The 288,358-nt window shown below is 39.0% G+C and overlaps 1 protein-coding gene across 3 annotated transcripts; it reads right to left on the minus strand.

Annotated features, from left to right (window-relative positions):
* Positions 1 to 777: 777 nt before the first annotated feature.
* On the minus strand, positions 778 to 192,747 carry PDE7B (phosphodiesterase 7B). 3 transcript variants are annotated; one of them, XM_080390173.1, is made up of 14 exons: positions 181,473 to 192,747; positions 181,194 to 181,308; positions 121,439 to 121,499; positions 40,357 to 40,440; positions 26,228 to 26,379; positions 24,888 to 24,951; positions 23,189 to 23,284; positions 21,422 to 21,522; positions 19,793 to 19,924; positions 13,643 to 13,734; positions 12,439 to 12,583; positions 10,357 to 10,453; positions 6,270 to 6,350; positions 778 to 5,719 (listed from the first exon to the last, which is right to left on the minus strand). In XM_080390173.1, exons 2-14 carry the CDS (start codon positions 181,212 to 181,214, stop codon positions 5,502 to 5,504), a joined length of 1,344 nt encoding a protein of 447 aa, XP_080246299.1. In that variant the 5' UTR covers positions 181,215 to 181,308; positions 181,473 to 192,747; the 3' UTR covers positions 778 to 5,501. The 3 variants fall into 3 exon arrangements, with proteins under 3 accessions (XP_080246299.1, XP_080246300.1, XP_080246298.1); XM_080390174.1 differs by lacking the exon at positions 181,473 to 192,747 and having other exon boundaries at positions 181,194 to 181,387; XM_080390172.1 differs by lacking the exons at positions 121,439 to 121,499; positions 181,194 to 181,308; positions 181,473 to 192,747 and adding an exon at positions 87,440 to 87,843.
* Positions 192,748 to 288,358: the final 95,611 nt, after the last annotated feature.

Genomic DNA, 288,358 nt, shown 5'->3' on the forward strand with positions numbered 1-288,358 from the left:
AAACACTTCTTATTGTGATTCTGAAGGGTGGGGGTTTTTATCATAAGAAAGTAAATTTAAAATTTTGGCTAAATAATGCTGAAAGCAAATATATTTCCAGCTCCTATATTCAGTTCAATTGTAGCATTTGCACTGCACAAACTGTGTGAATGTTGTTACTGAAGACTCTGAGGTACAAATAAATCCAGGCCTTAGAGATCATTCAAAGTCAAGAAGAGTCCCTGCATTGACAAACACCCATCAGCAATGACAAGTATTTCTCACTCTGAAGTACTTATCATTGTAGAAATGTCGATAGTTTTCCATATCTTCAATTAAAATTCAGAACTTCTGTCATGTTGCACATACATATAACATGGTCTGCAACTGAGGAATGAGAAAACGGAGATTAAAACTGACCAATGATATTAAGGAGAACTAGTTATGCGAATTCAAACAGTAGTAAAAGACAACTCCCTCTTCTGTACTGAAGTGGAAAATATGTTCCCTGGGGTTTGAAAATCCTTCTACTATATGCTTAGAAGAAATATATGGAAAGACTTCCCTTGCTGGTATCTCCATTTAAATTCCTACAGCAAGGCAAAGGGTGAAGTTAGAGAAAAGTTCTCAAAAACAGTGCACTAGGAAAGTGATTAGGAAAGTGGTAGGGAGGAGAGGCAGTAGGAGGATGGATGCAGCGGGACTTTTGCTGCCTTATCAAACCAGGATGCTTTCTGCAAATGAAGGAGATGCTTTCAATCAACTGGCTCTACCAAAGAACTCTGGACAATTAATTCCTTTTTTTTAAATTATTTTTAATTTTTTTATTAGTTGTCATTCTTTGACATGATGAATACTTACAGCAGTATGTTAAAAAAAGATACAGTTAAGTCTCTTGGCATCACTGCATAGCAGTCACAGCATTTTCACACAATCTAGTGCTTCCTTTCAGAATGATGCATATGGCATATATACGCACATATGGGGGCTAATTCTTGGTCCCAGTGAAGTTGGTGGGACCAGTGTTTGGCCCATAGAGTTGTAGAAGGTATGTGAATATGTATATATAAAATGCTTTACAATAAACATGACATATACAATCTTGAATTCAAAGATAAGCAGAATATATTTTACATCCAAGTCAAACTTATGCTCTGCACTTAAAAGTTTATGTACCTAAAATATTAGATGCATGATAGAAACAAATAATAGCATAATAGTTTGCACCAATCAAAGTAATTTGGATACATATTCATGGCATGAAGCTTGCCTTGGGTTTTTGTTTTGTTTGTGTTTTAGGGTGGCTTTTTTGGCATTTGCAGGACTTTAATTCAAATTTAAGTATTGATTTTTGTGGGTCATAAGCAGGGGATGGTGGTATCAGGAGTGGAAGGGGCGTACTTTATGGACAACTCAGCTAAGTGACTTAAAATATAAGGCTATAAATTGCGGCTGGTACCCTGACTGATACCTGAAAATGAAATTATAACTACTTGAGTGTTTCTGCTTTCTCAGGAGAGTCCATTTGGAAGGACTAGTATGCATTCTGTCTCTGTTTTGTTGGAAACTTCTAACAGAAATTTCAACCACAGATTGGAAAAGCTTGTGAGATAGCTATGCAGTGTGAAAATGGGCTTATCTCATTTACTGTGGTAGCAGCCTTCTTACTGATCACTGGGGAGACTGATGTTCTTCATGAAAACCAATAGTTTATACAAAACTAATTGACCCATGTTGTAGATTAGGTTAGATACAACTGCAGATCATGTGGGTTTTTTTCCTCCATAGACTCTACTTAGTTTCAGCTACTCCTCTCTCTGTTTCTGTATTCCAATGGTACACGTTTTCAAGAGTCCTTTTTTACCCCCTTCTGGCTGGCTGCTGGAATGTTGAACCTTAAAAACCCAAATGTAGGTAAAATATTTACTTAATGAAAATGCGTATGTATGCATTATTTTAGCCAGCCTAAAAGTTTGATTTATCACCCCTTTATTAATTTATACAGAATTTGCCTCTTTGATGGCATGAAATGTGCATTCAAAGAAACTAGGTTTTAATCAAATGAGTTGTATTTGTGGGGCATAAAAACATTTTAAGCTCCTGCTTTTAGCAGTTTTCTGCTTCTTTCCTTATATGAAAAACCTAACTCAGTTTTAAAACTTCAGAATCTTTTAGCTGCACTGGCCCAATAAGAAAGAAAAATAATTTACAAGGGCTTTCTGTAAAGTGGCTAATAGGGCCACTGTATTATCTGCATAGATGTTTTTCTATTCTGTGCATCTAGCATTCTTGCTGGCATCCTGGAGAGAAATCCCAGTACAGAAATGTCCTCCAGACTAGAGAATACCCAATATATATCACAACCACACATACTGAGCACTGGTGCTGTTGGATTGCTTGTATCCGGTATGGTTTGGCTTCTACGAAAAATCAAATTGTAGCATTTTTCTTTACAGACCCCAGTGAATCTGGCTGCCAGGCATCTCCTGCCAGAGCCTAACTTTTCAGCACACTTCCGTCTAGAGCACCTGAGGCAAACTGGCCCAGAACCAAACTCGTGTGATGGGTTTGGCTCCCACGTACAGAAGCATTTCTGAAGCCACCCTCAACCTACTTCAAGCATTGGTTCATTAGACAAGGTGATTGAAATCTAGCAAGTACGTTCAGTGCACCTAAACACCCCACAACCTGTTCATTTCAAGAGCAGCTTTTCAAAGGTGGGAAGTTTTAACTTGGTAAGAGACTTGTAACAGACCCTGCAGGGTCTCATTACAGAATAAGTCTTGGTTTTGTTGTAGCTGTAACAGAACTTGATTTGTACCTAAGCTTTCCTGTTGGACCTGTTTTCTGGAAGCTGCTCAGAAACAGCTCAACAGTGTATCTGTTAAGAGCTTTTTATGCTGCTAGAGCACCAGGTTTGTTTAACTAAATTTCAGAACATTTTAAAAAAAATCTTTGAATTAGATGGAAAATAGTTTCCATTTCTTAGCAAAAAGACAAAATGGGAAATTATATCCTTTTGTATGTACTCAAGTGCTTCTAAGCAGCACGTTACACTGCTTGCATAATGTCCTAATAATCGTCCTAAATCTGTCAGAAGGAAAGATACACCTAAAAACCTGCAAAGTGGTGATGCTCCCACCCCCACCATCAGGTGGTTAAAAAGGCATTTATGTCCTGTAGTTAGAAACAATTTTATCCTACTACAACTCTCTCTCTTTGCTTGTTATGGTACTTCTAATACGTCAGTCCCATTTGGGAAAGGAAAGGAGAATGTTTTCTACTGCTTACAGCTTACAAAACAGTAGAACAACATTGTTTTCAGGATACTTTGTGTTCTCACAGTGATTTCCACCTTCCTACTTCACTGGGTCTCAGTCTCCTGCTCTGAAGATACATGTCCAATGAATTAGTAGAGTAAAACATCCTTTACTAAAACTTTTTCCTTTCCTTTAACATATTAGTCACCTTATGAGCATGAACACTTTTTCTAGCCAAGTCAAAATTCCCTATATTTGAGAAAAAAATATCTATTATATCTTTCCTTGCACTTTTATAAGTAAATATTATCTTTCTCAAACACCAACTTAAATCGCTTTTTCTTTGTTGGCCTCTCCAAGGTATTCACATCCAAACATGATTATATGGCCGTATCTGCTAGTTCTTTTGGGAAACAGCTATACAGATTTGATGTACTGGGGGTTTACAACACCACTATACTTTACCTGAATGCAATTAATTGGGGTGGGGGTGGGGGGGTGGGTTGGGGAGCAGAAGTGAAGGGGACAATTGCTTTGGTGCAATGCAGTAGTGTCTGAGAATACAATCTCATTGAAATGATGGAAACTTAAGAAAAGTTTTATAAAGATGATCTGAACTGAGGTTGTTTATGGTATAGATAAGGCCATGTATCTTTCGCAAACATGAGACCATAGAAAATTCCTCAGCTACTATGATAGTTAAGAGGATTTTTCTTAATAATCTGACTACAACACATTTTCCTTCATTGAGACTTATCTCAAAGTCAGTTGAAGAATTTTTTTGATTAAAAGAAAAAATACAAATGCATTTTTTAGCTGGCTATCTAAGGAGGGAATGTGGGGGAAAAAAATCAGCTGCACTGCAACTTCTCTTGAGAAAACAATTGGACTCCAGAACTATTAGAATGTCATGCTTTGTAAATCACTAAGCTATTTAATAGAAGTTCACACTCTTCAATAAAAGGTACTCAGCTTGAACTGTCAAATTATGTGGTGTTGCTGTGGGGTTTTGGTTTTTTTTTGAACTTAAAACTTCAGGCTTGGTGAAGCATTTGCCTAGACTGAATGTGCAAGGTGCCATGGATTAACAACACGGACCCATATGGAATGTGTTTGAAGTTTTCAAGAAGTTATCCTGCCAGCCTTCATTCCTTAATGACCTTTGATACACCTTGGATAGTGGAAAGGCAGTTCAGAATCATATCTTGTGATCATATGATTTGGCAGCTATCAGAAGATGAAGGATGCTAGAAGTTAAGGCTTTTATCCACAAACAATGGTGTATATTAATAAACTCTATACCATATTTACAAATGCTTTCTCTTGTATTAAAACTAACAGTATTCTGTTCACAGTGCCAATGTTTTTACAGGTAGCAATCCCACAGTACTCCAGTATTTTGGCATGGGAATCAGTAGCGCTTTGTATTTACAGAAAATGTACATATATGATTATAAACATGTTACTTGAAACAGTACTCAAAAGATAGATCTGTTCATGTTTCAAAGGTTTAGACTGTACAACACCTTCCCTTTTGGCTGCGAGGGAATACTGCTCCTTGCAATGAGAAGATGCCCGTCTTTTCCAAAGTGGCATAAAAATGATTACCAAAATGAGCCTTGTTACACTGGAGTTGTGTATATGGAGAGTAACTTCAGTCCAAGGTTTATAGATCTGTTGTTTAGTGCACAGAATACAAAAGTTAAAAAGGTTTTTGTTTTAATTACTAAAATAACCAGACTCTCTCTGCCCTCTGTGAGCACTGCGTCACTCAGCCAGTGTCCTTTGGATGCTGAAGATGCTGGTGGTTTAATGTGCAGCCCAGCTGCCAGCCTGGAAAGCGTACGGTGCTCTGGGCCTATATACATATGTCACAGTATGACTCATGGTAAATGAATATATAACCAAGAGTGCCTCTTTCTCCCCTGTTCTTTCAGTTATCCTCCCTGCTTCACAGCAGCCATCACCAGCCTGGCTTCAGTACTGCTAACTGGGACTCTGCATTCAGGCGGTTCATGGTCAAAAGTGATGAATGGCATCGCGCATGTACAGAATGAAGAGAAGGGAGAGCAACGTGAAGGAGATCCAGAAAGGAACTCAGCAGAACCACGGGCTTGTTCATGAGGACCCTTACAGTGTCTGCTTTGCCATTTCTTCCCTTTCCATGGTCTTGACAACAGGCTCCTAGCTCCCCACGATTTTGTTTGCTGCTGTGATCAAGACAGAGATAGCAGTGCTATAAGGAAAAGTGCAAAGCTGCCACTAAGGAGTCTCTTCTTCATTTAAAGTCTGTTCTTGGCTGCCAGTCACTTGACCTGAATGGTCATTGCTCCTACTACTGCTGTGTTGCTTGTGGAGTAAACTTCTCCACTTGGCCTTGTTCCTCCTGAGATGGTTTAACATATTTTCAGATAGAGGGGTATCGCCTGTAAACTGGGCCCACCTTTCGAAGAGTGGTTCTACGATGTACGTCATGAACCCTGGTGAAACACACAAAGGACAGCAATTGAGGAACAAATTCATTCCATGACTGCACTGCCCCACAGAATGCCTTGAGAAGAAACAGCCAGGTAAGTGGCAAAAATCCTGACAAGAAATAACAATAAACCCTCAAGCAGCCCTCAATTCTTTTTGAAATGCACAGCTTTTGACTAGTGCATGTGCCTCTATCTGTATATGTAACTAAAATCTGTGAGAAGCAGCATCCTTCTCTGAGGAGATCTCAGACTAGAAAGTAACCAGTGTTTAATCACGTTGGCTGCAATTTTTCCTCCACAGATATTAGAACGTAGAATGGCCCCTTTTTTTCCCTATATAATGACTTCTTTGTCTTTCTGTTGTATATTTGGCTTGAATAGGTTCCTTTTTGAACATTTTTATTCAGAATGTGAATCGTGAATCTTATGGTACCTGCATTTCTTATTGTTAAAACAAATAGATGGGGGGAGGAGGGGAGGAAAAAAAGGTTCTCTTTGAGCTTGTGCCATACTGAAATAAACATGGAGAGAAGAGAATGAAACTAATACTTACCGATCTGTATGCTTGGTATTGTATCCTTCTGCTGATTACAAAGAGGGCTTATTTCCAGTTCAAACTTTTGTTCCAGGTCACCTGCAAAAAAAAAAAAAAGCAGAAGAGAAAATAATTTTCTGCCACTTTTATGTCTTTTCCATACCTATGCCAGACTCTTACCGTGACTGCAGTTGTGTGGACTTGAGTAGTTGGAATTATTCCACCAATGATGACCATGTTAAATGCCTAAATACCATTTTTGGACTTCTTTTTAAGTATCAGATAAATTGAGTATCCATACAAAGAAAAATCTCTCCAAGGAAACATGACTACTGAATGAACATTAAATCTGAGCATTACAGTGTTCCAAGGACCCTGTTTTTTAAAACAGATTCTCTCACATGAAAGATTTTAAGACATTCTAGATCATTTACTCACTGCTAAATTTCTTCCTACTAGAAAACTGCAGAACAGAAATTTTAGAAGAAACATGTCTCCATCAGTACTGTAGTGTGAAGTTGCTACTGTGTGCTTGCAGAAATCACCATTAAAGGGCAGTGTGGTGGAGCCTGGCAGTCGGCAGCTGTGTTTGCACTAACAAACTAGTAAGGGCCAGAGCACAGGCTCAGGCAACATGTGTTCATGTGTCAAGAGCTATGGAGTTCAAGCCATAAATGTGGAAAAAGAATGAAATTAAAAGTTTGTCTTATTAGTGTGGTGTACCTGGGTATCAGGGTATCAACCTGTGCTGCTGCACTGTACTTACATCACTAATTCCCTGGATGGTGCAGGAAGTCCCCAGAGAGTCATCTGCACAAGACTGATTCCAGACAGCAGACAGACTTAAAACAAAGTGGTTGACTGAACTCCTAGCCACCTTCATAGCAGAATATTTGACCAACTGGAGCAGGAGATGTCTAGGTGCATATCTGGAACCACCCTGAAGATTCCTGCAGGTGGCTCCTGCTGTGACAGGCCCTGGGATCTGTTTCAAATTGTTGAAGAACAGCCTGGCTGGGGGATCTGCTCACCCCAGATGCCACCTCGGACTACTGCTGCTGCAGAACTGGCCAAATTTGGCACCGAGAAGATGCTTACAGTCTGTGGAAACTATTCCTGCAGATGCAGCAATGGTCATGGCAAGACAGTCTTCTGTATATAGCTAAGGCAGGAGATGTTTTTCGTGTAGTTGAAGGTAATCAATAGCAATGATCGTGCATATGCTGGAGTGGTTACAGAGGACCATGAGCCAGCTGGATTCAGGGAGTCTCATTTGTCTTCTGCCATCCAGACAACAAACACTTGTCCTACTGGAGAGCTTCTATTTACCCATGCAAGCAATTAAAGACTGCTGTAAACGAGGTAGGTTTTGGGTGTGATGGTTTTGGTTTTTTTTTTCCAAATAAACACTCTGAGAGTCCAATACATTGATCCTTTGTGATGTTAGTCTTCTCTAAGATACTGCCAGGGTGCAGTCTTCGTTACTGTACGAGGTACAGGACCTCTTCTGTCTACAGTATGGGAGGGAAGGACGACTAACTGTGTAGAAACTAAGGTGTGCCACTTGCCTTCAGACAGTAGTATTTCATCCATTTGATGTACTAATAAGGATGTAGTGAGGGCTGGTTTTGCAAAACTTTCCCTTAAGACAGATCTGACAGATCAGACAAAACACTGAATTCAACCCATAAAGTAACACTTTGCTTTAAATCCACTGTTTTTGTTTAAAAGCTCTTTCCTCCCCACTAGCAGAAAGTTTTGAATTAAATGCTATTGTGCTACTCAGGTTCTATAGCCCCATATAAAATACCACGTGCATTTTAAAGCCTTGCCTTTCTTTTCTCTGCAGCATACAATTTCTTCTTAAATGTGAGGGCAATATTTTCAGTTTTAATTAGATACTTAGAAAATATCAAGGAAACATTTTTAGCTTCACAAACAATCAAAAGGAACAATTCAGCAAAACCGAGACAAAATAACAGTTTGTCATGTTTCTAAATGTGCTGTTTGACTGTCTTCTCTTCTACCTCTTCCAAAAATTTTTGACGGAGAAAAAGAGTGTCTAACTCCAGTGCCTTCCCCTCTATAGGTTCCCCTCTGGGTTCAAAATGGTTTGCTTGTCTAGCTCGAAGTGTACCAACATCTTCTTGTCTTTGACAAGTCATTTAGTTGACAAAAATAAGATTTTCCTTTGCAGGGTAAGAACATAAATGATGGTCAATTTTCTTATGTTTCAAGTTGCTATAAAAGTAACTGCAAGAATTAGTTGTTGAGAACTTTCACGCTGGAGAAAACCTTCCCGGCAATTTTAAAACCTCACTAGAGAAAATGATCATTAATGTTGCTTAAATATTAGCCATTTTCTTGAAAACTTGTTTCTTGCCAGTTCCAGTTTCATATGAACAAGTAAGTTGCATTACTTACCCTCTGTCCTCATTGACTTTCAAAACATCAGAGAACAAGTTGAAGTATTTTTGCAGGAAAGGTTTGTGTTAGGGGCTGCTGTAGACATCAGGTGCTCCCTGAAATGTACTTGAGTTGTATATTTTATTTGCTAATATATGTAGTGTAGTGCACTAGACAACTGGAAGACCAGGATCTGAGTTTCTATTAAAATTACATCAGAAATGTCTGATATAAAAAATTTTGAAACTTTGTATGCATTGCAGAAGAAAGATTAAACAAGGCACTAATTGTGGTATTATCTGCCTCACCTACAGTTAAAAATAAAACCATGAGGTCTGTGGTTTTCAAGTGTTAAACTTAGTGACAAGAAAAACTTTCAGGCCCCAGCATTGTGTGTAAGGGGGCAGAGAGGTCTACAATAATATTTTAAAGTGATAACGGTACCTAAATATATGCTATTTTGTGTCACTTAGCAGGATTATACAACCACCAGTGACAGTCAGACGACGGTTTCTGCATATTCTCCCACATGAAATGCTTTTTCTCCCTGTTACACCTCTAACTGGTCTCTCATGCTCCACTATCCCCTTTCACAGGTATATTTTAGATGTTACACTAGTAGATCTTGAGTCTCGGGGAAAAAGCTTACATTTATAAGAGTTGAGAGTGCTGTCTCTTTCTCAGCATGGTTCCTCAATACACTCAAGGTGTGGTAATGAACAAATGGGTCTCTGTCCGCATGAACTGGATATTGATTGTGCGTTGACACATCTGACTAATAAATCTGTACCTGGCAAGTTTCTTATGTGCTTCAGAAGCATCAAAGTTAAGAGACATTTCAGCAGTTCAAACTGATGTTGGCTGAAAATTAACTTTCTGGCCTATTTGTCCTTGTTATGGACTAACTGTACCAGGTGCCAGCTCAGATGTGGCTTAATTTTGTAGTGCAGAATTTTAAGTGAATCGGGAACTTTATTGTGTGCTCTTCTAGTGTTTGTACCACTTGCCTTCAGCTCTCAGGATGCTCCAAACAAAGAATTTAGCAGTGATTAAACTCTGCGGCACCCTGTGTTGTAGCACAGCATGACCTTGCCCATGCAGATAGAGCCAAATGGTATAATTACTGTGTTTCAAAAAAAACCCTGCCTGCCTGCGCTCTCTGCAGGGGTTTGAAAACATCTGCAGTATGTCCTAGCTGAGCTTTGGCTTTCCTGCTTTGGCCCTTTCAACAGCATGCTGGGAAGTGCATTTCAACCCTTTTCTCTGCATTTGTAGGCAGAAGAATGTGCCATATTTGGGAAACAGCGAGAGTAAGGCTCCCATTGGAGTTGTAGTGGGAGCATGAAAAGCAAGATAAAACAGAGTGGACAGTGTAGTGACTTTGGTGCAGTGTAGCCCTGGCACCGTTACAGCTCAGAAATGCTAACGGGGACTGGGGAGTTCTCAGAGAAGAATCCAGCCACCGGCTCTCCAGCTGGGCTCAAGTGCTGAGGCACAGCAGAACCCTCCCTCCTGCCTGACGCTGCCACAGGAGCAGTGAGGGCAAAGAAATATCTGCTGGTCTTGTACCCCTTCCCACTTTTGAAATGAAGCAAAGTGTCTCTTCAACAGCTTGTTCTTAAGGGATGTTTCAAAGCAAACTGAGTAGGCTGAATGCTACTTCTCACCACACAAAAAGCCTGAAAAGAGGACTGCTGACCTTGCCGGTAAAACTCTTCACAGACACGTTCACTCCACTGTTTGCTCAGATCCCAGAGTCGGCAAGGGTTGCAAATGTCAGCGCACTTGAGTGCAATCTGAAAGCAAAGAAGAAAAGGAGCAGTGAGAAAGGAAGTTACTGTATAGCGGTGCTTCAGCAGTAAATCTGCAGTCACGAAACTCCCACACCTCACCAGCGGTGCTGGGAACGGTTAATATCACCTTTTAGAGACTCAGCTTCACCTAAATAGGCCTTTTGAGGAAAAAAACATTTATTTAAGCTGCAAACAAAACTTTCATTCAGCCCCCTGCTTTACCGTAGTAAGAACAAGAGGAGGGCCAAATTCCAAGGCTGCAAAGTGTTTTGGATATTCCTTGCATGGAATAAGCCAACAAAAGCCTCAGGCTGGCTCCTGCTGACTGCCTGGCTCAGCACCCATGGCTGATGACAAGGAAGGGAAGAGCCAAGCTGGTGTATTTGGGCATCATTTCCCTGTGGTCTCAGTGAGTGACCTTGCATCTCACTTCAATTACACTTAATCTTAATGTCGGCATATTTTTGTTTACAAAGGTAAGCACAGGGCGCTCTGCACTGCCCCTGGCTTGGTTTCACTTAGTTAACTAGTACTTTTAAGTGCTATACAGGGGAATGAGTACAGCAAGCCAAGAGGTTTTTAAAATCAAGTAACTGCTTCAGAAAAGTAAAACGTATAATTGTCTGTCTTACTGCCCTGGAACAAGATGTCATGTGCCTCATTTCTTCACAGACTGAACATAGCCTGACAGAGGTCAGAAATCATTCTGGCACCCAGGAGGAAAACAGAAGAAGTATTTCCTGTGTAAATTCAGACCTGTGAACTGGAAGAGGGAAGTCTCCCAGTCACTTTTCTCTCTGGATTAAACTGATTAGCCTTTAATGTTACTGTCCATTACAAGGACCTTTCAAACATTCTTTAACTTACCCTGATCAATCAACATTTCTTAATTATTTCTTTTTTCTTTTCCTCTTCCACAACTAATCCACCAGGTAAGTAAATCTCAACATGTCTGTGCCCTAGTCCCTATCTTCAAGAAAGTGCATAAGAAACTATTTGCAGTAGTTGAGATCTGTAATCCCTCTGCCTTTGCACAGTTTTCTTGCCTAATCTGTCCAGAAATATGATAAGCCCACCATCCTGCCCTACATGGTCCACGCAGGAATCTGACAGAAGGCTGTTTGATGGAGGACAGGTGAGCAGCTTACTGTATTTCCCATGCTGCTGGAGGGGGAAGAATTAACAGATCAGCACTTCTTTCCTTGCAGCCGTCACCTTTCCTGCAACCTCCACAAAGTGGTAACGTGTAGATGTTAGTTTTATAAATTATAATGAATACTTAAACTCCTTTATGTATTTAAGAGTGAAATTAATGTCATTTCTCCAGAAAAGCATGTACATGCAGCTACTTTAATCATAATAATGCTTTAATAGGTAGAGGTTTATTCTGAAAAGGCTTGTTAATGACTGCAGCTTAGCTGGAGGAACTAGTCTCAATCTATTTGATTTTTGAATAAAGCATGGTTTCTTCATTAGCTGGGCAGATCCACCAGAGAGGCACCTGTTGCCATGGCAACAGCTGTCTCTGCAGAGGCAGCTTCTGAACATCCATCACAGGACCAGGACTTGGGCACCTGATGTCAGGCTGTCTTGGAAAGAACACCGACCGGGGGGGGCTCCTGCATGATGCCAGAAAATAACACCAGTGAAGTGACATTTGCCCGAAGAGAGACTATAAACTAGCAAGAGAAGCAGTGGTCTGGAAATAAAATAATTAACAGCTTATCTTCATTTCTCAGCATTTGACACTCTCCTGTTATCTGCTGCATTCACAGCTTTTTGACTCAAGGACGTTACACAAGCAAATACTAGAGGCATCTCATGCTCGCTTGACGTGCCAGGTAGCAGAAGGCAAGTGTTTATGGTGATAGGTAAGGAGATGCTGATGTCTGGACATGCTATCGTACGCTACTCTGACATACGCTAGGAAATACTGTGACTTGCAAAATTAATAAAAAAAATAGTGGAAAAATATTTTTTCAAGTTACCTGAAGCATAAAATGTCTGTCTTGTGCATCCTCCAGCCTCAAATCCTGATTGTCAAGGTGAGATTTCAGACGGACCAGAAACTCATTCTGCCTGTTGATGTCTGTTGCCAAGATCAGGGAGCCCAACTGCTGCTCGATGTCCTGTCTGGAGTTAAGACAAAAATAAGCCACTTCAGTCATGGTATTGTTGAACATTAACAGCTCAGAACAACGTGCTATGGATCATAGCTAGCATAAAGCTTCCTTTTTCTTTATGGATCCAGTCTAGTCTGTTTGGTCAGTCTCTGCCGGGGTTTTCAGGGTGCAGCTGTTCTGACTACCTAAATGGGTTTAGGAGGAATAGATAATGTAGAAGAAAAATGCTTGTTGGCATAGGTGGTTCTGAAAGCTTCTGGAAAGAGCTAGCAAAGTAAAAAAATCCCAAAACAACAGCATGATGCACCTAGAAAAATGCTCACATCTTACTTCAGCTGCTCAGAGCTGGGTGGTGAATACTGCAACTTTGAAGTTGCAGTTGAAAGTTGTGAAGGACTGAAGTCTTTATACAGTACAACTGAAGTTGTTGGTCTGATGCAAAGGTTTCGGGAGGGGTATGGAGCTTACTGCCTCCAGGTAACTCGTTTATATTCTTGGTAAGGTCACCTGTGATTACATTTAGTATTGCAGGCTGTTCATTGGCTCCATCTCTATTGAGGGGAGTAACACTGCACAAAACCAGCAGGTAAAAAGTCAGCATCATTGGCCAAGCTGCTGATGTTGTGCTTTTCTTTATGGCTTCACCCCAAAAGACGGTGAAGACTGAACCACACCTCCTCAGTCAGGTGTGGAAGTCCTGAGCAGTCTCAATGCTACTCAACCAACTCCATTTTTCTCTCTATTTCATGCTTTTTAATCACTAAACCTTTCCATATTCAGTTGGTGCTATGTAAAATGAAAAATGCTAACAATGCATCTGGAAAGGTCCATTCCTGCTGGGACCCTCAGTGTTCCTGGCACTGACAGTGGCCGTTCCTGTGCTGCAGGAGTGGCAAGGTCTTAGTACTTCTGCTGTGTAACTTTGTCTCATGATTTCATACTGGCACCCAGAGAGGGCAGGAATTTAGCCTGCCCTGAATCCTGGGTCTCTTTGCCAGTGTCCTTTTAAGAAGAGTGAAGAAAGCCATGGGCTGGTTTCAGTGATGCATTTCCTGCAGCGGACACTTACGTCACCTCCTTGGGCAGATGGGCGAGGAGCCGCGACTCTCGAAGCATGCCTATCGTAGATCTCCAGTGATGATTTTCTAGCACTGAAACATTCTGAGGATGAATAAAAGGAATAAATTAAAGGATTAGGCAGTTATCCATGGTACAGATACAGATCCATATCACATGATACCTGGAGCTGGTTGGAAGTGCTGTAACATCAGGCTAGAATGTGTGCTTTTTAGCCACCTTTTGGATTTGAGGAATTGGTCTGGATTTCTATAGGTAAGGAAATTCTAGGTTTCCTAGCTAAGATCAGCCCTAGAGTCCTGTCCTACAGTTTGAGTCCTGCTGTGAACAGAGGAGCTAATCTCAGATGAGTGGGAGGTAGCTTGCGTTCTAATAGATTCATTAACGAATTAATTAAAGCATGAGTGCATAATCATATTTTCATCTCCTACTGATCTCAGGTTGACTTCTCAGCTTCTACAGTTTGAATGCAGAGTGGATAAGAAAAAGCAAACTAAACCGCCAAATTCCCCTTGGAGTCGGGGAACTGGAAGCTGCCTGCAGCTGGTCCATGGAAGCAAGAGGAGTATCGGTATCACTGAGCGTCTGCAGACTTCAGTAACTTAATTAGTCTGCAACAGATTTTGAGTCCTTTTTGTTTCTTCACTTCCAATTAAGTGGAACCAAAGTTACGTCGGAAATATTGCTAGGGAACAGAAACCCAGCTTTCTAGGTTGTCTGTAAATGACAACAAATTGGGTATCTTGTGCCTGATAACTTTGTATTACTATCCTAACGCACAATGCATTTGCCAATCATCACTTGTTTAGTTCACAGAGTACTTTCCATCACTGAACGCCTCACTTGTTCAGAAACCTCTAGCACAATTCTTATGCACAAAAGCATCTGCTCGCTGCAGAGAAGCTGCCCAGCGGAGCACCCCCTCCAGTGAACGGCACAGTCCTCAGTCACCCACAACAACGAGCACAGTGTGAACGAGATGACTTGTCACCTAGCAATAGGCACCCTCTCAGGGGAGTTATGGCATCTGATCCCTGTTTTGGGCAGTTCATGTTTTTTGCAGCAGATGAGCGCTGGATCAAAAAAACCCAAACACAGCCAAACCTTTTGGGCAGGCAGCAGAGCGAGGACTCAACCCCATCACTGCCAGCCGGGAAACTAGACTCGGAATCCCTCTGTCTGGCCGCTGTCAGTCTCTGGCTCCCTTCTGCACAGTCCCACAGCTCTGAGGTGTAGCTGCGGTAAGAGCTGTCTTTCCTGCTGGATGTGTTGCACAGCTTCCACTTCTCCAAGAGGGACTGAACAGTATTTTCTCCTTAAGGCTTCCCCATCCTTTCTTATCTAATAACTGCTGAAACATTAAACGTTGCCGGTAACCAAGACCCAATTTGCATTTTGGTCATCTTGTCAGAATTGTCTTGAAATTTTGTGCTCAATATTAGTGCAAAGGTGAGAGTGCAAACTGCATTGTTTGCCTATTACAATATTTTCTGCAGTACATTCTGTTGCTTTTGAATTCACACAATCACTGACATGTTGCTTTGGTATTTCTTTGGGTTTTTTTCAGGGTTTTTTTAGTTTATTTCCCTAATAGGAATCACTGGTATGGGGGTGGGGGGGGTGGGTGGAATAAAACCAACTCCAAAACTTTCCAACCATGCAAATACTAAATACTCCTCCTTGGAAGAGCTGACAGACTCAGAACTTGGGATCAGCTATGCAACATCTAAATGACTTTTGACAGCAATTCTGTTCATTAGCCAACTTAAATATCACTCTTCTCCTTTTGCCTAAATACATCAGGGTGGACTTTTGCAACCCTACAGACTGACCAAGGAAAACAAGGGAATGTAATAGGACATAACAAGCAATTTTTTTGCTTCTTTCACCTCCCCAGTCCTGCAGCTGAATCATTATCCCAACAGTCACCCCAGGTCTACAGGCCACCATTTTCCTACCCTAAGGTAAATTAAACAAACTCTGCCTGACCATCACCTTTGGGTTTTGGGAAGACTTCCAGTTGTTGAAGACAGCGCCTGTGTGCACAGCTCCTGCAGCCCCAGTCTGACTGCTCTTAAAAGATCCCAGCTGGGGAGGTCCGCCTTGAGGCACCCTGTGCCCCCACATCCTTTCCAGCATGGCAGCGTTACTTGCTGGGAGGAGCTGCTTTGGTGGCACCTACCTCTACCAGGGAATTACAATCCATGGAGGCAGTTGCTTTCACAGCCAGAACAGGACTGAGCGTGTAGGGACCCAAGAACCTTCTTGAACCCAACTAGTAGTTACTCAAAGGAAAAAGCAAACTCAGGTACCTATTCCAGACTATTTCCACTTCTGTAAGTTTCTGCTCTTTGCCTGCTGCTATAGGGAGAACTTCAACTGAAGCTGCTGCACTGTCTAGTTTCCCACACTTAGTGTACACGGTGGAGGGAAAAGTCAAGCTAACAAGCAACAACTGAGCATGAAGTCATATGACTCCCCTCTTAAATGCAAGCAGCCAGATTCCCTGAAGCTGCTGTCAACAATTAGAAGAGTCGGTTATTCCATCTAGGAACACTCTACTGCCTTATTAAGACTAATTGCCATGAGCTATCTGATTGCCAAGGCTGGTGGGGAGATAGCCCACACAGGGAAGTCTATGTGCTGGCTTACAGACTGGGCTTCTCAGCTCTGCTTTGCCTAATGTTTAATTTCTTTAAAAACTGAGTAGAACAGGTTTGTTTTAAAGCCTGCATGATAGGAAGTCTCTGTCACATCTACTGCCTAAAACTAGTGGATTGCTATAACACAGACTTCAGGACTGTGAGGAAAAAAATTGACTTTTTACTTAGACTATCACCAAATCTCCAACCTGTGACATTCCCTGAGCCATTCAAACCACTGCACTTGACATATGCATTTGGAAAGGGATAATAACTGGAAGAGAGAAAGACTCACTATTAACTAGGTGCAGAGAAAACATCAGTTTTAATTCGGAGTGGAAGAGGATCTAACTTTCTTTCAATCTAGTAATCTATTCTTAGCCACTGAGCAGCTGGTTTAACTACACAATGTTAAAAACCTGAAAATGATACTTTAATTAGAAATGGTGCTTTTAAAGAAAACTGCAATGTAGAACTGTCATAACTGATGCCAAAATGTATTTTCCTAATTCTAGTTTATATACATCTATATTAGTTGTAAAGCAGTCTTTCATAGATTTCTGAAACCTGTTTTGTAATACAGATGTTGTATGGGATCATTCCAGACTTTTATGCTACTACCCGAACAAAGATAGATCTCAAGTCTCTATTACTGAAGTTAAAACACAACATTTATATCAATATCGATGCCATTTGTTTTCTTAGGAAATTCATACATATTTTTCAGTAAAATAGAGTTTGTTTGTTTTAAAAAGGAGTATGACTTTTTCTGGTGCTAGGTCTGATGTGGAGCTTTGGATGACTACACCGCAGGATTGCTTCTAGCAGAGCAGTCTTGAATTGTATGCTGCTTTCAGTTAAAAGCAGCAGAAATAATGTTGGATAAGCCAAATGTATTAACCAGAATTTCAATTGTGACTTTTAAGTCTACAGAGACCTAAGACAGTGATTATCAAGCACGAATAAAACTTTTTTTTTTCATTTTAATGGCAAATGGAAGTTAGAAACAAAGTCTGCATCACGTAACAAGGAATGGTGTTGTGCTCCTCAAAGGAGAAATAAATGACCTCCAGATCCCTACTGTCACATTCTATACTCTCAACTGTCTTTGTAAGACTGGAGACTTGAATGAGGCACTTCTGTTTTTGTGGAAAATAACAGTGCCTCACATGCAATACACTCTTGTGGAAATTACCCTATTGTTTACAAAAAAAAAGTCTTGGATCATAAAATATGGATTTAGTTTGAAAATAAATATTGAAAGCTCTGAACTAATTGGTGATGACACCTATCTTCCTGAAACATGATTCTCCTCATAGATGCACTTCAGAAGCTGTCAAATGCTTTGTATCTTTGTCAAACACTGACTAACCTCATTCTAATTTAAATGTACAATCAAGAGCAAAGAGATGCCATAAACAGATAACTCAGTCTCGGTTACAGATGACTGCCAGCTATGTTAAAATTACTTACTTTTGTTTGATCATTTTTCAGTCCCAGCAGTTCTGTGGCTCTGCTACATAAAAACCAAAAACTCTACAACTTTTTTGTTTCGGTTTCAAGCACATGTTAAAGTACTGATTTTGAGAAAAATATAATTTGTTGTTTTAAAGCCTATTCACTGAATTTAAATTTTTGACTAAAAATGTTTTCGGCAAAACTTTTTTCCAGCATTGTTATTTTTATTGGCATCCATGCACTGTGTACTACTAAAATCTTTGGAAACAGTCTGGGATCAATTTCAGATAAAATAACGTAAGACAAACTTGCCAGTGAATGTCCCTAAATAGGATATTAAAAATCAAATTTGCTGTTGAAAGATTGCATTTTCTGTATTGTTACTGCCTTTTCTAACCAACATTTGAAAGTATTTCAAGCCCAGTTAGCTGAGCAGAAACCACCTCTCCAAAATACTAATATTTTATTTTAGCTACATTTCTTACAGATTAGCCTGAATTTTCAACCTAATTATATATTACTGCTTCCCACTATTAATTTGAGAAGAAGTTGTTTATAACTTTTAATAGGACCAGGGGTTTTGTGGAATGGCTCTACCCACTCCTCTTCAAAGGCTCCTTAACATAACCTTCTCAAAGTCTCCTGGCTTAGTGCCCTGGCTTTTTTCCCTCCCCACCCTGCTGGCCTGACATTTAGGAAAGACTGGAGCAAAATACACCAGACACATATGGGTACGACTTAACAACCTGCATCAGCTTGTGACAAGGCCAGTCACAAAGTTTTAAGTGTCTGAGCATCACCATGCCCTGGCTGAGACTCCCATGGTCCAGCCCGTTCCCATACCTCAGGGCTGGACAGCTGCACAGTTACACGATCCACTTATGGGAAAACCCAAACGTTGCTTGAGTAGGGGAAAACAAGAGAATCTCTTTTCAAGTAGTAAGCACAGCGAACCCTTGATTTGCTAAGTATGTATAGAAAGGTGCATAGCTAATAGGGAGTCTTCTTCAGTTAGCTTAATTTTTAACTTGGGCTGTTCTATTTCTGACACCTTATTACAACGGCTGAAGTTGACTCTTCCAAAAGCTAGAAATCGATGGTAGCTATGAATAACAGTTAGTGCAACCAAAATGATTTATGGCATTGCTTCAGCATGTATATGTAAGTATAAGGTAAAGAATACAGGTGAGCATATACAATAACGTGTACATGCACGCAAAGATTATAAACATAGGACAGCTGTAGGTAAAATCCAGAGCTACAGTGATTGCCATATATATTCAAAAAGGACCACAAAAATTGGGGCAGGATGGGTTCACTGGTAGTTACTGAACAAGAGTGTCTGTGGTGGTGTTTCAGGAAGTCTACTACTGCTTGCCAGAGCTTGGAGGATGTATACCAGGTGGAACAACTCTGTACTTATCCCAGGCTTAAGTTTCTCTGTGAGAACTTTTACTGGCTGTTCTTAGAAACAGGATACTGGGGTAGACAGCCTGTGGTGTGACCTAGTGGCTGTTTTAAAAGTACTTTATATCTCTAGGCACATTAGTGTAAATATCTACAACTTTTCCTTTGGTTTCCTCTATCTTCTATTTTTTTTTTAATTGCAGGATTTAATTTTGATTTTTTTAATGTGTTTAATTTTACTAGAGCCCCATGAAGCAAAAGGGTTTTTTAATACAATGCCAATTTAGAACATGCCTGCTACTTACTTGCTCATTGAAGGAAGATGAAGTACAAATTGTCTCCTACCCACCGCTCCTTACCCCAGATGATCTACAGCAGAAATAACCCAGGCAACTGATTTGGCTTAAATGTCCTCAACAAAATCTGACATTTCCACCTTCTTTCTCATATGTATCAGCTTTGCTGTAAGACGACACCCAGTGAAAAGCTTAACTGAAATTGTCCAGACTCTAAAGTGCAGGCTGATTTGATCAACATCCCCCCGCCACCAGATTTTGGCATTAAAGTTCACTGCAAATTGCTTAGACACTCCTTGACACCATTTTACAGATTATAAACTTGATGAGCAGTTTTACCTGGTACAGGCTGGCAAGGTGGTGTTTAGTTTTAATCAGAAAGGGTTGGTTGACCCCTGGATGATCAACATCATGAGCTGCAGCAGCTAGTAGTCCGAGCATGATGTCCGACGGGGTGAGGAAGTTGGCAAGCTGAATTATACATGTTAATTACAACAAGAACATGAACAGTAACCTTTTTTTTTTTTCTTTTGGCAAATAAAGAAACAAGCTGACTTTTGGCACTTTGCAGTTTTGTAGCCATTTTTACACAAATGCCAAATATAAAATAAATTTTGTGAACATTTTTAAGATGACTGTTGAACAAACATCTATAAAGATACCAGACTATATACTCGTATTTTATTACAGTTTGTATTTCTTATCTCTTTATCATTCAAGGCAATATAAGGATTGTTGCTATAGAAGTGCTTGAGCATAGTCTAAGAGATTCAGCTTTAAAAAAGTATGTAAGTATACTAGCAGGTCGGCATGTGTTAGCATACATGATAAGAGCTCTGCCTCACAGAGTACTTAGTAATACCAACAATATGTCAGGCTTCATTTCTCCAACACAGCACTGTGTTGTAAAACACAGAGTTTATGCACTCTTGAAATTTCAAACTTTGCTGTTAAGGTACCTCAGCTTAAACACAGGTTTTTTATTAGAGAACATAATTTACATTTCTAACTAGAGACATCCAAGTTCGAAAACCTGCCCAGATTTTCTTCTAATATACAGCTTATAATTCAGAAACAAGTTTTGTTATTATTGGGAAAAAAATAGGAAGCCTTAGCATTTTCTCTGTTTGAGAGTGAGGTAGTTATTACCAGCCCAGTGATTCTGTACAGGGTACAGGCCTAGAAGCTGAAAAAAGCATCCTGAGATGAGAAACGAGGAGCAGTATGGTACAGATTCTGGATGCTGGCTGTCTTCTGCACTTCTTGACAGAAGGGACTTGCAGATCTTGCAGGAGATGGAAATACAAGAAAGCTGGGGCCTGCTCCTGTCCTCACCATTACTATATTCTGGTCTAACAGTTTGCTGATTCTAGCAGAACTTCTTTTCATTTAAGTCAAGCCAGGAAAGATAAGTTATATTCTTATACTGTGGCTCAGCATTACGCTGTCACAGTGCCTTCCAGTAACACATAAAGCAATGTCAAAATTGCTGCAGCAGTCAAAAGCTGCTGTTCACTCCTGCAGAGGATACCCTTGTCACAGACCCAGTTGAAGGGACTGTTTTCCCCTCTTCTGGTGTTGCACTGCCCAATTTAGTATTTACAAATACTGATGTGAGGGGCTTGTCCCCTGAGGTGACTGAGGAACAGGCACATGTTGCCTTCTGATGGCTCTGATGGGAGGACTGCAGACACTGGTGGGTGGCTGGTACACATGACCATGGTAGCTGCAGTTCGTACGACAGCACTTTGATATGTCACCTGCATGATGAGAAGTGACCCCGGTAGCTTGTTTGAAATGTCTGTAATCTGTAGCTGATCCTGCTACTGACTTGTTGCTGACTGCAAGCACAGAATCATTTTCCGCTACCTAAAAATAGCTTTTGGTTGGGTTTGTTTTTTTTTCAATCCTGGGAAAAACATGTGAGAATTATCTGAAAGCAACATCAGTGTGAAAGGTTGTCATTACCTTGGGCTCCCTCAGATAGCAGTGCATAGCTTGTGTGACATCAGCAGCATGGACAGCATTGTGGTATGGGTTTTGGCTATGGTAATCTTCTTGAACCATAACTGGGAACCAAAACAGAAAACAAAGATCCTTTTGTCTCTGAATGCCATGGCCACAAGTGGGAACTGGATTTAAAACACAATTTGAGGTTTTACAGTCAGCTGCCTAAGGAGTTTCTTCAAATAGCTGTAGCTTACTTAGACTGGTGCTCTTACTGGGATACCTTTAGAGAAAAAATGCATGAAAGGATTTGTGAGGCCCAAGGGGATATACTGGGTCTAGTTCATAAATCAACTCTTTCTTGCCTTCGTGAAGGCTCTCATTCAGGAGTAAAATAAATAAGGAAGAGAGGCAAATTTATCCACATTGGAGTGTAATTATTTAGGCTGCTGTCACAGGGAAGTAATATGTCATTAAGGCAGTACCACCTCTTTTACAGCAGCAGGGAGTGAGGCCCTGATACCCTGGCATCATTTGTTATTTAAGTGACTGACTACAGTCAGAGGCATTCCTACATCTTCCATGCAAAGAATCATAAGATACAGCGTCGGAGTATCCGAAGCAAAATCTTCCGTGATAATTTTAGTCACATCTATGTGTTCATTTTAAAATACCAGTCCCTCTTGTTTTAGTTTGCAGTGCTGGAACTGGTCCAGCTGGACCAGGAGCACCAACCTTTTAACTCTCAGCTTTCACTCACACAGAAGATCATTGAGGTGTGTGCTCTGCACTCATCTGTTCCTTGCAGCAGTGCCTGCACCACTATGTGGTCTCAAGGCAACACCATGTGAACACTGGAAGCTGCACATGATCTTGCCCAAAGCACTTTCCTAGACACTATCAAATTAATCAAACAGAAAAGTAACGGGCAAATTTCCCATGGCACTCATCTCCAGCATGGGGAACGCCGGAGAAAGTCCTAGCCTTCGGTTTGTTTCCAGCTCCACAGGCATCTGAAGTTACAGTGGGTAATCCTTTAAACCCTGAGTACTGCTAGCTCTAATTATCTGAGCATCCACTTCATGGCTGCCCACAGGAGTTAGAATCAGCAGGGAGATTTTGTCTGTCTCCACGCCCGAGGAATGCTTTCCAGAAGTGACGATTAGGCAGTCTTAAAGAAGAGACCCTGCACTGGAAACTCCGCCTGACAGCCTAACAAACCAGCATTCAATTGCATTCAAAACATGATGCAAAAAGTAATTGATTTTGGCCAATTTCTTCTTTTGGTTCACTGACAGCATGGGGCTAATATTTCTGTTGGCAGTAACAGCAGCAGGGGCTTTCATCAACACTATTCAGTGCAGACAGCTTGATATAATTTGTTAAATTTTGCACACAAGCTTCTAACTGCCCTGTGTCTCAGTGGTCTATTAGTCACTAAAATAATTACACTGCACCACAATTGTACTGTGCACGGGTAGGTTCTGCAATGTCTGGCCACATCTCTGCACAGCACACTTTTTTAAAATCAACAGTGAAACAGTGGTACTGGGATGCTTCAGCCCAATGCAGAGTCCTTTAAGTCCCTTCATTGACTTAACAGGTACTGAACCAAGTACCTGAGTGCCTGCAAATTGTATGCTAATATAGATCACAGAAATGTTTTCCTGAAATACCTGCAACAATGTCATGGTTTTACATAGATACGCAGACCAAGCCAGTGCCTTCTCTGATGCCCTACTTAAGCTGTAAACTACATTTAAAGATGGCTTTGAGGTGAGCACTTACCTAAAAACCTGTGTAATGTAACCATATCTAACTGGAAATGGTGAATAAGTCCATGCACGTTGAAGAGGTGACAAAGCAATGTTACCAGACTGTTTCCTAAAAGCAGAAAGGAATAACCCTTAGATTCCCTTAACATGTAGTTACAAAGTAAGACTAAAAATCTCGATAATGTCCTAACCATTAGTCAGCTCCTGTCACCTTAGCTCATATCATATGAACTTTGCCAACCCTCATATACTGAAAAGAGGCTTATATAAATTACTCCTATATATAATCAAGATTCGATGGTACGGCTGTACCAGTGGAGTCCCATTCTGGTGTCTAGATGTCACAAAGTCATATTTGCTGTTTCAACATGACACAAAAGGCAAAATTACATAGTTTTAACTGAAAATCTTTTGACAGGCTTGTTTGAGAACCGTATCATTTTCATAACCCAGGTCTACCTCCAGAATTGAAAGAAAAGAGAATGGCTTTTCTGCCACTTCAGTTTGTTATGCTGTACTAATTAATTAATTACTGAGAAATCAGCAGGTTTTAGGGTTTCTTTTATTTTACACATGGCTATACAAACACGTAATTAACCCATGTACCTAGCTCAGCTACAATCGTATCTCATAGTGATGATGCAGACAGGAAAAAGGAGTAGCAGCATTTACAGTCTCAAGTCCCACTGTAATGTTACATTGGCCTTACTGTGAATCCAATATTGGGAACACTGTCAAAATTGCGCCTAACTAGTATTATATGAACAACTATATGTACACACAGTATTCAAAAAAGTCTGCACTGCATAATTCAGCAGCAATGTTTCCAGGAAAGTTAGAAAAAAACCCCAAACCAAGCAACCCATAGAACATATAAATGATGTCTGAAGAGAGTCTTTTCTTATTTAATGTAACTCAGGAAAGAAAATAAATCTGTGTATGAAGAGGACATGGAAATTTATTTGGCCTTGACTACTGAGCAGGGGAGTGGAAAGGTAATTTAGAAGAATTACACCATTGCTTCCCTTGCCATTTGCAGTCCTTTCCAGTCTCCGCTGCCAGTCACTCAGCTGAATTGCCCTCTAAACCACCGTTCTGCTACACCTTCTGACCCAGCCAAATCTAATTAGATTGGGTTGAGGAATGAGGGATCTCATTCCTATGAGCAATACATAAAGAAGAAAGGTGTGATCCTGACTCTCTTCCGCAGTTACCTGATCAAGAGGTGTTGCCCAGACATTGATGTGTGTGTGGTGTTACAGGCATATATTCAGACAAAAAAAATCACAGATTTTTTCCTGTATTAATGAATTTCCTGATTTTTGCTGCTGAACAGAAGCAAGGGTATCTTCAGTCAATAGTAACTCATGTTGATAAAAATCAACTCATTATGGAGGTCTGGACTTACAGACCAATGTATCTAATAGGTATATTTAAAGTACCTTTGGAATTTCCCAGGTAAAGGAAACAGAAACACCTTGAAAAGGTGACTACAACAGATGCAGGAGATTAGATTAATACAAACCCACACTTTAAAAATTATCCTACAGTTCATGAAAAGCCTGAAAATGTTCAAGGATATGATTTTGAGATAAGTTAACTGTGTCCAATTTCCCTTCAGTAATCTACACTGGAAATACTTAGCAATGAATTAGGGATTTTTAGAACAGCTATGTATGAAAGATATTAAAACAAAACCTAAAATTACTTACCATTTGTCAAGCGGTCAAACAAGAAAATGTCAAAATCCCACATTCCCACTTTGGATAGCATATGCTACAAAAAAAAGAAATATGAAAAGGCAAATGACTGGTATGTCAAACTGTAAAGCAGATTTAAATTATTACTCCACAGTAATCGATCACAGGATTGCTTGCAGCAGCTATAAAGTTTAGTTCAGGAAAGCTAGAGAGATGTATTTGAAATATCAGACATCAGAAACCAAATTTAGCTATACTGCATAAAATATCACTTGCACTTTTTACTGAGGAGGTTTTGAACTTGACATTAAAAGTACCTTCTATATGGAGCTCAAAACATTGAATACTATAAAACAAAAGATTACAAAAATAGACACTTCCACTGCACAACTTTTTTATTCTTCTTTCATGTTCCCAAATCAATTTAGTATGAATTCTCTTAGGTTTTTATTACAGTAAACCACAATCTTAGCTCTCATGGTGACTACAAATTAAACTTTGTTAAACAAACCAATATACAGGAATAGCTTTTATAAACTTAGATACGGTGCTTCTATGAAGCCCACTCTGCCACGCAGAAGAATCCATCATTATCACCATATACAGTGTTATTACAGCTACATCAGTTCAGTCAAGAAACTGACTCTGGACTAACTGTATGACCTGCAATGGCATATGTGTGAATGAAATGTGTGTTCACTCCCATCGCTTAGTCTGTATTCAAACCCAGTTATGGATTCTTTATTACTTTCTAACACCTAGCATGTAATCTTCTCTTGCAGAGAATAAAAATTTCCTAGGCACAAAATCCCAATGTCATGAGTTGCACGAGTTTTTTTAGAAAATACCATTCAAAGAAAGTATAAGAGCTGCAAAATAAGATAATTATATTTTTATTATTGTGAAGTTCTTTGCAGTGAATGTTCCCTGTTTCCTAACCTTTGCCATCACAGAGAGATGTTGTGGGTTCCCTAATAAGATGCTCCATACCAGCTGAGAGACAGCTGTCTTTTTTCAAGTGGATGAACTAAATCCTGTGTTGAGGCTGCACTTACTTAAATCAGTAACTCAGCCAGGGATCCTTCATCCTTTAATAAATCCAGATTATAATTTAAGTTGACAGAATCTGAAAATGCTGAATAGATTTAGACATGTCCTTGTTGCTTTGAGACTAAGCCTTTAAAGCTGTAAGCATAAAAGAGGAACGGACAGTCTGTTTGCTGTGAGGCAGGCAAGTAATGTGGGCCATTTAAGAAAGATCAGCCATACATTTGTTTGTCTGAAGACTGAAACACAACCGACGCTTACTGGAATATTGTTAAAAGAAATGGAGATCTGGAGACCTGTCTTACCCTTGCTTGCCCAAGGTAGTCCTCATCCAGTAGGTACAGAGACGCTTGCGGTACAATTCCACGCAGTAACCGGGATGCATGGAAATACCTCTGGAAACTTAACAGTCTTTTCACTTTTTTCTTGGTGCCAATTTCCCCTGAGAGTGTAGTATCTGTGAAAAGCAATCAGTACAGCAACCATGAAACCCAAGATGGATGACATTCTCAATTACTTAAAAAGAGAAACAGCCAAAACTTTAAAATAGTGATACAAAAATCATCAAGTTCATGCTTCTTGCCAATCCACATGAAGGAGCAGTATTCAAATCCCCATACTTCAGCATAATATATGTGTTTGCTTCAAAAAGGAAATACATTCCTGTAAAAGAAGTACTAATGTAGAACTTGGAAGACCTGAGTTCAGTACACTCACTGCCTGCCACAGGCTTTAATGTGATCCAGGTTAAGTCATTGTGGGGGTGAAGTATCACCTAACTGGACAGGTCTGGAGGGAGCCTAAGTGACTAGGCACGGGAAAGATGCTCTTATTCTTCCGTGCCTCCTTTCCCTAGCTATACAATTGAAAATGGCACTACCTTGCTACCCCCCAGGAGTGTCACTGGAATACATTAAAACTGCATAGCACTAGTATGCAAGGTGATTTTGGATATAAAACCAGAAAAGTGACAACAAAAGAGAATTCAAAATACAGTCTGAAAGCACAAATGTATGACCCACTTTTGGAAAATGAGAGAAAAGAAAGGAATAAGTAAAAATAGGTTAATAATCCTATTGTATTGTCTGCTGTCATTCCTGCACATTAAGGCAGTTTATAAATGAAGAAAATATCTTAGTTCTACAATTAGGAAAGCAAATATATTCAGGCAATACATGCAATTCTAGTTATACAAGAGTATGTTTTTTTCACTCAGTACCAGGATAATTCTAATTCCCTAATGCTGTATTAAGAGATTTTCATATAGGGCTAAATTTGACACAAGAAGCAAGGCCGTTTTTATACAGTAATTAAATCAGTAATTAGAGTAATTAAATTACCTTGTTAGCAAGAAAAATACCCAGGCTTCCTAAAACTGACAATGACTTAGGTGATTCCATCTGAATTTTTAACAGAACGTCATGTACAGTTATGATATTTTCATTTTGCGGTCTGGTATAAGTTTTTCAAAAAGGGAGGACTGAAACTGGACAGTTGTTTGAAGGTAGTAGATTCAACACAATTTTATTTGTAAGAAGAATCTTGAAAGAAAATGAAGATTAAACATTCCTTTGAGAGAACAGTAATGACTGAGAAACAAGCTGCATAGCACTTCACTGGACTTCAGATTTAAATAAGAACTCAGGAAAAATATCCATGCACTGAAGATGACTCTCCCTATTCTGCTTTTTATTTTCATGAAAAAATGCTGAGCACTGTTCTGCTGTGAAATTAAAATTTTACTTTGTATGCTGTTTTTATCTTAGAATTATAGAATCATAGAATGGTTTGGATTGGAAAGAACCTTAAAGATCATCTAGCTCCAACCCCCCACCATGGGCAGGGACACCTTCCACTAGAGCAGGTTGCTCAAAGCCCCATCCAGCCTGGCCTTGGGCACTTCCAGGGATGGGGCATCCACAGCTTCTCTGGGCAACCCCTTCCAGTGCCTCACCAGCCTCACAGTAAAGAATTTCTTCCTTATATCTAATGTAAATCTACCCTATTTCAGATTAAAGCCATTCCCCCTTGTCCTATCACTACATGCCCATGTAAAAAGTCCCTCCCCAGCTTTCCTGTAGCCCCCCTTTAGGCACGGGCAGGCTGCTATAAGGTCCCCCCAGAGCCTTCTCTTCTCCAGGCTGAGCAACCCAACTCTCTCAGCCTGTTTTCACAGGAGAGGGGCTACAGCCCCTGGATCATCTTCATGACCCTCCTCTGGACTCACTCCAACAATGTCCTCTGTATGTTGGTGTCCCCAGAGCTGGACACAGCACTTCAGGTGGGGTCTCACAGAGAGGAGTAGAGGTGCAGAATCAGCTACCTTGATCTGCTGGCCATGCTTTTGGTCCAGCCCACAATTCGGATGGTTTTCCAGACTGCAAGCGTACACTGCCAGGCCATGTTGAGCTTCTCACCAACCAACACCCTTAAGGCTTTCTCCTCGGGGCTGCTTTCTTTATAAGTATTATTATTCTGAGAGGTTTTTCAGAAAAGCCATTAAGGTTTTTTGAGATCATAGATGGTTCAGTATTTGATTTCTCCACAGCAGATGTGCAAGTACCTTCTGTAGCAAGTTTCTCCTGTAAGTAATCCAACAGCTATTGAGCAACACTAAATCAGTAGCAACAACAACAAACCCCCCCATACTTACACACTATCAATAATGAATGTATTTTCTTACACCTGTAAGTATCACAGTTCTTGTGGGCAGCCGAAAGACGCCACCGAGTTTTAAAAATATAAAAGCACAAAATAATCTTATTGCAACTTGACAAGCCATGTGTTTTCAAGAATGCAAACAGTAACAATGTCACTACTGTACCAGCCTGAAGGTTAGATTTTCATTTATGATGTGACAGCACCTGCCTTAATTCTCTCACACATTTTAAAAGCTGGAACAATTTCATGGCCCATTGAAGGAGTGACTAACATAGGTGCTAACAGTTACCCAGTGACAGCGACACGTGCAGCAACCAGTAACGTTTTCACATTTCTTTATTTATATAGTGCTGCTAAGAAAAGGCTGGCATTCAGTTTAATTCCTGGACAACAAAACACTCTTAAAATTAATTCACTCTTTAAATTTAGCTGATTCTTGCCCTTACAGCTTTTCCTAACTCCATCTTTGCCCCCAAGCTGTCACTGCTTTCAGGTAACAAGTTAAAATTTTAATGTACAGAAAACTTCCCTTTTGTACATTAAAAATGAGTATGTCCTCCAACTAATTTTTATCTAAATTAATACCTGTTTTTTCAGTTAAATACAGATTACTGAAATCACTCTCTGCGCTCCCCTAAACTGTTCTTAAAACGAGTCCCAACAAGCAGCCATACCGCTGACTTAGGAAGAAGTGGGTATTTTATCCTTTGGATTAAGAGATTATTTCAGTAGCACAAATAATACTTAGCAAATCACAAACACATCAGGCTGTAATAAAGAAATTCTTATTGTGAAAAATATTTTCTGAATTGAACCATCAAACTTGTTGCCTCTGCTTTCTCACATTGCTCTGTACGGCTGTCAGGGGTCTGAATTGAAATTTAATCATCAGCAGATAGCGCCTCTGAAACATGACATGCTGCTTCAGATGAGTACCGTATTACAGCAGATTATGCAAAAAAGATTACCCACAATAATCTGTTGCCCTGTATTTTCATTCATAAGGGAAGGAGTTCATAATACTGATAAAGAAGAGTAGGAAATGTATTTTTAAAATGGGGCTCTGACAGAACAGCCCAAATCCCACGCTGCAGGCTATCAACATGCAAACTTTGGATGTTGGCTTAAAGGATATCCTGTTACAATCACATCCTTTGGGTCATTTCAGTAATAATTGCTTTGTCTATGAACCACAGAACTTGTCAGACGATGGCTACGACCCATAACAGATTACTATGACATCTGCAATAATGTACCTCATTGTGATGGTGTCTTGCATAAAATTGGACTAAGACTCTGTCCCTCTCTGAGCACAACACCCCCCAAACTATTATAATCTCATCAGCAGTTTCTCTTTCCCTTCCCAAGACCAGTGCAAAACGAAAAAGAAAAGCGCAGCCATATGAAGTTGAGAGAAAAAAGACGACTAAAGAGGTGAAGCAGCTGAGAGTGAAAGCTTGAATTCTGTCAGTTCAGCAGTCGCACCTGACTCTCCCAACAATGAAGTGCCATTCCTCACACATGGGATCCACCAGCTGACACAAAATCAAGATGCGGTTTTAAGATGAGATTAAGGGTTTATGTGAATGACTTACAGCAATGCGCTGAACATGCCACTTCCTTACTAACAACTGTAAATTTCAATTTAGATTGGAAATACAAAATTTCAATGATGACACTTGATGGAAGTCATACAGTGACTTTGAAACATAAAGTTATTGATAGCTATTTCTAATTAGGTTAAATTGAATTACCGGTAAATGAATCAAAAATATCACTGCAGATAAAACTGAACTTCAACTGTGATACTATGAGTACTAAACCATACACTGTATTATCTAGTTAAAGAACACAAGCTGCAAGGCTCACATGGGAAGGTTTTAGTAACTGTGCAATTTTGAAATGAGCATTGAAGACAAGCAAGAACATATTTTATTTATCCCCATAAAACTTCCCTTGAGATCTGTGTTTATCTTTAATCATTGTGGCAACTTCTGAATGCTTTGTTTACCTTAAAAAAGTATCATCTATATCTCTTAAAAGACGCCCATTCTCATATCCTGTGGAATTCCTGCCTAGCACAGCAGTTGGGGAAATCCTTCTTTGTATTCTGAACAAAGTTATCATATGGATTACGCAGACATGCTGTATTAATTACATACACATTTACAGAAGCATCCATATAAGCATTCCTCACAAAGCTTAACTTTTACATTCAAAAACACAGGCGACCTGAGCTCACAGCATATCTGTCTCTTGATGTGTTTTAGCAGGCAGCAAAAATCATTGTATTTTTCTTTAGGTAATTTGATAGCCACTTCACATATACACACTATCAGATCATGGATGATGTCTGGATACTGCACATGGCCCTCAAGAGGTTAATAAGCCACAGGAATCAATGGTTGCCTTCTCTCTCCTAACAAAGTCACTCCAGTTACACAGATCTGCTCACCTTAATGTGCGCTACGGCTCACTACACCCCAACCTCTGTTATTTCAGGGAAAGAGGTTTCCTGCACTAGGAACTGCTTCCAGTTTTCTTTTAGATTTCCTTCACATTGCTGCACTAGCGTGCGCCCACAGGCAGTGTGAATATAAAAATGATGGAGGTTATGTTAACAATGGTTGAGTTAACATCCAGAAACGATCACATAAATCAAATTTGGACAAAGATGTACTTAACTCTGCACCAGACATTCACTGCATTGTTGTTGTTCTTTCAAAGTAAGCAAACTTGGTTATGCATTCAAATAAGGCCTCTGAGTTTTTCTTCACAGTATTGCATTTTTTTATTTTATTGCACCTTAGCATACAATAAAAACAGGTCACCCAGCAGCATGACCGGATAACAAAAGGTTTAATTTTCAAAAGCCAACTGATTCAGAAGCAGAAAATATTCTTCCTTTTCTTTCCAAAAGGATGCAGAATAAATCAGGTCCTCAAGCACCTGCCTTTGACTCATAGAATTTATAATACCCATTTCCCTCTTCTGAGGATGCAAAGACATTCTGTATCAGCCACCACTCTCCAACTGTATGCCTGAAGAGTCAGGCAGGATTGGTACAAAAGTGCTGGAATATCTGGAAGATAAGGTGAGAGGATCAGACCTGCGATTCATTGTCCAGACAGTTTGCAAACAGCAAGGACTCTTGGAAATAATTTGGCTCTGGTCCTGTATGCTATGGAGGCAATTTCCTGCTCTGGTTCGTAGCTTAACAGCTGATTAGAATGCTTTTATTGGAGAGCCAAAGAGATATGTAACTGATTTATGAGGAATAATTGGTGTTTGTACATCTTTTTGTGTGTCAAATTATGCCAGGCCTTTAGATAACCTTTACTGAAGTCTTGTTTACCATACTCATTGCATGACTTGGTTGCTAAGTTTTTCTTATAAAGAAGAGTGCATAGCACCAATGATAGAAAAAAAATACTGTGCCTTCTTAATCTCTTCTTACATTATGGATTTATCATGTTATCCAAAAGACAACAGCAGCATGAGTAGGGATAGCTGAACTAGACCAGGTAATCTAAAAATTAATTCCAAACAATATTTCAAATTTTAATTTTGGAGAAGGCACTGGTAAACTAGAAAAAACAGATAACCTCTTCTCTCTGCACTGTCTAGCAGCATCACAAAAAGCATGGCCAGCAGGTTGAGGGAGGTGATTCTGCACCCTTACCTTGCAGTCCAAAAACCCTTCAAAAAGGAAACACTGCAGTTTTGAAGAAAGGCCTGAGAAAACATACCAAGCACCAGAAACCTATGTAAAAAGATTGTCAATTGAAAGCTTTCAGTCTAGAAGGACCAAGAAGCTCAGATGAATATCCCAGTTTTAATTCTCAATCGTCTGTGGCTGGTGTGAGAAACTGACAAACAGGTTTGATTCAAAAATCCTGAGATTGTGTCAATTTTATCATCTGAATGTACACTGGTCACTGCAATTAAGAAGAGAGAGATGAACACCTTGCACTGTATCATATCTACAGATAAACAAGTATTGAACTGAAATCTTGTAAATGTAGAAATCCTCATGAGACTTCCTCAAACTATATGGGAATCCAAAAAGTTTGTTATAAACGTTTTGTTTCTACTTGCTTCTCTAATGTCTAAAAAATTCTTTGTTCCTTGACTTTTGATAAAATTCAGTTTTAGAGGTCAAGCGCTTTCTGTTAGGTGCCATAGTTCATATGGGTTTCAACTGTATTATTTTTCTTTAAATGGGTAAACATTTTTTTCAATTAGGAAGAGGCTGTGAGAAAGAGAGGGAGACTTTGAACACATCAGAGAAAAACAGAAAATTAGAAGCAAAACAAAAGATCCTTTAAAATTTTCCACTTTCAGCCAAGATTCTATTCTTCAACCACCTGCACAAGTGCAAAAAATCCATGCAGAGTCTTGTTTACAGAAGAGGTACTTGTGTGCTTCTTTGGCTAATGTAGTTAATGAAATGCGAGAGCTTCTGGGACACCAACTTTCTAGGTCACCTTGCTGTGGGGTTTCCTCTTTGAACATCACTTGAGGTGATGGTGTCCTCTTACAGCTGAGTTTCCAAACCTTAAACTCCTCCGCAACTGTTGGCATCTTGGAGAACCCTAGTCATCCACTTACCCCCATCCCAAAATATATTCCTTTTGACACTGCTTGAAAGAGACTACAGAACTTAAGAAGTATGCAGATTATCCCACTTATATACCAAATTATCCCATTACACCAAGTGTGAAGAAACTAGGGTTTCAAAGACCAGTTAGGTAACAGAATATTAGCTGTAACAACAGGAAGAGGAAAAGATTAAATCCAAATTTAAGATTAATTTAGATGTGTTTCTCTTCACAATTTACAGCCTTTATTGGGGTCATCAATCATCTTTATGCAAACAAACATCTTGTCACCTTTTATTAAACCTCCTACAAGTTCTTAGGAAATGGCATGTTGTGTTCTGTTTCATCACAAAGTTGTTATCATTTCAATATGAACCTTCACTTTGCCACTTCAACCTTTGTACAGTAGCACAGTCAGGACCTTTTTTTTCCTAAAACTGCAAATGTTCTATAGCTGATTATAGTTTCTCCAACAGGAAATGGTACATCCCCTCCTCCTTCACTCCCCCTGAGAAAAAGCAACATAACCTGTAATAACAGCAAAGCCAACTTTCATTTATCATCTTAATGATCCCTTCTCCTTGTTCTTTCTTTTCCTCTGGTCATTTGGAAAGTATCCTCTGTTATCTTCAGTACACCCTTTCCCTTTTCTAATCAGAGAAAAGAAGGTGGGGTGGCAAAATGGGTCACGCAACATTTGGAAACTTTTAAAGGGACATTCTCAGTTGAAGTGAATCCCAACTCTGTATTAAAAAAGTAAGTTGCAAACCTGCCTGTATAATCAGGTCAGTGTTTACTAAGACTTCGTATGTGAAGCACATCTATTTTCTTGTTTGCTCCATTTGCTCTCATGAGTTCTCCTGAAGCATCCATAACCCAAACTACTGCATTTTGTTAGCGTGAGTGCATGTGCATCAATCAGTTTTACATTCTGGCTCACATTTTCTACAAACGTAGTGTAAAAGCTAAACAAGCAGCATGAATGGCAGCAAGCAGAATATACTTTTCAATCTATCTTGTTATTCAATTCTGCAGATAACTCTTAAAAACACTTAAAAATGCAAACACCACCCCTAAACAAAAAAACCTTGCTGCTAGTTGATGAAAAGGGGGAACCAGACTGAATTCTAATGACAGGAAGAATTCTTGAATATAGTGAAGTATTACTAGAAAACAGAACAATCTTTGTGCTGAAACATTATTAGGAGAATCCCAATTCATTTTCCTCAAATAGGTAACTGAAAGCAAAGCCACAGGCTGACTTCAGTTCTGGAAATGTTCTTCCCATTGAAACCAGACACAAGCTAACCATATTAAGAAGCCCATGTGCCTTCGGGATGTTGATTAATATCTTTTGGACATGCTTATCCATAAGGAACTAAGGCAAGTATTATCTAGAAGTGATGCAGACCTCATAAGATCTCTCCCTTTCTAATTTTATAACCATCTGGAACTTTGGACTCATCTCCATGGGCTGGGTTGGGATCCGAATAATCCAATCAGCCCTTGAAACTTCCTCACAAGGCTTTTGGTGTCCTAATTTAACCTGGGTCAGAAATATCTAAAAAGGCATCTCTCACTCCCACTTCTTTTTCTAGCCACAGGCAACAAAACAAGACAGTTAACCAAACTCTTTTTAACCTCACTCATTTGGGTTCGGGTTACTTTATGGTTTAGTTTTGGGTTGGTGGCTGTGGTTGAGTTTTATTTTCCCTGGAGATGGGCCCTACCTGAAAACCCTGGAGTGTTCAAAATCCAAAACCAAAAATGAATGTAAATTTTGCAGACAGACCCTTCTGTAGACAGGCAGAAACCACAGATTCAAACATCCACAGACTCTGGTTCCTTAAGATGGAGACTTTCTTGAATTTGTATCTTCCCTTACTAACCCTGACAACACTTGTCATTTCTGTAGTACCTAATTCATCACATGCCTGCAAAGAATCATTTTATTTGTAATCAAACTGAAAGCCAGAGTATTTTGCTTGACTCAAATCAGACAGCAAATCAAGGACAAGAAATTGAATGGTACCTAATATCACTGTTTATCACCATCTGGTCTAAAAGTATATCAGCTATACTAACTTAATTTGCTCAGCTAAGCTTAAAGCAGGTGGGGAGACTCAACTTCTGCCCGCATGACAATGCCAAGATCCTAGGTAATATACAGATATACCTTCAGAGTATCTACAGACATGTTATGACCTTTTAGATATTCTCAGGCCCCACTCCATGTTCCTGTTGCGCAAAGTGTAAGGAAACAGAAATCTATGTGGGCAACATCGGTTTAGTACAGAGACTCCGCTTTGCAGGTCACTTACTACATCCTTTCCCTTCCTTTGTCATCCTTCCTAGATCAATATATAAAGAATTGAATTCTATCAGACACTGGGATACTGTGGATGGCTTACTGAAAAGAAGTGGGTGCAAGATAACCAAATCAATGGTATGACTGAAACTGTGACTAAAAAAAAGTGCCCCTAATGAAGAAATTTTCAGGAAAAGTTAAAAATGCAAGCAGAAACAATTTTAATTCTATAACTCCATGACAGACATATTTAAATATAGTCAATTAGAAGTTAATAATTTTTCCATTTGCAAGCATAAATTAAATCCAGAGAAAAGCTTAGCATAAACAAATGAGAACTGGAGAACGACTGTTTGAGTCTTAAGAATCTCCTTGTCTTCTAACTTAAAGTTTGACAGGCAAATTTGTAAATAAAAACTTACTCACCTCAGATGTAAACTATATTATTTTGTTACTCTACTGAATTTCACCTGGCAATAAAACAAAGTATCTAACATAACTGGAGCAGGGTGAGGTCTTCTGTGGTCACTGCTGCACGCTTACCTACAATTCTAGATTTATCACAAGGAATTCCCTCAGACTTCTGGTTAATGCAATGAAGAAATATGTAGCACCACACTCACCAGCACAACTTATCATGAGATAATGATATCGGTTTTAATGAATGCATATCAGTCACTGGCAGGATCTGGTTCAACGACTCACTGAGCAACTTTGTCAGTCAGAGAACTAAATTGTTGCTGCCTTACCCTGCGGTCCTTTATTTCTCAAACCCAAACTATGCTTTGCTCAAAGGAAAATTGAATTGAGTTAATTTTCACTGCAGAAGTGTTTCAAGTTCTAAATTATTACCCTGCAAGCATCCAGTTTAACTCCTTTTCTGTCCTGTGAACACAAAAAAGGTTCATTTAATTCACAGAAATTAAGAAGTGCCAATAAACTGCCATCATTACTTTCAACCTGTGTTAGGTTCAGTTACAAGCTGGAGCTACCGAATTCAGAGTCAAACTGTCCTAGAATTTGTGAAGTTTTGTTTGGAATCATCTTACATCATTTATACATTGTATTGAGCTGCTTGACAGCACCTAACATTTGCCTATTCCATCCCATTAGTCTTTCTGGAAAATAAGTTTCTAATGCCAAGTCTTTTTTCCTTCTGCTGCTCCCATGTTAACGAATGCCTTATTTGCATGAAGAGAAAACCCTCTCCCCATTTTCCTATAAACCTACAGGGCTGTGCAAAACTTGTACCTTTTAGTTTGTAAAGTCTGAATACTTGTTCATAAGCACCATAGCGCATGTGGAGCCTCAGGTCTGCCATGTGAAGCTGTTTTTTTCTGTGATATATCTGTAGTCATCAGGAGCAGGTGGTCCACTTGTCTTATTACAGCAGGATGCAAAAAGGGATCACCTGCTTGCCTCCTAGGGGTCTCCACACCGGGCTGGCTAATAAGCATTGGCTGCTGCAGCTTCCCCTCAAGCTTATGGCTTTGTACCATCAACACAAATGAGTATCTCGTTGGTCATGCACGTCTCCACAAGTTGCAGGGACTGACTCAAGAGGCTGAGGCAAACATAGGAACTTTGCAATGCAGAACCAAGGAGTTCTTGGTGACCCAGGGATATTTTACATTCAGTTTTGCATTGCAGAGTCATCTCAACAGTCCCAAAACCCACCTGTACAACAATGTCTCAAGGAAAGTTTGCAACTAGGCAGAGAAAAGACAGGGTAAAGCCTTGCACCTCCTCCAGACAGAATCCTGTAAAATCCTCACGGTTCTGACAGCCTGGCACTGACAAGGTGAAATAACACTCACTAACTTTCTGTATATTGCAGAGAGGGACTGGAGGAATGTGTAGATGGCATCGCAGACGTTAGCTCAAACAGCAAGAAGCCAACATTAATCCAATTGGATTTGATTAGGTCTACAGAAGATCCCATTTTCAGACCACAGGAAGTTTTCCTATCCGAAAAGACTTAACGGTGTCTTAAGTTACACAGCAGCTTTACTGCAGCACTCCAGAGAAAAAAAACCCAAAAGATACAGTCTACTTGGTGTTAACCCTTAATAACCATAGTAAGAAAAAATACACCAATTTGACTGAATCTGTAAATATGTTTAAAAAAATACGTTTAAGTAACCTTTAGTCTGACATTAAATAGCAATGCCCTGATTATTTTTTTAAATGTCAATTTTCAAAATGAATGTCAACTCTGTTCAAGAATGAGCTTCAGTGTTTACCCTTACTTTAAAATAAGGGTGGTACTGTTCTTTGGAATAATATTTCAGATGGTCGAGGGAACTATCACTACTTAAGCTCAGTTTGTCTGAATTACTAGGAAGCTGGAGTAATGTTTATGCTGCGCTTCTTTAGAACTTCTGAGGATATTTAACCATAAAATTTTCTCTGCCTCATCCCTCCCTTACTGTAACAGCTTTCAGTATACAGCTGTTGCCTGTCAGTCATTGCCACCAAACAAATGTAACATGGTGCCAAAATTTTACTGCAAGTATTACTTAGGTACTTCTCAAAAGGTGTGCAGTGATGACATTTTTATATATATATATATATATGTTTGTTTTTGACAGGATGTGCAGCACCATGTTTTTCCTGCTTATATGGTATGCACAGCAGAAATGGATTTAACACCTAGATGTCTATGAACAAATAATATAGAAATCTGTTTACTTCCTGGCAAAACATGTCTGCATGCTTTCAGACTGAGCATCTTCATTTATCTGTAAATCATTGAGTGAGCCAGGCCTAGTGCACTTGCCATCTACAAAATTAGTAGTCAAACGCCCAGAAATCTCACTTCATTTTGCACTGAAAAATTAAGCCAACACCACTCCCTAGATAGAAAACAATAAATAAATACATAAAACCTGAAAATAATGGGAAATCCAAAATCAGCATCCCTGCTTCTCCTCACACAGAGATCACGATCAGCTGTAACGACTTCTTTCAGATTACAGAAGAGTAGTAAAAAGAAAGAAAAGTCAGAGGTCCCTGGGACAGAAAGCCCAGGAACATACGACGCGAGGTGCCCCACCTCCATGGTACCAGAGGTGCATGCAGGGAGGCATCATCACATTTAAGTTCAGCAGTTACAGAAGAGGGGTTATGTGGAGTGCCCTGTTCCTTGTATGATCAAAGACCGAGTATTCACCGGTACATCACTTGCCGTGGATCTCTCCCTAGACAGCCCATGGACAGCACCAGCACTTCCCAGAAGCTGGCAGAATCTGAAGAATGGCAGGATTCATCCATGGGGCATAAAAGTGAAAGCCCTATCACCAGAAAAAAGAGCTGAAAAGGTTTTGGTTTCTTTAACCAGGGAGAAGGAAGAACATGTGATGAGAATTTTAAATAACGTGTATGTATTCAAAATAAAAAGGAAGTAATTAATTTAGTTGAACTTGAATGTGAATATAAATTTACTTCTACTTCATGAATGAAGTGTTTTATTTTCTCTCAGTCTTTATAAAGGCATCATCACAGTACTATTTCCAGCTAGCCTAAAACAGGTTTTCCTTCACATTTTTCATTGGCAAGCCAGGCCTAAACTATCCTTAGAACTCTGCTCAACCAGTACATTATTCCCTTTGTCCTGGGAAAAATGTTGGACCCATTTTACCTCTTATGTCTTTTTACCTCAGCCATAGCGAACACTCTGACGGACTTATGACCGAGAAAATACCTTTTATTAGCAAGACTGAAAGCAAGCACTTTGCCAGGCAGCAGTAACTTTGCCAGCTGGTGCGAATGCAACTGCTCAGAGCCCAAGTCCCCCCCCTCTTCCTATCAGCCCATCTTTTCTCCTGACTCCCAGCCAGACCTCACCCTTTGCAGCTGAGCTTCTTCCCCCTATCCCTGCCAGATACCTCCCTTCCCAATGCACTCAGGCAAGCAGTTACAAAAAGGAGATGTAAAAATTTGGTTTGGTAATTGCTTTTTAATGACAAGCATAATTGCTAGAAGCTTAAAAGCATCATCACTAAACAAACTGTTAGAGTTTCAGTCTGTTTTGATGTAAGTCCTTGAGTAACTTTTGTTTCAAAAGTTACATGGAGTGGTCTGCACAGTACACAAGGACACACTGAGATCTGCCTGTGTTGGAACACTGAAGTTAACACGGCATCCAGACTGAATGCTCCAGGGCCCAAAACTAAGTGTTTTCTGTTTTTTTTATTTTATTTTTTACACACTGGCTAAATGGGTCTGCATCAGTATAGAGAATCCATCAACTGAAAAAAACCCAACAGGATCTAGATTTTTTTTTCTTTTAGATTTGCCCTCCTTTATTCATAACAGTGGCAAAATAACTTCAATGAAAATGAGGTTAAGATTATTTTTAACAGATGTTCACTGCTGGCCTGACCCAAAATCCATTGACGTCAATGAGAAGACTCCATGGGGCTTTGGATTGGGTTCTAATTGTTGGAAATATTAATGTTATTGTAAACCACTGGTCAGTGCTGTCACATGCTCCCCTCCTGTGCCAATTCTATATGACCGGATAACAGACTCACATAAATCTGTTCCAACTGTTGGCTAAGAGGCTAAGGGACACAGAGGTTTATCTTTTTAATTCTGAAGCACCCCCTGTTCCCACCAGCACACACCATGGCACTACTGTATTTACTTGACAGTCTCAGCATTATGAACAGTATTCATTACAATCAAAATGTTTCACAGTCAAACACTGGGTAGGAATAATAGAATTATTAATGCCGACTGTGTGAAGACAGCTGAACTACAGATATGCATGAAACAAGATACTTTGGTTTGTGTACTTTCAATACAGATTTTTACTTATGTATTTTTTTAAATACAGACCTGAAGGAAGGGTTGCACTTACTGTTAAGAAGACGGAAGTCTATAAATGGGTAGGAGCCGCGGCGCTCGGAGAGAATCCCTGTCTGACCTCTCACCCGTGCATCTCCTGCAAAACACAAAATCCCCAGAGATGTTAGAAGGGGCAGCTGCCTTTCTCTGCTGTTTAGATCTAGATCTATTTTCTATTCCAAGTGATGACGTTACGCTCCTCTGGTGGGAAAATGAAGGTCTAAATAATCGTCTCCCATGACATCCCTGGGTATCTGGGTGAAGCAGTACAACCGATCCCCTTAATGGAACAAAGGCACAAATCCCTCTCATGTTTATCCTATTGAACAGCTTCTTGCCCAGTCAGTCAACTCTCACTGCTTCAAGAGTAGTGCAGAGGTTAATTTTTTGGCCCAGGTAAGACCAGTTGGATTCTGACTGTCATGGCATCACACACAAGGGCCTCAACCCTCGATTAGGCATACAGTCCAACTGACCTCCAAAGCTGTGGGACTGGTCTCAAAACCATGAGTTGATGAAAAAAATCCCCAAATAAAATATGAAGATTTTTTAAGGTGCTTTTTTGTTTTTTTGTTTGATTTTATGTTGTTTTACCTTCTGCTCTTTGAAAATGTCAGCCTTCTCCTCAAACACTGAAGCTCCTTTATCTAAGTGACACCTGATGTTCTCAGATAAGCATTACTCCAGAGCTTTAGGATGTATATTTAAATATCATAAAGTGACAACACAATACTAAGAATTAGTATTACTGTGTAATTCCCGTCAATTAGCTCCTGACTTACCACATAATATGAAATAGGCAAAACTGGTTTATGGAGAAAAATGCTACTCGGGATCAGTAAGAGTTACGAAACCTCTCTCCATGTAGATAGGAAGTAGCTGGAAGCAGATGTCATTTTTACATTTCTGTAACTTTAAGTATCTTGTACTGTAATGGAATCATTTCTTTATAGGCAAATAACAAGACCAAAATACTAAAAATTCTTGAGACGAAATTCGGAGATTTTAGAGGTTCAGGTTAGAGTACTCTAGTTCTTCACAATACCAATTCCTCCTCCACAGAAACACAGGCCATGGTGTTGAAAGCACAGCCACTGCACTCCCTCAGACAGTTCACATTGCAGGCTTCTCAAAGTTTGCAATAAAAATATGAATTATTAGTGCGTTTGAATTAAGCTTCTTCTGGGATATGAATATACCATCTGACTAATCTAAACAAAAATAATTTAAGATTTTGGCTGCTACTGCTAGCTTCTACTGCTTGTGTTTAAAAACAAGAAAACATCTTGCAGCATAAAAAAAGGACCTAGTTAGATACTGTTATTTTTTTCTATCTACTATTGAATTAAAATATGCTTGCAATTATGTTTAAGGGAAGAAGGCCAAGTAGAACTATTAAGTTTAATATTGGAAGTGGAGAAAAAATTCTGTGCCCTCTAGGGGTCCTTAGATGTACAAAAGGCACAGGAGCACGCACTCAAATGAAGAAGATTTTGAACACAATCACTTTCGATTACAAATTTAGATCTATTTTCTCTCTTCCTTACTTTTGCTTTGCTTTTTTTTGTTTCCAGAGACAGAACATGTGTTGCCTGAGCTTAGCTCCCGCTCTTAGGAACCAGCCCAAAACAACTCAAGCTGTTGTTGACCCTACTTACCCCTCCTGAGAGCAGGGCCAGGAGGTGCAAACCTCTGCCTGCTCCTCAGCAGTTGCACTTCAAAGGTATGATAATAGCACGGGTCATGAGCAGTTTATTTATTAGCACTTCATTGGCAGTTTAAAATCACGTGCAAGTTGTGGCAATGGTGGTATATAAACCTAGTTTCCCCTGCAGTCCTTCTCTTAAAGGGCAGAAGGGTTGAGCAAAGAGCTGGAGCATTTGTAAAACACCAAAGCAAGATTCCTCAGCACCCATGCGTCAGAGCTCGTAAGGCAGCACCTGGACTTCCAAGCTTTCCTCTCTGCCACAGGTAGACCCATCAGATTGGCTGATTTGTACAGAAAGAGTGAGAAAGGCAAGTATGTGGTATACATTATATAAACCCCCAAAAATCAGACAGGCTTGAGCCTGTCACTAATACAAGCCTCGGCAAATTAAGAATGGGTGTAAATTCAGAGCATGCCTTGATTGAGGCTTTTGTACTTCTGTAGGCACCAGTGAATTAACAGGAAACTTCAAATCACCCCTTGCATTAACACACTGATAAAACATATCACTTGTGACTAAAACAACAGATATTTTGGAGAAAAAAAAATTTAAACTCCAAAAATCTGAAAAAAAACCACCTCCAAGACACATGATACTGTAAACCCAGAAAGACTGATTTTCTTTCTGGACATGAAATAACATATCTATCAGATCAAGAGGGGTACCAAAGTACTAGAGAATAACAAAATCATACATAGTTACACCTTGAAAAAAATACCTAACTCTGATCTTAATAGTATGTCCCCAGATTTTGAGGTGGAGAACATTAAAGGTAGGTAGACAACTGGAACACAGAAGAAAACACAGTGTGGGCTTACCAAAAATAATAAAACTTGATACTTAGTTATCTCGAATTAAATAGCTAAGTCAGACAAAAGGCAAAAAAGCAATACTGTAGTGCATTTCAACTGTATGGACTTTGTTAAATATGTAAGAGGAGGCAAAAGATGAGTACAAAAACTGCAGCTGGAAAAGAAAATAAGATAACAAGGTGCACTAAAAGGCAACTTTTGCTCGGGAACAATTACTGCATGATCTTTAGAAGATTCATATTGAGAATGGTCTTAAATTTTTTTATTTATGATCCTGACACAGAATTAGGAGAACACTAATGAGGCTTGATAACACAAAGCTGCGAGATACCAGATATATACAGCTATTTTAAATAAACGTCACTGCTACTGCCACTTCCCCTCCCTCAACTGCTCTATGGCCCAGCTACCCGCAGCTTCTCCTTTCATTTTACTGGTGGTCCAGCTTCCTCTCATGGTGCTGCTGACGTCTCCTACAGAGCTAAAGAGTAGCCAACTCAGACATGTATGCACACTATTCAGGGCAAGGTAATTCCAGTAAAGAGAGGAAAAGCAATGGAGGTATTGATGCTCTTAGTCAAAGCACTTGGTGTATAAGTTCCTCTGAAATACTGTCTCCGAGAAAGCTAAATTCCTCCTGAAAAAAGTTGAAAGAAGGACCTCTAGGAAGATGATCAGGGCACTGAAGAGCCATTTCATAAAAGGAAAATCACCCTGGAGTAATGCCCACTGTTGATAAGCAGCAGAGTGGGAACAGAACCATTTAGGTCATCAGAACAACATCATTCTGAGGGAGGAGATAACAACAACTGAAGCAGCATGGACTTTATACACATTGAAAGATGACCTGAAACAATGAAGGACTATGTATGATGATCGATGAACATGCTGCCAGCTCTATGTTCTTCAAACTAAGAAAATGTGAATGAGTTTTACTTAACCAGCAAAGCTGAGGACTGAAAGTCATAGAAAGCTACTAATGTTCCCAACTGGCTATTTGTGTCAGTTTACATTTTTTGCAGAAAATAGAAAGTCTGGGCTGTCTCTAGCACTATAGGAATCTATATGCAGAATAAAACTGCATCCCTGCTGCTGTGGTAAAAGCCGCTAAAATCCTTATAGTTGAGGATTATTAACTTTACCCTCAGGGAAGGCAAGTTTCTGATGAGTCAAAGATGTTATCAAGTAGCTCTACCTCATGAATCTGTTATTTCAAAATACTTCACCAGGTGCCACCTAGTCTCTTTCTCCATCATTAAAGAAAGATTAGTTAGGAAGTGGTGGAGGGCTAAATCAACCACACCTGCCTTCCTCCATTTTTTCTTGGCTCACTTATTTGGAAAACATTTATATTTTTTGCTATTACTTTTAATTATCTCTAAGTATACTCAACAGAGATACTAAAAATAGGGATCCCACCACATGTACACCATACCATGATTTTTAATTTTTGAGAGGCAAGAGGCATTCATGGCAACACACCAGACGCTCGTTTTTGCTTTGACAGAGAACTTTGAGACTGACTTTCATCAGTTCACCAGACCTTTACATCTCTTTGTTCTCCACCTTAAAATCAAGCTAAACAATTGTTCTAACAATTTATGCAATTAGCAGTTTTAGATAAATAATCTGTTTTGGAGCAAAAGGAAGGATTCTGTGGAAATAAGGCAGGAAATTTTGACAGCTCATTGTGTTCCCAAGTGAAACAAGAACGGTGAAGGGAAACGGCAAGGGTACAGATTCTCTTTAGCTGCTTTGGGCTGAAGATGCAAGGCTGGAACGTTCGTGACTGCAAACACGAAGGGCTGCACTCTTGCTGGAGCCAAGCTGCCACGACAGCTTCCAGCGGGGACATCTCCCAGAGCTGCCACGCTCTTGAATTTTATTTTGTCCTCATTAAAACAGAGAAGAAAACAAAGCAAACAAACCAAAGCACCCTACATTAGGTAACAGTGTGAAGCACATGCTGTTCCTGACACACAAAACAGCTTATAGTCACAGGAAAATTGGATATGGGGCAAGAACCACAGTACTACTGTGGCCACAGCATCAGTGTGATTTCAAGATAGGCAGAAGGGTTAAGAAAAAAAAGAGGCAGCTCTTAGCTGCCTGTCACATCTGGAGGAAAGAGCCATCTGCACTAAGGAAAACAGCTTCTCTAAGACTTGCCTGAAATCATGTGGGATTCAGTTTCACTGAGGAAGCCCAACAAATAAGGAGAGAAAACAAAGCCATCGCTGTGACAAAACAACAGAGCAGCTTCATGCAGTAGAAGTTGGGACCAGCCACCAAAGTATTGATTTTATTTAGTACACAGCTCCATGTGGTCAGTCAGGAATACCACAGCAAATTCACAAGAGGTTACAAGTATTTATTCTAGTCAACCTCCTCTACAGTTTTCATCCAACTATTTCTGCAGCTGACTGCTTTAGGATGCATGCTGCAGTGGCTGAGTACTTTCCATGGAAAACTGAGTGGCAGTAGTAAGGCCTCTCACGGACTCCATGGAGCGCCTGACTCCTTCAGTATTTCAGTTATGAAAAGGTTTGGGATTTCTGAGATGAAGGAAAACGAGCTGTTGATGTTTTAATCATAATTCTGGTTTTGGTGGAAAGCTTTCTAAAAGAGGGAAGTGTTGCTGTGTAAAAGCAGCAGTCTTGAAAAACAAGTAGCAGAATTACTGAGATTATTTTTTATTTGAAGACATTCAATGCTTGTTCATGGTGATTTGTGCTTATTTGGATTATTTTCATTCTGTTGTATTAGTGTTATAAAGGTTATCACAAATTCTTGTCTGCAGAAAGCATTTTATTTCCTCATGTGCATAAGATCTTCAGTGAACAAGAACATTTCCTCTGAACAGACATGGTGAGACTGATGTTAAGAGGTTACAGAGACAGGACAACTCCTTTCCAGCAGGAGAAACTGGGGCAGCCACCTCACCTCATCCATCTGTAAGCACTGAATTTTTAAGCATGTACATGTTCCAAAACATGAGGTTTTCTGTGCCACACAATGCATGGTTCTACAATTTCTGGTAACAGTCCTAATGAACTCATAAGCTGTGATTTCACCCAGTGCATTCGACAGTTTCATTTCAGAACGCTATGCAAAGGAAGATAACTGTTGGTACTCCCTTTTTACAAAAAGGAGATAAAATAATAGTGTAGAAACCATAATTTGGTTTTGTATGTTTTTTACACTGAAAATCACTTAATTTCCCCTGCAATCGTCCTGACCCATGAATGAATTAATTTTAATTTATTTTTTTAACTGCTCCATTACTTGAATTTCACTTATTCAAAATTCCATCTCCAGACCAGCAACAGTTGCAGATAAACATTTCACTCATCCGCTGTTTTCTTAGAAAACTGTATTTTAAGAGTGAATGGTGGTTCTTACGCTCAACATAAACTAGTGGCACAGTCTGACTGTACCCACCAACTGAATTTCTGCCCTCCCTTACTGACCAAACTCCATACAACTCCTGTATCTTAATCTCTTAATTACTATAACCACTGCTTGTGCCAATCAGTAAAATGCAAGAAACATAAACTGACAATCTGTTCATAAACCCCTCCTCAATTCTAACAGTCTCCTGGTAAGTTCACTTTTGCACTGATGCGTAGCCTATCTGGATATACAGCCAGAGGAAGACCCTAGTACCCACAGACATGCCTTTAACAGCTGGTTCATCCTGAGAAATGAACGCCTAGAATAAAGTTAAATGAGTACTTTACAGACATTCTTGAAATCTTCCCTTAAACCATATCAGATCACATCAGTAACTCTGGTGTATAGATTTTGAACTGAAATATCTTGAGGCAAAGCTGTTACAACATGCAGACTTTGGAAAATGTACTTGCAGACAACTGAAATCCAAGAGGATGAGAAAACTGCCACAGAGAAGCAGGTAACAGCAGTCATCAGAAACTCAGATACTGAAGCAGTACCTACATTGCCCTCTTCACACATGTGTTTGTTCTTGCATGAGCAAATCCAGAGCCTGCAAAACTAAGTAGCTACCCCCGACCGAAAAAATGGTCAGAGTTGATGAGGACAGGCAATCCTACATGTGCTAAAGAAAGTAGTTTTCCAAAATGTCAATATATTATATTGCACTGGAAATGCTTTCAGTTGTTTCTGAGTTTGATAATGGGTTACTAATTATTGCCTTAAGGTCAGATCTATTTCATGTACTTGTAGGTGTAAATCAGCTGAGAGAAATAGGTGCCTCCACCCAGTGACTAACACTTAAAGAGACTGAATTGCCTTTCAGAGCATGCTTTTGACTTTGCAGATGGAGTCTAAACCACTTCTGTTCCTAAAGTAGGCGCCATGATTATGAGCACAGCATACTGGGGGAAGAATCTGAGACCTTGCCTGTGAAAATCTTATTCAGACAGCTAAGACCACATCAGACCTCTTATCAGTAAGTATGTTTTTTCACTGTGATTACCCCTGTGACTCTTGTTTATTTTGTAATAAATATAACAGATGTATACACCTTTAGCTCATAGCCATGTGGGCACACCCTCAAAACATGTACTGTGTATGCTCATCCAGTGTAGTATTATCCCACAGCTCAGCTGAACAAAAATCAGCACTTGTTATGCAACAGTGATTGGAGTACCCTTCTTTATAAAAAGAAGTAATTAGCTCTTTGATACCACTGTGTGGTACTTTCTTAACTATCAGTATTTTCTAGACAGAAAATCAAAAGTTTACATGAAGTGCTAAACCACAGGACAAAGATAGAAAGGGAGCTATAAGAACACGCACAAATTACACGGTCTGCTTATTCACATACAAACTTAGCATTTTGGAGACATGAGAAATTCAGATATAGGAACTTGCTGGCACAAATATTGCAAAATTCAGCCAATGGCTTTCATATGCAGAAGGAAAGACAGACAAATGTTGGTATCTAGCAGCAAGGAATAGAGTTAATGAACTAAAAGCAGGAGACAGATCATGGAAAAAACAATCCAATGAGAAAGCAGGTGACTTGTATAAATACAGCATAAGTGCAGAAGACTGAAGTCATCTCTCACCACCTCCATACCTGAAAGGAACAGTTTAGACAACCATCTTGACTTTGGTAAATATTCAGTTTGAACAGTATTGTAATGAGCTAGCCATCTACTACCTAGAGGGCTGAACTCCCTAGTAAAGATGAAAAGAAAAGCCTGGGAGATTTTTTTTTTTTTTTTTTTTTTTAGTGATTCAATTATAATTCCCATTCTTGCCTGCAGTTTACAGTACTCACAAGCAGTGGCATATGACTGATGGCATCTTGAGTCTCACTGCTGCTGTGACCCTGAATGGCAGCACTTTGGCTGACTTCAGGCTCATACTGCTCAGCTGCTCAGCAGGGTTCAGGGTAGTAGAAGAGGTCCCTGGGCACTTTGCTGGATCAGGAAACTGCACTTGCAGTAGACAGGATCCTAAGTAAAATGGATATTACCATTTCTAGTGCTAGTGCTAAGAACCACCCATCTGTATTTTGAAGTTTTTATATCACATGATTGTTGGGGCTTTAGTCTTTTCCATCTCCAAATATTGGTCACTGAATCTCCAGGGGAAGTGGGTATTAATATGGAGAGGGCACTGAACCACCTTAATAATTCTTTTCTTCCTAAATGGTTAGATAGCTTGTAAACAGCTCTGCTTTAGAGGATGGCAGCTATGTTAGCAGAATCAGGTTCTTGCATTGCTATCATTGCTATTTTTCTAGAGCCCTGCTGGGAAGTGGCAAAACTTACTGGTTTTGTTATGTATGAAACTGAACCAAAAATAACAACTTAACAACTAAAGGATACATCCCGAAATGTTAAGAGCTGTAATAAAAGCAATAACAGCTACAGTATGATCTTAGCAACAGGTAGTAGGTTGCATTACCATGGCAACTTTGAAGCTAATATCTTACTGTCATGCTACTCCCATCCCTCGCCCCAAAAAATTACAGCATAAATAAAAAACCATTATTAGTTATTTGAATTGTACTTTTTGGATTCTAGTCTTCTGCTAGACTCCCAACTATTAAAATAAACAGGTATTTAATAACAAACTTCTAGAATTGTATGCTTCCAATTCCATATACACAAATTTCCAAAGCAGGTTAGGCAGTTCAGTATAATGACTTTCATTTCATATAAAACAAAAAACACAAAGAATTTGTGTTTTGTCCAAGAATGGTGCAAAAAAAAAAAAGATACAGAGTTCAGATCTTTACAGTTAGTGCATTCGGTCAAGCTACTTGTATTGCCAGTGCCCAAAAGATACGGATTTTCTTCACACATAGTTACACCCAGATCCTAAGTTACTGAAATTATAAATTATACTTTCTTAACTGTAATAACATTCTCGATATAGCTGCTCTTTCAGAGACCCCTTTGCATTTGCCTACATATTGCAACTTTAAACTGAATTCTCTCAAGCATCTACATCTTATTCTATCACACTGATTTCTACATTTAGCATTATCAATGCTTTAACTGCTTCCACTGTGAGAACACAACCAGACTCCTTGCATTTGCCAGCGAGGGTTTTGCTGTTGAAGAATAGATTTTCTACAGAAAGTTCAGGTAATTGTTGAGTATTTATTCAACCAAGTTTGCTTTACTGTTCTGCATCCTCATTTCTCACCTACCTATATTTAAGTGATCTTTTAAATTAGCTTTTTTTTTTATTATTCTACAATTTCCTCAAGAGCCATTGTTTCCAAGTATATGTATTTTATGGGTTGCATTGATGAGTTATCTGAGCCACAAGGTATCATTCTCATTTTCTGCTATGGCACTATTATGTAGACAAGCAGAAACTGGTTGATACTACAGTCCACGTGTATCTAACATTGCCATTGATTCAAATTTGATCTATTATATATACTTAATTTGTATAAAGTAAAAAATGATATAATGACATAAATATTAATAGAAAACTGCTGATAATTTCAAAGCAGAATAGAACAAATGGAGTTTGGTTTTAGGAAACGTTCAATAATTAGAGGTTAACATTTTTTATTTCTGAGGGAGAAAGAGCGGTCACTCCTGGAATTAAAATGCAGGATGGCAGTCATAGGCCCTGAGCTCATTTCCTCATTTCTTTTGGAACAAATGGTTTCCTTTCCATGCCTCAGTTTTCCATGTCTGTGTTTCTTTTGTTCTGTGTGGACAGCGAGTTTTCTAATGCAGGACCTCAGTGGTTCAATAGTATTTTCTACCTACAGTCCTGGTCATCATTTCTACATCGCCACAATGCAAACACCAATTATCTCTGCTTTTCATATTAGCAACATTTAAGTTAGACTACATTCAAAGAAAAGAAATGCAAAGGGTTTTACTCATGCCATTAAACCAAAATTTGCTTTCTGCTCTTAACAGGACAGTTAAGAAAATGTCCCTGTATTTCCACAGCTTTGCCCACGAGATTTCTACACCCTCCCTTTCCAATGAAACTACAAAAGATGTGTTCGGAACTGTAAGGAGTAATATAGCAATTGCCTTTATAGCAACACATTACCTACTTCTGAAATGCTTACCATCAGCCAAAACTCATTGTCAGTAGTTTTTACAGAATGGCAATTTTACCTGTAGAGGAACCAAGTAGGAAAAGTGCAAGACTTTTGGGATCTCTCCCTTCTCATTTTGTGCTAGAATTGCATGGGTGGCATTCACCTCACGCAAAAGGAGACAGTCTCTGCAGATTTTGCCTGTCTCCCCATATCTAACACCTCTGTCTAAAGCTTGTGTGGTGCTACACAAGCCTTTAAGGTGCATCAGTACAGGGTCAACTGCAGAGGTGAGACACAATAAAGTACATGAGTCCCAATCTTGTGCATTAGCCATGGGAAAGATCCTTCCTCATCGATCTCTGCACATTCTTCACCTCTTTTCCAACTCCCCTCTGCACTACACATGTATATACTACTACCTTGCATGTGACCCTTCTTCCTGCCCTTCTCTTTGACCTGCTGATAATTCAGCCCCCTTCTACTCAGTGCCTTCTCCTGAGGTTAGAGCACTGCACAGCTTTGCAGCGGCAAGCCCAGCAGTGTTTGCCACTTCCTCCTCCTGATGGGGCTGCCCCAGGAGTTTTCATAGCTGGGAGAGAGAGAGCAATGAAAGGGGGAAGGAAGCACTGAGTGTTGGCTCAGCAGCACAAGAAGGTGCCTGTAGTATCTTGCAGGGGAATAATTTACTCACCACTTGAAGCTTTGCTCTGATTAAAAGCTTTATCTACGAATGAGACTGCAGGAACAAATGTCCGAGATTAATGATTTGACTTCTGTTTGTACATTGTATTGCAATAAATTCTTTTTTGTATTCAAAAGCAGTATCTATGGCAAATAGCTGGAAACCTTCTTTCTTATTCATTTTAAATTCCGTTTAGTTTCTCTGTGGAGCATACAAATACCTCCATAACTCAGTGAATTATTGAACAATAAGGCAAGAGAATTTTGTCCACAATAAGCACAGGTAACCTTAGCATTATTTGCTTATTCCAGATGTGTATTTCCTGAGCTAGCCCACATTTCATCATGCAATTTCTTCATCAGAAGACATTATTTTTATCAAAATTTTTCTTACAAGAATGTTTTCCTGTTTAGAAAAGAATAACAACGGCATATGTAGATAATACAACTGTTTTGAGTGGAACCCTTTTCATTTTTGATGCTAGACACAGGAATAAAGCTGCATAAAGTGGAAAGTCAGCTTGACTGCTCTGCTGCTTGGAAAATGCTTTTCTCCTCCTGTTTTTTACACTGTGTTTTTCAAACAATTCAGTGGATCTTAAAAAAAAAAAAATAAAGAAAAGACAAACCATCAAATCCAGAACCTTAACCTGGCCAGATTTTAGCAAATATGCTACCTCTTGCACTTAAAACAGATCACTGATCTGGGCCATCTTTGCTATGTACTATGCACTGAAAATTAAAAACTTTAGAAAAGAGTGGCATAAGAGAAAGTTCTGGATCAATCTCACGTTACTCAAACACTACCCTACTCTCTGTGCCCCATCCAATGCAATGAACTGTTACGGTTCAGTTGCATTAAATATTTACTGTCTAAAGTACAATCAAATAGCAGTTTACCTTATTTATTCATGGCACATTCTTAAGAGAGGTAAACATGAGCTGGCTCAAAGAAAAATAATTAGCTGCATATTTCTGTAATTACAAAACAGTTGATAAACACATCTAATTAGGTGCTTGCCATTGGCAAAGACTGGTATATCCCCAGAACCTGGGTTTGTGTTTCCCCTCGGCTGAGATGGCTGAGCCCCAGCCAGGATGCCAAGCAGTGGAGGAGCAGCTGGCGCTCAGGCTTCTTCTCCAACAGATGTGCTGGCAACCGTGGCTTCGCTGAGCCCATTAAATGGGCAAGCTGCTGCCAGGTAGCCTCTGTCCGGCTTGTTCTGGTGAATATGAAGTTCTATCCTGGTTTCTTATTCCAGAAACTGCAAAACCTTAATATCTGAAAGGAAAAGCAACTAGCAAGATATGCAGCGAGGGTTAAACACGGCTTACTGTAACCAGAGCCCCTTTCAATGATCCTTTACATCACCATCATCTTCCCTCATCCCCATAATTATGTACACCTAGTCTTGATATCAGTTTGACACTGAAGTTACGAATAGCAATGTCACATAAGGGACCTGCACCAAACACTGCCCTTTGAGAGGAAAAGCCAGGCACACCTGAAGGGAGGGAAATCTGGCTTGCCCCGAAAACAGAAATGGATCGTGCCTGGCTCCTTGTTGAGGAGGAAGGACAGAGCAGGGGAGGGAAAGTATTTTTCTCCTTCCTCCTACTCTAAACATTTTTCCACAAGAAGCGTGGAAAAAAAACGGTTTTCAGACAGTGAGCTTACTCGCTGCTCAACTTTGCATCAATACATGTGGGTTTAATAATCTTCCAAATCCACCATAAATGGTCAAGAGCATGAATCAAGATCATAAAAATCATACTACTAATTAATCTGCTAACTGGCCTAACCCAGAAGTCTCCATCCATGAACCACTATGCTGGAGCTATACCTAAAAGCCAGGCCTGCAATTCACGGCCACCACTGGCATAAATATATTGAATTGTTCTATCTATATTACCTTATATTTGAAGTCAACTAAAAGGCCTGTGCGTTTTATCCCTAATTGTTGTTAATACAGAAAAACATCAAAACTAAACCAGCAACAAAAGTGTCATGAATATTTCAGACTATTTGACATGAAAAGTGCCCAGTCTTCTCACTTGACAGTGTACACTGCAACACTGCCTTTCTCCAGAACTCGGGCTGAAAACAGAAGCTGAGGCTTTTGTCTCCTGTGTTTTAACATGTTCCTAGGGAATTTAAATAATTGCTGAAAGAGCACTTCAGAAAGAGGAGGAAATTGCAATCTAAAACTTCTAATACAACAAAGAAAAAGACTTCTTTGGGTGGAGGCAAAAAACACTGGACATGTTTTTATAAATCCCAAAGGAACAATAAACTGTACAAACAATAATTTAATTTTGTTTCAAAATTTACCTTTAAATTACAGCTTAGCAACCCAGAGTTCTGTCTTAGATACTCACTGAACAGATCCTTTTCTGAGCAATCCAGCTCCTCAGGCTCCTCCTCAAACAGTATTTTAAAGGAGAAAGAGCAAGACAGAGCTTCAGTATTTGCTCTTCACAAACCCCTGTAAATTCCAATAGAGAATAACTCTGGCAGAGACTTCTTGGCATGTGCATGTGAAGGCATATAAAAAGTATTTCTCGACTCATACTCTTGTGCAACTCGTACTAAGCAGAGGGGTTTTTTTCTGGGTTTTTTTTTTGTTTGTTTGTTTGTTTGTTCTGGGAATTGCAGGACAACACAGAAAAAGCAGCAGGATTATCATCTTTTTCTTCAGAACAGATCAGCTTGAATAAACACTTGAAAGTAACATCCTAAAGTAACATCCAGAAAAAAAAGGTGTGTTTTTCCTAGACTCTTGTATTCAGGAGTTCATGGTTACCAAAGAAAAATCAAGAAATGTATGAAAAACAATCTTAACTAGTTAGACTCTACTTACAAATGATGTCCAATACAAAGGTTCTGCAAATCAGCTCTTCAATTTATTACAGAAAAGCAATTCAGAAACTCTGCTAGAGAACTCACAAGAACCTTCTCTCCCCAAGTAATTCTCAAAGTCTCACTAAACCAGTGAAACACTTACCTAAGCACCTGAAAAATTTGAAGAAGTTAAATTGGGTCTGAAGAGAAGTTAAATAAACTGAAGAGAAAGTCCATGAAGATTTCTAAGAATCAACTCATCATTTACTGAAGAATGACATAAAATTCTGTCTTTAGTTGTAAAACTGACTAATGTTTTGGACCAGGCTCTAATACCAGATGTGTATCATCAGGAAAAATGCTGTACTCATTAGTTAACACGCAAGTGTAGCAAGGTAATGTACCCTGTATTCACAGCTATTCACACACAGATCCTGTATCAACTACATGGAGAAAAACACTGATTAGAATTCCACAAGCAGACAGAATCATGCCTAAAATCACAATGATGGTTGTATATTCCAGTCCATCTTAAAGTAAGTTTCCTATTCAGTTCCTCCCCAAAATCTAATGGCTAAGTGATCCTCTCTCCAGAATGCAACAGGATCCATTGCAGCACAAAGGGATTGTTACACAGAAAAATAAATCAACTTTTCCAGCACCATCTTAATTTTTGTGGCAAGTATGCTGCAGCTGTGAGCTCATACTTCAGGTTTGTTGTTACAGGATGAGATGTTCCTATTCCCTCCATTTGTATGAAATAAAGATCAGCAAAAGTTGTTTTGCTAGGTCTAGGAAGAACAGTTTTTCCTAGATCCCAGGTATCAGGTACTGGTGCATTCAGTCTTTTGCTGGTTCCTGCAGCTGCTCTGAGATATGCCGGCCCATCTCCAGGTATCTCAGCAGCCTTGGATACAGATGGGTGCTGGGCAGAGAGTTCTCATGTGAACAAGGGCCAGTGCAAGTGGCTACAAGTAGTTACTCCCCACAAGGGGGTTGAACTTTCACCTGAAAAGGTCCTGCTCTTTCACCTGAAAAGACAAATCTCACTTTCCTGAAGTGACTTCCCATTTGTATATAAAAGGGGAAAATAATTTCAACTCTATGGAAATGGGCTTCTGGAGGTGACCCAGTCGCCTCCCCTGTGCTTGAACTTCTCAATGAACTCATTTTTCAGTCTCAGAAACTGACATCATCATTGAGGCTCCTGGAAAGTAAATGTGTTGGTCTGGGGAGGTGCTGGGAGTAACAAGAAGAAAGGAACAAGTTGACCTGAGACTTTCATGGAAGGAGCAGCCCTTACAGTGCTCCCTCAGGCCCCTGGGGCAGAGGCAGCAGTTACTGTTCCCAAATTTTCCTTTTCCGAAAACTGAGTGATTGCATCTGCATTCAGATGCTGCAGAATGTGCAGATACTGCAGAAACCACTTGGGTCAGTGAAAGAACAAAAGTTGCTGGGCGGTCGTGGTGGATGGAAACAACCTCAGGCAAGCAGGGTCCTATCATAACTACAAAGATATGCTATTCTGTTTACCTATTACTGAGGAGTCTTGACATTTCAGATCAGAAACCGAGTTGGAAATTACAACTTGAAAAAAATCACATGTATTCAAGACCTTGATCCAGCAGCCACAGAACTCCATCTCCTGAAAACAAGCAGTGACACCCTGCACTCCTAGGGCAGTCATGTCAGGCTGCAAGGAGAACACAGCCAAGACCAATACACTTTCAAAAACCAGATCTAAAACTAACTTACTAAAATTTTATTTCCTAGTCAGGTAAAAACCTGGGGTGGAACAGACAGAAATTGCAAGAAAATGAGGTTATTATCTGCTTAATATTAACAAAATGGAATATGTGTATCTGTTGGTAAGAAGTATGCCTTGTATCCATCCTCAACATACTAACACATACAAAAGAAAAATTAAGTATTATACACTAATATCTATCAGAATTCTTAATATTCTGGTTACAGAATGTATGTTCTTCACATATGGAGACACTCCCACCCCCACTCCCCCTCCCTGCTGACCCCCTTTTTTGTGTTATTGGTCTAATCTGATAAGATACATGATGGAGAGGCTGAACTATGTTTTAGCAAATCACAGGTTCTTGTAGGGTAGGAAATTATTGCTTTGAGCAATACCTTGTCTGGCAGTTACAGAAGGCAGGATATCAGATTTTCTTTTGCTATGAAATGATATTCTCAGCAAAAAGCATAGGTCGCTAAACCAGAGTAGTACAGGGGCTGTTATTTGAGCTTCTTCCACAACTACAAGGTATTGGAAAAAGAAGCAGCCTTTGCTAACAACCTCTGTAGCATACTTACCATCATCAAAAAATGTCCATGATTATATAAAGAAATAGTAGCCATAGAGTACAAAGTTTTATTTATATTGTGTTCAGGAGAGGGCTGAGGGAGTGTGGGGGGGAGATCAAAGGCAACTATTCTACATCTTTCCCACCACTTAAATCAAACTTATTTCCTCGATTTCTTTTTCTTGAGATTTTACATGCCAAGTCTTCGCATATTTTTTGTTGAAATCAAATAGATGTTGGCTCTCATGAAATCTTTTGTCATCTGATCAATAGTAGAGCATGTAAGAGCATGTAAGCATAAGAACTTTTCTATAAATATTAACATTACATACACAAAAATAAACATACTGAAAAAAACCTTCTACACCATAGGGTACCTTCAAGTATCTTCAGATGATTTCACACCCTATTCCTTACAGGATAATATATTCCCTGACCTAAAAAGGCTCACACATTTGATAGATTCTGAAAAGAAATTCTTTATCAATCTTAACTTTCTAATATTAACAACAGCAATAAGTAGGACAGGTGTGAAATAAATTCATTTTACTGAAAGCTATTCTGCCCATCTGAGGAAGCTTCATCTCTACTCATTCTTCAAAGACTTCTATACAGTACAATAAACTTCCAATAAGATCTTGTGTTTTTCTGTCACAGTAGTATGAATTCTTACCCTCCTTAATGAATTTGAGGGGTTTCCCCCTGCAATGTTGGTGTTTTTTTTTTATAATAGCAGGCACTTAACATTTCAGATTTATCATAATTAATTTTATACCCAAAGATACCAACAATATGTGTTTGCTATTCTATTGCTTTTAAGAGGAAAAGTGGGTTTGTATAAACAGTCCTACATCCCCTGCCAGGCAAGCTATCCGCTCCATCTGTGAGAAGCCCTTTAGTTTGGAAGTTCCTGCCTAATTGCCACAGACAGATGTTCTGCTGTAGCTGTAGACACCATGGAGGCTCCTGCCATGTTAATTAACCAGCTTAATGATGCTCCTCTCCCTAACTCAAAAGCCTAAAACCCCTTATCCACGGCAAAAGTGCAAAGTCTCATCTTACCTCCAAAGGCGTATTTTCCTAAATGCAATGTTTCTAAATACCCCCTCTAGCTGCTCAGTGACATTTTCTTCATCAGGAGACCCCCAGACAACTTCCCTGTTATTATTCTGCATTGTATAGCTCATAGTAGAGCTTTTCTACTATTGCGTGAAATTTGTCCCCGTACCATGAATCCGTACTGCTCTGGGTATACACACCTAATGTGTTACTGTCCTGTCAGTACGAGTGAGAACCTGTCAGTTCTCTTGAATGAAATGTGTATTGACCACAAGCAGTCTCTTAACAGTATTACAAATATCTTTCCCTTCTTCCAGGAGGAAGGAGTTTCTCCCCCTTAAGAGCATTGATTAAATAAGCCTTGTGATGAGTTTGCTAACTTCTCTGTATGCTGCCCTGTGTAGCTATCAGTCATCTTGATTGATCAAGGGCTAGACTTGGAACCTGCCTATTGCCTCTTCCCCCACCACAGACTGCTCAGGAAATATTTCCCCCAAAATCTGGGGGAGCGATGACTGCAGCACTCCTCACGTTCTCAGGTATCTCCTTCAGGCCACCCTATAAATGCGTGTCTTACAATGGCACAATAATAAATCTGCCTTTGCTTCATATAAAGAAGAGCTATTCATCCCTTTAACAGTTACTGAAATAATTTTACTTGGCTGAGCTTTTCCACCATAATTTACTAAGTCACTAGCCTTTCACTCTCTTTGTCTTCAGGATATAAATCCACTCCTCTCATAAACGTAAACATAAACAACATAAACATAGACATAAACCTGGCCGATGCTTTTAAACACCTGTTGAGTATCACCAACTGTTGTAGGAAATTCAGTGATAAAAACTGCCTTTATTTCTCTGCCATGAGGGAATCATTACCCAGGTTAATTTTCCAGTCTCTTTAATAAGGCCTCATTTTTTTCCCCCTCTCGTTTTATGTTTTCACCAGGGAAGGCCCAGTCAGCTCCTACCTTTTTTAACCACTCAGATGTACGTCCTGTCCACCTGATCCTTCCCTCTTTTTTCCCCCCTCTTTCCCCAACATGTGGAAATTCTGCATAGTTTGATTGATAGATATGCCTAACCTCTTCTCACCAAGCAGTGGTCCCTATTTCAGATGGTTTTGGGCAACTGCTGTGAAAGACCAGCATCGTACTACACTCGCCAGAGACTGCTTTTCACTGTAGTAGCTTGGGACAATGCCTGAAATGCTCCTGTCCTCCCACACATGTCAGAAGACTCTAGCTCTCTCTTGAATGTTCTTGAATTCAAGATGAGGTTGCCCACTGAGACTGTGCAGCTTCCATCCTCAGAGGTTCCTAACACCTGGCTGGGTGATGTCCTCCTGAGCAGCTGGGTCTGGGCTCACAGCGGAGCCTGCCTGAAGCAGCAGGCTGGGCTGGAGCCCTGTAAAAGGCCCTTCCACCTGTGTGGTGCTGGGGATTTTAACTAGATATTGTGACCCTGGGCTTGGTTGAGAGTAGAGGATGGCAGAGCTGCAGGCAGCTCTGTGTGATTCTTTACTGCTGCAGCTGTTCCTGCTTCTGGAAAGGAAGAAATGTCTTGCTTTAAACATTTAACAGGATGTTCCTTCTCTGCTTTGGGAGATTTTTAAGTTATTACTTTCTTTCATGAATCTGTACAACCACCATATACCCTGAGAATTCTGCCTCCAATGTTTATCCACATTCTCCAGGTCACTGGCCCCACTAATCGTTCTTTCTACATCACATTTAATCCCACCAAATCTCATTTCTGCTGCAGATTTCAAGAGAGATCATTTCTGAGATCAACCTATCAAGACTATCTCTGGTAGCAATGTCAATTTATTTTTCATCTTTGCTTCGGCAGGAAGCAGAACAACATCTTCAGCCCTACAAAATTCGCCTGCTTTAAGATCATGTTCTCCTCCCTGAATTTCTTTTGGGGAAGCTGTTTTTCAAACCGTCCTCTCCTCCACCGGTCGCCATTCCAAGCACACGGCAGCAGAGGCAGGCTGCAGCCTGCGGACTGCCCTGGCAGGCACAGCGCCCTGCACCACCTCATACAGTGGAGGTCTGGGTCCAGGCCACCACTTGTGACCTGTTGTAGCTTTTCCCTGTGTCAAAAAAATTCAACACCCCTCTTCTGTTGGGAGTGAGTCCAGAAGAAGGCCACACAGATGATCAGAGGGCTGGAGCACCTCTCCTATGAAGACAGGCTGAGAGAGTTGGGTTGCTCAGCCTGGTGAAAGCTCTGGGGGGACCTTATAGCAGCCTGCCAGTGCCTAAAGGGGGGCTACAGGAAAGCTGGGGAGGGACCTTTTACACAGGCATGCAGTGATAGGACAAGGGGGAACGGCTTTAAGCTGAAAGAGGGTAGATTTAGATTAACTATAAGGAAGAAATTCTTTACTGTGAGGCTGGTGAGGCACTGGAAGGGGTTGTCCAGAGAAGCTGTGGATGCTCCATCCCTGGAAGTGTTCAAGGTCAGGTTGGATGGGGCTTTGAGTGACACGATGTAGTGAAAGACATCCCTGCCCTTGGCAGGGGGGTTGGAATAGATGATCTTTTAAGTTCCTTCCAACCCAAACTATTCTATGATTCTCTCATTCTCCCCCACCATTCATTTGTTTGTTGATGCATCCTTATACGTTCTGGCTTCCGACAGTACTGGAAAATGACACTTGAATATTAATCCAGCTGCATCAGGAATGGAATAGGCCAGAGAACCTGCAAGAAATCTTGTTTAAGTGCTAACCCCTCTTTAGAGCTGTTGAAAAGTTAGGCTGGGAAATTTCTGGTGAAAATACGGTTGTTATTAAAACCCTATCTTCTCATCTGTAAGACCTTACTTGAAATCCTGAAATTGCTAGTTTTGGGGACACACTGCACACCACAATTTACCCTCACATTCTCTGAGCCAATAAACATTCTTTTTTTGCTCTTTGAGGTGTCAGGCCTTCCACAAAGTGCAGGTGGGTGGATGGTAGTCTTCCAAGTCTCAGCTTTCCCCTCTCTTAACTGTTCAGATTTTATTTATGTTTTGATTTTGCAGTAGCTTTCCCACAGCCTTTTGCATGCACTTATTAAACTGCTGAGGCACATGCAAAATCTTGCTATATAGGATGCATGTATCTTGTTTCCCAGATTATTTCTCACCTAGAGGTGTCTGAAGAGCAAAGTCACCAGTAGAACAAAGTTTTCAGCAACAGTTTCCATAACCAACAAAACTACCAAAATGTACTACATATGTTTGCAAAAATAATTCAAATCTGCGAAAGGTTCCTTCATCTACTCCCTTATCTCAGTCGCATGACACTGAATCAATACTTTGTAACTGAAGCCATTCAGCTAGACAGTAATTTGTAAGACTTTGTAAAACATACTCAGGTTTTCTCAGGTTCTACTTGGGCATTTGGGATCTTTCAGACAACATGTCATCATAAGGCATCACGCCATGCTTTCATCTGTGACATTTCCATGCATTAAATGATTTTTAGAATGCAACTGCTTCAGAACACATGATCTTTTTTTGTCAAAAGTACATGCTTTAAAACCCTGAAATAGTATGTGTGATGTATCCAATAGCAAGAGCAATAAAGATGAGTACACTAATCTCATCATAGGCTGGAAGTCTAAGCAATTCAAGGTAGCAGCTGGAGAGAGCGGTACTGAACTAACATGTATTTTACTCAGCTTGGCCACGTCATCTCTACTCTTCTCTATATTATCTGAAAGTTCCTGTCCCTGAACTGCCTCCAGCATTTTACTGCTGCAAATATTTATGTAGCAGCCATGATGAAAACTGACTCATCTGAAAAGGAACAAAAGCAGCCCAGTACAAATCTGGTTCTCTCAGTCACATCAGTTTCCCAATTAACACTTGACATCAGCACAGCAATGAGAACCGGTGAAGTGAACATCACCACCAGAAACATTTACGTGGCAATTCTGCCCAGAAGTAAAACTCAAGTACTTTGTCCTTGGTTGTTTGGTGTTTGTTTTTTTAAAAACACAGGATAGATCACACTCACCAATTATTCTAATGACAAACTGTTAATGCATGGCAATGATCCAGGACTGCTCTAAAGGCTATATTGGTAAAGCAACAAGTGGCAAAGTTGTCCATAAATTAAATCAGACTGGTATGGCATTTGAGCAGTCTCGTGCTTGAACGATCCTCCAATGGGGAGAAAAGCAAAGCACAAAGAAAAATGAAATATAGATACATAATTACACACATTTAGAATACATATTTATGTATATAAATATATCTGTAAACACATTATAACGATTTTTGAGACATGATGTCTCCCACAGCAGTAAATTGATGAGATAGTCAAAATGGCTTCAGTGTAAATTTTTTTGTCAAGGGAAACAAAGTTTTAAACACTGCAAATATTTTAGGAACATGCCCCTTTCCCGAAATTTTATTTTACAGTGTGATTCTAAGAAGAAAGAGTTTGACAAAAAGATTGAAATTAGAAAAATAAACTGTCCTCTCACTCTCTTGTTTACACTTCTACTCACTGGGAAAACAGATGTTTTGGGATAAACTGAAGAAAAAACATATATACCCTAACCCTGTTCTGTCTTCAAGAAACACTGAAGATTTTTTTATGTGACTAGTGATTATGATCACAATACATGCAGGTTTTTCAACTAGTATCGTTAATGGTTGCTTTTCTTTGCAAAGCCTTCTACAAATGGTCATATGGCTCCTGGTCAGTCCAAAATACAGGAAGAACACCAGCCTTTTCCAGTTAATGCAAGCAAACATGAATGTAACCTAGGCTTACTTCATTCTCACGTAGCTTTTAAATATAAAATCCAATTCACAGATGGGGAACCAATGCTGGAAACTGAAACTGACTTCTGAGAATCGCAGACTTTTAAACCATTAAGTCCAAACTCCTCCAGGTCAAACATTGCTTATCCTTTACCTGACTATTAATTAAAAGATTTAGTTAAGCTAAGATGTTTCAGTCTCCAAGAGACTTCTGCATTCCAGGACAAAGGTGGAGAACAGGGGTGGCACCTCAGGTGTTCAGTACCCATCATCCCTACAACAGGCAGGTAAGTGATGTGCCAGACAATTGCAACAGATGAACAAATGAAAACCATCATGATCCCCAAATGTGTTTAAAGTAAATTAATGTTGAAGTTGAAAAAGGTCCTGTGTTTATACTCAGGTCACTAAATGATACTACAACATGACTCTGAGCCCCCATGACACAAAACACCACTACAACATACCAAGCAAGGTGAAGGGCTGGTCCCAAGGTTTGGGATTCTCCTCCTGTAGTCCAGTGGAGGGACTGCTCCTGGTTTTGGGTTCTGCTCTAAAAACAGGCAGACTAGCTGCCATGTCCTAGTGCCACCTCCTTTATCCACTTGGATGCGGTAAAAGGTGAGTCTAATTGCAGGTGCAATTGAAGCCTTCCATCTATCAGGTCAATGCACACTGCCCTAGAGTAATTTTTCACAATATGTAAGGTAGAGGCAGGAGACAAGTGGCATTAACAAAAACTCACTCATAAGTAAGGGAAGTGCTGATACAGAGAACTGAAAAATCAGATGAAGATTAACAGAATACCCAGAAGCAAACGGCATTATGTCCTTGAAGCAAGGAATCATTCAAATAGCATCTATTCCATCTTCATAAGCTATGGATAATTATCTCTCACTAGAGTTTTGAACCTCAAATTCCTGAATTTCATTAAACCTTCTCAGACCTCAGTATAAATACCACTGTAGAAACAGGATGTCTTTCCTCTATGGGAGGTATTAATTCTGAGGAGGTCACATTGTTAAGTAGAAAAGAAGTCACCTTGAAAAAGAGCTTGCACGTTGGCTGAGGCAAGAGAACAGATGGCCATCAGTACATACAGCACAGATCCTAAACGGCTGCAATGTACCCAGTAACAGGTTACCAAACAGCTGTGCAAAACGAAAATGGTAACATACACACACACACAAAATATGTAGCTGGCACACAAATGCTGCAGTGCAGATGGCTGCTCCAGAAGATGTAAATGCAAACAAAACACCCTGCTGCCTAGAACATGATGTTCTTGAGCATGTCACAGCTACTGTGACATCTTTAAAAATATCTCGTTTGTTAGGTACGAAAGATGATACGTAATTACTACTTCACAGCCCTACAGTAGGTCCAGCATCCTTCCTCTTTTGTGTGAAAAATCTATTACAGCCAACTCTGAGCCTCCATAATTGTTCTCCATTAGTAATGATTTAAGTGATATTACAGCTGTCACTGAATATCAAGGTAATTTCACTGTTTTCCTTCTTTGAATCCTTTTAGAAATTCTAGTTTAAAGGAGTACCTACTGTAAATATGTTCTAACAGAGGAGACCGCTAAAGAGAAAAAAACAGCCTAAATGACATGAGATAATAATTTTGAAATATCTTGTTATTACAGAATTGACATTAATCAGTTCTAGCTATGAAGACTCGTATTTCTTTTTGCACCCAAGGAAACATCATGAGGAGTGAAGAATTCAATGTTCTTATCTGAAATGGCACCAGGACAGGGTGGAACAATCTGTCACTCTACTTGCAAAATTGGTAACATGATGTTTTTAATTCATGAAGCTTCAGTGCTTCTCAAAAACCCAACGTTTATTTTCATAAAAGGCAGTTCTGATGATTACATGCCAAAAGTGGCTATAAGTTCTGCAGGCCTGACAACTGCCAGCAGAATAGGCCATGAGTTGCCTCCAATTTCCAGCTGCAAGCCTGAAGAAGCAGGCTCTGGAAATGTAGGCTGCCTCCCAGCCCAGTCCCACTGTTGGGAGGAGCGAGGCGTGCTGGTCCATGACACGGTAGGCTGGCAGAGCAGCATGGAGCTTTAATGTCCTGGCTGTACACAGGCCTGTGAGACACCGGACCCTAAAAAGGTGTAACATAAGCATCCTCTCATCAAAGGAGCTGTTCTAGATTACACAGGCCAGAACTGAACTTGGTGGATACAAGGCGGAGACTGCAGGTACAGCTTCTTGGTGGGTGCAACTGATGCAGTTGATTATGGTGGTGTTTGCAACAGATTTGTTGAGCGTCTTCTCAAACCCTAGAGATGCAAGTTACGTCCTGCATTTCTTATTGGCATATGTAGTCAAAGACAGCACTGACTACTAATTAGGAAGATTAAGATACTGAAAGAAATACATATGACAGAGCTTAATATTAGCCATTTAGATACAGAAACTGAACAGTGTGAAAAAATCATAAAAGGCAAGAAGAATGTACTGGATAACACAATTGGACCACTGCTTTTAAAATTATTCCTAAAGCAAATCTAGACCTTGGCTGATTCTTTCAGTATGGGCGGCTCTTTAATTTACACTTACTAAGATTATTCTACTTATGAAAGCATAAGTGAACTTAAAAGGGAGTAAGATCCATTGGAAATCTGCCCTGGACAGATTGGGTTTCCTTTGGAATAATCCATCTTTCCTCCAAACACAAGACCCATTCATTATCACTGTGGATGAAACGTGCTTTCCTTTAAAAAGTGATTAAAAATAAGTTGGTTTGGGTTCACTTCTCTGCAGCCAAGTCTCCACGTCATAACACAACTGCTACCATTTACACTATTGGGTGAACTTCTCAGGGAGATTAGTAGGGAGTTTTGAGGGCTCTGCTAGCCCAGAGTATGATGCTTTCTGCTATTCCCAAGGATCACACGGCAGATCAGGACAGAGCCACACAGAGGGAACTAAAAGGGAACAGCCGCAGCCACCACTGACCATACTGTGGCCAAACAGACCAAATTCACCTCTAATGGCTCCATACTGTCCATAACAATCTACCAAGAGCAGCACATCCAACTTGGAAAAAATAATTATCTGTCACGTAGTAATTTTTCAAATAAAATTAAAGAAGCAGTTCCTGGAGTCATCAGACTACTTCAAACATTGTTTGTCCCTAACAACCAAAGTAAGTGGGGAAAATACTGTGATACTATTGTGTGCTGAGGATGGAGACCAACAGAAAAGCAAAAGGCTAGAATTGTTTTAAGCTGTAATTCATTACAGATTTAAAAAAACCCAACAAAACACTACCCCAACTCATGAAAAATAAAAACTATAAACCTCCATCACGGCAGAGATGTTTTCTTAATGCTTTAGCATATGGAAGGAGAACACCATTTATCCAGAGTCAGGAACCTGTCCAAAATCATGGTCAACAGTTACACACATTAAGCATTTGGGACAGACATCAAAATCACGCTTGAATTGCTAACAATTACTTCATGAGGAGTTAAGTGATAGACAGACATAACTCAGGTGAGAGGACATTTCCTTTTGTTCTTTCTTTTACTTTTTCCTACTCTTACTTTTTAACATCACACCAACAGAAGGACAGTTGCACAGGTCCAGAGATAAGAGCACTGGCCCAACAGCAAACTTTCAGATCCTGTGAACTTTACCAAAAATTATTTTGGCCAAAATCCTTAAAAAAAAATGTCATAAGCTTTTAGGCAGAAGTGGGGCAAGCCACTTAAGGCCCATCCAGGCAAAGCAGCTGGGCAGTGTGCCGTGTCCCACTGAGTGCTGGGTCCTGCTGCACCGACCTCCTCCAGGACTCAGGTAGGAGAAGGATGAAGGAGGGAGAAGGACTGCTCCCTTTGCCTGTGACTGCAATGGAAGGGACTGGGGTAAGCAGCAGGAGCCGTATTTGCTTGTCCTCTGCCTGGCTTGTTTATGCTTCTGGAGCTTTTGGGCGCTGGCCCGCAGGCCTGCCGTGCATGTTGTGTCTCGGGGTATGAGATCGCTCCTGGCTGCTTACTCTGCCAGCGTAAGAAAACGAGGCAGCTTTGGGCAGGGCATCGGCTTAGAAGCTAAGATGTACGTTTCTCTTATGCATCTGATCCATGCCTCGTGCTGCCATCGAGGTGAGAGCCCCCATGGACCTATCCCAGCCTTCCAATGGAATCTCTGGGGAGGTCAATGTGGGGAGCAGAGAAACTCCCCACACACAGCCCCTGCATCCCTCTGAGCTCCCCGAGCCCATTTCTCCACAGGCCCATCTCCTTCTCCCACAGCTTCCAACCCTCTGCATGGCCTGGCAAGTCCCGCTAGCCTTTCCCAGCCTTCCTTCTGTATTTCTTTTACTGGCACCAAAATACTGAGCTCTGCTGCCATCAAAGGTTGGGACAGAGTATGTGTTGCTATGCCTTTGTTCCTCGAGGGACCAAATCCAGTTTTGCCCTCTCCACTGAGAAAACTTGAGCTGGCTCCAGATCAGACCATCACAAACTAACCTCACAAGAGCATAGCAGAACCTGAAGGCTGAGAGAAACTTACTTCCTATTTCAAATACTTAAATGTAAGCATTTGCATGTGAGCTACATGTCGCAGCTCCCATTACAGTCGAAGTCCTAAGCCAGTGGAGCCTAGAGAAGTTTTCCGTTGACTCGATTTCCACTGGCTACAGAAGGAACTTACCTACCTGTCTTCAGTACCTTGAAGCATCTTAACTTGGAGCTGAAACACTGACCGACCCCTAGTGACCAAGAACAAAATCCTCCAGCAGGACTACAAACTCCAGGACGGGCTGTATAGAAAGGAAGTAGCTATGCTAAATGCCGGGGGTAATTCAGAATAATGTGTAAAATTCTATTAGATTCCCCTTATTTTTTGTGGAAGGGATGCAATGAAATATTTTCAAATGGTATCTGACACAAAACTAATTGGATTTAAAGGCTATTAGTTCAACAGTATCAAGGGGAAAAAAGACATCTAAATAGGTTTTCAGCAGAAACCTATTTTCTGGATATTACCCAAGAACACTTCAGCTTTCACTATGCTTTCTCATTGTAAATTCATACTTTCCCAGCCTTAACTCGGGAAAACTGTAACGTATTAAAGCATTTGCTTTTCATAGCAAGCTATGTTTAAACTCAACTAATTAAACTAAACTAGCAACTGACTACTAACAGTACACAACTATGCTTTGTGAAGTCAAAACTCAGAAACCAGTCATGACCACAGTAATTATATAGTAATTGTGGTCAAATTCATTGAGCTACATAGTATGTTGCCCATATCTTAATATTTTCTAACCTATAGCTTACCACAGTTCATTAACTACAGTCTCGTACATTCTTGAGTAGCAGTACATGAGGTGCTTTCAGGCTCTACAAACCCTTTGCAAGACAGGAAAACATCCTTTGTCAGCTTGACTAAATCTATAAATCTTTTCTATCTGAAACTAGTGTATACTAATTTAAAGGCTCCTGTTATCTCTCCAGATTCAGTCCCACAATGTAAATGCAAAACATCATCACTCCTGTGAAGCAGCCAATACTCCTACTTCATTGCACCTGTGCAGCAGCTATATGCAACAAGAGAAAGTGAGGATTTTCAACAATAAGGGAGTAAAAAAAGGATCTTTGAAATGTATGTGTGGGGAAAGTGCAGTGTGAGTCAATATGACAGTTTACTCAGCTAACTGAGGAATGCTATGACTGCCTAGATGATGTTCAGTGCATTTCATTTATAGATGAAGCTCTGCTTGCTCAATAGAATTAGTACTGGAATGAACAGCTTTCATTCCTGAAGATACAGTTTTGCTTTAATTTCTTGCCTTTAGGTGGAGTAGGCTAATGGAAAAGCAACATTTTTGGTCTCAGCAAAGAGTCACAAAGAAAGTTAAATAACATTTTGGCTGGATTGGAAATACTGAGGGTATAGTCCTTCTCACAGTACTCTGTTCAGTTGCCACTAGATTTTAGGTAAAGAACTTTAAAGGGCTATGATAAAATTAAAGAAACCTACCATCTTCAGGTCAGGAGTAAAATTACTTTAAGACATTTGTCTACAAGCACACAAATTAGCATCTATAGCTTTGACTATTCCACATACGTAAGGTCGACTGCCAAGGCAGACCACTTATTTTGATCCAAATTTAGTCAGGGATCACGTAAACAGGCCTTGTATGATTCACAGCCTTCACGTCTTCAAAATAATACTGAGATAAGACTTCTTTGCAGGCTTTTGTGTAAAGCGTACTTTTCAACTAGTGTGGGCCAAACCCAGAAACTGTAGGGGGAAACAAGTAAAGCACTAGAAAAGCCAACGAACAAAGAAAACTTTCTTCCAGGTCTCAGAAGACACTGTTCTCAGTGTGTAGTTTATCAATCTTTTGGGGTGTCCCCCCTGCAATTTCTAAGAAGTGGGACTAAAATAAGAAACACAAGAACAGAATATATTTGAACCATGGGTGCGCCTGCAACCGGAAACTGCATTTCAATACAAATTCTGCAAAGGCACCTCTTGTGACAGGAAACAATTACATTCCTCTACTTTTCTAGATTTTTCTGAAGCTCTGTGACAGAAATGTCAGCTTTTACAAAGTGCTGATGTATTGATATGATATCTCCAGTTAAATGCAAGCAATAGCAACTCTTGGTAATTCTAAATAGATAAATTTCTACAGAACTAGTAAGTGAATGAATGAAAACACTTCAACTTGTGAGTATTTTTATTACATATTTCATTATTTATAGTGTTGCATCAGGATGAAAGAAAATAAGACAGAACTGTAAGGAAGGAAAGCTTGAGTTGCTATGTGACTATTTTCTGTGAATCTCATCTTTACACGCACAGAACTCTATGGAGAGGATGATGATATACACATCACTGCTGCAGAGAGAGATGGGTGCATCCTGTGCTCTTCTGGAGAGATGTTCTTACTCTTCCTGCTCTTGTTTGCAATCTAAAGCAAACTCCATGCTTAGTAGATACCTATGACCACTCATTATTTTCTGAAGTTTGTGGCTTAGTGACAAACCCTCTCATTAGAAGAAGGAAGTTTTTCTCTCATCAGGATGTTTTCCCCCCTCTGCCCTCCTGCATTTCCTTCATTCACCTGCTTGTCTTTTCAAGGGATATATATGAAGTTAAAAGTACACAGCACTGGACACTCCTTCTTTCTGCAGTCTTATTTGGTACTAACAGCCACTTCTGTGCACAAACTCTGCACCCCAGCATTAGCAGCACAGTGGAGCCCAGGGGGTATTGCATGAGAGAGCATGAGGCTTCTCCCACCCAACAGGTGGTGTAAACATGTGTTTACTGTGCAGGTAACAAAGTTTTTGACAGCTCAGGGATGATTAAAAGCTCCAAGACCCTGTAATGTACCTCTGTTTAAGCAGAAGGGAAATGGTGGGTAAATAAATCAAATTCATGTTTACCATTTAGCAAAAGCTTTTCTCTCTTCATCATTTCAGTTTTTGTAATCCTCCTGTCAAAAGTTGTTTATTTCATACACAGGCATTGCTGCACAAAGCCCTGCTAATCTGTCCTTGCCGCTTCCTCCTGTGCTTCAAATATAATAAAAGGTAATTTTCTTTCCTTACTTTCATGTAATTGATTAATGTGAAGGACATGTACTTTTCATTTAAAGCCTTCTTTATACAAGTCTGAAATACTGTATCTTAGATATAAGCATTAGGTATTTATTAGATATAAACAAAAGTACTGTCAAACCTGACATTCAAACCAAAAAAATTCTCCTTTCACTGACACTCCTCTGTTCTCCAAGCTACTGCATTATTTGCTGTACTGAGCTTCTGACCATAAGAGACTGTTCTCGTTGGTAAATGCAGTGTAAGTTTCCAATCCTATTAGCATCCAGCACATCTGCTTGCCTGAAAGCTTTCCTGTTGCTGTATGTCATTAAACGCAGAATCATGCAGTGAGGTGAAACATATTTGGAAATATAATGTTAATGCTCTCAGGCTGAATGACACCCCGAGTATGATGAGACATTACAACTGCACTTTCAGAATTTCAGGACAGAACTAAGGGTTAATTGGATAGGCCTGGCTCTCTCACGCACCCCACCACTCTTTTATGATATTCTGAAACTGGCTTTCTCCAGCTTTTCCATTTTAAGAGCTGCTACCTACGTCGAGTCCTGGTGAGTTGTTGGACACTTAGGAAACAATCAAAATCATCTTGCCTGACTGACATTTTGAATATTCAAAGCTATGAAAAGGATTCAGAGCTCAGACTGATCCAATGGTTAGAAAGGACAGAAGTAAAGAATGCAGCCTAATGCTGTTCTGTGCCAGCCCTGGTTCGATCCTGTCCTACCCTAAAAACGCCTTCATCCCCAAAGCCACTAAAGCCCCAGATCTGCAGGATGGACAGGCCTGAAATACGAACTCACCAGCCAAATTGCAGAGTAAGTATGAATTTTGACTAAGCAAATGTATTTCTCTAATAAAAAAAATAAAAAATAAAAGAGTGTTTTCTGATCGTACCTCAGTCCATCTAGGGTAAGTCAGATTTACAATGTAGCTATAACTAAAAATTTTGGACCCTGAGCTATTAAATTTTGTAACTTTTTCATTTGAACATCTGTGCATAAGTATCACTCATTGCTGCTCCCAAGAACTTACTGTTGTGTTCAGTGACAAAATACATAACCTTGAAAAGCCTTACCAACCCTGCATTTCAAAGGCATTTCATAATTGTTTACCTCTTGGCCTGAACAGTAGTACTGTATGTACAAGGTCCCCTTGAACTTCTGTAACTCAAAACTGCTTAGAAACTTTTCCTCAAATGATACTAATTTCTTCAGGGAAAAAAAGCAAACAATAATTATAACATATTCAAACAAAGGATTTTTGTTAGGGCTTTTTGTTAAAAATAAAAATTTCCTTTTTCTTTTACCCCAGAAAAGCAGTTTTCATTCCTACTTATTTCAAAGGAATGCCTGCAATTTTGCGGTATTATGCAAACCCCAATTAGCAGTCCACAAGGTGTTTTGAAAAACAGTGCCTAATGTGTTACAGACACATTTAGTGGCCAACTTCCAACAGCCTGAAAAAACGCCTTTTTTGAAAGAAAGTTTGGGAATTAAGTCACTTCAATTTTACTGGGAAATGCTGATAGAAATAATTCTTCCAACAGTTAATAAAACTTTTTTTTTTTTTTATTAGTTGTTGGTTTATGTTCTCTTACAGGAACAAAGCAGGATATTTGCGGCAGTTGAGCAATTTGGTTTCCTTCAGTCTTTCCTTAAAATCCAGTTCTACAACTACTTACTGCTGAGCAAAGTGGTTAGTCTTACAAATCATAGTTGGTATTTGAGAACAGTTCCAAACACATAATTGATTACATTTGTTTATTTAGATTTTCTTTTCAGTTTTCTGGAATCTAATAATTGTGGGGGTTTTTTTCACCCGTACAGTGCCTAGTGTAATAGCACATGGGTATCTCCAAGATTGGGTTTTACAACAGTATGCACGGTAAAGGATGGGGAGCACTTTACTTTGGGAGTTATCCTGAGCTATCAAGACTATCACCGAGCAGAATGCCCTGCCTGACGCAGCTTACCTGTGCTTCAGAAACAATACCCGCAGATTTCAAATACCCAAAGCAGCACTGACATACACAAGTGACAGTGAAGTTACCGCTCCTCCACCATACTGCAGTTCTATTCCTCCCTTCCTCACCAGACCCATGGAAATGTTTTATGCACATCGAAGTCAGAAAGAAGCTAAAGGACACTATACATATATGCATTTCAAACGCTTTTGACTATATTATCCCATGTGTTTATATCCTGTAATTTCTCTTCCCTGTAGAGGAAAAAACCCTCACCCTGTTGTTAGTAATCCTTTATAAGTGATCACACTCTAGCCAAGTCCAATAAGCACATTTTATTGCTCAATTAGTTCTTTACTTCTGTCATGCCTAGGAACAGAAGCTAGATCTTCAAAAGTTGTAATTTTTTTTTCTGGCTCGTGTTCTACACACACTGTTTCTAAAACTCTCATCCTTTCTCAGTGACACATAAAAGCTCCTGGTCTCCTTTTTCCATTTCTAATCATGCCTCAGCTCCTCATGAAACTCCAAGGGGCCCTGGCAGGCTCATCTCATCTCTCCCATTTATTTTCTAGCATGAAGCAGGGAGAATGGGCTTTACTGGACTGAGGGACAGAAGGGAAAAAGTCACATGACAGATTTTAATTATCAGCAGGATAAACACAAAGGGAACAAGTATCTTAAACTTTGATAATTTTTTTCTGAATGCATAGAAGAATGTGCATCTCTAGAAACATCATAAATTACAGATCAGCAGTCTATACACAGTGTAAATGAATAGTGATTGGTTGAATTAGACATACTTACAAGCTTGCGGGGATTAGTACCATCTAATTCCTTCAATACCATGTCAAAACTGTTTCTTGTGTGGTTTACCTGAGAAGTCAGCTTTGCTGGCCAACAGCCATTTTACTCTTCCTTGTTTTAAAATTTGCAAAAGGAAAATAGGTATTTTAAATATTAAATTATATTTTAAAGAAATGTATTTTAAAAAATGAAAGCTATACATCAGTAAATTAAATATTTCTGAGGAAGGATCACAATGCTGGCTTTACTTTATGGTTTTCTGGACCTCAAGCAGCAAAATGGGGTTAGACAGTGAAAATTTTCCCTTCTGGTTCACTCTGGTTCAGCCTGGGAAACTGTGAAGGGCTGAGTTGATTACAAAATATGGAGCCCAATCTCTTCTGTTACAGCAACCACACTGGTAGCTGGTCCTGCTAACAGGCCACTGCTTTCAAGAAGTCCTCCAGGCAGTCACCAGCCTTCAAGTATAAAGAAGATTAAGTGATGGTACTCCAAAGTGTACATTGGTTTATGAAGTAACTGCCATGCTGCTGTAGGTACCGTCACTCTAGCTGTTATGTTGGAGGAGCATGCAAACACCCCAAACCTCCCTCAATGCAAAATAAACTTTTTAACCTGACTAATGAACCTGTGGGGCAGTAACTGGAACATGCTGCCATGGTGTCCAAAGTTATCATCCATCTGTACCCATTTGCTGTGGGCTGGTTTTAGAGGTGAACTGTATAGGACACTATGAGACACACTCTCTTTTCACCTCACTAGTAGGCATAATCATCTCTGTACCAGAGACCAGCAGTGATGGCAAAGTAAATTCAGAATGAGAAGAGGGTTTGGCCCTCATCTTACCTGTTAACTAACAGAAAGGCCAAGTCCATACAGTTTCAAAGCAAAAAACTCTAAAATAAGATTATAAGATTTTGTTGTTGTTGTTGAATTACAGCAGTAAGAAAAGCTGCCACTCTGAGCCTAAATAAAGTACTTGTTAGGGCTTGGGCTCCATTTCAAGTTCTCCTGGAAAGGTGCCACAGCAGCTCAAAATCTTGCCTGCCTGAAGTTACTTAACTCTGCTGTACAAAGAGGTCTGCATCTGCACAGAAAGAAGACAATTCCTTTTGATTTGCCATTTGTGGCCCTGCTTAGCTCTGTACAACTATATTCTTGATGTGCCGAGCAGCCCAAGCCAGAGATGCAGGTCTGCTTTCAATCTCCACGTCCTTCTGCAGCCCAGGAAACACAACCCCGTCCCACAGTCCCACACAGCAAGAAGGCACCACCAGACCACCGCTGATCCGATGCACAGATCACCTGTGACATGCCAACACCATTAGCCCTGAGCAACTTCTGAGTTCCTCATGCATAATTCATGCTTCCTTAAAGTGGTTTCTGTGTGGCTGACACTCCAAGCTCATTTCTGATCCGTTGCACACTGGAATCTAAGAGCTCTAAATGCTAGCTGACTTCCCCCAGAAGGCATTAAGTTACACACAGAGTCTTTGTTCTCCACCCCCCCACCCCCCCAAAAAAAAACCCTAGCACAAAAGCCTAGCACCTTTCCTGTAAACCAGTTTATGCCTTCAGTAGCTAAAAAGGAAGTAGAAGAACATCAGTTCTCTCCCCCACCCCGCATCTCTTAACAGACTTGTACAGAAAACCCATCGCAGTGGTCACCCATCCTCCTACTGCCTCTCCTAGGTATCTCCTCAAGCAGTGGAGACGGCTCTTTAAAAGCCATCTCCTGTGGTAACAGTTTGCAGGTTCCATGTTCAGAGCCTGTCACTGGTGATTTAGGATAATCACAATCTGCGGCTCCACTAACTTAACTTCTTGCCTCTCTCAGCAGGTCATGCTTTCAGGTGTGGCTTTCCACTCAAAGCAAGCAGGAAGATACACCACTTGAGGTGCAAGAACAGAAGCTGGCAGGCAGCTCCTTTTATAATTTTTTTTCATAATTTCCCCCATGTTTCTTAATTTGTGGAAACATCCTGTAAACAGGGACAGCAAAATTAAATATTTGCCCAGCTCTTCCCTGGATCCATTGTAATGCGTGTGTTTGCAGATTTTACATTTGATAACAGAGGCAGAGAAGTAACAGAGAAAACAGTTTTAATTCTTCCACCTCCCCCTCCCCTCCAAAGAACAAGTACTCCGGTCCCCGAAGAGAACAGAATGCCACTTCTTTTGTGCATTGCTGCCTCCTGTTCACTGGCCACATTCAACCAGCCTCTGTTCCCATAAGAAGTTTGTCCAAAGACGTCTGTTTGCCCATATCAAGCCTAACAAATATAATTTTCTTATTTCATCCTCAAGGATGAAGCCTGCAGCAGAGCTGACATACACCCTTGCTTTCAAAGAAGTTTTTGATTTATACAGCACTCAAGTAAGATGGGCTACTTATATCTGTAATGTCCTGTAGCACTGCATAAGTAATGTCTAAGAAGCCATTCTTTCCTCATTTCAGTGTGGCTTTTTTTTGCTCTCTCCTTATTCAGTGCAGTTAAATTCATGTTTTCCTCATTCAAAAGATTTTAAAACAGTCTTCCAACTGTTCTGATTTCCCATGGATTAGTTGCGTGTCTGTGTGTGTCTCTGTGTGTGTGTCCCGCCATCTGTCTGGCATTCATACTTTTACGTGCTTTTCTTTTTACTATCATGCTGCTTCGTATTATTTCATCTTTGCCCCTCCTGAGCCTCTGTGTGTGGCTCAGACGGTCCTGTGTTATTTTATCAGTCTCCAACTGTAAGAGCAACTATAGGACAAAGTTTTGCTGTTGCATTTCCTACTTGTGCTCACTCAGAAGAGGCTGAGGCCCTTCTCTCGATACAAAAGATGTTTCTGGGAACAGGAACAGAACTTTTGAGCAACAATATTAAAGCCAAATGAGCTTCTGCTGGCAGCACCTTACCAGTTCACCTGGGAAGACTGCTGACTTCTCTAAGACATACAGTTTTGGTGGCTGCAATGTTCAAGATCCAGTATATAATGAGTTTTTCATAGAAAATTAAGTTTCGGTGCCCACTCTCTCTTTCTGGCCAAAGGTGAAAGAGAAGCTCCCCCAGGGCAAAGAATATATACCTCCTGGCTGAGACGCATAATTTAAATAGTTGCTGGTTGGTAGTGTGCATGCCTTTTGCATGGTGACAGTCGTCCCAGTAGCTTCATCTACCCTAACTAAAAGAAGGTGTGGGGGTGATACTGGGGAAAAATAGGAGTTCTGTTGACTTGAGCTAGGGACTAGGTATTTATGAGGCATTTCACAAGCCATTCATACAGTGACCGTGAAAGCTGTATTTGTAGGTGACATTAAAGGTCTGCAGGTTCTAACAGGGCACAGCCTACTATGTGCTGTGCTTCGGTAAAGGAAAGGAGCAGTACATAAAACTCTGCCTCTGCCAAGGAGGAAGGTGGAGGGAGGATGTCAATCTTCTGTTGAAAGAAGTGAAAAATCTGCTGTGCAGAGGTGGAGGCTGCAAGAGGAGCCATCAAAGGCTATCTGAAATAGAGAAGAGGCAAATAAGACTGCGGGTGTGGGAGTCAGTTGAAGGCAGAGGTGTGCATTGCAACAGAGGAGAATTAACTTGTAGTGAGGCAGTCTGCCTGGTCATAATATGGAAAGGTGCTCAAAGGCATGGTGGCTGAGGAGTATGCCAGGACAGACTATGCAGTATAAGAGGAGAACAAATGACCGTTAGGAGAAAAGGAGGACTTAACAGTGATGGTGAAAAAGAAATCCTATAGCAAACAGGTGCTCTGCCTTTCTAACAGAGAACTGGACTGGGAGACTGGATCTTCTAGTCATCTTACATTTTCTCACCCTCATCTCTCCATCTGATCTAGAGTCAGCATGAAAATTGAAGTCACTGAGACTGAATGGGAGAACAGGGGGAAAAAAAAGTTAAGCAGATGACCAGAAAACACAGATTCTCAGTTATGATCTAAGCTTCAGTAGCTCTGCCTCTGCTTTGTAGTGTTGCTCTTAATGCTGCTAACAAGGTCACATGCAAAACATTTTTCTGTCTGTATGACAAGACAGCTAAGTATAGAGTGCTTTCCTCTTCTAGTCATTTGATCCTATTCAAAACATATAATCTCCTAGGTCGCCAGTCTGTGCAAAGCCAGACATCAGCACATTTTTGGCTACAGGGCACCTACAAAAAGATTAGTGACAGTCTTATGAGGCTTGTGTTGCAGATTCTGTCAAGGGGCCAACATTTAAATAAGGTACCTTGCATTTTCATTATGAGAATTCCAGCCCAGTATTAGCAAAGTTAGTTTAACTTTTAGACTGTTTTGCCAGCTACTAAGTACATATTTAATGATGTGCATTACTGGCAGTGGGGGAAGGGAAGATCTATTCTATTGCTATTCCATTGGGAAATTAAATGTGCTTGTAGAATCTGCCTAGTTAGAGGTTATAACTTTATTCTGAATTCCATTTCTTTAATGTAATTACCATTTAACAGCTATGCACCTTCAGTAGATGATCACACTTTACAGATCGCATCTTATAACTCAGAAAACCAGAACACTGTATTCTGTAGGTAGCTTAAGCATTTATTTGACATTAATCAGGTAGCTTCTCAGACAGTTAAAGTCAGAGTTCTATCTTAATGAACCAGAACTTCAGACCTAATTATTAGTGAAGATCTGAGCATCCAGGTCCTACCAAGGATCTGTGAAGTCTTGTTGAAGATCATACATTTCTCAAGAGTATGCCACATGGGTAAGCCATGCAGACCACCACGTGAACACACTCCATTCTAGTTAAGACAGGAAAATTCCTTCCCCTTGATTCTCTTTTTTTCTTTCTAGGCAAAACAGAGGTCTTTAAGCACGCTTCTGTCTTAAGCTACTTAGCATTATTTGCTGTACTTCAACTTGCATGCAGTATGTTATCTGCACTAGCCATTTAAGTCCTGTTATCCCTTTCACTTGTACCGTGGGCAAGTTAACCAGTATTGAAGAAGAAACAGAAGCTATCACACAGAAATCTTCTGATTACTTATGAATCTGAGCTAGTGTAGTCCTGTAACAGCTCCTCTATTCTCATGCCTGCAGCATGTCTTCAAGCCCCCATGCTGCCATGTAACTTCAGTTGCTATCCTTGCTATTTTCTGTCACTTTGGCTGAGATGCATGAAGCTGGAAAATTCACAATTCACGAGATGCAACTCAAAAAAAAAAAAAAAAGGTCTCTGAGAGATAATGAACAGCTGCATCCAGCCCAGTTTATTGGTGTCACCATGCCCTTGATCCACAGCTGCAATTATGGTTTCTAATAAGAAGGCAGGACTACTTGACAGAAAGAAGGTGGCAAAAAGTTATGCCAGCACTGGTATATAGCAGTGATCATTGCCTTATTCATGACTGACAAGGAGGGAACTCAGGACTAAACTTAAATGAGATGTGCTAGTACACCAAACAGCGTGGAAGAAATTCCTCTTCTCTCCTTCCATCTCCTACCCATTGCTAGTCTCCTGTAAGTGTCCGCTGTTCCTCACTGCTCTGCTTTCTTCAGAGCTTTCAGTTTGCCGAGTCTTAAGAAGGATGTTCAAACTGACCTCGCTTGGAAGCATATGCTGACACTGTCTCACCTAAAAGCCTCACTCCTCTGCCATCTTAGGGCTCTAGTTCTCAGCTGTGCAGTAAATTCTCCTCTGCTTAGTTTCTTCCCCAGTGGTTGGAGAAAGCAACACACCTCTTTTACACACATCAAACTGGAGTTCAATAAAGGCCCTGAGCTATTGCCACAACTGATTTATTCAGTTACCTTTAGCTCCCAAATGAGAGCATGAAATGTATTCTCACCAGTGCTTCCAGGAAGAAGAGAAAGCTAGTGTAATAGCTGTGCAGCATGTATAAAGTTCAAATCTCTCACATGCGGTTTTCTGTTTCTCACTGTTAGCGTGCTTGAACGTCATCTGAATTGTTAAAGTAATGTGCAAGTGGGGTGCACAAAAATTCTGCTCCCCACCCCACCCCCACCCCACACCCTTCTTCATGAAACAAACCTGCATACAAAACCCAAGCTGGATCAAATAACTCTTTTCGGCATTTCAGAAGAGCCCAGTCTCTCTCACCCTTTATTCTCTCAGTTCCATTTGGAATTAGAAATGCAATTGCCAAATTACTGTGAAGGCAGCTGTTCCTGCAGTATATCCACTCAGGCTGGAAGCAGGAAATAAGAAATCTTCCATGAAAGCCTGTAATTACGAGATTTCCAGCTTAAGTTTTGCACACATGAACTGTTTGGAAAATGTTTGGATAAGCAAAGTTTGGAATGCACAGCTATTTGGATAAGCACCTGGGTGCTTCATTGCACCAGGTCTGATAATCAAGGTACATGCACAGATAACCCCCCAAGGACTAACTGCTGCTAACCTGAACTAACAGAAAGCTTGTTCAGAGAAGCACTTCTTATTAGACAAGGAAGAACTCAGACAACAGCTATTAAAAACAGGCTAGTGGAACTGTGTACTTAAGGTGTTTTCTGCATCTGTCAAAATTTTGATGGCTTAAGGAATGTTCTGTGCCTACGTTTTCCAGTTATTCCATATGACTTTTAATACGCTATTGACCCGGCACGTCTGTGAAACACACTAGGTTTTGACTATTTTGGAACATAGCTCCACCAAGCTTAATGCTAATTCCTTCTGCTTCGATGAATCTACTTCACAATTTAACTTTAAAGAGCAGTGTTCAAACACTACTGTGTAGCACTTAGAGTTGAAAACAAAACATTCAATCTCAAGGCGGTGCTTAAGCAATGGGGAATGAAGCAATGCCTGCCACAGCACAGAGTGTTCTGAAAAGCCTCCAGGATACTGCTCCGTTTCTAACTGCACCTGCACAGCGCATCTTTCAAGTAGGCCTTAGAGTTACTACTTTGCCCTTATCTTAGGCCAGGGATAGCAGGAGAACACTGAGAAAACATATTTGAAGGGAATTACCTCCATGCAAGCCAGAGCTGGCTGCAGAGGAAAGGTTTTCATACTCTCCCAAGGGAAGTGAAGCTTTACATGCTTCCCTTTCAGAAGGGATCAGAGCTGGGGTCGTTTACAGCAATTTCTCCGAATGGTCTCCTGTGTATAAAGAGACACTTCAGAGTTCACCTTCTACAGGGTTTCATCTAGAAATACCACTGAACAACCCAGTTTAGAGCAGAGCTCATCCATGTCTACCAACAGGCTCTCCCTGGCTTCAGTGCAATTTCAACCAGGTCCTCAGCTCCCTGGAGCGGGAAGCGCACCCACAGAGCAGTGCTCATGAAGATCGCCAGCAACCTCTGCTAACTCATGTAAAAAATTTCATTTTCTGAGAGAACTCTGGAGTATATCTGAATTTCAGGATATTCTGTTCAAATAGTAAGGGAAGGGTCTTGCCCCTTTATTGCTGCTGTAACAAGGGGCAGATGTGACAGCAATACACTTGATGATGAGCCTGCTAAACCCTTGCTGTGTCCTCTTCGTACACACCTTAGACCACACTACCTTCAGCTTTGCTGCATCAGGAACTTTCACACAACCATGCCTGTTCCTAGCAGGTGACAGGTTAAGACAATGAACTTTTATGAACTTACAGTGATGTGAGGAGGGGAGAAGGAAAATTATAGCTGGCTGTCCACAGAAGAGCTAAAAAAATTGCTTTATTCAGAAGGTTAATAAGAAGGATTTATTCCTTTTCTCATACAGAGTTGGTTTGTTTGTAGCTGTAACAGTGGCAGAAGAAATATTATGTTGCAAGCTGAGGAAAAAATTAAGAGCCGAGACATTTTTGTCTTGCGTTTGCAAGTCAGCACCAAGAACCGGTCAAGTAAAAATTATCCCATAATTAAGTAGGCTAAATGCTCTTTTTGAACAAGGTTATGTTGACTTACAAAAAGTTTTTAACAAATGTCAAAGCATGTTTCAAGCTGGAAGTCTCAAGCGGGTTTCTTTTAAGTGTTTGCACTTTTTTAGTTCAGATCAAGGGAAGACAGGAGGACTAGTATGTTTTACAGCATCATGGCCAGAACCAGGTGCATAACTGCTGTGAAGAAACAGCCTAAGGTCAATGGAGGTTTTTTTCAGTCAACCTAAGGAAGCTGACTCTGGGGAGTTCCTGCAGCATGCCTCCAATTCAGACAAGTTTGCCCATTTGTTGGAAATGTGACAGCAAGCAGCATGTGAGCAATCGTAAGTAACATGGTTTAGCATATTGTGAATGCAGAGCTCTGGGGAAGGAGTCTGGATAGATGATAGCGGAGAAGATGGTGACACAGGCACCCTTTTCCTTGTGTTGCTTGGAAAGCCAAACTCACACTTCATAAGGCAGCACTACAGAAAGGGGTCTGGGATGTACATCTCCAAGCAAACAATTTTAAGAAGTACGATAGACCACAAGCTTCAAGTTTGTTATGAGGGAGCGCTGAAACAGCAAATACATTGCATATAATGCTCTACTCCTACTTTAGAACCATTGGAAGTTAGAAGTGGCATCAAGCTTCCTACAGTGCATTTTAAACATTTCTCTCACAACTTTTAAACAATACAGAAAATTATCACCACCAGGCAGGCATGGCTAATATCACTACTGCTTTCTACTGGTAGCTGATTATCAGTTTAATTCTTCACAGAGTACAAAGCACTTAAGAGTCAATTTACCAAAGATAAAAGAAAATTATCAGCTTTAACCCTAATGAAGCAAACAAGCACACACAACCCCCCCCCCCCCCCCCAAACCATCAAAAAGCCTGTTTGCATTATAGTGCAGTAGCTTTTCCTTTAGAAACACTATTTTTATATATAAAGCCACATCTCTGGCTTCCAATATTTAGAAGAGTTTCACGGAAAGCAACAGATTTCACCACCATTTTACAGCTCACTGGAATCTGCTCTATTTGTGTTTATAGTTTTTAGCAGACTGTTGGTTTGTCTCTGAGTCAACATATCAATAAAACCTCTGTCACATTTCTAGCACACCAGCAGCACTACCTTCTGCATGCTGGCCAACACCCAACCTGAGCTATTACATTTTATCTGTTAACTTTATCCTGAAGTCTTAACTCTATATCGTTATCTTTTTCATTCTCTTCTGGCTATATATTGTTGAACAGCTGCTTGAAGAGCTCCTCCAAGTATTCCTGCAAACAAATTTTGTTTTCCAACATTCACAATAATGCAAACAAAAAATGTGCCAGCAAGGTTGAACTCAAAGACCATTCAGAAACTGTTGAGAGTTTCAGATTATTTCTTCTCTGCTGTTTACCCCGGTCTAGCTCTTGCTCTGGTGCACATGGCAGGGCTAGGTTAATGGCTGAACTTGGTGATCTCAAAGGTCTTTTCCAACCTAAACAATTCTAATTGTTTAGAATCTTTTCTTGTGTTGCTTGGAAATCTAAAGATTCTGAATATCCCAAAACCTGAACACATCGACAACAAAATTTACATAAGAATGAAGCAGAAGAGAGTTGTTAAGTACTTAAAAGGTAGAGTTCTCCGAGTGAAAATTTTCACCCCCAGAATAAAGAGTTTGGTTGACAAACACATCAGCTTGTTTCAATATGTTCAAAACCAACAAAACTTCTAATACCAGTTCAACTTCTGATCCTACACTACATTTTTTAAATACTTCTACATAAAGTTAGGTGCTAAAAAAGGACCAGAATTTGAACAGCAACCATGATTATTTTTCATCTTTGAAGCCAATTCTCTAACAAATATTTTGGAAAAAAATAACACCAAATCACATGTATTACTTACCTATGTTCAGCCAGTAAACTGAGAGTTATGTTTGAACAGTACTACCTACAGATGTGGTCTGAATTCTAAGACTTTTATTGCTTGGTCTACATACACACTCTAGAAGTGGTACTGCATACTGTCTAATTTCACTGTCCTTAATGAGACCATCACACACAGTTCCACCAATTTAACCAGCTCTTCACAAGCATTTGAAAGAGCATATTTCCTGTTCTCAGCGGCTAGAGCTTCAACACAAAACTCAGAGAGCAATCAATGTTGCCACAGGTAGTCTTGATTCTATCAAATTCACATTCTTTGTCCCTAGTATGTGTAATGGATTTAACAAGTCTCAACATAAACCTGAAAAAAAACCAACAAAGAAAAGAAAACCTAACTTCGGAAAGATACAGCAAGCTGCCTTTCTGCTTGCTGTGCATCTCTCAGCAGGACACAAATGAAGTTGTTTTCAATCTAAGGAATAACACAAGAGACTGGTCAGATGCTAAAACAATGCCACTTCATAGCTCCTGTGTTTTATTAATTGCTGGGATCTACCTCTGTGGCGCCTACATGCTCAACATCAACTACACAAAATTATGAACTTTCTAAGCTGTTAGCCAAACCTGCACTCGGTGCTCAGTAACTCACAGATTCAGATTTTAAGCCTTTTATGATTATTAATTATTGCAGTGGCACTACAAAAGCACCCTTGAGTTTCAAGACGTCACAACTAAACATGATGCAGCAAGTACACACCGCAACAGGCTGTGTAGTGAAGCTGTGGATGATCCATCACTGGAAATGTTCAAGGTCAGGTTGGCTGGGGCTTTGTGCAACCTCATCTTCGTCTAGTGAAAGCTGTCCCTGCCTGTGGCAGGGGGCGCTGGCCTACATCATCTTTAAAGGTCCCTTCCAACCCAAATAATCCTGTCATTCTGTAAGCAATGATGGGAAGGGGAAGCATGAAGTTTAACACGTGCAGCAAAGCTACTGCACAGCATGATGTAAGTCATTCATTGCAAAGGAAAAACAAAGTAGAAGAGTTGTCTCCTTGGATATCATGGAAGAACTGAGTCATTGGGAGGTCTTGCAAATAACTTTAGGGAAGACCTTCAAGCAACCACTGAAGAACCACGCAGATGACTTAACTCCCACCTCTCTAACAGGTATATCACAAGATTGCTCAGCATGCAGCCTTAACAGCAAAGTCAGTTTGGATGATGACAAGAAGTTTGAATGGATTACTGAGTTGGAAAGGAGAGAGTCGGTTGAAGAGGAGAAGTAAACGGACACACCAAAAATTGGGGGAGATTTTCCCAGAAGCACACTGTAATAGGAGCGATGTGTGGTGCTGCTTGTTTTTCCTCCTTGTGGCAAAGGGACTCATCAGTTAACAATGAGCATGATGCATGCATGAATCAGAAGATACATTTCTGAGAAACATCTAGCCAGAAAGAGATAGGTGGAAAAAAACATTCAGAGTTATTTCAAAAAACCCACAGAGATCAGTGTCTCAACAGATAATTCTAAGTACCACTGCACCTTCTCTGAAAGTCTTGCATGTCTGCACATGTGCAAGACTCCGTACAGAAAGTCTCACTGGAGTTATCTGGGATGATCACTGTAAGTTTAAGAGGTTGCTAATGCTCATAAGGAAGACTCTTGAAGGCAGACCTGTACCCATTCCCCAATCAGGTTTGTTTAATCTGCAAAAAAACTCAAGGAGAGGGTGATAAGAGAGTTAGGGTCATAAACAGAACACAGTTCCCTCCTAGAGATCAACATGGTTTCAGTTAAGAATTATTTGAGTAATTAAATTGTAATAACATCAACACATGCTGTTATTTTATTCAAGTAAAAAGCACTGGCTTGCAAATACTCTATTTGAAATACTGTAAGGAATGACACTGAATTATACCCATTTCCCACCCAATACTTTTCAAATTAATTATGTTCCATTATTGCTTACTATCACAAGCCTAGTTTGAGTATGTGAAATGGCTTCTGGCACAGCCGGAGAGCCTTCACCAAACCACTGTTTTGAGCTGATTCGGTCAGGGATTGAAAAAAGAGTTACTAAGCAACAGCAGGCCAGGAGCAGGAGAAAGGTCTGCAGTCTTAATTGATACTAACTTTAAAAAGCAGTGTAGCAATAAGAAAAGGCTCAAGATGTGAGCTTTACTGCTCTGGAAAGGAAAATAAATCATCATTAGAAACTCTAGGCAAGCAGTCTCTGTAAGATCTGGGTTCTTCATTCATCCCAACTATATGCTGCATGATGTATTGCAAACTTTTTCTGCGGGGAGATTGAGTAGCTTATTCCCAGTACTGAACAAGAAGATGAAAGACCCAGATATAGCTCTTTTATTTGAGAGCCCAGAACACCCAGACAGTTTTGCTCTCTAGTAACTCTCTACTTGTACCTCAGGAAAGAGGAATGTGGTATGAATTACAGCTATATGGGTCCCCAAGACATTGCCATCCGCAGAACTGACATCATGTCCAGATATAGTTCTCCTTCTTCCTCACTCCCTATGGTTAAGAGGGTTGTTCCTTTCTAGAAAGCCAGCCCAAAGCCAAGTCCAGTCACTCAGACTAAGACAAGGGAATTTGCCTAGCTAAATCTCTATTAACATGATCAAGCAAGGCAGAAATCTTAACAGTTTCCTTCCAGAATCTGTATCTATTTCCTCCTCTTCTACTGTAAGCAAAACAGCTTCATGAGGATGTGATAACAGAACATGAGTTATCACATGAATGCTTACAAATTTAAATGAAAAAGCCCTTGATGTGGAAAGTGCTGTGAACTCTACTACTGAACAATCAACCTTTATTTGCCTACTAGCTAGCAGTACCTTAAGCAGAAGTTATTTGCTTTCGCTTCACCTGAAAAAAATCTGATTTCCTATTGAAGTACTGCCTTTTTATAAGATGTAAGTTATACTGTTGTTGGTTTTTTTAAAGGGTCCAAACACATACAAAACACTGTGCAAACACAAAGCTGCGTACCTCATACTACTGATCCTTCCAAACGATTATCTTTTCTTCCCATTTCTGCATTCTTTGATTTTCACATATGTAAGTATACTAGATTTCAGCATTTACTGGTTTTCCCACATACTCCAATGTACTTAAAGTGACTAAAACGAAACCACAAGAGGGAAAACTACTAGGATGACTGTTGTTGAAGAGGAAAAACCAGCAACCCAAGTCTGGTTCACTCAAACTGTCTGATGATTCGTATTTAAAGTGTTGAGAGTTAGAGTCATGTCATCTTCTGTTCTGATTTGTACTGCTGCAAGTCAACTGAGCTTGTGAAATAGGATCTGGCACCATGAAGAGGACTGTCCCTTCACAGGATACGAGTAATAGCCACTTGAGTAAATGCAAGTTACTCATATCCTGCTAGTGGACTAATCTGGCTCTGTACATTCACACACATTTTTAGTTGCCTCCAGGAATCTGAAGGCGAATCTCATTTGTTACCTAACGAAACTAATTTCACCAGATATTACACAAACATACTGAAAAACCACTATTACTCATACATGAGGTATAACTAATGCAACATTTAAGTTCTGTTTGAGTAGGGTCCATCTCTGAACACCCACCATTCACCACACAAACCTCAATCTCCCTGGTTGGCCATGGTACATTCCCAGCTGATTTGCTACAAGTCTTAAAGAGCAATTTGACCTCCCATTTCTTTATCCACAACACTCTTACTTATTCTTCTAAACTGAAGTGATTCCCAAAGAATGGGATAGCAGGATGTACATCTTCCTTGGAGCCTGAGAACTGATCTTCCCTTTTTCAAAACAGAAGTGGAACATTTCCTAGTTTAACTGCAAACATTTGAAAAAATGGACATACAATGACCAATCAGCCAACTTTGGAGAGCATCCAGAAGTCATACACAGATACTTATTCACTATGGAATAGATACATACACATACATGAACTTTGAAATACCTGCAATGAGGTTATTCTACATAAGAAATTAAATTATTTGGGTACAAAATACTGTAAATTGTAGATCTTGATAAAGGGTACACCAAAGGAAGACGAAAGCATAATCTCTGAAGACTGAATGCACTGGAAGAGTTTAGTGAACAGGTTGCGGAGATAAGACAGTCCAGAGTTCTGAAGGAATGAGCCACACAGTGTCAGTAAGTCTATTAAGTCACAGTAGTATGAGGACAGGAGAATAAAGAAATAATAAACTGATACTGAGATAGTCGTAGGCCTATGAGCCTGACTTAACAGAAGTCAGGAGGTTCTGAAGGAGGCAAGAGGTGGCCTCTAGCAGAAGGCGAGAGGTTTTGAACCATAAGCAACGTGGAGCACGGGATAAGATGCAGTATCAGAAGTACCGTGGTAACATGACAACTCATTTCTACCCAATGAAAATGCTAGAAGTCTAACCTGGACTTCAATAAAGCATTTGATATGGTGCCATAGCTGTTAGTGAGTTAGGAAAAAACTGACGTGCAAGATTTATAAAGTTAGTAAAAAAAATGTGCTCTTTAGCCAGTAATATACCATGCTCAGAACGAACGCAGTGGGATGGGGCAGTGTTACTCCAAGAACGGGTCTCAAGTTTTTCATACTGGTAGCTAACAACACACGAGCCGTAAGGGTGTCGCTCAGCGTTCCCGATGGGGAGGACAGGAAGCTCATGTGAAACGAGCCAAACACACTCAAAGATGTGGGTGCAGTCCGGAGGCGTAAGAGGCGAGGCCATGCGCTTAGAAAGCCGCAGCGAAACCAACCGGGGAAGCCCTCGGCGCTGGGGCGGGCGCAGCCACCCCCGCTCCTGCCGCGGCCGCGCTGCCGCCGCCGGCACCTGAGCCGCGGGGCTGCCGCTGCGGAGCGGGGCGCGGAGCGGGGCAAGGCTCCCCCCGCCGGCACCCAGCCCGGCTCCCCTGCCCGAGGTCAGCCTCACAGCCGCGCTGCGACCTGCTCTCGTTGGAGCTGAGCTTTTATCACCCCGCTGATAAAAGCACGCAACAGATTGCGGGGGGAGTGCCGCCGGGCACCCAGACCTGGCGCAAACTCCGCGTGTGCGGGTGGCCGCGGAGAGGGAGCGCGGAGGCCGCCAGAAGCACGGTGTTACCGTCGGGCAGCGCTTCCCGGCCCCGCGCCGTCCCAACGCGCCCCGCTCCGGCGGCGGCAGCCCCGGGCCCCGGCGGCTCTGCCCCAGGACGGGCCGGGCCGGCTCCCCGCCACCCTTGGTCCCCAGCCGCTTTTGCGCCCCGGCTCCCCCGAGCAGCACGGCGGGGGAAACGTACCTGCCGGACTGCCCAGGGCATCCTCGCTCTCCAAAGCCCCTCTGTGCTTCGCCCCGCGGAGCTCCCCCTTGGATTTCCAAACGAGCTTTACCATCTTGATCATCTCGGGCAAGTCCCAGGCCAGGGTCCCCTGCTGATAACCGGGCAGGCTGCCCATGGGAAAGGGCATCGGCTCTTCCCCCGTCCTCCGCCGCCTGCCCGGCTCTGCCGCGGGGAAGAAGCGCTCCAGCACCGGCATCCTGGCCCGCGCCCCCCGCCGGGGAGCCGCGGCCACCCCCCGGCCCGAGCCGCAGCGATGGGCATCCAGAGCGGGGCGGGGGCGCCCGGCCGCCCACCGCCACCTCCCCGCGCAGGGGGCGCGCCCCGTCGCCGCCCGGCCCCGGCCCCAGCCCCGGCCCCGGCCCCGGCCCCGGCCCCGGCCCCGCGCTGCGGGCGCGGAAGGAAGGAGCGCCGGGCTCCGCCGCGCTCGCCGCCCGCCCTCTGCGCGCCCTCAGCCCGCCGCCAGGCGCCGGCAGCCGGGGCGAAGCGGCTGGCGGGCAGGCGCGGAGCCGCCGCTCATGCCGGCGCGGCGCAGCGCCGAGCCCCGGGGGCGGGGGCGGGGGCTCGGGCCGCTGCTGCCGGCGGCGGTGGCGCGGCGCGGGGGCTGGCGCAGCCCGGCAGCGGCGGTCGGGGGCTGCGGGGCTGGGCGGGCAGAGCCACCCCTCAGCCCCGCCGTGCGCTGCGGAGGAGGCGGTTTGACTTCATCCCTGCCGGGATGCCGTGGGGGAGCCCCCACCCCCGCCGCCTTCCTCCTCGCCCTCGCCGGGCAGGGCTGACGGAGCCGACGGGGGTTTTGGCCTCTTAGTCAAACCCCGCCGTAACCTCGGCCGCCCTTGGCTGGGAGGAGAGGCGGCGATCCGCGTCCCGCCGCTCGCTGCGAGGGCCGGGAGCGGGGCGCGGGTCCGCCGGCGGCGTGCGGTGCCCCCCGCCTGCTCCCGCCAGCCCGAGGGACGGTACCTACGGCCCGGGCATGCGGAAGGGCCGCGGCGGTGCCGGCGCTTGACGGGTCGGCGAGGAACGGGCTGCTGCGTTTACGGTTTGGGGGAGTGTGGGGGTCTGCCCCGCGTCCTCATCGCTGCGGCCGCAGAGCTCCACCTGAGCGGGTTCACGTTAGGACACTGCCCGGTGGCAGCGATCACTCACGGGCTCCAACGAGAAGACGATTACTCATCACTAATCTTTAAAAACAAGGCAACCCCCGCACCCCCCCGGGAGAGTGCTCTGCCTCATGCAAAGTGAGGCGGCTGCCGGGGCTCCGCAGCCCTGGGCGAGCTGTTCCCTAGACGAGCTCTTCCCTGGGTAAACTCTTCCCTGCCGTCGGGCGAGCAGCGTGGCACCTCCCGGGAGGGGCCTTGCCATTTTCCGAACTTTTATTTTGCCTTTATACAAAATAGTCCCTTTTGGCCTGCTGTTGGTACTGGCCTGTCCTTTAGCTGTTAGTTTACAGAGCTTACAGCGGTGGGGTGGAGGGTGGGCTCTTGCACCAGCACTTCGTTTTCGCTGAAAGTGCAGAAGGAGTTGTTTAATGGGATTTTAGTTGGCATGATAGTATTTCCTAGCATTCATAGTTAGTACATTTGCCTTCTCTGGGTTACATGCAATGTTCTGCGTTCTCTCCAGGTGGAAAAATAAACTGGCAAACAAGTAGGCTCTTCCTTCACAGAGGAAGAGGAACCAAGAGAATGGACCGACAGTTAAGAAACACCTTTTCATGCAGGAAACAGCGCACAAGCCTTTTCTCCTCTTGCCAACATCAGCCGGGGCAGTGTGCTGTTTCCCCTGTTCTAGGATCCTCCGCCATGCTTATCTTCATGTTTCCACCTCAAACTGAAAACCCTAGTGCTTTTCAAAAACTAGCCCTATTTTGACTGGAGGCTGTAGTGCCACACTACCAGCATACTACACTTTCGGGCGGGTCTGTCCTGAAAACTGTGAAGCACTTCCAAAGTATTATACTATTGTTGTTGTACTGTTATTTTGCAGTGTCCTTAGCATCAGGATATCCTGACTCTTGGAACAAAGGGGTTAAGAACAAAGAAAACAAATAGATGATGTGCAGTACAGTAGCACAAGCATTAACACATTCATACAATCTATGGTTACGATTTTGTGGAAAGGCAAATTTTATTGTTTTTAAGTTCATATGGCTTCTTGTGATCGTTTAGGTTTTTCATAGTAGTGTGTGTTGTGTAATTACTCTTTAAAGCAATGTTGTTCCTGTTAGAGAGGGATAAACTAGGCAACTGAAGTCCAAAAGACTAACAATACTTACCTGGCTGAGTTAAACCTTACAACCCAACTACTTCATTTCGGTTTTGAGCTACAAGGCCTTGCAGTAACATTTTTCCCCAGTTACTGTTTTTCCTCTTTGTTTACCTGTGCACTTCCTGCTCCTAGCTGGGGCAAGCAGCAAAAGTGCCACAGCACTGTGAAAGAAAGGCTATCCTTATGGCATTTCCAGCTTCACTGGACGCAAAAAATACCAGACATCTTGGAAGACAATGTATTCACAGATGCCCAGCCCAATTTTTAGATGAATATCTGAATATTAAGTGCCTAACAGAACTTAGCCACCAACCCTATTGACAGCAGCAACAGCAATCTTCTGAGTTTTCAAGATCTACGCTACCTTTTTATATCCTTTATGTCTTGTGCACATGGGCCATGTGGAGGAAGGTGATTCAAAGTGCCCCACATTGGGTACCAGAAAGGACTGTGGTGGGTTGACCTTGGCTGCACACCAGCTGCCCACCAAGCTGCTCCATCACTCCCCTCCTCAGCAGAACAGGGAGGGTCGGGGGGAAGAAAAGATGAAAAAAACCTTGTGGGTCAAGATAAAGGCAGTTTAATGAAGCAGAGCAAAGGTCGTGTGCGCGGAAGCAAAGGAAAACAAAAGATGTTATTCTCTACTTCCCATCGGCAGGCGATGTTCGGCCACTTCCCGGGAAGCCGGGCTTCAGTACGTGTAGCGGTTGCTCCGGAAGACAAATGTCATAAATAACGAATGCCCCCCCTTCCTCCTCCTTTCCCTTAGCTTTTATATCTGAGCAGACATCATATGGTATGGAACATCCCTTTGGTCACTTTGGGTCAGCTGCCCTGGCTATGTCCCCTCCCAAGACCTTGCCCATCCCCAGCCTGCTGGGGGGTGGGGGGGAAGGTTGGAGAGACAGCCTTGGTGCTGTGCAAGGCTGCTCAGCAGCAGCCAAAACACTGCTGTGCTTTCACCACCTTTCTAGCTGCCAAGGCAAAGCACAGCACTATGGGGGCTGCTGTGGGGCTCAGCCTGACCCAATACAACTGTGAAAAGTTTTGTGCCACCTGTAGCTGGGTCACTTGGGTATGTACCTGCATTGTAGATAGGATCAGGCAGTCAGAATTGAATTTTTTGTTGTATTTGTTTTCACTTACAGTTCTACAGGTGCAAAGCAGGAAGCTAGTCAAAAAACAAACTGAAACCGTGATCTGTTGTTATAGTTTTAGTATTTCAAGAAGCTATGTAATAAACCTAACAGACAGTATGTATTTTTTGGGGGAAAATTAGTGTGAAATGAAAGCAACTGCTCTAGATAGCCTGGAGTTTCCTTTTTTTTCCTGCTTTCTGGACAGTTTAAGGATCAGCAGTTGTGAATGAAAAAAAATGTGTAAAAAAAGTTGCTTGGCATTAATGGGTATGCCTGTAAATTAATACATCTTATTCTTACTAAATTTGTGCTTCACAGTTGTACTACAATTCAGTGGTTACTTATCCTTAATTCATCCAAGATTTTTCTGTTACTGTTTGACTCTCCTTTTGTCTTGTTATAAGAATGGAGACAGATAAGAGCTGGTCACGGGAAAGCCTGGAAGATATATATTTGATTATGAAGTTTTCAGCATAAAAAATCATGCAGCATCACTCTGAAAGACTGTTAAGAGACAAAGTGCTGATATTTTGCAAGTTCTCTGCTTCTCTGACTTCAGTTGTGCTGTGGTGATTTACCCAGCTTGAGAATGTGACCTCAATGTAACGCTTTTCATTGCGCTTGAGAAAAGCCATCAGAATCAAAACAACATACTCCTACACAGCAATGTACCCAGCCATTTGTGACTGCATTTTAAACAGTCCTTGAGCAAGCTCAGCTCACCTAAAACTTCTCTTTCGCATTCTCACTTCCAGTCAGACTCGAAGGAAATCTTTGACCAGAGATGGATGGCTTTATTGCTACTAACTGCATTTCTCTCTGACTCCGAGTCAAAAAAACTCAAGTGATTACAAGAGCAATATAACTGTATTAGCTCTGGCCCTCATTCGTCCCGAGAAGCAATGCCAACGGAAAGGCGAACGGAGTCATCTGAAAACCTGACACAGCAGTGCATATTTTCACAGGTAGACACGAGAACTGGAAAAGACTTGAGGATAGGAATACGGTGGTGGGAGAAAAGGGAAGGGAGTAAGATGACAGATTAATAGCTGGTGTTTCATAATTGGTGTCTCTTAAAAAGTTTTACTTGTTTGCTTATTCACTCCAAAGTTATGTACTGAGAGCAGCAGCAGCAGAATTGCATGCCAGATGGTAGAGGAAGTGCCTTGTGTATCTTTCCAGTCTACTGAAGCCTGCAGGGCCATCGTTAACCCACTGCTCTGGTTTTCATTGCAAGTCCCTTTCTTCCCCTTTTCCTTCCTTCAAAGAAAAAGGAGGGAGGGGGAAAGAGAAAAAAAAAAGAGAAAGAAAAGCCATGGATTAAACTGGCAATAGCACCATCCTTTTGGCTTTGAGCTACCCTGTCCTGTGCCAAATATACTGTCTCCAGCAGCTCTCCCACAACAAATCAGTCCAGACACACAAAAGCTGTAAAAAAAGAATGGTGAAGAAAGATCCTTGATTCTCCCCCTCCACGCCTCCCAGCCTTTTCCTTTTGCTTCCCTCCCCAAGCTTCATTCCCCAGCAATGACCTCCTGCTTGCCAGTACTCTTTAAGTGATACTGGGACCTCCAGCCTGCAACTTTGCTGACAGCTTCCTTGGAGTACAGGCGCCTTTGCCTTTCTGTATTAACAGAGCATTGTAAAGGAGAAGTTATATTCTATTCTTCCTCTCACTTCTATCTGATAGCAAATGTTTGAAAAAACAGCTCATAAATTAGTAGAATGGCAGATTCATTACTATTGCAACCACTGTCTATTCTTTTAGCTAACCCACACCATTGTATTGTGTCAAACTTAGTACAAGTACAGTCCCAAACAGACACCTGAAAAGATTTTATATTGTCTATCATACAGTACATTATTAAAAAAAAAATGGAAAAAGACTACCAGATTTTTTAAGTGATTAGCAAACATTAAGTACTCCAAATGTAGCGACCAGTTTCAAAGACTATCAGATACTGATTTTTAGGAAATGTAAAGCATGCGTCTTTGGAGAGCACTTATTAGCGGAATCATCTTAAATCAGTAGTCACTTGTGAAAAGCACACCTTTGCCTCTGTCCTAGGGGCTGCAGAGACAATAGGCTAGGCCATTGCCTAGGGTCAGAACCCGTGAGTGCACTATCACTGGGATCAAGTTTTAGAAGACTTCAGGGGTGTGATGTAAGTTTAAGATAAAAGAGAAGATTGCAAATGCTGGGGCACAGTGCTTACACATAAAGTAAAAGGAAAAAAAAGAAGTGCTGCACATTTTCAGGGCAGTCTAAAAGGAGCAATAGAGAAAACATGAATGTGAGTGAGTAGGGAAGGGGAGAAGGGAACACAGTGCCTAAGAAGTTTGGAGAATATGACAGAAGAAACATAGGAAGGCAGAGTTATGAAGAGCTTGCAACAATTTTTCTAATGACCTCCTGGAAGGTTTCTTTCATTACTTTAAAAATCTTAGAATATTTTTTTTTACTTTGCCCTGCATTTGTCTTATTCCAGATGTCTATTATTTTTAATTTTATTCTTACTAGTAAGAACAATTACTCTTAGCTATCTCTATCATTGCCATTACTTTATTAAATATGAATAATTTTACATTTATATGGGGACAGTTACTATGTCTTTGCCCTAGACCAGACATACTAAATTCTATAAACTCTCTCAGAACTTTTTTTCCTAACCCTGACATTATTTTAATATTTTTACTATCAGTTCTCAACAATTTGCTAGGAAAAATATTTTTTTTTAGACAGACTCAAGGTACATAGTAGAGGATTTTTTTATCTGCTACCATCTTATTGTCAAGAGCAGTGAAGTGAATTTTTAAGGGAGTGGTAGGATGCACTATTTGTTATTTCCTGAACTGCTTGAGAGTCTCACCTACTGGGAAAATTTGAGGACAGGCAGTGGCGTTCTGTGGGTTCACGGTAATCTTTTGTTGTTGTCATCAGTCAATCAGACTCCTTGGGAAAAAGGTCTGGAAACGAGGAATGAGGATTGCTTGAGTTCAGTAGGGCAAGAAGCCAATTCCTTTTTCATTCTTAGCACATGTGAGATAGCACATTTTTATGATTAACAATTTGTACTACTAACTAAGCAAAAATACTTGTGGTAAAGGAATAAACAGAAGTCCGTAACTAATTGGAAACAGTGAGGTTGTGTAATTTTTCCATTGCCTGCTTTGGAAAATTAAAAGTTCAGCATACTGAGTCTGATGCTTAAAATTTCCCACAGTACATGGTGAAATTCTATGTGGCTTTAAAGGAAATAACAGATAATAGACTCATCTCACCTTAATAAACCATAATAAGAAAATAATAACGATAATCTGAAGAAGTAAGAAAGGAGTCACCAGCACTATATTTAACTGTGTTGCACAATGTCTCTGATGGACTCTATTAATGTATGGCCTCCCTCAATTCTTACATGCAAGCGAGATTTACTTAAGCCAAGGTACAGTCAAGAGATTTAAGAAAAACTCATTGCCATCCCAAAACAAGCTGCTATGCAGTGATCTTCACTATGGTTTTGCAACGGATGCTTAATAATGGACTAGGGTAATGGAGTAGGAGGTTAAGAACACTGCATCTAATTGAAAATGTAGGTAGAAATCAGGTAGGCAGAAAATAATGACCTATTATATGAGACCGTGGAAATGCTAGTCATAATCTTTATGTAATAACCCTACAAGAAGAGTAACTGCTGCATCCTGCAGGATTCCTTTTTGTGAATAGGTAAAAAAAGACGAAGTAGAAAAAGGGACTAACCAGATGAGAGATGCATATGCCTTAAATACATAACCAATATTGAGTAACTGGGTAGTCTCAATGAATTCAAAAGGATTACTTACTGCTGTCTTTAAAGCTGAGCACGTGCATACATGTTTTCTCAGTTGGGATATAAGCATCTAAAAATTATGGCAGCAGTCTAAAGGGTGAGAGATGCATCACATTTGAAATGTTCCTTCTTTCACCTTTTACCTTAATGAGATGGCAAGAGTGGCTGTATAGCCTATAGTATCCTTGCCCCTTATGGTACACAGAAAAGACTTGCAACTATGATGATGACTTTTCTTGTCTTTTGAAATTGTAAAAATAAAGTGAGTAGCCAAAAAATCTGCATTAAGTGATATCTAGTTTAAATTTTTGTCAAAGAAAGCATAGTACAATAAGAATAAGTGGGACATAACTATAATGATAAATAGAGAGGAATAATAAGGCTTGTTCCTTCATTTGTAAATCAGGTATCACAAGATCTGATAACTTAGTTTTTCCTTTTAGCTTTCAAAATGGAAAGGAAATAATGTTTGACTAGGAAAAGAAGCACTAACTACTATAAAATTAATACATATTTCTTAACTTTTTAAACTTGTTAGGTATTTTATGGCTGCACATATTAATATTGCAGAGTATCTACTCCTTGTTATTCAGTTTTTGCCTAAAATTTTGCCTTTAATAATTAATGGTGAATTTATCTTTCTGTGTAATCGCATTTAGACCCTGTAACGAGCATTAGGATGGCACAGGTAGGAATAGGCCTTCTGCAGACATCATCCAAATTTATTCCTATTTGCAATGTGAGAGTAAAGTAATACAACTGAATTGGATTTTGCCTGATGCCATGTACATTCTTATTGTGGACTTACTGCTAGCAGTGACTAAATATGCTTGATACTTTGGTCACGTTGAATACCTAGGCCACTAAATTATAGTGGAACAAATACAGATGTGTATTTTGGAAGAAATATCTGTGTCACATGAGTATCATTTCTACATTCATGCTCAGCTGAACCACACTTTGTGTGTCTATTCGGTCTGCACATCAGCTTTCCAATGATGTGCATACCCCCAAGCTGAGGGCGTTTGCCCTCTCACAGAAGCGCTATGGCTTCATTTCCCTCTTTGCATCTTTGATGACAGCAGTGAGAGCAGTTTGCTGCAGGGATGGATAGGAGATACAGCTGGGAAGTCGTGGGAAAGGTCTAACAATGATGCACAAACATCCTAGTGATAAACTAAGCTCCCTCTGACCTAGTTTCTCATGACTGCAAAATCAGGCCATATTTACTGTAATCAAGCTCTTTGCATTTCTTACAAGTGCATTTGTGTAAATGTAGCTCCACCGGCATCAGCAGCTTTGGAGCTCTGCTGTCACCCTTGATGCTGGCATTTTATTACCATGTTATCAAACCCCATTGATAATCACACAAACACATGTTGGTTCTTTTCTTCACTACAGCTTCCACTCAAAATGTAGTCTTTCTGATGATGCTGCAGAAAGAAAAAACCTCCAAGGATATATTCTAGGAGGAAAAACTATCTATAACTTGTTAAAGGCATCCACTAGATCTGCAGATGGAGGGGCGGCTTTCTGGTAAAACTGTTTCTTTCAGCTGTATTTGGACAGGCTGCTCTCAGTAATGTAGATCCAGCTGTAGTACGCTTTCCAAGATATCCTGACCATATGTAAAATCATAAATGTTTTCCAATGTTTCCTAAGATATAGGTTATGATTATTCTGTTTTTCAGTCCAAGCAATCACACATCATTTTGCAGGGCTCTGCACAGCTCTTACGATAGCAATATTCATTTAGATACACAGTAGTTCTAAGATACATTTAAAAAATTCCATAATTGATCAAAAACTTGGTAAAAGAGGAAAGCATTCAGGTTATTTTGATAAGATGGTCATGCAAATACTGTACTGTATACAGATTTTTTTCCCAGACCTTAGCCACACATGAAAATGTAAGCTTTGGTCATGATATTGACATTCATAAACATCTCCTACGATCAGTAACAATGTGATTTCAGAAGTTTTCAGGTGCGATACACCAGGCAAAATTTCTGTCTCCCTTTCACTACCTGTTCAATACTAGGCACTATATTTGCCTGTGCTTGATCTACTTTTCTGAGGCCTGCATTATCATATGCCAAATCAAGTGTAAGACATCACTGGTTACTTAATCTCACAATTTTAAGACTTTTGTGTTACTTTTTTTAGCTTGACTTCTGCTGACAGTTCCTCTAGAAACAACAAAACCATTTTCAGCTACCCTTGGGTGGGATGACAGAGCTAAAAATAAGAGTGATTGCTCCCTCAAACATTTTCTGCCACCCGCAGTTGCAGTCTGAGGATGCTTAATTCAGAAACCAAGCTCAGATCCTTAGAATGACAGGCACCATCTTCTCTCTGCAAGCACAGGCTTGGTAGTCACCCTTTTTTTTGAAGCCTGCAAAGTTCTCATCACACTCAGAGAAGCTGACTGAAGGAGATTGCTGTTTGTCTCCATAAGCCAAGGAAAGAAAATTTCAGTGCTCAAGGGAGCACTGAACTGCCAGGGACAATTGTGATCCCCAGTTCTGTATTCACTTCCCATACAGCTCTGTTAATTCTCAAGTGCTTTGAAAAGTAGAGATGTTACAGGGTGTTTGTTACTGTTTCCCAAAATCAGAGTTAAAAAAAGTCCAAACGATGATCTAGTCTATCTTCTTGCTAATGCTGGTTTGTCTTTAATGGAATATTCTGCATATACTAAATAAGTAAAATGGTTTCTGTTATTTTTATCAGGCACTTCTTATGGACTTTAATGAAACCCATTACATAGTTTTTGCTGTTATTTTAGAAGTATAATATCAATGTTCAAGTAATACCAGATGAAATTGGTTTCAGCCACCATTAACTTTGGCTTTTCAGAAAGGGAAAGAAGTCCCCTAGTATTTCCAACTTCAGCTGGAACACTGGCACAGGAAACAATTTAGTGGGGCTAGCGTGCAAAGAAGTGATGTAACTTTTACCAAATTTTGTGATTGTATGGAAAAAAAATCAAACGTCATTTGGTCTATCATCCTATTAAACCACTAGTTTCCTATGCTAATGAATTGGAAAATGAACTGCCTTTCCTTTGCTGACATTTGCCATCTACATCAGCTGTTTTTTTAATGGCTAAATCTCAGGTTTCCAACTATGCCATCACATATACCTGTATAAGTGCAATAGGAAATACTTATTTAATTCTCATCTTTGCATGAACATAAGCTTCCTTTTGTAGTCACAGCACGAACAGAAGTGCGTGCTCATATAGGACTGCCTACTGTTTCCTTAATATTTTCTTTTAAAAAGCACAGTTCCTTAGTTCAGAACACAATTGCTAACATAATAAAAATAATGTTAACAGTAGCAAGTTGTAAAGCAGAATTTATTTTATGAAAATGTCAGACTTTGGTTTTGTTAGAAATTAGAAGTTAGAACTGAATGTCCACCAGGCAGAATTTAAAAATTTGCAATAAATGACTTCTGAGAAAATATTTTTCTCCTTTTGATGTAGTGAGTATTATGTTGAGATAACTTCAAAGCATTGCATTAGAATAACAGATCCTATAACCTGATATTTGAATAACATTTAACCTGGTATTTGAATAACATTTGAATAAACATGTTAGAATATTAAAGTCTAAATAAATTAACAAAACAATAGCGAAGGAAAATTACCAGAAAAGGTCAGAATGTAATGCTCGTTTTCTTAACAAAATGAGAAGCAACTTTCCCTCATAGAAAAAATGTTAATAAAAAGAATTGTTTTAGAAACTGCCTTTTTTGAGGCAAAATTATTCCACTGAAATAAAATCCAGCTTGCTGTAGCTATCTTATTGAACATTTTCTGTCTGGAAGCGTGTGGAAGCAAGAGCAAGCACTGGACGGTGTGAATACAGGAATGAGAATGCATTTGAGTAAAGAGCTCAGTGGCTTGCAGGTGTCTTGTATGTGGCACAGAAGAGGGAGGAAGACCTGACAGCATCTCTGTAGCACTCAAATATCTTTGAACCAGGCTTAGCAGTTCTGCAGTTGATGCCTTTTCCTGTGGCTGGGACCAATGTACCGTGGTAAGAGGAACTGACAGAAATTTCCCTGTTCAAGCAATGTTAAACTATGGAGAGATAAACAGGAAAGAATGAATGGTAAAAAAGAACTATATACATTCAGTGATTGGTAACTCTTTACTATGGTTAATTACCTTTATTTTATAAAGAAGATAATGAAAGGAGCAGACATTTATTAAGCAGGTGATAGTTGGTCTAGATAAGATGAAAAATACCAACTTCATAGATTATATATTTAAATCTTAAAGGCAAACAGAAGTTTTATTTAACATGTAAATCAATTTTGTCATTTCCCTGCAGCATAAAGCCAAATACAACTTTCTTAATGCTTTTTTTTTTTTCTTTATTACTAAATGCCAGTATACCTCAAGTGTGTATGTGAGTGTACAAATAAATTCGGATTAAATCAATTTGTTAACAGATGTCTGTATGGTTGGAGCCTTGTTTTACTAGATGTTATACAGACAAGTTGTAATTGGAGACTTTTACAACGCCAACTTTAGATACTTAGCTTGGCTACTAACAAACAGAGGATGAGACAGTCACCAAGGGTACAATTCAGAGCACTCAAATTAGCCACCTACTCTGAATCACAGTATCACAGAGCCTGTGTCTTCCCTGTGACTCAAAGAGGACCCACAGGAAAACAACTAGATAATTTAACCAGCCAAGTTTTGTGCTGATATCTGGGTAAGCTTCGTGCTCCCTAAATTACAATAATGCACAGTGGAGTAGCATTTGGCACAGATCAAATGCCTTAAATTATAACAATTGCTGTTTAACAATTGTTTAGTAGAATTCATCACATCTTTGGCAGAAATACAAACAACCAAACTTTCCTACTTTTTGTTTTGAGGTTTAAAATGTTCCATTGCTTTCTAAATAAATAAATAAGTATTGGTGTCAGCTGTGCACCTAAGTTTCTGCTGAGATCAGGAGTGGAAAGATGAGAACAGGAGAACAGTGTGGAAGGTGCTATCCTCCAGTTGTTTCCGGGGAAGAGAATCTCATGAGAAAATTCTGATCTTAGGTTTTCTGTCTGAATTCCAAGATGCTAAGATAAACTGAAACAAACATTCAGAATTTTAAATACTTCTTTTTATATAAAATGGACTCACCAAAACTTCTGAGGTTTGCCTGTTACCTACTTCAACATATCGGCAGTATTGCTCAAAAAGTATAGATTTTGCAAATTCAGACTTTGAAGCTCAAGAAAACAGCAATGGTAATAGATGTATGAATATTCATAAGTTAAGAGAATAACCAAAACAGTCTTGTTTGCAGCAGTTTTCACAATATCTGTTCTTATTTATGGGGTTTCACTGTATTAATGACATTCTCTCCCTTCTCCTCTCCTTTATACAGCCCTTACGGGAAAATAAAAGAAAATGAGATGTGCTTTTGTAATGGTCTTGCATCTCTACAGATGTCAGCTCAGGACTATCCAAAGATCTGTCACACGTTACACATACTCTTAAAAAGCAATGTACTTCTTTTCCGAGCAGATACGAATTCAGCTCCTTGGTCTATCACATTGCCTGTGTGATACTAAGAAATTAGTTTTAATCACTTTGGCTTTATCTAAGCTGCCTAAACTCAGGAGTTTCTCCTGGTTCCAGGATTGGCGATGTGAGACAAGTGATGGCTGGGATGAGATCTGGAGCCTACTTCTGCTTTCTCTTTTGCCCCCTGACTTCTCTGGGAAGAAGTCCAGGGATGTAAGCTGCAAAAGCACCACACTGCACTGGATAATGTTGGTTGATAAGGAAACCAGAACTAAATGGCTTGAAGTGACTTATACCTGCCACATTGTATGGCTGTTAACTGTTTTCTTGTGGCTAACATGGGAATAGTGTTACTTTTCTTCAAAAGAAGAAAGCAAACATAAAAGTTAGGAATAATGAACATTTAGCATACTGTAGTAATAGAGGCCTTATACCTCTTCTTAGATCTGTCTCAAACATAGTTATTCTAGGCTACGAAGATTTATAGCTATCTGGCTACCCTCAGGGTTCAGGCGCAATTGGCAAGCCAGTACAAATTACAGATACATGTTGAAATGTAACACTGTTAGCCAGGCTCAGAAATGGTGGTGTTTTTATTCAGGGAGTCGAATAGGAGTTCATCCCTTTGCGATGCCTGTGAGTCATGCCAGGTAGTGCTGGCAGCCCTGCATGACCTTGCAAAGTGCTGTCTCCCCAGCTAACCTCCAGGTCTGAGCATCTCAGTTTGCAGGATGTGTCAGCAGTCTTCCCCTGGGCCAGGTGCAGGCAGGGACAGAGTACTTGCAACCACCCCTAAAGTTCTCAGCAGGTGCAATGTTCAAGAGGTGTTAGGTATGTCCAGCTATCTTATTGTCCAGTCCACTTATCACTGACAAAAAGTGTCTTGCATCTGTAATTGCTTTTATTCTGAAAAAGTATTTAAAAGACACTTTTTTGTCCATCCACATTTGAACATGTTTGTTCGGGTTTTTTCTTTCATTATTTGTGTTGCCTTGCCAATAACATCTGGGCTATTAGGTGAGGGGATGGTTGCAAACTATGGTAATAGCTATAAGCTGTGCTGTTCACTCACGGCTGAGGTGTGAACACTACTGAAAAGGGCTGGATATAAATGCTGGTTTGTATCTACGTAACTTGAATATATTATGAGGGAAAATTTAAAACAGCATTGTGGCCAAAGCAGTATTTTGGTCAGAAAAGTAGGATAAGGATCAATTTTGGTCAGAAAAGTGGGACAAGGACCGTTTCTAACAATCATCTTTCATAGCCACAAGTAACAAAGCCTCAGTTACTTTATGCCCTATGTTGTTTGGGACAAGTAATTCCCCCTGATTTAACAGAGGGAAGAGTGCTTACCTAATTCATCACTTATTTCAGCCCCACCATGACTGATAGATCAGCTGAATGGTTACAGCTGGCAGCCACAGCCCACACTTGCAGCCTGGCCCATGTTGGGCAAAGCTGGCAGCCCAGCTGCAGGCTGCGATCCTCTGGAAGCGAGACTTGCTCAGAAATTGCCCTGTCTGGCCTGTCACCAGCACTGCGTGCTGCAGCACCGAAATCAGCTGCAACAGATCCTTGCCTTCCCACCTAAATACCAAAAAAGTACTGTCGATGTTGAGGCAAGCCAGTTTGCTCTGCATTGTAAGGGATGTGCATCTCTGAGAGGAGCTAGAACTTGAATGCTTTTCAACATGACCTAAACTGTATGAAAAGCTGTGAAACAGTAAGACAGGGAGGCAGAAATTCCTTTCTGTGATTTTCCTGCTCCAGCTGTGTATTGCCTTGGTGGGAAGAAGATCTTCCCATCCCATCTGCAAACAACAGTGTCTCTTTCCTGAGCAGAACTGATATGCAGTAATAGAATTTGCGAAGCTGTCATTCTGAATATCTGTAAGCAATTTCCATGCATTTCTTTCACATATGCTATCTTCCACATTACAGAAGATGCTTGTTTCATTTTGTTGTTAAATTTTGCTAAGAATTTACATAAAACTTCTCCAATTGTGCTACACCAAAAAGCATTTAAATGTATTAACTCCCTTTTCATTATGAATCAGTAGACCTAGAAGTGGCAGGTTTCTAAGAGGACTGCTGATTTGGGTGTCCTGATTCCAGACAATCCAGTTAGAAGCATCCAAGATGAATTGATTTTCAAGAACTAATGAATAAGTATCATCTGAATAAGAAGGATATCTTTCTAATATGTTGCACATTGGTATCATAACATCATAGCCTGATGTTTTTAAGTTATGATGGAAAAGATATATAGCAGAGGAAAATGTATCATCGTTTCTTAAAGAACCAAATTTCCTTTTAAAATATGTGGTATCATGCTTATTGGTTGGACTGATACCTCCCATGTCATGGAATATTATCTGTATTCATGGAGCTTGTCACATTTAGTGATTTTTCTCTATTATATCATGTGAAATGCCTTTTACATACACAATATAATACCTTGCATTTGCTCTAGTACTTCACAATGGGCATTGTATGTTTTCTAGAAAACATCCGCTCCCACTAATGCTCATTCATGTATGTAGAGTAGGTATGTGTGCAGACATACAAAGACAAGGCCAACTACTGCACTTCCACCCATGCACATGTGGAATTAAACCCATAAATATCAGGCAATGTGTGACTCCCTCCCTGTGCCTCTGGCTGAATTACTTGTGATCATTGTTAAAAAATAAAGATTGGATCAAAGTTGCAATCAAGCTTTCTAAAATTCCCTTAATTATTCTGTAATCAGAACTGGCTGTTTTTAAACGTGACTCCTCAGTAGAAGGGCATCAGGTGGTTTTGAGCAGACAAGTGGTGAGTGTCTTGGATGTCTGATTCTTCATACATGTGAGCTGCTCAAAGTCCTATTACCCTCTCATTATTATTCCTCCTCAGAAGGAAACTCTTGAGCTAGTCGTCCTTGGGTCCCTTCTAGTTAACCAACAGAAATAGCTAATTTGATTCATGTGAGGTATTTACATTGCTATACTATGAGCTGAAAAGAGCTCTCAAAATGTTTGTGTCTTTCTGTTGACTGTCTGGAAGCCTCAGATATAAACATTCTTACTGTGGACCTATAAATGCACAAAAGAGGTAAGGAGAAATCATGCTGCTCCCCTGGTGATGCTATGTGCTATCTGTGAAAAGAATTTACCACTCTTAGTATTGTGCGGTATAAATTCCTTGCTTAGAGCTGAGTTCTCTCATTTGCACTCTTCAATCACTTCTTCCAATGCCTTTCAATTACTTATTGCCTCCTGCCTTCTTTTCCTAGATTAAACTCCTTCTTAAGCAGTAATTTAATGGAGTAACAGAATATAGTCAAAGGCTTCAGAACTAGATTTTTTTTATTCTAAAGTTCCATCATTTCTTTTGTAAATTTATTTATTATGTTGGATATATGCATGAAAAAATACGCATGAAAATATGTTGGATCTATGTATAAAACATAACTAAACAAGCCTAGGATCTATATGAGTCTTGATACTTTGGCTCAGTACCAGTCTTTTGCAAACTTTTTCCCGCTTTGCTCACCAAAAACAATCTAGAGCTTCAGCCAGGCTTATCTATTTCCATATGCAGCCTAGGACGGGAAAAGAGCTTGCAGATGTTAACAGCTATTCCATAATGATAAGACAATGAAATTAAATACCTCCAAAGAACTGCAGCAGAATTTTTCCCCCCCTATATAAGCCTAAGGAATTAGATCAAATCCCATTAAGATAGCCCAAGTTTCAGGGGACAATTAATGACAGAAACAGTAATTACAGGAAAGGCTACCTCAAAGAGCCTGAGTTCCACATCAGTAACAAGCTGTTACTGATGGATCAAGAAGATAAGGCTACCTTTACGGAAGAACGGGAAAGGGTCTAAAAACAGATATTCCTGTTAACAATGGGAAAATATCCGGAGAAAAGCCAAAGCCTCCTTTATTTGTGCAGCCTTTGGGGAAGAAAGTATTGTAATGTATGGTTGCCATGCTAGGAATATGAAAAAGCAAATGAGCAACCAAGAGGCTGTTCAAACAAAAATCTATCTTTAAAGGTAGCACATAGGATTTGTAGAATTTGTATACGATGAAGGTTTTGTAATGCTTATGAGAACACAAAAATGTGCATTAGCATATGAAAGAGAGAGCAAGCAGTAGGGAATCTGACTTGCTATCACATGATTGAGAAAAGCATTGAAGGAGAAGAGGTACATCAATTTTCTGGTGCCAGGAGATGTGAAGGAGAAGGCTGCTGGGATCTGCAGCTGGCCTGAGCCAGTGGAATTACTTTGTTTGGTATAACTTTGTGAGCTTTCATGTGTTTGTTTCCCTGGGGGCAGGAGCTAAAACCTGCTGTGATGTGATAGTTCTTGACTTCCTGGAAGCAGGAGATAGCCCACCGGATGACTAATTGCCTCAGCACACTGGGGCGGCCAAGCCAGCTACTTCCTAGAATCTCCTGGGTCAGTCTATGTGTGATGTGATAAAAACTCCCACTACAGTTCCAAGGGGATGATTAGGACTGCTGGGACCCAGTTCTAATACAATTTCAGCAGAGGGACAGGTGAGCAGCCAGAGAGCAGAACAAGGGCAACAGGTAGGTGAGGACAGGAGCAGATTGTCTAGGTCTTGTGACCCATCACTCGGGCAGCCCAGGGTCGACTGAAAGTGGCATATTCAGGCACAGTTAAGAATGGACTGCACCTGTACATCAGCTGGAATTTTTATTGCCTTGTAGGGTGAAATAGGGCAACATGTAGGCAAAACTTGATGGCAATAGCAGGCATTTACTGCAGGTGCTCTCTGCTGGTTGGAGCTAGAACTAAACCTCCACATCTGCTGGGGGATGTACGTGTTCCTCACTTTTGTCAACGGATAACTTCCTGGACTCCTGAATTAGGAGGGTCTAAGTTTTACCGTACCACAGCAATGAAATTCCAAGTGAACCAGGTCTGTAATTTAACAATAATCATGAAGCCAGTAAGTCACAGCTTTTTTTAAGTAAGACCTGGTTAGGTCACATCTCTTAAAAGTAAATGAATAGGAAAGATTAAAGTGGATTCAGCAGTGAATGATTATCTTTGACCATATATTATCAACTAGATGGCCTTATGCCTTTAAATCTGGGATAATTATGGTTTTCTCCAACAATATCCAATTACATGATGAATAACCTTGGCGTCTAAGGCAGGAACCTCTGATAATGCGTCACTTCTTACCTCAAGAAGACTGTTTATCAGAGTTATCAGTGCTGGCTGCTGAAAAATCAGCCTGCTATTGTTACATTCCCATTCAGAGCACGCTGTCTTCCAAAACATCCGAGCAGACCTGACAGACTGACGGCTGGGAGTACTTTGACATACTCTACCAGAGGGAACTCCTGCGGGGAATAAACCAACTGCATTCATTGCACTTCCTCTTTTCTAGTGTGTGATAATGTAACTGAGGAATGCAAGGGCAGTCTCTCCTGTGAGAAACAAAGCAGAAAATACATGTAGGAAATCTTCAATGCATATTTCTGATTTGCATTGATTTAATTCCAGGTTCTTGTTAATGCCAGTAGTCACAAAGTACAAAGACAGAAATGTCTTGCACTGGGAAAAAAATGTCTTTTATATACAGGGATCAATCACTCACACACAGTGAAGCATTAAATTTCTGATTAGCCTTAGATCCCATAAGCAATAAAGACTGAAAATTGTTATTAGAACAACAGGTGTTATCATTAAAATGCTTCCTAAGAATAGATTAGAAGGTAACATGAATGAAGTTTGTACAGTAACATCTTGTACTGCGTTAGAATAAGAAGTCTCTATAAAGTGGAAAAACAAGGCATGAATTTCATTACAGAGTTGTTTGGGATATTCTTTAATAGAAATAGCTATTTGATAATGTATTTAGCAACTTAGGTATATAAAGTGCTAATTATCTGGGGATTTGCATTTAATATATTTAAATCTGGTTTAAATTTTGGGTTATTGCTTTAAAAACATTTACTGTTAGAAAGAAAAATTGATCTTCCCAGCCCTTTGCCAGAAAAAGAGAAGCTTTTGACTCATGGCTAATAAAAAAATTATTAATAATTAAAGAATGTTGATGATTAGAAGCAGTCTACAGCTGCTATGCATGGATATTACAGATGAGACCTATCAGTCTCTGTTTCTTACTGAATGTGATAACATGGCATAGGTCATCAAGATGTTAAGGACTAGATCCAAAAAATGTTGCTGAAATGGGCTTTAGGAATTCCAGATAGGATTTTGTGCTTAAATCCAAGGGTAAGACCCTGAAAACTCCCACTTAGCTTTTGTTTGACATTGAAAATGCTTCAACACTGTGCCTGGTGCAAATTTCTTGCTTTGCTTGCTTTTTGACCTTAAAACCCAGTCCATGTCTGAAAGATCTGAGGATGAGCATGCTCAAAAGCACCTCTGATTGTGCAGAGCTCAGAAGCCACTGCTGCTTTCATGTTTCCATCCTATTTGCATTCAGATATGAAGCATTCAGCTACCGGAGTCCCCTTGTGTTCACTCCAGTTGGCGTTCTCAGCATGTGCCAGGTACAGGGTGCGGCTCATCACAAGCTCTAGTGGTGACCACCACAAAATCGGACCAGGAGAAAAAGAGATGCCTTTTCTCTATGTAACAATAAAACTGCGCATGGAATTTATATAGCAGTTTAGCATTTACGTGAGTTATCCATAAAATGGTGGGGGGGTGGGGGCAGATTAAATTTCATTGCCGGGGGGAATGCTTCTTCCACAGCTCGTAGCTCCCAGCAGAACGCCTTGCCTGCAGCATTGGGTGTGCTAGGCAGGAAAAGCCTGTCTGTCCTAAAAAGAATTCAAGGTTTGTTGTGTGTTGTGTGTGCAAAACTGAAATGGCTTTGTAGTGTGATGGTTATGACATGCACCTAGGATGAGGGAGAATGGGGATCTTGTCTATGCTTCACAGTGTGCTCTTGGATTTTGTTACACAACTTTCATGGGGACTCCTGGTTCAGAGACCACAGTGCAGGAATGCCTCTTCAGTAGTGTGGGATTTTAATTGGAGCAAATTATACTGTAATTTTAAAATTTAATTTATTTTTGGCTTTTAAAGTGAGTTTTTTTATGTACGATTTTTTTAAAATTTAAACTAGCTTCACGGTAGCTTTCTGTGGTTTAACAGTTGGTCAGGTGCCTTTGAGCCAAGTCAAATGCAGGAGTCAGAGTCCTCAAGTGAACAGGGACTGTTTGTCATTAGTTTGTTCATTTTCTTTTTCTAACTGGCTGATAAGCTATATCCAGATGCTTTCAAAGACCCGTTGGGACTGGAGTGACTGTTTCAATTCTTAATAACTATAGAAGACAGAATATGCCAATTCCCTGTTCCAGTGTTGCTACTTTGTTTAGTGGATACATATTTGAGTTCCCCCTTTGAATTGACATCTGCACTTCTCAGGCACTCAGAGATTCAGACACAAATTGCTACGATATTTTGCCTAGGAGAAATTACAACCTGCCACAAAGCCCTGCATTACACATGAGCCAACACTTTAGGGTAGTTTTGTGATGATAGGGAAAATGTAGACAAAAAGCTGTTCTACTAAGACAGATGCACCCATTCTGGTGGCCTGGCTTTGGGAAACTTGATTAAAAACAGGGTGGGTTTTTTGTTTTGGTTTGGTTTTGTTACAGTCAAAGGGTAACTGGCAAGTGCTTGTGCACGAGCACTCATGGGAGAAAGCAGCCTGGCATGTGGGAGCAGGTGTTGCATTGGCCAACCTGAAACCTTCATTCTCGTCCCTTGTCCAATTAAATCCAATTCAGAGAAATGTGTTGCTCCACATTATGCCAACAATTAAAGGGAATAAAAGACTGGCTTACTTATTTTACAACTGAAGACATCCTCTTTTAGACTACTGTAACAACTGATTTTATGAAAGAGATGCTGCAGGACCATCAGTGAGCACAGGGTGTTAAAAGCAGAGTTTTCTACCTTGTCAAGTGGACAACTTCTCGATCAGCAGGACACTCTCAAAAGCTACACAACAGCTCTGATCTCCAGTTGACACACACAGACACTTTCTACATCAGCTCCATCACTCCCATGTTGTCATGGAGTGTTAACCCTGCTCTGTTTTACTTTATGTCAGAGAAGTTACTACCACTTAAGCAGAGTCACTGTGTTTGGGTAGAGACCTTACTTATTAGCTCTAAGTGAATAAGCTTACTCAAGAAACATGGTAGAAAACTGGACTTCTGGCTACAAAATATTTTTATCAAAAAGTTTCTGAATTCCACAGGAATTGTTTCTGTTTGTCAGAGCAATTTATTGCTCATTTACCCTCACAAACAAAATTTCAGCTTCCATCTGCAAATATTGGATTCAGAGTTGCCACAGGATTTCCTTAGGTGAGCCTTAGTGTCTCTGTTTCCTCTCTTACTGAGGTTACGCAGCCAAGCTGAATGTGGTGTGAGCTGTTACCAGGGTCTTCCGTCATACGCTGCAGTAACTCAGCAAGAAACAGTGATGCACATCCCACATAAAAGATTGAAGTGTACAGACCTTCAAAGACCATGTCAGTAAAACACCACAGCAGCTTTTCTGAATCCAAAGCTTGTTACTGGCCAAAGGATTTCCACTAAAAATTATTCAATTTGGATCTCAAAGTTTTCATCTTTTACTGAAATGTAATTACAGGATCTAATTTTCGGAAAACAATTTTTGTCAAAAATTTCTGAAGAAACTCTTCTTCCAACCAGCTTAGATGCATACTTGTTATCAAAGGCAGGCAAGATTTTGAGTAGAAGAGAAGCAGGCGTAGCAGCAGGAGAAATAAAGACAGGAGCTGAATGATGGGCCCTGCCTACGTGAACCTATACTTCTGGTGTGGCTCCTACTGAGGGAGTTAAATGTGTCCACAATACAAGATACTGCAGCACATCTTGTTACTCTTGAGGCAGCTTCAGCAATATAAAGAATATAAAAAACAGATGGACAAAGGTGGTGGTAGCTTAGTAATTCCTGCAGATGGTCTTTCCATGTTGAGGAAGAAGCTTTCTGGCAGGACAGTGTTAGAGGGATTTATGCTGTTTTGCAGAGGGAGGGCTTTAGGCTGCACAGCTGCCAACCTAAAACCTTTCTAGATTTACTACTTGAAATTCACTTAAAATTAAACATCAAGGATGTTTTCCCCCAACAAAGACAGAGAACAAAAAATGTCAAGTAGGAAATGTTCGGGGTGAAGAAAGGATTGTGGTGCTTCTGATTAAAATCAAAATCAAACTCTCCCTCATCCCATCCTAGGATTTCAGAAAGCTTTCCAGCACACATCTGCCTCCAGTTTCCTCTTTGTTTATTCAGTCATCAATTATCAAGAGACTTTTTGTTTTGTCTCAATGAGCTGCACAATTTGAAGCAACTGTGGTATCTAAGATGGTTCTGCCTAAACCAAACACAGATTCCTTCATGGCACAGAGAAATTGCATTGGATTAAAATGAAAATATCCAAAACCAACAGAATTTTCTCTCTAAGCTGTTCTGAGGGTTATTATAATGCCATTTTCCCCTGTGAAACAAATAATACACAGACTTCAAAAGCCCTGAGTGTTGTTCTCAAACAACAGAAAGTAAATGAGATTAGACATCATGATTTATGATGCTTCCATTCCTTCTTTTTAAGAAAAGGGAAATATGCTAAGAATTAAAGTCACATGAACTTGGATTGTTTTGGCTCCTAAAATAGTATGACATGCACTTGCCTAGAGAGGCCTCTAGGACAAATGTACAATGACAGCAATTGCACTTGTGCCTTGGAAGCAGTAGCTCCCTGGACATATTATTACCTCTGATTAAACCAGTGGATTAATGCTTGTTGTTATACTCTCTGCTTATAGCAAGAAATTACAATGGAGCATCTGCCGTTCATCTTCCCTTTCCGACACAGCTGTCAGTGACTGCTATTGTTACTACATCATGTAGCTACCAACTGGGGACTCAATTTATGCTACTCCTTAGCTTACTTTCACATCCTCACAACACCTTCTATAGGAGCAGTCTCGGGGTGATTTTAATTGAATAGTCACAAAATGGCTGGGTGTATTGGCAACTCTATCTGAGGTTTCCAAAGCAAAGCAAAACAATACCAGTTTAACCATGATTTTGTTGTATGGCAGATACTGACCAAATCTGTAAATATAAAGTGCTGAAAACCAATAGGTAAAGAAATCAGGTTCCATTAGAAAATCTTTGCAGGTCAGTTAGAGCCAAGGGAGGTAAAATTTTTGTTTTTCTTTTAGACAAGCAATGATCTGTCTCTTGACAAGCACCTGTCTCAATGATCTAAGTGCCAGAGCACATTCTGGGACTTGAAAAAGTGCCCAGTCATGCACCTTAACAATAAATTTGTCTCCCTACTTCTGTATAAACCTGAAATACAGCTCATGGAGTGAAACTGAACAGGCTTCTTTTTAAGATGATGTTCAAGATTTCATATAGTATTTAGTAACAAACCCAACAATAATACAAAAGTACTTATATCTGCATGGGCTATCTTTACATACTGTTATCTAACTGGCTGAAAAGCACTGAAAATAACTCCTTCTGTTAGCATGGTAATATGTTTCTTGCTATTCTGATAGTTTATTACACTATGTTCAGATGGAGAAGTCAATTCTAGGCCACTAGTCCTTGCTTTCTTCTCAGAAATGTCTACTAATAAAGTGTATGATGCCAGTATTTCTGAATTCCTTTCATTAGAACTCTCTGTTATAAAATGAGAGGATATTAATTTGTCTTGTATATACATGAATAAAGCGTGAGGATCTCACTATTTTACGTCAATAAAAAAAGCTCTGGAATATTAATAATTCCTTTGAATTAAGTTATAAATTAAATTTGTCTGTGTTAATCTATAAACTCAGTGTGAAATCCTGACCTAGATTTAAAAGACATTTTACCTTAAATTCTAAAAAGGAGAGTATTTCACATTGGACTAAATCACATTTGCCATTCCCCATAAACCTGTCCTCATTTCAGTGTAAGACAAACACCTAATAAAGTTTTAGGGTGCATGCACAAATTGATGGCACATGTACTGGAAGTAGGCAAACAATATCCAGGAAAACACATGCTCATAACCTGTCATAAATTACAATTTACCCATAACCTATGCATCCTCATTTAAACCTTAACTGAGCTGAATGGTCCTGAAGCAATGTATGAGTACAGAAATCTGCGTGTTAGAGCAACTGTTGGGTTGAAGTCACAACTGGTGTCTGCTCTCTGGCAAGGTTCACAGAAGCAGGTAGTACAAGAAGAGCAGATTGGTTGGTTGAACAGCCACAGCTGAGGCCCCAGTGTCTGCACTGTATATGCTTTGGAGGATTTGGCTTGAACCAAATCTATTTCCATGGACTAAATGTCTAGTAGCAGCTAGGATGCACTGGGGGTGCTCCCAGAGCACATGGCTTGCTCTGTTTCATGTGAAAATAATCCAGTTTGTCTGTTCTGAGACTGCTTCATAATGCAAACCAAAGTCTGAAGTAAGGTGGGGTAGTAACTCAAAAACACTCCTTATCTGACATAAAACACTAATTTATGCACACTCTTTACAAGGAGAGGCTATAGAGTACCCTCCTTAAAAATGTTACCACAGGATGACATGTATACTTCAAATGTTACAAATATCAAATGCATATTTTGTATATTAATGGCTGAATTTAGTCTTCATATCCAAACATTTCACGATACAGTCAAATTTTCTACCCACAGTGTGATTGATCATCAGGCCAATCTGGACACCTTAAGCATCTGAAAAAATCTTACATCATGCTTTCAATTTACTTTATTCAACTAGAATTTACAAGCTATTCAGATGTCAGAAAATGGTCCTGCAGCTATGTCACAGGGCCAGAAGAGAGAAATTAAGACTTCACAAAGGCAATGAAGAAAAGAACTCAATTCATAAAACCAATTTGCTATCTACGTTACTACAAATATGCTGAAAAGTTAGAAATTGCTCTTACATTAAAAACCAATACATTATATTACATATGAGTTTGATTAGCCTGATTTTCTATTCTCTCTCATACTTTAAAGTTTAGAGCTTTGAATTTCATGTAAAACAATATATGTACTCCAGCAGCTGAGATTAATATCCTCCAACTGCTCGCATCCACACTTCAGCTTCTTTAGCTGGGAATGGGGAGAAGCAGGCATTCTCTGACTAGGGTTCCTCAGACCAGTTATAGGCACCTGTTTTGCAATGAACCAAGTCTGAAGGCAGTACCACTTTCTCATTCTTTTCATTGTACAAAAGGGAAGATTAGATGATGGTTGTAGACTTGAAAAAAAGAGTTTTTTACAGATGTTTACAGGCATTCTGTCAGATGAATTGCATCCCAACTATCCTGAACATTATTTCATCTGCCCTATAGAACTGGCTTATAAAGGAAATCCAGTAGGAGCACTCTGAACTTTTCTGTAAGAAATACAGTAATCTCTTGACATGGCTATTTGAGATTCAGAAATTCCATTTCTTGTTGAGTTCCCATCATCTCCTACCAATATTCACAGTCGTACTCAATGATTTCATAAGCCCAGAGTCTCAAGTATTTGGATCAGATCAGGGCTTGAGATGCACGGTGCTGGACACTGTGACCGACCCTGGCACAGGAACATTTTTCAGCCAACCCATTTTTTTGCTTCAGTGAGAATAAGTGAATACATGCTTAAGTAGTTCGGTGATCAAGGGATGACCTAAGAGATCAACTTAATGCTTTAAGAAGTATGAGATGTACAAGAAAACAGTAGATTATAATTAGAAATAATAATTTATTTAAAAAAAAAAAAAAAAGGAAAAGGAGGAAGCTAAAGCCATCAAGGAAATCTAGTTACCCAGTTAGCAAGGTCAAAGAACAGCAGGTGTTTGATTTTGTGGTTTTTTTTCATTTTTACACTAGAGGTGAAAAAAAAATGCTAGAAATAATATACTCCCAATTCTCAGTGAGAATGGTAAAATTATTAACTATTTCAGAACAGCAAAATTTTTTAGCTCCAGAATACAATGAGACTTCCTTTACAACACAGAGCAGAGAAGAATATAGGAAAATGCATTCTTAATCTGAGAGTTTTATGAACATTGCAGCCAGGAACTGAGTGCTTGAAAGCGCAGGAATCCCATGACTTTCTCAGACATAAATCACTCTTACTAAGGGTAGTTACACATCTATAGGAAATAGCAGAGACTGTGAAATTGCAAGGGAGCACCAAGTAATAATTAAAGAAACAAAGATTAATTGCTAGAGATGAGCTCAAACTATAAAATATAATTTGAACTGCTTAAATCTAAGTTTGGAAATTTTACATCTGAAGATTTTATTATACTTAGACTATCATGAAAGGATGGCTGGCTGTAAAACTGCGCATAAGTGTTTTTTTCTACAATTTGGTCCCATTAATAGATCTAATAATTGCTCCTTTCCCCGCCCCCATCCCATTTTTTGAGAGAAAGTTATTACAGCATTATGGTTAGTCACAGCAATTTTCTGTACAGCAAGTACTTTGGATGAACACATCCCACTCATAACAGTTTGGACAAAGAAGATGGGAAATTATGTGAATGCAGTCCATGTTTAGGCACGAGGTTAGGCACGAGGAAAATTCAAACTGTGAGGAAGCAGACTGAATAGGCACTTGAAATCTTTTTTCCAACAGGGGATCAGCAATAACTCATGTGACAAGTACCATGAAATAAGATATGAGATCATCTTCAGTAAATCAATCAAGCAACTGTTTCTCCACTTTATCTAAGAAGTGCCTAGTTAAATAAAATAAAATAAAATAAAATAAAATAAAATATAGACATTTAAAAAGTAAAAGGAAAGATCTGGGAAACAAAACCTCAAGATTCTCCTTGTCTTACATCTGTGTGCTCCCTCCAGATGGGCACAAGTCATAGGCCTATTTGTTGTCCTCCTCAAGCCATACCAGCATTTCTCTTTGGCAGGGTCAACAGGTGGAACACAGAGCACCAACCCACACCTGTGGGTTTGGTGGGGAAGGGAATAGTGGATGCCATGTGTCTTAACTACTTAAGGGCGATGAAAGCCCAGAATTCAAAGTTTAAGCTTTCACTAGATTATGACATAAATGGACAGCAGAATGCAATCCTTCTGCCTGCAGCATGCTTTGGACAAAGAAGGAAGTTTTTCTCAGCTTTGTACTGCATTAAATTTGCTGGTATTTGTAGCCATGCTTTGAGTGCAACTACTGGATAGGACTTACAAACCTGTGTTTTTTTCTAAACACGATATGTGGTGAGATTCTCAGCCAAGAGAATAAAAAGCCTTTTTGATAGAGACGCTGAAGAATCAAGGGTCTGGGGTATTTTTAGTTGGGGGAGAGGGCGCATCACTTGAGCTTTGATATCTTAACTGGATCCCATGGTCCTAATGAATGGCTTTTGTAGATGTGGTCAACACAGTAACTCTCCCTTCTAGAGAAAGCCATCATGGTGTGTTTACATCATATAGATGTCAAATCCTCATTATTGTGTTCCTTCCAAGTTGCTGACACCCCCATTTCTTTCCTGCACCAAGCTCAGACATAAGATAAAACTATATAAGATTCAAGTTAATGTTCAAGTGATAGAAAAAAAAGAATGAGAAATTACATTCAGAAGAGTGTTTTATATGCCTACTCAAAATGCCAAAGCCAGTTTTTGTCTCCTTCAGCACCCTTCTGAAAGGTAGAATACTGCAAGACCAGTGGTTTCAGTCTGACCTGATTTACAGGACAGAACAGGATAAACAGGTGGTCATTGTCACTCAGCTACAGGCTGTATAATTACCTAAAACAGTAATTAAATCAAAATTACTGCAATAATAAAATGGTGTTAGAGAACTGTTCTTTAAAATATACTAAGGGCATCAGAATTATCAATTTATTTTACCTTTCTTATAGTTTCTTAAGCAAATTAATCAAATAGTCATGAAACTAGAAGACGGATTTGATATTTACATTCTCTGTGGTTTTGGGCACAAAACTCATGATGGTGAAGACAAAGAGTTCTTACTTGTTTACCATGAAACTATAACACAGTGATAAAGTGACACAATGATGGTGTGTGTACGCTGTGAACTCCTTGGCAAGGGAGTCTCTGTTGCAGCCTTCTGCCCACCTGTTTGCCACTTTCTGTCACCAAGGTACACTCGAATATAGGTAGCCTGGCATCTTGACTGGGGTCTTCCAGATAAAGCATGGGGTGATCACCAAGTCTTTAGCATTCTCTGTACCACTATGGTGAACAAATCATGAATGTTGCTGGAGAAAACAGGTGAGATTTTGAAAGTATTGCATTTCAGGAAGAGACACTCAACTGGGGGAGGAGGTATTAAGTGACATGGAGGAACAATAAACCTCTATTTTGATGGTGGTAAGGTCACAGAGATACCAATTTTTTTAATAGGTTTACAAGCATAGTTGCAATATCAGGAGTTAAGTCTTATATTTAAGTTGTGTTAATAAACTATAATGATATTTTAGAAGAAAAAAAAGGAAAAGTATTAGAAGTTAATTGAAAAACTCTACTTTTTGTCTACTCGACTAGGTAGATGAACTACTGTTCCAGAAATCTTAACTACATCATACTGTTCTCATCAGAATGAATTCTTGGTAGCGAGACTTTCATTGGCAGTTAGAGTATGAAATATAAGTGAAAAGCTTACAGGTAGGCTTATATGTTTAGATTTGAAATTATCTACATTACCAAGATATCAAAGAGAGACATAGTGTTTATCTTTCTGTATGCATTCACACCATTGCTTTATAGTGGGGAAAAAATGTCCTTCCCTTCATCCTGTGTCGTAAGCTGCTCATGGAATAGAAGCCTATCTTTTTGTAGCAGACATCCTAAGCCTGCCCCCTCCCACAACTGTAAAGTTCTGAGTAATCCTGACGGGCAGCATAGCAATGAGTGTAGATTTCTTGCTAGTCGCTGTAGATTTTAGGCCCTTTCTCCATAAGCATATTCCTTGCTTTTACAAGGATTAATTCATGTGCTTATTTTCATGTCATTTACACAGATAGAATACTTAGTCTGCATAAGGTCAGGCACACGTCTAAGTGTTCAAATGACTGGGATATAAATAGTCCGTGTCTTTGGCTATTTAGAACGCCATTGCTCATGCATGCTTATCAGTTTCAGTAGAAGTTTTGCGTGTGCAAGAGATACAGGGTCACATTTCAAATGATGTCAGCGAGTGCTCCAGAAAACTTTGCCAAACTGCAAAGCTTGACCAGTGCAGAACCATTTGACTGGCTGCCTCATTTCTTTCTCTCCACTGCAGGGCAAATAGACACATTTAACTATTTTTCATTATTTATTTTTCCCAGTAAGATATATGGTTATTTACCTGATTTTGTTTCTCAAAGTAAATTTTAATAGATATTCCACCCCCCTGCCCAGTGAAAGTGAGTTCAACAGTTATGTAAGGCAGAGGCCAGCCAGCCACAGCCTTGCCAGTACCCCTCAGCCCTGGCTTTCAACACAGTTGTTATTCCAGTAATGTCTCTCTCTCAAGCTGTGGCTGCCAACTCTGTTCAAATGTGTGGTGGTTTTCTGCTGTGGGCAAAAAGCCACCAAGACTGAAGCTGGATCCATGAAACTCATTTCATGGCTAAATGCCGACGCCTTTAACCATAACTCTCCATAGGTAATAAATGGTGAAAGTATGGCACAAAGCAGCTTTTTCGGGGTGAGGGAGGTAGGCATCTCTCTGTGCTGGAATATGAAAAAGTTCGTTGCCCCAAAGCAACAACGTTCTAATAGTCTGGGGAAGAAATAAAAAAGATACCACCCCCCTTTTTTTTCCCCCAGTTGATTTTTTCATGGGTGAATTTTAAATGGCTATTTGTGAGGAAACTACTTTTATCCCAAACAAGGATTCATCTGTCTGCTTTTGCAAGGATTAAGTCTACACCAAAAGGGAAACAAAACTCACCCACATTATTCCTGTCTGCGTGGAATTTACAATAATGAAAAGAAAGCACCTCAGCCATTTGCCATGGGGCGTCTGGAAGGCTTGTGTTTTCATTTTACTAACTAGCTCCTTAAGGAGGGCAATTCACATTTCTCCTGGAAAAACTTCTGCAGACAGCTGAGATGTCCAGCGAGAGATGTGACCTCTTCAAAATCTATCCAGTGTTTCAGCAAAGAGTAAAGACCAAATCTGCTGGTGGAAGACCGGTTACCAGAGTAACAAACCAGATAATATGCTTTTATCATCCATCCCCCTTACTTCACTGTCATCAGTAAGACTGTACAGATTAAAACTGATGGGACCATTTAATTTTGTATATCTTACGATGAGTGCAGCTGCCTACTTCCTAATAGAGCAAATATAAGGATAACCGTATCTCTTCTGTATGAACTGGTATTTATTATACACTGAAGTTTCTCTTCTAGTTGGCAGACATTTTTCCTTCTGTACTAATCCTAAAGCCTGATATGAGAATGTTATTCTTTCCAGCATAAATTCATAAAACTCAGTGTTCTGCCATGTAGAGGTTACTGAGCTAGCTTTGCATGAGCTAGTTAAGATGTGAGAACTGGTTAAGTTGCCTTAGTTTTGGACTCTTCCAAGCTAGTATGCAATTCTTCCCAGCAGAGTTAATTAGCTTAGGCATCCAACCAGCAATTTTCACAGCAAACTAACCCAATTATCTCCGCATGATACGACATTGTGTCATGTCTGAGCTCAGAATATGTCTGTCTACATATGGGAAAAATTAACCACAGGTTGTGCCATTGAAAATAGCAGTGGGTGCTCTAGGGAGAGGGATAGTTCTCTTCTGCCCTTCATAATATGAAAATCTGGACTAACAACCACATAGTGAGCACCTTGCTATATGCTCAGATTTTGTGCCAGCTATCTTTTAAGTCAAAATCATTAAAAGTAAAGGGCAGGAGGAGCCCAGGGTTCTAACTTCCAGAATGTAGCATAAAGCAAAATCTTTTTGACATCCAGTTCAGCATTATCTAGCAATTCTGTCATGGTTGAGTGCTCTCACTAACTTGATAACAACTCCAATTCAAGCAGAACAGTGCACTGCAAGTGCTGATGAGCTACTGGTGGCTCCAGAGAGACTCAGAGATTCAGGGGAAACCTCTGACAACACACTTTTATCAGCAGTGTGGTATTTTTATGACCTACATTCCTATAGTACTTCAGCTTTTCATTGTACATATAAATTTATTCTTGTTCCCAAGAAGTGAGGAAGTACTTCTCCCATTTTCCAAAGGACAATGGATGTGCAGGGATGTCTAAAGCTTTAGCCAATGCCAGGCTCAAGAAATCTGTGATAGATTTAGGATCTGAACACTGGTCTTCAAAAGGCTAAGGTGGGCCACTGACGGACTTTCTTCTGTGACAGTTACAGAAGCTATGTTGGTTTAACTATAGTACAACATATAGAAGTGTAAAGAAAGAAGCACATTATAAAGAATAAGTGGGAGAACATAATTTTCTGTAGGAACTTTAGTACACTTAATTACACTGATACTAACCATATCCTGAGCAGAACACATCTAAGATAGCCTCAGGAAGCAGTGCTTGCTAAGTGACCATGTAATTTAGTTGTTCAAGTTATTTTTCACACTTGCATTATAAATATTGATCACTCCAGTGCTGAAAAGGGAGGCATTAAACTGTTTCTTTTGCTCTCAACTTCAAGTTTAGCAATATCTACTCAGTCCATTGAAAAGCTGCCTGCTTTCACTATAGCCATTGTAAGCGTTTAGGCATTTCTGTATCTATTATTTCCTGCTTTCTAGGAGGAAGATAGGAATACAGTAAGATTTTCACTGCAAACCTCTTTTCATCAACCTTTATAGAAAAAGAATTCCATGCACACACTCCACTTACAGTAGCAAGCCTTGCATTACTCCTGAAAACCTCTACATTTGATGCTAACACAGAACCAGTAAGTATAACCCAGATACAGACCTTTTCTGACAAAACCAGCTGTTACCATTTCAGAGTACTGCTAAGTAAGGTACAGTTCCAACTATGGACTGGTCTTGCAGCAAAGATCCCTGGAGAAATAGAGTCAGAACTCCAGACTCCTCTGTTTCTTTTCTTACTAATTATCCTATTGCATTTGCTGAGTCTTGCCCTCTAGATTTCTGTCAGCACTGTGTCACTGTTACAGTAAATGACAGCATGATTGTTTCAGCATATTTCAAAGACCGTGCAGTCAAGAAAGATGTCCCTTTCTGAAGGCATGTTGTGCTTTTTTCACTAGTTACACCTACAGACATATTGATGTCAGCTTTGCATTGATCAGTGATGCTTTGTGTGTTGTTCTCTTGGAAATTCAATTCCCTTGTAAAATCTGAAATTTGATGCTACGTGATGCATTCAGCACAAAGTCTTAGACCTTTCAGGTTGCACGGTTTCTGGCTCCTGGTCTTCAGTACAGAGTTCTGTCCAGACTCTTCAGTAGTTGCCCTCAGAGCAACCATATAATGCTAGTTTCTACTTTCCATACCTCTTGCAGAGCCAGTTGTGGGATATCCACTTGCACTTAGAATATCTCAGCTCTGTACATGATTTGAGATACCTTGGAGTGAAATGTAATATCCTATGTTATATATGACACTACAGTCTTCAACTTGTCAGAGACACTGAAGAATAGTAATAGCAGGCGAAATATTTTTAAATAGAAGAGATGTAACCTCTGAGAGCCCGTCACACCTTTGGCATGTCCCCTTGGAGTCATTTTTACATTCCTAGCAGTTTCCTTACAGAGCACAGCATATGTTCTCATTCTTGCATATGCATATACTACAAGACATAGATAAGAATATACGTAATGGAAACAAGATCTTGTTCTGCTCACTGCTCCTAAAGAATCATTTGCATTAAAGATGATGCCAAGCTCCCAATTTCAAGCTGACTTGTTATAAAAATGCCAAACCAAATGATGAACCAACCCATGCAGAAGGCTTTCATCTTCAGGTCATTTTTTTTCCCTCCTCTCCCACCCTCCCTTTTTTCCCCCTAATGGATAATAGCATTTGTGCGGATATAACTTCCTTAGAACTACAGTATTACAAACTCAATGGTATTTAAGCTGTAGATTATAATTGGCATGATAAAGGATCACAAGTGTATCTTTTTTGTCAGCTTGTTCCATTAAGAACCTCTAACCATGGATCATTGATGTAACAAATCATTATGGCCCATTGTGTCAGTTCATCTGTTGGGATCTGTGCACTATAAGCATGACAGATTTCCTCTGCAGCAATTACAGTCTATTGTGACAATAGGATTTAATGAATATAAACAACAAACCACATAATCTGTTATTACAGAACACAGCTATGCACCCAGATGGGAATTAAGTTCCTAGACATTGCCAGTTGCAATTTTTAAAATTGTGACTATTTCAGTCTTCATGTCATTAGATGCAATGCTCTAATTTACATCATACATTTACCTCAACCCTGGCTGGTGAAAGGTCTTTAGAATTTAAAGTCTACCCCTGCAAGTATTCTGTGATTTCATTTTTTCTGAGTAGACATGATCTTTCAGGTTTTTAGACTCTGCCTGTCTTTCACTGTCATACTAGCCATGCTGTTAAAGTTTCGGTACAGCACTGTAGATGAAAAAAGCAAATACAATAAAATTGGTCACAGAAATAAATGAAACAGCAGAACATTCCTGTATTGTTTCCAAAGAATAGACCCTTCTACTTAATTTTTACAAATGCTGGGTAAATTGCTACACCTGTGCAAATCTGTAAAATCAGAGTGATTGAAATTTTGCTGATTGATGCAGCTGAAGGTCTGACCTAAAGGCTTTTGACACATATTTGTGAAATTAATACTCTCTTTCAAAGTACAGATTTTTAGCTTTCAAATATGACTTCTCTACTTGAGTACATCAGAGGTTACAATTAGAGTGCTGGTACAGCTATCTTTTCATCTATGCAGATGGGCACTACAGGAATATATACTTTGTTTCAATAACTGAAAATTAACCATAAAGAATATATTAAGGCGGACTACATGTGGATGAGCTGTGTAAATGCCATTGTGAGTTATCACCGTTATCACATGCTTTTGAGAAGAAATCACCAATTAAACACACTTCTGCACACTTCTTGTATCAAAAGGGGAAAAGACTCTTACCCTTACCTAGCATGCGAACACATTTGGCATTCTGGTCAGGACTATCAAATGAGATTTCTCCGCACCTCTGAAAAAAAAAAGAAAAAAAAAAAAAGGAAAAAAAAAGGATATATTTAGTTAAAGGCTCTGTGATGGTATCCCTGCCCTTGTCCTCTGATACCCCTGTTTATGTTTTGGAACTAGAGATGTACAAAGACACATTGTAAACATGTCAAAATCGAAATAGTTTCAAGTAGACAAAGTTTGAGGAAGAGTGACATCACTAATGTGCAAGGATGGGTCAACACTGTTTTCTGGGTTGTTCATCAAGAAAGACTGGAGGTAAAACCTATTACTTTTGTATCTATGGCTTAAGTTACTGCCTGATCCACGTTACTCTTTGTTACCACCAGATCCAATTGTACAGGAGGCCTCATTTACCACTGGTAGACATTGTAGCCCTCTCCGGTATACTGATTTAGTTGTCACAGGGCTGCACGCTAAAAACGATCTGTGAAACGGTGCAGTTGAAAACAAAACAAACAGCTATGCTGATCCAACAATTTGCATTTCTGTAAAATGAACTTATTTACTCCCCCTCCCAACTCTTAAATATTTATCAAGGAAAGCTGTCATTTCACAAAATTTGAACTCTCCATAACACCTATGAGTAAAATTGGTTTTTGTAAGGTACAAATAATTTACAACTCTATGGTAATATGTTTTGTTAATGAAAAATAATATTCACATGTACAGATGTATTATCAGGGCTGATGCTCTGTCCCTGCACAAACCCAGTGAAGGAACATTATTAGAGTTAGGATTAGAATACAGAAGTGCTGGGTTGCTTTCAATGAAAAGACATCATTTTTGAGTCCTTTATCCAGACAGACATATCAGTTTAGCTGCCAGGAGAAACGTAGTTGGTGTGGCTCATGGGTCTGATCCAGCTCCGATTAAAGTCAGTCAGTGTACAGATCACACTCCCTTCAGTAGTGGTTGCCTCAGGTGCTACAAAAAAAGATTCTGTTTTGTCCCACTACACTGATAGCTCATGATATGGGCTTAAGGACACCCTCAGATTTTATAGGTAAAAGTGGTCTGTACTTCCTTATCTACATATTTATGGGTTTGGTATCTATGACCAAATGTGAATAACAGCACAGCGGTTCACGTTTGGAAAAATCACTGAGAGCTATCCATTTCCCTTCCTCTTCCTTTCTCTCTCTTAAGCAGTTTCCCCTTTTCAGCACCTATGACTTGCTTTCTTATGTAAGACAAAGTGGTTAGTACTGTCTTTTTCTTTTATCTTTTTCAAATAAAAGTGACATTTACAGCAAATATTAAAACCTACAGAGAATCATGTAAGTAAAAAACCCCAGAGCTTCAAAGAAGATGATACACAGCAACAGTTTCATAAATGAACAACATATTTGGAACTCACTATTTTAAAAATAGCCTTCACCTCCCTCCCACTGAAATAAACACAAACAAACAAACAAAAGCCCATCTCCCACACAGAGTCTTTTCATATATCAGTACATCTAAAAAAAGCAAACAGACGCCTGTATTAACCTTCCTAGGTGGGAGCATGTTCTATAAGATTGTAAAAGAAAAACAACACCCAGCATTTCAAAGCTGATTTTACGAATGCTCTTATACCAGCTCCTTATCAGGAGAAATAGAAATTTGCTATTTGTTCTTCTAGGAAGAATGTTAAGATCTTTTCACAGAAATCTTTCAGCTTCTTCATGACCATAAGTATACTTAGACTCAGATGCGAGAAAACATGTCAAAATTAATTGCCCACCTCACTCCTGATTTTATGCTGCTCTTTGAAAACCTTTGGTTATTTTTTATTTAGTCCCTCAGACGTATTGTATGTTACAGACATATTCATATAAACATCACATTTCAGGCTGGCAAATGATGTCTTACAATACCTAACAATACTCACCAGTCCTAGTGTTATGAAATTGGGAAAACAGCTAACGTTCCCCAGAGTCCACTAAGATCCCACAGAATCCATTTTGATGATGGATGAACTTTGAAAACTTTGCAAGGAAGATTCAGATACCCGTATAGAAGTTCATAGCCTTATCTGAATTTTCTTAGCCCCTACAATTCACAGAACTGACTGAAAATCATACTACAACAGTCAGCCTAGGAGATTTTTCACTACTACCACTGCAGCTGAAAACACCAGGAGAAAAAGCTTCTGCAGCCATTTATTTCTGATGCTAATAAAAGCTCATAGGTGCACATCAATGGGCTGAAACATGAGCTGTTACCAAACTCTCAGAGCATCTGAAAAAGAGTTTGCTGGATCCTGGATGTGTAAAGTGGCACCGAATTACAGCAGGGGCTCATTTTTGCTCACCTGAAAAACAGAGTTCTTTGGGCATTTTTGCTGTTAGCGAATGTTTTCCATGAACAAGAAGGAATGACTTCATGATTTAATCTTTAGGATTAAGCTGAGACTTTGCCACCACTACTGTGAATTCCTGCCAGTGTTGGCTATTCTTCTCCTGTCCTTTTCCTGGCCCAGATTACTTCCCTTTCTGGTTTGGGTTTGTTCTGCCTGCTTGTATATCAGGGCTGGTACTGAGAGACGAGGCCAAAAGCATCTCCAGTCCCAATGCATTTCCAAACTAGTCCCAGAGCAGCTGCTCATTCTGTCCTGAAAGTTTCCAAGTTGGCTACAGAGTCAGTAGTGGATCCATTAGAGAGCAAGAACAGGACTTTGACACGAAGTGCTGGTTATTCTACTTTTTAATTTCAACCGGTCAGAAAGCAGAGAGAGGAGAAGAATAACCCCAGACATATCTGCTATACATATGCAGACCTATTGCACGCGTGTAGATCACCATATATGTCTGTTGGGGAAGCTGAGAGAAATATGACATCTCTCTTAAAGACTGGCTAAACAGCCTCTGGAAGCTGCTGCTTATAAGCAGCACTACCTGTATTCATAGGAATCAGGTCTGGAGGAAGGTATCAGTTTTCTGTTCCCATTTTAGAGAAGCAAGAGTGTCAATGGTGAGCTGTAAAGACCAAACACATTATCCAGTTAGGAAGAGCAACAAACTCAAACAGAAAAGCTGCCTCTGAACTTTATTTCTTGAAATCTATAATGAGGTTGGATTCGTAGTTCTGACCTATATTTGAAGCTCTTCAAAGGTCTAAGAATTCACTCTCTAAAAATAGGATAAATCATATTCTTGGATCCTGAGTTTGGGGTATTTTAGATCTCAGTCTCTCACAAGTGGCAGAAGAAACATTCATGCAGAGAGCGGCTGGAAAATTGACTCTAGTCAGTTGTACTAATGCAGTAATGCATCTCATTTTACTTCTCCGGTATTACATGATCATTCATAGGCTGGGTTTCCATTTCCAGCATGCCTGGGCTCACACCACCTGCATTTGAGGATTTGATATGGGCTGTATGTACCCTAGAAAGAATATATCCTTAGTGGGGTTTTTTATGTTGTAGAGAAAACTTTATCTATGAAAAAACTGGTTTTGAAATAATTCTATTAATCTTGTGTTTGTATGGTAAATTAAAGCATTACATGTTTTAAGAAGAGAGAGATATGCAAATCAAGTAATTGAAAGAAATAGGGCTAAATTCTTACCTATAATAAAATCCAGCATGTAAAGATCTGAAAGTTTTTGTCATGAGAATTGCAGTAAGTGGCGTGTTAATTTTCTACTTATTAAATGCATATAATTAACATTTAGCTATATTAATAATTTTAGACTGTATAGTCTTTAAAAATATAATAAAGAGTTTTTCTGGCATGAAATTTGAACATGCACAATTTTGACCTTTTTAAGCTGCAGACAATGAAGTTTTGAAAAGCCAGCTTAGTCAGCTAAAAGGTTATTGAAGTAGGAACCATATTTATAGGCTTCACTGTTCTGTTCTGTACATCTTGATTATGGTGTTCAACATATATGTCTCTTCAAATGTTGCAATAACCAACGAGGTACTCAATGTACATGATCAGCCAAACATGACAACAGATTGGATAATTTTCCTTTTGCAGAAAGTGACAGGGATTATTATACCGACAGAGGAATTGTGTTAATTGCACATTGATTGCATGCCAAATAGTTTTAAAGAATCCATCTGATTTCTTTTTTTAAAGTAACCTTAAGTTAATGTGCTTCACTTTTACCAATAGGAGAAAGAAGTAGAGTCTACATAACAACACTTTTGGTAAAAGAGCTTTTTATTTCCTTTTTTTTTTCAGAGTACTGCATATAATTTCGCATTCTTTCAGAAATGAGAGTTAAAAGATATACTTGTGGATACAACTGATTAAAAGAATTTAAAGTAAAGCAAATGGCTTCTATGCTTCTATAAAAGAATGGATGAGCTCAGAGGCAAAAAAATGCTCCTGTTATTCATATATCTGCTTTCCTTTTATGTTCTTTTCTTCATCATCTTTAAAAAAGTAATTAAGTCCTCTAGTATGTAAAAGCATGATTCTAATTGCTTAAGGAATTACAGATGTAAAGTCTGTTAGTGTGAAAAACAACAGTACTTCATAAGTCTTAGCAATCTTTTAATAAAACCAACTGGCTACTCATATAAATAGCTGAAAATTAAGGGCAATATTTCACAAGGAGCCAGGCCACATTCTCTTTGTTTTCAGGCTGCCTAGGAGGAGATTTAAGGTGGATTCATCCTGAATGCTGGTGAAATATCAGAGTGTAGGAACTGTAGGATTTCCAGTGCCTTGTTACATTGGTGGCATTTCCAGTTCTGTCTGTCCTCTCTGACAGGGACAAAAGAAAGTACAGGAACAACCAGAGCAGACTGACACATGTAATCTGTCCTGGCCTCAGCCTTTTCACAAGTACCTCCCCCAAAATGAAAGCCTTCTAATGATATCTGTTAGTGATTAAATCAATGTTTATGTGAAACAAGGAAGTTCCCTACCAATACTCTGTAATCTTGAGATGCACTTAAATGTCAAACACGAATTTTTCTTTATCTTTACCCATGGCCTTTGTTGGCCTTAGCAAAGGAAATTAAGCCAATGTTTTTTATTTGTTTAGAGATTAAAGCTTCTTTTCTCTATATCACACCTTAATTAAAATTTAACAGGCCTGTATTTGATCAATATTCTATGGACTGAATGACTGCAAAAAGCTCACCCTATTCATGTGACTTTGAATTGCCAACTTTGAATTCCTCAGGAACTTTACTTAGCCTTTCTCACATGAAAATATGTGTATAGTGAATAAAACTTGAGAATTGCATATATGAACATTCCCATTGGTAGCAAATACCACTAGAATCTTTCAGCTAACAAAATTGCCCAAGATCTATAGAAATTGTGATTGTTCACACATTACCTCCCTGGGCCTTATTCCCATAATGATTATAGATAACATCTTATACTTACCTGAAGATGTAGACTGCATTTGGCAAGTTAAGTGTTCCACTAAATTGCGCCACAAAAAAGTACACTTATCTTGAACTGGTATGTATTGTGTGTGTATGCCCACCCAATTATAAATGTGGTGTAATCACAGTACACTGACAATTGACTTTAAAATACTATTAGCAGCCAGAATGCTACATTTTCTGCTGTTCAAATTACTACTATTACATTGCAACTATTGTATCACAGCTATACTACATTTAATGGGTAAACTTTCCAGCTTCCCTATTTATCGTCAACAATGAGGCATGCTTAAAATGAGAATTCCAGCTCTATTAACATCTGGATGATTTTCTGCACAGTAGAATAGTTACGTCTGGCAGACTTGTTTTGAGAGCTCCTCCCTTTCCAAGATTTCCCCATAAAAGAGAAGGTTTCTCTTCCCTCCAGGAAGTTAAAACATGTTGCTCAAATAACCTTTCAACACTGTCAGTGTCAATCTCCAGCAGCATCTTGGCAATGCATTTCATTCTGGAATTTACCATGCTGTAGACCCTCAGCTACTCTGAACGGAAGACACAGCAAAATAAGTAATTACAACTAAACTGAGCAATAATTCCCAACCAACCATTGTTGCCAGTAGTCAGCAACTTGTTTGTGGGCTAAATAGCCTGAGGTGAACCTTTAGGGAGTTCATTTTCTCACAAACCTGTGATTTACTATGGTTAAGCGTGGTTTGAAATGGATTAATGTTGCTGGAAAATGGATATAGCAGTTTAACTGCTTTGTTTTCTTCTTCAATTAAGGAAAAAAAAGAAGTCTAACAATGTGTGACTACATTAGGGAGGCACCAGTAGCCCTGACGCTCCTGAGAATCTGTCAGTGTTTCAGTATGGCATCCCTACTTTTAAGTGTTTATAACATGGGCACTGGGAGCCAAATCTACAATTACCAAGTAATAAACATGTTAGTTTTTCATAAGCAATAAGTCACAGTTGAGTGTGCATTAACAGGAGAGGCACAACTTGTAGGCATGTTCTGAGGGGGTGCCATCATCCAAGAAATGTTAAAGAGCAGACTAATTTTTTACTCTCATGGGATGAATCTGTATTACAGTTTATTTTCTAGTTTATATTTTAAAGAATGTAAAACATCTGTAGATTACGTAATGGATCCTCCCACCACAAAAACAGTTCTAAGTGGGAGGGAAGATGAGAGAAAAATATCAATACTAGGGAAAAGGCAAATTCGTTGTCTCTATTTATTGTTGCTCTGATGTGAAACATCAAAGTTCTCTGTATTTAAACATTTTCTGGACCACATAATTGTCTTTCCTCCTCCTCTGAGTTGCAGAGCTGGGCTGTTCTAGCTATGGTCACTGCTATTTTAACTTTCATTTTCTATTGAAATATGTAACAGGAGGAAAATACAGGATTAATTTGTGAAAATTTAGGTCTCCGCTTCAACCACATGCTTTTCTCACGTATTTCTCACTGACTTGCTGGATCAAAGGAAGGGTCAAAGCTTCAGAAATACTGACTGGCACACCACTCTTTCCAAGAAGCAAATCAAAGGTGTGTGGGAGAGAAAATCTCCTGAAGAGTCTCCTCAGGCTATTCAGAGCAATGTGGGATGAATTTTGGCACCTGATTATTTGTGTGTACCATGGCATACTATATGCTTTGCATACAAAAGCACAGTCTCAGGAAGGACAAGAAGACAGTGCCAGTAAGCCCACACGAGCATGGGGTTTCTCCTGCCTAATAAAACTGTCTCCCTGACCACTTTCTGAGTGAAGAAACTACTTTCCCTCAGTTCCTTGCTTGTGTACCACACACAGCTTGGGCCTGAAGGTAGAGGTGTCCCATGGATAGCTGTACAACTGGAGAATTGGTTATGCAGTTAAAAGGAAGCTTTTCCTTTTCTCCTTTTTTGCTCTCTTTCTCTCCTTGCTCTTTCCCTAAGGTAACTCAGTGTTTGATGTCTGCCATCCATGAGGGACTCTGCAAATAAAACTTCCTATGAACGAAATCCTTCCTGCAGTGCTGTGTCACTGCATGGTGCACCTAGGCCCAGCTGCTGTGCACGGTGGACACAGGCAAAGCGCGGTCTTGGGCCTTGTTTTCGTTAGCTGTGTAGATGGTTTCAGTGGCCACAACATGAAAACCTCCCTTCTGATTGCATCTTCTGAGCTTATCACCAACCACTTACAGCTTTACTCCCAAATTTGGTTCTGGTTATCCTTCTCAAACATTTTGAGCTCTTGTGCCTTGTACACATTTTTAAACTCTTTTGCCACTGTAAGTGATCTTAGCGTATGAGCCCTGTCCTCAGCTGTTCTGTACCAGTGGCCTGGCATCTGCCCAGCGCGTTACCAAACACCTACTGTAAAAGTGGGCACCTATAGCAGTATTTTAGCCCATTAACACATGCTTCTACAGTCATAACTATCAATTGGAAGTACTCTTCTATTAGTGTATTTTGGAAAAGGAAATGAAACCAAAAAACACGAAATAACCTTAGCACTGCAAAAATGACTTTCAGAACTTCAAGCACAGCCAGCATACATCATATTTCTACATACAGAACATATGGAGCTAAAGAACAGCAAGTGTTGTTTTGACAGAAAAAATCTGTATTTCAAAAATTGTTATATTAGACCTCGGGGAACAGCATCTTCTGCATTAAAAGAAAGTATCATTGAAACTAACACAACTTTTCAACAACTTTCAAAGTGCAATTAATCACATGGATTAATAATAATGGAGTCATACAAATGCCATTTTTTGTCAGGAAAGATTTAGACGATACTGCAATAACCACTATAAACATATTTCAGATACAGGGAAATCCATGTTTTTTGGACATATTAGTTGCAGTTTCCAAGATTGCAGTCTTTTGGAGCAATGCTAAAAAGACTAATTTTCTCCCTGAAAATAATTCCCAGAAGCAGAGACTTTTTTCAATTCTGTTTGGGTTTTTTTTTGGTTTTTTTTTTTTTTTTTAAATGCGTGAAAGCATCAATTCAAAACAGGTGTACTGTTGGCAAGTGCAGCACGAAGCTGCTCTTTTATCTTCTCTCACTTCTCAGCAGATCCTGGTTATAATCTCTTAGTCTATCCTGGAGACAGTAAAAGAAAAGGACAAAGCTCCAGCAAATGTTTCTTTTACTCGTTGTTAATCTCATCATAAGAGTTTACACAAGAAATGAATTTCCCAGGTAGCTTCCTTCTTCTCTTGTAGTCCCAAGGCCTTCCCAAGTGATGTGCATCTTGATTCCCCGTACAAAAATTGTAAAACCGTTTTTTTCTGAAGAGGCTTACTTTAGAATTCAGAAACAACTGGAATAAAAACAGCAAAGAGACTCCATGGGAACAGAATGTCCCCTAGGTCTGCACTCAAAGTCTTCTGCAGCTATCAAACACCAGTCTAGAGAAAATAAAGCTATGATAGTTTCATAGACATCTGTGACTGTCATAATCCTGTTTTGCGAACAGGTATTCAAACAAGTCTGGAATGATACAGAGTTCACTTTGATGTGTAACCCAAATAAGATCCTAAGTAAATCAGAGGGCAAAAGACCTCTTAAGTCACTCTACTGCAAACACTTTACCTGCCACACCTTTGTTTTCTTAAAAAGTTTTCATCACTAAGGGACACAAAACTATTTCAGACTTGATTATGAAGAACTGTATTTGTGCAGAAGAAAAAAAGATCATGTACCTCACACTCTAAATAAACAGGACATACAGAAAAGCACAGTATAGAAGAACTGTAATATTTAGTAAAAAGTGGGGCACAAATTAATTTCACAGAATGCCTCTGTACTAAACCAGATTTCTTTGTAATCCAAACAAGAAAAAGGAAATAGTTACTATTCTTTCAGGCATTGCTAAGAAGAGACAACACCTACTATTTATGGGAACTAACTAAAGGTTAGAAAAGGATTTGGTTGCATGTGGTTCCCTCCCTTCATCTGAATTGACCTTCTGAAGATAAATTCTCTTGAAGGGACATGTCCTCCTGTTGTATGTAGTAAACCTCAAGTATTTTGCAAAAATGGCAAGGCCATGTTTCCTGTTACTCCCTATTCAACTAGATACTAATTTTTTGGGGGAAACTGAGAACTGTGCTTCATCTGTATAAGAAAAAAATATTAACCTGTTAACCTTTTTTTGTCATGGGAATAATCTTACACTGCCTTTTGGCCTGGTTTTGCTCATATCTTCCACTCTTAGCTGCCAAAGTCAAGACAGTGAACTATTACTGGTTCAGTTTCTATCATATATCCCTTACCTATCTGTACAAAACCAGAAAATGCCTTTGATTTTTAGTGTTAACCAATCTGATTCTGACTAACATGCATAGCATCATTTCTATTCAGTGTCTATTACCAACCTTATCACCATCTGAATTTGTTGCAGTAGGTGTATTAAGTAATATGACTAATATCTGCCATATATAGTTTGTTCTTTATCTGGTCCCCCCAGAAGAAAACTGTGTGTACAACGTAGCATTGTCTTTTCAGATTTTATTTTTGGATGTGTTTGGTTTTGTCTTGTGTTATTTAAGTGTGATTTAATATATATTTATGTTAAAGATGGAATTGAAAAGCAACTCCTAAGATCTATTGTTTTCCTATTTTTTTTATTCGCAATATTTATGTGATAGGCTTAAAGAAAAATCATTCTCCTTGTATATTTTCAGACAATTGCTAAGATACTGAGTGCCTGACCAAGTTATTTCTTTCAGTTAAGTCTCTGTTTTGGTAGAACATCTGTTTTATAGAACTCCCAAACAATTAACATCTACAACATATTTAAAACGATGGTGGAATTTTTTTAATCTCACTTGAGGAAACTGACCTCCAGGTTTTTACGTTCATAAAGAAAGAGAGGTGGAAATTTCTAGACACTGATTTAGCCCACTTGTCTCCAGAGAAAGCCTGGATGCCTCACTCTTCATCAATTACAGTTAGAAGGATTTAGCTCACACTAAGTGTAAACATCTGCTGTATGCTTGGACCCTAAAATCAGTGTTAATCCTGAATGTAGAGGCTGGATTTGCACAAAAGAAGAAATGTTCTCCCAGTTGTCACACGATGGCAAGGTGGCTGGCAGGTAAGCAGATATGAGGGATTGTGGGTAGTATCACCAGCATATGTGGGACATCCAGAATGTTTAGTTATAGAGGGAGGCCAGCATGGACTGTTTAACAGCTCTAGATTCATTGCATTTTTGTGAAGGAAGTAAAAAGATGTTTTTAATATTGCTTTGGTCCTAGTTACTAGGGTAGAGCACAGTACAGCTGTGAGGCTCACAAACAAGTAAAGGAAAAGATGCCATTTTCTTCACAATAAACAGAACACCTTTTCTGAAGCTATGGGTAAATCCTGTTATTTCCTTTTGGCTTTCAATAGATGATAAAGCATTAGGGAAAATAGTGTTTCCAGTTTTCCTATTTTATTTTGTTATATACCTTTGTATATATACTTACAATGAGGTATAAATATACAGTTAGAATTTGTTTGGGGTGAAGATTGCTGACTGTATTATACTTTGTAGGAAGCAGTGGAACATTTAAAAGCTGTGCAGCGACTGAGAGAACGGAGCAGAAGCACTTTCCTTATCAGCATCTGAAACCGCCTCTTATAAAAAAATCTCTTTTAAAAACATTAATACATTACATGGTGTCTGTAATATTTCCATATGGCACTTGTCCTTCTTCACAAAAGAGTCATGGTTCACCATATATTGCAGCGTACTTAAGCCACATGACTGATAAAACTGCACATACTACAAGTGGTACATCTGTACCATTTTACGAAGAAAGAAGAATTAATTTATTTACAGTAGCAATTAGAAACTTTGTTTAAACTTATTTTCCTAGCATTTACAAAAAACTTCTGAAACAGAATTTGCATAATACAGAAATAATGAAGTTATAGGTAATCATCTTGGCTGACTTTTATTTTAAAACTGAAAAGTACTGTTTGTTTTCTGTCACACGATCCTAATTAATAACCCAGGTGAAAATCCTGTTCAGTGCAAACAAGTTTTTCAGTGGAAATGTGCTGGATTCCAATTAAAAGAGGTTTTGAAGTACCTCCTGTTTATATGAAAACATTAAATTTGGATTTGGATCTAAACTTTTGTTGCTCAGACACCTGTGTTATAGATGCAGACACATTTCTATTATTTGAATGCTGGCAATGCATTGCTGACTGGCTGACTGAAGTGACTGCAGCAGATCTTGTGCTGAGACAATACAAACAATGTAATGAGTTTTTAACAGGTCTCTGAATGTGGAAAACCTTTGGTGTCTCTGTGATTTTTATGAGTTTTATAGTTCTTTCCATTTTTATGTTAGTCATTTTTTGTAATATTATTTAACATTACCCTTGAGACAGGCTAAGTTTTACAGTTAGATACTGTACAGATGGGAAATAGAGGAAAGGACTGATTACACAAACTTGCTAAAGGTCGCCAACCCACTGAAAGAGCAGTGAGTAACATTCCGGTTGCCTCTAATTCTGTGTACTATTTCTTACATTAACAGTATGACTACATTTATCTTGTTGAGTAATGGATGAGTAAATACAGGAACTAATAGTGCAGGCTGATGAGCACTTTCACCTCATAAAGTCAGCTGAGCAACTTAGGCCAGAAAAATCTGCTTTGGGGGGAGATATTTTGAAAACAAGAGTCACATTAGATCAGAAACTGTAAGGATTTTATTACTGAAAGGCGCCTTGGTGATTTAAAAGCACAGTTATTGAATCAGCCCTGTGCTTGTTGACCATTTGGTTTTCCTTATGAACCTGTATGGAAGTAAATCCAGCACGTGGAGCATGGTGAGCATATGAGAGGCTCCATTTGTCTGTGATCTGTAGAGGGAGTCAAGATCCTGGCTGCTACAACAGTGACTCTTCAACTAAAGCTGATCACTTCTAGCCTCACTTCACCCTCCCCATCTGGAAGCCACTGGATGAACCGCTGGAGTATCAGTGGGCATCACACATTGACAGCAACAGGAGCTGTAAGGACACATCTAAAGGATGAGATGGCAAGCATTGCCAGCTCTGCATATCAGATGGTCTGTTCTGTGTTCACTATTGACACATTCATCTTCCATGAAGCTAATTGGATTTGTACAAAAAAGTGAATAAGGATAGAAATGAAAACTGCTTTCTCAGGTCTCCCTTTCAAGGGGATACATAGAAAGGTTTATCTTAATGAAATGTCTGTTTCAGAATAATTGGACTTGGTAAAAAAATCATAAAACTGAAACCAAAGAGATTCTAACTTCGAAAACAATCACCATACAAAAACTTAAGTTAAAAAATTGTTAAGTAAGACTAATCTTCCCATCTGGATGTACAGTACTCCAAGAAGAGGATAACAAAGTTATTGTGTGGGTTATTCAATGTTTTTCTTGTGTTCAGTGTGGTATTTCACAACTGACTGAGCCCTTCTTTCTCAGTACATTGGGAAACATCCATTGCAGTATTAAATTCTATAAATGAAAACAAAAAATCATAGTTTGCCAGAAGTGTAACTCCTGTAACATAAGAAGTTGGCTCTTTGAGTAGCTGTTTCCAGCCATCGCTAAATTAATCTACAGATGACAGACAGCCCTCTTCAGCCACTAGAAATCATGCTCCAGCTGAACTAGGTTTACTGACACTGGGCTAGGGCTGCTTAGAAATTCCAGCTTCCAGAGACAGTAATTGCCCCTAGGACTGATGTGGACAACACTCAGCATCCCACTGTGCATATAAATCAAGTGGCAGGCATCAACCCACCTCCCAAGTAAGACTCACCCCTGCCTTTCTGAAGAGCAGAAAGGCAGCTTTCCTCTCTACACCTAACTTCTAAACCACCATCATTGAATAAACCCACTGTCTTCTATTGTTTTAACCACATAAAAGTTAAATAACAGGCCCTGTTCATCACTGATGTCCACCAAAAATGGAAGCCATTACACATCAGTGGCATTCTGGATGTTACTGTGATGACATAACCCCTCATTCAAGGCTGCCTATTCATCTCTACTAGACCCTAGCTGTTCAGCTACTACCGAACTGCTCTGATGGTGCTCACTAACAACAGCATCTCTAAATACAACATGGGCCTGGTTAGTATTTTGATGTACATTGGTTTTCCCAGTTGTATTGCTTTATGAGAAACAGCTCTGTCCTAAGTACACCCCTCTTCTCAACATGGAGATTGACATTGCTTGATCGCACATTTATTTTTATCTGGAGACTATATAGAAGGGATTAAAAAAGCCTATTGTAATAACACAGAAGCCTGGAAAAAGATTAAAAATGTCTCTCTCTCATAGAAAGGATGTTAATCCAGTATCAAAAAGTGTTTAGGCTGTGATATCTTTGGAAGCTTACGGATGTCACCTTACAATAGTATGATAACTATGAAGGGTCTGACTGGAACCAAACAAAGCTGAAATTCAATGTCATCCTGCTTATCCTTTACACGTTATATCACACTAAAGCAGGGAATCTCAGAACAGTAAATCGCTATAATCCCAACGGGAAATCAAGGATGGAGAATTTCCTGTCCTTTGATATTTAAAATCAGAAATGCTGATGTTTTCTTTCAACTTACTTTTATTGGTTTTGCATAATACTTGAAACAATACATAAAATAAATATTTTACAATTTTGTTCCTGAACATTTTCACAAAACAAACACAAAATAACGCAACCTTGTCTACTCTGTTGACCTTCACCACAAGTGTCCAGGACGTGAGTGTCTCCACCCACCAGCCAGCTACATAAAGGATTAATATGGTATTTTTAAAGGGAAAACCAGCTCTTTGTAGCTAGATCAGGCACAGTGCAGTAGTCACAAAAGTGTCTCTCTAAAGCTTTTACTAACCATCTTTGAAAATTTTGTCTGACCATAGTTTTGAATCCTGGCAACCTGTATCATACATCTGACATCTGGGGGACCTGATATCTGTCATTCAGCAAAAAGAAATGAACTATCTTACCTTGCCTCCTGTAGAGAAAACTAACAAAGAACACAACATCAACAGCCTTCAACCAAAACACTGATACTTTCAAAGTCTGCCAGAAACACTCTTTATCCTGTGTGACATCACAACAACTCCCAGAGAGAGCATGAGCAAACCTTTTGAAGAAACACTTCTCTTTGACTAGTCCACTTCAATGGACTGTGCTTCCAGAACACTTAAATTACCAGATATGTTGACTTTCTTCCAAACAGAAAGGGTTAACATATTTTCAAACCTTGTTACACATCTTTCAAAATGAAATTAAAATGTTTTGCCCAGTATACAGGATATACAAACAAGCGCAAATTTACATGTGAACACATGAACGAGCTACAGCCTCAGTTCTTCAGTTCATAAAGTGTAACCATCCTTCTGAAGAGCAAAACAAGTGATTGATAGCACCAGATCCGCAATAAAGCAGAAGCAGAGGACAGCAGATCAGTCTTTGAAGAGGATTTAGAATAAGTGTAACGATCTGAAACAGGAATTTAAATTCATGCTTTTGTGAAAAGTACTTTCAAGTCTCTCATAACCACACATAATTGATACTTTGCTATATAGTCTTTTTACATCCGTTTCTAGGAGCTGATCAGTGCTTTCATCAGAGACAAAGTGTTATCTGGAAAATTGTTTTTCACGCAGATTTCAGTAAAACATCATTATTTTCTGAACTTTGCAGTTTGGACATAAAGGCCATGCTAGCAAATTAAAGATATCAGAGGCTTCTTTAAGGCCAACTGGCACAGAACAGTTCACATCCATCATATTAAATTCTGCTAGTCTCTAAAACAGTGGCTGCTAACAAAATGCTACTGGGTCCCTGGCCAGGGTGAACTCCTCAAACCCCATACCATGAATTCTTTGGAAAACTCCTAGTCAGCCCTGGCCAAAACTACACCTAGATATTGTTAACAATTTAATGATACAGTTGACAAATCCCAGGACTTTTTCTAGCAGTACTTTATTTATTATGGGCATAGCCAAAAAGCAGAGTTTATCTCACCCAGCTGTAGGTGTCTGCAGCTGAATAGTTACTGCAGTCTCACTTTATTAGCCACTGGTGGTTTTATTTGTAGTGCATACTTAGGGGTCCATTTAAGGATGAAATGGAGCACCCTACAAGTATCTGTTTCTCTCTGCAGATTAGAAGCAGCCCACAGTGACAAACCAAGTGGTACCAAGCCCACCTGAAGATTATACTGCTGTGAATCGAATCAACCCCCACCAATTAGCAGTCCTCGCAACTGGTAAAAGAAGAAACTAATAAGCAACAGCTGAAATGCTCTGAAATACTGTGAGACTCCTTCTCCTTCTAAGGCTACGGTAAGAAAGCCAAGTTCTGAGCCTTCCTTTCCCTGTTTGCACTGTGAGGTTTGTGTGTTTAATTACCTCACAGAGATGTTGTGAGGCCCACCTACATAATGTTTGCAAAGTAATGTTTGTAGAGCACTGTACGGTACGTGAAAAGTAGGAAGGGAAGCCAGGCACCGAGGTGGAGACAGAACAGGCAATCGAGCTCTGGGTTTCTATGCTTTTGTTCAGTCCTCTGGCAGCTTTTGCACCATGGCTGCAGACATTTAGTTAGCTCAGACCTGCAATTAATTAACTATTTTCTCAGTATAAGCAGTATTGAGGGTCCCTGTATAAGACTACTGTTTACGGATAGCTTACAAGTTGCTGCTGTTTTCTACTGCATGTTATGTCCTGGCATAGCTACTGCATTTGTACACACAGAGCGGCACGGATTTTCCAGCCAGTGCTGACTCTGGATGGTTTTAGCTCCCAAGGAAACTGCTTAGGAAATGTGTGTGCACACAGCACTATTAAGGGAAATAATACCTGTCTGAATTGTGACAATCCTTACCGGTGACTACTATACTGATATTTATGCAATATGTACAGAGGAATTCACTGTGGGCTCACAGCTACCGGGGAAAGCCAGAGCATCTAGCATGAATGGTGGCTGTTTAAGCCGGGCACAATATTGCTACTGTTACAGACAGCTGGGAGGAAGTCTTAGAGGGGCATCATGGTCCACTGACCGCACACTTCTGTCTGACAGCTTTGAAAGAGGCCAGCAAGAAAAATCTATGCCTATTAAGCAGTGGAAAACCCTGTTCCTCTCTGGGCATCAGTGAGAGCTTGGAGAAAAAAATTCAATTGCCTTAACCATTCCCTCCAGAAAACAAAAATATCCTACAATTTAAAGCTCCATTTTACCTTCTCTATGTTGGCTCTGAGGTATTAAAAGAGCTGGAATTGCAGAAAGCTCATCTCTGCGTTCTGAACCTTGAGTCTAAACAGGCTGACAAGTAGTTACAATCCCTGTGTATCTTCTGTTTAGGCCCTTTGGCTCAATCAGTCTCAGGTTAAGCCAGCCTGCTGCTGGCATTTGAGCACTTGCAAAATGCTGTCAGCACAGGAACGTTAAGACTGGTCCGAATCCAATCTGAAAGTATGCAGTCCAGAAGGTGTGAGCTTTCCTCCCCCGTTTCATTAATACTTACACTAGGCAGCCTTCTCTGTTATTTCTTGTTACATATGCTGTCATGATACAGCTTCTGAGCTCTAAAACCAGTAAGCATGGCCAGGTGACTCTCCAGGAGATGGCAACTCCTGTTGCTTAAATCCACTGTACCATTTCCATTGCCAGAGACTTATGAAAGCCAAAGTGGTTTTAATTTGTGGGAGAGTAGTACTTCATAGTCAAATTTTAAGGTGGAAATCAGTGTGGAATTATACTCACAGTTACAGCAAGAGCCAAGAGGGAGAAGCCTCCCTGCATTGCCAAGTGCTTCAAAGAAGGATTTATGACTCCTTTGAGAGTTTAGGATGGTGCCAGCTGTTGATGGCAGCTAATATGGCACAGAAAAGAGGTTAAATTCACACTAGATTTAACACCTTTGAATCAACAGAATTGCACCAATATGAATTTAGTTTGACTTTCTATCAATAGTGTCTACAAAAGTTGATGCAAACTCTACAAAAGCATTTCATTTACCCAGCTTGCTTTCTCTGTATCTGTTCTTAGGTTATAGTGTTAACCATCTCACCCATCATGCACATCCTGCTTCTACCCTGAAAAACCATCAAGACTGCTTAAGTTATTTTTATTGGCTATAGATATCACAGTTTTTGAAGCAAAAATGGGGGACCATTCATAAAAATTTCTGTGAAATTACTGAATCTGCAAAGATGTCTATGTTACTATTTCATATTAACAGTTAGAATCAACTGTCCATAACAAAGGCATAGCTATTAATGTGATAGAATTAACATGATGTGAGAAGAAGGCATAAAGAGTATGACTAAAATTAAAAAAATTCTGAAGTTTGGAAGCATGAAAAAAACCCTTGTTCCTAGAAAACATAAATTCTTAAAAGTTAAAAGATACATTATTTCAATTTTCAAAACTGATTCTTTTTAAGAATAAAAGTATTCTGTATAATTAGAATTCTACATTTTGCGTAAAGGAAACATTGCTCTATAGAGCATTGAAAAAAATTGTAAGAGTCTTACTTTTGAGTAACAAAATATATAATTTCAGAAATAGATCTGTGCTTAGATGTTTACTTGTCGATTTCTTTTTCATTTGGGGAAATTTAACTTACTGAAAATAGAAACCTCATTATTCTTAGCTTGTATGCAACAAAGGAAAGTTGTATCTGCAGGGATCAGAAATGGTAAATCACCGCAATGTCTTGCTGCAACTGAAAATACAATAGCAGAGTAAGGTTACTTGCCCACAGCTGCTGTCCTTTGAGGTATATTTTCTATAAGCATATTCTTGTAATAGCTGCTTACAAACACAAACAAAAAATCACCATATCCATAGAGAAAGATGCAGTTACTTTGTGGATAATGCCGCATACCAGTCTTTGTCCCTACCTCTTGCTTTCTTTGAACTCTTAATTGTTACAGAAAATAGTATGGATTGGAGAGAGGGGGGGGCGGGATAAGGTAATGGACTGTGAATGAGCATATTGACAACACACTGCTAAAAAGATGAAGTTCCTCTTTTGAATTCTTACTTTTATAGCTACAATTTTCACCATCGGAGAATGCAGCCAATGTTTTTCATGAATTGCTATTTAGTGGAAGGAAGTGCTTGGCATCTCAGGCTGAATAAAAACTGACGGTTTGCTCTTCCAAGGGGGCATGGTATCTGGAGGTTTCAGCAGTGACATGAAAATTTATGAAGGTGTGACCAGTGCTCCAGGCAGCAGCTTTGCACATCTCACAGCTGAGGACATTGCACAAGCAAGGTCACTGTTTAAGCTCTGACATTTCACCAGTGAAATGTAAGAGCTGACTTCATGCAGAGTTAGACAGGAAGACACTTTCTACTAACATCTCACAGCTTGGAGGCAAATTCAAGATGTTTCCTTGAATGTTTTTCCTTTTAAAAAGGAAAGACTGACTTAATATGCAGCGTATGTTTGGCAACCCAGTCTATAAACGTGATGGTAGTGTCAAGCAGAAATCCTCAATGGGATGAAATTCTGACACTATTTTAAGGAAGAAAAGGGGATGATACAGGAGGATAGCCTCATTCATACAAAATGTGGCATATATAGAGTCTGCCAAAGAGGCCTGAACTTCCCAAAACTTCCTAGATGAGAAGATAACTGCTGGAAAGGCCATCTTCACTGAAGAGAGGTAGGAGAATGACTGGACATCATATAGGTGGGGACACAACCCAAGTTCTGCAGAGGAGAAACTGTGAGCCAGGAAGAACAGGCATGGAATCCTACAGAAACCTTATGGTATCAGTAAGGAAGAACACTGAAAAATTCTTCCTGCAGTTCAGAGCCAGGTACTCTGCAAGTGGAGTAAATGAGAGCCCTCTTCTCCCAGGTCAAGCAAGAAATCTTGGAGAGAAAATGGAAAAGGGAAACGCAGGTAGTGAATCCACTTTTTTTGTTTCATTATTGATCAGGTGGAAGAGTTCTTGGACATGTGTATCAGCCTCTGGACAAGACCAGAAATGTATGAGATTGGAACTGAGGCAGTGGCTTTGCAGCTCTTGAAACCCAGTCCACAGAAGTATTTTATGAATGACATATGCTGACAGGACTAAATCATCATTCTTATCTTCGGGTAGGCAGGAGCTGGGTCTAAAGCTTTGGGAAATATCATAAATGCTGAAGAAAGTGAATGGCAGAAGCTGATACTGTAAGTGGTCCTAATTCCTGCATAGATCCTTTCAATAGAAAAACTTGATCTAGACATGGAGGTTCATGACTTGTAGACTGAGATGTGCAAGTTATCTAAGAGAAGTGAATTGTGATAGCATCCTGAACTCGGGACTTGTGAAAAAAATACATGCAACCTTTCAGGCTCATCAGAGCTCCAGTTTTCTCTTTATTTTTTGTGAAGTGTTAGTGGCAAAGGCCTAAAGCAAAAGCAAAGCCCTGTCAACTCACTTTTCTGCCAAGTAATTCCAGGATGGAACAAGAGACCAAAACAGAGGGAACACTGTTAATGTCTTACAGAGAGGTGGAAAGTGCCTAGGATGAGCAGTCACCCTAATCCAAGGTAATAACCCTCAGCAACAGGAAGTAAAAGGTATGGCACAGAGACTAAAGAACAACAAAATTTAAGAATTTAAGAGTAAGATGAATTTAATAAAAATTCTTGTCACTAGTGTGCCAGAGGACATCCAGCTGATGTTGAAAGAAGGTGATAATCCTATTTAAGTGTTGCTACACTAGTCAGTACTTTTAGAATCAATAGAAAAGCTGAGGTGAAGGTTTGAAGGCTAGTCTTCATGTGGTACTTTCTTCTTGTGGGATGTTACAGTGGTATTGATACTGCTGCCTTGTTGCTCTGATGATCTGCTTCTTGTCAAAAAACTAATGGCTTTTGTTCTGCCTGGAAAAAGAGGTGTTGAATGATTCAGAGGAAACAGAAACCAACAGAACAGAATAGGCCTTTTTCATTCTGCCAGAGCCTGAGAAGCTCATGGATTTTTTCAATATGAAGTTCCAGGGATAACATTGCCATTCAGGAGCAATAGTACTTAAAGCTATCGTAAACAGAGCACTTCCTTGGACATGCTCCTCTTCCTCTACAGACAGTGAGTGTGGAAATCACAAGGGTGAAACAATTACATGTAACATACCATTTGAAACCTATCCAAGAGGCAGAAACAGCAAAGAATTCTTTCAAAGAAGGATCATTCAGCACCTGTAAGGTGAAAAAAAATCCCTTGGTAGAAGCCTTTAAAGGTAGGTAGGGAATTCTGAGACGTTCAGTGAAGCTACAACTTGAAACGAGATTAGTGATGCAGATCAGAATTCATTAAAATATCAGGTCTTATTCTGATTTCTTTACTGCCAGGCAGTAGAGAAAATAGTTTTTTTATGGCTGCACCCAAACCTCAGGACTTGATGAGCTGGACAAGGCAACAATGAGGTGAAAAATCTCTGGCTAACAGTATTTTGTTGGGTATGTGCATACATAAATAAGTGCTTGAAGAAAGACTGGGAAAGAGCTAAAATCATAAATTTGAGAATTCTGTAGGAAGTCACTAGAATATAGTTAAGTTTGAATAAGCAATCACAGTAAATGTAGCTGGTAATACATGGCAAATATTTTATCCAATACTATAAGTAACTTAATTTTAAGAATGTTTTTGCAATTTATAGAAACCATTTTATAGGGTTCAAATATAGAAGAAATATTTTAAACATTGCTCGATAATACTTTCACAATCACTGTGATAAAATATTTCAGCTGCAAAGATTTTACTTTCAGGGTTTCTAAATTTTGCCGTAACAGGCCTTGGAAAAAAATCAGGGGAAATGAATATTTTGTTTTGAAAATGTCCAGACTTTTTTCCCCAAACATTCTCATTTTTTATGTTGCTCCTGTGTTGTAGTGCTTAATTTACTATTTTCTTGCTTAGACCCAGTTTGCTATTACATCACCTCACCTCTGATTTAAAAGATCAGTTAAATTGACCTCATAAATTTAACATCCAGAAGAGGCAGATCAGGTCCTTCATCTCTATAACAATTTATCTAGGAATTTAATAGTTTGTTGTTTTTTTTTTTTTAATATTGCTATTACTTAGTATACTGTTATACATTCGTGCTTGTTCAGGGCCATATTTTGTCTATTGTTCCACAGCGTTGCAGTCATCTCCCAGCTCTTTCTGTTGAATTGTTTCCCATCAGCCTCCTCTGTGTATAGTCTGCTATACTTTCTTCTAATACTGTCATCCTCTATCCTTTCCTTAATACGTTTTTCTTGTATCTCTGCTACCTGAATCTCCTATTTATTTTTCAGTAACTTGGATATAAATTAACACAAATTGCTTCAGAAACTGATGCCTTGTCATTTACAGTTTAAAGAAATTGCAGCAGACCACAAAAGTACAGGAGGTGCTAAGGTAGAACAGCTGAAATTCAGATATTTGAATGTACCATCATCAAACCCCCTGCTGCATAATTTTCTGACGGCAACTTTTCCTCTCTGTTTAAAGACTTCTGGGGATACTTATCATTGCTAAGCAGTTTGCTGCTTGTCTCCAAGGGTGTGCTAATAAATGCCCATCAACCTGACATGAACTTGGATCTTCCTTAAATAAGAGATTTCTAAGTCTGAACATGGGAAGAGGAGGGAAGTTTTCTGCTGAGCCAGCTTTGAACAGAGGTATTCCTCAGAGATGACTGGTGACAAAGTACAAAACTTGCTGAAAGTAACTTTTTGGAGCTTGTTCACAAACCAGCTGTAATATTCACAGCTGGTCTTACTGGACTAGATGGAGTCACCTCCAGAAAAGCCCTGCCTGTATCACGTGGGAGTATCTCATGTGAGAACTGTTTTCAAATGAGGTACTCCCACCTGTGCCCTGGAAGGTCTGTGCTTAGGGCATATCTAAATATACCTACATATCTTGTCCAAAACCAATGTGGCTGCCTAGTGCGTCACAAAAAGGGATGAAAAGACATGAGTGTCCCTCTTTTACTGCAGTTAATGGCCAGCTCAGGATATCAAAGACAGTTCAAAGTGGTTGTGAAGTAAAGAGTCAAGGACTGGGTTTGCAACAGGGAGAGAACAAGTGTGCAATGTTTGGCACTCATGGTACCCTCACCCAGGAAAGGCTGGGGTTGGGACTCCTGACTCTGCTCTGTATTTTTAATTAAATTGCTATTGATCAACAAATACAAGAAGTCCAGAGAGCAAAGACCACAGATTCTTTGGCCTTTCCTTTCCTAACACCATTGTCCAAACCATAAAGAAAGAGAACTGTGCTGATTCTCACTCCTGGCCCCTGTCTACTCTATTAGTACTGGGCAAAGAACAACCACCTCAAGAGGTCATACGGACCATATCCACACTCCAAACAGCAAGCAGTCTGGTGGTTGGGAAGCTAGAAGATGCCAGTCTGTCACACACCAAATCACTGCTCTAAGTAGTGGGCCCTTAGCACCGTATCACATAGTGATGCTGTTGCAATGTCTTTCACTGCTTATACATAAGTAAGGGTTATTTGGTTTCTCAATAGAGGCAAATCAACTAACAAGTGGAAGGGGTTGCAGTATGCACCCTGGATATCTACATGAGCCTCTGAAAAAGGTGGTGTTCAAGAGACATTTTTATTGCTACTTATCCTATTTGCTATCTGGAATTGCTGTTGTCTCAGTTTACATAATTGGCTCAGTTCATGTAAGCCTCAAACTATCTGAGCAGAATCAACCCTTTCTACTAGCATATTGAAATGCTTTCAGATATTTTTCTGCTAAAAGTCCACGTGCTGGGAAGATTCAGAAGGCAGTAGTCATTAGAGCTATGGGCAGTGCAGGCATTTTAACAGCTGCTTAGCAACTTCTAAGCAGCCACATTTGGGGAAATGGTTTAAGGATGAGTTTGGAGGAGCAGACAGATACATAATTCAGAGAGAAATAAACAAGAGGTCACTAGAAATAAAAAGGCCTGAATGTTTGTTTATTAATAATGGGAAAGAACAGTTGCACAATACATGGACACTCAGTTCCTACAGGCAACACAATCCCTATGAAATAACTTTTGTAAAAAACAACTGTAGAGTAATGGTGAATGCTGATATTCTGAAATATTCAGCAGCTGATCTTGTTGATCAAATCAACCCCGTTAATTCTCTGGAAAGATGCTGTAAGGAAGTCTTCAATAAAAATAAAATGCACTGCTAGAATATTATTTTACTTGCATTTCCCATACTGTATACGTGTTACTGGTAAAGCATGTGAGAATATGTTTGCATGGTGGCAGATGCTCTACAAAATAAAGCTGTACTGTACTTTTGTTTGCTGCTAACAACATCTTGGAAGTTGGGAGATATGCCAATAACCATAAGGCAGTTATGATGTTGGGATAAACCACAAAGACTTTGCAAGCTTCTGCTATGCAATTTTTCTGTAATTGTAGTTAACAATTTCATTCCCATGGTAGTGTTTGCTCATTCTTAGTACAACAGTTGCCCTGATTTATTGACCAAAAGGAATGAAAGTTACGTGAAAGTTGTGGAGTTCCAAGCAAGCTGTGGGGAAGAAACAAGCTGTATTTGGTGACCAGTAAGATTTCACAAACAAGACTAGCTAGGAGCAGTGCTGCCTGCTCAGCACTTGTTCTTTTTTCTATGAAAATCGCTGGAGCTTTAAAAATTACTTCTCAGTTGGATGCAAACTTACACTGTGCTCATTTCATCCACTGTTCGGCATCAAAGCCTAACAATGGAAAAGTAGTTACATGGGCCATTTATGATACAGTTTTTTAGTCCTGTGGCTACTGGCACTGCAGATTTGTTTATTAGAACATAAAGTTCAACAGAAATCCCATCAGACTCTTGCTGATGGAAGTTTCTTGACATGGCTTTCTGGGATTGTTTCAAACAACATGGATGATTTCTTTTAGCAAAAAGTGGTGAAAGAGATGCTCTCCTCAAGGACACATTCTTGAACAGGTAAATTTTATCTGCTTATTTAATAAGTAGAGAAAGACTTTTCTCCACAGAAATGTCAGTTGCTCAGGTGTAATGTGTTTACATGTGTCCATAAAGAAATCATCCAAGTAGAAATGAACATCTTGCAGAGAAAAAGGAAGAAGCAACCTAATTTGCTAAACCCTAACATGTAAAAAGCTTTGGCAAAATACTTCAATGCCACATAACATGTGGCTATTTTGCATAGATTACAAAAGTTCACCAGTGTTACCTTTACCCCAAGTCATTACAGGTCCTAGCCCCAGACAATACAGATTCCAGTTTAGGTTGGAATTCTTCTATAAAAGCTGAGATAAAAGTATATAATAAATCTTTGTTAGTATGATGTCAAAAAGTATGTAATGCTATTAAATACTGTGTAATACATACCCATGGTGGAGTAGCAGTAAGGCATCCTTGAACCTAATCTTTTTTTTAAGGAAATTGCTTTCAAGCTTGTCAAGTTTGGCATTGCCACCAAGTTTTAATCTTTGCCTTTATGATTTAAATGTTTCTTAACCTCATTTAAAAAACATTGAATGGAACAAGGAAGTTAAATATGGCAACAAGAAGAATGTAAAAAAGATATACGTGGACATATAGTTCTGTATGTTCTGGATTCGGCTGATGGCAATGCTAATTGGAGCTGTGGTACAGCAACTATTTAGATATAATCAGAACACGTAAGAGCAAAGGCAGTACAGTACATACTTCTAAATCTTAGAGCAGGAGATTCTGCTAATCATTGATTCTGTCCTCATGTCTACATATTTGGGGTGAAACTTATTTCTCCCAGAAATGTTCTCAGTCAATCAATTATTGATATGCAAACATCACAAATCTTAGATGAAAGATACTTCATAGATTCAAAAATCCTTATTTGCCTCTTCATCAGGGGCTTCTAATCACTCATGGTTTACTGCAACAATATATGCACACCATACTGGATCAACCAAAAAGACAGTACACATGATACGATTAGAGAAGTGACAAGCCTCTAGATATAAATTTACCAGTTTTAAATCTTATGACTTTTTTTTGTTGGTGGTGTTCAAGCTGCTATGCACTATTGCTACTATTTTAAAGTGAGGTCTTTATGACAGGGAAAAAAATCTCTATCCACATAGTATGATGTGTTCAAACATTTTTCTTCTTCATACAAGTTTATGCCTGCTACCATGTATTTGCCTTTTGCTTACAAATGAAGCAAAAAACAGATTAAGACATAAGGTCTTCATCTAGATCCTCTTTTTTCTGTCTAGACTGAAGCACAAAGGGACTTCATGATTCAAAATAAAAATGAAACAGGGTGGGGGGTGTGGCAAAGGGGCAAACTTTCGTTGAAATCACGCCTGGATTTTTTAGTTTGCATTTTAGTTTACTATTGATACGACATTTGAATTAATCAGGAATAATTTATCTTGAGAGTAGACTGTCCAAAGGAGGCATGACACTGGTGAATCATAAACCATCCACTCCCATCCTCCAAAGTGCACCTCAGTGAGGTATTTGTTATCATCTGCTAAAATAAATTGATCTTCTCAGCTGTGATGGTATCATCACCAACCTCCAAACTAGGTTTTACACTTCAGTATGAGGCCCGTGACAACACTCCACAACCCTCCAAAGTATATCTAGGCTGTGTATTTCTCTGTCTTGTTTATCACTTGTAAGAAAATGTTGCACTATGGGTTTAACAGCTTCAGATCATAACCACACTGATTACTAGTCAAAGTTATAACAATTAATGTACTTTATCACAGTGAAGGTAGAGCACTTGTGTTATCTTAAAACAAGCTACACCAGATAGAATAACATACACTGTACATCTGATACTTGGTTTCTAACTCTAGCAGAGCCTCCAGATTCCTTCTTGCAAGATCTCACCCATCTAGGAGAACCACATATTTCCTTATGTGGCTGGCCAAGTTTCCAGAGTGATGCTTTGTAAAAGAAATCATTAGGGTATCACACAGCATGTGGCTGTAGACTTCATTAACATAGCATGCCTTATCTGCCACACCTCCTCCTTAAAACAGCAGTATAATCTTGACTTTGTGTCCTATGATTATACCTTCCCCAGTGGCCCTAATAAAACTCTTTGCTTGATGTAGATGGAGGCATTGAAAACTGTCAATCAAATTTAAAGGAAATCCTGTTCCTTCAATTAAAAAGAACATGTCTAACAACACAATTTTCAGAACATCCTCCCTGAATATTCAGTATATATTGATGTTATCCACATGGCATTTGCAAACTAATCCATTCTCTGACACTGTACCCTAACAGAAACAACCTGCAACACTTACATGCATTTTATATATGAATAGATGCAGACAGTGTAATTTTAAATTTTTCTAAACTCAATCTCAAAAATTTATAGAGCCCAACAATACAATGAATAGAGCAAACTTTTAAGTGGGATACTATGTCCATCAGTATCAGGTAACCCCATTACTTGTCAGTTTCATTTTTGGTGAACCAGAAGGACTGTTCCCAGTCTTGTCTTACAAGTACTACTCCCATAGATGGCTGTCCTTCATGTTTTATAGTTCTAGTGTTTTCTTCTTGTCAGAGGAACACTTTTGGTTTTTTATAAATTGGCCAATGTTGTTTTTTCAGCTCTAAAAAGTTTCTGTAGTAAATATTTGCAGAAGTATAGAGCCTGCCAGAAAAATTATTCAACATTTCAACATATCCACTTCTCACCTAAATGCAGTATAGCTTGGACATACCCCATCTAGTTTCAAGCAGAAGCAATCACAACACAATTTCAAATCTGACCTGTCACTTTTTCTTGGCTATGAACCTTTACAGAGACTATTTTCTCTTTCTAATGGCAGAAATAGTGTGCTAGAGAGCTGGTGTTTCCATGTTAAAGAATGAATATGGGGAGGGCTTGGTAAACATATAGTACTTACATTTTATACATGGGAACTGGTTGTTTACCATGAAGTACAATGGTAATAGAAAAATAAAATATTGATGAAGGATCTTATTAACTTGTACATAGGCAGATTAAATGAAAATGTAAAACTCCAGGCAAAAGATGCACTGACTGTGCAGAAGACAACCACTAAGTACAAAACTTTGGTAAAGTGTTACTAAACATTTCTTTTAGGCATCTTAACAGGCAAGTGTCAATATATAGCAGAAGTGCTCAAGCAACATAACTGGTATGGTAAAAAAAGTGAATTGTGCAGTTAATTTTGAAATGTGTAAATTAAGAAGTAATAAAAACCTGTTTATTTTCCATTTAACATTAGATTATTTGCTACAAGACATGCTCTGGTGTATTTTCCATTTTAAATGTCTAATGCGATAGGCTTTCCTTCTTTGTGATGAATGTTCTGACAAAGAATTAGTGGCAACAGAGTTATGGGTATTCTAGGCATTTCTGATGTTAACATTTTCCAGCCAAGCAAGACTGCCCATTTTTCTCACTATTCCACTTCAGACACGCTGGATGGAAGTAGGTCTGCATGAAACACTTCTCAGAGGTATATGCGAAGTATACTCAGAAAAGTGTCTGTCTGTCCATTATGATGATGCAGGTAAAATCTTGTTTGAGAATACCAAAATAATGCTGCTGAGTATAGCTATTTATCAGAGGCATAAAATTATGCTTATTCTATTAATCTAACAACATTAACTTTATGTGATGGAACCCCAGTAAGGGATATCTTTCATGGCACCAGGTTTCTGCCGAATTCCTGAAGTCAGGGGCAACTGGCTCCTTGCAGAAACCCACCGTTTACAGCAGCAGAGAAAAGTAGGGTGAAAGGAGGAAGAATTGCTCTGCAGTCAAAAGACCTGTCAGTCAAATAGAATTCCAAGGAAGGGAGTTAGAGGTGCTGCTACTAGATATTCAAGGACAGGTTAGGCAGGCATGAGAGAAAACCATTCAGACTGTAACAGGCCAAGTGATTCAAGAACTTTCATGTAACTACTGGCTGTTTAGGAGTTTGTGTGAAAATAATTCTGCTGTATATATCTATAGATAGAGAACTTTAATTAAAAAAAATGGAATTTATAAACTGCAAGCCCAGTGACTGAAAAGTCAATGCAAAATATATTCTAAAAAATACAACGGGGGGGGGGGGGGGGGGGGGGGGGGGATGAAAAGAGGAAATGATTGGAGCTCTTGTGCAAAACAGCAGTATTCTTTGATGTCATTATTCCTTTGTTAATCAGGAAAATAGCAAAATGACCCCACTTAACTTCACTCCAGAAAAGGGTGGAAGCACAATCCAGCTGACAGCTATCCACTCAGGCCTATAAACAAAGAAATCTAATTTTTATAATCACATTTGCATACCATATTCAGACAGGTATTTGCCCATGTCTCTATTACACAGGCACACCATCTTTTTTTATAGACACACAACATCCTATTGTGAGTTTGAATATCACAATATATGGCAAATCTACAAAGTAACACAAAAAATGTACCAAATTTTCAAAGTCACACAAATGAGATAAAAACACAATCAGTGCTGCTCTTTAGTTTACTATGTAAATAACTGTGATTACTGTAACCTCCAGGATTTTTTTGATATCACAGAAATTTTATCAGAAAGTGTCACACTAAGCTTTGATATTCAAACCACTGAAAAAGTACTGGTTTCTATTTTGGATTTTTGACTTTCTGGTTCTGCTCCAGTAGCACAAGGTATCACGCTTGTTTTCATTGCTATCAATCTGCTGAAGTGATTAAATAAAACATAATATTTCAAAGTTAATTTATAAACAGAAAAACAAGCCCTGTTAACAACCTAATATCCAGACCTTGTCAACGTATTAAGATTTTTCCGTATATTCTGCTAAAAAATTATAAATGAAGATGATTTAAATGTGTTAAAAGTATTCCTTCCTCCTCAAACAGAAGTTTTGAAATTACTTCTTTTCTTGAAGAAAATAATTTCGTATCAAATTGTTTTACAGTTCTGATCTATCACTTGTCTGTTTTGCTACATGTTACTTATTGAGAAAGACTAAAGTCTTTTCTCAATTAAAAAAATATTTCAGAAATGCCATTGATATTCCTTTCACAAATTTAAACAAGCAAAACACCTAATTTTCCCATTCTTTTTCCAAACAGAACTATGTACATGAGAAGATTATTTCAATAATTTTTCTGTTTTATCACGCTTTGATTTTTTTTTCTCCAGAGAGAAAAGCAGCAAAGGACAGAGATTAGGAAAAAGAAATAAGTCTTGAAAATTTAAAAACATCTTTACAGGCAATGTTTTTTTCCAAACCAGAAGATTATTTTCTAGAATGAGTTGTGCAAAAAACATCATTGGCCAAAAGCATGATATTGAAAGAAATATTGTAAATCAACAGCCACTCTTAACATCTTTTTACAGTTGTCTCATTTTCTTATTTGGAAACAATAACTGTACATGATTTTGCACGATTATTTTATTTAGGTGGTCTCGTCTTTGTAAATCTGGTGACCAAAGAGTTAATGAGTTTTTGGAAGGCATGGGGGTAGGCTATGCTGGAGGGCACTGACTGGCAGAACTGCTCCAAGCAGCTGTGGCTGCACAGAGTTCCAAGGAATTGCAACCACTTACGCCAGATCTAAATATATCTGCATCTGAAGAGTGCCTATTAACCAAAATAATCAGGCTTCAAACAAAGGTGGGAGTTTGCCATGATTTCTGTATCTGGACAGTTCAATTACAGTACTCCTTTGAGCTTTCCTTAACAGCCAAAACCAGTTTGGTCCCCACCTGTGACAAAATGTTTTAGCCTTCAGTTTTCTGATGAAGGGAAAAAGATGAACCCAGTCAAAGAAAACAGACCCTTTCCAGTAAAATCTTTCATCAAAATGTAACAGTGAGCAGCTGTGCTGTGTGAAAATTATATATTTCTATTGAAAGCTCCTTCAGCAATTTTTTTTTAGTGTTACATAAAGTTAACTATTTAGCTATAGAAATAAATGTGAACATAGAGAACATTTAGTGACTGACTATAGTATGTCATTATATGAAGTCCTGCAAAGTAGCAGCTGATCATTTGGTCTGCTTCTAGACTGAGCAGTGGCTAAGCCATGCATGGGCCACAGACAGGATCCTTTGCCTTTTTCTACTTGGGACCACATTCTTCACATGGGCCACACACAAAAAAAACCAAAACACCAAAACCACGTGATTCTTTCTTTAAAGAGTTTCCCTTTTGTTAAGAAAAACAGCCATGAAAATTTCTTGAAATAATGTCAGGTATGTAAAGTGCCAACCTAAGCAGATAAGCAAATAGTCATAGGATTTTATCATATTGTTCTGGGCTGCCCTTACAAAAACCCTAAAGCCAGGACAAGATTTAAGAAAGGAAAATAAGAGTTGTTCTTGACACGTTCCCTCAGACACTGTTTAGCTAAGGGCAGAACATGACAGTACCAGGGCTGCTCAGACAGGAGTTTAGGACAAAGCTAGGGCAGGCGTGTTTGGGGGTCCCTGAAGTTTACAGTTGTTCTGCCTGGTAGCTCATCCCTGCCTGTCTTTGCATTTGAATGTACAGCGGTACCTGAATCAGATTCAATTCACAATTAACAAAAATAAAACCCAACGGGATCGGATTAGAGATCCTTCTGCTTTGTAACTTATTTTAGCGATGACCAGTAACAGGTACTGAGGTAAAGAAACTGAGGGCAGGGAGAGTAAACTTTCCCTGGTAAGTAGCTGTCCTGTTTCTGGAATTCAGCAATACTGGGATTTCCTGAGCAGGCTGCAGCTGGGCCATCTTGTTTAGCAGCATTTAATAGATTTATTCATCACGAATTTGCCTTGTCCCTCTTTGAACTCATTTGTACTTTTGGCCTCCTCAACATCCTGTGGAAATGAGTTCCACGATTTAATTATGTATTGCCTGAAAAAGTACTTCCCTTTTGCTTAACTCTGCTGCCTACTGTTCTCATTTTGTGTTCCGTAATTCCCTTGTCATGAAAAATAGTGAATTTCCATACCTTTTGAAACTTCTAGGTCTCTGTTGAATCCTACCCTTTCTCACTTATCGCACTTCTCCCCTTCCATTGCTTTTTCTGAACTGGAATCCGAATCCACTTATGCCTTCTAGCTGGGCTGGCTGCGGGACCGTGTCACGGCAATAAGGCATGCAGCTAGGATGGATATGTTAAATAACGAGCTTTTCTCCAAGATACTGGAATGCCGACGTCCATTGCTATTTCTCTTCACAAAGGAAGGTTCATATAAGAAGGAGTTTCACATTTCAGTACGGAAGTGCAATTTGGTCCTTGGAAACCACTTAACTTTTATTTTTACTCCACAATCTGGGGGGAAGCTGAGCATTATCTTTCCTTCTTTTTCTTTAGCTTGTTACCAAATTCTAATATAGGGAAGACAACCTCTAAAAAACTAAGCCCAAATCCCATCCTCAGTTATACTTCAATAATATCTTTTGATGTCCACAAAGTTACAAACTCCTAGCCAGTGCCTAATTTGGTGTCTGGGGGAAGGAAAGTCTCCTCCCTTTTTATTCTAGGGAGAAGTAGTCTTCCTGGTAAGTCACTATTTTAGCTTTGACTGTTTGGAATTACCATGGCCGTTCATTTATACAGGCTTGAAATGATTTTCTGTAAGCAATACTTGTCTCTGGATTTACATGACATTTCTGGCATCAGCTATACAAGTGCACCATAAACCCGGTTTATTTACAGAACTTTCACCCGCCCTGTCAACACACAGCTGCAACAGAACGGAAGACAGATGAATACAGCTTATTTGTGAGTCTCTTGAGAGAAACACATTGATCACTAAGCCCGATATGAAAAGGTACAACTAACTGCTTAAGCACTTTCTCTGCTACAGTCCATGTTTCATTTCTATTACTGACATCTCTGAAACACGTGTTCTCGGGAAAGAGGGTGAAATTGTCAACAACTGCAAATCTTGAAGCCATGTCTTTCTGGTTGCAAAAAAAAAAAAAAAAACAACCCTGAGCTGAGTAATTATCAACTGTTTCTGTCATCAACTTCAAAGAAAGCTACACTAAAGTAGATGCGGATGCAGAAACTATATGTTTTCCTGGAACTAACTGTAGCACTACTCAGGGCTGAGAGACAGACTGCCATAAGGCAAGCTTTAGGAACTTTCTTCTGGGATACTAAAAATGGAGAAACCTGGAAGAGCAGCTGATGAAACTCCCCACCTTCTGCTTCATGCACACATCAGCTTATAACGTTGCAAAATAGAAGGACTTGACATCTCACTGATGTAGCATGAAAATGCAGAAAAAGAAGAAAAGAAAATACTGAGATCATGAATCAAAATTTAGTACAAGAAGCAAAGGTAAAGAAGAAATGTGAACATAAATTAGCGTGAGGGGGAAATGTTGCCAAACAAATGGAAGGAGCTGTGTCAAAAGCTTAGGCACGATATCTGTTGAAATTGACTGAATTTGAGAATACCAATGTAACAGAAAGGAAAACCCCAATGCAGCAGCAAGAACATGTACTATAACTAAGTGTATATAACAAAGTATAACTATAACACATACTATAACAAAGCAAATAAGGTTGGTATTTGACACTGAAAATGGAAAACCAGAATGTGGGAAAATTTGAGGCTGCTGCAGAATCATCATGAATTCTACATGAAAGTAGAAGAAGAGGTAGTTCTTAGAAGATAATTGGAAAAGAGGAATCAGAAACGAGGAACTCCCTGCAATTCTCAGAAAATCTGATTGGCAGTCACCTGTGGCCACTGGAAAGTAGATGATGAATCAGGGAAGAAACACAACAAACCTAAGGCAATCTGCAGTGCAGCAATACAATACTGGCCTTGAAAACAAGAGGGCAGAGACAAAGAAAAGGAAAAGGCACCTTGCAAGGAAACTTAAAAACTGGCAGAGATTAACCTTACAATTGTCATAAACTATGCTGCTAAGCACATACCCAGAATTTCTATTTAATTCCTCTGTGGCCAAGTACTTTAATTGAAGTACCTCAAGATTTTTTAGGGAAATATCACTTATGTTTTAACTTTCTTGTCATTTTTTACCTTCTTTTTTGTCTTTTGTCATCACAAGAATTTAGCTTCAGAAATCTGTCCACTAGTTATAAACTTTTGTCCACTTAAAATAGTTTAATTAACAGTTTTATTAATTTAATTGTGTGATTATATTTATCATTTAATGTTTGCAAAGCCTAATTTAAATACCTCTGAAGATGTAGCACAACCATTGTTGAACATCAGTTTCAACCATAAAATTCATGGTGCAATTCCTTAAATTCAGTGCCTGTGAATGTTTATGCTACCTGGAATGAATTGTTTGTACCTATTGAAAAAAACCCACCAAACAATAGAAATAACTCCAAAAGTTCCAGCTTGATCACTGGAAAAATCAGACAAGCTTCAAACATCCAAGGGCAAATCTCATACTCAGACCAGAATGAAAATAATTTCTTAATGTAAATCAGAGTTGTTTCCATGTTTAAATTCTGTAGACAGTGGAGGCAATATGTCTATATGAAAAAAGATCAAAATGAAGACCTAGGAATTCAACTCTGTTAAAATAATTTGAAGTTATGTTGACTTCAAAGCAAATTCATGGTGAATCATAAATTGATACCCTTCTATGCTACTTCCACTGTTTAAACTGGCCTTAGAATGTAGCTGTGGAGTGGCAAAATATCACAGAAACCAGAACATATCGAGAGTGAAGTCATAAATATCTGGTCATACACCAGTGGCAAAAGATTTCTTTCAGCCCACATCAGTGAAGAGTCAATATCTCTGATTTGTGAACATGTAACAAATAAATGCATTTCCTGGGTCAGAAAAGGGTAGCTTCATCTTATCGCCTGCATTAGTCCCCCATATACCACACCAACATGACTTCAGTCTTACTCAGCCATGTGTCAGTCAACTGGTTCTCATGAAGACCTTAAGCACTAGGCTACACAATCAAGATGTGAACTGGGTAAGAAGACAACATAGAAACAAAGTGTTGGGTATCACTCATGCTTTAGACTACCTTCTCAAACAGTCCTCTTAGGGATCCCAGCACATGCTGAACAGAAAGGATGACAAGATGGACCTTGAATAACTTTGCAGTATAATGTCCCTCACAGAAGAAAAAATCCCCCTACGACTCTCTGAAGGTATTTTGACAAGAAACATTCCTTTTCTAATAGAGAAACTGGTCATAATCAAAGACATTTAGAGCTTGTGTCTAATCAGCTTAGAAAATGAGACTATGTTTTCATCATTGCTAGGAGAAGCTAATCTGCTAACGCCATCAATGCCTTTTCAGTTCTGAATATGAGTGCAAAACTCCTGTGTGTTGCAAGAAGTTGACATTTCAGCCACTCGTTCACTTGCTATCACCTTTGTTGCCTCATTTAATGACAGTTCATTTCTAAATGATGGAGATGCAAAATTACATTGAACAAGGAGGTTCTTCAAAACCTTCATGCTACTGTGTTTCCCATCACGTCATTTCAGTCTTAAAGTAAGCAATGATTATGTTATATTATAAATCTTTCTAATTTAAAATGACTGAGTGGCATGTAGGGTATGACTTCCTTCTGTTATACAGCCTGACTGTTCTCCTGAAACAGTACATTAGAATCTTAGTGGATAAATGGAGAAGAGCAGGGTAATTAAAATTTTTTTGTTGTTGCTGTTAATCTTTCTTTCTTTTTTTCGTTTTTCTTTCCTTTTCTCTCTTTTTTCTTTTTTAAAGAGAGAATTGTGTTCTGATGTGGCACTTAGGGCCACGGTTTAGTGGTGGACTCGGCAGTGTTAGGTTAATGGTTGGACTCAATGATCTTAAAGGTCCTTTCCAACCTAAATGATTCTACGATTCCATGATGTTGCAAAGACCAGACCACCAAGCTTTTAGCCAAAAAAACTCTGAGTACCTATTAATGGTCAAAAAATGTTGAGTACCTGCTAATGGCATAGGCAGCTGAGGTCACCATGAAGGGCAGTACAGATGCTCTGTCTCTGAGCAGACACACTCCTGCACGGTTAATGACAACCTGCTTCAGCATGGCTGAGGCTGAGCTGGCAGAACAGAACTGCACTCCGCTGTAGCCAGTATTACAGTCTGAGATATGAGGAAACAAAACAAAATTTCCAGCACCTCTTCCAATCAAGTTTGCCTTCCAATTACTAATGTGGTGATATATATATGTAAATAAAGTAAACAAACATAGATCCTTTTCTGAGGAATTTGTTTCCAGTTCTCTGATTGATTTCCAGTTGATTCCACTTTGTCCCCAGTGAAACAATGAATAATATGTGTGTTCCTAGATTATTTCACCTTGTTCTGTGTTATTTCATTCCCCTAAAAGAGCAGGAACTTTTCTTATTTCTACAGAGCTATGTCTACCTCATTACTAAGTCTCTTTGTCTCACTTAGAGATGCGGTTAAACTGCAGTACCTGACTTTCCATTCCTGTGTCCAAGTACCCTGCCTCTTCACTCTGTCACAAACAATGAAGGTGAAAAACATTTCCTTCAACAGACAAAAGCAAGTACCTTTAATGTATATTTAAGGCTGCCAGTCACATTGATTGACATAGTGGGCTACCAGATGTGTTAACTTGTACCTTTAAAAAGGTGTACATTTCATTCCGTTTGTTCAATCTACAGTGGGAAAAGTACCTCAGAACATGCATCATTTATGCTTGCCAGGATCTTGCAAATCAATAGTAACCTTCTCTGATCTGCTACTTTGAACTTGGTGACTTCAAAAAGTTGTACTCAGTTAAATCCACAATAGACATTATTTAGAGGCTACTTAAAACAGCCATAAAACATTAATAAAATCAAGAAGGAAATAATTTCCCTGGTATCTGAAGGAGCATTACCTGCCACTCATTCTAAACCTCTTCCTTACTTCCTCAGAAATTTCATACTGGAAGATCTTCAGGGAACATGCTACTAGCACTGAAACTGTTTTAATAATCTATTATTAACAGAGTTCTCTGACAAGCATTGCAGACTGCATGTACTTTGTCCCATTGCTACAACAAAAATTTGTATAGAAAAAACCTGTCAGATTCGAGGAACAGAACAATTTCTCTGGATGAAATAAAAGCACAGTAGTCTGTAAGACATGGTTCTGCACTGGATTTGTAAGCACACTACAGTAATGAGTACCATAACGAGAAAGAGTGAAAAGTCCAAACATCCGTCGTTATGTGCCCAGACTGCAGCAACGAATGAACTAATTAAATGAAAGTGAATTAGATGGGAGCCATTCTTGAAAAAATACTTGGTTAATGACTTTGATGAGAAAATGTCAACATATGTTTTCAAGGTGTTTCCAGCTTAAAAAAAACAGGTATTATTAGAAAATCCTACTCCACTGAGAAATTTCTAGACCATTTCTACAGACAACAAAGACAGCAAACAAGATCCCATGCTTCCGAGTTTGCAAAAAAGCTTAGCTACAAGTATCTTCAGATCCTGCTTTTTTTTTTTGTGTACGATTTTTAAATGATAATACACAAGCATTAGTACTCACTCATAGCATCCAACTGATTATGCAGTCTCCTTCCTAATTAATGGATAACACTAGGCAACATAGGAAGAAGATAATCTTGTGAAGAGAATCATGTAGACCCAATGATTTCAGTAAAACTCTACCTGAATTTGCCAGAATGGTTCTTTTTGCAGGATCCCCTCTTCCATTTGCAACATCATGATCAAATTATGGGAGCCGTATTATCTTTACCCCTCTAAACAGTACACACTTTCTCTACAGTAAGATCTTAGATTCTAATTTATTCCCACACATTAAAGGAAAAAATAAGTATTTTGTGCAAACACTGTGTGTGTATGTATGTGTGGGAGGTATTTTGCAATGTAGATGCAGCTGTTGCTTTGTGAACTGCAGCTAGTAAAACAAGAATTATGAGCTGAAGGTGTCCACTTTCAGGTCCCTCTTACGGAATTACAAGACCCCCTTACATTTTTGATCCTGTTATCAACAAGTATCTTCAAAGCCTTCTGAAAATTACTTTTGTTTTTGTCTGGAGGTGATTTCCATGCAAGATGAGGAGCTATTCTATTGGCTGTATTGGAAACCTGGATATTGCTGTCTTGCTGAATTGCACGCATGACAGATAAAACCGTTCTTTCTTAAGTTTGTTGGTTTGTTGTTTTTTTTTCTTTAAACATGCAGAAATCTGTCCTCCTTTCTCTACTAAAAAAAAAAGACATTAAGACTCTGCTACCAAGTATTTAAAAGAGGAAAAAAAACCCCCAGTGGTCAATTTACTTCAGTTAAAACAAAAATACCTCCGCCCCCCTCTCCTGTGAGTCTGTATTCTGAGAAAAAACTAACTCACAACCTCCTGTCTTTTTCCCACAGGACCTCTGCCTAATTTATCAGGTATGTGATGGTGCTGAGGATTAACCATCATTCGTTCCCACTGCTCCCACAGCGTTCCTGAGTTACACTTCCTAATTTAGAGACAGGGTGTTAATTTGTTTCATAAAGATGCAAATAGGCACTAACAAGGATTTCAAGATGAGATGTATGTTAGCTTTACAAATGCCTTCAAACATATTGTTTCAAGTTGATTATGAATTTCTATTTGTTACTTTCTCAGGGCCCAAATTCAGCTGATGGATCCTCATGTAAGAAATCTAAATATTTCCTCCTAGATTAGAAATCAACAGGGATTGTTTTTTTAACATATACATTTCTAAATAATACAAGTAATTTGGAAATTTAAGTCCCAGGCATTTAAAATCAGAATAAACACACTAAAGGATGTGCAAATTTAGGGAATGCGATTATGTGTCATCTCTGAAGATTATGCCTTTTGAATCTTAGAAGGATTCAGCTTTGATTCAGATTTTATAAATGATGTTATACTGCTGATTAGGTGATCAGTTTACCCTCGAACCTAACATGTCTCAGGAAGCTACAGGCCAGGTTAGGCAAGTAAATACTAACTACTTACATAGCTAAGAAATGGGAGAGGAAGTAGGTGAACAACAATTTCAAATTAACAATCAGGAAGACAAAAGGAATTTTGCCTGCCCAGCAAACAAAATATGATGGTAACAATATTGAACAAATTGAAATTCAGAGAAAATATAGGAGAATATATATTAACGAAATCTAAAAAAGAAAGATAAATTACTAAATGTTATAGCTATTAAAAGCATGAAGGAGATGGACGCATGGACAGCTGACACATATTGATTGCCACGTAGAAGCATTTGTTATACAGAACATGTATCCACAGTACTAACTCATATTTGAATGCTTTTGGGCATACATCAGGGTACACAGCCTTGCTATTGGCATTAAGTAGCTCGTCAATGTATATAAAATATGCACATTCTCAAAGAACTCTCAATCACATAGAAACAGAGAAGTACAAGAGGTTGAAATAACTGATTCTGACAAAATGTGAGACCATGAACCCCTACCAGACAAAGTTCTCATTCCTATTTAAGATAAGGCATATAAACATACACGCAAAACTTCAAACAATGCCAAGCACTTATGATACTGCAAGAGAGATTCTACATTCTGCTCTCCTGCAAGTCCTACTTCAAATAAACAGTGATATTGACACTTGACCGAAGGAAGGATGTATAACAAAGCTGGTAAGACCATATGTGCCCAAACAATAGGTAAGGGCCCATTTGTTTTTGCATGGGCACTCTTTACGCTTCTTACATGGAAATACAAAAATGTTACGTGGCAACCATCAGTTTAATGCAGCTGCATGTAGCAAATGAAATGGGTGTACCTAACATAAAATGTTATTACTAGGTTGTGCAAATATGGTAAATGACAATATTTACATGTCATTTACAAATGACAACTACTAGTAAGAAGCAATATAAACACTGAGCAGGCACTTTTTCCCCTACCAGAAACCTGTCAGAAATGTTGAGACAAGAGGCTTAATTCAAAGTGTACTAAAGTTGAAGAGAGACCTCCCTTACATTTTAATGGGCTTTGGATCTGCTCTTAAATTACAAGTAACATCACATCTGAGAATGAGGAACCTTACCCTAAACAAATAAGATCATAGAATAATGTACTAAAAATTATTCACTTGAAAATTACAAAATGCATTTTCATATTATGGTATGGTTTTGTCTATTTTGTAGCATTAATGTATTCTTCCTCTGTCTCTGGCAAAGGACATACTGCTCTACTGTATATTCATCACAGCAGATTTCTCTCTATCAATGAACTAACCAGGAGCCAACTAAGAGTTTACAAGTGTCATATAATTAAAGATTCTTCGAGATGACAAACACAGCTGTGCAAGGACCACAAATACCATCTGTAAGACTTAAAAGCTTTTTACAGCTCTAGTACTAAAAGTCTGGCTCATGAAGTACCAGTAAGTCTATCACTGTCAGTGTCAAGTCTACATCAAATATTCAATGAATTATCTTTTTCCAACCTTGTATGACTACAGGCCTGCTGCTACTGTGTTATTACAACTACTACTATTTGCACTAGGAAAACAAAGTCATACACATGTAATGAGAGGCTTGATCAACATTTAGATCTTTTTGAGTTTGTCAAACTGAAAGACTTCACAAAAATCAGCATCCAACCAAGCTGCTGACTATTTCAGAAAACACTGTTTACACAGAACCTTGTACAAACAATACAGCCTTGTGATTCGTTAATTATTTTGTAACTAGAATATGCAGCCACAATTGGAAGGTTCAAATATTCTATTGCTAAAAACACACTGCAAAAACAGACAGAAAATGTAAGTCAGCCATGTAACTTTATAACAAAATCTTGATTGTTGGTGATATTAAAGCCATGAGGTTCCAATGTATGCCTGTGTTAAATTCAAATTTCGACTAGGTACATACAGACAACATATAAATTGCAAGATACTCATTCACTTCCACTGTATTGAATACTGAACAAATTTTGGTTGCTAAAGAGAAGAGAAACATGTTTACAGCTTCTGACTGGCTGCATCCCCTAATAGTGTTACAGACAGAAATACTCCTTCAGTTCCATACCGAACCCAAGATAATTATTACCAGCAGGTGTCCAAGAACTGACAAATGCAATTAATATGTATCTTTTAATGAAGTTTAAGTAGTAATTTAAGCATTCAGTTCATCACCTGTATGTGTGATTTCCTTCAGGTATTTCATGTGGGTATATTTTTAGTGTATAGCTACCAAAAATGACTATGCCACAACACAGAAGTATCAGAATGCCACATTTTGACAATTTCCACAGACCTATTTGTAGTTCTGCATGCAGATTCTCAATTTCTTATGCTGGTAAGAAGTTTCTTGGCTGACTAGTCACTGAAGTCAAATGGAGAGGTTCCTAACCATGGGAATAAGCACAGTATAGCAATCAGCTTAGAAAAGAGAAACTGTCTAAATAGAAAAATAACTTATTTGAGAACAGAACAAATCCCACTCAGATGTACTGAGATAATAGATGCAGGGCTCCACACTACTGGAGTGTAAAATAATCTTGTTGAAAGATTCCTTGCCCTTTCTTGATTGAGATAAACCACATGGGTGATTATATAAATCAAACAGGGCAGTTTGAAACATGTCAGGAGAATTAATAAGTTCTGTGGAGTTTTGGTTCCTATTGTGCTAGTTCCTCATGGTTATTGTGATATTCTGGCTCTGTTGTAGTCCACAGGAGATTTATTACAGAACTCATTACATTGATTGGATACACTTTAATTAAAATATTAAAGATAACCGTAACAAAAGACCTGGAATTGTGTGAGAACAGTTTCACAGAATGACACATGCTTCTCATCTCCAAATGGAGACTTTTAAGAAGCGCTGCCACACAAAAGTAGGCATTCTACTTGATCAGTCGATGGAGACAACATACAGCGGTTTTTTTCTAGGGCTGTTCCTGAACTGAGAACATTTTGGGCTTTTTTCTTACTTGTAGTAAATTTTAATTTGTATTGGTTAAGGATCTTCAAAGTTTTCAGGGACGTAAATCTCTGAATTATAAGTTATGATTCATTATTGGTTATAAAAAAAATTGCAGCAGTAGGCTATTAGATCAGAGTACATGCAGCTGATTCTTCTTTATCTCTTATGTAACCCTGTCACTCTAATACAAGGTATTAATCAAAGGTTTCAGAAATACTCTCCCTTGTGAATAAATCTAGCAAACATAGACAGCAGACATACTTGAAAAAATTAGAAGTTGTAAAGGTAAATGATGTTCAAATTACAATGTGGCTTCCCCGTGGATTTCACCGTCTTTGGAAGAGATACAAGCAGTAATGCCTGGGCATGAGTGCACACATACATACACATCAACAAAATCAGGGCTTCAGATTAGCTGTAACAGAAATTATTTGGAACATCATAAGAAATGGAGCTCCTATTCATCTTCTAAAAGCATAAATACTGAATGAAAGCATATGTTAGATTTGAAACACCTACTATCTTGTTCCTTTTGAACTCTAACAGTATACTAATGGATATGCCAGAAAGGTATCAAAGCACAGACAACCTAGGATGGGCCCACTAGCAAAAGGGCATGCTACCGAATGTGAATTAATGGATAAAATGCACTGAAACAGAATTTGATCTGACTAATAAAAGCAGCAATAGTTGTATCACAGACTGTCCTCAAAATATTCTGAAAGATAATGGAAACAAAGTTTAGACTACCTGTGTTGTAGTCAGGAGCCCAACTCAGTTTGCCTCATGCCAGGCACCAATTGTTGTAGCACAAACTAACTAGTAGACTGCAACAAGGCTTTTACCATCAGTCACATTCTACTGTCCTTGCCATTTTGCCTTCCTCCAGAAGCCAAACCACACTGCTCCTCCTCCATCCATCCCCCTCCCACCATCCTCAGGGCTACTTAACTACTTAGCAGGAAGGAGCTACAGCTGCACATCGTCCATGTCTATCAACACACTGCCTTGGAGGCAAGGCCACAGCTGATATTATCAATGCTAATCAGCCCACCGCCTTCATTCCTCTACATATCTGCATTGTATTGCTAAAGAACTAATGTTGTGAATTTCTACGTTTCCTTGAAATAATTTGTCAGCTTGGCCCATTGTGTTATAGAAAACTTGCTAATAGAGGAATGTTCCTCACATCCTCTTCCTAAATGATACTGTTGGCATTTATGTTTACAGCTGGTACCTGCTGGCAGTCCTATCACATCTTATCTATGTGTCAGGTCTACTGCTCAGACTCACAGGGCGGTTGAATTTTGAAGTGACCCCTAGAGATCACCTGGTCCATAGTCTGGCTCTGTCTTGCTAACATCCTCCCTTGGCTGTTTATACACATTGATAAGACCTTTGCAGAGCCTTCTCTTCTCCAGGCTGAACACTGCCAGCTCTCTCAGCTTCTCCCTGCATGACGGATCCCCCAAGCCCTCATTCATCTTTGTGGTGCTTCACTGGACTCACTCCAGTAACTCCATGTCTTTCTTTCATACTGGAGAAACCCAGACCTGGATGCCACGTTCCAGATGTGGCTTCATAGCACAGATTGTTGATAAACTATTAGCCTCTGATGATCTCAGTAGAAGTTGTCATTAAGGACTATGAATTAAGGCGGCCTAGAAATTTTTATTAAATCAAGTCAAGACCGATTCAAAGGTAGGCCCACAACTTAGTCTAACTCAGCAAGCATGCAGCAAAAAAGAGTAACTTTTAATGAAGGTACAGTTTGAATTCCTCAAAAAGACCAATAATTTCAGTTATGTTTCTGCTATGAAGTAAATATAAAGGATAACATGTAAATCACTGATAAATATGACATCTGAAGAAGTTCTGCACTTCATTAGCTCATTTTAACATACAAAAATAGAGATACCAGCTTATGCAACAGTTAACCGATACAAATATCTCATCTTATTTTTGTATGCTTACATTGCTCCTCCCCTTTCAAACTGAATGACCAAACTGGTGTCTTTCTCTGTTTGTGTGGTACCTTGATTACACAGCAGCTAGCACAATGGAGATGTCAGAGGGAAACAGTCATAACTGTAATGCAAGTAAATACATAGGAAAAAATGTTTAATGAAAACAAATATCCCCCTGTCTTTCATGCAGGTCTGCCTTTAGTTTTGTATTTTAAAGGAAGGCCAGACTTTGTTATGGTATCATGAAACAATTTAGAGATTATCTTTGACAAAATTTGGTGTAAAAAAAGAAAACCTGTTTTGTTACAATAGAAAGGTTCACTGGCCTACAAAAGTGTTGATCAGATTATTTCTGTTATCTGATTTTTACTGATGAACATAGGAGTAGAATCAGCTTATCTGACAAATAGCTCTGTATGTCAGAATTAAGCTGTCCAGTAGAGAAATAACTGCATTAAGAGAAGCCGTACCAGATGAGAAAAATATCAACTCAGATATCTGAGTGCCAGGAACAGGTAATTTTGACTTATCCACAGAAAGATATAAAATGTCTGTTTATATCTTGATGCCATACATGTTGGTGCTGGTGATGGAAAAATTCTTCCTTATCCTGGGGAACACGCATTCATTCTTTCACATGTGAATATACTACCCTTACCTTTCGCAAACATCACAAATGTATTACAGCTTCCTGCTCATTCATTTCCAGTAGCAAATATGACTTCAGATGATAGCTACTTGGAATTTATAGCCTTTTCTGCTAGTCCTCAAGTCCATCCTTCACTTAGAAGAACATCATATTTTTTAAAAAATTGTTTGTTCACAGTAAGAAGAACTTCCTCACCTTAAAGACAATAAAGCAAATGAAGTAAGACAAAAACGTTCTCTGCAGAATCCAGATACGACAGGGAAGCATTGTGGCTTTGAGACAGATGGTTCCTGTGGAGCGGTCTATAGCAAGCTGCTGATAACTGCCATGTGGCCATCTGACATTTGTATTCGAATTAAGAGAAATGGTGTTCCTGAACAGCTATGGGAAATGCTAACTTGACATTATTATGATGTATACAGAAGACCAAAGGTAACAAGGTATTATGGACACATCTGATTTTGTAAGCTGTTTTCACTTTGTACTTGAAAATGAGCACTTTAGGCTTACTACATACTGTACTAGAAAAGGATGTTACGGATCAGTGATTTTTTTCTTGTAGTATTGAACCTATGCCTAACGATGCTCATTTTTACAAGAGTTTTCTTCAGTTCATTCATGGAAAAATTCCCATTTGCATTCAAATTATCTTTCTGCTGTAAGTAACAAATCCATTTATAAAAATTTAATAAGAAGATCTCTAAGTAGGTCTGGAAGGCTAGCCTAGCTGATCATAGTATTGACTTGAATATATATTTTTTAAAATGTCACTATTTTTATATTAATGTACTTGCTCTAAATTTTTACATATTACGGATAATTTCATACAATTTTTAGAAAACCTTATATTTTAGGGAACAAACTCCTTTCCAGGTATTGTTGAGAAATGAAAGGAGCATAATTTTTTTCCTCATTTAAAACAAAGAAAATTAAGGATGTGATCTGTGATTTTCTACATATTAAGGATCAATATTGAATGATCAAGTATGTGTCAAAGTCTACTGAGCTTGTAGTAAGATGAATCACCAGCATAGTTTGACTTAATGGCACCAGTTCGGTTTTCTGTATTCACTCCTGGCATTTGATTTATTGATTCCTTTCTCTATCCTCATTTTAGTGACAATTAATCTCTGTGGTTACTCAGCAAACAACGTTCTTCAACTGACCATCCTAACTTAGCAGTAGAGGATCTGCCTCAGCAGGAGAAAGAAAAACCTCTCAGTAATACAAGGTCGACACTGCTTGCAAAGAGCAGTGATACAGCCTGGTGTATCAGAAGACCTCAGTCACCCATATCATGGGCAGAACATTCCCCAGGGAGAGCCAACAAGGGCTATCAAAGGCCAGCAATGGCACCACTGGACATGCTGGGTGACGGAGAGGAGTCTGACAGGCAGGCTTTCATCAAGTAATGGTTTGAAGGCAAGCAAATCAGGGAGCACACCTGATTCACAAACAGCCTTCAGAAATCTGTGGAAGTCCTGGATAAACAGGTCTGTAGACTAAACTTCCAGCAGGTAGAAGTACAATTAGAACTTCACTATAAAAATGAAATTGTGGAAACTGAGTTGCCTTCCTTTTTCTTTTTAGCAACAGATATTTACATACATTTATTTTGTGTATTTGTTGCTTCTTGGTAGGCTATTTCTGTTTATGAAGAGTGACAAGTTTTGCTGTGCAAAAAAAGCTGCTGCTTGCCTGCTTTTGGAACACTGAGAGTAACTTCCAGGCTGAAATCAGTCTCATAGTATATTAGAACAGCAAAGGCCTGGAGAAGTCTGAGAATACAAATTTCTGAATCTTATTGAGCATCTGGTTTGCTTCCTAGCAGTTAAACTCTTTCCTAGCATTTAGACTATTTTGTGTCAAACTGCATCTTTCATCAATGCTTCCTAGATTGTAGGGTGATACTACAAGAACAACGCACAGGTAATATTTCAATGTGGCTGGTATGAGTGCAGGTACAAGAATAAGGAAAACAAAGAATGAGACAGACCACAAAGCCTAGAGGCCTCATGCATTGTTTGTTGTCAAACACTAATAGTCTAGTCTGATGTTTCTGAGTGATGTAAAACACGGGGTAACCTTTGCTCATTCCTTACTCTGGAATTCCCATGCACTAAATGCCACCGAGGCAGAGCAGCTTCCCTGGGATGGCTGCCAGCACTGTGAGTGCAGCTTGCTGAAAATAACTTGGTGCCAAGAAGATGCAAAGGGCAATCACTTAAAGGGAAAGATGCCATCAGAGGATTTAGCACAACCACAGAAAGACTACAGCAACAGCAAGAGAGGAATAGATGTATTTCAAGTCATAGTTAAGCGACAATTGCAAAGCTGCAGTTTCTAGAACTTATTCCATTAGTTACAATAATTTCAGGTGCCCATAGGCAAATTTATTTTAAATTTGTACTGATTTCTTCAGAATTATTAAGAAGCTGGAATCTAGAGAGAGGCATAGCCTGATTTGCTGATGTGCTAGTGACAAGAAGATGGGATGATTTTGCTGAATTCACTTATTTGGCAAAAAAATATGGCAAATTTTATTATTATTTATGAACAAATGTTTGTAGGGAGATACGGTGAAGACTACATAACTGCAGTGTTAATCTTGTAATATCAGAATAAAGATAGCGATGGAAAACATTAAGAATGAGGCAGATCCCAGAAAGACTTGAACTGCTAGATGGTTTGGATCTTCAAAATAAAAAGCAGTAGAGATTAGTTGCCAGAATATTAACATAGAACTTACATACAGCACATAAGCCAGCAAGGCCAGGTTGATAAAACACGACAGCAGGATTTTTCTTCTTATCAGATTCAGGTATAAACTGAATACAAAACCTGGAAACAATACTACTTTCTTTATGTAACATATACAACCCTTTTCCATACATGGAAGATTACCACAAAGCCAAGCAGAGTTCTTGCACATGTAAGAAGGAAATTTGGTTTACATCTACTAAGTTTTCTGTACTGTGCAGTTCTTCAGGACACCTTGACAGGTTAACATCTATAGATTTGATCTTGTGAGTTTTTGTCAGATCCTGGGCTTTTTTCCCACATCTGTATTTAATAACTCCCAAAGAATTCAGAATAGATATTTTATACTTTTCTAAAATTTAGAAGGATATACAAATTTTTCAAATCCACAGATATATTCTGTCAGCTTTCCAAAATGACTATTGAATAATTATTTTATAGAATTTCTAAAAATGTTATAATAATCAAGTAACCATTTGCTGGTACTCTAAACTGGTATTGTCAAGATCTGGACTGTATTCCAAGACACTGGAATTTGTTCACAAACAGTCTTATATGTAAAGCTATTCACATGACTAAATACATTGTTAGAGATCTAAAACATTCAGAGTATTTAAAATTAACATCCTCCACATGAAAAAAAAAATGCATGGCCATATTATTGTTGCTGTAGAACAGTGTTTGCAGGTACAGCCATCAAGATTTTTCTTTCACATATTAAGTAAAATTGCCATAATAAATTCTCAAAGAATGTGGGAATGGTCCAGATATTCACACATAATTAGATGCCATAGGGTGAACCAGTGAGGTTAATAAATCTTCTGGAGTAAATAAATAATGATTCTCATTGTTTCTTCATTGTTTCTAGAAGTGAAATCTTTAAGCTTCCCACACTCTTCTCCAATTTTTTTTCTATTTCATCCCTCATCAAGGGTGATTAGTTTCCAGTACTGCATAAACTATGACTATAGAATCAGTTATGTATGATTTGTTGTCTCAATTATTCTCTTTTAAACGTGATGATTTCTTTGAAAAACTGGAAGAAATATGTCTTGCACTTGGAAAAGAAAGTGTTGAGGAGTATGCTAATCCTCAGTTTCTTAGCAGCTCATTTTGAAATTTCACAGAGATGTCTCCTATACAAACAATCTTTATCCGATGCTGGAGACAGCCTTTATGTCACCAGAATCATGCAGTCAGCCATCGTAAAGAAAGCTGTTTAAAGCTGGACCCAAGCCCTGATGTACAATGCTGTTGAACAAATTGGATATTTCTACAGGCAGCCAGCGCAGAAGTACTGGAGGTCAAGAGATCAAGACTTGACGGAAAGAAGGAGAAACAGTGATGGAATAGACTTCATATCAGCAATTTTATAGTCAGTATTGGATGGAGGAAGGTGCATTATTACAGATGTTCAAGATAGCAAGAGACAGTGCAGTTTTCCCCCATTGTTCTCTGTATGCACCCCCATCCTTTCACTCACTGTCTGCCCACACAATGTGAAGCAGGGCTGGTCTGTCAGAGACAACAAATTCTCTGAGGGAGAGCCTGGTTGGAGCCACACAACCTTGGATGTGGCAGTGACACTGAGGAAAGGTGCACTCTTAGCAGAGCTACGGGTTCAGACAATGCAGCAGTCTCTGCTGTGGGGGTGCCTATAGGGAACATAGCCTCAGGGTATGCCAGGTTCCCCCCTGCCCGCCAGTCTGGACTTTGGGTTCAGCAGCAGGCAGGTACAGTTTGCACTTTGTGTGCATATGGTAGGTTGACCAAACCCTTGATTTTTATCTTTTTTTTTTTTTTTTTGTAAATATCAAACAGATGTTTAAAGTCATTCTATCCTCAATTTCAGAAGAACTCCAAATCCCTAGAATACAGCGTAATTTTCCATAACAAATTATTTATTTTATGAAATGGTAATTTTCCATAGTAGAAGGCTCTGTCAACATAAACTGCTTATACAAATGTTTGGTTGCTCTGCAATCAAATAATTGGATTCATACACAGAGAATTGAAGATCTAAATATATTTAAACACTAGATAATTTCTGAGTTAATAAGAAATAATTTTCTGTGTTAGAAAATCTGGAGTAACAAAAGCTTGAATTGCCAACTCTAAAAAGATTTATGGACAGGCAGAGAAGCCATTTTCAAAAAGTAGCCTTTAATACATTTGTGTTTCCTGAGTTTTTGTCTGTAGGGAATAAAGTTTTCTTAATTAAATGAGTCTCACTGATCTGACTAATGTGTCACATACAACATTTTCATACTTTGCTGGTACTGCAACATGCTTTGCAACATGGAGCAATAGCCTTAAATTATCTCTTAGCTCAATACAATTTTTCCTAGGTTAGCATTTCATTTGGTATGAGTCTGAACATGATATCATGTTCCTATTTGGGATTCAAAGTCCCTGAGACCATCTCTGCTTGCCTTTCTCCCTTGCATTCTGTTATCATACATAATCAGAAAAGTTTCTGATGTTTCACAATAGCTGAAGATATACCTTCCCCTTATGTCTACCTACAGGCTGCCTTAAGACAATGCCTTGACTTCCTGTAAGGATCTGCTCAGAGTTCAGAAGGACAGCATAGTTATAATGGTGCACAATCAGAAGACTACAGATTCTCTTTCCTTTGATATTTGAATTTTTTACAATTAGTTAGATATAAAATTCTTTATCCCTAAATGCAGTAATAAGTCAATTTCCTGGTCTTTGGTTTTCTGTTCTCTAAAGAAAAATAGAGAGTTTAAACAAAAGTGAGAAAAGAGGAAAAATGGGAAGTTTTCAGAAGTAACAAGCAGCTGCTGTGAATGTAATATAAAATATTGTCAGAAGAGGAAATACTGCATTAAGCAAAAGCTCAAGAGTGTAAGGAAAAAGAAAAAACCATGCTTACGAGTTTGAGAAAATTATTTTGTATTTCTGAATAGTGGTGGATGTAAAATGTTTGCCCCGGCATTCATCCTCCAGTTCTACAGAGTAGAGGGTTAGCTGAAGGTAACTCTGCCTCTCCCTGCGAAGTGCAAATAGCATTTATTTTTAATAGAAATTAGTATTATAATAAAATATAATCTGTAACCATTTGGCTATTTCTAGTATTACAAAGTTCAACCCTTTTGAAAACTCTGGCTACCATTTTGTTGAAGCCCACCATAGCGTGGCTGATGTGACATATTCAACATTTTGATTTTAAAAAATTCTGAGGATCCCACAAATATAGCAAAGCCAATGAGAGCACTAGGAGCTCCAGCAAGGCATAGGTTTCAAAAGGAGCTCCCTAAAACATTTTAAAGTGGCTAATTTTGCAAATTCTGAGTTTGGTCATTAAAAGAATTTTTATTTCAAGGAAAAGTGTTTGTGTGACCAAGTCAAACTAAACCTTTGTTTCTATGCCTCTATTTGTAAAACTAATAATTTTAAAGCCTCTTAAAAAAAACCCACCCAACTTACTGATCAACGTGTTTAGAAACATTCTCTTTCTAAGTTATATTTTTAATTAATGTATTCTTTTATACTAGTCTCTTCTAGAAAAATTAATGCCATTGCATGACACATGAAAAACATATTTTCTTATACCAGACACGATAATGTCACAGCTTAAGTTGACTCAGTTTCGCATCCGCCTGGGCAAAAACCAAGGCCATTTCCCTTTACATGACTGACTTTCCAGTGACTTCCTCTTCTAGACAAGAGGGACTGCAGGAACGCTGCCTCAACGTCACAGGAAAGATGCAGAGGAACATTAACTAGTAAACCATGTGTGTGCTCAGCAGGTACTTCACTGTGAAAGGCAGTGAGGGCAATTTAAGGGACCAGCTGGAAATTACTGGTGATTTTGGTAGAAATATCTAGCAGTGGACTGACTTCATGAAAGTTTTCCTGATCTTGTCGCTGAATCCTACAGGTATCCTATACCTCAGAACCACCCTATCACTCTCTACAGTGCAGCTTATTTGTTGTCAGCACAGCAAAATTGTAGTGTGTCAAATGTGACGGTAGAGTATGTTGAAACTCATCTCCCAACAGAAACCACAAGAGCAACTATGTTGACAGTGTTATTCATATTTGACTTTTTAATGTAAATTAGCTAAAACAATTTTTTTCTCTCTGCTGCACTCAAGTGGCACTTCTCTGCAGAATTTAATGGTATCACAATTCAGATCCCAGTTTGCCACAGAGGCTGACTTACAATAGTGACTTTATAAATTAATTATTGTCTCATATATTTGCAACATGGACAAGAACTCCCTGGTTTGTTCAAAGGTATTAGATTTGCTTGTGTTGAACTTAATAAAGTGTAAAACAGTCTAGGTAATGAAGAAGTTGTTAACATTGGATTGTGACTAATTTTCTGTCTGCTACTAAGAGAAACAGCATTAGTTCCCATGCCAGAACGTATAAATCAGCGTGGTGAAAAGGTAATTTCTAGACAAGTGTTCTCAGGAGAAAATGAGCATAACAGAGAGTCAAAAAAGAAAAAATGCCTGTTTGGTATAATTTAAAAAAAAAATGTCTCTAGAAATTGAGAAAGTAGCTCAGAGGTTTTTGAAGTTCTAGAACCAAAGCTGAAGAAGGTCAACTGTCAAAATACTGTCAACAGGTGACAATTAAAGGGTGGCTACATAGCATTGAGACATCTCTGCTAATTGTTTTCTGTATTTTAAACATCTGGACCTTTTGAGACTTTTTTAGAGAATGGTTTGTTTATTTGCAAACTAATTTTCATCAGCTGTAATAAGAAGGTGCAATGCCAAACACAGATTGACATTAAAGGCTTTTTGCTTTTTTATTCTTTTATGAAATGTGAAACACTTTTTACTAATACTTAGAAAACAATTGAAGTCAGCTTAGGCTTGTCCACATGAGTAGTAAACATGATTAAAAGTTGAAAAAGGATTAGCCAAGTGATGCTTTGTGGGTTTTTAACCTAAACTGTGAATACCAATTTAAAGAATCTAATGTAGTGAGACCAAGCTGCAGTCACATATTAGGTGGTCCAGATGAATACGGCTGCTCCCCAAGAGGCCTTCTGACCAGCTGACATGTTTAAACATTATAATCCTCCCTTTCTCGTATTATTTGATTTAAAATAATGTTTGCTACAGTGTTTAAGCGAAAAATAAAACCAGAATCCCACACTCCTTTACCCTGCTAGGGAAGCCCTAAGAGGCTAAATCTGGGGGAAGATGAGAAGAAGAAGAAGAATACATCTGTGGTGCACGTGCAAGCCTCTTTTAAAGCAACTGTGTTTCACAGACAAAAAACTGCAGCCACCAAAAGGAAACTTTAACATGAAGAAATAATCTCTTCAGCACTATACAGTTATCACAAAAATAAAGCATGGAGTACTGTTATTTTTTTCACTTGTTTTCAAAATAAGAAACAAAAGTAGTACTAGGTCTATTGGGAAGAGGGTGAGAAGAAGATTGCTGAAAGATTTGGAAATTCAAGGCTTCAGTGACCTTTGAGTTTTCAATTCAAGCACTATAAAATTAAAAGATCTAAGCAGACTTTTCAAAACAGTCACTGTATTGGAACCAGATTTTCAGTCACCTCTGCCTACTAGCAGGTGGTCAAAGCAAGCAACTTTCCATGCCCCTCAGTCCTCACAAGCGAAGTGGGAATTCTGTCATAGTGGTCAGATTTTTTGCCCTCAAAATATATCTGGTCTTTCCTCTCAAAATCAACAACTTGTTGGAAGAAAAGCTGTTCAGGAGGAGGTGCTCGTTTGGAGACAATGCCCATTAGAAAGGTTTCTTCAGTTCAGGACAGAACTCCTGGAGCTGCAGGTGGACATCTGCCTGAAACAACCGTCATGTGCCACCTCAGCGGTGGCAAAGCCCTCATTTCACGCCGGGGATTCGGCACGGGGCAGCAGGCTGTGGGCTCCACCTGCCAGGCCCCACGACCGCAGCTCAGGCCCTGGGGGACACCGCAGCACTAATCCACCCTAGGAAAGCCAGCACAGAGAGGGAACTGAAAGCTTTTCTCCCATACCCTCTTGAGACCACTAGCATCAGGCTGTTGGCTACTTCTGTTTGAGGTAGACTGGGAAAATGTTTCCCAGGCAAGCTCTTGTGCACAGCGATTTTTCAGATCTGGCCATTTCAATTAGAAACTAAAGTGAATTGGAGCTTCTTTGAAAGCTTGACCAATTCTATTGGCTTTGGTGATGATATATAGCATGAACTTAATTTCAATCTCCTCATGTTGCACCGGTATTTGTTACCATACTATTACAGAGGTTATATTTTGGTAGTGGATATTATTATTATTATTATAGATACAGTTTCATGGATCAAAGAGACAGGATGTTACAGCCTTGCTACATGAAAAATACCTTGTGACACAGTGCAGTACGTCTTGGTCCCTAAAGAGAATCACTATTTCTCTGTTTTAAAATTATTACTTACATAGTTGTGTCATTGAAGCAGATCATGGACTATGCTGAAAACAAGCGAGATCAGCCTCCTCTGTATTACAAATCTATACATTTTCCCAGATGCTAGCACATAAACTAAAAATTAACTGTGAGGTTGTGAATTCAAATAAAATCTGCTGAACTTTTTTTTTTTCGCCTGTGAGAAAAGGAAGAAGAGAAGGGAGGTTTCGAGGGTGATGGAAGGGAAAGAATGCATTGCAGCTTCTGTGGACCCATCAAAAACAGCCTGATGGTACTGCACTGCCGAGGAAGTTGTGGAAAACTGCTATGAAACAGGTATGGCAAAAGGCTAATGAGCCTAAAATTTGATCTAACTGGTGAAGAGAAGTAGTGCTTATAAGACCTGAAAGCTCAGTGGGTCTGATCTTTCACAGATATAAATTGATGGAGTCCTATTAATCTCAGTGGAACCGTGCCATTTTACACTCTCACACACCAATCTAATTTGAGTCTACTTTCTACCTTTCAGTCGTTCTGCCTTTTAAAGCAGTCCTACAAAGAAAAAGCAACTGTGCACCTGAGGAATTTGGTTGGAGAAGAAATACATTCCAGTTTTATCTTTCTAGCTGGCACTTACAGTTTGTCCAAGAAAATTAAGATTTTTTTTTTTTTTAAGAACAGAAATTTAGAATTTGGAAAATGTAGTTTCAGTATAGTAGTTCTTTCTCTACAGTATGTTATTTTCCACTTTATTTAGTATTGTAAGGGCATCTTGAAGAGGGCTTTTTCCATAACAGTGTCTTCAGATCTGCTAAAGCAGAAAGCAACTCGCTGTCCTCCCAAGCCTTGAACAGGCAAAGCTCCCTCTGCTGATGTGTGCAAGTTCTCCTCTATTAATCAGGCCTAATTATTGTTTTCCTGGCTGTCTTACAGTCTTCTAATGACCATATTGATTAAACTGGAGATACACTGCCTAATTAAATTTATGATGGCCGTTCTGATGCCACTTGAACGTTGTTATTGATAGACAGATATTATGGGACTGTGTGAAACAGAAATGCCTATGAATAAGTAGTACAGAGCCAAGTCAAATCCCAACATTTGAAACAGAAAGGGGCAGTGATGTTTCAACGTGGCCGCCACTTAACAGAAAGCCAGAAGTGTGTCTTCTTGAAGACCTCATGCATCTGCTTTCATCCCTTTCTGGGTATCGATGTGAGGTCTTCTCCTCCTCCTCAGCAGCCTGGTACATAGCAAGTCCTCATTCTATCTAACCTTCTTAGATGTTTAAAGCCAAATATAAGTGAGGGAAAAGCAGGTGTTGCCCATGTTTAGTGTACCTCAGTGTGCAGCTCTGGGGCTGTCTAAGCAGAGGTCCCAGTTCTCGTTCTGTGCCAGGACCATCATACGTAAAAGGGAAAATAGCTACACACTTTGGATGACAGCTGAATTATTGGGAAAGTGCTAAGGCATTTCATGTTAATATGTGTTCATTTCTAAAGCACAGCAACCACCTGGGAATCGTCATCTGTCTTTCCATGGGATGAGTCTTTGTACACTAATGGTAGCTCTGCCATTAGTATTAGGAAAAGCCCCAGAGCTCAGCCAGTCGTCACAAGCACTGTAGAAAGTGTGCTATGGGAAACAGGTTGGGTAGGGGGAAAGAAAGGGAATAAGAACACGAGAGTACAGACCCTTTCTTTCAGAAGGAATAAAGGGCAATTTCCAAAGGGAGCAGAATTGATCACACGGTAGCTCAATATCACCCTCCAGGAGTTTTCTCTAGTTGAAGCTGAGTTCTCTTAATTTCAATTTTATAGGTGTATATTTCTCTGACCCATCTCTGAGTTCCTGTATATTCAGCCAAAACATGTCTACCTCCCACTTTATTCTTGGGAAGGTAACGATCGTCCTTGCCAAAACATCTTTCCTACATACAGATGGGTTAATATTATCACAGATTCTGCTACGAACAACCATGTAGAAAATTGTATAGAGGTCCTGACAGCTGCTGCCCCAAAAGTGTGTTTTTATACCTCTATGACAATTAGCTAAACTTAGTTTGACAGGAGATTCTGTGCTCTGCTTTTAAAAGCCTTACACTGCTGACATTAACACACGCCATAGTGAGATATTAATTGGTGAGTTTTCTCATACCAGAAATTTTTGTGGATAACTAGTATAAACCTACCAGCTACAGAAAAAAAACCCAAACCTCTGCAACTATCTTCTTCTAAATATTTGTCTTGTTTTTAAAATAACCTACTCAAAGAGAAATAAATCTTGCTGTTCGTGTCTGCATGCAATTCTTCTTTAGCTAAACTATAACAAATTTGTCTCTGTGTGTGACTGGGAGAATCCTAACTTCTTATTCCCACCTATTAAGAGGGAGAGGTCATCAGCTATGTTTATCCATCTAGGCAACCTGGATGTCTTATTTGGCTGGATAGTAAGCTAGCAGAAGCATATCATATACCACCATAAGACTACGTGGCTTAAATAAGTAGCTAAACTGAGTTCTCATCCATCCTCACACACAGCTCCCACTGGGAGGAAGAACGGAATAAGAAAATCAGACTCAATAGGGCCCTTTCATTAGTTTAATTTCTATAGTTCAACACTGTTTACATAATAAAATGATAGCTATAGATTTTTCACTTTCTAAAACCAAGTGAAAAATGTATATCACAATTACAGCATGGATGGACTGCAGATACCATGCTATTAAATGTGTGCAAAAGAAATGCTTAAACCATTTGACTATTTTTTTTTTGAGAATTGTCTCTGCCCAAAACTTTTCACTTATAGTTTTGCCACTGAAGTCTGGCTCCTGGGACTGCTCTTTCTTCTATCTGATTTGGCCAAGATTTGTTAATTTTCTACTTTAAAACTGGAGGCTTTAAAACAGCTATCAATAGCCCAGATCTGAGCACTGTGAACCCTAGCAATATATTTCCTGAATCCCACAGTCTGTTACAGGAAAACAGAAATTTTAAGTTCAGAGGTTCAAATATTGTTTTCTAATGCCACTTTCTTGAAGTGGTACTGTAGTAAGAATAATAGTACAAATAAAATTAAAAAGTGATCTAAACAATTTTCAGGAAGATACAGAAGAGTTATTTTTGCTAAAAAACCTTTCAGCAGTTGACTTTGCATTTTAGATTTCTAGAAATTGATTAAATAAATAGTTTTAAATGCAAAAAATACAATCTACCTTTCTGGTATTTACACAAAACTAATACTTCAGAGCTGAGAAATTCATACTACTGTCAGAAGACACATTATTTGATTTCCACTCATTTACTGTGAAACCACAGAAAAAGGTTACCAACCACCCTCATATAATTGCATCTCTCATGCCTGGCTTTGTGGTCCAGCTTTTCAGCAACCATTTTTCATCTTCAGCTGCCTAAATTGATAAATCTTGTGTTGAGAAAGAAAAAGCACCAGAACTTCTGAACTGCTTTTGGACATTTAGACTGCATGTTTGTATCCCAGTGCCCCCAGGGTATAAACTCAAAATAACATCAGTTCCACATCCTGAAACTTGTGACTGAAAAGTGTAATTTTCACATTAGATGTAAAGCCAATGTTTCACTGAAAGTGTAAAAACTGATGTCCCTTCAAGGGTAAGCCTGCTTTCTGGCTGAGGAACAAGAAAAAAATGAATGCTATAATTCCAATAGAGAGAGTCCCTCCTTCCACATCCATATTGGGTGGAAGATGGAATACTGAGCCATCATTTCATTACAAAACACTTAATTTTGTTCTGGCAGCTAGTAGGATCCCAGCTGTCCCTTTCACTTTCACCTTGTAACAAACACATGTAGCACTGTAATAATTTCAAGTACAAAAATGGAGAAAAGATGAACAATAGCAAGTTGCTAAGAATGCTCATTTACATGGGATGTTTTCCTCCCTGCCCCAAATGACTTGGTTTTCTGTTGGCCCAACTACATCAAGAGCTTTTGGCCATACATCTAGCTTGATTACAGGACAAATTTAGTCTTAAAACATTTCTTATGATTAAATAAAGAGGTGTCAGGTTTTCTTCTATTGACAGTAATGGCTTGGTTAGCAGCTGCCACTTCTGCTTTGTACAGCTCCTATAAAGGAAATTACCAGTACAAGAGAAGTTTTTTCCCTATAAGACTGAAAAATTACAAGAAAACCATATACATGTCATACAATATCAATTTTCAGACTGTTTCTCATTAAAATGTGCTTTAACTATTGGTAGAAGAACCATGGAGTAAGGGAAAAGGAACCATGTATGATTTAATGTCTCAATTACACTTCATAATTGCAATGGAGACACGGGAAAATCAGTCTGCTTCAATGACCTACCTAGAGGTCTGATAATGGCAAGCGAAGGGCTGGGTTTCAGAAGGGAAAAGCACATAAAGGGGGAGGAAGCAGCTGCTGTTATAATGGTATATTTATATACTAGTTTACAGAATGAAATTTCACAGTTTAAAAAAAGTGATCTGTCATATATTGGATCAGACTGTAGAGTATGCCTTACTGTGCTTGGAATCGCTACGACTTCACTGGTGACAACTCTTGTCCACCCTACAGAAATAAACTCAGAATGAGCAGCCATTCATATCACATGAAACTTCTGCAATACAGGCTTTTTTTTTTTTTTTTTTTTTTTTTGAGAGACAGAATGACTACAAATGTCAGTAAGCATTTCATTCACTGCAGAGAGGCCAACTTTAAATTGTATTGTGTTCTCGATGGTGAATTGAGAATGTTCAGAGAAAGCATTGCAGATAAACTTTTCTTACTGAAGTAGAAAGTGTCACTTCCTCAGCTGAAGTCCAGTTAGCATATTTACTATTAGTATCACCAGTAGCAGCTGCTACAAAACACAGAGGCAGAAAAATGTTTATCAATGAAGTGAATAATTTAATTCTAGGAAATTATTCTAAACAAATGTCTTACAGATTGTCTTTTGGAAACTTGGATATCTTCATGTAGCTACAGGGTTGCTCCTTACAGAACAGGCTACAGTCCCCATAGACTGAGGCTTCCCCTTAGTCAAATTTACCAGTTAAACATCTAACAAATACTATATTAACCTTTCTAAACTTGGGGCTAGAGAAGCAGCACTTTAGTTTTTGAAAGCAGCTGGCAGTTCACATAGTAAGATTTTGGGGAGGGCTGGGGAGGAGGGAGTGGCACGGAGATTACAGAGTAACAGTTCAACTAACAAAGCTTGACTTTGGGTTGTTTGGTGATATGAAAAAAAAATATCCTCAAGTATCTCTAAAGAGATGAGGCACTAAAGAGTGTATTTGTGACAAGCCTCTTTGTTTCTGCAGTCATCAGTGAAGATACAGCAAAGGAAATGGAGGAGCTGCAGTTATGCATTTGCAATACACAAAGTCCTTGTTTTCCCACTAGGCACTGCAGAATAGCAATTGTCCATTCACAGCACATATCACATCCTCTGCATTTCAGGGCTAATATTTTTGCCGTCCTTAACCTAGCATGCTTCAGCCTAGTGTAGTTAATTTTTGCAACCCTTTAAGGTGCATTGCATGAGGTAGGTGTGCTCATGTTCTGTTCCTTATGTGAATTGTTTTTTTCAGGTATGATTTTTAAAGTTAAACTAAAAGATTTTCAAATTGCAGAGGGTTTATATCTACAGCAGCATCTCAAACAGAGCTGTAAAAACTCTCATTCCGCTGACTGGGAAAAATATGAAGATTGCTAGTCATTGAGAATACCTGTATATTAATGCAATTAACAACAGAAATCAGCTGTGTTGGCTGAAATTATTTTTAAGACCACTCATTCACACACACATACACACACACACACGAGCTCTGACAAGTGGCTCCTCCTCCTGTATTTTAGAATCACACTCCTGAAAACAATGTTAGTTTTATGCTAGCAGTTGCTTTTGTTTCCTGCAGCACACACTGTCCACTGTAATGCTGCAATACTCATTCAAGGCAGATCGCTAGCTCAAATATGAATTGAACCTATACGCCATCAAACAGACTCCAGGCTACATTACTTCAACTTCCAAGCAAATTTCTACTTTTCTCTGTTTAAGTAGCAAAAGCTGTCTGAAGACTGGTGTTGATATAAGACGATCAGCTCCCTCCCTTCCCACTGAGGATCTGCTTATAAGTCAAAGCGCAGGCTGCTTCTTGATTTTGAACTTCTGAACCCAAACCAAGTAAAGCAATCTAAGCATGTAGTAAAAAAAAAGATGTGGTACATGTACTCCGAAAAATGAGCCTGGTATTCTTTTCTGCTTGACCTGTTTATTGCCAACTCTTTCTCCCTCTGCTCTAAACTCTCAGACTAACTCACAGCCCCCTCAAGATAAGAATGAGTTTCTGCTTTCTTCTCCCTTCATCGAAGCCAGCCAAGTCCCAGGTCTCCTCTCCTGCCACAGAGCAGTAGGAAAACATACAGAAAAAGCAATCACACTTTCCTCGGTGGGGTCAGAAAGAACTGCAATAACAGACTCTTCCCACAATCTTCTTTCGCCATCAAATGGTTAAATCAACATGTTAAAATTTCTATCTAGTTTGAATAAAGAGAAAAAGGGAGGAAATTCAAAAACCGGTTGCTGTAGTAACAATCACCACTAAAAATCTTTGCCACTAAATAATAGTATTATCTCCCTCTCCCCCTCGCAATTTTAGTTTCCCTTCAAAAATAATCATGCTGCCTCTTTCAGATTTGCTGTACATACCTCAACCATTAAACAAGACATTTAACCATAGTGGCAGTTCTGTGACCTTTGAATGCCGTGAAATCTCTAAGCGGTGCAGCTTGTTCATGAAGACTTGTACTGCAGAATCCAGTAACTGCATCCAGGATTAGGAATGGAATTAAGTAACAACGGCAAACAAAAATAAAAAAAAATAATGAAAAAAAAGGGGCGGGGGGGGGGGGGGGGAAGGAAAAGGAAAAGGGCAAAAAAAAGAAAAGAAGAGCTCCCCAAGTCCCCCAACCCGGCCAGTCAAACCACCTTAAGAAGGAGAAGGGCTCGGGCGGAGCGCACTCGGCTGCCGGGCGCGGGCCGGGGTAGCGCTGCCGCTGCAGCCGCCGCGGGCGCGCGGGGAGGTGCTGCCACCGCCGCGGGCGCGCAGGCCAATCCGCGCGCGCCAGCCCGCGCCCGCGCTGTCAGCCGCGGGCAGCCCTCGCTGTTTATGTTTCCTCGTTTCGGGAGTGACGTCAAAGGGCTTAGTTTTTCCTCTGCATGTGCTATTAATTTTAAACGACTACTATAGGAGGAATGTGGCAGTGATTTAGGCAGCCTACCCTACACGAAAGAAACCAGAGACGTGATTTATCTGTCCTGGGTTTAGCGCAGAAATATTAGAAAAAAAAACATGGACATAAAAATCTAGTGAGAGGAGCCGGAAGGATCCCAAATATCCTCACAAAATGGGGAAAGGCTATAAATGTGCTTATACATATTGAAGTATTCGTAAATACACCCGAGATGTTTCCCAGTGAGAGCCGGGCTATTTGTATGGGTCATGGTGCAAAACCAGCCCCGATTCTGCCCTTGCCCTGGAGTGAATCAGGAGCGGCTTCACTAATTCAGTGGTGTCACACCAATATAAACCTGGTGAAAGAGATAAGACTGAGGCTACCGTACGCATCCCTTTATCGATCAGCAGTAGGTACATTGTGAATTAGTGGACTTCTTTCCATTGCTCCATTCTAGTCATGGATGCAGTCGCCCTTGAGCTCTGCTGCCCCGTGCCAGCACCTGTTCGTTCCACCAGCAGGCCGCAGCTCAGCTGTGCTCGCCCATGAGCTGTGCTGTGGACCAGCACTCAGGGTTTTACTTCATAACAAACCCCATGTCGGAAGGGAAGAGGCAATGGCCAAGACTGGCTTCCAGCATCACCGCACCACTGTCGATGGAGAAGTTATGCAGCTGAAGCTTCAAAAAACAAGTAATGTATATCAAGGTCAATTAGCATGGGCAACAGAGGCCATAACAGCACAGCGTAATTGATAGGAGGTCAGTTGACGATGATAACTGTTTAGTTATCTTGATCATTTTCACTTTATTGATTTGGTTTTCTAGGGATTCCTTTCGAAGAGATTGGTTTATGAGGCACAGTCCATTCCTAAATAGTCTTAATAGCCTAACATTTAATTTTAAAACACACTTAAGTGCTTTTGAAAGTGCATAGGCTGACAGCTCTCAAGAAAGAAATCTCTCAACAATCCACAGAACAGGTACAAAAATAGTAGAAGTAATAGGAGTTTCTCCATGACCACCAACTGATGTTAGCAAAAATGTTACTCCAGACAGGCCAAAATATTTAATGATTGTTTTCTCACTGAAAAGTCTGCCTGTGCTATCACTGCTAATGTAATCAGCTTCAGCAAAAAATGCTAAGGGTTATGGTGCTGTAAATGCTGAAATAACATATTTTAAAAGTATTAAATAAGGTAAAGATTTACAAAATTAATTAGAGCTCATTAAATTCATCTGACTGTACTTAGAGAACTGTATGAAGCAAAATGGAATGCATAAATAGGAATAATATTTGTAGTACACAGAAAATCATCATGTTCGTCTTCACTTAGCATTGGTGAGGGAGCAGCTGAGTACTGCAGTTTGGGAATTGCACTTCAGGGACCAGTTTTGGGAATGTCAGTTTAAAATGACATGGGTTCCAGTGAGAATAATCTGGAGTTTGTGAAGAAAGGCTGAGATTGGCATTGTTTAGTCCAGGAAAGGAGAGCTGGTATGAATTATTCGCTATATAAAGGGTACATTTATCTTAGAAAAGAAATAAACAATACTAGAGTTTATTCTTTGGCCTGGAGACATTACCTGGCCTTTAAACTCTTTTACAGCCTTCACGACGACATAGCTGCATCTGAGCTGGCAATAAGTCTCAAACCGCGCTTGGGAAGTGACCAGGATGATGCCCAGACTTTGTGGGGGCCCGTTCTAGAAACGTGATGTTGTACATAATCAAGGTCCACCACTTGGGCCTGTGTTCTGGCTCTGTTTGTTTTACCAGTATAGATAAAAGCAATTTGCACAGAAGAAGGGAATAAAGTTTTCTCTGTATTAATTGTGGTTAGAAAAATAAACTGCAGCAGAGGAGAGTTGTTTGACATAGGAAAAACTAAAGGCAGGACAGTCATACACAGAAATAGATAGGTGGTGATAGTCTGCAGTGTCCTGTTACCAGCTATTTTTAAAATGATGGTTTAGCAACCATCATTCATGGGCTGTTTTGATAGAGCTGATCCTAGTCTGGAGTATAGACGTAAGAGTAGGAGATTTCTGAATGGCTGTTCCAGTCCCACTTTTCCCATTTTCTGCCATAGCTATAAGCATCAGTCTTATTAATAATATTATTAATATTATTAATAAAAATATAGTAATAATAATATTACACTGTGTTTAATGAATTACATGAACATATGGTACATTCAAGTTCTGCACAAGGTCTCAGATAGGTGTTGCCTCTCTCCTAAAGAAGCTAGAGGTTACTTCAGCCTCCTGGAATCATGTGGCTTTCTGACAATAAGTGGTCATTGTGGTTTTTACAATGTAGATGCTTCTTGGAAAGATGGAGAGGCCTGGAAGCAGTTATGACTGCAGTTTCTACTTAGACAAAGATAATCTCAAATGAGTACGTGCATGTATGGATGGGAAACAGATTGCATGGCTGTGCAGGGTGTTACAAGGAAAACCTTGGTTTCCTCAACATAACTACATGCTCCCATGGTGGGATGGAAAGGACTGCTGAGAAGAAATGAGCTTCATCTAACAAAGAAAGAGGGAAAACCATTAGCATTTTGGTAATCTGATCAGATATGTGCTAAAATGGCCTGTCAGGCTGGTGACATAAGCGTTCAAAAAAATCTGACCCACAGTGGCCTATATAAAAAAGCTGAAAAAATGAAAATTCTGTGATTCTTTGAAAAATGTCCGTGGAGGAAGAAGAAGAAAACAAACCAACTGATGCTCAGCCCAGATGTCACTATAATGATGTAAAATACGTTGAAAATAATAGAAGGAGCTGGAAAACTTAATGCAAGAGCAAAATTACAACTTAATTGACATAACAGGAACTTGGTGGGGTATAGTCAAGTGGATATGTGACTGGAATACTAGTATGGAAGAGCACAGCTTGTTCAGGAACAACAGGAAGGAAAAAGGGGAAGGAGATTATGCCACATATCTCACTCAGATGTTCAGAATGCACCGGGAAACATGTATTGAAAGTCTGAGTGATAATACAAAGGAAAAGAATGTAAGCATCACTGGGGGATCTGCTGCAGATCCAGGCAGATCAAGTGGATAACTCTTTTTGTTAGCAATTAACAGGATTGTCTGAGGCACGGACTTGGCCATAATGGGAGATTTTAATCATGCAGCTCTTGGAAAAAGAGCTGAGCTGGGCTCAGACACCTTGGTTCATTCTCTTCAGAACCAGTGTTCAGAGTACATTTGGGAATCCCTCAAATTTATGAGCCTGCTTTTTTGAGCTTGACTAAGTAATTTATTGTACTTCCTTTTATAGTCCTGGCTCAGCACTGGAGGCACTTAATATTGTCTTTAGCTACACACAGATGGCACACCAAGACATGCTGTCTCCCACCATGGGATGGCATTCCTCTTCTCAAATCTTCAACCCTTCCACTGTGGTCTTTGGAAAGGAACTTGGATATTAGAAAGACTGCTTAATCTGCCTCATCCAAACCACACGGCTTGTACCCAGACATACTCCCTGAAACCTAAAAAAAAAACCCCTAAAGTCATGTGAGTGCCAATCAAAATTGTGTTTGCACATGGTGGAATGGCAGGCACTGTGCATGGACAGGCGAAAAGATGCCTTCTTCCTAAGGTGCCTTCCAATTTCTTCCCGCTTCTTTATTTCTAGTCTGGCCATCTTTAGGAAGGGCTCCAGCCTGGGAACACATTGCTCTTCATATTGCTGTCAATGAGATCTGAGGCAGTATAGTAGTTTCACAGTGTGGGAATACGAAGTGGAAAAAGATACATTTTTTTCAAGCTGCTGCCACTGCTGAATGAATTTATGACTAACTCTTCCTTTCCACATCCCTCAGGTCCCCCTGGAATTGCTCTGAAATACAAGGTTGTAGATGTTACAGTAATTCCCAAAGGTGTTGCTGCTTTTCCTTAGGACATGAATATGTAAATCTAAGGATGATGAAGACTGTGATGAAACTTGTCCTTTGCTAAGTTTGTTGCCATTTTCTTTGTCAGGGGACAATAAAGGTGAAGAACTAGAGCAGAGGCACAGTCTTCTGTAGTCATGAAAATAAACGAAGGAGAGTGTGGCCAACCACAGTCAAAGCAGCAGTGTCAAGGAAGTTTATGATCACCTCACCCCAGGACAACAGATCTAGTACTCTTGCAGGTGAATTTATATGTTAAGAGGGATATATTGCTGTTGGGGAACTTTTTAAGGCAGATTCCTCCAGGCTGAATCGTGTGAAATGCTGGACAGTGACAAGATGTGGGTATTCTGTGCCTGATTATTTACAAATTAATGCCCTCAGGTTGCTTGTTACAGATGCAATGAACGGCTGGAAGCACCCTCGGTGCACAGTCTGTGGAACAGACTCCCTTACAGTTCTCTCTACCTGGGATCTGTGCAATGTTTTCAGTATATTTACAGGCAGCCTGTGTGACCTGTCAGAAGATGCTGTTGGTGGGTGATCAGCTGAGGGTCAGGGTTGTTTGGAATGACCGACCCAAGGCCAGGATGCAGAGGGCAGCATGACTCAGAGAAGCATGGAGGTAGGTAAGGGCATGATGTTGTTTAGAGCAAGGTGGTCCCCAAAGGAGGACACAAGTTGCTGATACGCTGTATACCTCATTTATCTGAGCCATAAAGCAGGTTTGTTGGTGCATAATTTAGACTTCTGGGCTTGACTTCATCTGACAAAGTGCTGTCATAACAAGAATACACCATTTCTGATAAAGGCGTCTACAACAGGGGAATGCTCTCCAGCTCCCACAAACTTATGTGTCCATTATTCTGTCTGTCTTTCCAGCCTTGATCCTACCTACCTATTGTCAGACATCTTTTCCAATACGATTTAGAAATTCAGCTGTTTCTGGCAAATATCTTTCCTCTAACTGTCCCCTATGCCCTATCAGAGTTCCCAGTCTCCTTTCCATTCAGCATCTGCTCTCATCTGAATTGCTGAGTTAAAAAAAAAAAAAAAAAAAAAGTCTTTCTTTATATTACTCTCTTTCCTTTAGCTTTCTCTCTCCTTGGAAAGTGCAAAGCCAAGGACATATGTACGGGATAAATAACGGTCCCCTCTCTTATAATATTTGTTGCAACTCAAATACAGTTCAGGAATCTCAGTTTGGAAGTGGTTGAGGACAACAGTTGCTATCTGAGCCCAGCTGTTACAGTGAGTTCCCAGACAATTTGGGATGACCTTAGACGTTTCCCTGGCAAGGGAGAACACAAGGGCATTTGGTCAGAGGTCAGCACTAAGGATTTGTAAACAGCCTCTTAATATCATAGGGCAGAAAAGGAAATCTAAGGATGTACAGAGCTTTAGGTGCCCATGCATAGGTACCCCCAGGATTTAGGCAGGTACAGTGCCAAAGGAAGAAGGAAATTGACACAGTAGGAGGGTCTGGGGGCTTGAAGGTCCCTAAGTAAGAGTAGAAGAAATAGATATGAACTCTATGTATTGGTGACAATTTTTCTAACAAGGCTAGGGAGAAAGTACTTAGAAAGCTACTTCTATAGTTTATAAAAAACTAACATATCACATTACTGCTTTATAAAATTTATATTGTCTGATGTATTAAGATCTATGGAAAAGAACTTGTTTTGTTTAACCTAAGAACATTTGGAGTTATGTAATGTGACTAGATTTTTAGAAAACCTCTCCACTTCTATATACTTATTAATAGATTTTAGTGATTGGAAAGTTCCCAAATAAAATGGATTTTTTTTCTATTGAAAGACTATAGAAATAATTTCTCATCTATGGATTAGGTAGTTCACATAAACAGCATTGGATAAGCTCAACAAGCTTCATATAGGGTGATGAAAGCATCAGGAAGTTTCAAATGCCCATTATCCTGGGGAACTGATCTAGAATATAGTGGGACCTTGATTTTCAGAAGACGTAACTCCTGAATTAATTAAAAAATAATTGCATACATGAATATTATGAACTAATTTAGGGTCCAGTCATAGTCTGGTTTCTGTTTTATAGTGTTTACATGAGTTTCAAAGGGTGTCAGTTGGATTACTAGTGAAAAGGTCCACCGCATGTCTTGCTCTCAGTCAGGCTTCCTGGCCAGTAGCGCACAGAACAGTGGCAAATCCCCCTGTCAGCGCAGAGCCATACTAGCAGAGATGTAGTTTGTGCTGCTGCTGCAAATGCTGCATATAGGCACAAAGGACTTCACGATCTGGAACGAAGAAGCTGACACACAGTTCGAGCCATCAAAAAAGAAGGATGAGAAAACGTTGTTGTGAATGGCTCATATTTGTTTTAGTGATCAGTCCAGATGTGAAAAATTTTGTTTGCTTGCTAATGTGATTTGATTGCAAAACCAGGAAAATTATGGCAGAACAGAAAGGTGAAACGTTTAGTGTTCTCCCTTACCTGAAAGATGGCAAACTTTCTTTTATTTTGGCCAATGCTGAGTACTTTTGTCTTCACTTTGATCACTCATAGGTGGGTGGCACAACTTCCCTCTAAAATCCAAACAAGTTCAGAGAAAATTTTCAGTTGTAAAAAGCAGCAAGATCAGCAAATCCAAAACTTGTATCTTTTTAATAGTACTGTTGCTGATACTTCTCCAAATTCATCCAGCCCTAATTTGTACAAACAATTTTTGTTTATCTGCTTCTTTTAAGCCAGTAGATTATTTTATGAAGCTCATGGTGTTTAAGACAGTTGAAAAAAATAAAGCAAAAGTAATGTTATTTTATGCCACAAAGGAAGTTGAAAAAACAGAAAAACAAACAAGAACCAATTCTGCATTGAAGGGTTAAAAGCCGTGTCAGAAAGGTCAGTATATCAGTTGGTGAAACTGTAGAAGTGAAAAAGTATTGCAAGAAAAAAAATAAATCCTTGTTTATTCAGCTAAGTATCTTATATTTTATGGCCAACAAGTAAGGAGAGGTAGGAAAAATAGTGATATGGTAGTTTTCAATTCAAAACTTCTTTTTTAATATCTAAAAATTTGTACTGCATCACAGTTTTACACAGATAAACACACAGGTAAATATTTTCTTGAAAAATACTGAGGAAAATGGTACACAATTCCTAATTTTTCATTTCAATATCCATAAACTACGAAGAGTTGAATCCTTGCTTTTTCTTGTTTTTTCCTACCTTTATAACATTTTAGTTGCAGGACTTGATTGTTGCTTATGAAAATCTTTGATCAGAAGTTAGAATTAGAGTGGATTTTGTAGAATAAAGTGAATTTCAATTTATTTTATCAATTAGGCATTTCACTATGTTTTTCAGATTTTGAAGATTTCTTTCTTATTTTATTTTAGCAGGCATTAATAGGCATTGCTTGAAATGAAACTGAGGCCAACATATTTGGAACAGGATTATTTAATCTATTAAAGGGAATTTTACCTTTTGCATGAAGCTAATAAAGATTTATTTTCTTACCCTGTTGAACTGAAATGTGGTAGCATGAGCCAGCAGGTACAGGTCTTTAAGTTGAAAAGAACATTGAGACATGCAAATGAAAATTAGTGAAAATCATTTAGTTTTGCTCAGCAATTAGAACTTGCACATGAATAATGATTTGGCCAATCAGTTGTATAGATGCCCACCTATTTTATTCCCTTTCACGTCCTTGCTCCACAGCCTGCATCACACCTGTGTTTTGGGATTCCCATAGAGCCTGCAAACATTAAATGGGCTCTCTTCAGACAATCTGCGACTCTACAAAGTTGTACTTATTTCATGGTATGTTACATCTTCAATATACAGAACTGAATACAAATTGTTCCTCTGTTTTATATATTAATCAGAAATAGTGAACCCTGGCTAGGGCCCCTCCCCAGTACTATGACTACACACGCTGAGTTGTAATCCTAACTCACTGAAGTCTTCCAGCATTTGATTATTTTGTTTCATTACTTGAAATTAGTCAGTGTAGTGATAGAAGTAGTATAGTCAGATGAAAGGGAAAAACACTCCCTAACAAAACAAAAGGAACAAATTCTCTTAGAAGCATACAACAGTCATAAATTCTCAGCAGGTCTAAAATCTCAATGTTAATCTCTTCCATACTGCAAGGTTTGAGTCTCAGTTTTTCACAATTTTTTTAACCTATCTTGTTTAAATCATCTCAGTGCTATGCTGTCTGAAATGCAAGCCAAAACATAACTTCTTTTCACAGAAGAGGAAGGACGTTGTTGGGGTCACAAAATTCCATTTCCTTAGCACCTTACACAAAAACATCCCTAATTACCCCGCCATCACACACATGTAAAACAGTCTGTAAAGTTAAAGAATATGTGGTAATGTATCATCAATTAACATTTATGCATTAGTGGATCAGTTGCTTTAAAAGAACAGTAATGATTTGCAGTGGTTTTCTATGCAGTTTGAATCTTTAAAGGAATCATAACTAAAACTTTTTAAAAGAGGAAGTTGAAACTGGTATGAATTCATTCAAATGCTAAAAATGTGAATGCTAGGTAAGGTAGGTAAGAGTCATGAAAACAGTGGAAAGTATTGAAGATACATAATGCATCAAATCTTTGATTGAAGTCAATGGGAGTTCACCATTCACTTTAACAGATTATTACTGCTATACTTTATGATGATATACTTGTGGTGAGTATATTCAGTGTTAACAGTGTAGAAATACTTCAATCATGCTAATCTTTGCATTTACTTTACATAGATTCAGAACCTTGATAACAAACAGTTAAGACACAAAACATACACACATTCAACTCCTCTTGTGCAGGCAGATCCGTTAAGGACAAATACAGGTTGCTTTGATGTTGTGCCAGCCATCTGCAATTTTGTAAATTACAGAATACCGTAACATTTTGAGACAACTTGCCTTGGCAACACTGACATAGAACAAACCATTAACTTTTTGGTCAGCTGCTTTCCTCCTTTTTCAGTTGTCTGATTCCAAGAATTTGTGATACATGTTTTCACAGAAATTAACCAAGACCATAGCTTCCCCCTGGCTTTGCAGGCAATAGATGAGGTTGAGTGATGGGTCATTATTCCCTTAGCTCCTCAGCCTACCTATCACCTGGAGGCTGCTTTCCTTGCACCGATGTGCTTTTTGGAGCTGCTTCATGTACAATTTGAGTTGCTCTTGATGTGACAACAGTGACCTGCATAAGAATTGTCTCCCCCAGCAATCTGACTTCATCTATTCCATGCCCCAATACAGTTTGTTGATTTTAAATCCAGGATATATAAGAACCTAGGTTACTGGTAATTATGGGGGATTGCATATAATATTGCATATAGAAATACTTGTTTTAATGTGTCCATGGGCTATTGTAGGCACAGATTAGCTTACCTAGTGCTTAGATTTATTTTTTTAATGTTTAATGCTATCTTACACACATATTCCAGACTTGCAAACACATGTAAATGATGATTTGAAAATTTGGTTCCTTTCCTATAAAATGCTATAAATCTTAGGATTCATCTTTTCAATTTATTTTAATGTAGAAATACTATCAGTGGATAATTCTAGTAGGACATCAGAAAAGTAAATTCCAATAATTTAAAGGCAGTGTATAGCATTAGATGTAAGAAATAACAAGTATACTTCCTTTGGGACTATATGCAGTGCATTATGCATTCAGTCTGAACTTCCGATGAGACAAATGTCCCAAATAGGGTAGAATAATTATCACAACAGTAACACACTGAACTGACAATATGAATATTTCTGTTAATTAGCATCAGGGGCATTTTTTAGCACAGCAATGATTACAAAGTTACTGTGGCATTCAGCCATTGAACTATATTACAGATAGGACGTAGCTACCAAGGCCCCCTAGATTTTGAAGTAAAGAGCTCTCCTTTAGGGTGATTTAGGCTGAATTTTTAATGGCATCAAACAGGACCTCAGTTAACACTCCCTGTTACTGCATCTGACCTACCTGCCTCCTGAGCACACACATTTGCTTTATGAGCTGAATCCTTTCCCTGTAACCTCTGCAGATCCACCACAAACCAGGTGCTTGGTGTCCCTGCTTTGCACTCTTAAAATATGCGATCCCTTTCCCAGATGCTTGCATTGCCGAGGTGCATACAGTGTAGGTCTCTGATTTCTGTCTTTCATGGTCCTTCTGTCTGAATTTCCTTTTCAGAGTCACGAGGTTTGTTAAACACATGAAAATATGTTTTTCCAACTATTATTCACCAGTAACTATTAGGAATTTTGGTCAAGCCAAGCTAGGGGATTGAATTAATCTCCTGAAGGTCAATAAAGACATATTAAAATAGCAGCTAAATAAAGACTATTAAAAGTAATTTCTATTCCATTCAATTGTCAGGTATGGCTACATATCCTGTGCTTCTACAGTTTGGGTCACATCTGAGACTCCAGGTTATTGTGCAGCAAAGAGAAAACACAGACTCAAAATGCTAGGAATTACAGCTGTCATGCTGAAAGGACACCAGCCACTCACACTGAAGTGCAATTGCCCTTTATCTAAGTTGTCTTTCTAAGTGACATTTTTCTGTGATGACTAAGATCACTTGGTACCATGAAACAAACCAATGTCTAATAAAGGCAAACCTGACATAAATGGAAACTACTAAAGGACAAAAATGAGCAGAAAAGAGAGAAAATTTTACCAACACCAAGAAGGTTGTTGTTAAGGAGAATATAGATATATTTTTACATGGTCTTAAACCTTTCCAGTATGCTTAACTTTAAATCCTAAAGGCAAAATGTCTCACCCATGAGATGCATAAATGGGCTAAACATGACTCAGATTAAGGGCAAAACCAAGCACGTGGCCCGCACTGTCACACAGAAGGAGATGAGCTCCATGATGCTCAGAGATTAGCTCAGCTACACAGTGAGGACCAGGAGAGATTTGATAGCTGATGCCTTGTTAAAACAATAGCAGCATTACAGACCACTCTCACAAACTGAGATATTGACTTGTCTGATCAGAATTGTGAAACACACTTTGGTCTAATCAATCTGCCTGGTTTAACATGAACAGTGTTTTTTACTTCTGAAGTCCCCATTTAGATTTCCCTAGCTACACATAAAATCCTCTCTAAACTGCAGTTCCACACCCACACCCCACACCCACACCCACCCACACCCACCCACCTCCATACACACCCCCCCCCCACACCCAATGTATTTCTTACTTTTGCTTAAAATGTCAGTTTTTACCATTATAAAATTCAAGTGATCTGTACCTATTCCAAAGACTGGACAATATGATGCTAAGCATGGATGAAAGTACCTGTTCTTTTTCACATTGGTCAGTCACCCTGTGGAAACAGTGTTTCATGAAAGACTCCTTTATTTTTCAGTTAGCCACACCATCCCATCCCTGGAATTTCAAGGTCAGAGGACAGCAGAATAATTTATTACAAAGTTAGCACACATTTAAAGAGAATTAGTTCAAAATTAAACTTCTTTTAAAAATGTTTGACGTTGACTGAAGGAACAATTCTTTAAAATGAGACACTTTTACACTTTGTATGTTACTGTGTCTTTATCTGCACCTTCTGTTTTCACTGCTGTCTTGCTTAGATTCATTTGTAATTATCAGATAGACACTAATTGAGGCAATAAGCAATTGCAACCATTATTTGAACTAGTACTAAGGAACAGAAGTTGTACTGGATGAAACACTGACACTAGAGAAGACAGCTGAGATTGGATTGGTATAGAAGTTAGGGATTCTGACTCAGGGCCTTAGGTTTAGTCACAACATGAACCAAAACCAGTTAGTTTGTGTTTATTATTTGTTGGGACTGAAAAGTTTCAAGAAAGATTTTCCACTGTGACTGGGTGCAGAAGCACTAGAAATCTGCTGAGGAAGCATCTTCTGCCCAAACATGAAAAGCCTGAGAGATTTGCCTGGCTGAACTTGGATACAGCATTATAAATAATGAGCATGTGTCCAAGAAACAATGCTGAATTCCAAGGTTTGCTGCATGCCATTTATCTCTACCACACTAAAGAGCTATAGGAGCAAAAAAACCTGTCTAGGGTTTGCCACTATCCCTGTATCAGAAGTTGGGCTCGTGTATATTACTGGAAATTTTTAGTTGCATTATGTACAATGGATCTCTTATGCAGTTGCTGTTCTGGAAGAATAGAACTGTCTATGCTTATTGTAGTAAATGGACAAAGGAGAGGAGCAATAAGAGCAAGCAGTAGGCAGGGGAAGATCTGGCTTGTGTGTTGGATTCAGCCTAGTACTTGAATTTGTCCATTACGTGGCTACAGAAAGATCCCACCTTGTTGGCTCACCATGCAGCTTTCCCCCCTACTCCTCCCAGTTGTATCTATTACTGCCACTGCTTGGTTCTCTATTTGGATGCTATGGTGTCTTCCCAGGCTTCCCACGGATTGTAGAACAACCGGTAGGACACTTCCCAAGCTCTCAGGGGCCTGTTGATCACACTTGTCTGCATCACTTCGTAATTGCCTTTCCACCTTCAGATCCAGAGCTCTACAGATTTGGGTGGAAATAAATTTTAGGACAAATAGCAAAGCATGGTGGGAAGAAGGGGGCAGTCAGGTCTCCCTGATCTCTGTATAGATCTGAAATTAGAGCTATCCTTTGCTATCTGAAATAAAAATCCTTTCTGGAGGTCTGTCAAGAACCAGAGGCAAGGTTTCCAAATCATCAATTTGCCAAACGTGGTGCTTGCTGTCTCCTTCTCCAAAAGAGACGTAATGTTTTCTAGTTCTCCCTCACTCCCAGTCTAGAGAAAAGAGGCATTTACAAGTCCCCACAGTTTGGAAAGGGAATTCTGTGATGTGTGCTAGGCCATGTCAGCACAGGCAGATTCAGGCTGCCCACAATTGTTTTGCCCATGTTTTGTGCTGCTGCTGAATGAGCCAGCTTAGATGTGAGAATCACAGAAAAGCATCCAGCTAGACAAGACCTATATGCAACTCTTGAAAAGCCACTTTGATCTTTGAACAGCACCATATAGCTGCTTGTAGAAAGAGTGGCTGTTCTTCTGAATGATGGCAGTAGCCACAGCTCAGCAGCAGCTGCTGTCTTCCAGAGAGGCAGGGTTCTGCTGGGGAATCCATGGCTCTTTTGAAGTTCTTGCAGACAATGCATCCACATTGCTGTAGACAACTGCTTACCCGAAAGAACTGTTGGACCCAGCAATAACTACACTCAGTGTGTAGTAGTAATGGCAAAAGGCTGGAACTGAGTTATATTTTTTCTGTATTGTACTAAAAGACTGAAAAATAGTTTTAAAACAGAAGTATGTTCCATTAGCACTACCAAAAATGTGAAACTGCTGTCTCAAAAAGAGGGTCACATATTTTACTTGTGTTTCTCAGCACCTTTTACTGCAAAATCCTGGTCCATGACTGACAAGGCAACACCAGTAACAAGCTGAAATTTCTTCTTGCACTTCCCTACTACATTGTCTTATTGCACTATGAATTTTCTGAGAGAATGAGGGTTTCTTTAACAATTATTAGTTAGAAAGCATTTGAAAGTGTAATAGGCGTGCACATACAACACTTTATTAATTCTTTTGCTGTTGAACATTTCACTGAATATACCTATTCAGTAAAGCAGAGGAGCTCATGAAATTAAGTGGCTGCAAAGCACAGAGAAATTCCTTATACATCAGCTCAACGAAAGTGTGAACCACTTTGATGGTTAAGACACGCTTCACTTTGGCTGATGTGCTCAGTTCAGCTGTGTCACTTCCATCAGGTCAACTGTAAGTTTATTCAGGACCGTTGGAGAAAGCTCCTTATTTATTAGGAGATGTGTACAAGCATTACTTGGGAAAAGGGGAAGTATTAAGCTTTTCTAGTATAACATATGTTTTATAAATCTGAAACTCACCAAAGTGGGTATTGCTCTGGAAAAATAGAACAGGATGATGATAATTACTAAAGACACTCATTACAGTAATCAAGAGTGGTAGAGGTCATGCAAATGAACACAGTTCAGAGAACAGGATATGAGACACTTTGACTTCTCTGGATGGAGGACAGAGAAAGAGACGGGAGAAAATGTTAAAGGGGACTGCAAAGGAAGGAAATGTGAGACAGAGTGAAAAGTGGGCAAGTCCATATAATTTACGTCAAAACTGCCTTAAATAAGAACAGCCAGGAAGATATTTCAGACTTTTTCCATTTCAATGGTACTGAAATAATTTATGTATGAAATGTGTAAAGAATCTTACAATCATTTGGTTTTAGAGTAAACCACAGACGTGTGAGATCAAACACATAGGACTTGATCATGAACGAGATGACAGACTGGGAAACTGGTGGGAACAAAATGAACTGAACAGATCTGATTTTGTCACTACAAATCCCGCTGAATAGAGATGCATTACACCTCTCAGTCCTTCCAGGGACTGTGCATCAGTCTGGCTGTAAGTGAGTGTCTTCCTTGACATGCTGCAACAAAACCTTGCTCAATCCTCCCCCTAGGCTCAAAGGGAATCCTTTTCTTTTCTGGTTCTCCCAAACAGGCCTGAAGGTCTCCCTTCTCCTGTAGCTCCTCAGTAGTTTCTGACCAGCAGAGCACAGCAGAAGCTCAGTACAGCGCTAAGCCCAACATACCCACGTACTCAACTCACTGCTACTGCCTCCAGCTGGAGATTTCCAGAGAGGCTGGGAGAGGCCTCTGCCTAGAAACTTCCAGCAGGAGTGGATATGTATTTTGATATACCCTGAAAACAGCGTTCACTGCATTCATATGTAGCAGTGATTTGCTGCTGGTATATGTATTGAAGAAACTTCCTTGAAGTTTTTGTTATGCAGTTCTGTTTCCTTCCCTGAGCTGCAAGAGTAGAATCAAAGGTGGGCAATGTCATGGTTTAACAGGCAATTTCTCAAGCATGAAGTCACAAGCATGGTTTTTATTTCACTTGTTCAATTCAGTTCAGTCTCAGGAAAATAAAAAGCAGGAGATTTTTTAAAAATAGTTTTCCAGTTAGATTTTTGTTAGAAGGCATTTGTTCAGGCTGAATTCCACACAGAAAATGAGGCTTAAACAACACTTATTTTCTTTAATGTTACTCTGTAAAGATCTGATTGATTGATCCAGCCTTCCTCTTAGTTAAGTGACAAGTGAAGGAAATCAGTGTCATCCTTTATATAGAGCCAAAGGCTGTCATGGTTTTGTTAGATGTAAAGCTAGAGCCATGGAAATTACATGCAGAAGTTAGTCAGAGTGTGTGTAGGAGTTATGATGTCCTAATAATCCCTTAGTGTAAGAACATGTCTTGGGGAACTACTGGCTGAGAAGTAGAGAGAATATGCATGCACACAGTAATTGCTATATTCTTACTGTCTTCAATGGGAGCACTAAAATCTCAGACAGAAGTAAGTTCCTGTTGGTTTTCTTGTGGTAATGCCAATTCCTTTTGTCTGCGTGCATCCATCAAATTATTTGTTGACTCCCTCTACCATTCTTCGTACTAGTGCATACTGCACTGCTTACCACAGGCTTCTATTTCCTTTAACTCAGCACCAGACCATTCTTGAGAAAAAGCTGATGAAAAAAAACAGTGTACAAATTCAGCTCCGAATATATAGTTCAGCTCTGGATCAGTTGAGAAAAGCTACTGCTGTGCAATTGATCAGTCACATATATTTTAAAGATTGACTATTTCACCTGAATTCTGCTTTATCTATCCATAAATACGCAAAAAAATTAACTGATGATAAAACATCTACAGAAATTCATGTTCCAGTGTTCTGTTTCAATTGATTCTCAATCTAAACTACTCCCCTTAAAACAGTAAGAGTTAGTATTTTGTTAGTATTGTTTTCCACAAGGGGAAACATTTGATTTGCTGTAATTAGGCAAGGCAGCAATACATGCCATCACTTATCAAGCTGAACAGCAATTGACTTTCATGATTGTTTGCCAATCTTCAAGCATTAATAGGAAGACAATGTTGTTTCTTTTGACGTAATCTCTGTACAGTAAATAGGGCACTTGTGCAAATTTGATCGGCTTCATTAAAGCTTGTGGAGCAAGAGAAAAGGAAAAAATGGTGCAGTGTAATGGAGTGTAACCATGGGACACTATATTCTGTGATAGTAGAGAGTTGCCAGGGGAAACTGAAAGATGCAGATTACAAACATGTTTTGTAAGGGAAGAAACACAGATAGTGGAATGGTGTCTTTTCTCTCTCCCTTTTCTATGTGTGACTGCAGTATATTCACAGAGCTCATACAGAGCGCTCATATTATGCCTTCTGTACTGTCCCGACTGTCCGGTTTTAAATCATTGTTGTATGAATGCTTAGCAGAAGTTTGTTAGTACCAAGCTTGTACATGGTTTGCCTGACAGTGGCTTAATTTTCAAATGCAGTGCACCCAACTTCATGGGTGCCATGACTCACACTTGGCAGCCTCCAGACAGAGCAAGGAGTACAGTCAGCCAACCTTTCTTCCTGTTGGTTTGGGTTGTGGTTTTTTACACTATCTGATTAGATCAGCTGTTTTTCCCCAAGAAATGCAATCAAATTTCTGAGATGGACTTGCTAATAAATATACATTCTAAACTTTTTTTTACTATGTACTACACTAAAGGTAGAATATTCAAGCTAACTGGAACCAGATCCATTTTCACTGTGCTTTGTACCTGAATCAGGTACCTCTCTTGACAAAAGTACATATTACATATCAGGAATGCAACCGAAAGCTCTAAGTAGATCAACCAACAAAGTCACTAATAACCACAGGTTTTCTTTCTGTCCTTTCTTTATGATGTGTCTGACTAGACCTATAACTGCACAAGTGCAAAACAAATTCCTCCCTTGCACAGCCAAGCAAATCAGAAGGCACAGGGCAATCCTTCCATGCCCCTTGCAAACCCTGTATCTGGGTCAGCCATCATGGCAGTTAATGATATTATCTGAGTGTGAAACTTGCTTGCTGTGAGCATCCTGAGTAGTCATTTTCAAGGAAGCAGCAATGATGCAGGAAGACTGTAGCTGAGAATCTAAATCACCTTTTTTTTTTTTTTTTTTTTCAGATGAGGCAGCAGAAAGCTTGCTGCCTTTGCATATAACACTCTCTGAACATGATACCATACATATCATGCACTGGGCAGGGCAGACTGGCATTGCCTAAGTGCAGGCCAATAGTTAATACATTAAGCCAAACTCTCAGTAAATCCTCAGGGGTGGGGGGAGAAAAAAAGAAAAATCCCACCCACTCCGCCAAGGCAAAGTGAATAAATCCTTCCATTTATACCTAATGCACTGGCTGCCCCAACATACAGCAATTACCTCTGGATCACCAAAACCAAGTCTAGAGTTTTTCATGTAAGTGTTTTTAATTTAGAGTTATATTTGTGAATATCCCCATAGCACCAGAGGAATCCTTCCTTGTAATTAAGCAACTCTGAACATAGCTTGTAGAATACAGCTGCAAACCTTGTGATTTTATCCTGTCTCTGAGGAAAATTCACAAGGGAAATTTTTCCGTTCTTTATCTCACAGCCTAAACCATCTATTCAGCCTGCAATTCACCAGGTTATGGCTCCTGACGATGAGACATGCTCTTATGTAGAAATGAGATTTATCAGATGCTGAACTGCATTGATCTTTACAATGAGAAATAGTTAATCTATTTTCACTAAATCAGCAAAGCTCCTAGTGAAAAACGACCAGCATGTTAGGGAGACAACTACAAAAATAATGGATTCTTAATGCCAGAAGTGCCATTTTCAACTTTGTTATAGAAAGAAAGCCAATTCAACTAGGAACTCATGGATGTTCATAGATCATCCCTAAATCTGAGATGCTCTGTAGTGTTTTGACTACCATGGTCCTGTTTTAAAACCTTGCTTTTAAAAAGGATATGCTCTTTTCCCCAATACACATTATATCTAGCTTTTAGATACTGCTTTTATTCCAAGCTATTCAGCGGTGCTTGTATCTAAACACTATCTTTCTTACTGTCTTTGCGTCTAACAGATTGGGAAGGAGGTGCAGGGCTACAGTGATTTATCTGGAACAGTGGACAAAGTGAGGCACACAGATGAGTGCGCTGTCCTGGAAATTATGTTGTTTGCAACACACAGGCACAAAGTGCTACATTTCACAAATACTGAAATCAGAAATCAATCTCTCTACAAAATACTGATACAAAGCCAAAACACCATTATCAAAACAGCCAGACTAACACATGTGAAAATGAACAAAACCCCAAAAACATCTGAATACAAGGCCTACCCCTAAATACAGGATGAATGCTTTGCTAAACTGGAATCTGTGGGGAGAGCAGGGGAAAACTAGTTCAAATGTAGTAAAAAGAAATTTATCAACTTTCAAACATTTCACCAATAGCACTAGCAGATGAATAGAAATACAAATTTTCTGTAGTGATTGATGTAGCATGTATTGTTCAAACCACTCTGGTTTGCTCAGATACACTGAGGATGCATTCGATCTCTCGGATTGCCTTGTTACTGTGTATCACACAAAGGCTTTCATCTTTTAACTGAAATAACAGGCACCCAAACTGAAAAGAATTCAGACTAGTTCCACAATAATTATTTCAGGTCTGGAATCCATGGTTGAAAAAGCGCAGCCTTCCCTGTATCAACTAACTGGGTTAAGATGCAATTTGTTCTTGATTGGTAAGCACCTTCAACAGGAGAAACATTTCTGAAAGTAAATACTTGAAATGCTTCAGAAAAAATTAAATTTAGTGGTTATCTAGATTTAGTTTCCAACCTGGATGTGGAATAGGTAGTTAGCTAGTTACATACAAGGTTATCCATCATCTGGAGTCTTCAAATAGGTGTTAGATGGGTTTTCTCAAAGAAATACCATAGGTGAGACAGAAGCGATGGACAAGTACTACTTCAACTTCTGTTGCCCTGTTGTGTAGCAGTTCTTAGTACATCATGAGCACAGTGCTAAAATTTAGCTCTGTGATGAAGAAACCATCTTTACATTCAACATGTAAATATACTGGTTTGAGATTAAGGCTCCTGGGTTACTAGTATGCTTGCAGCTCAAGCAAAGTCAGCAGAGTCCATTCACTGATAGTAGCACTCTGCCCCCTTCTTTGCCCTGTTAAATGCCAAAACACGGTAGTACCCTTGCTTCATGGAAGCAAACTGGTCTGTGCTGTCACTTTAACTGTGTCTGTGTATTGCCAATGACAGCAGTAGCTGTTGTGGGTCAGATCATGCTGGGGAGCATGCACTCAGGAAAACAGCACAGATATTCCTGGGCTTGAGCCCTGCCCCCTGTTAAATTCATTAGAACAGCTGTAGCCCTGCATTCTGTAACAATAGAAGTAATAATATAAACCATTGAAAAATGCTTTTAAATGAAAACTTCTCTTGTGGTTGACAGGATCAAGACATGATGATTTTAAGGCGGGTTTAATAGCATGAGTTAGAACAGTCTACTCCATGCTGTGTATCATGCCCATCTTTGAGTGTTCCCCTTTTATCTATCAATTTCACTTGGGAAGACCTTTTTAATTTTCAAAGTGACATTTGATATATTGGGCTCTATAGGACACAACACCAACACCAAACTGTAATTTCAGAAAGAAAATATTTCCTTCTTTAGAGTTAAAAACCTAATATGTCTTTAGTAACACATTTTTCTGAACACATGGAGCCTTTGAATATATCTATGGACAAAGCGAAAGAGTAAGGAATTAGGTTTGTGCCTATTTTGAAATGAATATAGGATTGGCCTTTACTTCTTATTGCAGGGCTAATATTTGCTAGCCTTGCATTATTTAAAACTTTTTTCAGGCTGGACTTAACACTAATGTTCTGGGAGAACATTAATGATGCTCCTCCTCATGACGTTCCAAATGTCTCAGATCTTACAGATGTACTGGCTCACTGTCTGGATATATTTTGGGATACATGTACTTTCCTGTGCCCCAGATTACTAGAGTTTTGGACAGAGGAAAACTGTGACTTTTCTTACACACACAAGTGGAGCTCATTGGGCAATGCCAGTGACCTCTAACAGAAGTAGCCCTTCCCTATTCATCAGAAAAGCAGCAATGGAGAAGTTCTAGAGAAGAGGAACTAGCTAGGCTTTGTTCTAAAAACTAAAATCCCCCTGAAGACCCCAAACCAAAAACAAAAGCAAAGGAAAGGAAGAAGCCTTGGCTTCCTGTTGGCTTTTTGATTATGAGGCTTGTTAAGGGGCCCTGCAAACGTGCTGGGACACGAGGTCAGACAAGATGCATCCTGGCTGGTCATTCATTAGTGGGAGTCTAGCTCTGAATAACATTCAGTCTACACAAAAAAAAACCTACCTTGGGCAGTTGGAGGTCCATCAGTGTTCAAGTGTTTTAGCTTGTAAGTTAACCTTGTTTTCAGCCAGGTATCATTTTCTGAAGAGATTGAAGCATCAAGAGCTATAGTGACTGTTCTCTGTACCATCAGAGGTCAGTTTTTAGTATTTTATAAATAGGCATATGCCCTGAAAAAATTCCCCTTGTTGGTAGTGTGTGAAATCCCTATCATGGGTTAATATATGGTATTTAAACAGCAGTTTTACAAATATCCAAGCAACTTTAGATGAACATGCTATCCGTTGAAAAGACCACATACCTGTATGGTTTTGACAGCTCCTGTATCATGTTCAGCTGTGATACAATCAAGCCAAAAAGCAGTTTGAAAAACAGCTTGCAAAAGACATACAGTCAATAAAAATTACTTTCTGTAAAGCTTCCTAAAGTGCTTACAAAAAATGAAGCCATAGCAAAAAAAGCTTAAGCAAATTTTTGCTTCTGGGTTCATTATACAGGAGCTTCAGAGAGAGTTCCCATGCTGTAGGGCATCTATATGACAGACACATCAGATTGTCTGATGCAAATTGAAAACTCATTAAAGGAGATTACAGAACAATTATTAATGTTTATTTTTTCAAATCACAGGACCCAGGTGGTACTGCTTGAGAGTTTTAAAGAAACTCGAGAAACAGCTGAAACCAACTGTGATGTGTAACCTCCTGCCTAGAACTGCTTCGTGCCTGATGACTGCAAGGTAACCAGCATGGCAGCTCTTTATTAAAGTGGTTTCAGGGATGGTTTGGGAAACTTTAAAAGCTAGTAAGTTTATGTCTGTGTTGGGTGAATCAGTAGATAATATTTTAAAGATGTAAGTAACTTGACACTTAAAGGAGCATGATATATATGCTACTGGGTATTGTGTTTGGTTTCTGTTTTCTTAACAAAAAAGACTTCGACTGGGAAAAATATAGGATGCTGCTCAAGTGATGGAGGACTTTTGTGTCTCCTAATGTCTACAGGTCCACTGCATAACTTGGTCACTGTTTCTTCTGCATCAGTCAACAGTCTACATTTTACTATACTTCAAAATGCTAATTTAGATGGATGGCCCTTTGGTCTGACCTGGAACAGCTGTTCCTAGTTAAAAAAAATATCCTTATGCCTGTTATTTGCATACTAAATGAAACAAAATGTATCATCTTAAATTAAAACAGATATTTTTGCTTAACTTTGCGTACTTTATTATATTGTCAAATATCAAGTAAGTCATAATATAAGCAGAACAGTACTCTGAATTCTGACTCCAACCTAGGTGCTTTGTGTATTAATTACCTAAATGGAACATAAATAGACTACTTAACAAAGAGACTGAAAATAATCTGTTATTCTGGGGACTAGTAGGAATAAAAAGCTACTTACAGAAAAGGACATACAAGGAATTGTTGGACTGCTTTATATGGTTTAACGCAGTTTAAATTATATTAATTATGCTACAAGCAATTTTTAAACAAAAAATTCTGTAGGCTGATTTTTGTATTATGCTTCTTGTAGCATAAGTTACTACTTGTTCAGCGTGAAGTTACTACTTATCTTGCCTAAGTCTTTGTTCTGAATATTTCTATTCGGATATCAACATTCCAGACATGCGGCCTCACAGGAGAAATAATAAGGCTACTTTCTGACTGTATAATATAATTTGTCCCCCTAAACCCTCTCCCTGTACTCCCATTATAGCATAGTGCTAGATAATGTTATTTCTCAGTGGAAAGCCAAATTCTACCATTATTGCTTCTTTTAATGACTGTGTAAGTTCCAGAAACTTTTGGTCATCAAAGTGCTTGATAACACTTTATAAAAAACCAAGCCTAACTTATTCTTCTTATACTCTTTACAGACAAAAGACATTTTTTCCATTATTTAATGCTGTAAACAAATCGTGATTGTTAAAGGATATAGTATTTTGGCAATACATATTATGTTAATTGTTTTGAAATATATCCTACTAGAAGAAATAGGTCTAATACACTGTTCCACGCCCATGCCACTTGTGTCACTTCAGCCACAGATTCTGGTTTAAACAAAATTTATGGGCTATATGCTTACGTTTTAAAAAATATTTACACCAAAAAAGTATTTTTTTTCCAATATGACTGCCTAATCATCCATACCGCTTAAGACCACAAACTCAGTAACAGTACAGTACCAGCCTATTTTTAAAGCATTTTCCCCCTGCTTTGTATTAACTTGACATTTATTCTGACAAATATTTCGGAATAACTCTAGTTAGTTTCCTACACCACATCTTCAATATGAAGCTCATGATACTTTTTTATGGGTCATTCTCTCTAGGTAATATTTTCCAACATAACCAGCAGGAGTATCCCAGTACGGGGTTTATCTTTCTGTTCAGTCTGGCAACTATGCTAGAAATATTGTCAACAGTGTTGAGTCTTTCTGATGGAGAAACAAACTGTTTTCTGAACTGAAAATTAACCGTGCTAACTTAAGAGCAGAACCAGTAATACTAAGATAAGCTTATGACTTGTTCAGATGTAATCAAAGACATTTGCTCGTTTCTCCATTGCCTTTCTACCGGATAAAATCTCAATATAAGTAACTTGGCTGGGCATCAGAGCTCTGCATGAATGCTGCTTTGCTTCCTGGAGGAGAGGTAAGGATTTAGTGTTCCTGTTGTTGTGATTTGGCAGATAGGTTTGCTCGTTGTGAACTGTAGCTGGCAATGATGACTTTTTGGATTAGTTGCTAAACAGTAATAGATAGAAATCAAGAGCATAAGATGGCTGGTTAACAATTTGCAGATGATCTGGCACGTATTAATACATTTCTGTATCACCATAATGTATAGATAGCCTTTGCTTCTTTTGGTGTCTGTTTTTTTGACAGACTTTTCTCAGCTTGCAGTACCCCACATAAAGGGTAAGGAAGGTTGTTGGCAAAGGACAGAATGATTATACATACAAGCTTCTTCACTATTGTCTATTTCTCAGCTTTTACTAATAAAGGAAAAGTTTATACCTCTTGGGTTTTCAAATGAAATACTTCCAGTGTGATCCAAGTGTATCCAACATAACTAATTTCTTGAATATAGAGAGACATTAAAAAATAAAACATGGTCTGAGGCGTGAACAGCCCCATTCATTGCAAGACTGTTACCTCATGTAAATAGTATTTCAAAATATCAGCGCTCTTAACTATTATGTTACAGAAAGCATGTAAGAACAGACGAGAAGTACAATATGAAGACTTAAGCAATGCACTCTGAGAACTGTTTGAGAGAGGCTTTTAACAACACACAGTAAAAGGAGAGATTTTTTAATTTAAATTCTTCTAAAGAAAGAAGGCCCAGCTTTCAAAATGTGCTAACTGTTGCTGCTGTCTTGTCTATTTTCCATAGACAGCCAAAGCACACTGGGCACAAGTTCCCTACGGCACCTTCTCGGAAGCTTGGGGTTAGGGTGCTAGTCACCACGGGAGGTGCTGTGCCTGCTCCCAGCTCTGCCGAGAGAACCTGGTGCCTTTCCAGCTCCTGTGTCACCTGAACAGAGCAGCCAGGCCCACCTGGCCAGCTGACAATACTGCACCAACTACCCCTTCCCATCCTCTTGGGCAAGGGCTGTCATGGACATAGCATTGCAAAGCCAACATACGAATAACACAGCGGATTGCTCAGCAGTCCGAGACCTGGAACTGGCTCAGCCAGGCCAAAAGAGGAGGGAGTCCATCCCTGGCCTGAGCTTACTTCTCCACCTCCGTTTCTTTTCCTGCCTAATCCCTTTCAGAGTCACATCAAGAATTACTACAATCTCACTGTCTTGGAAGAAATAAAGGATTACTTCCCTTAGTTGTGTGGTAGGTGACATATCAATGTATTCAAGGCTCCAGACATGCACCGAAGGCACTGGGAATTTTGCAGCTCCTTCTATTTAAGCAATTCAGAACAAAGGAATGTATTTCATCTCTTTGTATTTGAACTTTTTTATCCTTCATAAATTTGGGTTTTCTGACTAGGGAGCTGCATTTCTAGTATTTATAATCTGATGGGCCTTAAGTTCTCTAGTGTGACTTTTACATCATAGCTTAGTTTTATCTGTATCATTTCAACAGGTCTTGTTTGCGTAAAGACAAACATCTGTAACAGAATATGGATGTTAATCACCCTTATATATGTATATATAAAGTGGATTACTTTTCTGAAAACAAAACAAAACCCAACCCCCAAACCAACAAAAAAAACACAACAAAAAATCCTAACCTTTCCAGTTGATCTATAATTCATTTTAAACAAAAAATGTAAATTATTCTTACGTTGTAAGTACTGGTGCACTGATGTTCACTTCTAAACGATTTTCACAGGTCAGCCATGTACGTGCCATGAGACAATCACAGCCAGTCCTTGTGCCTTTACTGTGGTTTGACTTTACTGTGGCTTCTTTCACATGCGTCCCAACAACGGTTACAGGCTGTTACTTTAGAAGTTGCTATTCCCTTAGGTAACTGCAAGCCACCTACCTAAGCAGGGTGATAAAGATCTCTGTAGCCAAAATAAACCAAAGAGTGAGTTAAAGCAAGGGTCTGGCTTGGCTGAATGGTAAGGGATGAAAAAGGCAAATCCAGCCCAATGGAACCAACTGCACATATAAGAAAAAAAAATATGCGTAATGTGATACATAAAGTTACTGCAACTGCCAAGCAGTAATGCCAAAACAATCTTACTGCTTTACAAACATAGACCTAATGCAAAGCCAGGCACCATGCAAAGCCTGGCTCGGATCTGGCATGATTTACCTTTGGCTTCACCACCATCACTGGCTAAATATCAGTATTTGCTGCATTTTGTGCTGTGCAAGGCCTAAAACTGTTTTGAACATTATGCTGTGTAAGGCACAGTCAAGTCAATCTCCCTGTAAAATACACAAACAGCTGTACTGATACACTTGCAAATAGGCATCTTAAAATTTATTTTACATTTTTATTTCCTACTATCTATTGTGATTTCTGTTGCTGCTAAAAGATAGTTGCAGCTTTTTGCTTTCACTGAAAAAGGATAATTTGTGAAGTTTTTAATATCAAATTTGTTCTGGCCTAGCTTGTACTTCTTGGAATTGCCTTGTGGAATTTCTTTTTTTTTATGCTGTACTTTGAGAAAAAAATAGCACTTCAATAAGTTGAACCCACTGACAGCAAAGGACCATTATGAGGAGGGTTTTCTGCTTCAGCCCCATCTGCTTAACTTATTTAATTGCATCTCCTTAAAACCATAGTATATATTCATCGGCCTGTAATAGTGTTGCATGAAAGTTCACAAGGACTAAGAGCCAAGGCCATTACATATTTTCAGTATATGTATTTAGCTGCCACCTTAAGGAGTAAATATGCTGTCTCCTTTCTCTGAAACAGAAAAACCCAGGGATGAGCAACATTAGGTCTGAACCAAACTTTTTTTGCAGCACCCCTTGCGTGCATTAACTAAAATATGGTCATTTCTTCTTCATCACATACACAGAGCTGCACGGTTTTAGACGTATGTTTTGGACACATCTGACATACATCTGACTGGAAGGATGCCTGATGTACTGTTATAGACATATAATCAAAAGCAGAAATTCCAGACAACATATCTGTGGTGATTTTGACGTAAGGTCCTTCTGCTCTTTAAATTCATGCATGGTTTTTGAATCAGATTTTTTTTTTTTTTATATAAATTGGTGTATGAAAAATATGGGGTTTACAACTCCATTTTAACACACACCTATTAGTCAGTTTTAATGCATTTGACATGTAAAACATTAATTTTGTACCATCCTAACTTCTTAGCAGAAAGTGCTATTCTACATCAGGTCTCATGTTTCACAGAAACCCGCGTGTACTCAATCAACAGCACTACCTTTATGAGCTAAACTTAACAGCTCATTAAAAGACATAACTTGACAAGTCCTATGGTCCAGATACTTTTTTTTATATAATTTATAAATTTTATATCATTTATATAAGCTTCTTTTAGTTGAATTTTGTATCATCTTTCCCACTGTTTTTCACAGGATTGATGTTAGTCTGCCAGACCTATTATTGCCTGAATTATTTTTTTCACTCCTTCAAATCCTGCCTTCATTTTTCTTCCTGCCTTGTTGGGGTTCTATAGCATTCCAAGACAAGTTCTAGATCCTCTTTGTCAGTGTCTGCAAGAGTCCCTTTGCAGCCTGTGACCAGCCTTTTCTGATTATCCTCTGCTCTGCTCGGACGCTAACAGGGACAATTGGAAATTACCATCAAAAACAGTAACTAAAAATCTGGACTTTTCCATGTCACCAGCAGTGTAAAGTGATGTAAAGGGTTCAGGCTCCCTTCCTTACTGGTGAAAATAATGTTCTTTTCCTTTACATATCTTTCTCTTTGACCTCTGCTGCCATCAACACCAGCTCCCATGAGCACAGAAAGGAGTCACTGCCCCTGTCCCTACCTTTTTATTTCAACACTGAAAAGAGAAGTTGCTCTGGATTTCTAGGAACCAAGTATTGGTCCAAACATCCAAACATTTAGTAAACACTTCAGGGAAGGAAATGCAGCAGCTGCTGTTCTTGGAAATCAGAGAGTACTATGAAAGTGATGTTTTTTCAGTGTAATATGCAAACATTTTTTTTGTCCCTGAGGTAAAAGTAGACAGAAAAAATGTATGTGCTGGGTAACTTTGATGTTTTATTGTCTCTCTTCAGACTTACTCTCATAGTGTCATTAATGATCACAGTACTTTACAGAAAGAGGTTAATCTACTGCTCCACTCCTATGTACTTCATCTTAGGTAGACACGTGAGCTATATCTACCAAACTGTCCCTTTTTGAAGAGGCTCAGATCCTGGAATGTCCTATTAGCTCTGAAGACTGACTGTCAGAATATGTGGGAATCGTGTACTATGAGGAGATGCTTAATAAAATGAATAATAAAACTAAACGACCTCACATATTGGAGCAAAAGACTGCAGTTCATTTTGGTTGTGGTAATAATTTATTGTGGCTGGAGAAGCACAGAGTCTTCTATGGAAACTTTTGCAATGATGGTTTGACATTTGAACTCATGCTACTCCCTTCTGTTTATAATGACTCCATTTTTTTTTATTTTTGGTGAACATAGCTTGCTTGTCTTTAATGCTCTACCTTGCTTTTAACTAGCTATTCAAGGAATATAATTCTGGTCTCTGAACTAAGTGGCCAAAGAACATGAAGCAGGATTTTATCTTCATTGTAATTGGAAATTATAAGGGTATATTTCCAAAACTTTTAAAAAGGCAGCATGACAAAAAACCGCAAATGTTGGTTTGCATTGGAAATGCCAGCAGGCTACACAATTAGCAAAGGGTTGAAATACCACTAGTTTACAACAAATACCAAACAAAGTGTAACAGTAATGAGTAGGAATGCATATGGAATTGTAGAGTGCCTATAAAACTGGTTTATGAACTATAAATGCTGGTCTTTGTAAGTAAAGTCACATTAATGAAGTGTCAAGAGGTAACAGGATTATATTATCAAAAATATGAAAACCTGATCAGTTTTGACACACCACCAGATTAAATGAGCATACAATGGCAGACGCTGTGCTGGAAGGACTGCAGAATTGAAGTTAAATGCCAGAAATATACGCAATAGTTGCCTTTTTTCCTGTTCTATGTACTGTGAAATTTCAGTTCCCTTTGCTATTGCTATTTGAATTCTTTACATGAGTGTAAAGGCTGATTCATTTCTAAAGACTGGAGAAGGAATACACATATGCTGATTATTTTAAAATTTGCTAGTTAATAGTCTTACTAGATTGTGGCTTTCACAACAGAGCAAGTCTTAAAACAAGGCAAGATTGTTATTAATAATATGTTTTGGCTTGTCATGCTGGTATTATTTAGAGTCTCAGGCTCACATAATCACTCTTCAAACTATGTTTCTGTGTACACTTTTGTGAAATCATACTTCACATTTTTTATATCATTGTTTGTCTCTTGTAATTAATGTCAAGATAATTTTCATATGCAGGGACCAAATATTACTTGTTACTCATTGGGATCCTGCTTAAAATAGAACAACTTATCTTCTGATCGAATCAGCAAGATAGAGACCAACAGTAAATCACAGATTTATGCTTTTCTTACAAGATCAAGTAGTAAATAAAATGTATTTCAAGATGCCACAAAATCAAGTTGCAGAGGCAGACACTTTCAGCAGGTGTAAGAAATGATCAGAGAAATTCAGGCACAACAGGTCTGTAAACAGTATCAGGAAGAGGCAACGTTCTGACCTCTGACATCCCTAATGAAACAGCTAAGGTTGATGGTGGAGTAGAGGGGGAATGGATGACTGAAAGTGGCCAGGCTTGGGTGTTCTCTCTAAGCAGCATCTCCTACTGCCATTAGAGTATTAGGTTAGATGGATCATTCACATGACCCATTAGGGCAATTGTTATGTTCCTATTTATTTAAACTCAAATAAGGATGTTTGAAATGGATAAGGGACATTGAAATAAGATTAGCACAAAAATAAGACAAAATGATTTTGTTAACAGAAGATAAAGCAAAATTTCTTACGCTGGACACTCAACTACTATGATTATTACAAGGACAGATAAATAATCTATAGGGGCAGAATAATTAAAAATATATGAATGTAAAAGAGAAGATACAGCAAAATTTCGAGAAGAAACAAGCAGCTTTCCACATGAAGCAGAGAGAGAAACATGAAATATAACTGTTGAGAATAGTAACCAACAGTACATTGGAAATGGGACTAGATGATCTTTAAAGGTCCCTTCCAACCCAAACTATTCTATGAAATGAGCAAGGACAGTATGACTTCAGATTTCTGTGCCTCTATTAGTCATAAGTGAACAGGTGATCTGGATTAATTGACAGATAATCTCTGGTTTGACTTCACATGCTGGGTATGGATATAACAAGCATCTGAAACCAATGCCCCAATAGATAGAATTGTTAAGAATCTTATTTTCCAGTAACTTCAGTACTATTAATACTCAACGTTCCTTTAAAATAATCATGCATGCAAAGTCAAACAATCTAACACACTGGGCTACTTAAACACTGCTTCTTTTTAAGGATCTGAATAACTCCACACAGTCTAATTCATTCAGTTGTATTTACAGTTAGGAATATTCCACCTGTAAATTTTGCTTTAAGTATAGTTCTGGATATTTCAATAAGCAGAGCAGTGAGGATTAGCAAAAGAGGATTTGAAGAACAGTGATTATTTATGAACTTGGAAGTTTGTTACAATGAAAGACTGAATGAACTAGATACAGATCCACGTTCTGTTCTGTTATACTGCTGTAAATCTAGAACAATTCTACTGATGTCACAGGGCTCTGCTGGAGTGATACATACTGAAAAGCATGTGTTTAGGTACAAAAAGCTAAAAGAAAACTTAAGTTAACACAGGATATAACTGGACAAAGTCAATGAATGCTTTTGCTGTAAAAAACAAGTAAATACTTCTTTCTCTTTCCAAGTTTGCTCTAATGCAGAAATGCTAGTCAAATTATTTATCCAGCCAGCAAAGCTCCCAACAAGAAAATGTGTGCATGTGTCTACAGCCCATCTCCACCCTTTGGAAAGAAATCACATAGCTTTTACATGCAAAAGATGAATGCAAGCTCCAACTCCCCCCCACCACCACCTCCACCCCTTAACCCCCCCCCCCCCCCTGCCCCGAAATTTCATAGTACGCATAACAGAATGAGAAGGGAAGCTATGCAGTACCTGATGCATCCCTTCACTCCTATCAGTCTTCCTGACAGTTACCTGTGTCAGGTTAGCCTGCTCTTGGGTGAGAATTTAGACTACACATGATGTTAGTGAAGTTACCCTGTATTTTATATTGCTGCAATCAAAAGCTTTCTAGACTTTGAGAAAACTGTAAGTCTGCTATGGCAAGAATTTAGAAACTATAGGCAGAGACATCAAAGAAGATATAGGACTTAGCATAAATAATAAGGCTGAGTGCCAGCTCTTTGGAAGCATTATTTAATACAAGCAATAGAAGGGCATAAAGACAGTCAAGAAAAGGAATTGTTCAGAGATAAGAGAGAATGAAGCTTACATTTAAAGAAAGACAGGTGTCTGCTGAACATCATGGTATAACTTTTACTTTACTCTGGAGCACTCTCTATATCCAGGTCATAATATCTCATTACACATTTAGGAAAAGTGGACTGGACAGAGCAGTAAAACACAAGTATTAAGGAATTCTGCAGTGGAAATGGGAATAAACTGGGTTATTAAGTAATAACTCTGTGGGTTCAGATTTTATAGCAAATGGTATTAATCACATTTAATCAATCACAACTTTTCCAGTCACTTTCTTTGTCCTCTCTTAGTCTATTAGTAACCTAACAAGAGGAGTAGATCAAAGCCCTCAAAAGCAGTAGCAGTCTTTTCAAACTCCCTCATTAAAATGTTTTTTTGCCAGATATTTTCCCCAATGAAAAGTATTTATACATCACTATTGCTAACAGTTCAGAGAGGTAAAAAAGACTTTCCAGACTTAGAGTTTTGAGCTGGACAGTGTGAACTTCAAGTTTTTTTCAGGTGCCTGGGGCAAAATACAAGCTATTCCATTAAAAACTGGTTATGCCTGACTCACAGCTTGTGCAGCCAAAGTTGTGCACAGGCAAAATGCTCCATTCAATGAATGAATGTCACAGTGGATCCCAAGGCACTTTTGGCTTGAACCAGTAAGAGGACATTTTTAAACACCAAATGTCATTTCTGCATCACAGACTTGGCAAGAGCCAGGCTTGCTGCAGTGATGTCTACAGAGTTGGAGAGAAGAGGACTAGTGCTACCCTTGTTTTAATCTAGACTGATCTGGTAGATCTGCCTCAAGTTAACTTGAGAAGATTTCAATTTCACATACTTGTCAGTCAATTTATCTCAAACTGATTTTTAGACGGTTAGCCTTGCTGCAGTCATTTTCATCCACTGAAGAGGCTGTGTGGGTGAAATATTGTCTGTAGCTTCACCTTCTGTTCCTAACATGCAATTGAAAATAATTGTTTTACCATTTAATTTGCATTAATTAATTGCATTAATAAGCAACAACTGATTAACTTATAACATCAGAGAATTTCCAAAAGCTTTCCAAACACTTTTTGTTTAAGAATTTTTGCGGGCTGTTTATAACTTCCCTGCCTATCTGCTACTGTATTACACTAATAAAGAGTTAACCTCTTGCTTACTTGACTATCATCAGTAAGCATACTGAAGCCAAATCACTTAAGGACTTTTTCAGTTATCTTCTCTTTTTCCAGCTTCTTACAGAAGTTACGTCTTCTTGACCCATTGTCAAAGCCAACTTGTTGAGCATATTGCAGTCTTAAATGTGAGAACCTACTGCTGTATTATCAAATGAGACATTAGGGACAGATCTGACAGTGAGTTGAGGAGCTAAAATGCCATTTTAGGCACCTGAAGTCATAGAATCATAGGATATCTTGAGTTGGAAGGGACATGTAAAGATCACTGAGTCCAACTCCCTGCTTCCTGCAGGACTACCTAAAATTATGACACATGACTATAAGCATCGTCTAGAGGAGCAAGTCAGAAAAAATGCCTCAGATGCTAAGGATTTCAGGCAAAAATCTCTCATACATCACAAAACCCCAAGCACCTCTCTGCCCAAATTTCCTGAAGAGTTCTGCTTGCTGACTGTGCTCAGAACATGCCTCAGTCTAGCACTGAATTCAGTTAGAAACATGTGATGGCTGTGATGGTCTTCCACATACTAGGGGAGGGATGGAGATCCCAGGACATTTTCCTTGCCAGCTGTGTCCTCAGACTGCAAGACTGGTGTCAGGCTTTGACATCATCTGCTTCCCTGCCAGACCCATCGTTTTTGTGTTCTGGCTGCACCATGGCACAATTCAGGAGCTGCAAGCTACCGCATAGCCTGGGCACAAAGATGTTCTCCTGGAAATTAGAATCTGTGAGTAAGGACCCCAAAGACTGAGATCCAGACAGAATCCAGCTCTCTCACCACTGTAACTGCTGCTTACTGCACAGGAATCGGCCTGATGCTGTCTGCACCATGAATCGGACTGTTTTCATACAACCAACTGTTTCAATTGGTGTCACTGAAACCTAATACTCAGAATATAGATAACCACTGGTGTCACAGATAGATTATATCTACAGATGTTTTTCCATAATTTATGAAACTGCAAGTATATGAGCTGTACTTACCACTGAGAAAAAAAAAATATTTTGCCATATACTGTGGTTAGTTTGGTTAGTTTTAACTCCTGCAAACTTGCAAAGTGTAAAGAAGTTTTGTGTCTCTATCTAATGAAGATCACTGATTTAGGCATTCAGAGACCGATCTGTACCTTCAGAGATCTCTTCCACTATGTGTAAGCCTTTCATTTTGTAGACAAGTGGGCAGAACACCTCCTGGTCAGTGTCTGCTACTCAGTCATCTTGTTTAGACTCCTGACTATCTAGACATCCTCCTGACGGAGCACTGGAAAATAAAGGGTATCATGCACCATCAGATAGCCACATCTTCTGGATTTTCACCTGGAAGTCTGTGGTGATACAGATATCACTGGGCCTTGCTTACTTTGCTAATTAAGTGGAGACAACCCTCACAGACAAAACTGCCTCCTGATGCTAGGGAACAAGGACACAGTGACTCCTGTCTTTACACAAAGGGGTTGCTTCTGCAGAGGGAATGAAGTCGCATCTTGACTGTACCCAAACCCCATGATGGAAAGGGGCAGAACTGTCAGCATTTGCAGTATTCAAGAGGTCTGAGCTTCACTTCAAAGAAGACCTTGACATCCCACTCTTCAATATGAGCCACTTTTCCATCCTTGGCCTTCAGCTGCTGAGAGGAAAGCCCTAGTATTTTGATTTAGCTTACATGTTAGTTAAGGTTTAGCCTTTGGTAATTTGTCTCACATGGCTAAAAAAAAGGTTCTCACTTTGGCTTATGGCAGGGGTCCTCAAACTACGGCCCGCGGGCCGGATACAGCCCCCCAGGGTCCTCAATCCGGCCCCCGGTATTTACAGACCCCCCGTGCCCCCCCGTGCCCCCCCCGCTGGGGGTTGTGGGGGGGGGGGAAACCAAGCAGCCGCAGATGGCTGCCTGCCACTGCATCCGCGCGCCGGCCCCTGGTTAAACAGTTTGAGGACCCCTGGCTTATGGTTTTACAGGGAATCTTTTAAAATACAAAAAGAAGAGGTTGGGTTTTTTCCTAGCTCTGATTGCTAATGCTTAGCTGTGTTAATCCTATATCTGCAATAATATATACCAAAACAGCCGAACATTCATCATAAGGTTTTGCTGGGGTTTTTAAAGAGTCTCCGGTTAGGTCTTTCTTTATGTTGAGATTTTGTCATTGTTCTTAATAAAAGATAGTCAAGCAAGCAAACATGCCTACAAAGCCACAGATCCAGATAGCCTTTTAGAGGATCCAATCCTATATATTATGAACAACTGAATTTTTTACAAAAATAAGGACTCTCTAGCATGTTCCTTATTTTCATTAAAAGTAAAATTATTACAGCTAACATCATTGTGCTGTACTATCAAACCGTAAAAATCCAGTGAATCACGATGTCAACAAATTGAAAGAATGGTACAAAAAAGCCTAGTGAATGTTTTATGAGTAACACTAAAAGCCTGACCTCAGTGAAATCAGTGAGAGTTTCACCATTCAATCTGACATGGTTTCACTGAAACGGAATGCTTTGTTACTATTTATTTAGCATTTATTGCTTATTTATAGTGTAGTGCTATTCAGAGGCTTGGTAGTTTATTCACAGAAGAGTTGTGAGTCCCAAAACTAATTCAAAAGTTTACACAAATGAGCATTGGTTGCATTTTGTCTTGTTATTCATTATTTATTAAGGCTTCCTTGTAGCAATGTCATGTATCGACTCAGAGGACAAAAACAATAATGTGACTCAGTGAGTGATACCATATTTCATGTAAGTGAGCACAGAAAAAGCTATCCAAAAGTTGAAATTTGTTTGCATAAATTATTTGGTGTATAATTATGACTTACAAGAACATTAAAACAAAATCTGGATCATTGCAGAAGATGGCAAGGAAAAAAGCAGCCAAGAACAAGATAAATTAGCCCATGCAGAGCGCTGTAGTGCCACAGCTGAGCTGCCACTGGTCTTCAAGCCATGTCACATCAAGCTAGCTTGGGTACTTCTCCAAGTTGCTGCTGCTTTGTCTAAATAAACCATTTACAACAAATGATTCAAACAATTCTAAATCTCAAAACATGTCAGTTTAGTGATAGATACTGACTCCAGTGCTTTCCAATTGTCTGTCACTCCTTACTATGCACTTTAAACTAATTTTTTAATTAACACACTTAATCATAGTAGTAACATAGAGACAAACAATGGTTTACAAATGTTTTAAAAACAGAAAAAAACCCCAACTAAACAAGAATGTGAGAGTTATTTTTTCTCTGTGGTACTCTTGTTTGAAACATGCAAAGAAAGATCAGGTTTAATTTGCTGCTAGCAATTTGTCCATTTTTCTTTTCTCATTCTGCCTAGGTTTCTCTGTGGCTGAATGGTAGTAGTATGGAGCAGCTTCAGAAGCAAGTGCCGCAGTTTTGACCTCCATGATATCCTGCTGGGTTTTCTATGTAGAATTGCTGTTCAACCAAATAAATCAAATACAGTCTAATAAATATTTCGCTGTTTTCCATATTATTGGAGAGAAACACTGCCATTTGCTGCTTCTGACTGAACTTAATTTGAAAGAGGAAACAAAATCTGCAGAAAATGAAGGCTTTTGCTAGGTGCTACAGTGAGGACTCCCCTTCCCTCCAATTTCTGCACCAGATATCCAGCAGATAGTTAACAGTTTAACTGAAAGCAAATGGAGAAATTAGAAATCTTTATATTAGTATCTAGAACCACGTGAAGTAGAGGTAGAAACTAAACTCTGTGGACAATGTTTCCTTAAATGGAACATGAAGCCAGAACGTACTGGATTTTTTCTCTTACATTACTTAACTTTTCCTTTCATGGAACATAAGCTCAACACAGCCTTAGGTCAGGATAAAAATATTAAAAACTACATCTTCTGCTGGGTGTCTGCTTCCACTTGAGAGGGCCTCTTTGCCAGGAACAAATGCTGACAATTTGATCTCCTTTGGGATCCACTCAAGACTCTGCTTGCCCAGCTTTTGCCCTGAATTGTAACATTATGGATGACCAATTCATACCACAAAAGTGGTGATTTGTGTTTGAGCTATAGTTTGAGCTATGGTTTTTAGCTGTGATTTTTTTCCTTTTCTTCTTTTTTGTTTGTTTGGTTGGGTTTTTTGGATGAGGCAGTTTTGTGTATTCCTGAAAAAAAAAGGGCTTTTTCCTAAATTACCCTAAACGGTGCAATGTTTGGCTTACTCTGTTTGGGATTTAGCTGATGCTGAGTGAACTTGCTGAACTACTGCAAAACATGCTGTAAAAACTCAGTAAATAGCCTGGCTCTACAACGCTTCTGTTCCCTTATAATGAGATTATAAAGAGTATTTCTCTATCTCATAGGGGCTTCATAAAAATCAACATATCAAAAAAACGGAGGTAATGTAAATTACAGTAGAGAGAAGATAGACAACAGCTCGGGTAAAAAGTGGAGGATAAAAAAGCTATTCCTGTGATAGCACCAAAGGGCCTCAGTAAATTATATTCAGAAGTAGGTTGAACTTAATTTCCTTGTTTTAAAAGCCTCACAGATGATTTATGTAGCTCGCTGTGCTTGTTGTCAATAGTTTCAAGTGGCCATATCCACCCAAACTGCAAGAAGGTTTTAGTCATGCAAATATCATTTTATTTTCACAATCTAAAACATAGTCTGTACCTCCATACATGTACTATTTTAAAAGGACAGAAAGGTTTGTATATACGTCAGGACTTCATAAAAGTAAACTTTTGAAAAACTTGAAATCATTATAACATGTTTCCAAGATTTGTGTTTGTTTTTTCAAACACCAGTGAGGGTCTGTATACATTATAGAAATATATTTATATAACATAATTAAATGGGGGAAAACCTTAATCCAAACGCATTGAAAATTACACATTTTTCTATGGCAAGTTTGTTCAGCTGCTGTCAATAAGGTCATTATTTAACTATTTTCTAGATGGAGACAGTTTATCTTATAAAAAGGTTTTATTTTGTTTTTTAAAGGACATAGTTCAACTTTGGCTTGGCTTTTGCAGTGGAGTACAGCAAATCCTTTTTCTACAAACAAAATGTTCTAATTTACTGCCCTCGATAAGATCCCCAGGCTTGCTTAAATTGTTCAAAGTGTTAGAGGTGTAAACTATGCCAAAAACTATACTAGAATAAATATTGCATACATTTTCAATTTGCGGGTGGATGTAATGCAAAACAATTTTGGTTGTTAGGCACATTGCAAACGGGCTCTGTGCAGGCTTCCCACACACATTGCTACCAAAGCACTCCAGTCCTGACAGTTAACACCATATGATATTCCACTCTTGAATTACCTTATAAGCAGCAACTGCCAACTCGGTCTGCAAGTTTGGGAATATTTAAACCCTATAGACCTGATAACTTGTTGTTTTTTGGTTTGTTTTACTTAGCACCATGCTTTTTACACACAAATTCTATGAATATCTGTTCACTGGGAAGGATTTCTACTGCATACTTAACTTTGCCTCCAAGAAAGCCGATTTTCCTCAACTTACTTTCATTTATAGTGATGGGTTACCTTCTTCTAAATGAAACTGCTGGATTTTTTCTCCAGCTTCTACTAATATAACAACCTTGTGTTTACTGAGAATATGAATATGTAATTTGGTCTTCAGTCTTCTTCTGAAATTTCTTAGACCACAAGAAAATGGTGAGCTGTCTGTACAAGTTGACTCATTGGACTATTAGAAAAGATACACTCAGTACTTTCAGATGGGAATGGCCCAAAAAGTGTCTCAGATGAGCAAAAGATATTCTTCCTCCAGCAGTACTGGAAAGAAAAAGCAGCAGGTTGTGGGGAGAGAAAGGACAGCACGCCTGGTTTTATGCATTAACTTCAATTTATGTTGGCTCATTCTGTATTATACACTAAACATTTTCCAGTTTTGTTCCACAGTGGCCAGATGAAGAAATCTTAGAGGATGGAGAAAACAGGCAAAGTGAGGATAGGCTGCTTTGGAAAGACACTGAAGACCAATAAACACTTCCTTCATTTTATTCTACCTTGCCCTCTATCATTTGTACTATTAGAGCTCAGCATTGCATGTGGCTTTGGCGCATTTGTCATAGCAACCAAACAAATTTGTACATGCCTAACAAGACAAAGTGTTGTCCAGTCATACTTCCTCCAGACCCTTGCTGTCAAAAAAGATTTGTAATAGCGCCAGCTATGGCTACAGTCTATGCACACATATTTCAGAGGGAAACGTAAAAAAGCCACTACTAGCACATACATGTAGAAATACTTTAAGCACATACATGTAGAAATACTTTACCTGTTTTGAAATGTAATCTGTGCACCTGTAGGATTAGAGAAAGGCATTGAATTAATGGTGCCAGAAAGTCTACATACCACCTATGCACCAGTAAAAGAAAAAATAGAGAAAAACATATCCAGCTGAAGCAGCGCAGAGAATCCTGATTTTATTCAACAATGTAAGTATTTTTTATGATCCTAGGACCCTTTATACTGAACTCAGAGTCAAATAAAACTCACTAGGGATTAAGGGTGTTTTCAGAAACAAATCCTGCCAAAGGCACGCTGACTTTTGGATGGGCATTCAAATACAATTTAAGTAGATGATCCTCTTTAGAATGTAATGGCTATAGAACTCATCCATTTACTTCATCTGCCATAGGTGTAGCTTTTCCTCTCTCTTTTGGCTAGTCTCACTACGAGAACCTCCCTGCTTCCCAGCCTTATGCCTCTCCCGCAGCTGGAACAGTGTGGTTCTCATACAGCTTAAAGTTCGACCACGGCACCTGTCCACTATGCTCAACTAGCATGCCTGCTGGGTTCTGTTCTTTCTGCTTTGGGGAAGTATGAAATAAGTGAACGTGGCAATTTGACAGTCTTATTGTTCAACATTGTTCAAATATGATTAATTTCTAAAATAAATTTTTAAAAGTATCTACAGGAAGACAATAAACTAATAGCATGTTGGTTTTATTCCACCTACAAACACCCTACTAAAATTAATTTGTTAATTTCTCTGAGCAGTTCCACAGTAAGAGAGATTACAGTCATGCAGCTGAAGTTCCTCTGTTCTGGTTCATTCTCAAGTTTTGCCTCTGCTTGTCCAAACCTGTTTGTCAGGCTACCATGACACCAAGCTGAGCCCAGCCTTTTCAGCCCAACAGTTATGTTAATATCATTAATGGCACTCAAATGTTTGCTGAGGTGTGACGGATCTTGAATATGTCTTCCTTCCTTGTTTTTAAGCTTAACTAAAAGGGTTCATTTGCAAAATAAACACCTCATAAACCCAGTCAAGTTTGCTGCTTTGTTGCTGCTTTGTTGAGCCTCACCTCAGAGCTGCTCTTTGCTTCTCTGGGTTTCCCTCCATGCTTAATACCCATTCCTCACCTTTTCATCCCTTTGCTAACTGATGCCCACTCTGTCTTCAGTTTGATTGTATTTGGTCACTGTTTCAAAGGACACGCTTTAATGTAAGGAATTCCTGCGCATGGATGTACTTGGATGGATATTGGTCCGCCAGCATCATTCACCTGTGCTGCCTCTTCGGAGCAGCAAGAGAAATGAAAGGAAATGGCAGAGATTCTTCTCCTTTTCTTGAACACCCTTGTACTCATTATAGGTCTGTAAAACTTCATCTCTACCTTGCCTCATTCTTGTCCTTTCTTCAATCAGAAATACTGATGGGAGACACAGAAAAATTGTGCCACTCACACATTCATCACAAGTAGATACAGAAAGAGTTCAATTATCCAGAGGAAATCATCCTGATGCACCTAAGGCACCAAAGGGAAGCAGCAGACATCTTAGCTGAGCAGACAGTGCTGTCTTAAATGGCCGTCACAAAAGGAAGAGAGGACTGGGAGAATATTGATTATGTGACAATTTAGAAGACAGCAGGACTGATGTACTGTTCATGTTGACACAGTTCAGCAATCTTTCCTACACAGTGTGACAGCCATGCTAATCCACTGTGAGAGCCTGACAGGCTTACACACCACAGCCTGGCTTCCCACGTAAAAAAACTGCATAAAGATCCTGTGTGAAATAATGTTTCATTGCGGAGTTGCTGTTTTGGGTGTGCATCGTACCTAGCCATCCTTCCATAGGAGAATAAGGTAATATTCAAAGATAATAACTTGCCAAAGGGAATAGAACAAAGTATTCCTGTGGCAATTCCCGTGTTAGGCTATCAAGATAAAACAGTGTGTTGTATGTATAGGAAAGAAATTAAAAGCGCTGTTTAACTGTAAGATTTTTTTCATTCACCACTCAGGGAAAATAGCTTTCACGCAGGGAGAAAGAAAAAAATAAATCTTTTCTGTGCTGATCTGATTATATGTGGCAAGCGAATCCTACCTGTTCTTGGGATGGAGTGAGAAAGCAATGTAATGCAACTGCAGACAATAAATGAGCAGGAGAAAAAGAGCTGAAAAATAGAGTGATGCGCTACATGAATCCTATTGTAATTACAGGATAACTTCCTTACTCATTATTAAGCATTTTGATCTAGGAGACTGGATAGAATACAATTTAGCTGCAGCGAGGTTCAGTATGTAAATTGCTTAGGGCAAAGATCATGTGGGTGTCCGGGTTTTTTTTTGTATTTACATATAGCCCAACCCCCGCTGGAGTTTCTAGGGACTAGTATAATACAAATATTATTGTTTTTAGTACTACTTACATGGTAGTAAATGCTACAAAAACCTTTATAAGAAAAGAAAAACTGATAAAAATTGGTAAAGAAAAATAAAATTGAAAAATGGCTATAAATTACATGAAATGTACTGAGATTGCAGCACTTGGCAGTTTCTGGTTCCTCTCTCCTTTTGACCATTGCTGGATTAAGCTGAGAATGGCAGGTAAGGGGGCTGACATAAAATTTTGATTCTGTTAACACGAGACCTGAATAATCTATTTTTTTTATATGGAAAGAAGTTAAATGATGGCCAGTAGAGATCTATTCAGCCCACGCTAACGTGTTACACCTGGCATAGATGGCATAGCCATCTCACAATTTCCATTGCAATCCTCATGTCTTGCCCTTAGTTTTGCATGCAGCCTTGGCAGGATGAGGGGAAATGGTGCCCCAGCTCTGGGACTACGTGTATCCCTGCTCTTTAGTGTGGCATCCTTCTGTGGCTTGGGTTTTCAGCATCTCCAAGTGGCTCAGCATCGAGGCCTGTCAAGGATCAGCACAAGTAGTAGAGCAGAGGCCCAACCAGTCACAAAATTGGGGTAACTTTTTGTCCCTCCAAGGTTGAGTTTCCGTCATGCTGAAAGTGGTCTCATCATCCAAGCCAGGCTGAGCCCAGACACAAAAGCCAGCACCCCTTTCTGTATTAGGGCACGTTTCCGATGCCAGGTCTGGAGTCACACCCTTTCTTGTGATAAACTTCCCTACCTGAGGCATGAGATCCCTCCCTGTCACTAAGCTCTAGTAGACCTTCTCGCCAAGGGCTAGACCCAAACTCTAACAGCTTCTCTCTCCTATGTTGCATTGAATCTTATTCCTCCCTGCTTCCTCCCTTCTGGACCAGTTAACCCTCCAAGTATCAAGTGACACCATTCCCTCCAGGCATTAGTTCCCCTCCTCTGTGTGCATCTGGTGTTTATCCCATTCCCCACGCTATCCTGGAAAGAGGAGGAGGTACTTTCCAATGTGCACCATTCTCCCAAATGTTTTTACAGACTAACAATATGCCAAATTTCCCCTCCTCCAGTCTCCTTTTATCTGTTTCCCTTTTCTTCCCCCTCCAATAAACCAGCTACTTGCAGATTCCCTGGCTTGTATGCTGGCATGAAACTTGCATGTCATGCTGACATGCTGCTATCTTGTAGAGGAGAAACAAAACTTTGTCTTACTTTTAGAAATTTAAAAAAAAAAAAAGCATATTTTATTCCCTTCCCCCTCCATATTTCCTTGCCAGCTTCCAATTTGATTGCTAGCTTGGTTTTGTTTTTTTTCTTCTTGCACACAGCATTCTGCTGAAAGCTTCTGCGTACCTTTTTCGATGCAGAAAGCTGTAATGTTCCACCCACTGCATTGCAGTTGTGATTGAGAAACAGTCTGTAAAATACAGTGGGACTCCCAGAAGATCTGAGACAGTATTATAAATATATTTAATGTTAATATCCTATGATAATGTTTATTTAAGAATCATACATCACTTTGAACAGTGGCATTATTGCTCCCCACAAGGACTGTACTTTCCTCCTTTATTTGAAGAGGTTCGCTATTTTTTTATTTCAGTTCCATTTGGTTTTCATGAAAACAGCTAACTGGTTATTCCTTAGCCAGCACTCTCTTGCTGAAGAAATTGTTGTGTACCAATATGATTTATGCCTGAAAGGGAAAGCCTGTCTTTTAGTCTGAGCCCAGGTGAGTGAAATGCCCACCTTAGAACAGTTGTCTCCTTTCCTGTCAAGTCCAGTTCGTGAGCCATCACTACATGTGGTGTGGCAGAGCTCACAAAAAATCTTCTTGGAAGCAACTACCCTAAAGCAATTCTCAAGGGGCCTGAAGATTAAAGTCCAAGCCATTACAACAGGTCGAGAGGTGGATATAATACTGTAATGAATATAATGTCGCTCTCAGATTTTCTCCAAAACATGGGCTACAATCACAGGAACCACCAAAGCAACCACCTAACTTAACAGTGTTGCCAGGTGATGAGATTTTCACATTTCATACATTTCATGTACTTCAAAATTATTTTTCTAACAATATGAATACCATCCTAACAACCATTTGAGCTAGCCATATATGTCATTTTTAAATGGATTTTCTTAATTGTTTTGTAGTAGTTTAAAATGAAGGACCCACAGTACACAGAGCAACAGCACTAGACAAGTGTCTTGCTGGAAGGAGAAGGAGGGGAGAAGGAAAGGGAAGGGAAGGAGGTTCAGGAGGCAGAGGGAGGGAAGGAGGGAGGAAACAAAGCTCCCTTTCTTAATTTCTGTCTCTACCCACTCCACTGAAGAAACAAGTGATGTAACACATTTTATTTTCTTTTCTCCCCCACCCCCCAAAGACTTGCCATAGATTTTGTTTCCAAAAACTCTTAGACCTGGTATACAGGGGACAGTGTTATCATAACAACAAAATTCATGACATACTCTTCTTTCTATATTGTCTATTTGAAAACTAGCTCTGCCAGGAACTAGTTTATTATGTGAAGAAAGTGCTCGCTTTATTTTCTGGCTAGACACAATTCATTGTTTTCCTTTGGGTGATGACAGATCTCCTCCCTGTAACAGTTGAGATCTGGCAAACAGTTATTTGATGCTGTTAGAAAAAAATCTTTAAGACAAGTAAAGGAAATGTAAACCTGATCTAGAAACACCTTTAGAAGGTGAAAGGTGAAAAGGTGTCTGTTTACAGGTTAGTGGGGGATAAAAAATCAAGGTTAAGTGGAGAGTATTTAAACTTTCACCTATTTTCTATTTATACTAATAATTTTGGACATGCCTTTGTACCTGCATGTTATGAAAAGATTTCTAAAGCCAAAGCACAGTTTGGGCTTTGGTCTCGTGGGAGTTATAGTCCTGCAAGAAGAAGATAATTATGACTACATATATCATAGCAGTATTGTATATTAATTTAATATGATACATTTTACTTTGATATTTTTAAATATGTGTATCTGTGTAAAAGCCTCTAGGGAAGACTAAGTATTATATTTCATGCTCTATATTATGTTTCAGAATCTTTACACTATGTTCCTTCCCATTAGATGAAACACTCTTCCTGAAAACTTCTTGACAAATCAGGAAAAAATTGCTGGGGGGGACTGTGGTAATGGTAATTCAGTTGTGATTCAAATTCGGAAAAACTTTTAATCTCTTATTTCTGTCCAAACCAGAACTATCCATGAGGTAAGATGACTATATAGAAAAAAGAAAGGTGAGCCTTTGGTCTGCAAAAAGATTTTGGTCTGCAAAAAGATTATTTGTTTTGAGTTAGTATTATAAAATGTGCTTCTTAAGTAAAGTGCCAGGTTGTTCTGTAATTAACAGGTAAAGCAGAATTCTAGGACTTAATGCCTTTGGTAAAAAAGCTGATGAAGTATTCACAAATAAATGGGCAATACTTTGCAGAAGATTTACCAAACATTCTTCATCAGGAATAATCTACTCATTGAATTCAGTAGCTTCCTCCTTGAGAGGTGGTGGTGACGCCACGTCGGGTAGGTGCTGACAAATCTTCCTTTAACAGTTGTTTTCATTTTGAAAGATTACAGACTGAATGGAATAACAGGAGTGAAACTACAACAGGCTGTCCTGACTGTCTTCGGATGGTGAAACCAACATTCAACACTGATTTGAAACAGATTTCCCAGAATACTTGGAATCTTGCCAGGTATTTATCATCTTGATCACACCCAGTACAGTAAATCAGAAAAAATACATTGTATTTGATCTTTTGATTATCCTCCTCTCAAAGAAGGAATCTGGTCTGGGTGGCTTGACCCTTTTCTGTTGTCTGTTGGGCCATATTCTGTAGTTGTGTGCTGCTTAAAAACATAGTATACATCAATGAAGCAAAACCAAACCACCTGGGATATGAGACGGTCGAAAGTATGGCAATTTAGATTGTGTAAGCAAACAAATAAAGCAGGTATAGATATTTTTTCCTGAAAATGCCTGCTCCTATAATTTAACATATATAAAAAAGATCTCATTCATATTATCTGCTACATGTTATTGGAGCTGTAAATCCTATGGGAAAAGATATTTGACAAAAGAAAATAACATTGTTATCCTGATCTTTTGCAAAGATTTTGGCATAAAAATGAAACAACCATGTCCTGTCCCCCTGCCTTCTTTTTCCATATCTCGAGCATGAATTTGTTATATAAACAAAATATGACACCTACAGCTGAACAAAAATACAGTTAAACTCTGTACCTAAATAACAAAGACCTCAGGAGACTCTTTTTTGCATGAGTGATGCTTTGGGAAATATTTTCGTGTCCAGAAACCGAGAAGAAAACCTGTCTAAACACTTGTTCTTAGTTATTCTATCATTTACCATTCTGAAATTACTACTCTAACCAAAAGGACGGGAAAAAAATCCTTCCTTACATTCCATCCTGATTTGTATCTAATCTCTAAAGAGAGACTCTAAACTCTCCTCCCTTACTGTACATAATTTGGGCTTGTATCTCAGCCTCTTAAACCCTAACTTTAGTAAGACACATGTAGTCTAGCTTTTTAACATTTGCTTTGTCATAATCTCTCAAGCTTTAAGTATTTGGGCTGAAATTTTCCCTGCTGAGTATCATCTCTGAGCTGAGTTTTTAAGTAATGAAATTGTGGGGGAAACCAAATAGTCTATTATTTCCTGTATTTAAAACTTCTTACAACGGTTTTGCTCAGAACCTCTTCGGCCTCCATGCTTTGCAATGAAGATGGTAGATTAAATCTCTTGGTGTCCTTTTATTCCTCAAGAAAGACCACTTCAGCTGGACAAGCTGTAAAAATCTGAAAAACATGTATGTTTAAAATAGGCTTGATAGAGCTCTTTAGCTTAATTTTCTAAAACTTCTGCCTGCACTGTGCATACTGAAAGCAACACAGACTTTTCCTGAATTTCCGCAGATTGTTGTAGGACCAGACTCTAGGATTGAGATCAAGGAAAATAGCTCCTGCCTTGGACTGTTCCCCTTGCTGAGGTCCAGGCAGGTTGGAGTTAAAATTAACCACTTTGGAGGAGAAGGGAAAAAAAGGAAACATGCAATCCTACAATTAAAGACTTACTGTAAATCAATCAGTTGGCAGAAGTAAGCCAGCTTATGGGAAAACTTTGCTTTGGTGTTGCTCCTTAGCTTTGTGCACGTCTTCTGAAATTTTGACATTTTGGGAATAGACATTATTGGTCAGGTTTATTTTCATTCTTCAGTCATCTATCAGAAAAATTCTTACTAATTTCAGTGTGGAAGTATTATGATATAAGGCCCTTTTTCTGTTGACTGGTGAATGATTCATACATATGAGCAACTTAAAAAGTAAAGTGTATAGAATTAAGTGCGTATCACCTCAAACCATCTACAAGTTATTTCTCAGTATGGAAAGCCAGGCTACCTACGGCATCTTCTCTGTGATTCTGTATATCCCTGTAGGCAATGGATGATGATCAGTGCCTAGAAGGCACTGATACTAGTTTGTCTCATGCTTTTGTTTCCCATTATAACACCAGTGCTAGTCTCTGTATTCACCATCGTTTGCTCTTAGCTTTCCCATTTTTGCCCTAAAAATGGCTATTTATGTCCTCCCTTTATCTGAAAGTATCAGGATAGTGCTACACTATACTATAAGTGTTAATAAACCCTCAAAGTGCTTGGAATTTTCACAGTGTTTTTTTCATTAATAAGAAATAAATCCAGGGTCTCGCATCAAAATAAGTCGTAGGCTGAACTTTCGGTCCTGTCAGAGTCACAATTCTGTTCAGATAAATTATGGATAATTTTTTCAAAACCAGCTGCTTCAATTTCAACTACAAAAACTTAACATAAAGCACTGACACCAAGGAATGATTTCTCGGTGTTTTCTAAAAACCTATTTTCCTGCACACATACTCAAAGGCTGCAGATATCCATTTCTCTCAATCACAAATGTAGGCAGCAAAGTTTGCCAAAAATAAATTAAAATGTTTTTTAATGAAAATAAAGTGGTTAAAGCATGGCTTTCCAATTGCAGCCCCTTTAGGAACATCAACTGTAGCATACTTTCACAAAACCATGAGTTAAAAAAAATTATCAGCCCTGAGCTAAAAAAAATCTTCAGCAAAGTACATTTGCAATTCAGTTATCAATATCTGGTAACAAAATACATGACAAGAGCATGCCAAAAAAACCACAGAATATAGTTAGATGTTAACTATTTATCCTGATTAATTACTAAATTGTCAGTGTCTTCTGTGTTATTTTTAGAACCTTGATTTAATATAGAGGAAGAGAATGTGAGAGGGAAGCACTTGATGCAGGAGAAGACAGTTTTATACTAAATCCAATATTTAATGCTAATAAATATGCCATATTAATGCCACAATAAGAAACCAGCATGTAATGCTTTCCCATGCAAAAAGCAGCAGACCAGCTTTCCATGGCTATCACTCTTTGCCTTTCCCACCCGCCTCATCTACCAACTGGATCTATCTTGAAGGAGAGACCTTAAATCCTTGCAAGCAGACTGTAAGGCACATGCAGTAGCAGCAGTGTACTGACATTTGCTAAGCACCAGCGTCCCTCAAGTGACTGGGAGCGAAGCCATTGACGTCACTGAACAATAGGCAAAATATTTCCTCCTCCTCCATAGTCCTGAACTGTAAACACCCAGCTTGCACACAGCAGGCTGAACATTTGGGGAGAGGCGGAGAAGGAGAATGTGAAAAACTCTCCAGTGATGCTGCTGAAAACAAGCAGCTGTTCCTGCATAACCAGTCTCTCCTTATTCCTTCCATTTTGCTGTGAAGATTGCTGGTGTCCCCTTAGTGTAGGTCACATGGTATAGAAGATAAGGCTAACATAAACTATAAATAAAATTGTCTGATGAACTCGCAAGGGAATTTTGGAAATAAAATGCCTAATATTCATTGCAAGAATGAAAGAGCACTCTCTCTCTTTCTCCCTTTTTCTGTTCCTGTTACAGGCAGTTGCAGTATTGTAAGTCATCCACGTATTTTAGGCAAGGTGTGGTGGACTGAATGGAACAGAATTTCCACACTGGTCACCCTCCCCCCACGCACCTACATCATTGCAAGCCAAAAAGAAAAAAACCCAAACACCTCAGGATTATAATTACAAAATCACATAGATCAGTATGTGCTCTAGATTCACTGTAAAGATCAGTTTCACTCCTTGAGTTGGAGTGTTATGCTCACAGCATAGGCAGAAAACAAAAAGGCAGAGTCAATCCTGAAAATGGAAACCTAACCACAGCTTCGTGTGACTGTATCTTAAAAATACCGTTGCATGAATTCACTAAGATTTATCAGTTGTTGAACAGAATATGTTACACTGGTATAAACAGTTAAAGAGTGCTGGCAAATAGTAAATGCAGGGAAACAAATTAATCTCTTTTCTGCAGCCTCTTGGAAGGAGTTGAAATTCTGCAAGTAGTAAATCTTCCCTGTTTCCAGAGCATCCCTGGGAAGATCCCTGGAGTGGAGGAAAAGGAGACCGCTACTAGAGTAGTGTCGAGCTGAAAGGAGCTCAGAAATGCTATACCTCTAAAAAAGCTAAAGGAAAGCACTGACTTGGGGAGCCATGAAAGCTGCTGTAAGCTGCCTCAGGGAATTCACTGGCTTGTTTGGTCCATCAGTCCAAGACAGAAAAATGAATCTCACTTGGAGTCCTCAGCCTTGGATTTGAAAGCCAGCATTGGAAGAAACCCTAAGAAACTGCTTCATAAAGAGATAAATCCTGTTTTTAAAGGCTTGTCTGAAAGCAGCAGCTTGATGTGCCTGGAGAGAACCTTGGAGTGCCAAAGAAAATACTTGTGTGACCTGATTGCTAACTGTATAGGCATCTGCACGGAAGTCACAGTGATCCAGGCAACCATAATTTCTGTCTTCCTCTTGCTTCATTTAGTTTTGCCGTACTTTGTCCACAGAAGGTCATGACTATGCCCTCTTGCATCATATTTATTCTCAGAATAAAGACCAAGGAATCAGCCCAATTACCACGTTCTGTAGAGGGCAGCATGTAAGAGCCAGGGAGAGACACCTTTTTTTCCTGGCCAGTGCTGCTTTCTTGAAGCTGTAGGTAGCACATAACATTTGCAGCATATATTGATTTATGATTTCAAAGTCCTGAACAAACAACTCATTTTTTTCAAACAGACCATAACTAATTACTCATTGTGCCCCACTGAATACCCAGAGAAGTAGGTGGGCAAATAACCTAGCTTGCTGTACAATTAATCTACTAAGCTACAAGGCACTAATGATGTTGCTTCATGTTCAGCTGCTCTGGCTGTGCTGAATTAGCTCTACTGTTGGAACCATCCAACTGAAGAATGAACCGTATCACCTTTTCAGTGCATGCAGCAACAGCTCACACAATTGATTGCTCTTCTGGGGTTTGACACTTACTGTTTTGCCCCACTAGCTGATGTGCTGGCACTGAACCTCTGCACCCTGCTTGTGCTTTCTCCACAGCAAACAATGGCTGAAATGCAGCTTCTCATCTTCCCAGGGAAAGGACATGTTGCAAAGTAACACTTTGCTGGATTGTTTTCCCTTTCTTCTTTCTTGGTCATTTTTGTCTTTGCCTGGGCTGCTTTATGGTGAAATACCTCCTTTCTGCTGAGCTAGGTGGCAAAACCAAAATAGGTGGGGAAAAAATAACCAGATTAAGTGAATAATTGGTTGCCTGGCATGACCAGGTATAGAAGGACAAGTATGTGAAAAACTAGCATAAAATTATACTTTTCTGATCTGATCGAATCTCACTTATGTTATACCTGAACCACCACCGACAATGCAAAACACTACATACTCCTCATTCATGTACATCTTGTTGGAGACTCGGAAAGCCTCATACTGCCTTGGGAAGGCAAAGCTGAGGTAAATTTGGAAATGTGCTTTGCTGGATGTGCGGTATCAGAGAGCAAGTGCCAACGCAGAGGTAGAAATGTAGATGGAGGCCTGAGTGTAGCCCGTGCCACACAGCTGGGAACATCTCAGAGCCTGGTGTTTGCCCTAGTTGTATCCTGGTCCCAGAGTGGTGTGGTAATGATGTGTTCAACTGTCTTTAGCAATATTGTTTTCTACAGGTGGAAAACTCAGGCGTCTGGATTTGAATGGGGCCAAGACCCTAGAACAACCTGTAAAAATATTTGCCACACAGTCTGATGTCTGCCTTGGCAATTTTCTTGAGTAGTGCTGTTGCTGGGAGCCAGGTGCAAACTAAGAGAGAGCTACATACTCTTTGGCAAAGTCTTAAAAGAACAGCATGAAATGTTAAGTACGTTTGTTTCATTCAGTACTGCACTCTAAGCATACCTTTAGGCAAACATTTGCACATGTAGGTTTTACTAGTACAAAAATTCACAGAAAATACATCTTCTCTTGGTTGCTTGCCCACACAGGTATGAATACCAGTTGATACGCTCTTACATTTGGTAACTTCCAAGATTTCCCACCTTTTTCCTTGCACACAGCTGAGAACATATACTTCTCAATGAATATTGCTTATAGGACACACAAACATCTGACATTACTCCCTGAACGTGTGTTGAAGGAATAAGGGGTGGGGGTACGACTGACAGAAAGAAAAGCAAAGGAAACTTTCCCTCACTAAAGTAAATGTGCTTTTTGCATTTTGATAACTCCGAGTGTGTGCTGCTGAATGGATTCTACAGAAATTCACCTTCAGGCAGAGCTTGAGACAAGAAAATGAGGTAAAAGTACTAGAAAAGTGTGCACTGTAATGAAGTCTCCTACAATTTTAACTTCAGTGAATTTGCATAAAATTAAAAGATAACAAAACATAATATTTCCTCTGGTTCCCATCTGAGCTAAAATGGTAGAAAGTGTAATATATTGAAAAAAATATAAGCAGCATTTTCCCTTCTGTTAATTGGACCTATGACAATCAGAAAAACCAAAGGTAAAACCAAATCACATGTGTAGTATTTAAAACCTAAGCAGATTCTTTAGCTTATGCAGATAGTGTCAGAAAATATTTTGGTAAATAGTATCACTGTGCTCCCAGGAAACAACAGCAGAGCCATTCCATGGCTAAATTTTCAGAGCCTAAAGTATCTTTACACAACAGTCTATAGAAATCTGTTCTATAGATCTTGCTTTAAGATCTGTCATGTTATAGGCACGTCAGTCATGTTGAATTAAGACTTCTCTTTATTTAATAAGTCCTCCAGCAGTCATGAGAGTGAATTTATTTAAAAACAGGTTTTCGCATAAGTTCTTGGCATCCATAGTTTAATTATGTAAATACCCTCACTAGGATTTAGAAAACTATACTTGAGACTCAGATTGTGAATTTTGGCAAATATGGTACAACCATAGTCTAGACTGAAATGCAGTCTACGAAGCAGGTATTGCTACTTAAAGTAACTGAAGAAAAAATGATCCCCTTCACAAGACAGACTTTTGACATGGAAACCAAAGCATTCTCTGAATAGCTTCTTGAACTCTGCATGTCACCTTGAATTCATACTGCTGTTAAAACACAAGAATTTGAAGAGTGCATAGTATTTCTCATCCTCACGTAACAGCTAGATATTTATTCCCAGCAAGACTACCTGTGTTGTAATCATGAAGTGGACATAGTAGGTAAAAAAAAATCTTGTATACTATCAGAAGTGACAGAAATTAGATCAACAATGATAAAAATCAAATACAGAATAATGTAACATGCTTCTTAGCGGTGGGTTTTTTAAAATACTACAGATATACTTGCCTCAAAAGTTAGTGCCTTGGTTCAGAAAAACCTTAAGAGCTGTAAAACTAAAGCAGTGTGATTTCTACTACTTGGAATAATTGAACCCAGTAGAGAGTATCCAGGGAGAAGCATCCTGGTGCTGCTGGCCCGGTTTTTAAAAACGTCCAGCAGCAATGTGAATGAACACATACCTCATGAAAGCTATTCAGAAAACCTTAGTGAACTGTAAAAGAAAAGTTGAATTCAGTCTTTCACCGAGGGCCTGAGTTAGCTCTTATCCAGAACTGTAGAAATTTGATTATGCTTCTGTTGAAGTCAGTACAGCTTTGACACGTTAAGGAAATTAAGCACAGGTAGGTCTATTGTTCTCGCTCTGACTAATTACATGTTTAAAATTAGACAGTCATTAAAGAGCACTTAATTGAAGTACAGAACTGCAGTGGGAAGAGGATTAGTTCATACAAAACTGTCATTATTCACTGCTCTGCATATAAGCAAAGCTCTGTGTCCTATGTGGTAGGTCAGAGGAGATAAACTTTTACAGTGAGCGCAGTGGCTTCAGCCCACAGAAGCTTACAATATGGCTACAGTGTTTGCCTTGTACCAGAGAGTATTGGTGTTATTCTCTTTATTATGAATTATCTACCAGAGACCACCTACCAAGCAAGATTCCTAGGAAACCCTATGAAGCCTGGAAATATATGTTATTTTTAAAATTTTCCTAATGTGTAGCAAAAAGAAATAAAACAAAATTAATTTAAAACCCAATACATTCAAAGTTGCACACAAATCAAACACTGATAAAGGCTAAGATGCTGACACGCAAGGTCATAGCAACTGTGCTAAGACTTGGCTTACCCCCAAGGTTGCCCTGGCATTCCTCACGTTATTTATAATTCTGGAAGTTAAGAGCAGATTTATTTACTGAATAGGAAGCTCAATCTATTGCTCCAGAGCTACCTTAGCAGAATGACTGAAATACATCAAAGGCTGATGTTTATGGATAACTGAAAATATAAGGCAAGAAAAACAAAACACACTGAAAACTCCCTGAGAGTTTTGAGATGTATTGGTAAAGAAAAACATACTTCTTTTGGCTAGATATTCACTGTAGATTTAGACAAAGAACAGGATTTCATACAACATTTTTGTGGTTAATTTGCAGCCAGGATGTTTACATAAAGTAAATAGCTGGAATTGGAAATTTGACTCTTTGCTTACCAGTAATATCTGAAATCTGAAGTGCATTTCATGTGTTTAGCTCAGAACCTAGCTTACACACCGCTAGCTTTACATTCACACATAGAGCTCCCTTCAGTATCTTTCTCCTGACCCTGATTATTCATTGCCATCCATCTCTTTCACAAAAATGCAAAAAAAATAGAAAAAAGGTTATAAAATATTGTAAAAATGTAAAATGGATTCACACAATTTTTAAAAAAGTGCAAAAGACAACCATGCAAAATCATGAAAAACAGTTTCATGTTGGTTAATTCTAGAGGAAATTATAGTATGAAATGACATCATAGCATGTTTAGAAAGTAGTCTTTGGAGTTATTCCATTGCAGGATTAGACCAACACTGTGTATCACCCTAAACTAGCAACTGATTCAGCTGATCAGTAATGAGGATGTGGAATACAGTTATTCTGTATTACACTGACCTAGGGAAAAAAACCGACAATTCAGGATCATGCCAATATATCTTTTTACTTCAGATGAAAGGCTCTTATTTTTTGCTACCCCTCTTCCTTCTTCAGTTGTTTGGGGTATTTTTTGTTTTGTTTGTTTGTTTGTTTTTGTTTAATTTGTGTTGGTATTGGTTTTTTGTTTTGTTTTGTTTTCAGAATGACTGTATTACCTAGATTTTACTGCACTAACTGCCTGGATTAAATTTAGTCAATAAAAAGTGTTTAAGAAAAGCAGATTCTGTGTTTAGAAACCATTTTAAATGGACATCCAATCAAGCACCTGCAAGCTAGAAGAGAGACCAGAAAATAAGGATTCTATCAGCTATTACGTTTATTTTCTTTTCAAGCATTCCCATCAAATACTGGTATTGGTTGCAGCACTGCATTATGGAATGCTGCTCTCAATCACACTGAAAATTCTGCTGTTCTTTAAACAAAGGTAGCTGTAAGAAGGAGCAATTTCATTTAACAGATTTCTGGAGGAATCTCTAAGAGAACAGAGGCTCAGCCTGCACGAGAGTAAGAAGCATATTCATTTAGCATTTGCCTCTGGCTTTAGGCATATACCACCAAAGCTGCTAAGCTTCAGACATCAAGCATCAAACTCTCAGAGTAGATATTCTGCACGAAAATGCAATGAACAAAGCTAATTCATAGCTATCAATAAAGGCTTTGAGTCTTACCTATTCACAACCATGCAATTCCAGTCTCAAGCCATATGATTTCCAACCTGCCACAGGGTCTTACAAATTTGAGAGCATTTTCAGCTTTGCAAAGGTCAGAAATCTGAAATGGAACATTATATGAAATCTCACCATAAGTATTTAAAGACATGGCTCCTTTTTGTATCTGCATAGTTTTTTATTAGAAACAATACTGTGGCCAATATCTTAATGGGTTCTATTCTTCTAACAGAAAATACTCATCTAACATTTCCCTCAGGAGAAAAAATACTTGTCAAAAAGATGTACCTTAAGCTGGGCCACGAAAAAATGACTTTTTTTTTTTTTTTATTAAGGCATTCAGAATACATTTTTCCTAGTTCAGATATTCACATTGTATTAATTCTTAAGCACTAGAGTGTTTTTCATAATGGCATACCATTGTTAATCAAAAGGTCTCCTCTGTATTTCTTGGAATAAAGCCAAAGCAAAATCACATTATGCCTGAAGGGCAATGCAAATGATATCTCTTGCTTATCATCTGTTTAATTTCAATTTTTTTCAATGAATATTTGAATTTATTCTATTAATTTACATTAAAATACTGTTTTATACATGAATCTACCGTCCCATTGCCCTCTGTTGGAAGGAATATATCCTATAGCCTATTTATGGAAAAGTAGATAGTGTGGTTGAGTAGGGTCTGGTGTTTCTGGACCCAAAAACTGGGTGTTCCTCCCTTGGTGAAGAATGCAAGCAGTTGGCTGGTACTTGTGTGTATCCACAGGCAGATGTTTGATCATTATCTGTCTCCAGCACAAATAAACATTCCAAAAAAGTAAAAACACCAAGTTAAGAAAACATGAAGATTGCACAGTTAAATACCCAAAAGTCAGGAAATGCCAGAGGTAAAGTTTCACATGGAAATGTGCCTCTAATCCCACGTGCATATGCATTTACAGTGCAAATTTTAATTATATGGAGGAAAGCCTAATTATTTTTCTACATGATTTAGGGGAGTTCTTACATTCAGATAATTTTCAGTATGGTTAGCCATAGGTAAGGATTTGTCTGAACCTATTCTCTATATTAAACTTCCCAAAATAATTTCAGGTGCTTTTCTGCTTTTTATTATTGAAAACAGCCCATCTACAAACATAAGATGCAAATTAAATTAATTCATAAACAGCCTGAACACACAAAGTCAATTTGAATTGTTTGAATACTCTGATCTTTAATTAATAAATTATTTGTAGACTAATAAATTTAGCCATCACCTACTACCAAGCCAAATAACTATTCATAACTAGTATTTTGTATAAGCAAAGGACAATTAAATCAGGACTCACCTCACTCTGTAACCACATAACTGCCTGAAGTGAACGAAGGATGAGTTACAGTCACTTACTTATACAAATACAAAAAATTAAATGAAAATGAGCAGATCTCTCTAATGCACTATAATTGCAAAACTAATCAATATAGCAATGCTAATTAAACATTTCTCTTGTTACATTTCAAAATTCTCCATGTTTTTGACTGATGCAGCTTCTCACTGGAAAATAAATTACTTTCAAGTCAAAAGGCTGGTAAAAGAGACTGGGAAACAAAGAGTATATGGAAAGGAAAGTTTTCTTTTATTTCTTACTTCTGGTTTTTATTTAGCTTGCAATGACAGATCTGGAAACCACTTCTATTCTCAATTCATTCTGACGAACAGAGGGGAAAATAAGAATAAAAAATCTTACTTGTTTCCATTTGAAATATTATCACTAATTAGGATTTATTTACAGATTAGCAATAAAAAATTATATATGTGCTGCTAGGTTCAAGGTACTACGTATCCTGTAAGTGACAGAGATATAAAATCTATCTGTAAAATCATTTACGTTTATTGCGTCTACAGTTTTGCTGTAAGACAACTGAAGTTAGTCACAAGCTACTCACAATAAACATTTTTGTTTAAAATGATAAACAACATACAATCCACTTATTCAAGTTTTCATCAGAAACCGGTATTGTGCACTTACAGCTGCTTTTTGTCAGACTAAATTTTATTTTACAGAGCGTTAAAGTAACATGAGTAAACCCCTCCCAACAGGAGTTTGTTACAGACTGGAGAAGCCTTTCTCCTATGTTACCTGGAGGCAGCACAATGTTCAGCAAGTCCCTTGGATCCAAGTAGAAGTAGTGGGAAAATCTAATTAAATGGATTTTTTTCTGGGGCCGGTGGTTTTGTGTTGCTCTGGAGCAGGAATGCTAATAAAGCAGTGATAGACCCAGCCATGTTTTGCTGTTGAGGAGTCAGAGTACAGAGAGTACAAACATAACATGCTCCCAGATCTCAGATGGGGAGACGTGTGTAACCTGGATTACCAGCACAGTTGTGCAGTGTAACTTCTCCGCTCAAAGGTTTCAGTCACAGATCTGTAAAGGTTTATTCTTATAATTTGAACCCATGAAGGAAAACAAAACCATCCTGACTTCCTTTGATGAGGGAAATTTGTGATTTGGGTACGTCTGTTTGACACATGCTTAGCCATTCTTCCAGATCCCAGAGCTTTCCAACAAACAAGCCACAAAGCTATTCCCCACTTGTTCAGGCAGGAAAATCTCCTGGTAGAAGAACATATTTTTCTTTCCCTTCATTTGAACCTTTGCCCATCTTCATGTAATGGGCCTCACTATAATAGGCAGATTATTCCCTCTATATTTAAATACATAGGAAAAAGGAAACTGTCTAGAAGTACAGAGTGATCTCATTGCTCTACCACTTTTCCAACCAGCCTACTCTGGACGCAAAGGCAAGATCCCGGAGCTTGCAGCTCAAAGACCTAAGAGACTGCTGGTCCTTGCATTCCCACTCTCGGGTCTCAGCACAGGGCAAATCAATCAAGAAGCCTGTAAATGTTTTGAGTAATGTAATATTTGAATGTTAATGCATGCGATGCTGCTTTAATTAGTGATTTCCTCATCAATTTGGTGACATCAGGGAATGCAGCAGAGTGCAGTGACAAGTGATGACATGGAGCAATCTCAGTCTTAAATTTAAATGAAATTGCTGCTACTTTGTGTGTGTACAGAACTAGCATGAAAATCAACTTTAAAGACAAGACAAAAAAAACAAATGAAACCTCAAGCTAACTAGAATGTACTGGGGAAGGAATGATTTAAAAGGAGATGTTCATTTCCAGAACCAATTTAAACCTTCAATGGCTAAAGCCAGGCATGATAATAAGTAACCATTAGTCTTATAATAGCACCTCACAAGCACTGAGAAGGGTAGTAATAAATAAGATTTCTCACATTTCTGTCTTACAGTACAAAAAAAAAATGCATTAATTTCTAGAAGCTTTGGGAAAGACATGGGATTATACTTGTATATATTCTTGCATCCTTCTGTGAATAAGTTATTAAGGGGAGCTATGTTAAAGAAATGAGTTTCAGTACTAAAATATTTTGTTCTGTGGCCATGAGGCATGGGATGGGGAGGAGAAAGAGAATAAATTGCTCGGTTTTCTGCCACAAAAATTCTCTTTTTCTCAGAAACACCTGTTAGTTCATTTCTTATATATTTCAGTGAACTATATATAGCTTTTATGAGACTGTCTGCAAAAGAAGAATCTCCCTCACTGGTAGCCTGAACTAGTCTAAAGCAAGTTCTGAATCCTAAACCAAAAATCTTCCAGTTGACATGGAAGCTTGTACATGTAGCAGAACACCAGGCTAGTGAGCTCTTTGCAGTCTGTGTTGCTAAGGAGACCGGGAGCTGATTTTGGAGAGCAAAGTAAGTACATTTATATAACAAGGAGTTGCAGGTTTCAGTGGCGCAACTGTACAGATTTCTCCAGTAACACGTACTGGATATATTTGAGAGGATTGTTGTTTTTTCTCCCCAAAACATATCTGGGAGAATAAATGGAGGAATATCTGAGACAACTTTAAGGGCATGTTTCATTTGTTCATACTTATTTATTCTTACTCTTATGCCATTTGGGCAATCAGTAGTATCGAAGGAGTCAAAAGATTCTGAAGATAAGAACAGACTTAATCTAAGCCAGGCCTATACAAAATACTGCCTGAAGGTTGTACACTGCTCCAGACCCATTTGTGCGGCCAGCAACAGCTGACAGGCAGCAGCCATCTGTCCAGTGAGGATCCTGATCCATAAGTCATAGAATCATAGAATTGTTTAGGTTGGAAAAGACCTTTAAGACCATCAAGTCCAACAGTTAACCCAGGACTGCCCAGTCCACCACTAAAACATATCCCTAAGAGCCACATCTACACATCTTTCAAATACCTCCAGGGATGGTGACTCAGCCAGCTCCCTGGGCAGCCCGTTCCAATGCTTGACAACCCTTTTGGTGAAGGATTTTTTCCTAATATCCAATCTAAACTTCCCCTGGTGCACACCCCTCCTTCCTCACCCAGCAAGTAAACAGAGGTAGGGCTGATGGGGGCAGAATTGCTGCAACCTGGTGTTGACTAGAGGAACTATTTTCTTGCCTATCTTTAATTTGCAGGTACATTGGATGACAAGGGGTGTTAAAGATAAAATATTTTTTCTAAAGCATATCTCTCTCCTGCCCTGGTCCAGTTTTATCTAGGTTTTTGCATTTCAGCTGTCCATTTTGACAGGTATTTAAAAAGCTATACTTCCCACATTTGGTTGAAAGGAGGTGTAGATTTTTGTAGATTATATTAATTCACTTCCTGTTCAATACAAAAACCTTAGCATACTAATAACTTCTATTTCATTCAATGATTTCAGAACAATGTAATGAGAAAATGACATTGAAACAGATTTTTCTTATTTGTTTGGCACTTCCCATTGAAACATACAGACACGTTTGTATATTTGGAAAGTACTCACTTTTGCCACCAATGTTGTCTTAACAGTTTTGTAGTTAAATGAAGACCTTTGCTAAAATACACATTGAGGGGAAGTTATTGGAAGAAATTAGATTTACATTTTGTTCCAAAAATTTCTGGTATTGTACTATTATAAAATTGCTGTCCTAAGAGCTTTTGTGGACACTTACTTCCTATTGGGTACATACTAGTAGTCATATTAATACGGCCACTATAGAAGTAAGCTTGAAAAGTTCAACTTATTCACTTCTTTATAGAGATACCTAAGATTCTGCCAAAGTATGGGAGACACAAATTTCTTACAACTGGCTACGAAAGTTAAAATTAATAAAAACTGCTGACCACACCTTCCTGTTTCTCATGTTGTTTGGGAAGAACAGACATTATTTTCTGCTCCCTAAAATTCACATTTGCAAACAAAAGAAATGGTAGTCCTTCTATCAAGATTATGCAGTTACAGAATAAGGTACTTCAAAGTATATTAATTTTTATTGTATTACCTTGACATTTAAACACCCTAATGAAGGCAAGAGCCAGATGCTGTAGAAGAATCTAAGTTAAAGAGCTTACAGAGAGTATCACAAAGACTGGAAGATCAATTTTCCTAATGTATTATTTGCCCAATGGCAGGAATTCCTTAGGCTTTATAATCCCCAAGTGATTTAAAATAATTAGAGAAGTATTATTAAAGAGAAATTGTTGAGGTGTATATTGCTAGTTCTGTGTTCAAGGAGTTGGCCACATCAGAAAACAGGTTTAGCCCAACCCATATGAAATAAGCTGATACTCACAGCATGTTGCTGAAGGCCAGTGGTGCTGTAGGGAGTCTAAATGAAAGGGCTTTTTTTTGACAGTAAGCTCTGTCCATTGTGAACCCTGAGAAGAAAGTATTTAGATGCACAAATAGGTGTCCTGCATGCTGAAAGGCACAAACCAATCTTTCACAGAACAGGTGAAATAATGGTGGACAAAACTCAACTTCTGCACAATGCAATAAAGTCTTCTTAAATCCAGGTTGTTTCTAAAAATTGCTTTACTTTGGAGCACTTTGCTCCTGTAGTGTTGTGGTTACAAATGATCGATTGTTTCTGGTATAAATCCAATGTGTATTTCCTGTTAGCTTAAAAAGGTGCACCAGTGGCAACCAAGAAGAAGGTTGTATGTTTACCTAATTCTGGGTGCTGTGCTGTGAGTCAGACTGAAACTTCTGGAAAAGAGAAGGAAGGGGGGAATTGCTCCTTTCCTCAAGGGCAAGCTCAGCTCTGCAGAACTTTTCAAATGCAGAGTGGAAAAGGCAGTGAGAGAAACGGTGATCAGCATGAGTACAGACTGGGAGGACCAAGCTGCCTGCCTACAGCATGGTGCTGACTCAAAGCTGAGCTCCGGAGGAAACAGATGAGAGAACCATTCCTAAGAATGCAGAGAGGACTTCAGTGTTTATTTTGATCCACAAAGTCACTGCCACCTGCTAATCCTTGGTAGGACTTGGAGAAAGGTCACCCATCCTGCAAGAAACATTGGTTGGGTTTCATTTTTTTCATGCTTCCTTCATCCAGTAGGTCTGATGTTCCCTGCTTCCTGAGTAATCTTCTTCAGCTGTGTTTGCTTTTGCGCTAATGTCACAAGCAGCATTTCATGAGTTTGGAGGTTTTAGTAACTTACATAAAAGAAACTGTGACAGGAAGGTAGCGGAGTAGTTTTGCTTCAAGATTTTGGCAAGTTCAGTGTGCAGACAGCAAGGAGATGTAAGTACCAAGTAACCCCAGGCTGGAATGTCAGGACCCAGACATCCACTGTGTTCTGCTAATGCATTTGTTATTAAGCTGCTCTTCACCTGATAAGGATTAGGGGATTAGAGGAACAAGAAATGCTGACACTAAGCAGTTCAAAGGGCAGCTGCATCAAACAGCAGGTATCACAGGCTCTGCTGAAGACTGCCTATCATTGAAAGGCTTGAAATCTGAAGTTCTTACAACTACTCATCTGTACAGTGCTCAAAGATGTTTCTTTCATATTTAGTGTCACAAGTAACAATGTTGTACTGGCTGACTGCATCTTGGAAATTCTTGAAAATAGAATATTTTTCACGAAAATGTCTAGGTTGCCCAGTATTTAGCATTTGTGCACGATCAAGCTGTTAGGTTTACAAGCATTCCATTCCAATGGACCGTTAGCCTAGATTTTAAAAGATGCTAGATTTCCATTTGTTTCATTGGGGAAGAGATAAAAGAGAAAAGGTTGTTGGTTTTTATTAGTTCTTTTTATACTTTCACCAGCTACTCAATCATTTTTTCCAATCAGGCCAAGGACAAAACTACTAAATTAAAGGATTTTCAGTATGATTAACGAATTCAAATTAATCTCTATGTGTCAACCAAGAGAACAAAGTTAGACATTAAATCTGCATTATCAAGCAGATTTAAAAATTCTGTGCAAAAGACATGAATGAACATGCACAACACTTTCATAGATTTCTGAAATAGCTTATGAGGAAAGGCATCTGATCCCTGCTCTTCAAGTAGACCTTTAATTTTGTAGTCATAGAAATCAGATCTCTTGTGGCCTCTCTAGCAAAATGTTTCATCCTAATAAGAGTATAGGAACAAATCCTAATCAGAGTAGTAATGCATTCACAGATACGTATTCTACTAAATTCTGTCTTGAAGGACCATAGAAACTAAGAAAAGATTAAAATTCATTATTTGGCTCATTTAGCTTCCTAATGACAGATGATTTTAGGAAGCGTGGTAGTGAGATAATACTGGAGTTGTGAAGGAAAACAAACCATTCAATAACTGAAAAAAACAAGACCAGAACTTGTTACTAGGGCATTTTTCAGAGGATTAACTACATAATCTTTCTAGTAAATTATCAACATTGATTCTAAAGTTGTCTCTGTTTTCCAAAACAATGAGATTTAATTTTTTTTTTTTAAATTAACAAAGATTGATGGTGAAGTTTTCAGCAACATGTAAGTTACTTAATTTTAAAAACTAGCATGCTGATGATCTGAGGTGTACCTGCAGCTATAAATGATCTTTCTGCCACTGAAGCCTAATACTGGCTCATAGCACCTTCAGACTAGTCCTATATCCTGGCAAAATGTGTATCTCAGCATCTAGCAAGGAGGAAGGCTGATGCCTGCACAAAAAGTTTTACTGGATTAGTTACTCTTCAGAGAAGGCATTTTCTTTGAATTTCTAATCCAGATTCAGGCTTTTCACCAGACATGCTTAAAAACAAACCCAAAACTTTAATCAAGGAAAGTAAAAGCTTAAGTAAGACTGGAAAACTTAAAAAAAAATGAAAAAAAGCAACAAAATATAAATTGTACCTGGTAGTTTACTACTTTTTGCCTTGAGGGATTGTGTCACTCTTACTGAAGGATCACCTTCAGCTCGTACTACTCCATGCCCACCCACGCTACTGCTCTTAGTATGGATTAGAACTAGTTTGAAAATCTAGACAGTTCCCAGACTGCTAGAGTTCATCAAAGAATTTTATGACTTATGTTCTTCCTTTACTCAGAACGGAATCTCACCCCTCTTTCTCATCTCTGGCATTGTTACCGCGTAGGAATATAGCTTCTGGATCTACGCAATAATGACTGTGTTGACTCCAGTCCTCCCACCCTGTCTTTCAGAAGAAGCTATAACAGGGGGTTTACCTTTAGGTAATTAGCAAGTGTATGAAGTGCATGGGATCACCCACAGTGTTAATGCATATGGATGAGTGAAAGAGAAAGAAAAGTTATTTCCAATGACTGTGGTTCTGCATTCTTCTACTGCACTCTATCCAAGCCTCTCCTGCAGGCACTCCTGTGGTCAGAGGGATCTGCCCTCTTATCTACTTGGAAAACAGAAGAGGGAATAAGTGTGCCCTCCCAGCACTGTGAGGACAAAAAGTGTGTGCTGCTTTAATAAAAGATATTATCTCTCACTACAAAACTTTTCTTTCATATTCTTATTTCTTCATGTGTACAACAACACTCCTATAAGCTTGCAGTTTCTAGGCAGCTTCACTGTGCATGCACTGTAGATGCCGCAACTGCAATTGATATTGCAATTGTATCTTCTGATTTTAATAAGGCTACAGCTATGGCTTAAACTGTAGTGGTGCACACCTTTATCTTGGAAACTACTTTGGTGGTTTCGTAACTATTCATAACATAACATATTATGCATCTGGGCAATCTCTTAATAGAGGTGGGTATTTCCATTTAAATTCCTGGCAGCTGAAACACACAGATATTAGACAATACCAAAGTAGGCTTCTTCTATGAACAAACCAAACTGGAACCTGAGAATCCTGGCTCTATTGAGCCCTGTTGGTGATTATCAGGGACCAAAGATCTCAACATTTCTAACTGAAGATAGTGAAGGTGCAAGAGTATTTTAAATGCCAGTTTAGAAGACCTGACCCCCCCACAGCTGGGATCATCAGTCTCCTCCAGCACTGACAAAAAAGGTGGATCAGTAGTCAGTATGAGTGTCAAAGCCTCTTGACTATTTGAAAGCCACTTGACTATCTGGATTCAAAAAGAAGCCACTGCCTAGCCAAGAAATACTTATGAAGGTACAATTCACACTCTGTGCCCAGTAATTAAAAGAACAACTTCAATATCTGTTCAAAACCTAAACACAGGTGTCTGTGGCAAAGATACGCTTGCTGAAAGATGTTGATGATGAAAGAAGAAACTACCTGCAGAAACTGTCAATGTCATGATAGGAGTATGAAGGTAAAGCATTAATTTACATGAATGGAAATTCCAAGGTACCACAAGGAAAAAGTGCACAAAAGGCACTGTGCGGTCTGAGCTGAGTGCAAACTTTGTGTTGTTTTACAGAGCTGAAGAAATTAACGCAAAATAGAACAAACCAAAGGAACTGTCTCCCAAAAGCTGTGAATAAAATAATATACAAATATTTTTGTTTCAGCAAAAATGTTTCACTTCACTGGCTAAGTGTGCTGATTCAGCTGAGTAGTGAGATGACATCAAGGACATGGGCTGTGGAAGAAGACCACCACCTTCCAGGTTATATCTAAGGCAAAACAGAGCTTGACTTAAGCATCTGCAATATAAAAACACATAATAATGTGAATATGCATCTAGACAACACTCAGAAGTGCTTTTTTTTTGCATGTTTCAGCTAAAGAGGCTTATGGAAGATTTCCAATTTGACTTACAAAATATGTCCATCTAAGCCTAACATTCAGAACAATTTATACTTTTAAGTGCTGAAGTCTGTCCTAAAAATGACACTTGTACTTAAAAAAGAGTCTTAGTAACCATTTCTTAACGCAAATGTTGTTGGCTGTAGTCTTGCTCAAAGAGGATTTAAAGCTTCTCTAATTCAGATCTCCAATAATAATTGTTTCCCACCCAACAGGCATTACCACATAACTAATTCCATTCTTCTTTTGATTATTCAAAGCAAAGAGAAAGTTGAGGGCAGCCCATGGCACTAATCAAAACCCACAGAAAAAGTGACTGAATGAGAAAAAGAAGAGGCATTTGGCAAAAATTTTCTTTCACAATAACCCACACAGAAGCTTGATTTCATTTTTTGCACCAAACATTCAGAGGTTTTAAAATCTAGGTTTTTCAAAACTAGAAAGAGGCCTTGAAACAGGTTTGTTCCGTCACTCTGGCTCAATATTTAATAGGACCAATGCTGAAAGGCAAAGCTGGAAGACCTCCAAGTTCCAGATAAGAGATGAAAAAGTAAAACCTCTTTTGTTTAGAAGTTTCCATTGCAATTGCCCTTCACTGTATCTAAAATGTCATTTTCTTTGATCACATACATTTGAAGCCCATAAATAAATAAATTTTGAAGCCCATAAATAAACAAACAAACAAACAAACAAACAAATAAATAAAAAGAAAGAAAAGAGAAAAATAATATAACAGACCTACTGTACCAAACAGGAGGAGAGGATCCAAATGCTGGAAGTTCTGTGACATGCAAGTCTAGCATGCCTGGAACTCAAACAATGACTCTAGAGAGCACATGCAATATCCTGGTCTTGCTTTCCTATAGATGCTTATATTTTTATGTTTGCCTGTGAATAGTGGATGCCACTCAGTGTAGGGTGTTGGACTGGATGACCTCTTGATGTCATTTCCAGTTTTATGTTTTCACGGTTCCATGATTATGGAATGACTGACAGTTTTACTTCAATCTGTTTTGAATTCAGCTATAATTAAATACAACCATTATACGCTTGGCTATTTGAAAATGTTTAACTGAAAATCTGTCACTGTATCTTAAGGCAATCATCTGGAGAACAAACTAGTCCACACCATGTTTTTCTGGCAAATGCATGATGTCATATCATTTCACTGTGAGATTATGCAGTAACAAATCTTACTTAGTTATTTGACAGCACAATAAAACTCTTCTCTGTGGCACTGACAGTCATGGAAACTACTCCCTTCCTTACAGTCCCATTAAGGAAGTAGGAGATATCTCAAAATACTGCTCTTATGTTTGCACCAGGTCACATTATTGATCAAATCAATTTATCTTGTGTGTATCACTGGTACTTGCTCATAAAGTTGCGTCTGTTCTCTGGTCAGTTGCCACTGACCTCCTCTGTCAAGTAGAGCTGAGCTGGAGGTTGACATTCTTTAAAAACTTACTATTTCATAGGCTTCTCTTCTAACATAGTTTATCTTCTAACATATCTAACTCTATTCTATTTCTCAAGCTCACTAGAAATCTTATAAGGATTTTTTCTTTTCTGCTTGTTAAATTTATCACAAGCAAGATACTTCATGTAAAGATAAGAATCCCAAAAGATTGGGATGAAAATGATTGCTCCTTTTCAGAAATCTTTTCAAGTTCTCTTGTTCTATTTTTATCAGCTTTTATGCAAAACCACACAAACTGAAATTAAAAAAAAATCATTTTTATCTAAAGGAAATTGTCTAATCAATGTGGGTTTTTTTACAACTTTCCTTCAGAGAAAAATTGGAATTTCACTAATGTCATTCTGTTTTGTAGTGGAAAATACTGAACTTGTGAAAATCTGCTAAAAATCTGGTTTGTTCCCAATTCATGTAAATTTCTTATTTTACCTAGATAATACATAAATTTCCCTTCAAATGTTTAATAACAGAGTGTAGTCTAAGTATTTAATTTATTAATTATTCCAAGAACAAATTGGTCTTTTTTGCCACATTAAAAATTATACCAACCTTTTTTTCCTAAAATCTTCCCAGTACTTTTTAAAGTTATAAAGAAAATCTATCATTCCTACAAACACCACTTTTCACTTGTCTTATCTCCATTTGCAAAAGCTAATATAAGAGTCATGAAATAACTCACGTATGTAGCAATGAAGTCAGACCTGAGAAATATCAACAGCAGATGAGTGGGCTGTGGCTGACGATATAGTCAAAATACAGAGTTTGTTGTGGAGAAGAAGTAAAAGTCTTTGTAGTGTAGAATGTATGGGTGTTGAAATATGAACAGAGGGTACATACATTGCTGCTTTGTTTGATTTTCTCTTTTTCTCCACTTATAACCTGCCCCCCCTGCAAACACAGACACATTCTGTCCTAAAGAACCTGAGAGTGATTTTTAAGTGTTACTATTGGCACTGTCTGGTTGAACTGCACACTCAACTCATTAGCTTTTATTCATCAGGAATACAAACATCTATATCCATTCTACTGAATCCTTTCAAATATCAGGCTCTTCAGACCCAGATGTGTAAACAGAAAGGTATCCCCATATTACAGTTTGGTTTACCCAAAATGCAATCTGTAACTCTGGGAAAAACTTGTTATACCACTGTGGTTAATCAGAACTCTTCCACAGCAATTTGGCAACAAAATAGAATATTACTAAAATTTGTATTTGCCGAGTAAATAAACAGAAACAAGTAAGCCCAGCAAGACAGCCTGCAAGAGAATTCAGTCAATTTAGATAGGAGTCTGTCCAAAAGAAAGGGATTAGTGCTTCTTTGAACAGTCACATAGACTGGCAACTCATCCTGTCTTTTTGTTCTGCATGTCTGTGAAACTTGACATAAGGAGGTCTGAGCCCAGGCCAAAATTTCATAGGTATTGCAGTAATGCAAAGAATAAGCTTTTAAAATTACTGAGACATTCTGCAAGGAACTACAACTGAAAGTAATTGAATAGCTCTCTTGATGTCTTCACGTCATATCTGAGTGTCTTTTTAAGAACGTATGCTTTACCATGGAGTTAGAGAATGAAATTGTATGGCTTAATCAGGAAGATGACTTAATGGCACTCACTGATTAAAAAAATCATTAAATGCAAGTCAGAATTAGGATACCTATGGGCTATATTTTATCAGAAGGTAGTAATCACTGTGCTGGCTGCTATAATGTAATGACATGAAAACCAGCTTTGTTCAAAGCCTGGAAAATGCTCTCATGCTTTATGAGAGCCTTTTGATAAGCCAGTGATTACACGCAAAACCTAAATTCAGCTACTTCTAAAAATCTACACACTTCTCCATCATCCTGACAAAATTAATTGCAGACATATGTCTCTGTTTCAGAATGGTATACACTTTGTCCTGGACTTAACACTGCTTTTTAGATGTGATTATCCATTCTCTTGAAATCAGTGAGAACTGCTCAAACACAGCCAAAAGGAAAGTGAGGGCTACTGAAGTGTGCATTAACACCAAACACCAGGAGATCCAGGAAGTCCACAGCAATATCCTCTTGAGAATATTGCTATTGGTGACTCTATCTCTCCTTCAGTCAACACAGCTGCTGTGCTGATACCAAAGCATACATTGACTGATGAGGGGAAGGCAAGGGTAAGTGTGATCATCAGTTTGCTTCCAGCTCTAATGAGCTGCAGTGGGAGTGAGCACTGCATTCTAGCATGGCTGGACTGGTGCAGGCTCTGAATGGAGTGGTAAACCAAAGCACTATCAGCATCTGTTTTGTACTCTCCTGCCTTTAATAAGTTTAATAACCAAAATAAGGAAAAGTATTCATGGTTTGGAAAGAGTCAAAGTGACGAAGGATGTAGAATGTATTGCTGAGACCGCACCAGCACAGGGAGAAGAGATGCTGAAATAAAGGAAGTGGTCTGAGAGTACGACTCTTCTGTCTAAGGAGAGCAGTGTGTGCGTTTGGTTTGGGAAACAAGATTTCACAGAATTAACTATCAAACTCACCTAATTCAAACCTCTTCTTCCTGACCTTTCATTTCCTGGTTTACTTCCACAGATAACCGAAAACAGAGTCCTTATCTGCAGTTTCAGGGTTTTCCCCTAAGAATTCCTTGTCAGAAAGCAACGTGACTTCACAGCAAAATGTGGGACCATGTTTTTAAGTGCCCCATTGCAGTAGCTCACCTCAGGGAGTTCAGATAAATAACCTGATTTAAGAACACTTTTGGGGTAAATCACACAGTTAAAAAACAACCACAGGCTTAGATGAGAATTGTGATTAACAGCGTTCCAGTGCCCTTTTCACTGCCCTCGCCCCATTCCCATTGCAGTTTCAGTGATTTGTTGAATATGAGTCTCTATGATTACACAGTAAGCTATAAAACACACTTTTACAGCTGCTTTTCAAATTTGATAATGCATCAAATGTTTCTGAAGGCTCAGATAGGTTTATTTGGTTATTTTTTCTGCCCCCCCCCCCCCCCTTTTTTTTTTCTGCCAAAACAATCATCAGTTCATTTCAGATATTGGTGAAGGATGGTAAAATTTTGTAACAATGGAAACGATTCCAGAAGAATGTGCTTGTGAAGTAGGAGTGGCTACCCAGCAGCACAGGCAATGCATACAAAGCAGTCAGGTGTTGTTCCAGCGAGACAGAACTCTTCTTATTGAGATTTCCTTTCCAGCTCAGAGAAGCCTGCTTTAGCTGGATTACAGGAAAAAAAAAAAAAAAAAAAAAAAAAAAAAGAAAGTGAAGTCTATTAGGTAGTTTGGCAACCATTGAAAAGAACGTGTGCATGCACATACTGTTTGTGCACGTGTGTGAGCAGGCACGTGCGTGCAAGTACATGGGTGGATGTCTTTTTTTTCCACTGCATTGTGAAAGTGGAGTGAAAGGGCACTGCCCACGCTCCCCTCCCAGGACTTGACCTGGTGGCAATGGCCCCGCATTCCTCAGCTGAGAAGTGGGTCTGTTTGCTTGAGCTGAACCAGATGAAAGCAGCAACTACCAGGCTCTTGCTTTGCCTCAGGCCCTTGCTTTTGAATGAGCCAACCCTGCTGTTTCTCTTTGGGACTTATTCCGGGTTTGAGAAGACTTGGCTAAAAAGAAAACCTTCCACTTTTCAGTTGCCTTTGTAGCTTAGTAAGGGGAGAACATGTATTTTTCATTTGCAATTTCATTTATTTTAAATATAGCAATAGTTTGAATTTTATGCTTGAAAATCACAGTTAAATCCCCCAAGACAAATCAATGCTTTTGTAAACTGGAATATGTTTTGAGTAAGACAGCTTCTTACAATTTCATTAATAAGTAAGAGCAAATTTTAGCTCTACTGTTGGTCCAATATTTCAGTAGCTGGGGCATTAGGGAGTGGCATTAGGCAATTGTATTCCTGGTGGTATCACTGAGCAGCTGCTTGGGCAAGTCCTTTCACTTCATGGTGCATCCACCTTCCAAGAATTACACATTTCTGTCTGAAGTTGTACCATGGATTGCGCAGGGTGGGCATTTTCTCTTACATCTACATCTTGTACTGTGTTCAGCCTGGTTATAATTATAATGTATTGGTGTTTTTGTACTAAAAGATGGCATCATTTCTCTGAAGAGGCTCCCACTGAAATATTGAATATATTAATATCTTTCTTGATATGATCGCCCTCTCATGAAGAAGCCCATTTAGTGGAAGACTCATATCAGATCTCATGCATGGGGTATAAGACTCTCACAACTGTCTCCCACGAATACTCTCCCAGCTGGATCTACATGTTACCATTATGTTGTGCAGTTCTGAAGCATCTCTGGAGTGTTCTGACTCACATCTGCTAGACAAAGTTGGCCAAGCAAAATGTTAGCCAGATGCATCTAGTATTTTAGGCCACGGCAGGAAGAAGCCAAGGGACAGTAATGCAGCAGGGAGATGCACAGCCCTTCCCCTGTCACTTGTTTTAGTACATTCATTACATGATCTAATGATGCCCTGATGCACTTTGTATGTTTTGCAACACAGAGCTGCCAACACACATCATACGAAGAGGCAGTTGTGGGAGATGTTCACAGATCTGTTCACATACAGAAGACTGTATCGCTGTGGTATTTTTATATTTTTTATATATAGTTTCCTTTTAGGAGCTGATTGTAAATTAAAAAAAAAAAAAACACAACAGCACAACTTTTTGCTTCCCAAGGTAGAAATTTTCCATTGGAGTACCTCCATTTTTCACATGTATGCACACAAACCTTTTCCATTTAGCCTGTATTTTACTCATCACAATCTCAGTTCATTCTGAAGTTTAATACTTCTGTTTCTGAGACCAGATGGATATTTTTTTTCTTTCATTGGAAGAAACCAAGGCTGAGTCAAATGGTTTCAGTGGCTTTTTGTTCTTTTCTAGTGTTGTCTGGAAGCAATTTTCTCAAGCTTTGTAATTTATTTGTCATCTTCCACAAAATCCCCACGAAAGAAAGAATGAGAGCCTTTCTTTGGAATTAAAAACAAACAGAAGAAATCTTGACATTTGATTTTTATACGTATCTTTCATATCCCCAGTGTAATAAATAGATGTTTTAAGTACTGATGTCTGGGGTCTTGAGGAAAAGAAATCATGACTGAAGTCATGTCTTTTGGAGAACAGAAGTGGTAGTTGGTGTCTCCAGGGATTCAGTTATGCATTACCAAATGAAATGCAAGCAACTACATGTTTTCATGTTGTAAAATCTAACATATAAAAGGAGAGCACATGTCCCAGTCTTTAACCTGATCTTTAAAGGTTGCTTCTACACTCTCATACCAACAATGCAACTCTACAATAAAAATGAAATCCAACAGCATTGTCCTCTCTTACAAATGCTGTTTTCTTCTGTTTTGCTTTTTTTTGGTCTCGGTAAAGAGGTTAATGGTCTCTTGAGCACACAAGAAGATTAAATTTTGTTAATATCGGACCAAACAAGAGACAGAAAAAACTAGATTCAAAGCTAATTTAGGTCCCTAAAAGAAAAAACCCTTATCTTTACTTGCTTTTTCTCTTACTTTTTTACTTATTCTTTTTTCTGTTTTCTTGATCCAACTCAAATGCTTCCGCTGAGCAGAGCTGTGGCAAAACAATATAGGGTATGAAACTGTTTCTGAAACAGAGTTTCTAATTCATTCTTGCAAAATAATCTGTATCTTCAACTGCATCTGGAAACTTGCATGTTAGTCAGAATTTGGTTTTGGCCCGTATGCTGCCAAAATTCAGTGTTTAAGTGTCAGGTGTCACATTCTGCACCAGCTACAGTTTCTGGATTGATTTAAAGTTCAATCTCCCATAATAAGTGCGAACGATCTAATCTCAAAATGGAAAAAGCCCTGGTCTGTGTTCAAAGCAGACCAAAGCTGTTTGAAAACCAAAGATGGGGAGTAGCTTTCCTCAGCAATACTGGAATGTGATAATTCCACAGCAGCCTGGCATCAACACTACAGTATTTGGTAAACATAAGTTATGAGAAACAGAAACATTCAGTAAAAGGAACAGGTATGATCTTTACATATATCCAATTACCTCCTATAGTTTACCAAAATTAGCTCAGGCTTACTGGGTGAATACTAGTCAGTTAACTAATATCCATGCACAATTTGTTTTCAAAGATAAATGCAATCACTCTCAAATATTACAAACGAATAGTGGCATTGAACTAATTTCCTGCTACCTTATATCCAGTTCCAGAGAAATCCTAAATAAAACAATCCAGATTTACAGGAATTGAGCCAATAATGTGTTGTTCTAAAATACTCTCCAGGTATTACAACAATCATAGTCTTCAGCCAGTTCTTCAGACTTCATAATGTATTTCTCACTGAAAACATATAAAAGCAACAAGCTGCATATTTCCCCCTTAAAACCATGTGCATTCTCAAATTTTCCTCCATTTCCCAAGCAAAAATATTCTTGTCTCTCGCTAAAAAGTCATTTTTATAAGGGAAATTCAGGTGGAATTATAATATTGAATTTACATATCTGACAACATAAAAGCCAATCAATCTCTTGCTGTTGCATGTCATATAGTCCTTTTCATGAAGGAACCAAAAAGTGGTTAGGATGCCTACCTACACTACTCCTACTGGGATCCTCTTTTAGAGTCTTGTACCTTTGGTGGTTAGAAACATTATTCTAACCTCCCACCTAAGTTTATTTTATAACAAGTTTAATAGTTATTCTCTTTTTCTGGTATAAATGCACCACCTCAGTGCATTTATGGAGAACAACAGTTACTTCTTCTCAGCCTTCACTTTGCTAGGGTAAACAAGCCAAGCTTTTTTTCTCATTTAGTATAGCAGCCTCTCCATATCCTTGACTGCCACTGTAGGCCTCCTTTAGATCTGTGTTCCATTTGAACAAATGTACCTAAGAAAAAAGTGGCATAGAATTTTCTAGATGAAGGCTTTCATGGGCTACCCAATCTTTTCTAGAAAATACCTCTCTGGACACATCTTGGGAATGTGGTTGTCTTTTCTTCACAACCACAACAAGTAGGGGCCTTCTAGTAATTTTCCGGTTAACTAACCCACGCCGATTTTTTTTCTCTCGTTTCTTTTACCAGATACTGAATATCAGTCTTACAGAGGACATTCTCATTATTAACAAGATTAGTACTTTCTACCACTGAATTTCATTCCATTGTAAATTAATCTAATCTTTCTTCAATAGTCCCTGAAAACCCAAATAAGTTTTTAGAGCAATGGAAGTGGGAATGTTCGGTGACTTGACATCAAAGACAGTATTAGAAACAGGACTCAGGACTCAAAATTTTCTGTTTGTTTTTCTTAAATCGTATTATTTTTGTATTTTTTATATAGTCACATTTTTAAATTAGTTGGGCTGACAAAGAATATTCTTCATATAGGTAGACATGAAGGGGAATTCTTCTTTGTCTACTTCCTAGGTTAAAATGTGGAAGTCTCCACAATTTTTTCCTTCCTTTCTGCTCCCATCTAAACATGTGTATAAACCCAAGCCCATAGAAGTCAAATAGCTTTAAGTAACAAAGTACTTAGTGACTGGAATTGCTGCAGGATGTCCTAGGACATTATTCTTTAATGAGTTAGTGCACTTCTAGCTGCAAATCTGAAAATGTTGATCAACATGTAGGAATATCTTAGTAAGAAGATTGAATCCAGGAATTAAAATTTGGAGAAAAGGAACATTTAAATGTCACTATTTTTCTCTTTTTTGTCTTTGTTACTTCTTTTTTTACCGGATATTGCAGAAAGGCTTTTGTTCATAACATTGAATGTGCTATTGCACAAACCATATTGGACTAGGATTTTACACCAACATCTTGCACTGGTCATTAATTGACATTATTTTCTGGAAGTGAAGGTATTCTTAATCTGAACTGAAAATCCTGTCTGCTTACAATTATGATTAATTGCTATTCTATAAAATAATCGTGCTAAACACAGCTTGATATAAAATTTTGCATCCTTTTCCTGAAAGCTCTATGTTACTTTGACAGGTTTTTTCTACTGTTTAGATGAAGGGACAGCAGAACCCAGTGGTTACGTGTAGAAGCCTCTGCTTCACTATAGACCATTTAATGTCATGGAATACTACACAGATGTCTGTCCGTGTTGACTATGCCAGGTGTGGATCTCCAATAATTATTTTTTTTTTCTGTACAAGCCACTGTGCATGTTAGAACTTCTTCAAGGGAATGTGGATAACGTTGAACACACAGGACGTTTCTTTTCTCAAGGTTGTATTTTTAGTAAATGTAAACAAATCTTTCTAAGAGGGTCACTTTTTCCTGTGCCACCAACAAAAGGTGCCTCCTGATTATTCATTCTGCATGTGTGACAAATCAAGCTTCTGCAATATTGCTATTTGAAATCTCTAGAAAGTATTTCTTGTCCCTATCATGGATTCTTAATTCTTTAAAAATCCTCACATACACTTTTCTTATGCTTTTTGCAGAGCATGTGAAATTGCATGAAACCCTTTAATAAAATTCCAGGAAGTACTAAGAACTTTGTAAATTTGTTGCATTTTCCTGTGAAAACCCTTGGGCCCAGAAAAAAATTTTAAATTGTAGTAAGATGAAACATTGTTTCCCTAGAAAAAACTTTAGTTTTACCTAAATGTGCATTTTGCTTGTTTGTTACTTTTAAGGGCATATTCCTGTGTCTTGCTGATAAACTGTAGAATACTTACCTTTCTCTACAAAATTTTCTCTTTTTGTAAATGGAGGAAATTTTCTACAAAGCAACTTAAATCATTTTCGTTCACATAAAATTCAGCATGTCCACCACTTTCTCCTATACAACAAGAAATTTCCAAGGGACATGAATTTTGGACAGTTGTCTTTATATAAATAAGATACTTTAGCCTGATAAAATCTATATTTTACCCTTGTTCTTACTGAATCTATTCCAGTTTGCTATTTACCTATATATTTAGTTAAAATAATCCCTTAATTGCTGTATCTGTGTGCCTAGGTTTTAACCTTTTAGCTTCTGCAACTTGTTGCTTTGCTTTCTTTGATAAATCATTGTTTCATCTATGTTGGCTCATACCTCAGCATTAAGTTTAAAATTCATGATTCCTGGTTGCTTAGGCTGATAACATTCATCTTCCGCTTCAGTGTTGGTCATTGAACACCAGAAGAGTTCCTGCAGTAGGCAGACTAGTTTTGCCCTGCAGAAAATACATACAGATACATCTTTCGGATTGGGATGTGGAGCTCACTGTGCCATTCTCACCAAGTACTCTGTACTTGCAGTATTTTGCATTTCCTCTTTTGACTTTTCTTCCGAATATGAAGCATATTTCTATCTTTTTTCTGGTAGGAATTCTCTAGTAATTATTCTCATTGACACCTGTCAGTCCAATAGAAGTTTTACTTTCATGTGCTACAAGTTAACTTATGATTTTTCGTAACAGCAATATTGTGAATGACTTTTTCCCATTAGATGAAACTCTGTTCTTTCACCAGTGTTTATGTTACAAGTATATTATTAGCATATTTCAAGCTTGCAAAGTGCAGTGGTCCCCAGGTTTCCCTCATGAGAGACTCAATAAGTGTGCCAAGAACAACTCAGTACAAAAAGTAAGACTATTTTATTACTGTCGCTTCCACAAGACAACCATATCTGATCAGCTTCTGCAGGAGCCTCAAAAGGTGCAGCTCCCCACATCGCCCTTTCTTATGACTGCCAGTGGAAGGATTCATTACAGACTCCAATATAGGTTACAGCAGATGCTACCATATGCTCTCTCTTTTTTGTTTTTTCATTGCACATGAAAACAGACAGGAGCCTTTATTACTAGAAAGAACATTACAAAATGAGAAATAATTTAAAAGTTATTATGACACTAGGTTTTTTTTAACTTAATGTATTACAGTTTTTATTCAAAAGTTACTTCAGCTCCTTTAGAAAGTCAAGTAGAAATCTAACCTCGGTTAAATCTAGTCAAAATCTAATCCATGAATTGTAGTGTATTATATATTTGAAATTATCAGTCAACATCTATTTTTCTGTCTTATCAATAGGGCTAAGACACTATTCTTTTTGCTTCTGCTTCCTCCATAGGTTGACTAAGAATTGTGAGAGAAAGGACAAGGAAAGAAGACTAATCTTTTAAAGCTTTACAAGAAGTTACAAGGAAGACCAGGCTCCTGCTTTCACAGTGGATGATCACTTGAAAATACGTGAATCTAATGAAGTGAGAAAGTAAGCAGTAATGAATAAGGAAGCAAGAAAGCGTGCAGTAATACCATGGCTATTTTGAAAAAGAAACACCTGTTTTACATTCAGAGAAGAAATAATTTCTGAGCAAATATAGGTAATTTCTTAGTATAATTTGTTTATTCACAATTTTTTTCCTTATACACAAACTGTCAGGAACTACACAGAAACTTCAGCTAAAGAGCTACCATTCTTCAAACAAGAAGCAATTATGTTTGGTTTTGTTCTTCTTTGACACTCCTCCTAATCTGCTCCAGACCTGCTCCAGACCCTGAGTTTTAAACTTGACAAACACTTTAGCCTCAGGCTCTCCATGGGAGAAGAGAAATAATTTTCTTTTAAAATAAGTTCTCCTTTGTTTCATTTCTCTGTCATATGGAGTTATCTCATAGATTTAATCATGAGACAAAAGAAAAATCTATCAAGACAGAGTTCTTACTGTTATGAACTTTTATGTACTTATTAATGACTTCAAACATGAATCCTAGCAAAGACAAATACTCTGTAAGGTTTAAGCATTCTAAAGCAAAGATTATGTGCAAATGCCATGGACAAAAAAGAAGAGGCAAGTGCTTAAATAGATAACTGTTTTTTTTCCTCACTTATAATATATTGTCTTTATCTGCAAGTACCTAAACTTGAGTAGAGGTACATAGTTCTTGTAAGGAGAAAATTCAAACCACCTCTATTTTATCACATTCCACAACAAAAAATAATGAAGTGTTAAACTAACAGAGCTCTCTGAAATCAGATCACGGTAGGAGGTCTTAAGCTTTTAGCAGTTATCTAGTCTGTAAGATGATGTGCCAGAAATTCTAGATCTAGGTCTGCTGTGACCTGAAATTTAATTGTATAACTGTAGCAAAAGCACTTCTCACTCATTCAGCCAACTTTCTCACTCTAAGTTTCTTCTGCAGTAAACAAGGTAACAGTCGTATATCAATGAAATGGAAGTGTTCTGGTTTTGGTAGTGGCCTTTCCCATAACAATTTAATGACTACATTAATTCTGAGCCATTTCAGAAGTTTAATTCTCCGCCAGGAGTCTCCTTTGTAGTATATTTCCTTAGGAATATTTTTTTCAAGTTTCAGAAATCTTTCATGATTGAACCTTGCTAAAATACAGGGTATAAAGCAAACAATTAAAGTAGCAAAACCTTTCCTCTAGATTTTTTTTCAATAAAAATTATATGCCAGGACACTATATAGTATACTGTACGGTATGACACGGCAATGAAGTGAAGCCTTCACACAAAATACGATGAACTGTGTCAACAAAGAATGAAAGTACAGAAATGGTCAACAGGGAGAGAAAAAAAAATTAATTTGAATATTCAGTTTCCATGTGTCACACAGTGGCCCTCTGGACTATTATTCAAAATGTTTAAGGATGTTTAAAAAAGCCAGTCTCCTCAACATACTGGAATTATACTGTTGTATTGGAATTGAACATCTCCATCTCTGTCTCCAGTATTTTTTGTCTGTATATCTCAAATATTAAGACAACTGTTGATAGCTTGATTTTTCCATGTTGAAGGTGGGGAAACTGAGGCACAGAACAATTACATCCTCTCACCAGGTTCATAAGAGACAGTGCCGAAGGTGGAGATACAGTCTGTTTTGCAGGGCCAGGTTCTATGCTCCAGAGCCCAGCCTTGTTAGCAAAGACGGGACAGTGATAAGGTTTGTTCAGATTATTTGAAAGATCTAGATAGACAAAGTATTGTCACAATAGCTGTACAATTAATGGGGGGTGGGGGGGTGGGGAATTGCTTGTTTAACAGAGGCACATCTTTTGACCATCTTCAGGAAATGCATACCAGCCCTGACCAGATATTTTTCCATCAGATATTCTTGCTAGAATGTTGTAATGACAAACAGCCTACAAGGAGTAAAAATATAAACAAACCGGGGACAGAAATGGAAACCTGCGGGTAAGTAGAACAAAAAGAAATTGCTGCAAGATTAACAGCATTACAAGATGGAAAGAAAAATGGTCACCAAGTTACTTTTAAGTTCTGTGAACTTTGAATCCACACCTCCCTTCAGACCCTTCCCAGGCAAGATTGTGTAGGGGACAAACTCTTCAAAACTGTCACTGCCCTAGCTTGTAAGAATCCTCACCTAGAACTTAGCAAAAGCCACATCTTTTATTACCAGCAGAGTAACAAAAATGTAGCAGAGGAGTGAAGGCTGTGAAGAAAGGAGTGAAGAAACTGCAGTTATAGAAATTTTAGCCAAGGAAAAGCTATTAAGATTATGAAAAACATTGAATACAAATAACCAATAAATTTTAGTATAAGTTAACTGCACTCTTCTCTCTTGATTATATCTCGTGATATAAGGATATAGTGGACACCAGCATTCCTTGAAAGGAATAACCTCCATTCACCTCACAAGGAAGTAAAAAAAACTATTTGCAGACTTGTCTATATAGGGAAATCCCTGTATAGTGAGTGAGTTCGTGAATTTAAAGCACATGAGCTTCTTGACATTAATTCCTCAATTAAAGCGACTTAGATTTTCATTAATCTAAACTTCATTTATTATTAGGATTCTCATCTGACTCAGTAAGTCATCTTTAGAATAGGCAGAAGTGCCCCTTGGAAGAGCTCGTTGCTATCTATTGATTATGAAAGGAACCTAGCTTAGACTCGGTGTCTAACATTCAGATGTTTCTTGTAAAGTGAGACTATTCTCAACATCACTGCTTATTAAAGATAAAAGAGTTTCCTGATTACAGAGTAAGCTTTCAAGAGAAGTGAACAAAAGTAGCAAAAGCACTATAACTCTCATTCAAACACTGTGCAGTACCATCCCATCGTAAATAAATTTAAATATGCTAATTTTAGACATGACAAAATGATTTAGACTTCAAAATCCAACCTCTGTCCTCACTGGCAGCATATTACCACTCTTTACCCCACACAATTCTTAAATGTCAGGATCTAAATTAGAACTTTACCTCATCTCTTCAGCTCTTTGTATTTATAAAAGTTACAAAAAATTGCAACTCATGCATAAACTAAAAAAATCTGTTACTTTACTGTTATAATTTCCGATCTCTTTACATCCTATGGCACAAGAATCTAGTATATTCCTATGATGATATTGAATCTAAATTAGAACTTTACTTCATCTCTTAGTCTCTTTGTATTTATAAAAGCTACAGAAAATTGTAACTCATACATAAAGCAAAACAATCTATAAGTAAGGGAAAGTATTTAGCAGTTGAAATGATAATGTGTTATGACATAATTTTACTGTTATAATTTCCTATCTCTCTAGATTCTATGGCAAAGGAATCTAATATATTCCTCTGCTGATGTGTTGGTACCTTCTGCTTCTGTTTGAAACCTTTAGCTCTGCTGACCAGTTGGTACCTATAGAGTTTGCAAAGCAACATCTATTACTGCACAGTTCATCTGTTCCTGTGGTCTCTCTGATTCAGCATCTTTCACATGCTTGGTACAAGTGTTATTCAATTGCTTTGTTTATCAGATCATCAGCTTTGACTGGTGCAGTGAGTTATATATCAGTTTCATGAAGAATTTTACCCTGTTTAGTATGCTTGGCACCATTATATTATGTTTTCTTTATTCTACTGAACATGATACCATTTGGTAAATTTATTCGGTGTATTATGCCAACTCAGTTATATGTTTATTCTATTTTTTTCATGAGTTATATCCTTCTTGGAACATGTCATGTAAAAGCTCTGTATTTTCCCACTTACTGCTTGCATAACTCACAATATGTTATGCATCCTACAGAATGTTAATCTGTAGCTTGCCACTTTCTTTCTCTACTGTGAATGCATTTTATCAGCTCTTCAACTAAAAGGAAACTGAACAGCTTTTTGATGAACAAGTCATTGTGCATTTTTTAAACTGCTGTGAAATCTGAATTAGAAGTTTCTAATCTTCTAAAAAAAAAGCAATTTTTTAATGTGCGTCTAGTGCCAAGACTGCTTTCTTTTAATGTTATATTTACCAAATAAAAGAAGTAGAGGATGAAATAGTGAGACAAGAGTACTTGCAAATGTGTAAAACTCAGGAGCCCACGGGGGTACTGTCACTCTGAGGTCTGCAGCTGTTCCATCAAGACTGCTCAAGAGTTGAAAGTCTTAAATACCTTTTAGGTTTGTCTGTTATACAGAATAACATCCTTGCAATAATCTCAAAGACGGTAGTTTAATATTTATGGCCCTTGCCCTGAAATACCTGTGTTTCCTGAACCTGTCTAGAAGATGCCTTCAGGGAGGAAGATTAGCAGATCAACCTTAATCTTGATTTTCCTTATACTGTTCAGATTTCAGGACCACTGCCTAAACAAGGAAGATACTCTTTCCAGACAGCAATGTCTAAAGAAATTAGGTAAATCAGGATCTTCTGTGTGAAATTACACAGAGGTTATTACTGCTGATAAACAGATTCATGGTAATTGCCTGGAGAGAGTTACCTTGTTTGCTTAAGCACAGTGTCCATATCGAATGCAGTGTGAATTTTCTATTTTTTAATATGTAGACTGGCACTAACAAGGCACCAATTAATTGTCACACAGAAAAGATCAAGTTGCTTATAAATTTAGCCAGAATTTATGACCTTATTGATCTTGTTCAAGTTTGGTTTCTTTTCCTTACTGCACCAGCCTTTAATTTTTTCCCCCCATCTGAAAAAAAGTAAAAAAGTTCAGCTCTTTCTTTCAACATGGTTGAAAAAATAAAAAATTTTCTTCCCTTAATAAACCCTTGCAAATGTTTCACTGATGCATTCTAGTGTCTCCAAACTTTGGAGCACAAACATAAAATTTGGCAGAAGCATCTTCCAGAAGCCAGGTAGTCATATGTTGCTTCCATCATCAAAATTATCCAAACTGTATTCAGTCAAATCTTCTAGCCAGAAAATGCTTAGCAGAACACTTCTAGACTTTAGAAGAAAAAAAAAATATCTAAAGATGCTCTCACAATTTGAGCTAATCCTGCAACTGCTCTTTCTAGTTCATGAAGAACCCTGTCAAGTTGGGTGCTAATCTCCTTCCTACTAGTGCAGAGGCTTCAGGGAGAAGAAAAAATGCCTATAGAGATGAGAAAAAAGCAGGAAGAGGAGAATGACTGAAAATCAAGAGATAGTAAGGGAGAGTAGTGACAAAGGATAAAGCAAACATATACAAAAGCCTCCAAGTCATTTGAATGTATCACTGGCAGATCATGCAATGAACTCCAGCATTCATGAATCACAATTCTGTTTAGGAATGTGATATAATGGTTTGTAGACATTTCCATGTATGTTTGCTTCAGCCTGTCAACTTTTCTCTCTCCCCCTCCTCTCCCTGCCTTTTAGTTTTAGTTTTAGTGCCATTTTAGTGGATTGATCTTTTTTTTTTTTTTTTTTTTTAATACAGTAGCTAGTTGCCTGTAACACACACATATAAAATGGAACTTTAAAAGTCTCAGTAAGATATTAAATCCATCTGATTTTACAGCTGTTGAGTAATGGCTTCTTTGTACTGCTGATGCAGAGCACATATGCACTCACTGGTTATACACACGCGTACACACATATTCACACACAGAAGCATACATATATATGCCTATATATGACTATTTCAAACACTGTATGTACTCACATTTGGACTCTTGCATTATATTAATGTTCTTCTAATACAAGACACAAAGTATAGCACTCCAAACTTAGATGGCTTTTGGCGTTTCTGTGGGTACGAATACAACAGTTTATTGCTACTACCGTATAGTATTAGAACACAAGTTGTCCTCTGGGAATAAAAAGGACTTGTGCCTTTAATAAGTTGTATGAAGTACCTCCCTTGTATTCATTGCTAAGGAGGAGAACACAAAATAAATGAGTCAGTACAAGAAGAAAAAGCAGTTGTAATGAACGAATGCTACCTTGGAAAAGTGAATTCAGTCCTTATTTGTGTCTCAGAATTCCCACTGCAGTGTTTCAGCAAGTTAGTTATTATATTTTCATATTCTCCTTCAGCAAAATAACCTGCTAGGGTGCCTCATGCCATCACAGCCATGCTGCTTTGAGTACTTAGGCTAGTAAGTAGTCACTGCTAATACTGCCTCCACCCCACAGTGTGTGACCATGGAAGACAACCTGCATTTCACAAGGGGAACCCGTTCTAGTGAAGTTGCTCCTACTAGTCCTTAACTTTTGAGATTCTGGCTTGCAATTTTGATGTTCTTTTTATCTAGATCAAAAAAACCCTAAGGTTATCTAGAAGTGTTCTTTAGTGGAAGGCCATGGCACAGCAAAGGCCGGGGCTGCCTAGGGGATGGGGAGGCAGGAGATAAGCTCAGTAAAATAGCCAGCAGCCACAGGGCCTCACCAGACCCACAGTGCCCGAGAAAGACATCTGGGCCAGCTTCAGCTGTGAGTGCCACTCATCAGACCAGTTCATGGTGGGGAAGGTCCAATGTCAAGCCAAAGAGTCAGTCTTATGGGTCAGGGTCAGGTCTGGTGAGGGTTGCCTGGGGACACGGCCCTGGGATCACTGGGTGAATTGAAAATAACAAGACAGGTGCAAGACCAGTCTACAGGTCAAGGACCAGACTGACAGGGTCCATGGCCGAGCTGGAGACTGGTCCTACAGCACAGCAGAAGTAGGACTGAAGGCTCAGGGGTCCCTGAAGTGGAAGTCCTGGGACCACAGGCAGGGGTGGGGTGGAGTACTCTGTGCAGCTTGTCAGGGCCAGGAAGGCCCCTTAGCACACTAAGGGAAGACCCTGACATGAAGTTCATGAAACCAAAGCTTCTACATAAAAAAATCAGAAAAGGCTTTATTTTATCATTTTTAATGAGATATACTGCAGCAACTGCTGTTAAAATGAATGTGCAGTCTAGAAGCATGTGCAGGCCCGGCTCACACTGCCCACAAGGTTTTGATATTGTTGGCTCATTTCAAGAGTGCCCTTGAGGAGGTACAGCACGTCCCACACAACTGTAGTCCAATCTGATGGGATAAACTAGGGAATGCATATTGCCAAAGCACTTTATGAAAGTCAGTCTCTCTTGTATCTGGGATTCTAAGAAAAGGAGAGTACGGATATATTATTGATTTTATTAAGGTTAGCAACTAATGATGACACCCACAAACTGACGGTGATGGCCAGAGTCCAGTGCAGAAGCCCTCCCACCAGCGGAACACCTATTGCATTCAGGGTCACATACTTCAGGCTTGCAGAGTTTCCATCATGCTTTGAGTAGGGCTTACAACGGCAAAGCTCCACCTGTATCAGCTCATGACAAGTGGAAATTGCCACTTCCTTTTTTGGACCCTCATTAAAAAACCTAAATCTAACTTAATTATTTCATTGAATTCACAGTGAATAGAATTACAAAACATACCAGACCCCTGTACTCAGCACTGGTGAGGCTGCACCTCAAGCACTGTGTTCAGTTTTGGGCCCCTCACTACAACAAAGACTGAGGTGCTGGAGCATGTCCAAAAAGCAATGAGGATGGTGAAGGGTCTGGAGCACAGGTGTTATGAGGAGTAGCTGAGGGAACTGGGGGTGTTTAATCTGGAAAAAAGGTGGTTCAGGGCAGACCTTATCACTCTCTATAGCTGCCTGAAGGGAGATTGTAGTGAGGTGGGTGTTGGTCTCTTCTCCCAAGTAACAAGCAATAGAACGAGCAGAAATGAACTAAAGTTGCACCAGGTGAGGTTTAGATTGGACATTAGGAAAAATTTCTTCACTGAAATGGTTATCAGGCATCGGAACAGGCTGCCCAGGGAAGTGATTGAGTCACCATCCCTGGAAGTGTTAAAAAAACCACATAGATGCAGTGCTTAGAGGCATGGTTTAGTGATGGACTTGGCAGTCCAGGGTTAAAAGCTGGACTTGATGGTCCTAAAGGTCTTTTCCAACCTAAATGTTTCTGTGATTCTGTGAAAGCTGCCTGCCTATTCCAGGCTCTTGTAATGTCCTTGGAGAGCCTATTCAGGATTAAGTTGCTTACTTCAGAGGAAAGCGACCACCTCTCCTTAGTCTTGTAGGAACTGGAAAGGCACATCTGTCAGCATGAGCAAGCAGAAGTTAGCATCTTTTGGAAAGGTTTTTGTGATTGCCTCAAAAGACCTCTCACACTGTAGGAGGGATTTATACATTTTGTCTGATGAATTATCAACATCTACTACCATCTCTACCTTCCGAATATTTGGGTAATACTCAATAGTCTTTACAGAAATCTAGAAGTTGTGCTTTTGGGCCAGGGTTGTGGTAAGGCAACCCTGAATCTAAGGCCATTCATCCTTTTCAAGGAGCAGGAATAAACACCAGCACAGTGCATTCAATAGCTACATTCATACTTCTCTTCTGAAGGCCACTTTCTGACCTCATCCACAACGCTATCATCCCTGTTCTGACCAGAAGAATATCTCTTTTCCATGGTTTACTGGTTAGAACCTCTGCACATCTCAGCTCAGCCACTTTAAGGCCAGCTATAGAACACAGGAATACTTTAAACTCCACAGCAAGGGCTCCTGCCTAAAGCCAGCTCTGGCATTAGACAACATTAACAGATACCCTTTGAAGCTCGCTATCCTTCCTCAAGAACTCAAGATTTATTGGAAAACTGAAGAGACTGTAGCCCCATTTGCATTTCTGAGCTGGCAGCAGTGTGACCTGCAGCAGGTCCCAAGGCCCCTGCCCTCACATGTGCTGCCTGTGCCTAGCGTGGGAGCTCAGAAAGGAATCATATGCCCATAGCAGGCAAAGAGGAGAGCCTACTGGAGCTCTTTTATAAATCTGCTCCTGGAGCAGATTTATAAAATTATCTTATAAAATAAGGGCATTTTTTCAGGTCCTAATTTCTGAAAACACCTTCCCAAAGGGATTTTAAAGGGGTACTAAACATAGACAGTAACTTGAAGTAGACATGCCGTTATTTTACTTTATTTCAGCTCAGTTTATGGAGGTTTGCACAGTTTATGTACATCTGCTCCATTTATGAACTGTGCTGTTAGCATTGAGTGTTTTATGGCAAATGGGTACAGACCAGCACAAAGCCAATGCTGAACCATAAATTCTTCTTGTAAGAAGTCTGAAAGCTGCACTTTGTGTCTATCATCTGCATGCAGGTTGTTCATCTCTGTGCTAGTCCTCTCCTTTAGCTGATCCCAGTTCAGGGAAATACATAAGAATGAAGACATACATACAATTTTGCTCCTGGTGGACTGTATAGGCCAGGATGAATCCTGCCCAACAAGAGTGCCACTATGCAGAACTTGATGTTGCAATTTGTAGTGAATGGGATTTGCAATTACTGCTTTAACACAGCCTTTGATTAATGGTGGCAGAATCTGGCAGTTTGTGTACAAGATTCTCTCATTAAACACTGGAAAAATAAAAGTTGTTAACTGACCCACAGAAGTGGAGCATTTTACAGACTTTCAACTTCATGAGATCTGAGAAATACTCCAAAGGACTCAAATGAAATATCGTGCGGGATAACAGATTGCTATCTGAAGGTATGTAGGAGACACTAACTGGGGAAATCTGCTGACTTCAGGTTAGGACCGGGTTTTCTAAATTGTCACCATTGTAGAAGCTTCCGGGAGAAAAGAAGGCAGGGCAAGAAGGACACAAAATCTAAGTTCCAACTATCAAGGATATTTTCACACAGAACACATACAGTAGTGATATTTTTTTCTAAAATGATGGACTAAAGATTAAATCAAACTCCAGCAGAGAAGACTGAATGCTACAAAAAAGTCTGCAATAACTCACTGACACTGGTTCTGCAATAATTGCCATTACAAGCTTTATTCACATTTGTGCCCCTTATTTTTTATGCTATCCATGGATACCAAAGGCAGGATGAAGTGGTTTAAACATTCATTGAAAACAAAATATTACATTAAATGTGCTAGTGTTGACAGCTGTTGGGTTTTACGTTCATATAACACAGTATTTTTTGCAAGAAATTGTTTTTATGCTTAACCTGTTTGAAAGTGAAAATAAATCCATATGACATCTGACATTAACAATGAAACAGCATAGTGAAATAAATACCAAATGCTCACATAAGATTTAGAGTTGAGTTGTATCATAGAATGCTTGAACACTTCTGAAAAGCAATAGAGGAAGGCAGGATATGTTTTAGTTATCCTGTGAGAAAAAAAAGAAATCCAAAATGTATTATTCACTTGGGTTTAATTTCAAGGCTAACAGTCTGGCCAATGTATTAGACCTGAAATCTTTAAGAAAATATTTTAAACATACTTCATAGCTCTATTCAAACTAATGACATTTTTGATAAAGAAAGTATTTTTTCCTGGATCATAATGCATATGCCAACTTTTCACAAGGTTTATCCAAGCTATCAGTGCCTAGAACAAATAGCAAATTTCACTGAGAACATTTCAAATGATGCCACATACCATCTAGCAGCTGCTGCACTAGTAATACCGTAAAATAAATACCAACATCTTTTATAGTGATCCGCTTTCACAGATTTGAATGCGTTCTGCAGTGAAAGACAAGCACTGCCTGCCGCATTTGCCCCCTGCACATGTGCATATACACTTCACTGGTGGCTTATCTTGTCATTGCAGGAGACAGAGCAAACAGCAGGTGGAGGGAGCCAGTGCTGCAAGCAACCGGGCTCTCGAATTCTGCTTAGCAATTTCAGGCATCGATATGAACTGAATGCTTCAGCCACCCTCACCCAGCTCGACTATTGGAGTGCTGACTGGGAAAGGCATGTGAACTGTAAAGCTTGTCTGTTTTTCTCAGCTATCCAAGGAAACTATGTGTCGTTCCCTGTTAGCTTGGCCTCTCACATATCCCTGCACCATCATGGCTGCTGCAGCACTGGTACGACCACAGCTTTGATTCTCATAATAAAGAACACTAACTTTGCCTCTTGAGTTCTGCTAATGGATAAACCCCGTGGGATGGGTGTCAGTAATCCCAAAGTAAATTGGTCAGTGCTGAAGGTAGCAAAAGGAGCAAGTATTAACAGTCTAGTTTGACTGTCAGAAAGCTTCTTCTAAGACAGCTTTAGGGCAACCTTGACACTCTCACTATATCATATTCTTCATCCCATTTAAATATTCATTTTCATAAGTCAGTGTGTCTTTTTTAAACATACTTGCTGGTTTGTTAGTCTTTTATTCACCTGAAATACCTCTCTCCTTTTCCTTGAAAAGTATTTTCATCAGCTTCTCATACAGCAGGCAGCCATCACATAGAGGCTGTTCCTCCTGTTCAACCATAGTATCTCCCGTTCAGTGTGCTTCTGGATGTGTTTCCTCAGACTGATCAGGACTGGTCTCAGCTGTATCCTGCCCCTGTAGTGGAGAAGGCCTCTTAATCATCCCTTTCATTTTTCACTGCAGGCAGCTCTCCCTTTCCCATTGCCCTTCCCAACCCTGTGGTTCATCTTTCCTGAGGGTTATAGCATTCTCCAGAGATTTAGTCAGACAGTGGTAATGAAGACCAGTCTTAGGAAATTAGGTCAGATATCTGTAACTTTCAGGATCAGCATCACAGATGCCATCATGTGAGCTCATGCATAGGTACATGGCAGCTGATGATCTGCAAATCAGTATTGGGTTTCTTGATATTAATATTCTCTTCTTGTTCCCTAGTGTTTGAGGAATGCTGGTCCACGTATAGTCCTTCTCTGAACCTCCGTGCCCTTGAGCGACTTGGTAAGCAGGGAGCTGGATAAGCAGCATGTCCCCAGCAACTTCCTCAGGTTTCTGGGGGCTGAGGGCTGGCAACCACCTGTGAAGGCTCAGACTCATTCTGAAACTGCCCTGGGTTGGTAGCAGGATATGATCACCGGCATGACGCACCCAAGGGAGAACTTGCCAAAAGGTTATGTGGTGAGTCCCTTTACGGAAGAAATGTTGCTTAGAAAGACCTCACAAATGAGATGTATAAAGCCAGTGCATAGGCCGAATACATCCAGCTCAGGGACCTGGCAGCTTTTTCCTGTACCTACCTTTCCAAACTGTGGGATATGAAGATATGGCTACTGCCAAACCCAGTTAGCTGAACAATCCACTCTCTGAATGCCTGAAACAGTCTTTCCTGCTTGTCTACCCACTTTCACAGCCTTTTGAAAAGCTTTTCTTACTTCCTCCAAATGCCCTTCTCAATGTACTTATGTTCCCACAGCACTTTCATTAAACCTGCTGTTGTCCCAGTTCAATGTCTCCTAAACACTTAATTTAATTTCAGTTGCTCTGAGTAAATATTTTTTCTACTGTGTCTGCCTCTTGGCTCACTCTCTACCTGGCTAACAAGAAAGTTAAGAGCTGAATAAATGGAAGCCCTGTGGCTTTTATATCAATGGATGAGCCTTTGTTCTTGTTCCTAAATGAATCTCAGTTTCAGTTTGTGTGCATTGCTGAACTGGGTCTGTAAGCTGTAAGGAATGGCTGCTCCAGTGTCTAGGCTGTGGATTATGAATTTGCCAGGTAAGAAAAACTGAAACATGAACAGAGATAGCAAAGTGAACTTGATATGTATACAGCACATATACAAGAAAGGCAACTAACAGCTATGTCATAAACATTTTTCTGTGTTGAAGACCAAATGTATACAGAATTTAGCTGTTTGGGGGCAGGGGCGTTGAGGGTGAGGAGTAAGACAAAGGAATATGAATCTGTCAGATTTGAATCTTAGGTTTGATTCCAGGTACACTATTTCTGATAATGAAGCTATTTTAAAAGCTCATCTACTGTTATTATCCCAGCCTGTTTGTTCTTCCTTTGCATACCAATTCGTAACTGTTGCACTAGTACTGACACATCACTTGTTTTGGTGTCAATTCATAAACTGCATCATGGTAATGTTCAGGGTAAGCAAAAAACAACTTCAACTATTTGTTGCCTTCTGCCACTTTTAGCCATGTAGATCTTGCCTTGCCATTTACCTTAGGAAAGATGAACTTGCTGGCCGAGTTTTGTAGTTCCTGTCAGCCAGCAAAGTTCCCCTACCTGGTGCTAGATTGGAAAGACAGAATTTGGGAGCAATGACCAGACTTTACTGCATTTCTGTCTCTGCGAAACTACTTTGGCACTATTTTCACCAGTATTCTTCACTAAAAGGAATGGAGCAAAGAAGTTTTCCTTCTAAATGTCCTGACTCTACAGGCTTAGTAACAACCCAGTGCTGCACATATGATTCAGATAAAGCTGGAAGAATCAAAATGAAAACCACTATATTAGTAATGCGCATCCAGCCATTGGCGTGATGTGCCAGCAGCATAAATGAAAAGTACAAAGGACAGAGGTTTGTTAAATTAAGTAATCCTTAAACTACATGAACCATGTATCCAGTTTGACTAACCACAGAAAGACAAGAGCCTATTCTGAGAAAAGGCAGGAAAGATGTTCAGCATGTACTCAGCAAACAAATATTTTCCTAGTATATATAAACTGAGAGATTTGCTTATCCTTTCGTATATGAAAAGAATTCCTATCATGTATGTTTATATCAAGCACTGGCAAGACTAATTTTGTGCACTGGTTATATCAAATCTTCCGTGCTTTTAATGACACCACACTACTAAAGAACTCTGAAAGTAACCTTCATCTCTAATTATTTTTTTAGTTCTTTAGCTAAAGTGCTTGTTATTATTTGTAAAACCAAAACAACTGAAGAAAAAAGTCAGACTGCCCTTTCTTCCTTCCTTTCCTTCCTCCAGATGAAAAATCAAATACTGAATTACGCAGATGAAGGCTTTAGCCAACAATTTCAACATCATGAAAACAACAATCATCACAGTTAGCACGGCTGTGAGGTACATTATTTAAAATACCAAGGGTGGAACAAAGGACCAACATTTTCCCCCTTAGAAGGGATGACTCTTAGATTTTGAATCCCTCAAGACAGTGAGTAGCCCTATGGCTTCAAAAGGATTACGTGAAAAACAGATTATTTGTCAAAAGAAGGACAACAGATTCTGACTTTATAGACCATAAGTATGGCACTATGAAGCATTTTGATCTCTTGCTACCCTTGAAGTATTTGTGCTGGAAGTAGATCTTTTTAGTGCTCTGGAGGTCAAACCAGCATATTTCCTGAATACTATACTAATACAAACATTTTCAAGGAAAATAAATAATTGAAACAAAACAAATTATGTGAAATGTTGGCCCTATTGACATAACTGGAAAAAATAACCAGTGGTGTGAATCAGCCTTCCATTCTTTTCTTATATATTTAGCCTAGCATTTAGCTCACTCTAAATTCACTCTCCTCCTATTGCCCAGACCCATACACTATTATCTTAGTTTGGAGGCAGCTGCCCACATAGTTCTTAGTTGCTTTGAAGCTAAATTATCTGGGACCATTTGAGATCCATCACCACTTTTTTCCAAGCTTGGTTCCTTGCAAGAGCCTTTATTGAACCTCTTTTGATGTAGTTATCTGCATTTCAGTGTGAGTAACACAAAATTGAACAAGGCCAGAAGCTCAGGCAGCATTAACATCTTCTTTAGACACATTTACAGTTTCTGCTACTTTAAAGATCATGTCTAATACTTTAGATGCCCATTGCTCCCCCTAATATATACAATAAGAATCAGACCCCTGGAACTCTCCATCTTTTTTCTTATTAGGACACCAGTCCCTTTTAATTTTGTGGTTACATTACCACCCTCCTTCTCACCTGGACCCCAGGTTCCTGTCCCAACATAGTGAAGGAAGAGTTCTCTGCTCCTACTTTCCCTCTTTCTGCCTCCTACATAGAAATGTTGATGCCAATCCCTTTCTTTTCTTCCACATGCGTCTATGGTTTTCCAGACATGCTGGCAGCACAGGAGCCAGTCTCCAGTCTTACACAGGAGTGTGTGACTGCACCCTTAGCTGTCTGATCATACCTGCAGCTCCCGTTCCTTCTCTGGCTCTGCATCAAAGGTGAAACACAGACTTAGAGGAGAAAGATCCCACAAACTAAGACCTTGTAAAAGAAAAGGAAGCAGCTGAGAAATTCTGGATGACTAGTCCTAGGGGAGGACAACTTCTTCCAGGTTTGCATTTTTCACATCCAAACCCCAGTGCTTTCAAACCCCAGGTCAAGTCTAGAAGATGGTGCACAGCCTGCTTTCAGTCCCTGTTGCGTGACAGGAAGGATGGATTTTGCACCGGTGTGAGTGCAGTGGTCCCTTCTCTCTGCCAGGACATTCATTCTTCCCTTTTACATTGAAGCTGCCCTCTGTGTTTGAGGACCATTTCTTTAAGATGCTCTGCATCAAGTTGCATAACAAACATTGTTTCCTGAACTGCTCCTTTCCCTGTCTCTCTGAAATGCCTCACACTACACAATGAGAATTCACATTCGCAGAGTGGAAACCCTCTGTTTTACAACCAGCCTCCTCACGTTGGTGCAGCTGTGAACTGAGCAAGGGTACTCTGCACTGCCTTGAATGAACATTAGGTTATATATTCAGCCAACAAAATAAGACAATATAGGAAACACTAAAGCACTAGTCCTAGTTAGTGAAGATATGATGGCATTTTTATATGCAATTTTTCATGGAATTACAATCCAGATGGATACTTAACAAAAACTTTGCAATACATGCTGCTCCTATGCATTTTGGGGTAGTTAATGTGTCCTATCCCATGTTTCAGCAGCCACACACAACAGTGGTGAATTGTAGTGTCTGAAAGATATCTTGCTTTTTAAGGCTAACAGAAGTGTGGGCTGTATCATGTTACACTAGATAATTTGCAAAAATTGAAATAATAGTCCTTATCCTGAAGCCCTTATGAAAAACAAAAAACAGAAAAAAGGAGCAGAAGAAAGTAAGAGAGAGAATGTTAGATTCCTTGCAAAATTCCAGTTAACTCAGCCATCTCTGGCTTTACAAAATGTTTTAAATGGGTTTATTACAGAAGGGGATAAGTTTGAAAAACATAAGGGAAAGGAGAGCCAGGAAAGGTAGGAGCTGTGGATAAACTGGTGCAGGAGCTGGAATAAGCAGTTAGGGATTGGAGAAGACAGACACTGTTAGGTGAGTGCCTCAGAAAGTGTTTTTTTCTGCAGCTGCTTGGCCACATTGAGTTGCTGGTAGGTTCCAACTGCATGTTTTTCCCCCATGAAAAATCCACCTGTTTGTACAGCAGAGGAAATGCCACACAGGCCTAGTGCAGATGCCCCCACAACCCCCAGCCTCAGTACAGTGGTAGCCATGTAAGTAGTTTGCATTCTACAGATGACGAGGCAGCATTGGTCTCCAAATCAAGTAGGAAATCAATATGTGGATACAGAAGATCATTACAGTGAACCCAGTTCTCTTGTCCTCTGCATCATATTTGTATTATACTAAGGAATGCAGATGTTGTGTAATTACTGTCGTTCTGATTCAGTGATATTCAACACTTGCTAAGCAGAAAGATTTGTAACTAACATTTGCAAAATCTTCAGGCTAAAGACACAATAAAATCATATATTGATATTGATAAACTATGCTGTACCTATTTACCACTAGTTATTTCATTTACAGCTTGGTACATTACTTCAGTTCCTAAGATTTTAAGTGTGGGTGAAAAACATTGCACTTGTGCAAAGTTTCAGAGCTTCCAGAATAGAGGGAATTTGTGCACTGGTGGTAAGTAAAGACCTTTTGGTTTTTAAATCAAATGACATAAACCAAACATTAAATATTAGATACTTGCACTGCTAGTGCAAAACAATAACAGAGACTCCATATTTTTCTTCTCTATCACATTCATAACCAAAAAAGTCACTTTCTGTATTTGACCTGACCTTTCTTTGCTGCCTTCAATCTTAATGCTGAATGTTGTCCAAAGCATACTTTCATTCAAAAAAGAAATATTACTAGTTTTATTCACCACTGAATGAGATTTCTTCTTTAAGTTAATCTTCTTTGTACTGACGACCTTAGTGATTCTCTTTCACATTAAAAAAATACATGAATCAGTGTAGAGCTGGCATACATAGCTAGCTGCTTAACCTAAACTTTGCTTCCCAATTGCGGTGTGGGGAATGGCATATGAATGAAATAATTACTCAGAACATGTAATCAACCTGGGATTCATGCCATGAAGTATCATTTAGGTCAAGAGTCCAGCAGAACTCAAAAAAAAAAAAAGTCTTGGACATGTGTGGATAATAAGAACATCCAAAATAAGCATTTCTGAAAGCTCACAGGAGTTTGTGGAGGCAGTTAGGCTTCAAGGCAGCTATCAACATCTAACTAACATGGGTTAAGAATAACATTTCTGTGGCCAGCTGAATCTGTAACATTTTCTGAAGCAGCTGATAGAGGTCCCTGTCAGAGAGAGCACGCTGAACTACTGGCTGTTGGCACAATTGTATACGCCACTCTTGGATTTCTTTCTGTAAAGGGGAGATATGTTTTCAAATGTCCCAAAATCCAAACTAAGTATTTCTGGATGGTATTGAAGCTTCAAAAAGTAATTCTAAAGGGTTACTTGCTGAATGTTAGCATTTCTCTTTTTAAATTGACTGTTACCTTTGTTTTCCTCTGCTATATCACATGAAAAAAATTCTAAAATACATGAGCTGTTTCCTATGTAAACACATTCATTCCTGACAGAGGAATGTTATCTGATGACAGGGTATGTGAAATGGTTGCAGTGATCATGTGGTAAGTGAGATCATGAGACACTGTCTGCGTTAGGGTTGAATGTAGTCTTCCCAAATGTTTCTGGGATCCCTGAGATGGAATATTGATGGAAAGCAAAACCAGAAGCATTGGGCAGACAGGACCTTCCCCATCACCTGACACCATCAGGGCCTAAAGCTTTGGTATACGAAGTATACAAACTCCCTGTTGTTACCAAGACTAATTTAGCTGATAATTGAACTGGCATGATTTGGGTAAGGAAAATAATAATGATAATTTGGGTAAGAATAATAAGAAGAATGTCATAATTTGGGTAGTATGCTCATTTTTCTGCGTTTCTGTCATATTCTCTTGGGTTGCAAATAAATTCAGTGCTGCTGTCAGAAATCTTTGTCTCTTTTTACACACTTCAGGGACCTTTTCTGCCCAGCACTTCATGGGGAGATGTGACCCAGGAAATGTCAATAACTGAGCCACAGCAGCTGATTTTTCAACACTTTTTTGCGTAGACAATGTTCCTTCAGAGTTAGGAAAATCTTTTGCTTGGGCTGTTTTTGTTTGCTTTGCTAACAAAGGAAATAGACTGGTGTTTAAACTTAAGTATCTTTGTTTTGTTTCCCCAAAAAAGTAATGTAACCATGGTATATGTACAGATGGCCATTCTACAGGAAAAAAAAAGCAAAAATTACAAAACCAAACAAAAGTTAATCCTGTGCAGTAATTTTGAGATGCCAATTGTTCCAATGTAGGCAAAACAAAAAATGGTATGGATACCGTCTTAAAAAAATTAAGCCAATGTGAACATCCTGTGAACTCTGAAGGAGCAGTTCATTTACATCTGGATATTCTAGTTTAATTGGAATAGCACATGCTGAGGTCTCCTGAGCAAATGATAATTTCTCATGTTCATGAGTTTCTCAAATAAAACAAAAAGTAATAAAATTTTGCACAAAAATACTGTAATTTTATTTCAAAAAACAGATAAAATTCTGCTCTTAATACATGGGCACAGCTTTCCTTCCATCAAAGTAACTTAAACCAGAACCTGGTGGTTTTTTTCCTTGGAAATAATGAGGGGGTTTGGTTTTGGCTTTGTTTACTTAGGAATGAAAAATAATCACGGCAATGTTTTCAGAAAGAACCATTCAAAAAGTGTTCAAAGCCTGAGAAATCTGAAGTCAGCAATAGCTGCAGGACTGTGACATTTCACATGGGCAATACTAAGGTAAAACTCAGCGGTTTAAACAGCACTGACCGGTTCCACTGACCTTACTGGAATTTAACCCTTCATGCCATACGTTGGACCAAGAGATGTCTGAAAACCCTGCCTGCATAGATCTGTTCAAGATCATTATCAGTGGCACATGGGGTCTCTTCTTATTAGTGAACTTCAGTGACAGCAACAGGCACTTTTGATTGCTCTGCCTGTGCCTTCCACTTCATCATCTGACCAACTTACAAGGTAACTAAGCATTTGAACAGTAAAAGTGCAGTTCACCATATACACCCAAGACTCACATGGATCATATGTGTCATCAAAGCATATGAATAGTGCTGGGCTGCTTACAGAGAACTAGAAGGCCAAAGCACAGGCTCTGTTTTCGCACCTATATTTACTCGCTGTTCCTTGTTGTAGAGCTGCTGCCTAGGTTACTGTATCTCTAGACAACTGGGAAGGAAAATGAATGCATTTGATAAACACCTTGGGGACTGTAAAATAATGGGTTTAATACAAACTTTAAAGCCAAAGCTAATAGTAAAACCTATTTAGATTCCCTGACACCTCCTGTTTTATGACCCTTTTTCAGGTACTTGTAGCATTGCCAAGTTTCAATCATTTGGGATAAAATTTTCCATCTTAGGTGTCTCCATTGGACAAGTTTTGATTTTTTTGTTTGTTTGTTTTGGGACTATTACAGCAAAAATAGTTCAGCTGCTTTCAAGGACAAGGCTATGGAAAAATAAGTTTTGTTCATGTGAACTTGACTCCAATGACCTTAAACTGTGTGTTTCAAATTTCAGATTAAAACCTAGGAGGGAGAGAGGGAGGGAGGGAAGGAGGGAGGAAGGGAGGGAGGAGTAAGCACACTTTGTATCAAGGATGTGCTTTTTGCCATCCCTCTGAAATCTGACCCTAGTTGATGAAATTTCATACTGTTGGGGGCACGGGGAAGGAAGTTCACACGTGTTCAATATATTAGGTTTTTAACTGTTTAATTCCCCAAAAATAACATCCACGAGGGACTGAACATGATGTTTTCATGACTTGTGCTCTGAGTGCTGAGTCTGAGCACCTAAACCAAGGTCAGCAAACACTTTCTGGGTCTCCTAGTGATACCTCTGCTTTAGGGAGTTAAAAGTAGAGGAGAAAAGAACTTGGCGAGAGGGAAGGGAGTAAACCATGATGGGAATAAATCACAGAGTACCACTGAGTGGGATGGAAATAAGAGATGAGATAGATAGGGTATGAAAGAGGGTACAGAGGGGAAGGATAAGAATGTGTAATCATTATGGATGAAGTAAAGACAGGCTTGGACAAGCAGCTTGAGATACCTGAGATAAGACTGCCATCTTAAATTTTAACCTTCTTAGCCTCATCTCATAGTTTTCATTTCTTAAATATATCTTTGTTGTATGTAATTGCTTGTAGAGATGAGACAACATTACATATAACTCTTTTTCACTCTCCTTCATCCTAAACCTCAAGTTGTCTGCTGAAGCAAATGTTGATAAGAAAATATGAATATGATCTAATTAACTTCTAAGAGAAATTTCTCTCAGAAATTACAAGAAATGTTACTTTGTAAACAAACGTCCAAACACTCAGAATAATTGTAAAGTATTTCAGCCATCATAAATGAGCAAGTACTGTGAATAATGTAAATTACTTTTAAACCTGAGAATTTTAGGTTTAAAGAATAGAAACACTTCAATGCTTTGTAAATAATTTCAGATCAAGAAGCCTAGGGCAGCACAATTCAAATGGATTCAGGTTCAGACAGTGACCTTGCCAAGAAATACCCCATACCTCAGTAAAAAGGAACTGCATGCCCCCAATTTAATATCTCCATGTTCAGTGTTTCCCTCATTAAATGACAGGCAGTATCATTTCAATTTTTCACCATATTGATATCTAGAAAGCATGATACCACTAAGTATTTAGATTTATTAAATGTTATTAGTGGTTGCTAGAATTCCAGAAGAATGTAGATGACCTCCTTCTCTTACTAATACCACTGACCTCCTGAATATTTCACGGAGGTTTAAGACATGTCCTTGAAGGATGTCATACCATTGTCCAGAGTGAAGATTTAAGTGGTACTGGACCATGTCTTCCACCCCAAGTCTTCCCTAAGTCATAGCAATTATATGGGTGTCTTACCCCTTTAAAATATTGTTATCAGCCTCTATGCCCTACTGGTAGAAGTTTCTGGGTTTTCTTTTCAACTAAGTCATCCTGCTCCCTGTATTTGCAGAAACACAGAACAGTGTAGCTGGAATCCATATTTCTCCCCCACTGCTTATGCCTTGTATTGTTAAATACTGTAGTGCAAAACATCTGGGACACATAACTTTCTCCTCAACCTACTCCTTTCCCAAACTCTCTCCTCCTACTACTGCCAGTGTCCTAGCAGATGAACTGCTGCTGTGTTGAGAGTTGAAACACTGGAGCAAAAGGATCAGGCATACTGAAACAAGATATTTTCTGCTGGAACTAGATTATTGTTGTCTTCAGTAGAGCCGGTAAAACTATATTTGATCTTCTACAGGCACTTCCGATGAAACTCATGGCAGAATTTCAAATACTGAAAAATTTCAAATGAAAACCAGATTTATTTTGATTCCAAAATAATATGCAATGGGAACTGAAGTTTGCATGCCTCATGCCTTCATTTTTCTCAATGGGATGGGCTCAGACATGAGCGTTGGACTGGACAATTATCACACCATATTTTGCTGTGTCCCCTCCTGGAGAGGTCAAAGAATAAGATGTTAAAAAGATAAGTTCTGTGCAAGTAAAAGTATTAATAACCTAGTTCAACAAACTAAATTTTTCATTAATTAGAGATTTATTTTCCTTCCCAATGTGTATCACATAAGACAACTGGAGGACAAGGAAAAGTAAATAATTTGCTTTTCAGTATTTCCAAATTGAAGCTCAGCAACATTCGAAGAAAATACTAAAACAGTGAATAACAATGACCTAGTTACACAATCTTGCGACCACTCTTTTCACTTCTTGCTGTGTTTGCACAACCACAGTTAGCATAAATCAGAGAAACCATGCCTGCCAGTGCTGGCTACCAAAGTGGATGACTGTATGAGTGCCATTTGCAAAACAGGATAGTGTCCAGGAGTGAGCAGAGATGGCATCTGCTGCAGAGACATAGTTAAATTTAACACTATATTAAGATAAAATGCTTGTTATGGAAAATTAACAGCTATGATAGTGTTTAGGCAATATAGATTTTAAGAGACTGAGAGCAATGTTTTTGTCTGTAATGTGTTTTTTATGAGAGTAAAAACACTGAACCCCTAAAATTTCCAGTTTAAAAACTATTCACAGTACCAACTCAGCTGTTTCTTTTTTCTGAGAATTGGAAAGTTCCCCAATATGTGAGTGTTATAGTTCCCTAACATAGCCATAGGATAATTTGCCTTTGATAGCATATTCTGTATCCTGTAGTGACTGTAGCGGTGAGAAGAATAACGGTGAAGCCTAAGATAATCGTGAAAAATTATCTTCAAATACAAAAAGGAGTGATAAAGCTACTGAAAAAAACAAACCCTGAAACAAAATCCCTAGCATTTAGAAGGAATGAATTGGCATTAAAAGGAAATGCAGAGCATTGAAGCAGATGACCTACCTGAAGACTGTCAAAAATCAGTCTACTTCTACTGCTCTTAAACAATATGTAAGCCAAGATGTAATCAAAAAAACTCTCCATGTTTACATTTTTCAGAAATCCAGATATTGACATTGCTACCAGTCTCATAAATTCTGTAGTGCAGTATCAGCAAAGTCCATAAAACTGGGGCTAACAGAAAACGCAAACTAAACAGCGGAAAGGCAGATACCTTTATCATTTGCACTACAGATCAATCCATAGTTTATAACCTCAACTCCTTAAGAAAATTGGCATTAAGAGCTCTTGCTGTCAGTTTAGTGGGGTTGTTTTTTTGTTTTTTTTTGTTTGTGGGTTTTGTTGGGGGTTTTTGTTGGTTTGTTGGTTTTGGTTTTTTTTATTGTCAGATGTGCCTCCATAGTGATGAGTAACTCCACTTGGAAAATGTTTATATAAAAAATAACATTTTCATGTCATTGACACAGACAGCCCAGTCTGGCAAACCCAGAAGCAAATGAAAGTACCTTAGTGCATGTCCCACAGCCAGAGAGAGAAGCACTGCCCAAATGGTAGCAGTGGGATGTTCTTCCAGTGCAGGACTCAGACCAGAGCAGCACACGTATGGATGCGGTCACATGGATCTGGATTGATAGGGGTCTTTGTTAAGCTACCTGGACTAACTGAGAAGTTATCATCTGACAATATAAAGTGTGTGAGGAAGTATTCAAATAGTAGGAAGAGCTCTTGTTGAATGCACCACCTCCAAGTTAGTTTAAACAGACCTATTTCTGTAGTATTTCTGTACTCAGTACAGAGAGACATTCCATATTCCTACACTTTCTGGGCAAAAGCCTTACATCCTGTAAGCCAGCACAGTATAAATTAATTTTACAATATTATGATGATTTACACCAACTGGTATAGGGTCCAAGACCGGTCAGAAAATAAAAAGACAGATTTAAGATGCAGGAAACAGGTTTCAAGCAGTGTCTGGAGGCTCTACATATTTTTTAGAGGAGAACCATTCCAGAAGAGGAAGGCTTTAAGGCTATCAACTTGTCTGGCACTTTTCACAAGCATTAAATTATCTTAAACAATCAGTAAAAGCCTTTTTTCTGAGGTGATATGTGAGTGATACAACCCTGACTGATCTAAGTCCAGAAATGTATCATAAGATACACTTAAGAGAGAAAACGGAAACAAGAATCAAGAATCTCTAAACCTTTAAACTCTCTAATCCTTTTTGGTTTGGGGCCATGGATACGGTTTTAGTCATACAATTAATTATACACAGGAACGGCTATTGCTTTCCAGCAGGATGACACAAAGCTTTGCTCTGAGAGGTCACCAAATCCTGTCTCACTTTGTAAGTTTGCTTTTACTGGCCACCCTGCTCTCCGTGCCACCTCCAGCACCAGGAAGCAGATGGGGCTTCCTTTCCATCCGGCTGCCGAGCAGGAAATATTTGACTTTTCAACAGCCATGAAGAGAGAGCCAAGAGCTGTGGTGGAAGAGCACGACAGGAACTGACAGGCTCTCAGACACCGCAGTGACTTCCGACCGGCGGGCCATCAAGATTGCATATGCACTCTCCCATCCTACCCAAAACTGAGCATTCTTGAAAAATTAGAAATGTTGACCTCAGGTACAAATGCTGGAAATGGGACTAATTAGTCTGGAAATCTATCTTAAGAAAAATGACTTGCTCACATTATCCAGATACCAGCAATGCCAAGACCATACTTGCTCTAGACTACGTGCTTCCTGTCCCCTTTGCTCCACCGTATTTTTTGATGCAAGTCTGTACTGCATTTTCATTGTACAGTCATCCCTAGCTACATTTGAAATTTGATTCTGCTTTCCTGCTACATCAATAAAAGGCAGAGGTTTCTTATCAAGGTACAAAATAAACTGGGCCTCATTAATGTATAAATCTAATGCATTCAAAGTCAGAATGACCTACTGTGAGTACTGCAATACAGGATATTTCTGGAGTCTAACATGAAACTGCATTATCTTCAGTTTCCAACTTTCTTGCAATTAATTCTAAGCAGATCTATAAATACAAATATAACTCCCCCATGACAGTAATAAACTAAACATAGTCACAAAATAGTTCACCGAATAACTGAGATTGGAAGGAACCTTTAGAGATCATGTAGTACAACTCCTCTACTCAAAGCCAGGACAACTACAGCAGGTTTCTTAGAGGTGTAACAGGTGGGTTTTGAACAGCCTCTCCAGGTAACCTCTTTCAGTGTTTGACCACCCTCGCTGTAAAAAAGCTTTTTCTTAGGTTTGAATGGAATTTCTTGTGTTTCGATTTGTGCCTGTTGCCATTTATGTGTTTACTGGATAGCACTGAAATAACACTAATAAATATAAATAATAGCAATATAAATACATGAAATATTAAGATAAAAAGAGATTAAACCCCCCAAACTGAGTCAAACAAAATAAGAGATATTATAGCTAAAGAAATTTATGACACACTTTAGATTAAGGACAGAAGAGATTATTAGAACACTTCATGTGATCCTGTAAATCACAGGCTAAGAATTCTCATCTGGGGATACCTTTACTAAGACTGTTAATTTTATGTTGTTTAAAAGGGCATCTGATTTTGATAGCATGGAAAACAAAAACAGTTGCAAATTGAATTAATTATGAATTAGAAAACACTTTGGTTTCCACTCTACATTTCCTTGTCTTTGCTTTATATAGATGGAAAGAAGTTCATCTGGTTTAGGTACTTTATTTATTTATTCATGTATTTATTTACTGGTATATGTTCTCAGGTTTGTTTTTTAAAGTCCCAGACCCTACATTTCATATTACAAATTGAGAGAACAGACCTGCCTGAGCATCCAGCTCAGCCAGTTCTTTGTCACAGTGGTCAGAAGTCTGAGCACCATATAGAGATCCTGCTGAAATTCTGTTTTAAAAACTTGGCTGACTTTTCCACTTCTGACTCTGCTAACTTCTTTGACATTCACACTGTTCACCTTCCTTGCCACCTCTGTGATGGGTTCTGCTTTAGTTTCAGCTTTCATGCCCATTGGTGCCATCATACATAATCTGTTTTGCCTCTAAGCAGCTGGTCTCTTAACCTTGTGTAGACCAAGAAACAAGTGGCCACCCATTCACCTCCAGCATGGATAGCTATATTTTGGGCGTGTAATGAAGGAGCCTTTGTAAATGAAGCATTTAATTTTCTCTACAGTCAGGACAAGAAGGTGTTTTTCAGCATTACTGGAAGCAATTCTGTTAGCCTAAGCCTAGTATGTGATTTAAGCCAACTGTATTTCACCATGTATCTTCTAGGAAGGCTATGATTACTTTGTGCCTGTGCATGATTTCTTCTTTATTTCCAGACCATTGATTTACACTTCTGCATTATGTGGCTTAGTGACAACATTGATTTTATGATAAATTTTTTGGTCTGAAAATTGTTCTCAGAACATTAAAATCAGCTATGCTGTACCACGATCTCGTCTCTTTGCATGTGCCTCTTAATTGCTGAAAAATAAATTTCCACAGACATAACTAGCGACAGAGACTCATCAGAATAATGCAAGACATAGCAGAATAAAAAAAATAGGCTTCAGAGCAGTATTTTGTCTTCATTTGAAAAAATACCTTGAATCAACTTACTGACCAGGTAAAAACTGAAATGAAACTACTGGGAAATAAATAGCCTCTATTTAGCCATATCACAACTTTTTACACTTTTCCATGTTGCTAAAGTATTACCAACAGAGCTGACAGCCCTTAATAAAAACAGAACAATCAGGGATTAGTGTCAATGAATACCTTGGCATTAGGTTAAGGAGGCAAGCAGTTATATCTGACATTCAGTTCTATCATTGCATGAAGCACACAGAAGCTATTCCAGTTTTTAAAAATACATTTCCATCTATTCTTAAAGTGACATATTAACAAAGACCTGCCCTGAGGTGCTGACAAGCAGTAATTATTCATTTTATGTGAATTATTGTTTATCTCCTTCTCAACCCCAGATAAATATCTGCAATATTTCAAGCTGTCCAGTATTAGAGAGGTAAATAACGAGAAATGAATTAACGTATTCATGTTTCAATTTCCTTTTCTATTACATAAACACAGATCAGATACTGGCCAAAGAAATGTCTAAACAGTGTGTGAAACCTGCTCTGTGACTATGTGCAGAGTGGGTAAAAGATTTTAACACGGCTCAGCAGCATAGCAATTCAGAGCTCATACTTTTGATTTGCCATGTTTGACTTACATGAACTATGGTGACATTTTTGTAATGTGGACTGACGTCTAGAAATAACAACTAACTTGAAAGGTGTTAGATCTGATTACATACTATTACTAGCTCTCTTCCATTATTATTCAGAAGAAATGATGATGAGCGCTGATGGTGGAAACCAGCAGGCAGGATTACCTGTTTGTGTGTGTAAAATTTGTGATACTGACTGGATCAGATTCTGGCAAGTCAAGATGAAAAAATTTTCTCAATGCAGTCAGAGGGAAAAGCAATTAGTTCAAAGTTATTCCCTCAAATGACAAGAATAAGAATGACATCTAAGAGATTTTTGTCTAAATCTGACAGCGGAATATTAGAAGCACTTCAAATATCTCTGCTGCAAGTACCTCCATTAAAAGGTGTACTAGCTGCCTCTTGGAAAGCTCAGCATTGAGCTGAGTTCCTAATTTCTAGTATTGTAAGATTCACTCACATTTGAAGAAGCAGAGGTTTTCCCATGAAACAAACTGAAATTTCACCAGTCACTTGCTGTCAACATTTTAATGTATGTGTGGTAGATCTGCTTTAAAGACACAAAATATTGAGAAGCTTTCTCTTTTCATTGAAAATGCTTCAGAAAACTGCTGCATGTTAATTATGTCTCAAATATGGATATGAAGACAAGTGCTTAAATTTACAGCCTTATTAGGGTGACAATACTATCATACTTAAGATAAAGTGAAAGTTTTAGTTTACAGATTATTTGGTCATTGATGAGCTGAGGAAGATCAATGTTAAGTCTCACAGGAGCTAATTCTAGGAAGGGAGGGCTATGCAAGACTTTAAACAGCCTATGGTTTCATAGCCCAGTCTTCCTAAGGAAGAATGCAAAATACAGAGGAAAACTATTGGCCTATGGTTGTATTTTCTGCTCCCTGTGATGGGACTTGGTGCTGCCTGGTGCTGTTTGGTGTAAGGTTAAGACAATTACCAATTTCCTGAATAAGCAGTTGTCATCGCTGCTTATAATTTTCTTGTTTAGGTGAGAATTACTTCCGTTTCCTTTGGCAAGAGAATCTGCTCATTGATTATGAACAACTTATATTCCATTATATTCTAATGGAAGTACATGTAACATTAGGAGATTGAAAAATAGTCCTCGGGTCACTTAACTGTCTTTTAGTATTCACTGTGATGAAGATTTAATTTTACATGAGTTACTCCAGAATGCTGAACAGTTATAGTGGCTCTCTATTTCTGTCTCTTCACTGAAGACATTTTATATGATGATTTTGTGATTTAAGTGACACTATGTCTACAATGTTTCCAATTTAATAAATTATTCTATTTTACCAACAACTCATAGCAAAATTAGGCATTCTGGAATTGCATCTTGTTTGTCTGCTATATAAACAACATGCCATCAAGTACATACACCAACAAAAAGCCAAGGCCTCTTGAGTGATTTAATTAGCTACTGTCTCCTCATTCACGGTTCAGTATGTCTCCTGGTAAACCCATTTTTAAATTGGCTAAAAATAAACACACTAATTATATTTAAAAATTAATTTAGTTTCTGTATGTGTATAAAAATAATCCTTTCTTCAGTGTTCTCTTCCTTGGCCTCAGTCTACCTGTTTCTTTGATGTAGTTATTGTCTATCCTGATTGTTTGAACTATTCATCAGGAAGCAAGCATCATGAAGAACGAATGATATAGTCGATATTTTTGAAATAAAATGTTATCTTATTATTCTACACTGATGGATTTCATGCTAATTTTAAAACCCAGCAATCAACATAATCTAGGAATCACACAATACTTAGGGCATAATGTAGGTATTATACAGTACTTAGTGTGGTAGAGGGTGTTACAGACTATTACTGACAGATATAACTAAGATTAAATATTTCCATTTAAAATTCATTCTGTCAATCATATGTAACTCTGAAAATGTCAGTTCTTGAGCTGAGGTAATCCATAGATGATTGCCCCTTGTAGGACAAATAGAATATTTGGAAATTTGAGAACAAACTGTTCATCTTTTTCTCTTCTCATAGACAAGCAGCTACTTAAAGTAATTCTTTTAATTTTAAGAATAAAAGCCCTGTGGCTGAAGACTGAAAAATTAAACTTGGCATACAGATTTGAGTATTCAAGAGAACACTTTCTCCATTTCACCTAGCTGCAAGTTTTTAAAAGTTGATGTGAAACTTCATGACAAATATTAACAACAGTGATCATGCTTCTAACAAATTTGGGACACTATTTTGAAGAAGAAAAAAGGTAGATCATTAGTTGTGCACATTCTAGTACACATATTCACATGAAGAATAAATAAGCCATATGAGCGAAAGTATATTAATAATTTCTACTAAATTATGTAGGTTTAATCACAAACTTCAGACACAAATTACTCCCTCATTTTCAGAAATCAATCTTCATTACAATAAGGTATCATCTCATTGGAGAGCTCTTCTCTGAGCCTCTGCAAATGTTTCAGATTTCATTTCAATCGGTCTTTGGGTGCTACAGAAAAAGATCCTGTTCCGTGTTGTTGAATATTTACTGATAAGAAACAATAATAAAACATATAATACTGGATATGCTACATTACTTCTGCTTTTAGGCATAGATTAGTATGACATGATCTTCATTTCTGTGATCATGTATCCGATCCTACACAATGCTCATCGGTCTAGGGAGGTACACAGCCGAGATCAGCAAGGCTTCCCTTCAGGGGTTCCTGACTGCAGACTGTAAAACCCTGAACAACAAGAGACACAGAGAAAACCCTGTCTGTGTGTAAGGATACAGGCAAACAAAACCATACCCAAATAGGAGGGCTGCAGAGGTACATCAGGTGACATAAGCAATGGTGCATGAAACAAATGCTAAAGAGCATTCTACAAACCCCTGTATCTACCCTGGTATATCTGACTTTGCTTAAAATTTTGGAAATATTACATGATACTATACTAGTTGCTCTGGACATCTTTATTTCAGTAGTTTGTGCTTGGTATATTAACCATGACTTCATAAAGTTCTTTCAGGAGATATTTTTCTATATTTAGCTGTGAATGAAAAATGGGTAAGATATGGAAAAGTTTACAAGTCACATCACAAAACAGCTTCCCTTCTGCTTCTTGCCATATTTAAGGAAATGTGAAACAATAAGGCTGAAAACAAGACCTCTTTCATCAAGTGCATTAGCAAATCGGTTCAAATAATAAGTATGCATCTAAATGTAAAAACATGGTTTGTTTCTTATAGATTGTGCATACATTGAGAAGAAAAAACTGACTAGAATGTTTCAGAACTACTGCCTTAGTGTCCAATTACTATTATACAGATTGCTGTTGTCTTTGTATGCTAACGTTTGGGCAGTGTGAAAAAAACAAGCCAAACAACTGCAAATAACAGAAGCAAGACATGAGTGCTGTTTGTTTAATTCACTGCACCCATATCCAATCTGAACTTGCAAATGGAAAAGCTCAAATGCGTTACTGTAAGCCTCTCCATTCTGCATAAAGTCACTAAATTAAGAACATGTCTTACTTTATGTTTTGGCATGTTTCACTCTCAAGTGAAAGCCCCAGCCTCAGACAGATTACAAACCAGATAAAAGCCCAAGCCTCAATATTACTGATCTCATGATCAGCTATGAATTCTACCACTAAAACATGATTTGTGTGCATCTTAGCTAGCCAACTGATAGGGTATGAAAGTCTGTTGTTACAGGAGACAGGGACATATTTAACTATTTTTCAGGGTTTAGACCTACAAAAACATATTCAAAATATTTATTGTTTAAAAGGTCATTTTATTGATTCATGCTATTGATCAGCATAGAAGTACAAAGGAAATCACATATTTTCATAGACAGGATTATGCCCGTTTCTCTCTTAAATCTCCCCTTTTTTTATTATATGTTGAACATACAGCTTGATATGAAAGTATAAAATAATGATTTTCATGTAATTGATTTTTAATAAACAGGCAGCATCTTTGAGCTCACGTCTGACATTCTTTATAATGAGGTTTCTAAGCATTGGCCAAATTATCTATCATCATTGGTTATTAAAATAAAAGACCAATTTCTTTAATTGCTGCAAATTGCAATGTTGCATATGTAACTGCTGGGAATTACTCATCATCACAGTCTTGTCTTGCTTCTGTGAAAAATCCTAATGACATCTATAGGAGGCCAGTTAATAGAGATAAAAATCTATTTAATAGGAGACTAATTTAATACAGTTTTATTACTCCCTGTGATCCATACTAGGTATTGACTGTCAAAATGAAGCAACTCATTCAGAAATCTTTATTTCAAAGTGATTTTGCGAGTAGCAATAACTTACTTTGCTATTTTGGAAGGTGTCCTTTGCATTCTAGTATCATTTTCTTGAGTAGTAAACAATAACATACCTCAGTCTGTGAGGCTTTATGGTCTGGCATCCTGAATGCCTTGAAGCAAAATCCTTGGGGAAGTCAAGGTGACCTTTTAAGGTAGTACATTTGTCTATCAGACGTAATCCTTCTGCAGGCCAAATTAAGAATATTTATGTAAAAACACAGCTGTCTTGATAAGGGAAACCATGTAGTTTTGTCAGACCACAACATTTAAGAGCATGTTTGAGATCTCTCATCCTGTTGCTTCAACCCTATCACCCTAGGAAAGAATGAGAAAACAAATATAAAAGAATGGAACTCAACATCAGCAAAATAAACAAACACCTTTCACATAGCAAGGCTGTTAACAGAGCTGCCAAGCTACGTAGATGTAAAACCTTCCATTCTTGCACTGGAAACAGAGGTAAAAATATTCTCCTCATTATCTTTACAGAAGTCAAAAAGCTTTTGAGCCTGGGGAATAAAACAAAGAACCACACAATTCTATAACCTGTTTAACTGCTTCTTGACTGTGAGAACATGGAAGTCTTCTGAAGACTGATTCCCCCCAAAACCATTCTTGT

The sequence above is a fragment of the Falco punctatus genome, assembly GCF_963210335.1.
Source record: "Falco punctatus genome assembly, chromosome: 5".
Lineage (NCBI taxonomy): Eukaryota > Metazoa > Chordata > Aves > Falconiformes > Falconidae > Falco > Falco punctatus.

What these genes read in the sequence shown, in the direction of transcription:
- PDE7B (XM_080390172.1), bottom strand. Translation starts at nt 87,677, where the DNA reads ATGCCGGTGCTGGAGCGCTTCTTCCCCGCGGCAGAGCCGGGCAGGCGG. An exon ending in AGACTTCCGTCTTCTTAACA is followed by an intron (nt 26,380 to 40,356) that starts GTAAGTGCAACC and finishes TGCTTTTCACAG; the next exon opens with ATACTACACTCTCAGGGGAA. An exon ending in GCTATCTGAGGGAGCCCAAG is followed by an intron (nt 19,925 to 21,421) that starts GTAATGACAACC and finishes TGTATAATTCAG; the next exon opens with CTTGCCAACTTCCTCACCCC.